Below are 251,804 nucleotides of genomic sequence, written 5' to 3'. Positions count from 1 at the left end.
CCAAGTTTAGCCTTGCTGCTCGCGCCACGTTACCTAGAGGGTGAGTAGGGGTTATCTTGGCGTGTAACTCCCTTGCCCTGACTTGGGTGTGGTGGTCTCTGACTGACTTTGGCGAAAGCCCTGGCCAGCCAGGCATCCCATTTCCAACACCGATAATGCTGATTTTGCTCACCTTGCTTGGACATGTACCCACAAGGGTAGGTTCTGAACAGAGGTTTTTTACACAGGTCTCATTAATGGTAGGGCCCACTCTAACTCCCAACCTCCTCTAGGCAATGTTAAGATATGTAGGGGATGTAAGGGGGTTCGCTGATTTACCTCATTGGCACTATTGTTCGCAAAACAAACAAGCATTTACAATGCAACGGTTTCGCCTTTGGAAAAGTTTGAGCTATTGGCATTGTAAATGACAAAATTTGTATTTATGTGTTGGTTAAGAAAACAGATAAATAAATGGCAGTCATTTACATTGCCAATAGCTCTAACTTTTCCAAAGGCGAAACCGTTGCATTGTAAATGCTTGTTGTTCCTTGTGAAGGCAGCCGCTAAATCCTGTGAGCTCAGTTATCCAGATGGTCATTCACTCAGTGATTCTGGCAGACAGTCTGAGAGAGCCTGGCTCCCCAGCTGATGCAAGGGATCTCCCTGTCAGTAAACTCTGTGACTCACCGGCTGCTCATTTTTGCAATAAGCACTCTCAGACTCAAGTGAGCAGGTGAGACAGTTTCTACCGTTCCCACAACACCGGATTTATCCTGATGTCACCCAGACAGACAGCTGGGGCGTGTTAGCGAAGAGCCTTTGTTTTGTTTTATGGAACTAAACTTGGAACCGCTCCTTCAGCAGCCAGGGGGTGAAAGCTTAGAGTGTGAGAGAGATGCTTCAGCTTTCAATGTTTGTCCACCCAGCTGTCAAGCCCCCCAGCTGTCATGACTGCAAACTCTTTCCAGGGGTCCCAGTTTCACATAGACACCCCCCTAACCCTAACCTCGGGGCTGGGAGACCAGTTTCAACTATCCCTGCCAAGGAGACCGTCTTATAGACTTGTCAATCCAGGAGCCCAGTAAACTCAACCCCGGCGTGGGAGCCCCAGATGCAGGCTCACTGGTCCTGAGAGCTGAGTCACACACTCGCGTGTCAGTCCCAGTTACACGCACACGTGCCTCCAGAGCTCGTGCACACACCAGCCTAGGGCACTCTTGCACCGTGGGAGCTCACTCACCACTACCTCATTGGTCACAGTTAACACCTGCCTAAGGAGCCGAGTCACACACTGACCTACCTCTCTGTCCACGTGCAACCCCCTGCCCTGGAGGCAGAGTCACACATGCCCTGGAGCTCAGTCAGTGGAAGCCCTTCTGACAGATAGCTCACTAGCGGGGACCAAATATACACCCAAAAACCAACTGCAGACGTGGCAAGGAATTCCATCACATCCAGTAATATGTCACCAGTGCCCTGACAAATTCCTCAAGGGCAAGGCAGTGGGACCCTATGCTGATGAATAAGGCTCGCAGACACAGGGAGTAGGGTATTGGAACTGGCCCAAGGCACGTGTGCCTGGCCCCTTTTATTATCAGGGTTACCTGACCAGTGACGCCAGTGCTGGGTGGGTGTATAGTGTACTACCTCATACTCTTGAGCTCTAGAACATGTCCTGCAGGAAACTGCGTATCTTTCCACGTTTCTTTTAAAATGATGCCCTCCTAAGAATTTTGCGCCCGGGGCAACTGCCCTCTGCCCCCACCACGCGACATCACTGGGGTGAAGGCGACCTTCCTGGTCCAATAAATGCGCACCGCACAGGAGGCCACTCTAAGGGTACGAGCAAACCTCCTCGTTCCCCTGAAACACTCACAGATTCAGAGAGTTGTCATCGAGCAGCAAGGGAAATGTCTTTTCTGCAGCTTGGTGTTCTTAATCCTTTGTTTCTTTCTCGGGTGTGTAGCAGGGTCGACGCCGCTCACGCCCATCAAAACCAGCCACTGCTGCAAAATGTCCAGTGCGACTTTGTTGCCCCCGAGGTACGGAGATTGCCAGACCAGTAAACAATTTCACTGAAATTAGGAAAACCTTGGACTTGTGGTACCTACTTTTAGATGGAGTACACAGCTGTCAGCTTTCTGCATCGGTGAATCTCTATCGGTGTGAAAAGGCTTGTTTTTCACCCACTAATCAAGGGTTAACAAAAACACATTTTTCAGAAAAACAAAAAGGAAGAGAAACGCGTGTTGCAGCTGCCAGAATACGAAGTGATTTGTCATACAGTCTATGGCTTCACTGCTAAAACAACACCCTCCGGGGAATAAGACTAGTTTTGTTGAAGGACAGCGCCTGAACGAGGAACAGGTGTGCGAGCCCCCAACACACAATGGACAGTGGATGCCAACTGACAGAGACAGCGTCAACTTATTTCTGAATAATGCCACACAAGAGGAAACCAGTTATATCACTAGGAAACAACACCACCAACCTGCCCGGAGCCCTAAAGCCGCCACAGCATATGAACGATCGTGTTCGGGTGTTCAGCTGCATACCACACTTTCATCATTTAGCAGTGCATACATGAAAGCAAATATTGGTTGGGTGACATTGTTTTGTAAGAAGGTACCTGAGATCCACACATGCCCATCTATAATAGGCCGATATCCACCATTCTGTCCTTGGAACAGTTTGTGAAAAATTGCAACAAAAAAAATACCAAACATTCTAAGAAAGTAAAGCATATCAGAAGAAAGACATCCGGTAATATGACTATAAAAACAAGTTTGTCTCTCATTCATCAACTGAAAGCCATTGCAAGCTGCAGTGGGATGCGCTTATGCTCACCTTTAGCGCCTAGAAGACGCAGTGATCGCACTATAAAAAAAAAATATATATATATATTTTAAAGAGTACAACGACCGTCCGCTTTATTTTATTGGACTATGCTTACATGGCTGATTTAATACTTGAAAGCAAAAGTGCAGTACAGCCTTTGAAAGGAGGCTCATTGTAAAAAATTATGCAGCAATGGAGTGTGATTAGAAACAAAACTGCACAAATGTATAATAAAAACACGAGCGACGGAAAGCATAGAAGTCGGGGACTGTGATGAGATGCGACCGCTTGCTCCACTCCATTACTTTAGGTGAACCCTGCTGCTAGCTCTGCTCATCGGCAAAGAGCAGAACCATGCTACCTCAACTTTCTGTGTGGTCAGCGGGGGTGACCCAGTACAGAATTTGGAGCGCCTTGTTTATAGCGCAGTTTGGCAATACAAAGATCTCCAAAAGCTTTCACAGCAAACACAATTCTAATGTTTTCTCTTCCAGTTAAGTACTACTGACAGGAGTCAAAGCCCCTCCCGAACTTCCAAAATGCAAAAAGTTAATATAGCATCGATAAGGAGGGAGTCCAACAGAGAGCGTCCGCCACCCCTCCGGCGAGGAGAAGGGATCACCAGGCGAGGAAACAATGCGGGCGCTCGGTGGGTTGCTACGCCTGCTGCGGAGGGGCCGATGCAACCGCAGAGTGGAATCCGGCGCAACTTTTCATTCTGCGGCGGCCAACAAAGCGCCTCTCGGCGCCTTGGGATACAGTTGGCGCTATATACATTGTTTCAAAGTAGCTGGTCGTCTCCCTCAGGATCCGTTTCCGACCTGGAAGTTGTGGGAAGTGCTGCGGGCGGTGGTTTCTCGGCTCTTTCTTGCTCAGATGATGGATGGATGGAGGCGGTGGGGGGAGGCGGTGGCGCTGAAGATGCCCCCGGCCCCTGGAGTCACCAGGTAGCCGGCTGCAGGAGAGATAAGACTCGGAGCGGCGTCCGCGCAGCGCACAAAGGCGGGGGATGAAGGCTGCCCCCCCGGGAGCCCCCTCAGGAGGCGGGTGGGGGGAGGAGGGGGGGTCAGTCGCTGGGGAGGGGGCGCAGTAGCAGTTCTGGGAGCTCCGGGCACAGCAGCTTCCCTCACGGCCAAGCTCCGGAGACAGCGGCTTCTCTTGGACCGGCGGCGGCTGGGAATGGATGGATGGGCAGAGGGAGGGGGAGATGAAAGAGGCCGGGCATGGGCGGGGGGAGGCAGGCAAGGCGCAGAGCACACAGTGAGAGAGGGGAGGCGCTGCCACCAGAGCTTTTAGAGGGCCGAGAAATCCTGATTCTCAGACCCGGTGGAAATTAAACGCTAACATAGACAAGCACCTACGAGGACACAGGGGGCGGGAGAGGACACGGACGGCGGGAGGAGGGCGGGAGAGGACACGGACGGCGGGAGGAGGGCGGGAGAGGACACGGAACGGCGGGAGGAGGGCCGGAGAGGACACGGAACGGCGGGAGGAGGGCTGGAGAGGACACGGACGGCGGGAGAGGACACGGACGTGCACAGGACAGCGAGGGGGGGCGGAAAGGCACACGGAGGGGGTGGGAATGGACAGACTTTCAGTGAAAGGGGAGGGAATGGGAAAAAACGTAACTCCGCCCTGGGAAAAAATCTCGGGAACGCCCCCGAATCTGGTCCGGCCTTGACGGACAGATCTCTGTTCCAATGGCTAGCCTCCATTTATGGAGCTAGCCAATGGGACAGGGGGGCGTATTCCATTTTCCTTACTGGAATCAAGAGATTTCTCTGGAGGCGGAGCTAAGAGCTCCGCCCTCCAGCGAAACCTAAAAAGTGCTCTGCATTGGAGCAGTGGGCACTGTCGGGCCAGATAAGCAGCCTTTCCTTTTGTGACGCCACCATCTAAATATATTTTTCGCTACAGCCACCGTCTGCCAGGCCCAAAACTATATGGCAACCACTATGTGACTATTTGCTGCAGTGAGATCAACTAGACTCAGAAGGCGAACCTACTGTACAATAAGGGATATTCTGAGGACTGCATGGGGCTTGCGAGCTCCGGTAACCAACGTGCCTATTGTGATGCTTATATATTTGCTATCTGGGGTGTCTTTTTTATTCTTCCTTCTATATGTATTCCTATTGTGAATCAAATGCTGTGGAGCGTGTGGTACTTTTGGTAAATGCATTATCATCCGGAATGGGTGGTGCTTCCAGTAATTTTGCTTTCAATGTCGTACATGACTATTTCCCCAGTTTTCTGGGTGTTGTATGTAAGTTTTGTGTATAATCTCAAATTGTGTGTGTGTGTATATATATATATATATATATATTGTTAAGCAAATGTCCCAGTACGAGAGGAGCAGCTTTCTGGCTGGTGCTGGTGGCGGGGCCCGGGACGTCCCCGCAATTAATGTCAACAGCAAGAATTCTTCGAAAAGAAGACACTGCACACCACTTCACATTAAACCTTAGTTTACTTCTCCATAGGTTCCCCACCTACGCGTTTCGGACATAGACTGTCCCTGTTCACGGTACTTTTCGAAGAATTCTTGCTGTTGATATATATATATATATATATATATATATATACACAAAATGTACCCACTGGACCAGGGCCTGTGCCAGCAAGTGGTTACTGGATATGCGTGGTAGATACTGAAATTTACCATTGAAGTTTCAAAGCTTGCAGCTTTTTCATTTCATTTAAATCCCATTTGTTCATTTTCTATACTTGTCTCTCAAAATATGCATAGCAAGCAGACAAGGTTTACTCCAGAAGGTGCTAAAACTCAAATATCCAATGAATAATAATCACTCTCTAGAAACAAGGTTCTCCAAAGACAGTCCTAGAGGATGGATTGTGCCCAGGCCTGCCAAGTATCACGCATCAGGTGTGACACTAACGCATTTCAGTGTGGTGTTCCGCATCACCGCACTGAAATGCATTGTCACGCATTTTTAATGCACTCAGAAATACAGCTATTGGGCGTGCCTGTGTGCGCCGCCTGCGCCTGTGCGTGCATCTGTGCGATGGCTCTGCTGCTCCCCACAGACGTGGCAGCAGTCAGCTGCCTCAGTAAGGTAATAGTTAACGATTTAACAGTCTGCTCCGCTCTGAAGTCAGAGTGCTACAATGTTAGAAATGCTTTCAGACGCCACTCTCTCACTCACTGCCAATTACCAGTCTGAGACAGGGGGGAGGGGGAGGCAGCGCTGCCCTCAGCAGTGAGTGCCCAGACTTATGTTCTGCTCCAGAGCACACCGCTCAGTTGCCAGCCGCCCAGAGCTTTCTTGAAGGCCTTTTCATCTCCACGCAGCTCGAGGCTACAAGCCTTGGAAGTGGCAAATAACTGCACAATCATCATATCACCAGCCCGTGTATTCAATTACCGTAATTCATTTCAGCCTAATTTGTTTCACTTTGGATTTATTGACGGGACATGGAGATTTCAAAGTGTTGCCAAATCTTTACCCATTGGCCTTTGGAAGCCTGATAGTGTCACATGCTGACAAATGTGTAGTGCAGTTCTGTTGTTTATGTTGTAACTTATCAGAGACACAGCGCCGCAGAGCACATGCATGAGGAGGTAGCACTAGGGTTAGTGCCCTTAGTTCCATTTCTGGTGCTCTGAAGCAGTTTTAAGAAGTTCTTGGAGTTATTTGTTGCTCAAATGGCTGTAATTTCAGATATTTAGAAGGTTTCCCTCGTCTTCATTGCATGATTTTTGCTTGCGAAAAAGTGTCACTCATAGTTGTTGAAATGTCACTCATAATTTCGCTGAAGTTCTACAAATGTCACACATGGCAATCTGAAACCTTGGCAGCTATGTGTGCCAGATTTCTAGTATATCCCCATTTAGATAAATGTAGTTATCTAAAAAATCTGGCATGGATCCGGCCCTCCAAGACCGAATTTGAAAAACTCTGCACTAGAATATCTGTCTCTGGCCGAGTTATATCTTTTAAGACTTCTAGTTTTGGCATCGAGAGACGTTTATCTCTGTTCTCCAGCCCTGAGATACGCCTCTGGAGTGAGCCTGCGCAATATAAATTACTACAACATGTCACATAAGATGACATGATTTAGAGGCAAGGAATTTAAACAGAACCACAAAAAAATGCAAAACGCAACAATAGTTCCCCCCACCTTGCGTAACAAATGTCTTCTGTTGTCTCCGGGCACGCAGGATCGGCACAAGCATGGCATCTCAACACTTAGAAAGAGTCCTGCAAAGTGCCTTGGATTCCATCCTGCTAATCTTCAGTCATTTCTCTTTTGCTGGACTGCCTTGTCTCTTTCTCCCCCTCGGGTCCCACTATCTCCTCTCGCCGGTCTCGGCCCCCGACTCTTCTCCCCCACCTACCGCTCAATACCCCTTTTGATTTTTTTTGATTTCCCCGTTAACTCTGTAAATATGTGATATATATGTCCAGCCTAATAGCTAGTAAAATGTAATCCTGAGCAAATCTACTATTTGTATATATATCCATACTAATATTATAAAGAGAGAGCCCAAACCTTTGAGGCGGGTAATCTCAGTAACGACAGCACCAATCACAACACCCAATACAGCGTTGGAAATGGCAGTTGCAGCAGAAGGACATAGGCTATGTAGACGGCCACCATATTTTTTTTTGCAGAGTTTTATATACCGCGAACTTGACCCTAACTGAATCAGGTATCAGAGCGCTTTACATAGCACCAGTTACGTTACATGAGGACACACATTCATTTTTGTTAGGCACGGGGAGATTAAGTGATTTGCCCAGAATCACAGGATGTTTGGCGTCGTTACCAAGACTCGAACCCAGATCCCCAGGTCTGAGGTCGAGCGCCTTAGCCGTTAGGCCAACTCCTCTATACATTTAAAAGGTAAAAGAACCGTGCCAGCAAAGTAGTCCCTTGTGGGCGTGTCTGCGTTGTGCTGTGGGCGTGGGCTGGGGGCGTGACTAACGCTGGGGGCGTGTAGTATGGCCATCACATCGTGGGCTGTGGGCATGACAAACGCTGGGGGCGTGACAAAAACGCTGGGGGCGTGTGTCCGCCCTTCATGCCATGTGAGTCGTACATACAAGCGCCAATTACGTTGCTGCGCAGCATCAAGGGGCACGCTGGGGGCATGACAAACTGGGGGCGTGTGTCCGGCCTTCATGCCATGTGAACGCAATTGCGCCGCATCAAGGGGCACGCTGGGGGTGTGAGAAACGCTGGGAACGTGTGCTACGTTCCGCCCTTCATGCCATGTGGGTCGTACATTAATCAGAAGATCGTCTGCTGTGGCCGTGTGCTGGGGGCGTGACAAACGCGTTCACCTGGAGGCCTGGTAAGTAACGTTACTGCAGCCTCTCCTGTGCGCTGTTACTGAACTCTCTCACTCATCGAAATTACACGCGCCTGCTACCATCAACCAGGGCTCCAGCTGGGCCTCAAGCGGGGGAACACGCGCCTGCCAACATCAAACAGGCCTGCATCTGGGCCTCAAGCGGGGGAACACGCAAATGAGCGTGTCTGCGGGGACATCTACTGCAGCCTCTCCTACTCGCTGTCACTCAACTCTCTCATTAAACGGATTTACCCGCGGCTGATAACTCTCTCATTCAACGACATTACACGCGCCTGCTAACATCAACCAGGACTGTAGCCGGGCTCAGGCGGCGGATCACTACACCAATTACACGCGCCTGCTAACATCAACCAGGGCTGCAGCTGGGCCTTCTCTGTCCCTATTCTAATGAAACAAAAAATTTTCTCTACCGCGAGATTTTAAAATAAATTGCCCTTGCCAAATACACACATTCTATTTCATACCCGGACAATGTCGGGACGGGCTGCTAGTATATGTATGTAGAGATAACTCTCTAACCACTAGTATATGTAGTAGACCCTTGTACTCACTACCATTCCTACGTGATTCTTAGTTTATCCATTTGTAACTCTTCCTTGAGTGACTTTACAACTTGTACATTTGCAATTTTCCCTGTTTTGTATCTCTTCCTTGTGTGACTTTACAACTCGTACACTTGCAATTTTTTCTGTTTGTATATTTTATGTAACTCATGTAATCGTAAGTCCTTATGTATCGCAACTGGTTCTTTTGTAAAGCGCTCTGACATCTTCGGGTAATGTTCGCGCTATACAAAATCGCATTAAATAATTAAATAAATTAATGTTAACTTGGCTATTTTAAGTGTGGGTAGTGTAGTCATATGCATTCCAAACATATCAGGACTTTATATCGCGCAATGCAGAGCAAGTACAAAGAAGAGATTGACGTTGGAACCTAGGACACTTGACAGATCTGTGATTCCCATACGCTTCAGGGGGAACAAAGGTGAATGCAAATTTGTTCGAACGAGTAGAACACAGGCTCGTGGAGTCTTGAGGTCACTGAACTCTGTCAACCTGATAACTAAAATCCCACTCCAGAATGTTCCCTGCTTACAAAACGTTGACCGGCCAAACTACACTGCTCATATTTTTCTAGCAGGCAGGGACGTGTTGTAACGTGCCAGATTTAGCACCCATCACGAATAGTCTGCAGCCAGCTGTCGCCAGTACTACTGGACCAGAGCTTCCGGGATAGAAAGAACCTCTTCCGGTGCAGGAGGAGGCGCATCCGGGTTGCCTTTTCCGGAGCAGTACGACGGCTTCTTCCTGTGCAGCAGTGAAGGCGGGGTCTTTGGAGATGGGCAGGGCGTCTTTTTCGGGGCGGTTCATGTTTCCAACCAATCACAGGTCTGAATGGGAAGTCCAGGCACAAAGAGACCCTCCCGTTACCACCCTACAGCTAGTCAGTTTGAAACTAGCTTGCTGAATACTACCCTTCGTGTATTAATGTAGCAAGTCGGAAGCAAAGTAGAAATCAATTGGATGGGCGAGGTTTTTTCTTGAGAGACAGAAGGTAAGATCCATGTTTGGGAACATCTCGTCTATTAGGGTTGGCTGGCGTGTCTGCTCTTTGATTTCCGCTGTAGACTACTGGTGATGACTGTACTCAGCTACAAAGAAGCCATGTCTCTCATCCTATTGTGTTTCCGACTAGCGTAGCCAAGTGGTTTTGTTGAAGAGCCATTGAAGTCAGCGAAGTCAAATATTGTTTTGGAGGTTGTGGAAGGCTGGATTTTCGGGTGACCCATTTTACTGTGCGGGGCATATACACTTTTGGAGGGTACACATGGTAACGAAAGTGATGTTTATCTCCAAATGAGGGAGAGTTTAATAGTAAAAAAAAAAGAAAATAACTTCGCCCTCTTTCATAAGAACACCCCCTACAGCACAAAGTAAGAGGCTGTCGATTATAAAATAAAAGTAAAATATGCACCACACCAAGCATTTATATGCGTCTGTATCCTTCTCATTAAAGTCAGTTAGTGGTGTGCTGTCCCTGACCGCTGTACACTGATGGATACTATTCTTGAATGACATTGTACACACAGACTCTATCCATAAAGTGTGAAGGAGGTACGCTTGGCACTGCCCACATCCTTTACGGTTAGCAGAGATGTATGTAGTTCGGCAGGGCAGTGTTAGCCAGGCATAGACTTTTCTATGGAAGACACAGATTCCTTCACTTCTCTGCAGATTTTTTTTTTTAATTTCGACCTGAATATCCAAGCCAAGAGAAAGTGTGTAGAAGCATAAGGAAGGAGGAACGCCTGATGGCATGGAGGCAGATCCGCAGTGGTGGCAGGCAACACAGGCTAGCAAATCTGTATCTGCTGATTGAGGTACTTATCCATTTTAATTGGTGCACAGCTGAGTTACAGGTCGCCCTGAGCAGTTGCAACACAACACATATGGGCCCCTTTACGAGTTTTCTGTTATTTGGGAAAGTAATACTGATACTGCAGGGGCACCATTTTCTGGGTGGAGTGTTACCACCCCATTCATGGCGATGGAGGATAGGGTGTGTCACATTAGAATTATTAGCCTGATTTCAAATGCTAGACCTTCAGCTCAAGCAAGGTGTGTCACCTCCGGGAGACTGGCTGTCAGGCCGAAATTAGCCTTTATCACACAGCAGCTCTTAAAGTATTCTGAAGAACTATTCCTTCCTTGGTTAAGATTAGGGTCCCACTTTTACATAGACTTGCAAAACAAGGGATGTGAATCCATTGTCTGAAATTCAGGAGTGAGTTGGCTTGGTTTTTTTCAAGTGTTTTTCTTAGGCTGCATCCCAGGCACAGTCTTTGTGTAAACTGATGATTTGAAGAGCATGTAGCACTAAAGATTTTTCCAAGTAGAGGCGTCCATCGTTTCTGAATTTGCTTGTCATCATCCTTACTAAAGAAAACATTACTATAGACAAAAGTTAGGCCTGACCTAGAAACTACCTCATCTGGGATAAGACTCTCCAGTCCCACATTTTACCCTCATCATGCATCAAGTGGCAGAGCCCAAAAGAAATAGCTGCCCATTGCTAGCCAAGTCTTCATGGAATTGCTAACGGTAGGGTAACCCTTTGTCGGTCCTTCTCATTTACACGTCTGAATTTCCACCTTCAGCCTAAAAAATGTAGACAATACACTTCTACTGTATGTGTAAGCCCTACCGGGCCTCAAAAAATCATAAAAATATTGCTAGACCTGCAGGTCGAGTAGGTTGAGTAATCTACTTGACCTAACTTTAATGTACTTGTCCTGTAAACTGGTATCAAATTGGGTTTCAGAAAACATAGTTATCATTTGCACATCACCAAGTAAGTTGTTTTGCTTTGTTTTTCATCCTATTAAAATATTTTTTCATCACACAGAAGTACAAAAATTGGGCTATCACAACTACTAAAATATATTTTGTTGATCGTATAGTTGACTTATAAGCAATTTAAATGTGTGTTGTGAAAAACTTGATACCCTGCAGCCTTTCATTTCACACTTTGTACAGCAGGTCAGACAGTTCACTTTACAAAATCGAGGAACTCTGCAGTCATAGAAGGAAAATTAATTTTAACTGACTTCTGTCCTCTTGTCTCTGAACATAGATAACATGCGACAAGATAAAAACAAGATTTAAATGCATCTTTATTGGCCGTTCATATTCCTGCTGAACAAAAAACCTGCTCTTTGTCAACTCGCTAGAATGGGCATGTAAGTCCTAAATATAGCTCGACCTGATAAAATCTGACTTGCCATAGCGAGTGGGTGAGTAGATTTTTTAATGCCTATTTATGTGCGCCCCCCCAAGCCAAGGCATCCAGAATGGATCCCAGGGGTTGAGTGGTCGCTTTCTCTGTGTCTAGTCTAGTGTATCACTGTATACATGACGTAAGTGCCAGGTACTGGAGTACACATAACAGCGGAACTTTACACAAGAGCTGTTACTTGACCACATTCTGACATGATTACAAAGGTCTGCTCACACTGTAAATCACAAACCTCTGGATGCTGCCCCAACCACTTTAAGTGCTACAACCAGGGCAGGGACTGTAGACCTCTGCCCACACTGAGGGCATGCCTGATTCGCCCTCTAGGTAAAAGGACAGATATTTGATTGTCTGGTATAGGCCTAGGCCTCTCCTCACATAAGATTAATGTTACATCAGGGTCATGATTAAAGATTGACATTCAGTAGGGCACCCAGAGAAGAAAAACGTGCTCATAGGGAACATTTGGTCTTAGCATTTAGACTATGGTTTAGACTATGGATAAATGTTAGCGTCAAGCATAGACTTAGACTTAGATTAAATATGAGTTAAGCACAGTTGGGAATACATTGTTAAGGTTGTTAAGCCTTCTGAGGACCTGTAAAGCCAGTTGTCACTTCTGTGCTTCCTAATTTCCAACTCCATATTAGCCATGTTTAATCTCAACTAAAAAGCACAGGAAAATTCTTTCTTGCACCTTCTTTTCAATTATGTAATGAAATCTCACATTAGCCATAAAATTAATTTCAAGTGGTTAGTGTTCATAATGTCACGAAGGCCGCTAATCCCCCTGAACTTTTGGGCTCTTGTAAACCAGCTGCCCCTCTGTTGTATTTATGAACCTGGCCTACTGACAGTTTATTTTTATTTTCGCCAGCCTCAAGTTATCAGTCATTTCTAAAAAACATTTGTGCATTCATAGAGGGGCTTTGAGTCATCCATCTTTATCCATTGGTCTTTTCAGCTGCCATTTACATTTTGTTTCTGCTGACCATCAATGCGAGTCAGTGAGTTAGCCTACTTCAGCCAATGGGTCTCATGCTCTGTGAGTGACCTCATTTTGCCTAATCACATTTGGGAAAGCAGAGCCCTCTGTTGTCAAGGCTGTAGGGTCGTCAACTTTACTCTGCCTATGTCTTTCCCTTTTTATTCTATGTATTTGTTGTAATCATAATTGTGTGTTTACACAATGTCCTAAGGTTATAGTAATTCAAATACAACATTAGCATTTTTTTAAATTACATTTTCCTGTGATGTACATTAAAACTAAAAGAGATTTTTAATCCTGCCTGTTAGGAATCGTCCCTGTTTTTCAGTGAAGATTGTATGCAGTGATAATTTGTTTTAATTTTTTTACTTGCAGTCATATGACCAGCGTGTTTAGGCATCATATTTTTTAAAAATAGTACCCGCTTGATTTTGCCAGCCTTCTTTGTTGTCTTTGCCAGTACTTGTTTCTATCAAAGGAGATTCCTCTTTTGGTCCAACCAGGCATCTTAGTTCATTAATATTTGCGGAACCTGCTTTAGTTTACAGACCCTATGGTTTCCATTATCGTGTGCTCCTGCCTCAACCTGACTCTTTCCACTGCTCTTATTAAATATTGTTTAAACTACTTACTGTTCTAGTGCCCTAGCCTAAGAAGCCCAAAGCAAACCCACCAATTAAAAAAAATATCATCCTCTCTCATTCCTTTACCTGGGAAGGTTCCAGAGACCGCAGTCAACAAATGACTAATGTACTTAATTGAGAACCAATGATATCTTACATTTTGCACAGGTAGTAGTTTTCAACCCTAGTTCTGGTTATATTGATGATCTCAGCAGCATTATCCACAAATGTGGGTTGATCGCCCTGGTTCTTTCACCATCTTTCTTTGCAGACTCTGAGATCAGAGACAAAGCTTTGGCTCTAGTCTTGTCTGGAGTACCATTTCAAGATTGTTTTTCTGGTCCCCATATATGTCGGATTTCCATCCCGTTTTGCTCTCCCTTATTCTAAATTAATATACCACGTCCCACTGTAAACATATTCACTCATTTTGTTTTAACATTTTGCCTTTTCATGTTTTTATGGGTGACGCACGATCATCCTCTCCCACGATGGAGACCATCCAACTCGAGTCAAAGATTTTGTTATTGTAGGTCTCCTATTGCTACCTGCATCACCAACGTCACTTTGAAGCTTAACACTGATAGGCCTGAGGGTTTGGTGTGTGACTCAGCATATGTGTGGTCCTTCACCTGAATGAATGTGCCTGTAACTTGGGCTGTGTCAAGCCAGTTCTCTGATCATTGTGTGACTAAAGAACAGCTCAGGCATTCTAGTAACAAGCATTGCTGCTGCCCTTGGAATGCCTAGAAAACCAGTAATACTGCAAGGTCACAAAATTTCAATTTTGTTGCTAGGGTTTGACTTTCAGGGTGTAGCGGATTCAAAAAGTAAGGCTTGTGTTTGGTGTCTGGCAGAATATCTAGATCTAGTAGCAGAGGTAAAATGTACTATCAATGTAATGTCCAGGTAGTGTTATTCTTTTGTAAAAAAAAAAAATAATAATAATTTTGTATTACTATTAAGGTAAATTGGTAAGTGTTTTTCAGGCCGTGTGCCAGGGCACTTGTCAGTCATGGGCAGATGGGCAATATTTGTAACAATTAATGTAGCTGTCCTTTGAAACATTGAATTCCGCTATTACCCAAGTCTCACTAAATTGCCTTGTACCACCTTCTTTACACTTTAAAAATCAGTGTTGCAAGATGGAACCATCAAGGCTTACTTTTGACACATGATGTTCAGAAAAACATTTAGATCACCAGGCATGTGCCTCTCTTGTCATAAATAGGAGGGCCAAGACATTTTGTAATTTTAGTTTAAAAGGTCTAGAATTTTTATTGTTCCTCTATTGCAACTAATAACTTTAAGACATTAAAGCATTAGCATTTAAGTTTGCCTGGGTATCCCTGTCTACTGTGTTTTTGAACTTGCATGCCTGAGCAAGCTTTTGAAAATTGGGGCTAATCCCTAGTTAGCTAAGCACAGCACGACTTACTATCAATTATCTGTGTAGAGTTTGCAGATACCGGGAGCCAACACAAGCAAACACAATATTACCAGTCACAGAAAAACAATGATAGACGGTGGGTACCACCACACAGGCAGCTCAAGATTAAGTCCCAGAAGATGGGAGGCACACCACTTTGTAGTCGCAGGTTGCACGTGCCACTCTGTAGTCGCAGTTCAGGCTGAGCAGTGGTTTCAGGCCAATGGTATTCCAAGGTTTAGTATCTCTAACAGCCTCAAGGCAGACAGTGCATGTAAACTTAGTCTGTGGATGAAAACAAGAGATTCCTTTTACACTGGGCAGTTTGCCTTCTTGGTCCTTTAGAAGAAGCAAGATTTCTTCTGGTTCCAAAAGTCTGGTTCCCACCACTAGAAAGAAAACGGGCAAGGCGTTTGTGTGCATGTTTCCTTGCAGTAGAAGTTAAACATATGATATAGTGGAGGGGCCAGCTAATATGCTGTTTGGTGAAAGAACAGCAGACAAAGAGAGCCACAGTGAACACATTTAAGTCTCCTACTTCATGCAACTACATGAATTCAAAAACATGGAGCCCTTTCTACCAGCCCTCTGCCTCAAGCGCACGCCATCATCCCACATGTTGGTTTTGTGTCTACGCCGTCATATGTTGATCAGGACATAATATCTTATCCAAGGTGTAGTTTGTCTAGGTCTGCTCTCCGGTGAAATTTCAAGTTAGCCCCTTACTTTGTGAAAAACAAATCACACATAGCAGAGTGCCTTCCTTTTATTTGACCACAGTTCTGTAACAACCATTAAAAAAAAAATGCAACCACCACCGTCCTATTGTGGGTTTCATGTGGATTGTTTCTGCTTTCAACAGGAAACAGAGAAAACATGGAATGGGCAGGCTGCTCAAATATTTTTGTGTGGGGTGAGGCTCTGGCGTTGCTTTCAGACCACTGTCATTAACCAATTGTTGCACTTTTGCCAGGTCACATCTCCTACTGGAACTGGTTCTATTCTAATCAGTTATGATGCGACTTGGCTAGAGCTCCTGGACAAGTTCCAGTAGATCAAGATATGCCCTAGTCAGAATTTCTGGTTTAGATCCAGTTCCTGGCACAAAAGCCCTTCCGTTGTATCATAAAGTCATGCTGTGTCCGTTGCCTCACACAGAAATCGCGAGAGAATCTATGGAGTAGAGCAGGGTCACATGTTAGCACAGCTATCTCTGACTACATCTAACTCTTTGCACCTCTTACTCATTTAGAGTCTATATCCGCAGGTACCCCAACGTGAGGCACCCCACATGTAGCTCATGCACACTACACAATCAATCAAGAGAATTAAGGAGCCTAGTTATGATCAACTAGACAGATTTACAAACAAGAACCGTACGCAGTCTCCCCTCTGGGGTTAAAAAGCCCTGTACCCCATTTCTGTAATAAGCCCCCCAACTGTTAACAGCGCATTTACCTGGGGTCACTCTTGTAATTGCTGTGACTTTAGGTGGGCTCTAGCAAAGCCTAGCACTCTTATGGTGAGCACTATGCCTGTCCCAGGTAGAGCACTGGTCAGAAGGCTTTCTGTCACCAGAAAACACGCAAAGTTTGCCAGAATGATATGAGTAACAGACTGACTTGTGACGACTGTGCAAAGGAATATTCAGCCAAACATCCTTCTATCCCTAAATCCGAACTTTAGACCTGCTCATGATCAGGAGAATATGTTACCTGCTAGGCCACAGCATATATATGGCACAATCTCACCTTATGATCAATAATCCAGTCCTTGCCTTAGGTTTTGGTTTGTAGTTCAGCATATGCATGGTCGCCGTACACCTGATTGCAGTCTACGGTTACTCACTGCCCGTGCCTTTCCCGAAAGTTCATAACTTGGGCTGCGTTGGGCCAGTTCTTTTAGACATGATTACGTAAGAGCAGTTCATCAATCCATATTACCATAATTTCTGGTGTCCTTGAAATACCCAGAAAACTGGTAATGCTAGAAGGTCACTGAATTTACAAGTTTAGTGTCCCTATGATTTGACTTTCGGGGGTAGTAGATTCAAAAAGTAAGGCTTACTTTTAGAGTTCTGGTTTGTGGCAAAATATATAGAATCGGGTAGCACAGGTAAAATTCACAATAAATGTAATGCCGAGGTAATGTTATTCATTGTAAACTATTTATATTATTTCATCACTATTAAGGTAACGTTGTCAGTGTTTGTCAGGCCAATTTCCCAGGGCATGTGTCAGTCCTGGGCAGTTAGACAATCTTTGTAACAAGTAATGCAGCTGTCCTTCCAAACAATTGAAATCAGCAGTTACCTTAGGCTCACTAAATTGCCACTTCTTTTCCCTTTGGCAATCGACGGTTAGCAAGGTGAAACAACCAGGTCTTACTCTTGAAACATGGTTTATAAGAAAACATTTAGATCAGTGGGCAAATGTATTTCTTGCAATACTTTGAAGGTCCAAGCAGGGTTGTCATTTTTGTCTGAAAGATCTACAAATTCTATCGCTCAAGGCATTCAAAGTATTAGCATTTTGGTTTGACTGAATATTATAAGCTACTGTGTTTTGAACTTGCATGCCTGGGCAAGCATTACCAATGTGTGGCTAATCTCCAAGTTAGATAAGTACAGCAACACTTACAATCATTAATGTGTGTAGAGTTTGCAGATGCCTGGTGCCAACACAAGGAGACCCCATTAGTACATGTCAAAGAAGAAGAATGGTAGATGGATGGTGCCAACGCACAGACTGATTATCAATCCTAGAAGATGGCTGGCACGCCACTCTGTAGTTGCAGGTTGCAAATGCCACTCTGTAGCCGCAGGTTGGGCTGAGCAGTTGTTCGCAGGCCCCATGGTATTTGAAGGTTCAGTATCCAGGACCCCCTTAAGACGAACAATACATGCAAACCTGGTTTACAAATTGAAAAGAGGAAATTCTCTCCTCTCACTGGGAAGTTGGCCTTCTTTGTCTGTTAGAAAAAGCAGAATTTCTTCTTATTCCCCAAAGTATGGTTGTTATCACTAGAAAGAAGTCTTGCAAGGCTTTTGTTCCTGACCTTGTTTAAGACTGTGCGCAGGACTCCGTGAAGAAGAAGTTGAGCACTGGATATGCTAAAGAGACCAACTAATATGCTCTATAGTAAAATACCAGTACACAAAAGAGACAGAGGCCACACCTTTAATTAAACTGTTTCCGCTAGCTACTTTGAATTCCAAATCATTTAGCGGTTTCTGCCCAACCCTCCCGCCTACGAACCTGGTCAACATCCCACTGGTTGGTTTTGCGCGTATGCTACCATATTCTGACTATTACATTTTATCTTGTCTCAGGTGCAGTTAGTTCAGGTTCGCTGTCCATTCAAATTTCATGTTAGCCCATTCTTTGTGTCAAGCAACTCAAACACAGCAGAATACATTTTCCTTTTATTTGACCACAGGTCTATGGCAATCATTAAAGTGCAACCACCACCCTTCTATTGTTGATTCCAAGTAGATCCTATTTGCAAAAAACTGAAGATACTAGTGATGGACAGGCTGCTCAAATCTTTTTGTGATGGTGAACCTCTGGCGTTGCTTTCTGAGCACTGTCATTAACCAAGCGTTGTGGTTCCATTCTAATCAGATATGATGTGAGTTGGCTAGTGCTCCTGCACCAGTTCCAGTGGATCAAGATATGCCCTGGCCAGACTTCAGGTTCGGATCCAGTTCCTGCCACACAATGTCTTCCGCTGGGTGATAAAATCAGCCTGGGCACATGGCTTCACAAAGAAATCATAGGGAATCTAGGGAGTAGCACAGGGTGACATGCTAGGACAGCTATCTCGGACTACAACCAATGCTTTGGCGCACATACTCCTTTAGAGTCTATACATGCAGGTACACCAGTTTGAGGCACCCCACGTTACCCATGCACAATATACATGCATTCAAGAGCATGAAGGTGTCCTATATGACCGGCTACACAGATTTACCAGCAAGAACCTGTATGCAGTCTCTCCACTGGGGTTAAAAGGCCAGTACCCAGTTTTCTTTATCAGCTTCCCCAGACAATTACTAATGTTCTGACCTGGGTTCAGAAGTCACCCTTGTGATCACTATATCTTTAGTTGGGCTCCAACAATGTTCTACTGGTAAGCACTATGACTTTCATGTACAGCGCACCAGACAGGAGACTTTCCTGCACCAGTAAACCCGCAAGGCTTGCCAGAATGATAAAATGAGTAACAGATTAACCTATGAACACAGAGACAAGGAGTATTCAGTCACACATCCTGCTGTCCCATAATCAGTCTTCAAGAACTGCTCATGTAGATAAACTTGTGAACTGATATCCCACAGCATATCTATGGCACAACCTTGCCTTATATTAAGAAATCCAGTCCTTATGAAGAAGGGATCACTGACAAAAGCCATTATATGCTATTTGCCCATGTGGTTCCCTTTTGACAAGAAGGCATGAACACCTTTAGCGAAGGCGTCTGTATGTACTGTGATGGCCCTTTCATCAGGTTCCTGAAGTACAAGCCTTCCTGTACCTATCAATGGTCTTTTGACTTTCCGCAGTCTAATTGCACTGTTTGGGCTGCTTCACGGAAATCAAACGAGCAATTAAGGTCCATAATTGTTCACAAAAGTTCAGCAGTGCTAAGTGAGCCCTAGAGAGGACCTAACTCTCCTCTGAGATTCCCAAACCTACCTGGTTCCCAGGATATACTATTGAGCTCTGCTGGTGGTGGGGTCCTTTTGGAGAACCAGTTATCATTTTCTGCTTGGCGCTAGAAGTAAGTGCAATGTGCCAGTAGCTGCTGGTCACTTGAAAGGCGCTCAATAACAGTAGTACCTCGCTTGGCCACATGCTTGTCTGCCCCGTGGGTATGTATGTCTCTGTGACCATAGTGATCTATGCAAAACTTCAAGTAAATGGTATCTTGCTTAGACAGCAAAACCACTGGGCTTGCACATGGATTCTGTGACTTCTCAATCATCTTGCATACCAGCACCTTAACCACATTTGCTTTGAGTTGCCCTTGAACTTTGACATCCTGTAGATGCTACTTTTCATGGGAAGACTGTTCCCATTTTTGACGTTGTGCATATATGTTGGTATCAAATCGAGGTTTACCGAGAATATTTTAATTGAAGAGTTTTATATAGCGCTAGCTAGACCCGAAGTTATCGGAGCGGTTTACATGAGGAACAAAAAATAGTTGCAAAGTTACATCAATAAATAGAGCATAGCAAAAACACATAGAACAAGTTGATGGAGGATCGAAGGAAGTGGGGGAGAATCAGGGGACTGGAAAATGATCAGGTCTGGCAGACCGGCGACGGAGGATAGAAATTCGAGGGGAAACACTGAAAGAAGACAGATGAAGAGTCCACAAACTGGTAAGGGGTAAAAAAAAAACTCAAACATCCAGTGCCAGGCTCCCTAATTGCGTCAGATCGCATAGGATATGGAGTGGGTCCGAGGGTGGGTGCAAAAGAGAGATTCGGTGAGACTAAACCCGATGAGAGGAGTGTAGGCGTCCCATGGAGAGGTCGACTTGAGGGCAAAGATCCATTAGGCGACACAGGGAGAATACCAGCGGCATGCTTCCGACAGAAGATCGGTTGAAGCTGCCAAAATGGAGGACCCAGGTTACAGACACCAGTCAGTTCATCACAAGATGGCGGGCTTGAAACAAATAATTCGATCCAAAAAGCCACAGGGACACCGACTCCACGAAACGGGACTGTAAGGGGGAGGCAGCCACAGGATCGATGAGGGAGGAAAGGCTGGAGATCACCGGTCTCATTCTGGTTGTCATGTAGAAGCACTCCGGGCTACAGCAGTGACTTCATTCAGCATGTGGAAATGTCGGGGAAAGTAGTCTTGTGCGCCCAGGAAGCAGTAGCGGGGTCAGGAGGGCGTGTTTCCTCAACCCGAAAAGTAACATGAGCTCTGGGCAAAGGGCAGCAGCGTTGCAGCTTTCTCAATGGCGTATTGTGGGGGAAAACCAGACTTGTGTGACCCAGCCGCCGTTTCCGGAGGGCGAGTAAGGAGGTCAAAACAACCGTTTTTAGTCCGGAAGGCAGGTAACGGTCAGAGGGTGATCCCCAGCCCATGTCCTCTACAGCTGCCGAGGCAGCTCCACCAGACGTCATCCAAGTTGAATTTGCTCCTCTATTCAGCGTTTTTTCGGAGATTCGTCAGAAGGCAAGGGAGGTAGCAGTCGGAGCGGAGAGATGAGAAACAGAGCCCAAGTCCAGAGGGTAGGTGACGGCCAAGGGGGAGATCCACAGCCAATCTCCTCTATAGCTTCCTGGGCAGCACCTGAGGGCGTCGGCCATGTTGCTCCGCTGTCAGTAGATTTTAATGATCCTCAGATGTTGTTGAAGCCAGCGATTTTTAAAAATTCAACCGCGTGAATTGTAGGATTCAGAGGGCAAAGTCCGTAGATCCCCATGGGTGTGGAAGGTCCGAGGAGAGAATGGTTCCATGGGATTAAGCCAAAAAGGCAATCCCTTACCAGGGAGCTCCCAGCAGGAGCTCCTCACATGTGGCCCATCTTGTAGTGAGAATAAACCAAACCTGCATTTTTATTCCTACTTAGCAGTTCAATTTAGAGAGAGATTTATTGTTTCCTCTGAGGCATCTTTGGGGTATCTGCATAGGAAGTCGGGCACGGGCACACTATTTTGTTCATGCTTCTTTCCAGTTATCAGAATCTGTTGTATGTGATTTCATAGAAGAACATTTTCATGGAATATCAAGAATTGCATTTACTTTTTTGTAGAAACCAATTCATAGAATGTCATTTTGGTCACAATTGACATTTGAATGCTTATTTTTTAAGTGTAATTGGAATGGTTGCAGGTCTTACTTTCAGAAACCTTGTTGTCGGAGATATTTATTTCAGTGCTTTACTTTAAAGGACATTTCATATTTATATCTTGTTCATTGTCAAACAGTTACTCTGGATGCATTTAATTCGCTGATCCATCATCACCCGTGAATACCAGCCATCGCTGACCCCTCATAACCCTAATACACCATCAATCCCTTACCCCTAAATCCTCTCAAGACACATAAATTGCGCTCATCGCTGAATCCTAAAAGCCATTTCGACCCCAAAAAATCCCCCATCCCTGAACCATAAAATCATTCACTACCCCGAACTCTACTTATTCTTGAACCCTAAAAAACCTTTATATGCCTAAACCCCACCTATTAAATACTGCTAAAGACACCTCAGCACACCTAAACTCCGCCCATCTATGAACCCTATCAACCCTCCCTGTCCTTAAACACCAGCTGTCCATGACCCATAAGAATTTCTCATCGCCCTAAACTACTCATCCCTCAACCTTTGAAAACCCTTTCTATATCTAAACGCCACCCATCCCAGAATCCTTAAAATCCCTCACCAGCCTAAACTTTACCCCAACCTGAACCTAAAAACTCTTCACCCCCCCGCCGCGACCATAAAGAGGTCTTGCTTAAGCCTTTTAACTTAATGCACCCTTTTATGCATTTCAAGCCTACTACCTAAGACAACTAGATAGTTAATTCTCTCTGTTCTTCAGAATATTTAAAGGGTCGGGCCATATGTCCTGGACACTAGTACAAATTGGTTCATTACCAGGTTCCCTTGTCCTTCCTGGTCATTAGTCAGGGTTCCTTTCTGGTCTTAAAGTATGTTCAGAGTCTCTTGGTACTCCTGTAGGTTGTTTTTCACCTTTATACATCAGCTGGTAAAGTCAGTGGCTAGTAGTTTGTACTTGGTTATGTCTTAACTTTGAGACCTCTGACTCCCCTCCCAGCTTTCATCAACCAATATAAGTAGCCGTCGGACATGGTGGCTGTACCGATGTACAAGTAGGCTAAGCCCATACCCTTCTGTGGCAATTACAGATATTCTAAATCATGGGTCTCCAACCCGTTCTAATAATAGTAATAAAAGCTACTTATTTTCACAGAAAATCATCCTGAGCTACTAAGTCTATTAGTATTGTGACAGTGTCCACATAAGAAAAGATTACAATAGTGGCAACCCCATGGAAGATTACCAACAATGATTACCATCAGTGCATCAGGCAGGGTTGCCAACAGTAATGCAATTTGGAATGCTTGTACATGGATAATACATAACTGCCGTAGCTGCAATGCCACAATCACCCAGTATTAATATAAGTATGCCAGATGATTTATCATGCACATATCAACTTTAAATATATTTTGGAAATCCAACCATTGTTCTCAAAACATCAGCTGTTCTGAAAAAAACACTAATTTTTTATCTCAAAGGTATGCTTTTCAAGTTTGGTATACATGTGTGAATTCAGCCTAGGGACATGTTTCACTTTAGTATGTTAAGCTGCACACAGGAGAGCTACTTGCAGGCTCCAAGCACCCATCATGTTCTTGAGTTTTTTTCAAATCTCTTCGCGAGATGTGGAAAACTTTTTTTTTTTACTCCAGTCTTGTGCTTAATTTCGACGTCTGTTAGATGTCTGTAGTAATGAAAGAACAACCACTCACTCTTTTTAACCACAAACTGGCCATTGAAAGGATCCTAATGTTCAAGTTACACAGGGAAGTTCCAGTGCCATGGCTAACTACCAATATTCTACTGAATTCAGGTTTACTGCATCCGTATAGTACATCAAAGTCTTGCTGTTTTTAAGTGGTTTAAAGTTTGACTCATTCCATTGTTACTGGCGTGTGTACTGAGCTCTCCTCTCTATATTTTCAGAATCTGTTTGTAAAGTATTTGGAGACTAATTGTACAAACGTCCTGCCCCCTTCGGTGTGGGGTAAAAATACCTGTCAATTTTTAGAATGGTGACTTCCCCCAGTGCCTATTTTGTAATATAAAGCTGTTGTCTTGATCCTACTAATTGCCTCATTCTTTTTATTTGTAAATATGTTTTTATTTTTTTGTTGCATATCATTACGGTAACATTTAACATTGCTCCCCCCAGCATAGCATTCAGTTTCTCACCTCGTATCCTATCACCTCTCACTTTTCCTGCTGCCTGCCCTCATGCAGCCATCCCATTTAGTGAAGCTCTGCCTCCCCATCCCTCGGGCATTTCGCCTCCTTGTCCTCCTGCTCATGAGGCTCTGATGATGGGTCCTCTTCTTCTGCCTCAACATATGTGTCCTCCAGAAATCCACCTGGTCCCTTCCCCAGAATGTGGCCATGTCTCTTTGCAACAACCAAACTCAACATATAAAACATCAACTGTTTTCAAGGGATATCTACATCGTTAGGTTTGACTAGGATCATCAGTTGGGGTTGTCTTGGGGCGGTTCAGTTCCAGTAATGCCTCTAGCTCTGTGGCAATCTCCTCCGAGTAAGAACAGTCTAATATTGTGTGCAAAAAGGCACCCCTTTCCCCCTGCACTGAAAGCATAATGGGCTATTAGCCCTCCCCATGTTATGTAAGTGGGATCTGTTATAGTAGACCCTGTGCACGATATTGAATCAGTCTGTCTGGCCTGAATAGCCACCTTCCTGAGGCGAATCAACTCGGCCTCCCAATCAATATTTTGAGGGCTCTGACATCGGACTCCCATTTTTCCAGAGTTATCCTAAGTTGTGTGGGGTATTATTGAGAATGTAACGGTGATACCGCCTTGTGGGTAATCTCAGTACCCAGTTCTCTAGTGGACTGGTCTTTGCCCAGTAGCCCCTCCACCCTCAGGGCACAGCGTTGCATATATCGGAAATTCTGATTTAGGGTGTAAGGCGTTTTTTTTGGAGTGCCTCGAACATCTTGAGCCCCCCCCCCCTCAACAAGTCACCCACTGGCTCTATATCAATTAGCTTCCAGCTGAAAAAGCCACTGAGTTTGCCCACTTCAGCCATGGGTGTGCCTTTCCAAAGGGTGGTGGCTAGAGTAAGTCTGCCCATTCACTGATAGTCTCATCCCAGGCCATCAAGGTCATCTGGGTTGGTTCCGGTAGGATGTGCCGGTCTTGTTTCCCGTATGCATAGTGAATGTGGTTCTTCACTGCCATTACCGTCACCTCTACTCGATGTGTCGGCTCGTCTTGTGGTCTATGTCCCCATTTGTTAATAACGTTTAACTGTGTAGCCCTAGGATACGTTCGCACATCTGCCAGCGATAGGCCTCCATTATAAACTGACCTGTACAGCGTTCGCAGGGCCACTCTACGTGCCCTCAGCCCAAAGCATTGTGTAGAGCGCTGTATCTAACCTAGCAAAGTAGTGTTCTGGGACAGGATATGGGTGATCTGCAGTACATAATGCGGTTTGGGCAAAGTGATCATTTTGTACAGGGCGTCTCTGCCCATTAATGTTAGAGGAAGTTTTTGGCACATTTCCAAATCAGCTTGGAAGTCTCCTGTAGCAAGCTGGCTCTGTTTATACTATTCCAAAAAGAGGCCTAATGTGCACATGGTCCAGTGAGTCCCCAAAGTAATGGCAGAAATTAAAGTAGATAATAGCTTGCTCTCAATTTAGCATTAGCTGGGCTGAGCGGTTAGGCTTATCAGAGGGTAGTGTGAACAGGGCCGGACTGGGAACTAAAACCGTCCCTGGCAAAGTGCTCGGTCGGCCCCCCCTTCCCACTGGGGGGGGCTGGAGGCACCGCCGAGCGCTTTGCTAGGGCCGGTTTTCGGCCGATTTTGTTGCTGAGCTGCAAAAACAGCCCTATAACAATATCGGCCCCCAGGGGCTCTAAACCGGCCCCCACCCTTGCGGCACACCGGGGGATCGCCCGGTGCCCGCCATGGCCAGTCCGGGCCTGAGTGTGAATGCATTTGGTGTACATACTCGCACAAGGCAGGAACACACACTTAATGACTGACTCCAGGCCAATGTTTGTAGAAAAAATATAGCTTGTTACTTTTATTTCTAGGAACCAAGTTGAACTCAGTTACAAGTCAGTAGACTTGTATGCAATACTTTCAAATAATAAAATAGGTTTGTATTGTATCAATTCATACTTTGCAGGTGCATTAAATACTTTCCATTTCAGAAAAAGATACTTTGTATTCAGGACTACAGTTAGTACAATACAGTGAGAGACCAATTCAATCCTATTGGAAAAAGGCAGGTGAGTAACTTGCAGATGAGTAACTTGCAGGTAAATAAGCGGTTTTGAGTTTCAGTCTCCAAGGGTTTTGGTCAACACTGTCCAAGGGTCGGACCAAGATAGGTAGTGCACCACCAGCAGCACTGGGGAGGCTGGGTGCAGAGGTCACTGGTCCCAATGTTATCCTATAGAGGCTGTGGGTGTCGCGAAGAGACACCGGTTACAGGCGCGTACCTGCGGGTCGGTACACAGGCCCTTGGGTTTAAGATCAGCACTGGTGAGGCCACCAAAGAGCACTGAGACTGCACCACCAGCGGCGCAAATGCGTTGGGGTGCATAGTACAATGTATGTGTCGGGGTCCCCGTTGAAACCAATGGAGATCCTCGGTTGGGGAAAACTGCAGCAGACTCGATTCATAAGGTTGTCTGAAGGAATCCTATGACTGGAGAGGTAACTTGGATAGTGGGGCTTGCCGGGACCCAGTCGGTTGGGCACTCCTTGGCTGGAGGGCTGAGGGTGTCTCTGGGCATCTGGTTTCTCTCACCACCTCCGGTCGGGGGGACCCTTCAAGTTGAGGCTGCAGGCATCGAGGGGAAGGTCAGAAGAGGCCGCCCAATGCTGGATCCCAGGTCAGGACCGCCTGGGAGACTTCACTGGGTCGGTGGGCTACCTGGACTCGGGCCGTGGGCGTCTTGTGCAGAGTGGTGCAAGTGTCGCCGATCTGCCTGGATCCGTAGTCCTTGTGTTGGTTTCTTGGCTGGACAAATCGGTTGTCCACGGGACACAAGAGTCTTTGTTGAAGACAGCAGATGCCCCTGGGTTGCTGGCTGTGGGCAACACCGGTTTCTTGGAGCAGGCCGGTAGGGCTGGAGCCAAGTCAGTTGTCGTCTTCTTCTCCACTGCTGCACGGCTGTTAGGCCCTTCTTCCTCGTAGGTCGTCTAATCTCAGGAGCAAGGTTCGGTGGAGCCCATAAATACTGAATTTAAGGGCGTTACTGAGGTCGGGGGCATTAGCCAATGGCTATTGTCCCCTAGGGTGGCTGTGCCCTTTGGGGGCCAAAGACACGTTGCTGCTAGTGACTAACTCCAATGGCGATTTTCCTGACAGTCCTAAATCAATGCCCAACATCGTGGCATCTAGTAGTGTAGGTGCTGCTAACCTGAGCGAATGGTCTCCCCTGGACCTTTTATCCTTTGTTGGCGCCCTGCCGTTAATTAAATCACGATCCCCTCTAGATTCTCTTCCCTCAGGAAATATCTACCTATTGGATCCGCCCACCCTTCTACCATTATGGAGGTTTTAAATGCATCTCTGAAAGAGGGGTTGGTTCCCCAGAGTTGGAAGCATGCACTAGTTCTTCCCTCCTAAAAGAGCCCAACTTGAACCCTGACTGTCTCTCATATTTTTCATCCCATTTCCTTGCTACCTGATTTGTACAAAGTACTGGAAAACATGTCAATGTCCAACTCCTCATTTATTGAAGCTCACTATCCTCTCCGCCCCTCTGTCAGGCTTCAGAGCTGGGCACAGCACTGAATCCGCCCTTCTAGGAGCGACAAAATATCTCAGACAATAGTTGGATGAGGGAGGCACGGCCACACTCATACAATTGGATTTAAGTGCAGCCTTTGGCACTGTGTCCCTCTCTATGCTGTTTCAGAGACTGAAATCAATAGGTTTGGCAGATTCAGCCCTTGGGTGGCTTATCTCCTTCTTAAAGGACCGCATTTTCCAGGTTTTTTAATCTAACCTGAAATCCCAAACATTGCTGCAGGGGTCCATTTTAAGTCCCTTGCTGTTCAACATCTACGTACGCCCCTTGGCCGTTATGAGAGAGATCTGTGGACTCGCCCCCTTTTCTTACACAGATGATAGCCAGATCATTTTTTCCTTGATTTCGGCTCAGAGAAATGATCCATCTCTACTTCATCGTGGAATGATTAAAATTGCAGCTTAGTTGAATCAAAATTCACCTAAACTCAACAGCGATCAGACTGAGGTCCTAGTTCTAGGTAACAACCCCTCTCTTTGGGTTGCCAAACATTGGCCAGAACTACTTGGGACCCCCTCCATTCCAGTATCTAAGGTTAACAACCTGGGATGAAAAGCAACCCACGAAAGCACAGATAGCTAATGTGACGGCATCCTGTTTTGCGGTCCTTAAGTGGCTGAAAAAGATTCTGTGGCTTATTCCTCTAGCGCACAGAGGATCGTTATCCAGGCGTTGGTTATTTCTCGTCTGGACTATGGCAATGTGGTGTACTTGGGAGCAGACAAGTCAGCCTTACAGCGCCTGTAAACTGTCCAAAATGCTGCTGCTAGACTGCTTTATCAATTGCCTAGGTCTGTTTCTGTGTCCCACTTATTAAAAGAACTTGTATTGTAGTATTGTAACGAGCATTTGTATAGCACAATGCTGTCATCCCACGGCTATCCTTGCAACTTCATTGGCTTAAGGTGGCCAAGTGCATTGAATTCAAAGCACTGTGCTATATGTTCAAGGCCAGACTTGGCGTAGAACCATTGTTCATTCAAGAACTTGTATTCCCCTACCAGTCGTCTGTCACTAAGAAACCCTGACCTGTGTCTTGTTCAGTGTCCCCAGGTTTTGATTGCCCCTTATGAAGGGCCACTCTTTTGCCTACCTGGGCCCCAAGCTTTGGAACCCATTACCATTTGACTTAAGAAACTGTCAATCATTGCTCACATTCCCTAAGATGCTGAAAACTTGGCTATTCTGAATCTATTTGATTAGAACAGCTATCTGTGAATGTCCTGCGCCGGGAAACCCCTCGGGGTAGATGAGCGCATTACAAGTTGTTAATAATAACAATATTAATAGTATCGCCCTGGGCGCACTGTCAGTCTTAACCTTCTCTAGTCACAATTGCATCTATCTAAGGTTTAAGCGGGTTGCCCTTCTGGGCAGAAAGCCCCTCTAATCAGGGTGTATCGGAGCAGATGTTTCTCCAGCCAGGCGTGTCACCAGTATCTTGGCTAGAATGTTGCTTTTGGTATTCAGCAGAGCGATCAGCCTGTATGAAGAACATAAGTTCTACGGTTTCCTTTCTTTATGGATGACTGATATAATTGCATGATTGAGGTCTGGTGACAGTTCACCCAGTTCATGCATCGCCTCAAATAACTTGAGTAGGTGAGGATTAAGGAGGGGGGACAGTCATTTATAAAGCTCCCCTAGAAACCATTGGCCCAGGGCATTTTTCCAGTTTACAGCGCCTGTAACGCCTCTCCTGTCACCTCTACTGTGAGTTCACCTTTCAATTCTTCTCTGTTATCTGCTTCCTGGATGGGGACTGGCACCTCCCCTGGCAAGGCCTCAATGTCTTGATCCATGTGGTTCCGGCAGGTCTCATATAGTGTGCAGTAATAGTCCGCAAATACCTGAACTACATCTCTAACATTGCGAACCATTGCTATAGTGGCTGTCTGCACCTCTTAAATTACTCTAGTCCATGCTGTCTGTCTTGTAACCACTGGATATATAATATATGATAGTGCAATAACTCACACTCCTTCAAATTTACATAAGTGATCCATTACAACAAAACGTGTGAAATGACTTTTATGATATTTTTAATTCACATCTTAATAGAGCCAGCCCTTGGGAATTAGAAGAATACATCTTGGTTGTAGAAATCGTTCTGCAATATTGTCACCGCACAAATAAATCCTCTTTTTGTGTTAAGGGAAAATGAGGTCCATTGCTGGTCAGGAAATGGCCAATCACATTGCATATCTTCATCTGCAAAGGAGTGCTTTCGTGGCTTTGCTTCATGCAAAGCACTTTCTGGTCTGCATGGAATATTCATTGAGGTTTTTTCATGCAAGAATTGGAAAGCTTTTGATTGCTATTGAGGTAATAGTTTTTCAAAAACAGTCTCTCAGTCCCACAAGGGTTACATCACAACTAAGTGCCCGATTTTGATCTCGCTAGAAAAGCTCTCCATACGACTCGGATCCGGAGGCCTTTCTGAGCGAAAAGTGCTCCGAAAATCCGAAAGAGCGAGTACGATGCAGCAGTATACTTATGGACTTGGTTTCTCTGACTCCCAGTGAACTGTACAGACGCGTACATAGGCTCCCATAGCAAGATGGGGTGGGTATGGAAAAGCGTACACCCTGTGCTGTGCACCCCATGGTGCCCACCACACTGTGCATGCATGGATCGGAGGGACCCATGGTTACACCGCCGTGACAGATTCGGAGTGCCCCGGGTGAAGGGGGCCTGCTACAGCCCCCCGAAGTACGATTCCAACAACCGTTTCGTCTCGCTGAGACTGAAGCGGCTGTCCGAATCGTGCATCATACTCACTCGGATTGAATTAGGCTCCATTACGCTTCACGATTCGGCTACAAATGAGGCGTACGGACAGGTTCGGGTCCCGGAAACTATTCAGTCGACGCGTACGAGATCTTCGCATCGTACTTGGTCGTTCAGACCTGTGTACAATTCGATCGGAAACAATGGCTACGAATTGGATCCGGGACAGCCAAATCCGATTTGGAGGCCTTCCGAACGACATCGGAATCAGGCCCTAAATGAGGGTGCAACGAGGATCATCCTAAGAGCCAATAATTTAGGGAAAGTAAATTCAACTGAACTCCGTTTTAATGAGTTTACAGCACTGTTTACTATCTGGTTTGAGACTTAGTATGGGTGGTAGAGAATATTTTGGACCTTGCATGAGCTGGGTGGAAGCAGGAAGTGTTCTTTCTAGCGTTGGAATGCCCTTAGAGTTCGTGCACAAATTTGCATGTTTATTAAGGTTATTAAACACACCGCACGCAATCACTTCTTTCCCAAGAAAAGGGGGAAATTTACTCCTGATAAGATCAGGGAAAAACATTTTCCAGGGTGGAAAGCGTTACTCGGGGCACAGGGAGGGTTGGTGATAAGTGAGGCTATTGGATGTACGAAGTGGAGAACAAAAAGAATAAAAGTTTTAGTTAGTGAATGTCCACCTTTTCTGGGAAAATGATATGTTCATGCCTATTTTACTCATAGTGATAACAGACGGGTCCGAGGCACTCAAGAGGTGAACCTTTGAGTTAGTCATGATGCTAATCGCCTCTCAAAAATAGTTATTAGTAGTGTTACGCAGGGCTGCTGCATATTTGGTTTAAGCCAAGCAGGTTTGTTGTGTGTTGTAGCTAAGAAGACACAAATTTAACTAGAGCCAGATTACGAGTAATTGAATCCCTGCTTTTAGAGAAAATCCCAGTGAATAAACTTCGTGCCTATTAGCGAAGTTGTTTTCCTCTGTCAAATCCTTAAAATTTCCATTTTGTGGGACAGCATGCCTAGTTTTAACCACGGCCGTATCCCTGTACTGCTGTAATAAAGTATCATTTTACCTGTGCATTGTAGTGCTAAATGTATGGAAATGCGTTTATTGGCTGTAAATAACATGTTATTGGGCCACATTATTTGCACCAGTACTGCATAAATATAAGTACTTTTCAGGCTATTTTTTATGGACATTCCGGGCACATCTGAAGTAACCCTGAGCCCCCGGAGGTTAGGATAACTGCTAACAACAATGGGATATCAGTCCTGAGCTGATGCTCATGCAAATCTACGTTAATCAAAAATAATCTTTTAGTCGGATGCCCTAGACACTTGTGTGCTTTTGGCCGTGGGCTCATGATGCCATGGCCATGTTGTGTCTTCTTAGGGATCTACTTGAATACAAAAATATGCCGAGTTTTACCAGCAAAAGTTAACACTTTTTACAAGCTTGGAAATGGATCTTGGGTTTTGTAAAAATACACACACCACGAAAACGTCTGCCTGAAATGTTGGCATACTGTAAATCCACTCTCTCTTCTTAATGCATTGTTGGTTCTGCAGGGTTTGTTTTATTTCTGCATAAATCAAACTCTTTCAACCGTGTATACATTTGAAACATTCTAGGACTTGTGTTCCTTCATCAAGGTCGAGGAGAGAGAGAAAAGTAAATCTTCCCCCACTCTTAAACTAGAGATATTTCAAAGTGAAATGTTTTCTCAGTCCATTTAGAACATGCACCTATTTATAAAATGTATGCTTGTTTTACAATCAAATGTTATTTCAGCTTGAATGTTTTTCTCTCTGTGAAAACAGATGTGCTATATATTTTGCAGATGGTTATGTATTTCCGTTTGCCCATAATTAAACATACTCAGTTTTATGGTTGCAAACATTTTACATTACTATTTTTCAAACATCTAATATTACACTTAACTCCACATTTGACATCATGAAAATTTAGCAAACATTAAAAAGCAGAACATGGGTATTTATAGAGCACATGTTGTTTACCAGAGGGTCTCTTGGTACTGTTGGCAGATTACTTAAGTTTATTGTTGCTCATCCCGATGGCACTTTCCTTTTTTGTCTACCAAGGCAGGAGGAAAGGACTAACCGACCACTGGGATAGGGGGCTGTGCATAGAGGTTAAACCAGTGCTTAATTAACAAACTAGTAAAAGCAACTGCTTAGCGTTTGTTTCAAAAGCCCGCAGCAGGCTCTGACGATTGTCTGGATTTCTAAATCCCAAGGCTGTGCAATCTTGATCCCACCCCATGCCTCTCCCTATATTTCACTCTTGCGGGATCTTTTTAATCTTTTCTTTCTCCGTGTATCACAGTTTTTTTTTCTCGTCTTTCAGTTCCTCCTTCTTTCTGCACTGGGTTAAACACAGATCTGGCATTAGCAAATCCCTAGGCACCGGTCTTTGGGTTTCTAAGACCATCAGACACCCTTCTTCACGCTTCACCCGAGCAGCGGCTCTAAACAATCTAGTATTTCATTTTCTGACCAGCAGACAGATAAAGACTAAGTTGTTGTTGCTGGGATTCAAACTCTTTGCCTGCCGATCAGCACTTTATTCCGAGTCGTGCATGTTTAGTGCCTTGAGCTATTGTATGAGGAAACCAAGAAGTAATGGGTGGAACACTTGATTTAATCACATCCATTAGTAGTTACTCGCTTCTGCATGAAAGATCATCCTGCCACTTCAGAGGAACCAGCCATTTGCAAATCTGTCTTAGACCTGCTCCATTGGAACAGTCCAGCCAGAACTGCCTCGCAAAGGCCCTCTGAACGGGAGCATAAGTAATCCCAATCAGTTTTGGACTAGTTAGGCCTCGTAAGCTAGCTATAGTTTAACAGCCTGATTCATGTACGGGCCGTTTTGCGTGTCCCTAATAGCGATCAATAGCGACTCGCTATTGAGGAAACGCAAAACGGCATTCATGTACTTTTCGGAGAAAAAATAGCGACTCGCATGCGGGCGCTAAAGCCGTTAGCGACCCACAAAAAACGCAGAATAATCGCTATTTCCGGCTACCTGCGATCGGGATTGCGACTCGCAATCCCGATCGCACGAGATTGCGCTCGCAATCCCGATTGCACGGGATTGCGAGTCGCATTCTCGCGGGATCTGGAAAACGGGAAGACGCATTCCGAGCACCGTGATGACATCACAACCAGGAAGCAGCCAAATCCCACCCCCAAACACCACAGTGACGCTATCAGTCGACTGTCCACGACGGAAAGCTGCCACCAACCCGCCGTTTGCGCATCCCGACCACGCCGAAATAGCGACCGCTATGTCAGACGACCCGCAGCCCGGACCCAGCAACAGCGCTGGCCGCAAGCGCAAACTGAAATTCTCCGAACAGGAGCTGGAGAACCTCATAGAGGGTGTGGTGGCCAACCACGACCAGCTGTTTGGTGCAAACTCCCGGAGGGTCCCAGAGCAGGAGAAGAGGAGGATCTGGGTGGGGATTGCCGCAAGCGTGAACTCTGTGGGCGTTGCGGACAGGTCCCTGGAGGAATTAAAAAAGCGGTGGTACGACCTCCGAGGGCGTGCCAAGGAGAGGGTGGCGGAGCGCCTTGGTGAGGCATCAGGCACCGGAGGTGGTGGACCGACTGTCCCACCCAACACCCCCCTGGAGGACCGGGTAGAGGACACGTTGGAGAGGGAGGCGTGTGTTGGCGTGACCCCTCTGGACTCCTCCCGCCCCACCCAAGACACCCAAGGTAAGTGGCATGCGACTGCGACCCTGTCCCCTATGACCGCCCCTGACCAAATAGGCTCACTCATTGGCCCTTAGTCATGCCGTGCATCAGGAAATGCCCTGAAGCATTGTGGGAGACGTAGTATGTCCACAATGTAGTAGTACCACAATGCGGCCCGAAAGGTTCCAAAGTGCGCAAATACACAGCCATCCAGGGAATGACACCCAGCATGCATGTAACATCTGCACGTCTGACAGTCACATGCACCTAATGAGTATCCACTTACCCTCACAGGTGCGGGAGATAGCAGCGACAGTGAGAGGCTGCTGATCGACGAGGAGGCCCAGGAGGAGGAATCCCTACCTGCTACCCAGCCACCAGCCCCTGCGGCAGCGCCAACACCAGCAGCCAGGCCACCCACCTTGCCTGCTGCATCCACCTCAGGCCCACCGGCTGCCAAGGCCAGGCCACCCACCTTGCCTTCTGCATCCGCCTCAGGCCCACCGGCTGCCAAGGCCAGGCCACCCACCTTGCCTTCTGCATCCGCCTCAGGCCCACCGGCTGCCAAGGCCAGGCCACCCACCTTGCCTTCTGCATCCGCCTCAGGCCCACCGGCTGCCAAGGCCAGGCCACCCACCACACCTGCCGCACCTGCAACACCAGCTGCTGCAAGACCTGCAGCTCGTCCACCACCATCTGGGCCAGCCACATCCGCTACACAGCGGCCGACCACCAGGAGGGGCAATGGCCATTTCCGCGCCTGCATGAGTGTGGAGCGGCGCATGCTGCGTTTACACCAGCGCCAGTCGCAGCAGCAAGGAGCCATCCAGCTCCAGCTGCAGAAGATCGGCCGCAATGTGGCGGGAGTGGGCGAGAGGGTGGACCGCATGACGGCGGCCATTGACCGCATGGCGACGGCTATGGAACACAACACTGCAGCGCTGGTGAAGCACCGAAGTGTTGCTAGCAGGCGCCACCACCAGTTGCTGAGCCGGCTGTCCACATATAGCCGCTCCAATTATGCCTCGGCAAATGCCACCACCCTGCTTGCGCGGCGCTCGTTAAACCAGCAGCACCAACTCGTCCAGTGCTGCGAGGATATTACCCGGGTGCTGGAGCATTTGACAACCGCCGTCACCGCACTGCACGCACCTGTGATTCCGGCAATTGTGGGGGGTGATGATGCTAGTGAGGGTGCCTCTAGTGTCAGCAGCCACTCTGCCACGCAGGCCCCCCCACCTAGGCGCAGCACAAGGGCTGCCCCAGCTCCAGCTGCCCAGGAAGAGGAAGAGGCTCCCAGGCGCCTGGGAATTGTGCGCCGGAGGCGCCAATGACATTGCGTCAGGGACACAGGCGCAGGCTGAACTTAAGCCTGCCATGGAGCGTCTCATGCAGTATGCATGAATACTGCATTTTGTAAATAGTTGTTACGAAGACCCATTTTTTTTTGTGATTCAAACAAATACATTTATTTTGGTGCACACATACGCCTTGTGTAATCATTACAGTTTGCATGCAATTGTGATATGTGGGGTGGGGGAAGGGGGTGGGCTAGAAATTGTTAGCTGTGATGTGGTTGCGACGTCTGTGGCCTTCAGCTGGGTTCTCCCCGCGTGCATGGTGCGCATGTGCTGGTGGCCGGTCGTCCCCCTCAGATTCACTGCCTGAGATGTCAACTGGTATCCGGTGCTTGGTTGCAATGTTATGAAGCATTGCACAGACAGCCACAATGCGGCAGCACGCTGCAGGACTGTAATACATGGCCCCACCTGTCTTGTGCAGTATACGGAACCTGCTCTTGAGCAGGCCAAATGTCCTTTCAATACAGTTCCTTGTCCGGATGTGCGCAACATTGTAGCGGCGTTGCTGAGGTGTGGCAGGGTTGAGGTAAGGGGTCAGGAGGTATTCCCGTAGGGCGTAGCCACTGTCACCTGAATGAGAGGAGCAGATGTTGATTGCCTGTGCAGCGCAGTTACTTCATAGCAATGTGACATTGTCGACAAAGTGTACTTACCAAGTAGGTGTCCTTCCCCAAACTCTCCCCTGATCAGTCGTGTGTGGAGTCCGCTGTGCCTGAAGATAAAGGAGTCATGGGTACACCCTGGGTACTGGGCCACAATGTCAGTGATGATGGTCTTGGCATTGCAGACCATCTGTATGTTGAGGGAGTGGTACGACTTCCTGTTGCGGTACATATACTCCGTGCCAGCTGGTGGGCAGATGGCGACGTGGGTACAGTCTATGCAGCCAAGGACATGGGGAAAATGGTCAACATTATAAAATTGTAGTTTTGTGAGGTCCAAATCCTGTTGGCTCGTGGGAAATGTGATGTGCCGGTGGAGCTGGGTGAGCATGGTGTCAACAAAAGTGTGGAGGCAGCGTGACATGGTGGGCTGGGAAATCCCCCCAGCAGCGGCTACTATGCCCTGGAAACTGCCGGATGCCAGGAGGTGCAGGCTGCACAATACCTGCACATGTGTGGGCACAGAATTGTTTCGCCTTGTTGGGTGCTGCATGATGGGGTCGAGTTCTTGTATCAGCCAGGTGATCATTTCCCCATTCAGCCTGTATTTAGCATAAATCTGTTCTCTGGTTTGCCCCAGCAAGGTGACCCGCTGCCGGTAAATCCTTGCCTGCCTCATGCGTCTCCTCCGTGCTGCTCGCTGTAGCCTTCGCCGCCTCACCACCATGTACATCCCAGGCATTGTGGAACGCCTATTGCTGCTGCTGAATGTCCTTATGTGTGATTGGTCAGGCCTGGACCTGTTGGTGATTGGCTAACAGTTTTTCAAATTTTGGTTAATCATGGCTTTTATGGTTACCACCTGCTTTGAGTTGTCCTTAAATTGCGCCGCGCTAATGTGCGATTTAGCGATTTTTCGCTAATGTATTTCTTTCATGAATGCCGATTGAGACAATATTGCGTTTCGCTATTCAATTCGCAGATTCCGTGGTTGGTCGCTATTTCATTATCGCTAATGCTCGACTTCCCGGAGTCTGCGACTTTTACAGCGTAATCGCTATTCCGCTCGCTATTATTTTTTTGCGATTTCGCTATTTCGTACTTGAATGCCGATTCCGTGTTTTGCACCCGCAATTGCGTTTTCGCAGCCATTGCGGGCGCTATTTCGCTTCATGAATCAGGCTGTTTGTCCTGTGGCACAGTGAGTAACCAGCGGATCCACTTTTGGGCAGTCCCATCGCTCTTAGGATATCTCACGGAGAAAGACACATAAGCATTGGTAAAGTCAATAGGTCTTGCCTATGAGAGAGAGCTATTGGTTTGGTGGTGGCTTGTAACCTTGCTAAACAGCAGCGTCGGTGCTTTGTTGTGTGGCTAAAACTAATTTAAATAAAAAAGAGCTATGATGAACTCTGGGCCAATTCTTTTTATTTTTTTCATTATTAAAGTACGTTAGTGAAGGATGCATCAAAGTCCTTTTTAGGTTTTGCCTGGCGAAAAGATGCGCTCTGCGCATCTTTTTCGTGCAGGCGAAAACCTGATGAGAACTGTAGTGGGGTTTGGGTCGGCCCTCGTCATTCATTGGCTGGCTCCATAAATGGAGCCTAGCCATTGGACGAGGGGCCTGTCCGTCAATGCCGGACCAGATTCGGGGGCGTTCCCGAGATTCTTTGGCTTTTGCCGACGTCACGCTACGTCAGCCGAAAGCCGATTCTCGGGAACGCCCCCGAATCTGGTAAGGCACTAGTGGCACCCGAGCGCTCTGCCGCCTCCTACTACGGTGCAAACGCTGCCTCCCTGATTGAAAACAAAAGCCCGTCTGTCTTTGAAATCATAATGACTTCCCCCCACTTTCAGGTGAAGGTGCCTCGAAGCTGCCGCCGCAGGTAGTAGGCTCTCTGTTCACTGCGCAGCCGGGGCACGATTAATTGAATAAAACAGCGGCAAAGAGAGCCGCTGTGCCTTTAATTGTATTTTCTGACAGCGGAAGGGCTGCATAGCTATGACAGGCTCCCTGCTTCAGGTTTTTGATGTGCAATCTGGTTCCTCCAGTGGAGGGCACTCGCCGTACCTCCAAGTGGAGCCGAGGCAGCAGCGCCACGCAGCAGCAGAGCGTCCTCGAGCTCAGGGAAGGCTGCTGAATTAAACAAGGGCTGCTTTGAGCACAGCGACAAACCACTTCCCATCCGGCCCCGCTCCATGGACGAAGCCGCCGTGCGTGGCTTCTAGACCGGGGGCTCCACTCCCGCGTGGCGGGCTGCTCGCCGCCGTTTGGACCCTTGGGGCTGCGGAGGAGGATGCATTGCTTCAGCTGGGGATGGCCGGGGCGGTCAGCCTGAAAGATGCCAATCTTTGGGAAAGCCACCACTGCCTGGGAGAAGTTGATGTCTGGCTGCCGCCGAGCCCGCTGCAGCTCACCGCCGGCGCAGGTTGCATATTAAACTGATGTCTCATGTCTCTTTGGTGAATTCGACGCGGGGACCGAGAAAATTGGACGCCGTCCCGGTTGCCACAGGATTTCCCCTTCCTGCTCACCTCACCACCCCACTCCCCTAATTTACCCTTCACCCCTCAACCCCTGCCCCCGCGTTCTTCCTCGGGGTGGAACTTTGCCTGGATTGAGAGGGGTATTTGCTGGATATGGGATCCTATGAGCGACGGGCTTCCACTACCATGAAGGCGTCGGCGATTTAATTGAATATAAAAACAAACAAAAAAAGACGGACATAAAAACACAGAACTCAACCGAGAAGGGGGGACCTGCTAATCAGATGACAAAGAATGGGTGAGTAACTTCGGCTGCTTCACTCGCACCACGGACTCCCTCTAGACGGATGTTCGTGCCAGCCGGGGGGGTCGTCTAGTGGCAGAGAGGGTCGAAGCTGGGCAGATGTGCTGCGCTGGGTGATGGGGAGAGGGGCCCCGGGAGGGAGGCTGACATTGGATTAGGTCGTCCTGCCTTCCTGCCGTGACCATTCGGTGATTGCCGGGAGCTGGGCTTGGGGTTTATGGCAGCATTAATGCCCCATCGCGTTGTGCGCTATTCCATCACTCAGTGCCCCTCCCCAAAAAAAACAGGATATACACACACATTATTTTTTCCTATCAGTATCTGTGCCAATTTCTATTGCCTCCATCGGAACGCGTGCCATTTTTTTTATTTACCCCTCAGGTTCTCAATTAGTAATAATTGCACCATCAGCAACCTTGCCGTGATTTTTTATTATTTGCCCTCTCAAGGTCCAAAGCAGTGTTAAAAGCTTTCTAGACCTATGCCAGTAATAATTGCCCCGCCACACTTATGTTATGATAGTATTAATTGCCCATTCCCCGAGTAGGAGCCATACTTGCCCCCATCGTGATGCGTGGTAGTGTGTATTCCCTCCGTGACTCGTGCCAGCGTACACTGTCCTTCCTGTGTCCGTGCCAGTATGCAATGCCCTAATCAGAATCTCTGACAGTATGCATTGCCGCCATAGCACTGAATGCAAGAATGAATTGCCCCACCACGATCTGTGTCAATACTAATGGCCCCACTAGGGTATTTACCATCATTCAGTGGCCCGTCAATATCTGCCCTAATATGTGTTATGCATATCAGAATGCACGCTGTAGTTATTGCGCCTGGCGGCCCCGCATGTTTTAATTGCCCGCTCAAGATCTGCGTCATTATTAAATTCACCGTTAGAATCTGGAAGTGCGTCGATCGCCCCCTCAGAATCCACGTCCATCGTTCGCTTCTTCACGTCTCGTACTTGTTTGAATTGCCCATTTGCACCTCTCTCGCACCTGTCTAAAAGGCATATCCCTGTAAAAGTGGTGGGAGTCCTTGTGCCTGTTTGCTTCACAGCAAGATGCTTATTAACGTTTACTGCCCCGTCAGGATTGAATCCTGTTCCAGTGGGAAGAATGCCCGTCAAAGTTCCCGCTCGCCCCACCTCTACCACACGTTTTCAACATGCCCACCTTATGTGCCCAAAAAGTATTGCTTATCCCCCGGGCTAGTGCCGAGAAACCACCCAAGCGGCGTTCAGCGCTATGCAAAGATGAACATATTAAATACGTCAAGTAGCCCCACACGGCGCACCTGCGAGGAAGGCAGATGTGCAATCTATAGGCGAACGTAAATTGTAAATGACAATGCCATTTATTTATGTTTAAAAAAACATAAATAAAAATAATGTCAAGAGCAATGCCAATAGCTCTAACTTTAACAAAGGCAAAACCATTGCATTGTAAATGCTTGTTTTAGGTCTCGCCTGAGCTAGCGCATGCTGTTTTATGTTCCCTTTTTTCAGAGCTTATATATTTTTTTTTACCAAACTTACCTTTGACAATCTCTTGCTACAGACCTTGCTGGTTTTTAGGTCTCGCCTGTCGATGCGCATGCGCATCGAGCTTGCGAGACTATTGCGGCTTAACCACTCTTCAACTACCAAGGAAGGAATCGTGGCGATTCCTTGCAGTGCCCGTGACTTTTAAGCTCAATGCGCATGTGCATTGAGCTTAAAAGCGCGTGCACATCTGTTCCCTCAGCCGCAATCGCCGTCTGTTCCCTCAGCCGCATTCCTCCGACACCTTTTGAAGTGAAGCTTAGCTTCACTTCAAAGGCCCCGGCTTCTTCACACCCACATGCCGCTCTCCCCGCTCCGCCCCCTCCCCTGCCCGCCGTGTGCATTTCTCCTCCACCCCCTCCCCACAGCAATGCCCTCCGTCTTGTTTTTTTTTTTTTTGCATTACCAGCTTTTCAGTCTTTTTCCTTTGGGGGGCCTGCAGTGTTGTGTTTAAAGGCCTAGTCTTCAGTCTGTATGACAGGGCACCCCCTCCCTCCCTTACGTTTGTAGTAATAGACAGCATGTGGTGAAGGTCACACGGAGGTCAGCTAATGGGACGCCTGCCCACTTCTTGCTCTGTGCATGCTCCGGGTGTGTGATAGTAAGCTCGACTCCCCCACCCCTCCCGGCCCCGTGGTTCTCTCTGAATACAGTGGGTGGGATTCTGAAACTGTTTACGGTGTTCCCCACTTACCATAACACACCCCTAACCACAGTCTCTCCTAATGTCAGTTTTCCATGACTGTCTTCTGCCCCTAAAAAAATCACTTTCTTTTCGTTAATCAGTACGGCTTTTAAATCAATTACAGCTTAATCTCTGCGCCACCAAACCACATGTAAGTCATCACAGTAGAATTGAAGCAGTCATTTTCGGTGCTTTGGAGGTGTTGAAGCTGCGCAGCCGCAGTGCAACCTCTGCCAGCAGGGCCCGCGCCTTCCAGGTCTCTCGGCACCATTATATTGCATTAAACGGAGAGTGTGTGTTGGATTGTTGGGACCTGGAGTTCGAGGTCGCCTTTTTCTTACCGCCCCCCCTCCCCCACTACAACTTCGCAATTTAAGAATGCAAACGGTATTTCCTGCCTCTCGGAAGCCCGGCGAGGACCCACAGGCGGCCGTTGTACATTTGTACCCTAAAAACCATCGTGTGAGGGGCAGGGATCCACTTGTGTTTGCACTTCGGTTGCCTTTGAAAAGAAACGCTGTCACCCTCACTCACCCTCAACACCTCACCCTCACTCACCCTCAACCCCTCACCCTCAACCCCTCACCCACCCTCACTCACCCTCACTCACCCTCACCCACCCTCACCCACCCTCACCCTCACTCACCCTCAACCCCTCACCCTCACCCACCCTCACCCTCACCCACCCTCACCCACCCTCACCCTCACTCACCCTCAACCCCTCACCCTCACCCTCACTCACCCTCAACCCCTCACCCACCCTCACCCACCCTCACCCTCACTCACCCTCAACCCCTCACCCTCACTCACCCTCAACCCCTCACCCTCACTCACCCTCAACCCCTCACCCTCACTCACCCTCAACCCCTCACCCTCACTCACCCTCACTCACCCTCACTCACCCTCAACCCCTCACCCTCACTCACCCTCACTCACCCTCACTCACCCTCACCCACACTCACCCTCACCCTCACTCACCCTCACTCACCCTCACTCACCCTCACCCTCACTCACCCTCAACGCCTCACCCTCACTCACCCTCAACCCCTCAACCCCTCAACCCCTCACCCTCACTCACCCTCAACCCCTCACCCTCACCCACCCTCAACCCTTCACCCTCAACCCCTCACTCACCCTCACTCTCACTCACCCTCACTCACCCTCAATCCCTCAGCCTCACCCTCACCCACCCTCAACCCCTCACCCTCACTCACCCTCAACCCCTCACACTCACTCACCCTCACCCTCACTCACCCTCAACCCCTCACCCTCACTCACCCTCACTCACCCTCCCTCACTCACCCTCACTCACCCTCCCTCACTCACCCTCACTCACCCTCACTCACCCTCACTCACCCTCACTCACCCTCACTCACCCTCACTCACCCTCACTCACCCTCACTCACCCTCACTCACCCTCAACCCCTCACCCTCACTCACCCTCACTCACCCTCACTCACCCTCACTCACCCTCACTCACACTCACCCACACTCACCCTCACCCTCAATGCCTCACCCTCAATGCCTCACCCTCACTCACCCAAAACCCTCACCCTCACTCACCCTCAACCCCTCACCCTCACCCACCCTCAACCCTTCACCCTCAACCCCTCACTCACCCTCACTCTCACTCACCCTCACTCACCCTCAACCCCTCAGCCTAACCCTCACCCTCACTCACCCTCAACCCCTCACCCTCACTCACCCTCACTCACCCTCAACCCCTCACACTCACTCACCCTCACTCACCCTCAACCCCTCACCCTCACTCACCCTCAACACCTCACCCTCACTCACCCTCACCCACACTCACCCTCAACCCCTCACCCTCACTCACCCTCAACCCCTCACCCTCACCCACCCTCAACCCTTCACCCTCAACCCCTCACTCACCCTCACTCACCCTCACTCACCCTCACTCACCCTCACTCACCCTCACCCTCACTCACCCTCACTCACCCTCAACCCCTCACCCTCACTCACCCTCACTCACCCTCACTCACCCTCAACCCCTCACCCTCACTCACCCTCACTCACCCTCACCCACACTCACCCTCACCCTCACTCACCCTCACCCTCACTCACCCTCAACGCCTCACCCTCACTCACCCTCAACCCCTCAACCCCTCACCCTCACTCACCCTCAACCCCTCACCCTCACCCACCCTCAACCCTTCACCCTCAACCCCTCACTCACCCTCACTCTCACTCACCCTCACTCACCCTCAATCCCTCAGCCTCACCCTCACCCACCCTCAACCCCTCACCCTCACTCACCCTCAACCCCTCACACTCACTCACCCTCACCCTCACTCACCCTCAACCCCTCACCCTCACTCACCCTCACTCACCCTCCCTCACTCACCCTCACTCACCCTCCCTCACCCTCACTCACCCTCACTCACCCTCACTCACCCTCACTCACCCTCACTCACCCTCACTCACCCTCACTCACCCTCACTCACCCTCAACCCCTCACCCTCACTCACCCTCACTCACCCTCACTCACCCTCACTCACACTCACCCACACTCACCCTCACCCTCAATGCCTCACCCTCAATGCCTCACCCTCAATGCCTCACCCTCACTCACCCAAAACCCTCACCCTCACTCACCCTCAACCCCTCACCCTCACCCACCCTCAACCCTTCACCCTCAACCCCTCACTCACCCTCACTCACCCTCACTCACCCTCAACCCCTCAGCCTAACCCTCACCCTCACTCACCCTCAACCCCTCACCCTCACTCACCCTCACTCACCCTCAACCCCTCACACTCACTCACCCTCACTCACCCTCAACCCCTCACCCTCACTCACCCTCAACACCTCACCCTCACTCACCCTCACCCACACTCACCCTCAACCCCTCACCCTCACTCACCCTCAACCCCTCACCCACCCTCAACCCTTCACCCTCAACCCCTCACTCACCCTCACTCTCACTCACCCTCACTCACCCTCACTCACCCTCACTCACCCTCACTCACCCTCACCCTCACTCACCCTCACTCAACCTCAACCCCTCACCCTCAACCCCTCACCCTCACTCACCCTCAACCCCTCACCCTCACTCACCCTCAACCCCTCACCCTCACTCACCCTCAACCCCTCACCCTCACTCACCCTCACTCACCCTCAACCCCTCACCCACACTCACCCTCAACCCCTCACCCTCACTCACCCTCAACCCCTCACCCTCACCCACCCTCAACCCTTCACCCTCAACCCCTCACTCATCCTCACTCTCACTCACCCTCACTCACCCTCAACCCCTCACCCTCACTCACCCTCACCCTCACTCAACCTCAACCCCTCACCCTCAACCCCTCACCCTCACTCACCCTCAACCCCTCACCCTCACTCACCCTCAACCCCTCACCCTCACTCACCCTCACTCACCCTCACTCACCCTCACTCACCCTCACTCACCCACCCTCACCCACCCTCACCCACCCTCACCCACCCTCACCCACCCTCACCCACACTCACCCACTCACCCTCAACCCCTCACCCTCACTCACCCTCAACCTCACCCACCCTCAACCCCTCACTCACCCTCGCTCTCACTCACCCTCACTCACCCTCAACCCCTCACCCTCACTCACCCTCACTCACCCTCAACCCCTCACCCTCACTCACCCTCACTCACCCTCACTCACCCTCACTCTCACTCACCCTCACTCACCCTCACTCACCCTCACCCTCACCCTCACCCTCACCCTCACCCTCACTCACCCTCACCCTCACTCACCCTCACCCTCACTCACCCTCACCCTCACTCACCCTCACCCACCCTCACTCACCCTCAATGCCTCACCCTCACTCACCCTCAACCCCTCACCCTCACTCACCCTCAACCCCTCACCCTCACCCACCCTCAACCCTTCACCCTCAACCCCTCACTCACCCTCACTCACCCTCACTCACCCTCACTCACCCTCAACCCCTCAGCCTCACCCTCACCCTCACTCACCCTCAACCCCTCACCCTCACCCACCCTCAACCCCTCACCCTCACTCACCCTCAACCCCTCACCCTCACCCTCACTCACCCTCACTCACCCTCACTCACCCTCACCCTCACTCACCCTCACTCACCCTCACTCACCCTCACCCACCCTCACCCACACTCACCCTCACCCACCCTCACCCACCCTCACCCACCCTCACCCACACTCACCCTCACCCACACTCACCCTCACCCTCACTCACCCTCAACGCCTCACCCTCACTCACCCTCAACCCCTCACCCTCACTCACCCTCAGCCCCTCACCCTCACCCACCCTCAACCCTTCACCCTGAACCCCTCACTCTCACTCACCCTCACTCACCCTCACCCTCAGCCTCACCCTCACCCTCACTCACCCTCAACCCCTCACCCTCACTCACCTCACTCACCCTCAACCCCTCACCCTCACTCACCCTCACCCTCACTCACCCTCACTCACCCTCACCCTCACTCACCCTCACCCTCACTCACCCTCACTCACCCTCACTCACACTCACCCTCACTCACCCTCACTCACCCTCACTCACCCTCACTCACCCTCACTCACCCTCACTCACCCTCACTCACCCTCACTCACCCTCAACCCCTCACCCACACTCACCCTCACCCACACTCACCCTCAACCCCTCACCCTCACTCACCCTCAACCCCTCACCCTCACTCACCCTCAACCCCTCACTCACCCTCACTCACCCTCAACCCCTCACTCACCCTCACTCACCCTCACTCACCCTCACTCACCCTCAACCCCTCACCCTCACTCACCCTCAACCCCTCACCCTCACTCACCCTCAACCCCTCACCCACCCTCACTCACCCTCAACCCCTCACCCACCCTCACCCACCCTCACCCACCCTCACTCACCCTCACTCACCCTCACTCACCCTCACTCACCCTCACTCACCCTCACTCACCCTCACTCACCCTCACCCACCCTCACCCTCACTCACCCTCACCCCTTCACCCTCACCCCTTCACCCTCAACCCCTCACTCACCCTCACTCTCACTCACCCTCACTCACCCTCACTCACCCTCAACCCCTCACCCTCACTCACCCTCACCCTCACTCATCCTCAACCCCTCACACTCACTCACCCTCACCCTCACTCACCCTCAACCCCTCACCCTCACTCACCCTCAACCCCTCACCCTCACTCACCCTCAACACCTCACCCTCACTCACCCTCACTCACCCTCACCCTCACCCTCACTCACCCTCCCTCACCCTCAACCCCTCACCCTCACTCACCCTCAACCCCTCACCCTCACTCACCCTCAACCCCTCACCCTCACTCACCCTCAACCCCTCACCCTCACTCACCCTCAACACCTCACCCTCACTCACCCTCACCCACACTCACCCTCACCCTCACTCACCCTCAACCCCTCACCCTCACTCACCCTCAACACCTCACCCTCACTCACCCTCACTCACCCTCACCCTCACTCACCCTCACTCACCCTCACCCTCCCTCACCCTCAACCCCTCACCCTCACTCACCCTCACCCTCACTCACCCTCACTCACCCTCACCCTCACTCACCCTCAACCCCTCACCCTCACTCACCCTCAACCCCTCACCCTCACTCACCCTCAACACCTCACCCTCAACACCTCACCCTCAACACCTCACCCTCAACACCTCAACCCCTCACCCTCAACCCCTCACCCTCAACCCCTCACCCTCAACCCCTCACCCCCTCACCCTCAACCCCTCACCCTCACTCACCCTCACAACACATATTGTGTTACAATAGGTGTCACATTTGCGAAAGATAAAACTATCTAGAGATGTAGCATAACGACCAGAGCTGCCATATAAGTCACGTAAATACAAAACATGTTGCATTCCAAATGCTATAGGTGTCACTCATCCATTTGCAAAACGAAAAATGTCAAACTCTTCTATTGCGAGACCTATTGCATTTTCAATGCTTGTTCTGTTCTTCACCCCAATTGTATCCTTCAGTATCCTCTTGCCGTGGGCTTGGGTCTTCCAATATTTACTTCCAATGGCCTCTTATCCCTGTGTTCGATGTTGTGTCCTGTGCTTCCTTTTTTTGTCAAAATTGTATTTTATTATTTAAGCAAGAAAGAAAAGCATTTGCGACAACCTCGCACATTTCCCCGCACAGGGGGTAAGCTTGGCAAGCGGGAGAAAGTCAAGAATTCAGCCGAAAACCCCCACCAGTGGCAAACACATATGTTAACACTTCAAAGGGGGCAGCAAGTCCAACGTGCTCTAGAGTGGTAGCAACATAGTCCGGAAAGGCTGTGTTATCAGGGGGGAATCGTAGTCGGCAGCCACACCCGTACAGTAGCGTTGAGGGACTCCCGGCACTCTCGAGGTACAGTGAGGGTCAACAAGAAAAAGAATTAAAAAAGAAGATAAAACCCAAAAGGAACCCCCCCTACCCCCCCCCCCCCGGTGGTGGTAGCTCCCATACTCTCAGTCACACTTTCAACAGCTTTTATACCTGGAATAGGTGCAGGGCCCGCAGTGTGGGCGGATAGACCGCCGACGGGAGACCTTTAGCAAGGAAACGGACCAGCGGACCCCAGCGGAAGGTGAAGTTCTTGAAATCCCCCAAGAAGACCTCAGCCATGCGTTCCATGCTCAACAGTCGCCATAGGCGGGCATGCCACAAAGAAATCGCGGGGGCCTCCTTCTTCTTCCAGGCCGCAGCCAGGGTAGTCTTAGCCGCCCCCAAGCACAGCCATAAGATCCTCTTATCCGCCCGGGTCTGATGCTCCAGCAGTGGATCTCGGAGACCCAACAACACATGTGCCATTGAGTCTGCCACTGGGTATCCCAAGATCTCTCGAATATGAGAGAGGATTTCCTCCCAATAGGGGCGAATAGCCGGGCAGTCCCACCAAACATGGCGAAAGTCGCCCAGCAGGCCACAGCCCCGCCAACATCTGTCAGAAGAGCCCGGAAAGATACGATGGAGTTTAGCCGGGGTGAGATACCAGTCCATCATTGTTTTGAGATGGGCCTCCCGGAGTTCAACAGAATGATTATGTTTTGCTAGGTCTCTCCACAACTGTGACCACTCCACCTCAGGAATTTCTCGGTCCAGCAAACTTTCCCATGAATCCATGTACCGAGGCCTGGGGGACACTGCCGTGGTTAGGAGGTGGCGGTAGAGAAAGGATATAGTTCCCCGCATGCTAGAGGTTCGACCCAGGAAGGACTCGAAGGGGGTGGGAGCTCTTGTAGCGGCGTCGCGAACGGCAGGGGAAAGCGCCCAATGCAGAAGTTGAGCATGATGGTAGCGTTCGTTTGGTAGGACCTCATAGTCCCTCCTACAATTGTCGAAGGTCAGCGTGGCTGCTCCATGAAACAGGTGGGTGAGTGCCAAACACCCCCCCTTCCTCCAGGCGTCAAAGGGACCCTCAGTTTGGGCAGGAGGGAATGCCGGGTTGAAGTGGATGGGCGTAAACGGCGAGGGAAACGTAGTCCATCTCTCATCCCCGGCAAGCGAGTCCCACACCTTCAATGTGGTGCCCGTGGGGGTGCTAATGTACGCGTTAACGGGCCTGTCTCTCTTGGGTTTCCACACCAGGTCCCAGATCGTCCTCCCCGCCACGCTCCTGTCCATGTGGAGCCAATGTTTTTCTGATTCCGGTAGGGACCACTCCACTAGTACCCGGAGCTGCGCCGCTTTATAGTAGAGGAGCATATCTGGTAGGCCTACCCCCCCCCCTCATCTCGCGGTCGTCGAAGCGTAGCGAAGGAAAAGCGAGCTCTTCCACCCCTCCAAATAAAGCGGAGCATGAGGGTTTTTATACTGCGGAAGAAGTCAGCATCGACCACAATGGGGAGCGCCTGGAATAAATACAGCAGCTTGGGGAGCAGAGTCATTTTAATCGCATGTATCCGCCCCAGCCACGAGATATATAGGGGTAGCCAGCGCCGCAGATCAGAGCGAATACTGGCTAGTAGGGGTGGAAAGTTGGCGGCATACAGCTTCCCCACTGTCGGAGTAAGGCGAATCCCCAGATACAGGAGAGACGAAAGCGTCTCCTGGAGGGGGGACAATGGGCGAAGGCGGTCCACCTCAGCTAGAGGGAGCGTAAGGTTCAAGATAAAGGACTTGTCGTAATTAACCTTGAAGCCCGCTACCCTCTCAAAGCGTTCTAATTCAGCCTGGACCTGGGGTAGAGACTGCGCGGGATCCGACAAGGAGAGCAGGACGTCGTCGGCGAACAACGAGATCTTATGTTGTTCTCCCGTGAAGGGCAGACCCTGAATGCCGGGGTGTTCCCGAACCGCCATCGCCAGTGGCTCGATGCTCAATGCAAAGAGTAGGGGCGAAAGCGGGCACCCCTGCCTCGTACCCCGGGAGTGGGGAAAGAAGGATGACAGGTGGCCGTTGACCGAGACTCTGGAGCGGGGGCAACTATAGTTCGCACGGATCATGTCCAGAAATCTGGGTGAAAAATCAAAAGCCAACATAGTCCGGAAAAGGAATCCCCAGTCCACCCGATCGAAAGCTTTTTCCGCATCCAACCCCACTAATACCGCAGGGATGCGGAAGCGGGTAGCCTTTTCAATAAGGTGGACCACACGTCGGGTGTTGTCGTGGGTCTGGCGCCCTTTAATGAAACCGGACTGGTCGGGGTGGATGAGTGTGGGCATAAGATCTTGTAACCGGGATGCCAGAATGGACGAGTACAATTTTGCATCGATATTCAGCAAAGCTATCGGTCTGTAGGAAGCGCACTTGGAGGGGTCCTTCCCCGGCTTGGGGATAATCGACACCACTGCCTCAGCCATGGAGCCCGCGGTCGTGCCCGAGTCCGCCATGGCATTGAATAGGTGCACCAAATGGTCACTAATGTCGGCTGCAAAAGTTTGATAAAAGAGTGCCGTAAAGCCGTCGGCTCCGGGTGCCTTGTTGGGCTTCAGGGCCTTAATCGCCGTCAGCACCTCCTCCCTAGTGAAGGGAGCCTCCAGCAAATCATTCCATTCGGGGGAGACGCGGGGGAGTGGAAGGGCATCCAAATAGTCCTTCTGGGCCATAGGGTCTAGGGGATCTCCCGAGTAGAGCGACGCATAAAACTCTCCAAAAATTTCCGCTTTTTCCTCATCTCGATGGTGTAGTTCACCCCCACAATCCTGTACTCCTCCTACATACTCCTTCTCTCGCTTATCCCGAAGCTGGCGCGCTAGGTGTGTCCCAATCTTATTACCCTGAGAGTAGGAGAGACGGCGCAATTTCAGGAGAGTGAACTCCGCTCTATTATTATAATGGGATCTGAGTTTCCCCCGGACCGCCGTCAGGGAGCGGAGCGTCTGCCTGGTGGGATTCTGTTTATGAGTCACTTCTAGCTTAGTTAGTTCGTCCTCCAGCCACTCTCTCTCCTCGTCGTCGCCGGTTGAGAGTTGCGTTGAGGGCCAAGCAACTCCCCCTAATTGACGCCTTAAAAGCATCCCAGGTGACAAAGATTGATGTGTCTTGGATGGGGTTAAGGTCAAAAAAGTCCCGGATCGCCGCTCTCAGAGCTCTACAGGAGGGGTCATCTCTGACCACAGAGGCCGGGAAATACCACTTGCGTGGTCCGGCGCAATCCTGCGCCCAGTGAAAACACAAGGTCAGAAGGCTGTGATCGGAGACCGAGAGGGGGAAGATTCTAGCATCGCACAGGGCCCCTTGTAGGGATTGGCTCAGAAAGCCATAGTCCAGCCGGGAGTAGGACTGATGGACATGCGAATAATAAGTGTAGTCCCGGGTAAGAGGATGGAGGACACGCCACCCGTCAATGAGGCCGCAGTCCGCAAATTTCTCTTTCGTTTCAGTTGAGCTTACCCCGGCCTCCGCCCTCTGGGGGCGAGAGCAGTCCAGATCCCGGTCCCACACCAGATTAAAATCCCCTAGGACAAATAACGCCCCCTCAACATAATCCAACACGGTGGTCAGCAGATCGTGGAGAAACCTATTTTGACCAACATTAGGAGCGTAAAGGACTAGAAAAGTACACAATTTGCCCCTAAGTACTCCCTTGACCAAAATCCATCTACCCTCCTTATCGTACTTGACTCCCAGCGGTTGAAACCGCACTGCTGAACTAAACATCAGAGCCACCCCTCTGTGCTTGGTATGGGCTGAAGATCTATATATCAAGGGATAATGCCTGTGCTTGAGGCGGGATTCGTCCTTCCTTGCCAGATGTGTTTCCTGGAGGCCCACCACATCCAAGTCATGATCCAAAATGTATTTCCACACCTTTTGCCTCTTCTGAGGAGAGTTCAGCCCTTCAACATTTCATGTGCCAACAACTAACGGCATGTCTGGTAAAGACTCACAAGCAGCTCAGCTCCCCCCCTCCCCACACCCGGCATACCCCAGTCCTCCTCGCAACCCCGAAGGCTCATCAATCGCACCACCCATCCAGTACCTCCCCTCCTGCCCCCTACTCCCAGATACTGTGAAAACTGAAACACTCCACGACAAACATTCTCGCCACCACCACCACCCCCCCTTCCCCCTCCCAAACTACCCCCCAAACACCCTCCCCACTTCGCATCCCCAGGTCTGGAGGGCCTCAACAGGAGTGCCTCCTCCACGAAGAACTGCAAGGGCCCCTCAGGGCCAACAGAAAAGGGGAACAAAAAGAAAAAACAAATGGCCACCAAAAGGGTGGCCCCAGGAACCCACCGCAGATAGCTGGTGGGATATCGGACAGTGTCCCATGTAGCTCTAGGACCGGGGTGTCTTCTCCCAAAGTACATGTGTACCCACGGTACCTGAACGGAGGGGGGGGGGCGCCCCTCCGCCGCGTGGCCGTCTTCCCTGTAGGATCATGCTGCTCCTGAGCTGTTCTGTGACAGCGATTCTGTCACAGTCGCCACCTAGGCCACCGCTCCATTCCTCTCCTGTTGGCTGGCCGAGGGATCCGGTCTGCTGTGCGCCGTCGGGCGCCCTACTCTTTGCCAGGAAGGCGAACGTCGTCGTCGTCGCGCTGGGGAGTGATCCGCACTCGGGGAGGGGGCAGGCTCGTCCAAGCCTAGTAGCTCTCTGGCTGCATGTAGTGATCGGACCTGGACCAGCCGGTTCTGCCAGCGAAAGATCAGGCGAAAGGGGTGGCCCCAGGAATACGCCACCCCCCTTTCTCTCAGATAGGAAGTCACAGGCTTGAAAGTGCGTCTCTTTTGCAACGTGGTTGCCGCTAGGTCCTGGAAAAGCTGGGGATGGTGTCCTCTGAACTGCAAGTCAGTTATCCCCCTCGCCTTCCGAAGAATACGTTCTTTAATTTGGAAGTCATGAATGCACACCAAAATGTCCAGGGGTGGAGCCCCTGAGCCCCTCGGCAGCCCGACTCTATGTGCCCTGTCCATTCTGACCTCTCGCAGGTCTCCCTCATCCAGGATGTGCAAAAAGTGCGCCTCCACATATCCACGCAGGTCCCCCGCCTCACCTTCCCATGGCACCGCGCGGATGCGAATGTTATTTCGGCGGGAGCGGTTCTCCAGATCTTCAGCGTGGGCCTGTAAGTCCAAATTTTGCTCCGTCAGACGAATTACGTCCTGTTGTAGCTGATGCACGTCCTCCGCCATGCCCAGATCGTGTTCCTCCAACGTGGCGACCCTTTCACCAATGCCATCCACATCCCTTCTCACCTCCCGGAGGTCCGAGGCAAGCTGAGACCGCAGCTCCGAGATGTCTTCCTTAATGGCAGAGAAGAGTTCCAGCATGAAGGCCTTGGTGGCCGGAGCTTCATCATCATCTCGCAACCGGGGAGAGGAGCCAGTGCTGGTGCTAGGGGACGAGGTCGCCTGCGTATCTCTGAGGGCCCCCCCCCCCCCTGCCGGGCTTATCCTTGCGGGTTCTGTTCGCCATCGCGTTCCAATACCAAATAGGGGGGGGGGGGCAGCCTGCAAGCCACCACCGACTGCACCACAGGGGTCGAATCTTCAAGAGTGCTCCTCGGCTCCAGGACGCAGAGACCCCAGGGGAGGCCGGGCCCGTCTCCGAGGCACCGCAGGGTCACGCTTCAGGGCCTCAGGGCAGGGCGCATGCGGATCACTGTCAGTAGGCCGAGGTCCAGAACTGCTATAGGCAACCGTGGGCCAGATTCAGGGAGTCCCCAACAAAGCACCGTGTCTCTTTACCTCGGTTCGGGCTGGCGCCGCCTCCGTCACTTCACCGGCTCAGTGCTCGAGGCTGGGGACCGTGCCCGGGAGGTAGGCCGCAGATCCCCGCGCTCGCGTAGTCCAGGGGTCGCGCCGCGCCTCCCAGCGCAAGATGACGCTGCACCAGGGGTCTCTTCGGGCAGCTCGTGACTCACCCCGGCGAAGCAGGACCTCCGATCACTGTGGGCCCGACGAGCTCCTCCCGGGCTGTAGCTCCGCGGTAGGGCGGAGAGGTGGACACGCCCCTGCACCGCTGTACGCAAGGCCCCGGCTTCACACGTCCGCCCCGGCACAGGCCCCGACGTGGAAGCGGGCTCAATCTGTCTGCCTCGCGGCCCGGCCGCACACAGGGCACCCCAGGAGGTCCCGGGGGTGGCGCGCCAGTAGGAAAGCCACTGATTAAGCCCAGGGAAGGTGCTAGACAAGGCTTAGCGGAGCTTAGCGGCGGAGGGACAGAAAAGACGTCCTACTCCGTCGCCATCTTGGACACGCCCCCCTGTGCTTCTTTTAATGGCTTCATGGCACTAGCCTGGGCAGGAGTGTATAGCTATAGACATATGCTGCATTTCGTTTTTAGTTAGACTTTGAAATATACACATGTATGTATATCAACAGCTGTTGTTAAACAGGAGCGCCTACTGCCTCTCAGTATTTTGTGCACCCACTCCCACCCCAGGCATGTGACTTCTCATGTACATCCAGCCCAATCCAGGGCCTGGCACCCCTTGCTCAGCCATTACAATCCAGAATTTGGCACCTCTCCTGTGAGCACAGTCTGACCCACAGCAGAGGCAAGCACCTCTTCAGTATGTCTAGTCTGGTCTAGACCAGATTAGAGCCTGGCACCTCTCCTAATATCAGTCGGATCCAGCTGGTAGCACCTCTCATGCTACTCACCGACACATCCCCAAAACAATGGCATTGCTTGCTATAAATCCCAATTGTTGTAGCGCCTGAGGGCAGTCACTCCCCTGAAGCGGGCAATTTCACTAGCACAGCCACATTTTGGGCACAAACCTCCATGACCAGGATGGATGATTTTATGCAAAGAATATTCCTGCGCTGCCTGCTTCTGTGCTTGGCACTGAAGGTAAGCTATAACGTGGGCTGTCAGAAGAAAATGTGGTTATTTATTAGCCTACCACCAGCTTCTATGTGCTTTTCACGCTGAATAAGCCCTATCAATGCCAGACCTGGGGAAGTAGTCTTCCCCCTGAACTGCAAGTGTGCTACATTGTACACAAGTCAGTTCTAACTAGCTGAGGATAGAAATCGTACATGGGCTCTGCCGCCCCTTCCTGTCGCTGGAAAGCCGTATCTGTGCATGCTCTCAAGACATCCCATGGCTGGAAACTATATATGATAGATAAAAATGCCATTAACCCTATTGAGTAGTAACCAAAAAGTGAGCAACCCAATATACCCTTGAGGGTTTGGGCAAAGGATATGGTAGGGTATAGGTACCTTCCAGGGATTTTGTTGCTATACAATAAAGACAGAATTTCAAACAATACTTGGCGGCCTTACACACATGGGGCCGATAGTGCAAAAAAGCAACCACAAATATTCAGTTAATATAGATAAGTCACCATAAGTGATCCAAATAAAAAAGAGAGATAAAGGGTGTATATGAAAAAAGTTTGTATTTAATACTCGAAATGGAATTTAAAAAGGGTACAAAATAGATAGCAATGTTATAAGAAGGACATTTCGAGAATAACAATCAAAAGAAACTTCTCTATAACAATTGTATACGCTGATCTGCCTATTCACAGTTAGTCTATTAGTTGAGCAGACCAAGAGTGTGTCGACGTTTCGGTCTTTAGTCTTGAATTGTTGAGACCATCTTCAGGACATGTAAATCATATCTTGGAAACCCTAAAAAACAGAGTTGTAATTAAAAAACATACTCATTCCCCTACACTGGGACAAATAATATATACATATCACACCCAAACTCTCTATATCACCAAAACAGTAATTAAATGGCTGTTTCCATGTCTTTCTTAGTCTAAATTTACATTGAAGCTTCAGTTAGGAGCTGTAATACACAGCTTAATTTCATGATCTGTACATACAGCACATAATTCCATCACATACTAGATATATCCATCCTAGCAGTCACTTGTAACATGGCCTGTTTTTGTAATTAAATGTCACTGTGAACGAAGTCTTTAGACTGAACAGATTATATTCAAAAATGTACCTTCTAATTTTGGAACATGAGTGGCCTAGATATTGCAGCAATCTCCGTTTTCTCTTGCTCAATAGATAAACAACTGGAACACATACGTAGAGAAACCTTTAACTGACATCAATTGTAGCGCATATTTAGCTGTAACACTGACATTTTTGATACTGTTGTTATTAAAAACGCCTTTATTGGTCTTCCATTTAATATGGTACTAACTGCGCATTATATATGTAGTACCAGCTTATTGTGTCAGGCACAATTACATTGGCTTTTATATAGCCAAATTTGTCTTAGGCATGTTAACCTTAATGTAGAAACGGCCATAGTTGTTACACTTGTTTACCTTAATTCAAAGCAAAAGACTGGACATCAAGACGATTTGTTCACTTCTGGTCAGGCTGAAATTGTGTCACGTGCTGACCTATATATAGAAAATTATAAGAATAGCACATTGACACCCAATTGTCATTTCAAGGCATTTATAAACAGTGATGTGTAAATAAATTTAAAGTTGAGTGTGATTGTTGCTTCTAAACTGATTAAGATATTAGAAAACGATTGATAAATTAACCTTGATGGATCATCACTGTTTATAAATGCCTTGAAATGACAATTGGGGCACCTAGCAAGTCGAATTTCGATCTGGAGCCCGTCATGAATTAGAATAAATGTTATTTCCAAGATGGTGGCCGCATTCCCCTAACCCGATTGAAAGGTGTTACAACAATATAATGTTAGTCCCATTTCGATCTCCAAACAATAGGCTTTAAAAACACGGCGGTGAGCCTCCCTTGGTCCCTGCCTTGCATCCTATGCACGCTGTCATGCTGATTGTCTGAGGACTTTCTACCCAGGTGAGAGCTCGCACTTAGCAAGAGCCAAATATAATATCCATCAGATCGAGTGATATGCGCATTGTGACAGACTTCTAATGGATTTCTGTTGCTTTTTAATTGACAGACCTTTCGTCTCCCAGAAGTAATCAAATTAAAGCGGAAGACTTCCTGTGACATTTTTTGCGCAGTAGGTACCAACTAAATTAAGTAGACCACAAAGTCTTTTTTTTTTTTTTTAATTTTTTATTGAAGTCTTGGATAAGCTAAGCAAAAACATATACTGACATATCATATGCTAACCAGAATGTACAGATACCCCAACAAATTCAGGAACCACACATAAGGCCATCTCATAAGGGTTGAACACAGAAGAAAAAAAGCCCAACATAATCAATTTAAATCAATTGAAGTCGAAATACGAACCCCAGATTTTCTCAAATTTGCGAATCGCCCCAACTCTTTGAGCATACAATTGTTTGCTATTTCTGACTTTTTGCATTTTATAGCACCATTCATGTACATTAGGGCAATATTGTGAACGCCAGTTCTCAAGAATTAGCGATCTCGCTACAGCCATAGCTATATATATTAGTTTAACTAGTTGCCCATCTAACATCAATTCAGGATCAAATTCATACAAAATCAATTTAAGATTAACCGAAATTGAGATTTTACACTGGTTTTGCATAAATGCAAATATATCTTCCCAAAAAGGTACAATTTTAGAACATTGAGCAACAACATGAGACCAATTAGCAGGATTATAATGCAGACATCTATAACGATTGGAAGAGCAATTAGGATACATTTTACTAACCGTTGCCGGAGTGAAATACAGAAGCCATTTACTAAAAAACAGCATTCTGCGCCAGTTGGCACCTCTTAACACCTGAGCTGCGATGGAACGTCCAGCTCCAGTGCTGGACGTTCCATTGCGCAGGTGCAGTTGGAACGTTCAACGGCCGACGGCAGCACTACGGAGGTAGTGGTGCCGTTGGTCGTGCGCAGCACTTATGAGGTTAATACAGAAAAATTCAGTACATTAATTCTCTTCCATACAGCAGGGGTTAATACCATATTTTCCTGCCCTAGCAACTTATTAATTGCTTTGAGACATAAGTCTGTGTCCCTATTCGCGGTTAAGCATCGTTTCCACTCCCCCGGCTTTCTTTCTCGTATTAAGAAAAATAATTCATTGAATAACTGAGCAGGGGGAAAAAGGAGTGAAGGGTCTAATTGGGACAAAACTCCATTTATTTATTTATTTATTTATTTTGAAAGTTTTATATAGCGCGGACAAGATCTTTGCAGATATCAGAGCGCTTTACAAAGAGTAGTACATGAGGGAGTATAGTCAGACTGATAAATCAATAGGTCAAAACAGTACAACTAGATGGCTACAAAGCCAATCATGTGAGTAATAAAACAGCTAATACAGATAATCAAAGGGGTCAAACATGTAATACAAATCGATGCAGAATATTAACAGTGTCTGAGATAAAAGCTCAAGTGTATTTAGCCATGAGGATGGCTTTTACTTCATTTATAAAGAGTGTAGTGGAAGAGATAAGCCTGGTTTCGGGCGGGAGTGAATCATAAATCATAAATCAACTTATACGATCCCAGCAATAAGAAATTTCCTTGAACCCGGATGTCATATCAGACATCCTAATCCAAGCGCCATCTTCCATATAATCGCTTAACTTCTTAAACCCTATCCTCTGCCATTTTTCTAGCAGATCCATGCTAATATCCACTCCGAAAAATGAGAAAGCCGAGCTGAGGGAAGAGGATGTATCAAGAAACGAAAGGGAGTATCTGTTTAGGAGTGCTGTACGTCTCTTAAAAAACCAGTGCAGCACCTTATACCGGACTGTTTTTTGGTGATTTAAATAATTTGAGCAGGGAGGGAATCTGGGTTTCTTTACAAATCAAATCAATGAAAAAATTTATAAAAAGTTGCTGATTGTTATCCTTGAATCTAGTCATGAATTGAGCCACATATGCATTATAATAATCTTTAAGATTGGGAAGAGCCAGCCCTCCTTGTCCCTTATCTTCGAATAAAGTATTCAAGGCAATACGAGGCGTCTTTTTTGCCCAAATAAAGGAGGAAAACAAGGATTCAGCTTTGGAGAGGAATGATCCAGGCAGAGCACAAGGTATGGTTGAAGTAGACCACAAACTCGATTGTCACTGAATTGCAAGTAGCGCTGACTGGGTCGTTTGATTTTCACACAGGACAACATTGATCGCCTTTTTAATCACCAATATATAGCTTTGAAGGCATCAAGACTCCAGTCTACCAGGTATATTGACCTACATGCATGATTGAGACATTGAGACAATAAAAGCTCACATGTTTAATTCAACGCTAGCCTAATAATATGAGCAACCAATATGTTTGAATACCGTTGCCCCCTGTAAAGTTAGCCAATGAAGTAGTTGTGTAGCCAAAGATTTATAGCTATTATGGGTGTCAATGTGCTATTCTTATCATTTTCTATATATCGGTCAGCACATGACATAATTTCAGCCTGACCAGAAGTGAACAAATCGTCTTGCTGTCCAGTCTTTTGCTTTGAATTAAGGTGAACAAGTGTAACAACTATGGCCGTTTCTACATTAAGGTTAACATGCCTAAGACAAATGTGGCTATATAAAAGCCAATGTAATTGTGCCTGACACAATAAGCTGGTACTACATATATAATGCGCAGTTAGTACCATATTAAATGGAAGACCAATAAAGGCGTTTTTAATAACAACAGTACAAAAAATGTCAGTGTTACAGCTAAATATGCGCTACAATTGATGTCAGTTAAAGGTTTCTCTACATATGTGTTTCAGTTGTTTATCTATTGAGCAAGAGAAAACAGAGATTGCTGCAATATCTAGGCCACTCATGTTCCAAAATTAGAAGGTACATTTTTTAATATAATGTTCTGTTCAGTCTAAAGACTTTGTTCACAGTGACATTTAATTACAAAAACAGGCCATGTTACAAGTGACTGCTAGGATGGATATATCTATTATGTGATGGAATTATGTGCTGTATGTGCAGATCATGAAATTAAGCTGTGTATTACAGCTCCTAACTGAAGCTTCAATGTAAATTTAGACTAAGCAAGACATGGAAACAGCCATTTAATTACTGTTTTGGTGATATAGAGAGTTTGGGTGTGATATGTATATATTATTTGTCCCAGTGTAGGGGAATGAGTGTGTTTTTTAATTACAACTCTGTTTTTTAGGGTTTCCAAGATATGATTTACATGTCCTGAAGATGGTCTCAACAATTCAAGACTAGAGACCGAAACGTCGACACATGCTTTGTCTGCTCAACTAATAGACTAACTGTGAATAGGCAGATAAGCGTATACAATTGTTATAGAGAAGTTTCTTTTGATTGTTATTCTCGAAATGTCCTTCTTATAACATTGCTATCTATTTTGTACCCTTTTTAAATTCCATCTGCTTAGTTTGCATTGATTATTTGTTAGCGCTGCCTAGTTTGCTCTGATTAATTACTTTCCGCCTGCTGTTTTGATAGCGCTGCCTCGCCTGAACTGCTTTCATTGCAGACTGTTCATTTGCTGTGTTGCTTCTTGACGCTTTAGCCTCGCTAGCGCTTTAACATTTGGTTTCCTCACTGATTTGTCCTGTAAGCGCGTTTGTCTGTAGCGCTACGCTGTGCCCCCCCCCCCGCCTCCATTTTGTTTGTTGTTGTCCTCGTGTGCCCGCCCCGCCTCCCAGCTGTGAGGCCCTCGCCCCTCCCCCTCCACTATCCACATATGACCGTAGTTCCCGCGCGCAGCGTTCACGCGCAGCGACCGCGCCCAATCCGCGCCGAAGGTGCGCCAAAGGTAAGCCCGTCTACGCCCGTCCGCGCCTGGACCGCGCCCAGCGCCAGACCCCCTGCCCCTCGCGCTGCCCAGCCCCCCCGCGTTACCTACGATGCTGCCACCCTCCTAGCCCTTAACCCCGGTCGCGCCCCCAACTGCGTCCAAGCCGCTCCTGGTCGCACCCATGGACCGTTCTCCTGCCTCTCCTGCAAATTTAGCGTCACCGACAACATCTCCGCTACGACCACAACACAGATTCCCGACCCCAACCACCTAGAATGCATCCTTCTCAACACCCGCTCGGTCCACAGGCACGCCGTTGACCTTTGGAACCTACTAGACACCATCTCTCCTGACGTCGCCTTCCTAACGGAAACATGGATGAACGCTTCCTCCGCCCCTGACATCGCCATCGCTATCCCTGATGACTATAAGATCACACGCAAGGACCGCACCGACCATACAGGAGGTGGAATCGCTATCGTCCATAAGAAATCAATCCGCATCTCAACCAGCTCTGACGCCAACCTCGCTAACTCCGAACACCTTCACTTCCAGATCCACATCGACCCCAAGACCACTCTCAGAGGCACCCTCCTCTACAGACCACCAGGACCCCGCGCAAAATTCAGTGAAGACATCACGGACTTCATCACCCCACACGCGCTCCCCTCCAAAGACTACATCCTTCTGGGTGACCTCAACTTCCACCTTGAAAAAATCAACGACCGCAACACCGCCACCCTCTTGGACAACCTAGCCAACCTCGGACTTAAACAACTAGTCACTTCCCCCACCCACATCGCAGGTCACACACTCGACCCCATCTTCACCTCCAGCAACCATGTCTCCTTCAGCCACAATACGGATCTCCTCTGGACTGACCACAGCTGCGTTCACTTCACCTACAACAAGCCGAAACCCATCATCCACCTCCAACCAACTCTACAAAGAAACTGGAACAAAATCACCACGGAGCAGATCTCCACATCGCTCCTTCAAACCTCCCCAGCCCTCTCTTCTAACGCCAACGAAGCCGCCTCCAACCTCACCCTTTGGCTATCCAACACCGCCGACACCTTAGCACCACTGAAAAAACGTCAACACAAACTTGGCATCAAGAAGGCCTCTTGGTTCAACGATGACCTCAAGAAGTCCAAGAAACTGTGCCGCTCCCTTGAAAAGGCCTGGAAAAAAGACCCTTCCACCAGTAACAAGGACGCCTTCAAAAGCGCCATCCGTACTCACCACCAACTGATCCGAAAAGCCAAGAAAACAGCATTCAAGGATCGACTTGACAACAACGCCCACAACAGCAAGGAACTTTTCAACATCGTCAAGGAATTTTCCAACCCCTCGGCCAACTCCAACGACATCACCCCCTCTCAAACCCTCTGCGATTCCCTAGCCTCTTTTTTCCACAACAAGATTGCTGACATCCACAACAGCTTTGACAACCAACCCGGAAGCCAACCCACCCTACCATCAGCTGACCATCTTCCCCCCGCTAACACCCTTAACGCCTGGAACCCAATCTCCACTGAGGACACCATCCGCCTGATGAATTCCATCCACTCTGGATCCCCCACAGACCCATGCCCTCACCAAATCTTCAACAAAGCAGACTCCGTCATAGCCCCGCACCTCCGAGACGTCATCAACTGCTCCTTCAACTCCGCTACCTTCCCAGAAGACTGGAAACACGCTGAACTCACCGCCCTTCTGAAAAAACCAACAGCAGACCCCACCGAACTCAAAAACTACCGCCCCATCTCGCTTCTTCCATTCCCGGCCAAAGTCATCGAGAAAGCTGTCAACAACCAGCTCGCCGCCTTCCTCGAAGCCAACAAATCACTCGACCCCTCACAATCTGGATTCCGAGCCAAACACAGCACTGAGACCGCCCTCATCGCAGCAACAGACGACATTCGAACTCTACTGGACAATGGAGACACAGTCGCCCTCATCCTCCTCGACCTCTCTGCAGCCTTCGACACAGTCTGCCACAGCACCCTTTTACAACGCCTCAGAAACATCGGAATCCAAGGAAAGGCACTGGAATGGATCACCTCGTTCCTCACCGGAAGAACCCAGAGAGTCCGCCTCCCACCATTCAAGTCCGAGGCCTCTGAAATCATCTGCGGCGTACCACAAGGATCCTCACTCAGTCCCACCCTCTTCAACGTATACATGAGCCCCCTCGCGGCCATCGCCCGCCAACACAACCTCAACATCATCTCTTACGCGGATGACACTCAACTGATCCTATCTCTCACCAAGGACCCCAGCACCGCCAAAACTAGCCTACACGAAGGAATGAAAGAAGTCGCCGAATGGATGAAACAAAGCCGTCTGAAACTGAACTCAGACAAAACAGAAGTCCTCATCTTAGGTAATTCCCCCTCTGCATGGGACGACTCCTGGTGGCCGGAAGCCCTCGGAAATGCACCCATCCCGACAGACCACGCACGGAACCTTGGCGTCATCCTGGATTCTTCACTCTCAATGAACAGACAAGTCAGCGCCGTATCCTCTTCCTGCTTTAACATTCTTCGCATGCTCAGAAAAACATTTCGCTGGATCCCCACCGAAACAAGGAAAACAGTCACCCACGCTCTAGTCACGAGCCGACTGGACTACGGAAACACCCTCTACGCAGGTACCACCGCTAAACTCCAGAAGAAACTACAACGAATCCAAAACGCCTCAGCCAGGCTCATATTAGACATCCCACGCAACGAACACATCTCTGGTCACCTTAAAGACCTCCACTGGCTACCCGTCAATAAGAGGATTACTTTCCGACTGCTTACCCACGCACACAAATCACTCTACGACATCGGACCAGATTGCCTCAACTCTCGACTGTCCTTCTACACCCCCTCCCGCCAACTTCGCTCTTCCAGCCAAGCCTTCGCCAATGTACCTCGCATCAACAAGACCACCATGGGAGGCAGATCCTTCTCATACCTGGCTGCCAAAACATGGAACTCACTCCCCGCTTACCTTCGCCTCACCCAGAATCACCTAGCGTTCAGAAAGCAGCTTAAAACGTGGATATTTGACAAATAATCCTCCTCCCCTTCCTAAGCGCCTTGAAACCCTCTGGGTATGTAGTGCGCTATATAAATTTTATGACTTGACTTGACTTGACATTTCGAGTATTAAATACGAACTTTTTTCATATACACCCTTTATCTCTCTTTTTCATTTGGATCACTTATGGTGACTTATCTATATTGACTGAATATTTGTGGGTGCTGTTTTGCACTATCGGCCCCATGTGTGTAAGGCCGCCAAGTATTGTTTGAAATTCTGTCTTTATTGTATAGCGACAAAATCCCTTGAAGGTAACTATACCCTACCATTAACCCTATTGAGGCAGCATCTGGCCATTATTCTGGCCATTGCGTCATTGGCCCCAGTAATAGTTACCGGATCAGCACACCAATTTGCTGATTTTTAGACCACTTTGGGCCCGTTGCAGCCTTTGGGGTTATTTTGGGGGTAATTATATTTACAATAACATTTTCTGGGATTTTTTTTGTGTGCGATTCTTATAAATACGGGTGGGGTTGGGAGTGGATGAACAAGTCTATTAGGATTTTGTAACTGCATTTTTCTGGCAATTTCAGATACATTCTTTTGAGCAACTGTAATTTCCCCATAATTATCTGAGACAGAGCTATTTAATTGGCTGAGATTTGTGCTCAAAACCAGAATGGCGTTTACCCAATGCGAGAGATTACCTGAGGTTCGGGAAAACTAAGGCTTGCCTTTCATTAGAATAACATATAGGTTTTATAGAACCTGTACTTTGTGATGCAGAGTGCTTTGTAAAAAGGTTACCTAGCGCTGGGTTCTTAAGTGGAGGGGATTAATTAACATTTTGGGCCTGTTGACATCTTGGTGGAAGTGGGCATTGCGGTGAGGAAGCAGGGGATTCTAAAGTACTTGAGGAGAAGTTTCAGGTGAGACTTTTTACGTAATTTGTTTTTTTTAAATATATTGTATTGTAATTGCATTTATATAGCGCGTACTACCCCTGACGAGGCGTCGAAGCGCTTTTTCAGGGAGTAGCACGCTACTCCGGGACCCATAGAGGATTAGTGTTGAATTAGTATAGTGAAACATGCAAGTACATTTTAAGTGGTGGATAGGTTAGTAAGTTATTTGGAATGATAGCAGAAGGATAGAGGAGGACAAAGGTTGGTATTTATATAGCGCTTGTTGACGCACGCTATTCAGGAAGCCTACAAAGGATTAGTGGTGAATTAATATGGTAAAATATGAAGAAATTTCAGTGGTGGATATTAGTCAGTTACTTGGAGTGAGAAGGATAGCGGGGGGATAAAAGGGGAAGAAAGATTTGCATTCATATAGCACTTGTTACCCCTGATGGGTGTTGAATCGCTTTTCTGGCGAGTCACACGCCACTCCGGAACCCATAAAGGATTACTGTCGAAAATTAGTATAGTATAAAAATATGAAGAGTAGTGGATATGGTATTCAGTTATTTGTGTAGTATATTTGTATATTTTAATATGGAATTTGAGAAGCGAACATGTTAGTCTGTTAATTTTGATTGAAAAGGATAAAAGAGGGAACGATTTTTTTAAATTGTATTTTTTTTTAATTTTTGGTGTTCGCAATAGGAGGAGGCTTTTGGATGAGTAAAAATTAGTTTTGGAGGGGAGGACTCAGAGGAAAGAGTTTAGAAAGGTTTGTTTTAGGGGATCGGTATCGTAAAAGAGGTGTCAGATGATGCAAGGGGGGTAGATTAGGAGAGAGTCTAGAAATTGTTATTTTGGCAATCAGTAGTGGTATGGGGTTTGGGATAAATGAGAGAGTGGATGTAGAGGATAGATTGATAGATGTATAGTATGAGAGATAGGGTAGTGCATTGGAAGGAGTAGTAGAAGAAGTTTGGGATGAGTCAGAAGGTTGGGCTAGAAGATATATTGAGCGAAGTATAGGCTGAGAAATAGGGTAGTGCATTGGAAATGCTAAATTCGAAGAAGGTGATAAATATATAGATCCATAATTATATTGAAAGTATATAGATACATAAAGGAGGTAAGTATATGTAGATTAAAGATATTGATAGATGCACAGGATGAGAAATTGGGTAGTGCATTGGATATGCTTTTTCAGGAGAAAAGTAACCGACACACAGATCCAAGTACATGGAAGGTACATAGATGCACAATGGAAGTATGTCCATGTAGACCAAAGATGATTTTTATTTATTTATTTATTATTATTTTTTCTCTCAACAACATAATTATTTTACATGTTTATACAAAGTAATACACAAAGATAGGTACATATCTACAGTGGAAAAAAAATGCTTGTATACAGAGGGATATGCTGTAAATTTCTGTTTGCGTATGGTGCTTATGTGGGGAAGAGCCAAATCTTGAGTAGTTCTCTGAAGATAAGGTGGTTGTCGGTGGACCTTATGTTGGGGGGGTAAAGAGTTCCATAGTTTGGCTGCTTGAACAGAGAAGGATGTGCCACCCATGGTTTTTTTCTTGTATGGTGGGATTTTGAGGCGAGATGCTCCTTTAGAGCGGAGGTTCCTTTGTTGAATGTGTTTGGTGATTTTATTCCTGATGAAGAGCGGTCCAATTCCATGTATTGCTTTGTGGGTGATACAAAGCAGCTTGAACGTGGATCTTCTGGCAACCGGTAACCAAGGCAGGGCTTTCAAGGCAGGGGAGATGTGGTCTCGCGGTTTGATATGCAAGAGTAGTCTGGCAGCCGAGTTCTGAAACCGTTGTAGTCTTTTCATGGTCGTTAAAGGTGATCCGTGGTAGAGGCTATTGGCGTAATCGAGTTTGGACAGAACAAGGGAGATGGTAGCTTGGACCTTGAGGGAAAATTCGTTGCATCGTTTTTATAGTAGAAAAGCTTGATCTTGCAAGTTTGTCCACTTGGGCATTCATCGACAGCTTGGAGTCCATGGTCGTTCCGAGGTTTCTTACTTCCTTCGATACTTTAGGCAGTGATCCCAGTTCATCAGGCCGTGCGGCAAGCGGGTTGTAATCTTTCCAATCGCCACATGTGAGTATTTCAGTTTTTGAAGCATTCAATTTGAGATGGCTCCAGGTCATCCACTGATCCATGGCTCTGAGACAGCTGAAAATTGGTGATTTTCCAATGTCTTTGGGGCATTCCAGTTGAAGGAGTATTTGCGTGTCATCTGCATAGTTACAGCGCGTGAGGTGAAATTTATTGATGAGTACTGGTAATGAATTCATGTAGATGTTGAAAAGCATGGGCGAGATGATAGAACCTCGAGGGACCCCTGCTTTTGTGGAGTATGGTTTGGACGAGAAAGGTGGGGTATGGATGACATTAGTTCTGTTTCGAAGGTAGGACTCTATCCAGTCTAAAGCAGTTCCCTCTATGCCGGCTTCATAGAGTCTCTGTTTCAGAGTGTTATGGTCAACCGTGTCAAAGGCAGCTGAGAGAGGGACCCCTGCTTTTGTGGAGTATGGTTTGGACGAGAAAGGTGGGGTATGGATGACATTAGTTCTGTTTCGAAGGTAGGACTCTATCCAGTCTAAAGCAGTTCCCTCTATGCCGGCTTCATAGAGTCTTTGTTTCAGAGTGTTATGGTCAACCGTGTCAAAGGCAGCTGAGAGGTCCAAGAGGAGTAGCGCAGCAACCCCGTTGTGGTCAACTGTATTCTTTAGGTCATCCCAGATGGCAAGGAGGGCAGATTCAGTGCCTCTTCCCGGACGGAATCCTGTTTGGCAGTCTGAAAGTATGTCATTCTCTTCAATGAATTGTGACATCTGGGCGAACGCTGCTCTTTCTATCAGTTTGCCCAGGAACGGTCCATTTGTAAAGGGTCTGTAGTTGTCAGGGTTCAGCGGGTCCAAGTTTGTTTTCTTCAGTAAAGGGCGTATTATGACTTTTTGAGTTCTTCTGGAAATATTCCAGTAGTTAAGGAATCATTGATGATTCTTCTTACTTGAGTGGCAGCAGAGGTTGTTAAAAGAATTGTCTTGAAAGTTTGTGGCGGACAGGGGTTAGAAGGGTTACCCGCAGGCCTGCTTGCTTTGACCAGGTCCATCAATTCTTCGTGTGAGATGTGTTGGAAGGAACAGAGAGGCTTGATTAGACCATTCTTGGATTGTTGTTTTGTATGAGGGGTAGTGCTGGTGCTTTGTTTCTGTTTTAAGTACGATTCCAATGTGTCTGTTTTGTCCGTGTAATGATTTGCCAGTTTGTCTGTGAAATCTTGAGTAACAGGATGAGTTCCTTCTAGGCAATTTGGTTTGCGAAATTCATTGAGTATTTTATAGAATTCTTTATTTGTACATTTAGCGTTTTGAATTCTGTCTGAAGAGTACCTTTTCTTAGCTTTTTTTTTAATAATTCTTTTTTATTAAACATTAGCATCAGCAAAATCACACTACAGAGGACATTGTCATGTAGCAAATAATACAAGGGTACAAGGATAAATAAAATACTGATGAAAGGGAACTTCACGGGGAGGGGGGTCCTCTAAAACGGCATGTCTCGGTGGCGTACAAATTTCTCCTCTGTAACGATTCCAGGGTCCCCACACCAGTGACCACTTTCGAGGGCGTCCCCTCGCGAGGTATGTCGTTTTTTCCTAAGCATACACCAATCTAAGTTGTTTTCACACATTTCCAGAGTGGGAGGCTGTTCCGCTCCCCATAACTGGGCTATATTTCTTTTCGCTAACATGAAGCCCAAAGTAGACCATTTCGTTAGTGAGGTGTTGAGATCTGTGGGCTCCCATATGTTTAGGAGGCATCTCCTCGCCTCCCGCAGCAAAGAGACCCCTAAGACCCTACGCATAGTGGCATGTATTTTGCGCCAGTATGTGGTGATGTGTTCACATTCCCAGATAATGTGTAGAAATGTACCTACAAGGCCACATCTCCGTCTACACAGTCCCGTTTCAGACAGTCCCATTTGTACAAGTCTGGGTCCCGTTACATAGACCCTGTGCAGTGTCTTAAGCTATACCAGCCTTAGTCGAGCCAGAATGGTGACCTCCTGCGGGGAAGAGACTGCTGTCCGCCAGTCCTCGTCGTCTGGTTCTATCCCATCTTGCACCCACTTGTCCCTCAGCACTTCAAGGGGATCAGCCCTGTGATTAATCAGCTTCTTGTAAATCAATGAGATTGTTTGTTCGGGGAGGTGGCCGTCAAGAATTTTATCCTCCAGAGGTGAGGCCTCTGGGGGATCCACATCACCGGGGAGTGCTGCATGGAGCGAATGCCGGACCTGTGCATAACGGAAATATTCGGCCTTTGATAGTGCGTATTCTGCCTGCATTTCTTCAAATGATTTGATACTCCTCTTCCCCTAAATATCTTTGATGGTGGATATCCCGATCAGGTCCCATTTATCAAACCACTTGGTCTTCCACGGTTTTCCTAGCTTCTCTGAATCCCAGAGCGGGGTGGCCATGGTCCATTTATCTCTCCAACCTAGGGAACTAGTGGCGTCATGCCAGATCCGAACAGCATGTTTGGTCGGCCCATCAAGTCCATTTTCGTCGGTCTTGAGTATAAGGCCCTGCTATACCTACCCCCGGGAAGAAGCCATTTATCCATGGCATAACCAGGGTCATCCACTGGACCATACGTGCCATGATTGATTGCCGCCGGCTGGGAAGCCCAATAATATCTTTTGATATCGGGGAGTGCTATGCCCCCGTCATACCAAGGAAGTGTTAGTTTGTTTAGGGCGATACGGGGCCTGCCCTCCCAGAGTAGACTACACTGCAGACCCTCGACTTCACGAAAGTAGCTGGCAGGCACTGCATCCAAAGTATTTTGAAGTACATACAGGAAACGAGGCCTGCCGGACCCAACAACGAAAGCGGGAGCAGTCTCCAGTTAGTAATATCACTCCTGAGCCTCTGCAACGGGGGAAGAAGATTCAGGCAATACCTAGTCTTTGGATCGAGAGAAATGAAAACCCCCAAATACTTGAATCCTTCCGAGTTGACTTGTATGGGACAATTTCGCGGAGGGACCGGGGGATCGCCCCTAAGCACAAACAACACAGATTTCCCCCAATTGATTGAGAGTCCGGAGTTTCTCCCGAAGGAGGCCATGACGTCGAAAACCACACAGAGGGACTCCCTGGGAGAGGTCAGGTAGAGCAGAATATCATCTGCATATAGGGATATGCGATCCTCCCATTCAGGGGACCTCCGGATTCCCTGGATGGATGGTTTCCAACGCAGCCAGGCCGCGAGAGGCTCCAGGGCCAGTGACAAAGGAGGGGGGACAACGGGCAGCCCTGTCGGTTGCCACGACCAAGCGCAAATGGCGCTGAATCCCTGTTATTTACTACTATTTGGGCAAACGGTTCAGTGTACAGCAAACGTGCCCAACTAATAAAGTCGGGGCCAAATCTGAACTTGGCCAAGACCGCCCACAAATAGGGCCATTCAATAGTGTCCAAAGCCATGGTTGCATCAAGTTAAGCAATTGCCGCTGGTTCCCGTAGAGTGTGGGCTTTGGCTATCACCCCATGCAATCTGCGCAGGTTTAAAGCCGTGTTTCGGTGGGGAATGAAGCCGGACTGGTCTGGGTGGATCAGATTACTTACAACCTTTACCAGTCTATTCTACAGGAGCTTGGCCAGTATCTTAGGTTCAGCGTTTAATAAAGAAATCTGCCTATATGAGGCACAGTTAGTTTTAACTTGCCCTCCTTGTGTATAACGACCACCGTAGCCACTCTTTGGTCCCTAGGCAGAGCCCCCTTATCTTTAGACTCAACATACATATCTTTTAAGTAAGGAGCCAACTTCTCAGGCTTGAGCTTGTAGAGTTCAATAGGGAGCCCGTTGGGGCCTTGTGCCTTCCCCGAATTTAAGGAACGGATAGCTTGGGCAATCTCGTCCGTTGTTAGTGCACTGTCCATAAACTCCCGATCTTCGGGAGAAAGACAGGGAAGCTGAATGTCTCGGAGTAGCAGCTGGAAGTCCGCTTCCGAACGAGGAGAGACCAACGTATAAACTGACTGAAAGTGATTCGCAAACCTGTCCACTATGTCTTGTGGGTCAGTGAGCGACCCTCCCTCCTCAGTGAGGAGCTCCGGGACCAGGCGGCAAGCCCAGTCTCTTTTGTCTAGCCATGCGATAAGCTTCCCAGCCTTATCCCCAAGATCATAGAGCCTGCCCTGCTGTTCTCTACCAAGAACTTTGGCCCTGTCAGTTACTAGTGCTTTATAGTCCTGCTGTTTGAGGCTCAAGAGCTGAAGTTTGGCCTGTCACTCCCTGTTCCAACTCTCCCTCTAGCACACCAATTTTAGTCTCCAGGTCAACCACTTGCCTATTTTTCTCTTTTTTTCGAGCCCGCTATCAATGACAGTGCCTGACCTCTGATAACTGTTTTGAAAGCCTCCCATAGGGACTGGGAAGAGGACACCGACCCCTCATTGTTAGTGAAATAGCTATCTAGCGTTTTAATGAGGTCTTTGCGGATTTTGTGATTGCGTAAATGCCACGGATTGATGGGGGCCACCTTTCCCGCTGTACCTCGAGTTATGATCACGTAGACCAAAAGAGGAGAGTGGTCTGAGATGCCCCAGGCCAGGTGTGTGACTTCAGCTACTTAGGACGCTTGCGCAGCGGGGACCAAACAGTAATCCAACCGGGAAAGGCTATTGTGAGCCCCAGAGTGGAATGTGTTTTGTTTTTGATCAGGGTGGAGCAACCTCCAGCCATCGACCAGGCCCATTGCATCCATAAAATCAGGAACCCAACGCATCCCCCGCCCCAAGTCCCGTGGAGGGTGCCTGTCCACCATTCCAGAAACAACTGCGTTAAAATCACCACCAAGGATAAAGGGTACCTCAGGAAGAGTAAGTAAAAGCTCCCCTAAGTCTGAAAATGTCGTGCCCTACAACCCCGGGGGAACATAGACTGACAGGCAGGTGTTGTTGTGTCCCTCCTATCGGCCTGTGACTCCAATATATCTACCCCCCCATCCTCCCAAGAGGAGACAATTGCCAAAGGAAACGCCTTGCGGATCAAAATGCCCACACCTCTAGAGCCCGACCTGAAACCTGAATGTGCGACCAGCCTGTATCCCATTCTGTGAAGAGCTTTGCATGAATTCCCAAAGAGATGTGTCTCTTGAAGCAAAGCCACTTCTGGCGCTTGCCTTTTGAGATACTGAAGGACCACACTTCGCTTGATTTTATCCCCCAGCCCATTAACGTTCCAGCTCAAAATCTTCACTTCCCTACCCCCCATCAGACACATAGTAGAGTTGACAATCCTATGCCTGCTGCATAGCGATAAGATATATATAGTGCTGATGCAAACAACAAACCATCCGTGTTCGTAACCTTTTGGAAACAAAATGAAAACAGTCAAATAACCATTCATTCCCATAGAAGCCGCTGTAGAGGGTGTATTTGTACAAATTAATGGATATTACTCTACGCACTTTTCTTGCCATATTAGATGATTTATTTTACTGTTGGTATACAAAACTGTGGCGTGTTTTTTTTGCTTCCAGTGTTGTTGTTTCCTTGTATACTTTTGCAGCTCTAGGTTTTTGTTTTCCTCTGTGTGAGTGTCTCAGTGTTTCCACATTGATTAGCGCACTCATGAAAGTTTGAGCTATTGGCGTTGCAAATATTAATGCAACGCCAATAGCTCAAACTTTCAATAATGCGAGACCTATAGCATTGCAAATGCTTGTTTATTATTATGTTTAGCTGCTGCACGGCAGCCACACTGCTATACAGCATGGCTACCAGTCATTGCCAAAGTTGGTAATGCCTATGCTGTACAGCATGAACAAAAGACCATGACAAAGCCAGTAGTCTCAATGGCTAGACCTATTGGCTTTGCCAACACTTGTTAGGTCTCCGCACAACACCTCTGTCATTCTGCCCCCTATGCATGCAAAAGAAAAAAATATGACCTTTGTTAAGACGGCCTACCACATAAAGCAATTATTCCCATGTCTTAGTGAAAATACATTTGAGAACAGATACCATCTGTTGCCATAATAAACAACATTTTCAAAAGAGAAAATGACTTATTTGAAGTACTTGTGGCACAGTAAAACATAGCTGCAAGAGGTTTAAAAAGGATTACAGGGAAGGAGAAAAATATAAGTTGTACCTCCATCACAGTGTGATCAGTGAGAGTACTTGGTCCATGCTCCAGCTGGAAGAAGAGGAAGTGCAGCCAGAATGTACTGGCCAATTAGAAGGAAGCAAATTAGTGACAATGAAGCCAATGAATGTTAAACATGGGCGGGCTGCAAGCCTCTTGTTGTATACAATGTCTCTCCCAAGCAAGAGCGTCACAGGCGAGACCTAGAAACATAATGGGTGGAATGTTTGAATAAATCTCAACTAATTATTTGAGCTTCATTTTAGACCATTCTCTCTTTTTAGGTCTCGCCTAGACGAAAGCAAAAGCGAAGCTTTTGCTGTCTAGGGAGACTACTTATGTCGCCACTTTCGCCACTTTCCGGGGAATGTGGACAGCAGACTGTGACGAGCTTGTCCTCCTGGAGATTGTAGCTTGTGAGTGCGCACGTCGCGTCGCCGTGCCTGCTATTCCCATGCACAGAAAGGCTCCCGCACGCATGCGCACATACACACACTGCATACACACACACACACACGCACCCCCCTTTAACAGACACACGCGCAGACAGACACACGCACGCACAGACACACTACAACAGACACACGCGCACACCCCACCCCCACTCACCCCTCCTCCTCCGCAACACACTCACCTGTTCTGGCGGTGCTCGGCGTGCCTCTCGGGCGGCGGTTGCGCTTTGCGGGGCACTCTCACCTCATGAGAGCCCCGCCTTCTTCATGCGCCCGGCCGCTCTTCACCCGGTCCCCCATCTCGGGACCGGGACTCGATCAGGAGCCCTCGGGGCTCCTCGGACAGTGGCTTCTCTCTCGCGCCGCGATGGGGGCGGGACTTCCGGTTGGGGCCGCGCTGCTATTGGCCGGCTGCCCAACCGCTTCCGGGTCGTCGCAGGCAGCGCGGCGGCCCGGCGGGAAGCGGGAACTTGAAGAAACTCCGCTGGAACACACATTCCAACATGTAGCAAGCAGCAGCTACAACAACGCAAAGTGTTTTTTTTTTTTTTCTTTTTTGTGTATGAAAACACTTTGAAATATGTGCGCTACCAGTTGTAGAAAACCTTCTCAGTGCAGAGCGATAACGTGCAGCATTAACACCAAGCCTTCACATTTTAAAGAACGACACCTTTTTTAAAGAGGCCGTCATATTTTGACGAACTCTCGTTATTTACCGAATCACATGCTCATGCTGCTGCCTGGTTTGTCTACATGCACACAGGCAGAATCACTCGGTACAAAATGGCTCCTGTTCACTCGTCAGTACGGTCTTGCGCCGCCCCACCTTCCCCCTGCCAAATACATTCATTCCAAATACTGCTTTTTTTTTTATATCAGACTGACTTCTCACATCTGGGATAGCAGGGGCACCTTCCACAGTGATTAGTGCTTCACAAAAAATAATTCTCGGCTAGCGCTCAGAAGCCTTGAAGCTTTGATTGAATGACACTGCAGTTTGATGCCCCGCTCGTCTTTGATGCTATGCGTTCCAGACACTGATTTTATTAAGACTCACTTGGAGCTCTAAACTGTCACTTGATCTTTCTTTGGGTCATTTCGTTTGCCCGGAAGGACTAACATATCTGTGAAACCCTCTTCTTTTATAGTTTGAGCATCGTCTTCGTTTAGCAGGATAACATTATATATTTGAAAATACAAATATCCGGGAAGAGCAGAGAGCAAATCTCCGTGATGTTGGGCATTCTCCTATCATAAAGGAAGCGTGCTGGTGGGACCTGTGGCATCTAACGCATCATTTAACCCTATATGCGTGGGCACCTACCACAAAAATGTATAGGATGAGTTTGTTCCGTTCCCGTTTTTAATTTGATGTAAAACTCAAATCACTGCACACTCTCTACTACACACTCTCTACTACACACTCTCTACTACACACTCTCTACTACACACTCTCTACTACAGTCACTACTCTCTACTACACACTCTCTACTACAGTCACTACTCTCTACTACACACTCCCTACTACAGTCACTACTCTCTACTACACATTCTGCTACACACTCTCTACTACAGTCACTACTCTCTGCTACGCACTCTACTCTCTACTACACACTCTACTACACACTCTACTACACACTCTCTACTACAGTGACTACTCTCTACTACACACTGTACTACACACTCTCTACTACACACTCTACTACAGTCACTACTCTCTACTACACACTACTACACACTCTCTACTACAGTCACTACTCTCTACTACACACTCTACTACACACTCTCTACACACTCACTACTACAGCCACTACTCTCTTCTACACACTCTATACTACACACTCTATACTACACACTCTCTACTACACACTATCTACTACAGTCACTACTCTCTACTACACTCTCTACTACACACTGTACATTATACACTCTACATTATACACTCTACATTACACACTCTACATTACACACTCTACATTACACACTCTCTACTACACACTCTCTACTACACACTACACTACACACTCTACTACACTCTACTACACACTCTGCTACACACACGCTCTACTACACACTCTACTACACACCCTCTACTACTCTCTACTACTCTACTACACATTCTCTACTACTCTACTACACACTCACTACTTTCTACTACACTCTACTACAGACTCTCCACTCTCTACTCCACACTCTCTACTTCAATCTCTCTACTTCAATCTCTCTACCTCAATCTCTCTACTTCAATCTCTCTACTTCAATCTCTCTACTTCAATCTCTCTACTTCACATTCTGTATTACACACTCTCTACTACACACTCACTACTCTCTACTACACACTCTCTACTACACACTCTCTACTACACACTCTCTACTACACACTCTACTACACACTCCCTTACACACTCTCCTACACACTCTCCTACACACTCTCCTACACACTCTCCTACACACTCTCCTACACACTCTCCTACACACTCTCCTACACACTCTCCTACACACTCTCCTACACACTCTCCTACACACTCTCCTACACACTCTCCTACACACTCTCCTACACACTCTCCTACACACTCTACTACACACTCACCACCCTACTACACACTCACTACTCTCTACTGCTCACTCTCTACTACACACTCTCTACTACACACTCTCTACTACACACTCTACTACACACTCCCTTACACACTCTCCTACACACTCTCCTACACACTCTCCTACACACTCTCCTACACACTCTCCTACACACTCTCCTACACACTCTCCTACACACTCTCCTACACACTCTCCTACACACTCTCCTACACACTCTCCTACACACTCTCCTACACACTCTCCTACACACTCTCCTACACACTCTACTACACACTCACCACCCTACTACACACTCACTACTCTCTACTGCTCACTCTCTACTGCTCACTCTCTACTACACACTCTCTACTACACACTCTCTACTACACACTCTCTACTACACACTCTCTACTACACACTCTCTACTACACACTCTAGTACACACTCACTACTCTACTACACACTCTACTACTCACTACTCCTCACTCTCTACTACAGTCACTACTACACACTCTACTACACACTCACTACTCTACTACACACTCACTACTCTCTACTACACACTCTCTACTACACACTCACTACTCTCTACTACACACTCTACTACTCACTTACTACTCTCTACTCACTCTCTACTACTCACTACTACTACTCTCTCTACTACTCACTCTCTACTACTCACTCTCTACTGCTCATGACAATGCCATTTATTTATCTGTTTCCAAAACCAACACATAAATAAAACATTTGTCATTTACAATGCCAAAAGCGCTAACTTTTGCAAAGGCGAGACCGTTGCATTGTAAATGCTTGTTTTAATTTGCCCACAATATCACCTCAGACCAGAACCAAACATATGCTTGTGTTCCTGTTCAGAGTGGGCCTAGCCTTGTTTTTTGTTTCTCAGACTTCACTTACTGAAGCAGGACAAAAGGTGATTTGCGTATGACTAGTTCCTGTCTAAGGTGGTGTGGTGAACAAAGAAATTATGGAATGTGACACACCTGTGTTGTTTGGCTCTTTTGCTCCACCTACCGGCGATAGTGTATATGTATTGCTTTACGTCACATGCAGACTGACCCCTCATTTCATTTGTAAAGTTCTGATAAATCTAAACATATATTGTCATTTACAGGAATTGCTTTAAAGTTCAAACTCATTGAAACACCATTCTGGGGATGCTCCTGGTCTGATGTGACACACAGGAATTATGAAGGGGTGAGTTTTCCATTGCTGTTTTGCTTTTACGGTTAACACAACCATATTTGTACTTTAATATATTGGAAGACCAGCCAGCCTTACCTGAAGGTCAAGCAGTCGTAATGTAGATGCTTATGGTAGTAGTGCAGATGACAGTGATACATTTATCAAAAATTGTAGTGCAGATGACAGTGATAAATCTATCAAAAATGATAATGTACTTGTAGGAGCCCAAATTCACCCACAAAGAGTAACTACAAGCTTAAGTAAAGATTGTAGGCATTTCTAAAATTTCCACCTTTCATATTTTGTAGGGAATACAGATAGCCATGATGAAACAAACAACCTGGCAGCACATTTTCTGGTCCTTCCCTTCAGGAATATCTATTTAATAACTCACTGTTCCACACTAACATCGCAATTCCTCTATGACTGTGATCTGCAAACATTAGGCATTTCTGGGTCTTGGTTGTGAGGTTTCTATTAGCTTCAAACATTTATGCCTTCTTTCTCAATTGAGATGTTCTTTGATTTGGAAGATATCATTCTGTGTTTATATCAGCACACTGTTGAGTCTAGATCAGAGATGGCTGGAACTCATGGAGTTTAACTGCGAAATTCCACTGAGTTACAGAAAAACTCTGCAAGGTTCTGCGAAATTCCGTTACTGTGCAGAAAATATGCAGCTCGTTCTACAAGGTAGCGCTGGTAGCACAAGCAGTACTGAAAATCAGCGCAAATGGCACCATGCATTGTGCAAGAGCACGCGGCCATTTTGCTGCTGTTAGAGTACAAAATCTACTCAAGCTGCGTTAATTCTACTCAAATGGCGGCCCTCTGACTGCAACCGATTGGGAACGCCGGCGACCGTCCGCCTTACAAAATCTTCTAAGGGACGCCAAATCGAGCTTGCCAGGTCGCATATTCTGGAGCCTCATGGGGGAAAAAATTCCCCCATGCAGCGGGATTTGGTCAGCACTCTGCGTTAAAGAGTAAGCGGAGTGGCCTAAATGCCGCAGGCAAAATGGAGCATTCCACCCACCCCTAATCTAAATCCCACAACCCTACTCTTGGAAGCCAATGCTCATATTTGTCGTCTTTGCCTTCTGGACACTAATTTATTTTCTCTTTTGATGCGCACTTTCCACACCACTGAGAAATCATAAACCATGCCTAATAAAGACTTTGACCTGTTAAATTGTCTTTAGATAGATAACATTAATTTCAATTTGCATTCCCATTGCAAGATAATGTGTATATTCTGCCAATAGCTTGTTGTAGTCGCTTTCTTTTCATTGATATTTTGATACATTTTAAATGCCCCAGGATGGATATACACTTTACTTTTAAGGATTCGCTACTCTGGTTTATAGAGCTGACCTCCGGGGCCCCAACACATATAGTAGAATTCCAGTGTAGAACTATAGGAGCTTATAAAGAAACTTCAGTTGAAACACAACAAAGTGAAATCAGGATTTTCAAAAATAATTATTTGAGACCGAATAAGGCTCAAAGAGATCAGTTCATTAAAATTGTATGTGATAAGATGTAAAAACGTGAGAACAAGGATCCAGTTCACGCGGCTATTTTTACGGCTATGCGACATTAAATGCGTAAATTGTAGCCCGTATGAGTACTCTGGAAAATGGAGTTACTCACATGTAAATGGAGCAGTAGGGTGCCATTTAACATTCATAAATCTCACCAGCAGGATTACTGGGTACTTGCTAATTGAGAAACCAATTGTATGTTCACGTGCTGTCCTTATTGAAGATGCCAAAGTTGCATAGGCGTTGGGTTTGGTTAAGCTCTGGTCAGTGGATTTGAGGTATAATTGAGAACTTGTGGGTGTATACTAGCCTGTGTTCATACGGTGGGTCCACTAAGTGACGTGGATGTGTACGCTGTTAACTTTGTATGGATTTGATTCACCCCTGTTATCTTTGAAAATGTAAAATAAAAATCACATCTGTCTATCATAGATCTAGATCTATGCCTACCATTCAAGGAATTTTTTATGTGTTTAAAAATGTCCAAAATGAACATCTTTCTGAAATTTTCCAAAACAGTTTGTCGGTGTTTATGCCTACTGTATCCCATTATATCCCTTATAATTTGTGTGTCAGGACTATTCATATGGTCTTTGTTTTGAGCTCCTAGCTAAATTAGTCATAAATAAAGTGATATGACTGAGTCTTAACAATTTACTATTGTCAGGGTGTAATAGATCTGTGAATTGTTTTCATAGGGCAAGCTGAAGGAAGTGATTGTTAAAAATGTTTGTACTGTGAGTGGAATTCTGACGTCAATATTTAAAATTATGGGTAGAAGTAATTAAACTTGATTTTGAGTTATTTTTTACCAGCATAGTAAAATTCTGTATGTGGTTCAGCCTATTGCATGTCAGTTGAGGAAAATACCTATTTTTATTCTTTTTTTTTTATTTTGTTTTTTTTATAAATAGATTTTGTAGAAAGAAGGGAGAGAGGGTATTTTTAATTTAACTATTTCTCTTTTAACTAAGGAACTATTTCACACTTCTATATTTTGCATCTTAAAGGGTGCTGTGATGGTTTTCCTGAACTCCTTTGTTTTTGCGTTATGTTACCCTTGCTTTGTAAATTGATGTAGCTCTCCAATTTAAGGCTCCAACTCCTGAATGCTGGGTATGAATCCAGAAAAAATGCCCTATTTAGAATCTGGTTAATCTCACATTATTTCATTTCATAAGGTGGTAAGCATATGGAAGGGGAGCAGAATGTCAGATAACTTGCCCTCATCTTTATACCTCCTTCCCTTGGTTGATGAAAGGTACAGTTTTTTATATACCTATCCTGGAGTTGAGTTGTCTGGTAATTGCATTTATTTGATTGTTCCAAATTTACTGCTTGACTTTGAAGTATCATAAATATGCTGTCTTCCTGTATCATGGTTTGAGTAAGCTTATTGTATTCCTTTCACATATACTTGGCAGTGTTTTTTGTTACCACTTTTTAATATGAAACATTCCATATTCCACTTTCAATGGCATTTCATTCTGATATCTCGCCTTTTAACATTTACTTGTTATCAGATTTCCTCTTTTTAATAGATGGTTTCCTGGTGTCCTTATCTACTGACAATGTCTCACTGTGTGTGTATGTGTGTGTGTGTGTGTGTGTGTGTGTGTGTGTGTGTGTGTGTGTATATATATATATATATATATATATATATATATATATATATATATATATATATATATATATATATATGTGTGTAGAATTTTCCACCAACAACTGCTTCACTTGAACAGGAATGACGATCAGCAGACCCAAAGTTCTTAGTGCCAATCAAAGTGATTTATTAGTGCCCAGCAAGTTCGCCATTACGCGTTTCGACCCCCACTCTGGTCTTGATATAGATATATATATATATATATATATATATATATGTGTATATATATATATATATACACACACACACAAACACACACACACAAGAAGCAGAGAACTCTGGGTATTTTCCTAGCTTAGGCTGTGAGCAGCTGCTGGATAGAGGACTCTACAACACCAGTGAGACAATCTTCACACCTCAAATGTCTGCATTTTTAGCGCAGTTTTTCAGCATTGAATTAGCATGGTGCTATCCATGCCAAGCTAGTAAAGGACAAAGAGCCTGATTATAATGGCGGTCAGACTTTTGTCCGACCGCCTTCCTATCTGATATAGGACCGCCAAACTAGCTGTTGGCGATCCCGCCATAGGGATTACAATGCAACCGCCTTGAAGGCGGTCACATTGTAATCCCTGTGAGTTTGAGTTTAAAATATTTCTTAAGCGCACGTACACCTAGCGGTTTCATGGCGCTGTACAGTACTGAACCCCGGAGGAATCGAAAACCAGAGTATGGGAAAGGAGGTTTAAGGGGAGAAGGCTTGTGTGAAAAGGAAAGTTTTCAGTGCCTTGCGAAAGAGTGTATACTGGGGACAGGATCTCCGGTGGACCGGAAGGGAATTCCAGAAGGCAGGGGCGAGTGTGGAAAATTTCGGAGCCTCCCCACCTTTTACGTTTGAAACGGGGGACTACAAGCAATTGTTGGGTGGAAGAGCGTAGCTCCCTGGGAGGGACATAGGAATGAATTTCAGACATGATAAAGGCAGGGGCTGAGCCGGGCCAGGCGTTGAAGATGATGCATCCTAGTTTAAACTGTACTCGTTCACGAATGGGGAGCCAGTGTAAGGTCTTAAGGAGGGGAGTGACGTGATGTGACTTAGATAGGTTGAAGACCAGCCTGTGTATGTTTTGTATATGGATGTATGTAATCCCTGTGTATGTTTTGTATTGCAGTATGTGGTGTGGGTTGCAAGCACAATTTGCAGTACAGAAAATACATGTTTTGCATATCCCTGCACCATGCAGTGCCTGCCACATGGTTCAGTGATATGTAGGGGGCACCATAGGGGCCCCCAGAACCCAAGGCCAGGAGCAAGGGGGAGCCGAATAGTTTCTCCCAAAGTCCATTTCCACCTGCATTTTTCATGGCGGGTTAACTGCCATGAAACGAAGGGCGGAAGGGACATTGTAATCCCGACGGTGCATAAGCAAGCTTCACCACTGTTGTAGTCCGATGGACTGACGGGCTCCTTGAGCCCGTCGGATCCATGGCGGTCAGTCTCTCCATCTGCCTGCCATGGGGACTGCAGACGACTGTCTGATGGTGGCGGTCCCACCGCAATTGTAATGATGCCCAAATGTCTTTTGCCCTTTCTACAGCAAAATCTTTAAACCTAGGATTAGCACAGTGTCATCAAAGCCAAGCTGTAAAATGACAAGTCTTTTACCAATCCAGGTACAGTATTACAGCTTTGGATTGGTGAAATGGCTTTTATTTATTCCAGGTTGGCTTGGATGGTATTTTACCATATCCAGAGCTGTAAACTGTGCCTGAAGTGGTAAAAGGTTTTTGTCATTTTACAGCTCGGTTTGAATCCTCTGTAGAAAGGTAGTGAAAAAGGCTGCAAAAGCCAAAATGCTTCTGACGCTGTCATGGATCTGCCATGCTTGCCGAAATATCAAATAAACCTTTTGAATCATTGCCTTGACTGCCGTTCGGTTGAGAGAGAGCAATGGAAGCAGCATTGTGTAAATACGCTCTGGCGTTTTGTGTGCAGCCCCGACGATCAGGTTGCACGCCACCTATACGGAGAGACTTGAGATATATATATATATATATATTTGTTTGTTTTCTCCCTGTGCTTTCTCAAATATATTCAAACTAATTATATATACTCATTCATTATTACTTACTCCTCAAAAGTGATTATTTTTTGGCAATCTTACCTTCATCGATAGGTGTCCATTTTCCGTTTGATCTTTTTCCTGCACTCATTATGCTTCAATGCTGTTGATGCATTCAGATTTCAGTATTATTTCCGCAGAGCGATCTGTTAAGGTGATTTCTACTTTGATGTGTTGGAATGTGATGGAGAGCGAACATGATTACTATTTAAAAATGGTTGGGAAACCTCCCGTCCTGTAGAAGGTGCGCACTTTCTAAGCACTCTGACTAAGTGCAACGAATGGAACAGCACTAAATTGATTTGTTGAACATTTGATGAACGTGTAGTGTGCACAGAGCACCAGTAATACTACTTAAAAATGACATACCTTTAATTTCAACTTTTTGCTTTTCCTTTACTAAAATATTACAGTATATGGGAAGCAGGTCTAAAATTATCGAATAGAGCGTTAAAGTTAATATCTGAAAGAGACACGTTGGTGATAGATTACTTACCTTAGAATATCCCCAGGCGTCAGACTGGATCCGGAAAGGTTTGCTTAGCAGTACCCCTGCGCGTCTGTAGGTGGCGTCCTGCGGCTCCGCGTCAGTCACTGGCATCGTAAGCGCCGAGATGGCGTCACAGAGACTACTTAGGCGCCACCCATGCTTGCTGACGTCCGTTGTTTCTTTTTCCGCGCCAGCAAGCGCAGATCTGGATTGAGCAAGTACCTTAGTCACATTTTGACTACTTTTGAGAATTTTGTCCCCCCACTTTTTTCTCCTGGTGCACGTAGGGATGCCTGGCTTTAAGTCCTGTGGGGCCTGTCACCGTAATATGTCGGTGGTGGACCCAGACAATGTTTGCCTCTACTGCCTGGAGACTGATCACGACTGCCGGGACTGTCGAGCCATGGCCCGAAGGCCTTGAGGGTGCGGCGCCGTAAAATGCTGGAGGCCCGGCATTCGTCCTACTGCCGCTCCGGGTCTAGGGGCCGTTCCCGGGACTGCTCGCTGGACCGGAGCCGTCGCTCCTTGGGCTCCAAGTCTTCGCCTTCAGATTCTGGTAAGCGACGCCATAAAAAGAAGTTGGGCAGCGTTTTCGCTCTCCGACGTCCCCCGTCGCTCCTCAGAGGTGGACGAGGGGGACAGGGGCCCTGCCCCTGCGGCTCCTCTGGAGCCTGGAAGTCCCACAGTCTACCTGCCCTACCAGGGTCCGTCTGCGACTCCCGGACAGGTGCCAGAGTTTCTTTCTGTCATGGACCGCATTTTTAGGCCTCGGGCTCCCGCCTTTGGGCCCCGCGGTCCTGTGTAAAATCCTGTTGGCTCAGCGGCTCCACCAGCGGATCCAGCCCCGGCGCCACAGGATCCTACGCGGTTGGTTCTGGCCCCGGCGCCACAAGGTGCAGCATTGCCAACTCCGGCGCCACTCTCGACGCCACATTGGGTGCCGTTTCTTCTGTCCTTGGCCCTGTTCCAGGACCATTTTGTTCTGGCCTGGGATCCGAATTGGGAGGCGGCGCCGGTCCGGGCCGGGCCGGCTCTGTTCTCTGCGCCATTTCCGATGCCGTTTGTCCCTTCTCCGGCCCTGCTGCCACGACCGGCCCCTCAGGTGCCGGAGGCGGAGGAGGACTGGGAAGGATCCGAGGACCCCATTGCCCGGCAGTGTGACTCCGAGCAGGATTGGGTGGACGACCTGGAAGACGCCGGCGACCTCGATGTCTCGTCTCGCCCGGGGTTTGCCTCTCCCCCACCCACGATGGAGGAGGGCGCTTCCTACACGATGGTGCTCCGTCGGGCTGCTGAGGCCCTCAACCTCGACCTCACCCACAGTGGCCCTCAAAACCAACCTCCTCACCGAGGTGCTCCAAATGGCGTCTACTTCGTTGGAGCCATTGCTTCCCTTCAGTGATGCCCTTACCAACGTCCTCTTAGTCACTTGGTTGCGGCCAGCCACGGGGGCTCCGGTGGATAAAAACGTTGCCAGACGCCGGCGCCTGGCGACCCTGTCTTTCTGACCATCCATCTCACGCCTAAGAGTCTGGTCATCCAGGCCTCGACGTGGCAGAGTGCCATTCCCACGGCCTCGCCGGATAAGGACTCCATGAAACTATCAGTTTGGTAAGAGGTTGTTCTCTTCGGTCAGCTTGGGGCTGCGGTCGGTGAACACCGCCTGCTTGTTGGGCCTCTACTCTCACACAGTGTGGGATACCTTTGCTCAACTGTTGCCTCAGTGTTCTGAGGAAGTCCAGGCTGTCCTTTCTCAGGCGATTGCTGAAGGAAAGGTTGCGACTAAGTTCGCCATTCGGTGTGGTTTGGCCACTGCAGACTACTTGGGCAGGGCGATTTCTACGACGGTAGCGGTGCTACGCCACGCCTGGTTACGTTAGACTGGGTTTTCGCCTGATGTCCAGGGCTCTCTCATGGATATGCCCTTCGACGGCACCCGCTTGTTTGGCGATAAGGCAGACAGTACTTTGGAGCGTTTTAAGGACTCTCGGGCCATGGCCAAGTCCTTGGGTCTTTCTGCTAAGAACCTGGCCACTCCTGGTTTTACGTTCCTTTCGTGGCCAGGGCAGGGTCACCCAGCCACGTTTCTCCAACAAGCCTGTGCAGAACCAGCTTCAGTGTGGCCGTGGCCACGGCTTCCGCAGGATGGGGAATCAGCGCATGGGTCAGTCCACCTCCACCCTCGCTGCTCCTTCCTCCTAACCTTCCTAGTCCGAGCTTTGTGGAGTACCCCGTGCCAGTGGGTGGCCGGAGCCGCCACCACCTCCCCCCACTTGCGTGAAATCACTTCGGACAAATGGGTGCTGCAAATGATCTGCAAGGGTTATTCTCTTCCCTTTCAGTCCTCCCCTCCGGCCATGCCACCTCGGTGCCACCGCATGTCGGGGGATCATTTGCTTCTTCTCCAACGGGAAGTCACAGCCCTCTTGGCCAAGGGGGCCATCGAGTGCGTTCCCGGCCAGGAAGTAGGGAGTGGTTGTTATTCCCACTACTTTTTGATCCCCAAGGGGGGGGTCTGCGCCCCACCATGGACCTCCGGGACGTCAATCGCTCCTCAGGAAGGAGAAATTCAAAATGCTGACTCTGGCTCAGGTCCTGGCTGCCCTCGACCCTGGAGACTGGATGGTAGCGTTGGACTTGCAGGACGCTTATTTTCACATCCCCGTCCTGTCGGCCCACCGGCGTTATCTTCAGTTCACATTAGGCCAGGAGCATTTTCAGTTTGCCCTGCTCCCCTTCGGCCTTACAAGCGCCCCTCTGGTGTTCACGAAAGTGATGGCGGAGGTTGCAGCTCACCTGCGCAGGTCTGGGGTGTCAGTCTTCCCTTACCTAGGCGACTGGTTGTTGAAGGCGGGCTCGCCCCAGACAGTCGTCAGCCACCTTCAGACTACGGCCGACCTCCTGCATCTGCTGGGGTTCTCCATCAACGTGCTGAAGTCGCACCTGAGTCCCTCTCAGAAGCTCCCTTTCATCAGAGCGGTTCTGGATTCAACGCTGTTTCAGGTTTATCCTCCCGAGCAGCGAGTCCGGGATATTCAGGCTATGATTCCGATCTTTCAGCCTCTTTCCCGGGTTTGTCAGGTTGACCCTCCGGCTTCTGGGCCTGATGGCCTACTGCATCCTGCTGGTGACACATGCCAGATGGCATATGCAGGCTCTGCAGTGGGACCTGAAGTTCCAATGGGCGCAACATCAGGGCAACCTGTCCGATCATGTCCAGATCTCGGAGGGCACTGCTCAGCAATTGTAGTGGTGGCTTTTGAATCGAGATTGGGTCTGGGGCAGATCCCTCTCCCTTCCCGAACCGGAGCTTACAGTGGTGACAGATGCATCCCTCCTGGGTTGGGGAGGCCAGTTGGGAGCGGCGGAGATCAGAGGCCTCTGGTCTCGGGCGGAGTCCTGGCTCGATATCAACCTTTTTGTAGTTTTGGGCGATCCGGCTTGCACTGAAAGCATTCCTCCCGTCTGTCGGGGGACGTGTGATGCAGGTGTTCACGGACAACGCCACCGCCATGTGGTATTGCAACAAACAGGGCGGTGTGGGGTCCTGGCCCCAATGTCAGGGGGCTCTGCGCCTCTGGACATGGCTGGAATATGAAGGTTTTACCTTGGTGGTTCAACACCTGGCAGGTTCTCTGAACGCCATGGCGGACAAACTCAGACACCGGTGCTTGATGGATCACGAATGGCGTCTGAACTCCGACGTGGCGCAAGGTCTCATTCAGCAGTGGGGAGAGCCTTGGTTAGATCTATTCGCCACCGAAGAGAACGTGCAATGTCATCAGTTCTGCGCGTTGGAATTTCAAGGCAGCACTCGCTCGGCAACGCTTTTCGTCGCGAGTGGAGCTGCGGTCTTTTGTACGCCTTTCTGCCTATACCAATTCTGCGCAGAGTGCTGAAGAAGATTCGGCGCGACCTTGCCCAGGTCATCCTTGTAGCTCCGGATTGGGCACGAAGATACTGGTATCCCGAGCTACTCAGCATGGCGATCGATCCCCCGCTCCATCTGCCTCTTCTGGAGGATCTTCTGTCGCAGCAGCATGGGACGGTCCTTCGCCCGAATCTGTCCAGTCTCCACCTCCATGCGTGGAGACTGAGCGGCGACAGTTGACAGCTTTCGACCTTCCTCCCGAAGTCTGTGTTGTTATTTTGGCAGCCAGGCGTCCCTTCACTAAAATGGTGTACACCTGCAGGTGGAACTAATTTATGGCATGGTGCACAGCAAAGGCTGTGGATCCCCTTTCTACCCCTCTTTCCAAAGTCCTTCTGTTCCTTCTCTGTTTGGCCCAGCAGGGCTCTGCTCTGGGCACTATCAAGGGTTATCTTTCTGCCATCTTCGCCTTTCTGCAGCTTCCTGATCAAACCTCTCACTTTGAGTCCTCGGTTGTTAACCGTTTCCAGAAAGGCATTATGCACACGTTTCCTCCCGTGCCTTTCATAATGCCTCAGTGTGACTTGAATCTTGTCTTGACCTTTCTGATGTGCGCTGCCTTTGAACCCCTTCATAACTGTCCCTTACGTCTTCTCACTCTCAAGACGGCTTTCCTGGTAGCTATCACCTCTGCCAGAAGGGTGAGTTAGCTCCAGGTTCTCTCTTCTAAACCTCCTTTCTTTTCTGTTCATCCGGACAAGGTGGTTCTGAGGACCCGTCCTTCTTACTTGCTAAAGGTTGTCACGCCCTTCCACATCGGGCAGACTATCACTTTGCCCACCTTCTTTCCGCCTCCGCATCCTTCAAGGGAAGAGGAGAGGCTCCACTGTCTGGACCCAAAACGTGCGCTTGCATTCTATCTGCTGCGTACACAACAGTTCCAGGTGGATGATCAGCTCTTTGTTGGCTACATGGGCACCAAAAAAGGTTGGGTCGTGCACAAACGGACTATTTCTCGGTGGGTCGTTCTGTGCATCAAAGCATGTTACTCCTTGGCCAAGAGGAGCCTCCTGTGGGGCTGCGTGCCCATTCGACCAGGGCAACTACAGATACCTGAAACAAACCAATTAATCGGAGGGTCCAAGGGCGAGTTTAACGACCCCCACTAGGTACATGCCCCAATCAATGTAACTCATAACACAAGGAGTACCTAGAGGTCAAAGCATATCTGTCACTCAACTGTTGGTCTAGACCCCAACACTCTACATGCAATAATATAGTGGGAACAAACAATACAATATGGCTAGGTGAAAAAAGAGCTCAAGAGCAAAGGGAAGTAATCCCATCAGAGGCCACACTTTACCGCCCTCTTTAGCCTATCCAATTTTAAGTTTCCTTCCATCACTTTTCACTTATCTTTACACTGCTTTTTCAGTAGGCACACCAACACCTATTCTATGATAACCTCCCTCTATTACTATACTTTGTGCACATTTATATACAGTCATAATAATACTGCTAGACCGTCTATTCTGCCTCCTGAGTAAAAAGGGTACCCAAATGATGCTAAAGAGGGCGGTACAGTGTGGCCTCCTGGCGCGGGAAGTTGTGTACAGAACTGTCATCAGTGCGCATGGGTGGTGCCCAAGTAGTTTCCGTGACGTCATCGCGGCGCTTACAATACCAGTGACGGACGCGGAGCCGCAGGGCCCCACCTACTTACGCGCAGGGGTACTGCTAAGCAAACCTTTCCGGATCCAGTCTGACGCCTGGGGATATTCTAAGGTAAGGAATCTATCACTAACTAATATCTCTTACAGATGGATCGTTACACAAGTAGTAACTTGTGCGTAATGCCAAATCTTATTTTATTACCAGTTTTAACAAAAAGAATATGCTTTTAAAATAGATATGAGAACTAAGTCTGACAAAGTTTGAAAACCTGGGGTTTTTAGGTCTAGATTTACCTTCTTTGAAAATACTTAATGCGATTTTTCTGTTCCCTCGTTAAAAAGAAGAATTTAATTCTGTTTTTAAGTCGTCCTTCTAGTTTCCAGATGTTTTTAGTTAGATGTATAATCTTACGCTGTCTTTTGTATTTGAACATCACCGTTTTTTTTTGTATAAGTCAGCCTTGATGGAATAGAAATACTTTCTGTACAAAAAATTGTTCTAAAAAAATGAAAAGCTCCTGTTATTCTTGAATCTCAATCTTCTCAACATTGAGATATGTTTGCTAAGGTATATCAATAATTATCTACTTACAAAAGCATATGGTTTCTTTGCACTAATTCTTCCTGTGTATGGCTCAAATATCTGTTCATTTTCGTAAGCAGTTTTTAGAAAAATCTGATTATTTACTGCAATTATATCACAGCAATAGAAAGCAAAGCTTGTTTTCCACTGCCATGATGCACCTTTTAGGCTCTGTTTAACAAATGGGGGGGGGGGGGGGACAAAGACCTTTAAAAAAAAAAAAGCACACACACCTCAAAGAAACCCCTGTTGTTCCCAAAAATCTTTTTCCTCCAAGTATTATTATTATTATTTTTTTAAAATATTGCACAGCAATCCCAAAATTCTTAAAGCCAATTGAGGAAGTAGCAGAGGGATCTACATAAATTGGGTATATAGATTTCTGACGGGGCACTGCTATTCTTTAACATGTGGACAGGCATTTGCGCTACATCCACATAGGACATATGCTGTAAAATATTTTTAAGAATTTAAATAATTTCAATCCTCAACAGAAGAAAATATTCATATATTCATACTTCCTTTCCAGACAACAGAAAGTGGTGGAGACTGAAGACGGAAACCTGCAACTCCAAGAAGGTGTGTTTTCGAGGTAGTTTTTTCGGGGGATTACTTCAGGTTATCAGGTTTACAAACCACTCTAACCATAGGAAGCCATGCAGCAGCATTCTCGTGAGTTGGCTTCTTCTCTGATTTGCCCCTTTATAAAGCAATGAGTCTTCCAGGTTGGCTGAAAATGACACTGCAACCTTTTTCTTACTCGTCTCCTCTAAAATGTCTTTCCCTGTCACAGACTAATAAGAAGAATGATTCTTCCCTGTGTGTAAATGTACTCTACCGTTGCCAACAAGTTGTGTCTATTGTCTAAGTGCAACCAGCCTAGTTCAACCTTGAACGAATGAAACCTATACAGTGGTTGCCACATTTTATTTTGTCTCTGTAATCCCAGTATTTTCCTGCAGTGACTGCTGAAGGGACTGTGCAGTGTGCATGCTCGGTTATATTATATAAGAGCAAAGACAGAAGATAACAGAGAGGCTACAGTGAGAAACAAGCATTTGCAATGCAACAGGCCTTGCATTTGTGAATGTTAGAGCTATTGGTATTGTAAATGATTGTTTTTATTTGTGTTTTTGTTTGTTATGGAGTGAATTATGATATTTGTAGAGTAATTATTTGGTTTAAATTGGAATTGTGTGGGGTGGAATTCTGTAGTTTATTTGTGTAGTGGACTTCTGTGGCATGGTGAATCAATAGAATGTGAGAGTTGTATAAAATAGATAGAAAATTAGACTGATAGGGAATGGTGTAGTTTGTGTATGAAGTGGTGAATGAAGCCTAGAGTACCAAAAATAGTGTGTGAGAAAGTAGGGGACAAGGTTATAGACGTATAAAGAGGCTGCGTTTGTGTACACAGAAGAGACTCTAAGAAGGATGAGAGTGTGTAGTTGTGGTTTGGATTTTTTTTAAAGTTATGGTGAAGACACTGCTAAACGATCTGAAGTGAACTAATATGAGAAATCCTGGATTAATGCATGGGAGAGCTAGAATGGTGTGAGAGAGGGAGTAGTGGGAGGGATATTGGTGTGGAGGGGGGAGACTTCCCTGCATAAACAAGAAATGATTGTGGTTTTCGGTAGATTGGGCAGCTTTCAGTCTGCTGGGCAAGGTATAGACACGAGATTCAAACCTTTACTGCGTTAAAGTGCTGTATAAGTAAAAAAAAACAAGTCCATTGATATTGAATGTGTGACCAATAATACAACACATGTACTGTGAACTGAATCGCCTTGATTTACTTTTTCGCATTTCGCTTACTTCTCAGCATTTCATAAAGCTAATGTGTGCATTGATAAAAATTGCCAATACAACATTAAGGTTCAGGTCTCAGTGGTGCTATTTTATTTCTGGGGTTGTAGGCCGAGCCCTGGGACAGCATACCTCCTGCCTCCCCACCATCTCATTTTTACAGGTGGTCAGAGAAGCCCATGCCCCCTTCCACTTCCCCAGCCGGGTTCTCAGGCAGCTGTGTATAATGCTGGGAGACAGATGGCAGAGTGCTATAATCCTATTTCATTCATGCCACTTGCTCTTTATTAACATTAAAACAATAAGCATTTGTAATGCAGTCGGTCTAGCATTTGTGAAAGTTAGAGTTAATGGCGTTGTAAATGAAAATGTCTTTTTACTTTTGTTTTTTTGTTTGCAGTGGCGTGAATGTATTTGCATAGCACCCTTGTATTCGTATTACCTTGCGGCGCTTGAGAACCAGAAAATTGGAAATAGGTTACGAGGGAGTGGAGGTGGTAAATAAATAACACCAAATGTAAAAAGGAATTCTAAAAATAGGGAAGGAGTTACTGTAAAGGGTTGGGGTTGATGCGTGACAGGCGAGAGCATGGTACAGAAGCGGCGGATGTGCGTGAGAGAAACAGAACTCGAAAAGGGGCTTAGAGAGTGTTGGAGAAGAATGGGGCAGGGGAGAAGGAATATGAGAGGGAGTGGGAAACAGAAAGGGGTGCCCCTTCAAATTCGATGGCCTTTTGTGAAAAATGTGCTGATAATGTACCCTTTGGCACACATTTTCACATTTATCTTCCGGAAAGCACCCTGTAGACCTACCTGAAAACTGTAGTATGATGCAGGCATTTATGCCCACCAGTTTCAAAGTTCATTAACCACCCCTATTTGTAAACTCCTGCTATGAATCTTGATAAGAGCGTGAGGTTTTATTATTGTGAATGACAGGTGTTACTGTCAAACCATAAGGGGGCGGGCTTGGTTTCTTCAATAAGACACTGGTAAGTGACACTGAATTATGTAACTTCAAGCTGTAGAAGTCACCATCGATCCTCCATATTCAAAGGGGAGTGGCTGTCTTAAACTAACCACTAGGTTTGTAATATATCTCCCACAGTCTGTAAATCTCTCTCTAACTGCTGCAGATATTTACACGTAGTGTACTTTAAGCAGGGCCACTGAAGTTACGTGGTTTTTGGGGTGCAGCATATTGTGCTTAATTAAGATCTTTATCACACTCATGTCATCATCTACCACTTGCTCCTTAATTGGGAGATTTCATTTAAAAATTGTTGCCTCTATATCAAACGGTTCATAAGTTACATGACTGCTAGGTTGTCGTGTTGAACAGATTAACTATTCAAGTCTGCTGTTTCCGATGATAAACTGGAACTTATTAAGTGAAGTTTTTGTCCTGAAAGTATTAATAAGACAAATGCATGTATTTGTGATGTTTGATTTAAGTGCACACCGCTGGTCAGTTATCAACTGGAATCTTAGTGTACTTGTAGTATGAGAATAAGCGCCCAATTACCAAGCCTTAGCAATTTTTACAGAGTCTCCCTCAATACAGTGTTGTTAATTTGAAAAATAAGTAACTAATGGCACAAGTTTACATTTACAAATCGGCCCACTTTTTCATGCCAAGTGAGACAAAAGTGTTAGTTCAATCTATGGGAGCTTCTAAGCTAATCACTGCATATCGCATAGGGCCACACCACGTGACTTTCCGATAAGGGAAAATAATATCTTGGGCCAACAGACAAACGTACTCATAACAAGTCAGTGTGTTTTAGGTCTCGCCTTGCGAACGCAGCGCATGCGCTGCTTCGCTTGGCGAGTCTCTATTGTTGTGGCTTTGGTGAGCTAAGGGAGACAAACCATGTGCGCGCACGGACCGGCGATGTGCGAGCGCATGGCGTCTCCTCTGCCTCACACACTCCCACCGCGCGCTTGTTCGATAACTCATGGCGCACACACAGGGTCTGAGGTCAGTGATTTAGACAGCAGCACACATCGCTCTAGCGTCAGTCTTCCTGACCTGTCTCTCTCATGTGAATCGTGAGCATTCATCTTTTCCTGCAATGCAGACCTCGTTCTCATTCTCGTCCCCTTTACAGTAATAGTTGTATAAGTCATTTTCAATCCTTTTCTTTCTTGAACTCAGTTGTAAAGCTTTGTTTTTAAAAAAAATGTAATACAGAGCACGCGCCTGCTTCAGGGACTCCGCGCTCGGCAGCAGCACAGTGAGTGAAGACCCGGGGACTCACAAGCGGGAGGAGGGTTGCGAATGTTACGACTGGGCACTGAGGGCGCAGGTATAGTTTTCATAGGGCCACGAGATCTCTGTGCCTATCAAGTAAATCATTTTATTTCCTGTGTCTTGGGCAAAAAACGTGTAACTGGGCTTGGTCCATTGTAACCCCCTAAGGTGAGGTTTATGCGGTAAAATACTTTTACCAACAGTTTTTTTTCCGGGTGATGTAGCATTTTTCTCCAGTGAACTCTTACAAAGACTCCACCCCAGGTGGGACCAAATCCAGTCTGTTACCTCATCCCCAAGTCGCAACCAGCACAGAAGCCAGTCCAGGTTTTCCTTCGCCCATGGCTGCTTATAGAGCGTTTTCTGGGAAGTATCCATCTCACTCCTTGTACGCAGAGGCAGCATTCAGGGGCTACTCCGCTTCTCTGACAGGTGGCGCATTTTCTCAGGTCAGTCCGAGAGGGCAGATAGCTCCCCCCCCCACCCCCCCCCCCCCCCCTCAAGAGCCCACCGGGTGTCCCTTGCATCAGCTCCCGCCCCTTCCAATCACCAACACAGCACCTGAAGGCGATCAAGCAATACTGGCAGCTCGAGTGGCAGCTGCGGGGAGGGTAGGCGGGCTGCCTCCTAACTATTTAACAACTGGAGGCAGAAGAGAGGAGAGGTTCCAGAGAGAAGGGACAGAAAAAAGCAGTACGGAGAGAGATGTGATGGAAGACGGAGGGAGAGAGAGCTGGAAAGGGAAGAACAAGGATGGAGGGTACTGAACAAAGGGCAAAAACGAGAGAAGCAAAGCAGGAAAGGAGTAAGGAAGTTGATTGAATATGCCCATTGCTGTCAAGTGTCCCTTTTAACATGTGATGCTGTTTGATGGCAGTTAGATGTAGGCATCAATGTATTTTTTTTTCCTCGTTAAATAAATGTAATTTTCTTAAAAATTACATGAACTAGTTGAATTATGCTGGCCGGACTTCTACGTGAAATTTGTATGTGTGGCGATGCACTTGTGCACAAAAGTATAGTAAGACACCTGTTTAGTCTATTTCCCCAAGGATATCCAGTGTCACTGGTTCCTACTACAAACAAGCATTTGCAATGCACTAGGTCTCGAATTTAAGCAAGTTTAAGCTATTGCCATTGTAAATGACAATGCCTTTTATTTATGCTTTAAAAATATATTAAAAGGCATTGTCGTTTGCAATGTCAATAGCTAAAACTCGCGTAAATGCGAGACCTATTGCATTGCAAATGCTTGTTTACTTTTTTTGCTAAGTTGAACACTCGAGACCACCAACGACGATCCGATCTGCTTAATAAAATGTTAACAAATCAACCAGTGTTTATTGCCCAAACAAATAAATGAAACCACAACGGTACAACAATAACCAGACTCGTGCAGCCAGCTCCTCTGTACTGGTAGCTGATGCAGAACTTTAATGGGATGACCGCCCCATCATTTTAGTGGACACATAGTTGTTAACCTATATTTAACATGACCGAGCTTATAACTAAAAGGGAAAGTGCGCCCAGCCTTTCCGTAAAGGCTCGGTGTAAGAAAAACAATGCAGCAGTGGAGTGCGATTAAAGATGAAACTGCACCAAAGTGTAGTAAAAACACAGGCAAGGCAGATGAACTAATTTTCTTTGTATAAAAAACCGAGCATACTACTTTGAGTCCCCTTGGGTCTTATCCACTTCTCATACTAGTGCCCACACATTAACACTGGCAGCATCAGAAAGCAAAAACATGGTCCAGCCTTTTAGAGGAGGCTCGGTGTAACAAGATAAGTGCATTGTTGTTGGACAACCTCAAATTAAACGAGCAATGTTGTGGGATGGGTAAGGGGCTGGGGGGATGACACAGGGAGAATAAGTGACACAGTAGTCTCAGGTAGAGAGCTGTGGAAAATTAAAAACAAGCATTGAAAATGCATTAGGTCTCGCCTTTCATTAAGTTAAAGCTATTTGCTTTGCTAATGGTATTGTATAGCAAAGCAAATGTCTTTAACTTAATGAAAGGCAAGACCTATTGCATTTTTAATGCTTGTTTTATTCAGGCCACGCTCCCTTTAGTGTGCCTTTCAAAGCCAATGTCAGTGGTGTAAACATTGTGTCCTGCACCCTACTGCAAGGAAGAGAATGCTGCTTGAATTATAAAATACAACCATAATCCGGGTTCAGTGGGGAATAAATGATAAACTTTTTAGGTGCTTTACAGGTGGCCGGATGTGCCGTGGATGGGGCAACAAGGGCAGCTGCAGGCGGGGAGGGGGGTGGGGGTGGGGGTGCCCCCAGAACACCGCGTTGTATGTAAACCCTGGGCTCTGCCCACTCACTGGCACATCCTATAGCACACAGCGCCAATGCAGCCGCCTCTAGGTGCTTTACAGGTGGCAGGATGTACCGTGGATGGGGCAACAAGGCCAGCTACAGGCGGGAAGGGGCGTGCACTTCTCAGTGCCCCATAGAGCTGAAAGGGGGTGAAGCGCTAGATCTGCGCCTCGCCTGGAGGGTACAGGCCAGGACGGCTGAGCAGAGGCAGAGTCATAAGGGCCAGTCATATCTATCCTTCGAGGGTAGATTCTAGGCTGGTAGGGCTTGGCAGAGTCGGTGCTCTGTGAGGCTGGGGCAGAGTCGGCTGGGGCAGAGTCTATGCTCTGTGAGGTGGCTGGGGCAGAGCCAGTGCTCGTGTGAGGCTGGGGCAGAGCCAGTGCTCGTGTGAGGCTGGGGCAGAGCCAGTGCTCGTGTGAGGCTGGGTAGAGCCAGTGCTCGTGTGAGGCTGGGCAGAGCCAGTGCTCGGGTGAGGCTGGGGCAGAGCCAGTGCTCGTTTGAGACTGGGGCAGAGCCAGTGCTCGTTTGAGACTGGGGCAGAGCCAGTGCTCGTTTGAGGCTGGGGCAGAGCCAGTGCTCGTGTGAGGCTGGGGCAGAGCCAGTGCTCGTGTGAGGCTGTGGCAGAGCCAGTGCCCTTGTGGGGCTGGGACAGAGCCAGTGCACTTGTGGGGCGGGGGCAGGTACATGGGCCAGGTACATGGGGCAGGCTCTGGGGCCTTTGAAGGACTAATAGAACTAGAACATTTACAACGCACGTCACGGGTCAGGCCGAGGGGACACACAGACTGCAGGCTGGTGGGCTGCAGGGGTCTGACAGAGCAGCCTTAGAGAGGCTGGGGGTTGTGGGGGTCTGACAGAGCACCCTCAGAGAGGCTGGGGAGGTCTGACAGAGCACCCTCAGAGAGGCTGGGGGTCTGACAGAGCAGCCTCAGAGAGGCTGGGGGGCTGACAGAGCAGCCTTAGGGCGGCCTGGGGGGCTGCGGGGTCTGACAGAGCAGCCTCAGAGAGGCTGGGGGCTGCGGGGGCTGACCGAGCAGCCTCAGAGAGGCTGGGGGGCTGCGGGCAGGGGCGGTGGGTGACATTTGAAAGTGGTGGGGCGCAAAGTGATTTGCATACAGCACCGTAGCGAGCTTGCGCAGCGAGCGAGCCCGAACCCCAAAAGGGGGGTTTGGGGGGATAAACCCCCCCCAAGAAAATTTTGAAAAAAAAGAAAAATCGTGCATTTTCAAGCAAATTTGAGAAAGCAGGAAGGTTAATAAAGCAATTGTGAAAGTGCAGTTATTACATTAATAGATGGCATAACATAGGTAGCTGCTTATTCAGTATAACCACAGAGCTTCATACATTCCGTCCTATTATGCTCAGACTGAATCCTGTCACCAGGCCAACTGGCTCACTTTCAAGAACAGGACCGTATTCAAACCACTTACATGGACATACAAATCAGCAAATGACATGGCATTCAACCTACTCTCTGACACCCTACCATGCTACACACCAACTCGGAACTTTAGATTCACCAATCACAACTTTCAAATCAGCAAATGACACGGCTCCCAACACCCTCTCTGACACTCTACCATACTACACACCAGATCAGAACCTTAGATCCACCAATCACAACCTTCAAACAACACCAAAGCCTCCTAGTTCTGGGACTTTTACATCTCTGTCCTTCTACACTGATACTCCACATCACCCAATCTGCAGGAATTTCAGATGGCATTGAAAAGACATGTGCTTCAAGGAAAAAGCACAGCGGCATGGCGGATGTCGACAATGGCATTTAAAGAACGTGCAATACAAAATAACGTTATATGGGCAAACATTTTTGTTGTTTTCCCCAAACATTTTTTATTAAGTAAATAGAACAGTATGAGCGATCCGTACAGGAGAGCTGCATAATTGTGACCAATTGACTACAATCAACAATCAAGGGGAGAGGATGTAGCCTTACGGCTAGAGCGGTCTGCTTCGAAGCTGGGTAACCTGGTTAGAGTCTCAGCAACAACACTCTACATCCTGTGATTCAGGGCAAATCACGTAATCTCCCCGTGGCTACCAATAAAAAAATGAAGGTGTTCATTTATAATGAAACTGGTGCTCATGTAAAGCGCTCTGATACCCGATGTCTCAGGTCTAGTTCGCGCTATATAAAACTCAAAAAAGAAAAAATCTGAACTTCAATGTCTGCTTAGCCATACAATATGACTATTCAATGATCAAATTATACAGGTCCTACACACGGTCACTGCGAGGAACCTATGAAGCAATGACTGATGACTCATATGCCTTCCCCATAGGCCTATACACCCAGGAAGCAGCACGTGACTCTTGCTGTAGCTACTCTGCGAGTCACTCTTGTGGAATGCTCAAGAGGAACTGACCCTTTTCTAAGCGGAACAGCTTTGAAAAACCGGAAAGAGAATGAGCGTTACTCTGTAATGCTAGGAGTGTTGTCTTTATATCTTTGGCACCTCACCTGTTCTAGGGCCCTCTGGTACGCATGCTTGAGCCTGGAACTTCCCATTATCAGAATAAGTGAGTGGATGTGGTTGTCTGCTTGTTGGTCTCTGGTGTTTGTGGCTGTGTGCATGTGTGAGTATGGTTGAGTTTACATGTGCTGGTGTTTGTGGCTGTTTGCATGTGTGAGCAGGTTTGCGTTTACATGTGCTGGTGTTTTTGGCTGTTTGCATGTGTGAGTATGTTTGAGTTTACATGTGTTTGGGAAAAGGAATTACAATCAATGCAATGAACTCCCCACTGTATTTATGTCCTGAGTAATTTGCCACAGCCTCCTGTGCACTGATATATCTACACAACAATATTAACCTCCTCCCTGCAGCTAGGCAACATGCAGAAATGCAATTTCATAAAAACTCATACTTACAGGCCTTGGGGATAGCATTTATACCAGATAAAAGCCAGCCACTCTGTTTCTATTAATGTCAGATTTCTGCATCCGTTATCTCTCTAGAGGAACCATGACCAAGGCTGAGAGGTAAAGTGGGCGTAAAATTAGACTTTAAATTTGCTTTTGAAGTGAGATGAAATCCAAATATTGGCAAAGCGAATGTGTTTGACTTTTATAGTAAATACAGATGCACACCATCCAAGCACATGTTGACTCGACATAGATGATACATGCATGTAAACATCCATGCACTCTCAGACTAACACACCTATAGTACCACATGCATACATACCATCGGGCAGACCCCCATGCCAACAGAACAACAGACCCCAGGCAAACCGAACAACAGACCCCCATGCACACAGAACAACAGACCCCACCCAGGCACACAGAACAACAGACCCCACCCAGGCACACAGAACAACAGACCCCACCCAGAGACACAGAACAACAGACCCCACCCAGGCACACAGAACAACAGACCCCCAGGCACACAGAACAACAGACCCCCAGGCACACAGAACAACAGACCCCCAGGCACACAGAACAACAGACCCCCAGGCACACAGAACAACAGACCCCCAGGCACACAGAACAACAGACCCCCAGGCACACAGAACAACAGACCCCCAGGCACACAGAACAACAGACCCCCAGGCACACAGAACAACAGACCCCCAGGCACACAGAACAACAGACCCCCAGGCACACAGAACAACAGACCCCCAAGCACACAGAACAACAGACCCCCAAGTACACAGAACAACAGACCCCCAGGCACACAGAACAACAGACCCCCAGGCACACAGAACAACAGACCCCCATGCACACAGAACAACAGACCCCCATGCACACAGAACAACAGACCCCCATGCACACAGAACAACAGACCCCCATGCACACAGAACAACAGACCCCCATGCACACAGAACAACAGACCCCCATGCACACAGAACAACAGACCCCCATGCACACAGAACAACAGACCCCCATGCACACAGAACAACAGACCCCCATGCACACAGAACAACAGACCCCCATGCACACAGAACAACAGACCACCCCTGGCACACAGAACAACCGGCCCCCTGGCACACAGAACAACAGACCACCCCAGGCACACAGAACAACCGGCCCCCAGGCACACAGAACAACAGACCGCCCCAGGCACACAGAACAACAGACCGCCCCAGGCACACAGAACAAGAGACCCCCAGGAACACAGAACAAGAGACCCCCAGGAACACAGAACAGACCCCCCACACACAGAACAACAGACCCCCCCACACACAGAACAACAGACCCCCCCCACACACAGAACAACAGACCCCCCCACACAAACACAGAACAACAGACCCCCAGGCACATAGAACAACAGACCCCCAGGCACACAGAACAACAGACCCCCAGGCACACAGACCAACAGACCCCCAGGCACACAGACCAACAGACCCCCAGGCACCAAGTTCCCTATTCCTATTGAGCAGCAGCTCATGTTAGTAAACGGAACGCGTGTCACGTCGAATCGGACAGCTGGAGAAAAAACGATCGGGTGTGCCCTCAGTCCTGGTGACAAGGCCACACATTAGTGTGTCTGTGTTATTCATCAGGACAGCGACATGTGGCACACATGACATATCACACCCAGTGTCTACATACTGCTAGCACTGGGACGTGTCTATAGATTAAGGTTGTACAATAAAGCTTTTGTTCTAAAAACAAAAACAAAAAAAAACGGGCAAGACAGATTACTTTTGCAGTTTTGTACAAAGCGAACTCTTCCCGAAGGTATTGGAGAGTTTTATATTACAGACAAACAAATTCATTTTTGATAGGCGCGGAGAGATTTATTAAGTGGTGTACCCAGAATGGCATGAGGTTGAGCCAAGGTCGAGAATCGAACCTTGGTTCCCCGTTGCAAAGTCGGTAGCTCTGGCTCTTACGCCACATCCTCTCACAACTTCTAACCGAAAACAGCCTACAAGGATACGCCTGAACATATTTTAGACAGTTTGGCGCTAATTAAATTAAAAGAGTCTATGTGGTATAAGAAAGAAGGTTTTCGCTGCCATAAAACACACCAGACCGGGTAATACATTTGGTTAAAACGTAAACAGCTGCACGGACACAATAGTTGCTCTACTTACTCGCCTAAAAATGCCCGGATTTGGTCTTGACAGTGCGCCAGGTAGGTGCCCCAGTGCAGAGTGGAGTTAGAGACGAGCAGCAAGCGTCTCCTCGACCCCATTGACCGCGCGCCGACCGACCCTGCAGGAGAGAAAGAGGGAAGCTGTCAGGCTGCCTTCGGGGGAAGCGAGTAAATGCCCGCCTTTACTCCCGACACCTTCCGAGCGGTGGACTAGCCAATCCTGGCGCTGCATGCAGCGCCAGGATTGGCTAGGGGGGCACATTTACTACTCGCCCTTTTTCAACCTGTTTTCAGTGGCGGCGCTGCTGTAAGAAGCAGCACCCCCCTTGGTCCCTCTCTATGGGGAAAGTCTAGCGCGCATGCTCGGGCAAAGTGGCACCTCAACTTGTCATGCGCAGTACTGCTTCAGCTGAGTGTGGACTGTCACTCAAGCTGCAGCAGCCCAGCCAGCCCCACCCCCTGTGCACTCCCGATTGAGTCGGGTGTGTCCCACTCCCGGCGGATTCCCGGCTGGTAGCGCTAATAATAACACAGAGAGGTAATTATTGCCAAAAATACCACGGTGCGTCCATGTGGCTTAGTGGGGCTACGCCCCAATGGACGCACCGCGCCTGGCTGCGGGGTCTGATAGAACAGCCTCAGAGAGGCTAAGGGGCTGCGGGGTCTGACAGAGCAGCTTCAGAGAGGCTGGGGGGCTGCGGGGTCTGACAGAGCAGCCTCAGAGAGGCTGGGAGGCTGCGGTGGTCTGACAGAGCAGCCTCTGAGGCTGGGAGGCTGCGGGGGTCTGACAGAGCAGCCTCAGAGAGGCTAGGGGGCTGCTGGGGTCTGACAGAGCAGCCTCAGAGAGGCTTGGGGGCTGCGGGGTCTGACAGAGCAGCTTCAGAGAGACTGGGGGGCTGTGGGGTCTGACAGAGCAGCCTCAGAGAGGCTGGGAGCTGCGGGGGCTGACCGAGCACCCTCAGAGAGGCTGGGGGTCTGACAGAGCAGCCTCAGAGAGGCTGGGAGGCTGCGGGGTCTGACAGAGCAGCCTCAGAGAGGCTGGGAGGCTGCGGGGTCTGACAGAGCAGCCTAAGAGAGGCTGGGAGGCTGCGGGGGCTGACAGAGCAGCCTAAGAGAGGCTGGGGGTGCTGCGGGGGTCTGACAGAGCAGCCTTGGAGAGGCTGGGGGTGCTGCGGGGGTCTGACAGAGCAGCCTCGGAGAGGCTGGGGGCTGCGGGGTCTAGCAGAGCAGCCTTAGGGCGGCCTGGGGAGCTGCGGGGGTCTGACAGAGCAGCCTTAGGTCGGCCTGGGGGGCTGTGGGTTCTGACAGAATGGGATTCACAGAAAACTGTGAAAAGGAGGCCTCTCCTCGAAGAAGACCTTCACACATTTCCAGAATTGATAGTTTTGAAATTAACTTCTATATTTAGTCCCCATATATGAACATAAAGTTTTAGACAACCTCCTCGAGAAGCAGATCCATTCCTTGTCCGTCCATTGACCTCCGGCCCCCACTCAACCGACTCCGCGCCTACCCGCGAATTTTTTTTTTTTTTTATTTAAAAAGAAAAAAAAACACTGCTGCCATTAGGCCTTAAAGAGCCAGCCCAGTCCTATAAATCAGCGTTTTGTGGTGCACACACGCCTCTCACTTTGGTCCATTTCAGCTGTGGGCAAGTCAAGCCCCATCCGCCTGTTGCATTCTGGTACTTGCGGTCCTGGGCAGCATAACTCAAGACGGGGTCTTTGCGGCTAGTAAGTGTCGTCTTTTACAGTCGAGGCAGCAAAGCCTACACCCAGTCATAGCTGTTTTGGCACAATGCATGATGAAGGTTGTAGGCCCATGTTTCTACCTCGATGAACTGCCACCCCCTCGCAGAGGACACCGTGCCTCGAAATGCAAACACCGGTGTCTCCCCAGCAACTGCTCATTGAGGGCCTGGACTGGTGTCCAGGGAGTGACACTTGAGGCAAGTAAAGTGAGACTGTGTGCAAATTGTCATACTATTGCTAGCCACATGTTCGCCGTTTGCCTCTTGCCATTGGTGTACTCTGGCTTTTTTTTTTTTTTTTTTTGCAACCTTATCTGCCCAGGGATGTCATTTATTTCTTTACGTTTCTCTTTCTTTGTCTAATTTGTTTTCCTCCCCAAATTGGTCTGCTGTGAATGTTAGGCAGCGCGGCTGAGCGCTGTCTTAAAGGGTCTAGCGCAGTGCAGCTGAAAGTGGGCGTGGGTGTGGGTGTAAAAAGTGTCTGCTCCCTATTAATAAAAGATGGAAGTGTATATTTATGGGTTCTCATAATGCGCATGGCTTTAGGATGTGGCCTAACAACCGCCTCCAGGGAGGGGGAGGAACAGCCAAGAGAGTGGGGTGGAGGTAGAGTAGCGAGGGTAGGAATTCTGCTTCTCTTAAGACTACAGAGTCTGCCGGGATCCCTCTGTCCTCCTTCGTGTACCCCTGCGCCTGTGAGCTCCGTGCCTGGCTGGAGTAGTAAACCGAGTAATAAATCACGCCTCCATTGATAAGAAAGTTAGTTACCACAGCTGTAAAGCAGGCCACAGTGTCCGTAGGGGCAGTAGGAAAAGCGGACTGGGGGGCACCTGAAAACACTCCTTTCCATTGGGAAGCCAGCGTTTATCATAAACGCTGACGCTACCCAATGGAAAGGAGGGGCGGGGCTTACAGTCCCTTTTAGAAATCTTGTATTTACAAGATCTCTCGGAGAGGCGGGGCAGCTTCGCTGCCACGCCCAGCCGAGACCTAATTAGCTGCGACCTCAGAGGAGTGGTGAGGGCGGGCAAACGGTGCTGTGGGAAGGGTGAGGGGGATAGCACGGGGAGAAGCGTGGCTCAGTGGTTAGAGGCGGCAGACCCGGAAGCTGAGATCAGCCGTGGACCAGGGTTCGATTCCCCGCCTCGGCGGGTCTCGGGCTCAAAATTCCACGTACTCGACAATTCTCGCTCCGGTGCCTCCTCGACTCACGGGGTCACACTCTGCGACTCTGGGCAATAGCTTGCTTAATCTCCACTACGGCCCCTCGCGGCGGGATGCCTGGCTTTCACCTTGTGAATACCCTGCTGGGGTATCTCACAGGGGAATACCAGGACGGGTTCCCTAAGCAAGCGCCTTGAGACCCCTGGTGATTAGTGCGCTATATAAATCGAAATACATACATACATTTAGTGATGCAGCGGTCCCGGGTAGAGCGCAGTGGACAAATAAATACAAGCAAAATAAAGCTGGGAAGGGTGGTAGAACCTTCTGAAACATGCCACTCTGCAATACTAAAGAGTGCATCAAAACATAAGACAAATGCAGTAAAGGTAAAAAATAGCCATAATAGACCAATAATCCAGGGGAGGAGCACAACACGAGAAGGCGGAACTTATAAGGAAAAGAAACCACACGGAAGCAGGCATTTGCAACTGGTGCTATCCTTCACCAAATTATCTGCGGGAGTGGAATGAAAGCCCACATAGCGAATACAGACAGTGCATGCGCTGTCCAGGCTCGACCTAAAAACAGTGACAGGGGGAGGGTGGGACGAGAGAGTGAGTCAATTAACCACATTTGTATTCTGCTAAATAATTCATTCACCTCCTCTGTTGCTTCGAAGCACTGGGAATAACAGATGTCACTGTTAAGTCATATAAGATGCTTAAATAACCGGCCATGGAACTGGATGGAAAGCTGAGCGTGCTTTGCTGACTCGTGGTCTTCAAATCACTGCATATCTCGCAATAAGTGATTCCCTTGCTAAACCATTGTCCATATTTTCAAGTCTAGCCATCAGCTCAACATCCTGTCATTCTGGGAAAATGACTTAATCTCTCTGTGCCTGAAACGAAAAATAAATTAATTTGTCCTTTTGTAATGTAACTGGTGCTCTTGTAAAGCACTCATGTTCTCGCTATATCAAAATGCCCCAAATATGGTTCAAGTATGAATCGATTAGTTTACGGTGGTTTTTAGCCATTGGATGCATTCTAGTAATCACTTATGCAATATTTGCTGCAGTTGAGTAGACATTAAAAGGTGGTGGCAGGGCAACTGATGCACAAAGATGCGGCTGCAGGACGCAAGTACATTGCAGGCAAACGATGTTTGGTCTCTTAGAAGTGGGGGCTATTTCACACCTGCCCCACATAAGCAGATGTCTTGAAGTAGATGACCTAAGCACCCTTCCCCCCCCAAACATGTGCACTTAATTCATGGAAGTAGTAAAAGGTTTAGTTTTTTTTTTTAAATTTATAACACAACCTTTTTATATGACCCTTGCAATGTTACAATAACATACATTGGGTTTGCACTTTCGTTACGTTGTTAATGGCGTGTTGGCATGACACGTTTTAATGCTGTTTAGTTGCAAGGAGAAATGAGTTTTTTCAGGCATTGTCCATATAAACGATACCATATTTACAAACTATATTAAACTTGTTGTGTTATAACATTGCCAAAATATGCAGAGGAATTAGGATGACAACAATGTTATCATCTGAAAAACACAGTGAATCACTTGAAGAAGCAGAAAACAGTGTTCGAGAGGTGCGGGGCAAAGGGGGGGGGTGATGTCTTAAGCTGGTGAAGACACCTCTTCGCTCACACTTTAGCCTGATGGTGTCTTGCACACTATATATGTCTCCTTCTGGGCGTGGTACATGCTGTGCAGTGATGGTGAAGCACGAGAAAGTGTACGTTGGGTGGAGGGGTGAGTTGCGCATCCATGAGGCTGGCAAGACATTTCTTCGAGTTACTTTGAGTGGAGGGGCTTCAGCCTCCTTTGTTCTGATGTAGAACACCAGCACCAAGCGGAGGAACCCACTGCCACAGAATCCTCCATCGCTGCTGCAATTTGAGTGCATTAGAACCAGAGAGCTGAGGAGTCCAGACCTCAAACCCTCCCAGAGATGTGCAGAACACCAACAAAAGTAGTTTCACATTACTGCATTTGTGTGTCCCTCTTTTCACTGCGTTTTACGACACACAAATACAAGTTATCAATAGCTCTTGTACATGTGTAAAGGAAAATCAGATCGGGCTGCTGCGAAATAATGAGTAAATTAAGTAATTAAACCAGCTTGTCCCAGTCGGGAGAAAGAGAGGGGCTATCAGCGGTGGTATGTGGAGCCGGCGGCAACAAAGGCCATTAAGCAGCTTTTATTGGCGGTCAGCTTCTCTGGCGGGCTCGTTGTGTTATGGCCACAAAACTGAGGGGGAGCGCAGGAGGGATGTGTCCAAGAGGAGCAACAGACAGAACAGCAAGCCTAGGATGTGGCCAAAGTGCACTTAAGGTAAAGAAAGAAGACGCCACACACTGTTGACCTAGTAGCTGGTAGAAAGCTAAATAAATAAAACCCAGTATGTGGCAGAGGTCCCACTGTAGAGAAAAAGCGGTCACTCACTGACAAGAAGTCATATGGGAACTGTGTAAGAAGGCAGAATATGACCGAAGTGTACTCGCAAAGGCTGGCTAAAGAAACAAGCAGAGTGCACAGCTCAGCCAGACCAGCTTCAGAAACAAACGGAACTCCCATTGTGCCCCATCAGCAAAGCACAGTTCAGCTGCAAGCATGCAGCAGGTCGCTCGGGTGCATGGCCAGGAGGGAGAGGACCGGGCAGATGTAGAAAAATAAAAATAAACACTATGCTCGGGGTAAGCCACATTTCCCTATCTAACATTTGATCTCGACCTTTGCATGAACAGCAAATGCGACGAGATAAGAATTATCGCTCTGTTTACACAAAAGCTCAGAGGAGTGATAATAGAGTGCTCCTTTGTGTGAACTGCTCTTAGATTAGTAAAAAAAAAAAAAAAAGTTTGTTTCGCAGTTGCTATAATGGGACAAGTGAAATGATGCATGTAACAGGAGCAGTCCTCATGGGAGGTTGCAAAAGACCAAAAGGAAGGACTAATGGGCGTATTCACCAAACAAAAGCAAGCATTTACGAAGAACAGTAATAGCCAATTAAAAGGATGGGTGGTGCTTCAAGCCCATATCTAGATACACCATGTCTCAAAGAAACCGTGCTTGCGCTGCCTAGGCGAGACCTAAAAACAAATCGAAATAAGGCGAAAAAATATGACCACATTGATCATGGAATGCTATTTTAACTTTTGATATCGTAACTTTTTCCAAATGTCATTTATTCAGAAAAGCATTTAGTTTGTTTCCAGGCCTTCATCATTTGATAGACAAGGGAGCTGAAGTGGGGCGGTTTGAGTGATTTACTAAAAAGCGCATGACTTTATCACGAGGAGATGCTGAGATTTGCTATAACAGTAGTCCCCTCAATGCACAATCTACAACTAATCTTTATTTCAACAGCATCTGGATTATTGGGAATTTTCTTTTGTTATGGGTCTGTATGGATCACCTCAGTGGTTTCTGACCATTGGATGTATGTCTGTGTTAATGGAGATTGCAAGTCGTATTCAGAGAACTGTTAGTCAGTAAAGCTGTCCCTTTGAGTTCAGAAAGATGTGGTCGGGCTTCTGTTCCATTTTTATCTGTACTGTATTTACAATTAGTGACAAGACTTGAAATAACAATAAATTATATGAATTGAACTCTTGTCCAGCAACGACTCCCCAAAGTCTAGAAACCCAGAAAACTGATGTTAAGGTTACCCATCACATTTGGGTTGTATCTTTCAACTCCGAGCTTTAACTGGTTTTGGCTGAAATACTAATATTCAAACCTTTAAAGCTTTCAGACTGGACATAGTTCTCTGCTCGATGTACATTTACCTTACATTTGAGGCATATTTCAACCTCTGTACAACTTTACACTACAGACTCCCAGCCATGACCCCTCTTCCCCATTACCTCTTTTCGACTCTTTTATCTCCCCTTTCTCCTTTACCTCATTTTCTCTGCGTGTCCCCCCCTTTTTTCCTGCCCCTCCCCCATACTTTTTTTTCCTCCTTGAAGTTTTAAGTTTTAAGTTTTGTATGGACATTGAGCCTTTTCCTCTCCTCTCCATTCTGGGTAGTCGAGAATTGCAGAACGTGTGTTTTGTGTATGTGAGGGATTGAGTGAATGTAGAAGCGGCGGCATGGGAGCTCTGGCTACTCACATCAGTGGGCGGGCGGGATCACCCCTGCATCCTCGCGCAGAAATAGGCACAGCATGAGTGTGGTGTGATTGATTGTGAAAGAGTGTGGTTAGTTCAGCTTTTAGAGTTAATTGGTATATCGCTCATTTAGTAGGCTATATGCCATATAATTTTAGTTTTGATCTTTAAGCGGGTGTTACAATGCTAGGACCGGATTGGGAAGGCACGGTTGGGTTATCATGTGTTTACCCGGTGGGTGGGTGGGGGGGGAAACAGTTTAGTTATCTGTTTTTAATGTAATGACCGCTCTGAAAGAGAGGCCATGACAGTCCCTATTCAAGCACGTAGCCTAGAGATGGATGGTTTTAATATTGTCACTTGGAATGTACGGGGTGGGTTGGGGGGTGGCGGGACACGGGATGGGTGGGGGTTAGGGGTTGGTGGGGGGCACGTTTGGGGGTGGGATGGGTGGGCACTTGGGGGGGGAAAAAGGGGGGGAAAAGCAATAGTTTAGGTGTATTACTGTTACAGTTCCAATGTATGGTGGGTCATTTTTTGAGCAAAGATATGATGAGAAAACTTAGGATCTGCTCGTTAAATGTAGGGGCCTGAACGAAGGGCTTAAAAGGCAGAAATTAGGATATTTTGCAGGCTTGAACCGCTTGGATGTTCTATGCATCCAGGAAACACATCTGCCTTGGTCCAAGAAACATCTGTTAAACATTAAGGGTTTCGATCTTGTGGGGTGCTCCACCCAGACGTCCATGGTCAGGGGGCTCGCCATTCTGGCTAAAAATAATTTGGGTGGATGCAAACGCTCCTTATCAGATCCTTGGGGAAGGTGGGCTATAGTCGAACTAAAGATAGGGATCACTCTGTGTACAGTTTATGGGTCCAATCAGGACGAACCAGATATTTTTGATAAACTGGAGCTGGAACTTCTGAATTGGCCATATCCCGAATACTCTGCGGGGATTTTAATATATCCGCAGATTTTACTAGTGGAGTTAATATTGTCTCGTATGCAGGGCGCAAACCTAAGGTGTTTAGAGCTCTATCCGCCCTAATTAACACACACAACTTGCTGGATGTTTGGAGTTTTAAGGAACCATCAAACCCAGGCTTTACCTATTTTTCATCCCCCTACAAAAAATACACCAAATTGGATTATTTCCTTATTTCACGTTCAGAGGCAGGAAGGATAGGGATCCGTAAAATGCCGAAGGTACTATCAGACCATAGTCCACTGATTCTAGAATATGAACTGTTAAATATCGTAAACCCCCCCACTCGGTGGACGTTCGAGAAGAGACTATTATTAGACCCTGAATTTGTGAATCATATTAAGAACTGGACTCGGGGCTTTTTCGATATGAATAGGTATACAGCCTCTCGTAACTCCGCTTGGGTCACCTTTAAGGCAGCACTAAGAGGGGAGGTAATCAGCTTTTCGGCGAGCCTAAGGAAAAAAGCTCGGGAATTACACGAGACGAAAGTGGCTCAACTAGTAATGGGCGAGGAACAACATTTAAGAGATATCATAGAGGGGAAGGATGCAAATGAAAGTTTATGCAAGATCTTGGCTCTTAAAGCGGAAATTTATAAAGCGGAGGCTCAGAAAAGTGCCGATGACTACCAGGTACACAAGGGAAGAATCTATGAGACCGGGGAACAGGCTGGTAAGCTATTAGCATTGAGGATTAGGCAGGGGCGTAGTAAAAATCTGATAGATAGAGTACAGGTGAATAACCAAGATTATACAGAACTGGAAGACATTAGAAGGATATTCATGGAGTTTTACCAAAAACTATACCAAGAGGAGGTCAGGGCAGACCCGGTTGGTTTAACATTTTAGGATTGTGGACATCCTCTGACATATGAAAAAGGGAATATACTAGATAGGGACATAGAATTGAGCGAAGTGGTAATGTCACTGCAGAACTCTCCGGCTGGCAAGGCAACTGGGCCAGATAATATCCCAGCTGAAGTGTATTAATGCCTGCAGGAAATTCTGGCCCCAATACTACTGGACCTATTTAGTGGTATTATAAGCACAGGCATAATTCCAGATTCATGGAAAGAGACGAACATCATAATCTTCCATAAAAAGGGTAAAGTTAAGGAGGACCCCGGGTCGTATCATCCAATATCCTTCATAAATGCAGACACTAAAATCTATTCAAAGGTATTTGCTAATAGGCTAGGAGGGGTCATTGGTGGTTTGGTCTCCCCGTGGCAGCATGGGTTTATCCCGGGTCGGGGAACAACGGACCATATAAGGCGGGCTATCACACTGTTTGATGCGCTTGCTGCCTCGGGGGGGCGGATCGCCATGATCCTTATCGATGCCGAAAAAGCCTTTGATCGCGTTACCTGGATGTATTTATGGGGGATATTGGAACGGAGGGGCCTAGGCCCTAAAATAATCAAGGCCATTAAGGCAATGTATTCCGGCCCGTATGCCAGAGTTCAGCTAATGGGTGGTGGTTCGGATAGAATTTTCATCTCCCGAGGGACCGTCAAGGGTTCCCCTGTTCCCAATTTTATATATATATATATATATATATATATATATATATATATATATATATATATATATATATATATATATATATATATATATATATATATATATATATATATATATATAGACTCGCTAATAGAAAGATAATAAGAAAGATACTGGGGTGTGGGGATATGAAAGCAGTGGTACAGAATGGATTCGAAACAAAGGTGTTAGGCTATGCGGATGATATAGCAGTTTTAACTACAGATCCAGATACTGCTATGCTTGCTTTGAAGGCAATTACCTCAGAGTTTGGCTGCTGTTCCGGGTATTTACTTAATAAAAAAAAGACCCAGATAGTCTGCTCAAACAATATGATAAAGTGGGATGCTACATATACAGACTCGGCAAACTACCTGGGAGTTAGAATTAGCTCTTCAATGGAGTCTATAATTAAAGAAAATTATGAGCCGTTGGTTGACTCAATTATTTCGGAGCTAAAGAGGATAGATGTCATTCACCTTTCATTAATAGGGAGAATTAATGTTTTAGAAATGACCATGCTCCTGAAACTGCTGTATCTTTTTAGATCGATCCCGCTTTTTGTGGGTGAAAAGGTGTCAAAATCTATAGAATCAGCATTTAGTAATTTTCTTTGGCAGTATGGAAAGATAAGAAGATCCCTAAAATACTTGTCATTATCGCAAGAAAGAGGAGGTCTCGGGGCACCGAATATTGGGTATTACTTTGCGGCCTCTTTGTTTAGCCAAATGGCGATACTTGTGGGTAACACTTCTGGATATTCCAATAGCCAATCTGTAAATACTCTTCCCCCCTCTATATACAAATTATTGTTGGGGAAAGAAGCATTAGGGTTCTTGCTCCGTAATACCGACCGTCGTTATTACACCCAAAAAAGATATAAGGTGTCGGACGGTGCTTGGAGGGTGTGGAATCTGGTCAGGAAGGTTCTAGGAATTCCGAAATATAATTACTATACACCGCTCTGGAAGTCGAAACTCTTTCCCCATCTGAGTAGTGATGGAGGATGGGCCGCCTGGGATTTGCAAGGAATTGGCAGAATATGGGACTTTTGGGAAGGTGCTGCCCCATTGAGCTTTATGCAGCTTCAACAGAAATATGGAGTAGATGGGAAACATAGTTTTAAGTATATGCAAATATTCCAGACCCTAGTGTCCATCAGACCCCAGATTAATCCAGGTGGAAGAAGTAAGATCATTGATTATGTTCTGGGGGGGGGGGCACCAGGATTGGCATGATATACGGGGCTTTATCTGATACACTTCAAGACGATATGGAGAAGGTGGTGGCTTCTTGGGCGCGAAAGTTAGGGGACCCAGATGTGGATCTGGATAGAGCGCTCCAGATGGCAAGCAACTTATTTCGCTCCACGAACTGTAGGGCACAACATTACAAGACGCTGTATAACCTATATTTTACCCCAGCCAAGCTGTTTAAATGGGGGAGTAGATACGATCATAGGTGCCCACGGTGCTCCGTAGGGCCGGCAAATTTAGTGCACATGTTTTATGAATGCAGTGTGTAGGAAGGTGGATACCCGACTATGGTTACCCCAGATTTTTTGCATTGTGTTTAGCTGGTTTTTAACTTAGTTGGCCTGGGATCCTGCTAATCAGGGCCCCAGGCTATCTGCTCAATCTGTAAAATGGACTCCATGTACTTTAGGTACATACCTAATTGGATGTTGGGTCACCCTTGTGAGTCCCTGTATAGTGTACCATCGGTACCCAGGGCATAGGTGCACCCAAGGCCTAACAGGGATTGCAGCATATCTTATGCCACCTCTGGCTGGCCATCCAAATTGACACAACTGGCTGATCACTCAGCTGGGGCAAGGTCGTGTAATCACCCCTTGCTTAGGTATAGTATTCCTATACCTACCATTATATATAGACACATATATACCTATAAGTCACTCCTATGGCAGGCCTTAATAATCCTGAAGGCAGAGTTCTTGGTTTTATGTGAGATGAGGCTCTAGCATGAGCTGAGCCTGTCTACAGCTTTCGGAACCATGTCCTTATAGCTGTTCTAGGATATAGCCATACCATATACTCTTAAGTGCATTATATTGCTCACGGTTAAATGGTGACTTTGGTTTGGCTTTATCAAAACATGTCATGTAAGGTGTCATACGCTTTGGAATACTACCCCCTCGCCGGGTCTGGCGACGGGGGTAGCATTCCACCCTTCTAGAGGGAGAAGACATGTTGTTCCTACTAATCCCGGTTAAAGTTAACCAGAGCCTCAGCATCACAAAATGAATGCTGCTGCCACAGACACAAGTCTGACCTCCTGCTGCTGGGAGTCCTTCCAGCGAGAGAGGCTTGGACAATAGGTTTCCTGTCTTGGGAGGTGCTAGCACTACCCCAGACAGGCCAGAGTGTATTGGGGCAGGGAGGGCTGAATGAAATGAGACACTGCCTGGGGCACACAAGGTGTCCCATGCATAGTCCGGTTCAAACCGGTGCTGGGGCACTCCAGCCCCAGCTCTGGCGCAAAACTGGACAAAGGGAAAGGGGTGTAACCACCCCCTCCCTGGTTCCACCCATAGGAGGGACCTAGCAGGTAATCCAGCCCCTAAATTTGGTATATAGGTAGGAGCGGAGTCCCAAGACTTTAGAATTATCCTGACTGAAACTTGAAACAAAACTTTGGACCTTCGACGTTCTACTTGAAGATAGAAGACTGAAGAATCTCCCTTGTGGTAAAGGAGTGACCACCCTGTGTAAACAGGCACCATCCAGCGATCAGCGGTTTACTTTGTCGACGCTCCTGCCGGAGCCCGAGTACAGAGTCCGACGAGAGCCAGACTTCTCTGACCCCGATCCACAGTCCTTGCAAAGCTGAGACCCGTGGAGGCGACGAGAGACGTGGGACCCGCCATCTTGAAAAGCTTGCTACTTGTGCAGCTTCTGAGGCACCCTCGAAGTTGCGCATTGGGGATTGAGAAGCCCCAGCCCCGAGCATCATCTGTACCGAAGATCAGCCCTCCACACTCCACGAGTTCTGCGTGGGGCTCTTCTGTATTTTCCTGCTCGACGCGTCTGTCCGGTTACTTGCCCATTGGCTAGTGGCCTCTGTGACGACAAACCTTTGAATCTACACCACCTGCCTGGTTGCTCCAGGTGGGCCCCTGCTTCCCTGCAAAGGAGAAGCCCCATAGACCTTGCTGGTGTATCCCGAAGCGAATATTCGATTCCTGCGTTGGTTGCATTTGCCACGGCCTGTTGACTCCAATCCGGAAGCCGACACCGCCAACAGCGAGATCCTTCATGGGACAGTCCGTATCCAGCTCCTGGTCGTCGTCGATGCCTCCTGGTCCACGTGGCTGCAGAGTCCAGCTTCACGACATCACCTGATTGCTTCGCGACATCGCCTGGTTCCTTCCTGGTCACTGGCTAGTGACCCAGACTCTGTCCCCTCTGCTTTCAGGTACTCTTCATCCTCGATCCGCCCTTGGATCCACCCGGACACTTCTCTCCTGGTCGCCTGCAGCATCTTTCTTCAAGGCTCCATAGGAATAAGCGACGAAACCCAACGCACTTTGACACCTATGCACCCGCTTCCTGTGGGTGAGGTAACGCGAGTACTTCGGTGCTCCTGTGGGTATTGACTATCCTAGTGTCTAAGTTTTAAGTAGCTTTCTCCTAGTCCATCCGGAAGTGTCCTAAAAGAACTAGTTTCCAATTCTTTTGTTCCCATTCTAACTCTATGGTAACTCGCGTGTGTGTAAAGACACTGCACACGCATCCCGTGGGCCTCCTGCTCCCTAACTCTCGTTAGTACAGCGTAGCCCCAGCGATGCCCTAGGCCTATCCTTTGTTCGTGACTTGGTTCTTATACCACTATTTTAGTATATAGTTTTACGTGCCCCTAGGGCTCTACTGTATTTTGTGCAACTTATTGTATGATAATTGAGTATCTTGTTATGTGCGTGTGCCTCTGACCTCATAAAGAGTTCAGAGGATTAATTTTAGTAATAAATACATATATATTTTATATATATAACCTGTGTGGTGTCCTTTCATTTGGTATTAAAGGGATTGCATATGGTAAAACAGCTGGCTTCACATGCCGTCTTGAGTTTAGCCTAAGACTGCTTTGTCCATGCTACCACTAGGATAGCTGGTCTATAAGGTTGACTTTACAACCATCACCATAAGGGTTGTTTGGACTCTTACAGGGTGCCCACTAGAATAGTGGACATCACATATCAGGCCAACTTCTCACACAGTGCATTGAAGAAACTTGGTACAGAGATTGAGAAATTCTGGGAGGGGCTGCTAGGGATTAAGATCACCCTATTCCCGGTATTGATAATATTTGGATTAGATGTTAAGTTACGATTGAATAAAGAGGAAGAAGCTTTTGTTTTTATCTCTATATCGGTTCTAAAAATACTCCTGGCAGCAAGGTGGAAGGATACCTCGGTCCCCTCATTCCAGATGTGGCTATCAAGATTGCTAGGCATCCATATTATGGAAGGGTCCTTGTACTGCCGTAGGGGTAGAAGGATGAGGGAAATGGGGCAAAAGATCTGGGCCCCCTTTCTTGCTGGAGGGATGACAGAATGTAGTGATTGATAGATTCTTAGCCCTGCTTTTATTTCTTGGATTAATTCTGACCCCTATTTTATCATGATGTAATGCTGTATTTATGGATTCTTGTGATGAACTGTTAATACACTCTTTCTAAATCGATTGGTACCTCATTGAAACATTTGTTTTAATTGGAAAATTATATTTGTATACACCTGAACTATTTAATAAAAAAAAAAAGGAATGCACGGGGCTTAGAACATTTGTTAAAAGGTATAGGACACAAACCTATCTCCGTAGGCAGCTGACCCGCATAGCCATGTTACAGGAAACACACCTAACCAATAATGAGGCCCAAAACTACACAGGAAGTGGAGAGGCTAGATGTCCTAAAGCAACATACTCTAACTATGCCCAGGGTGGCAATCTGGATTCCCCCACAAACTCCATTTCGGGTTCTGAGCTATACCACAGACATAGAAAGGAGTAACACACTGGTTCACGGAGTGCTAGACGGCGCAGAAGTTTGCCTTCTGAATAGCTATGCTCCAAATACAGACAACTGTGCTTTTTACCTAGGCCTTGAAGAATTAATAATGTCCCATGCAGGCATACCTCTACTGTGGCCAGTGATTTTAATTGTGGGTTAGAGGGGTCGACAGATGGACTCCCCACGAAACCGCACACAAAACCCAACATGGCTGGGATGTGTGGACTGGAGAGAGGACGGGGAGAGAAGAGGGCCTGGTATATGCTGTCCACTAGTTATAGTGGGCACCTTGTACCAGTCCAATCGACCCTTATTGATGATTAGGTTAAAGACCACCTTTATTGAAAGCTATCCTAGTGGTAGCTATGGAGAGCAGCCTTCAGGCTAAGGCTCGAAGGAATGTAAAGCAGCTTGTTTTACCAGTCTAAAACCTCCTGAATTACCAAATGATGGGAGAACCACACAAGGTATATATAAAATATATGTATTTATTCCTAAACACTCTCTACTAACCTCTTTATGAGATTAGAGAACAAAGCACACAATATTACAGTACTAGAACGACAGTAAATAGCACAATACACAGCGGGCTCCAGGGGGAGACCGAACCTTATACTAAGTGGTATAACCACCACGACTTGACTAGACACAGTGCCTAGAGCACGTAGAATCGCTGGGACCCCAAGGAACCACCCAAGGTAGTGACACAGGGGACCCACGGGAGACGCCGCGTGCAGTGTTAGAACACAGCTGCGAGCTCCGTTCAATGCTATGGGAAAGTCCCAGTTGGAATTTTACAGTTTAAGGACAATTAGGAGAGGACTTTGAGCAAACCCTTTCAGACTTAGAAGATTCTAAGGCCAGCACCCATGTGAGCACCGGAGTACTCGTGTTGCCTAATCCAGGGAAGCCGGGTGCATAGGTGTCAAAGGGTGTCGGGGAATCTTCCTTGTTTTCAATGGCGAGATGCTGCAAAGTGCTGCTGCTGTGAAGAGGAAAAGTGTTCGGCTTGATCCAAGCCTGCATCGAAGCTGAAAAGAACCTGAAAGCAGAGGGGGCAGAGAATGGGTCACTTGCAGGTGACCAGGGGCTCGGTAGACGAATACCCACCAATGTCTGGTGTTTCAGGTGAGAAGAGGTGAAGCCTGACTCTGCAGCCACGGGGACCTGGAGACGTCGATGATGACGAAAAGTCCGCAGGTGAGCTGTCCCAAGAAGAATGTCTAGTGCTGGTGGGGGGGGGGGGGGGGGGGGGGGGGCAGGGTCCGGATTGAACACCAACAAGCCTTGGCAACTGCAGCCCATGCAGTCAGAGAAAAGATGCTTCGGTGAGGACCAGCAAGGTCCTGGGGACTCCCCAAGCGATGGAGAGTCAGGGCACGTCTGGAGCAACCAGGTAAGCCCACTGATAGTTAAAGTTGCTTTCACAGGGACCCACAGGCCAACGGAACAGGGATCGCGAAGGGACCTCGAGAGGAATCGCAAAATACTAGCCCACGGAACACTCGTGGAGTGTAGGCAGGTAATCTTTGGTGGAATCACTGCTCTGGGTCTGGACTACAAGTAGCCCAAAGCACAGCTTCAGGGGTCACCAGAAAGCAGATGCTTCTGCAAATGGACACGGTGCCCAGGGGTCCGAGTTGCACGGTCCCCACGAGGGATACGGGTCTCCGGTTTGCTGAGCACACTAGTCGATCTCGGGGACACATGGAAACCCACCTCCTGTGTTGCAAAAGTCTTAGGAGTCCTCAGGAGCTTCAGAGTTGCAAACCGATCAGATGCGTCTTTGGTGCCTGCTTAGCATGGGAGTAACTCCTTTACTCCAAGGGAGATTCTTCAGTCATCTAGCGCAGTGTAGATCGTCAAAGTACTTGGTTTCTGTTGTAGAGTTTGGTCCAGGTAAATCTAAAAGTCCTGTAGCCAGGGGTTCCTACTTCATACCCAAGGAAGAGGTGGTACAAACTCTGGGGACCCACCTATGGAAGGGTCAGGATAGAGGGGTGGCTACACCCATATCCTGTGTCCAGTTTTGCGCCAGATCAGGGGCTGATAGCCCCTGTAACCGGTTTTAGCTAGACTTTGCACAGGGACACCAAATGTGCCCCCAGTGCAGACATCAAAGCACTCTTGGAGTGCACCCACCCAGTCCCAATACACTAAAGCCTTTCTGGGAGGTGGTTACACTGCCCTGTGACAGGAAACCTATTGTCCAGCCTTCCCCTGCTGGAGTTACATCCAGCAGCAGGAGGGCAGACTTGTGTCTGTGGCTGGCAGCATCCATCTTGTGATGCCAGGGTCGAGAAAGCTGATACCGGATGTACCGGTGTTGTCATATTTCTCCCTCTAGGAGGCTGGAATCATACCTACCCCGCCAGAGGTATGATTCCAAGGTGTTTGACACCAAACACGACGGTGTTCTGTGCAGCCGTTTTAAAGTTAGCATTTACCTTGAGGTTATAATGCACTTAAGAGTATATGGTACGGCTGCATCGCAGAACAACCCCAGAGATTAGATTCGAAGGCTGCAGAGGGGCCCTACGCATGCATGGGCACTCTCTCACTTAAAACCCAGCACCCTGCCTTCAGGATTGATAAGGCCTGCCATTGGGGTGACTGATAGGTTTATATGTGCAGTGATAAGGTAGATATAGTGAACCTATATCTAAGTAGGGGGTACATGCACCACCTTACACAGGTTGCAGTAGCAGACCTGTGGTGTCAATTTGAGTGACCTCTCAGGGGTGGCATAATACATGCTGCAGCCCCTGGGAGACCTCTGAGGTACCTATGCCCTAGGTATATCGTATACCATATACAAGGGGCTTCTAAAAGTACCCCAAAATCCAATCTGGAGTGTACCTAAAGTACATGCAATCAGTTTATAAGATAAAGAAGCTAGGCTGGGGTCCTGGATAGCAGGATCCCAGCCAGACTAAGTCAAAAACAGTGAAACTTCAGCAAAAAGTGGGGGTAACTATAAGAAGCAGATCCTACTCTCCTACAGACGGTACACCCAAGGAAGTGTGAATACACATGCTTTGCCCAACCCATGCGGTCTATAGCACCTCAATTGCTTTTCTTTCTTTCTGGGGAGGCAGCCGAACATGCTCACATACATATACTTGGGAGATTCCTATCAGATCATGCCTCAGTAATACTACAATGAGGCGCTAGAAGCGGTAGGCCCGCGGTCCACGCTGGCTTTTCCAGCCTAGAATACTGAAAGATGGGCTATTCTGCAAAGAGCTCGGTATTTCAATTGCTAGCTTCAACCGTAACTGGTTGTGTACAGACGCCAGGGGCACTGAATGGGATGCATTAAAAGTGGTGCTGTGGGGAGAATGTCTGTCAAAGGTGGGCCGAATGAGGCAACGGCTGGAGAGGGACCTTGTGGCAGCTGAGAATGATTTAAACACTTTACAGAGTGCAAGCCCTGGTTCAGGAACAGTAGATGAGGAACGGCTAAGAGCTCACTGTCGAGTGGGAAAAATATGGGAAAGGCTGGACTGCCTGGTGAGGCAAGAATACCGATCGCTCCTACATAAAAAAGGTCATAAAACAGGGAAGCTGGTAGCCTGGCTTCTCAAGTGAGGGCGCCCACCCGCTACCATACTATCAATTACCACACACACAGTCTGCCATTAACTTGTGGTTACACGCACACCTGGCAGGCATATACAGCAGGGGCCAGGCAACCGACGGGCGGTCATAGTGCGGTTCCTAGACGGAATACCCCTGACTAGCAGGGCGAGACGTTTGGGCAGAGATCAGCCTTGAAGACCTCCAAGAGGCAGTGTGAGACATGGCAGGCGGTAAGGCCCCAGGGCCCGATGGCCTCCCAGTAGAATATTTCTGGGCGTTTGCAGAACAGCCGCTCCCAAGGCTACTGGAGACCCTGCGTGAGGCAAAGCAGACATAGATACTCCCGAAGTCCATGAGAGAAGCCCAAATAGTAATGCTACTCAAGCCGGGCAGGTATCCTACTTCGCAGAGATCCTATCGTCCCCTTTCCATGCTGGGAGTGGACATTAGGGTCCTTGCCAAAGTTCTGGCATCAAGGCTGAACAGAGTAGTAACCCCACTAGTGCATGATGACCAATGCGGATTCATGCCAGGAGGAGCACACATATGAATCTGCGTAGACTTGCGCATGTACTACATTCCAGGAGATACCGGCTGCGGTGATCTCCTTAGACATAGAAAAGGCCTTTGACACCTTGCAATGGGACTACTTATGGGAAGTACTACTTGGAATGGGACTAGGACCGAATTTTGTTGCATGGGTGCACCTCATGTACCAGTGCCCCACGGCCAGAGTCTCAATGACGGGCTGATCTCTACTTTAATCACCATCGAACGGGACACAAGGCAAGGTTGCCCCCTGCCCCCGCTCCTATTTGCACTCGCAATGGAGCCTCTTGCAATTCGTCTGCGGAGAGACATGGAATGCTGGGGCCTAGTAGTGGGGGCAAACACATGTTGTGTCCCTCTATGCGGACAACGCATTGATATACTTGCATCACCCCGCCGAGAGGCCACCTCGGACCTCCTGACTGTGTTGGATGACTTCAGAAAGGTGTCCAGGCTGATAATTCACCCCAAAAAGTCAGTTACATTTACACTGGCAGGTGGGATTTGGCTGAATTCCCACTGCTAGCGCTCACTTGGAAGAGTGACCATTTTCGCTACCTAGGGGTGCAGATAGCCCACTCGACTGAAGCCCAATATGCCTTGAAAATGGGGAAAACCCTTGAAAGTTTGAAAGAGTCAATACTTTTCGGGAACCGACTACCGTTGTCAGTCATGGGACGGGTGGCGCTGGCGAAGATGGTGTTTCCCCATTGCCTATATGCACTGCAAAACTCATTCTGCCGTATTCCGAATGACACCGTCCCCACGCTGAACAGCCTCCTATTCTTACTTGTTTGGGCAGGTAAACTTAAGGAGAGTCAAACTCGATCTCCTAAAGCTGGACATGGAGCAGGGTGGCCTGGGGCTCCCGGATTTACGCCTCTATTATATCGCCAGTATGCTGCACAGGGGTGCGTGGACGGCCCGAACACGGATAAAAGGCTACTCGCTTGGTGGTGCCCTGAAGCAGACCTCCCTAGGTACCTAACGATGGGTTCAAGGACCCCTCCGGACTGCCCATTCGTGATGAAACAAGGACGCCTGAGCCTGAGAGCGAGCGGTCACCCTCGTGCTGCGGAGGCGCCGTATGCCCACGCTCTACCCCTGAAGTGGCTTCCCGGTTTCCGCCATACACAATCGGTAATGGATGTGGCCTGCTGGTATGAAATAGGCTGCACTTCGGCGGAGGACCTTTACCTCAACGACTCTTTCCTGTCCTTTGAGGCTGCAAAAGAAAACTATAGGGTCCCGGAAGGGCACTTCCACCAGTATGCGAAGATAACACACACGATCCGAGAAATCTGGACTACGTTCCTGAACGAGCCAGAGGAATCGAGCACTTTGTGTACAATACTAGATCCAGGCACCTTCCGAGGATTAATGTCTCGGCTATACAAGGCCCTGAAAACAGATCGTAGAATTGATTTAATCGAGACTTGGGACAGGTGGGAGGAGGATCTACCTGTGCCATTAACAGAGGGGGAATGGAAATGGGCATTTGCACAGGTCCAAGACATCTTGAGCAATGCCCGATTTAAGCTTACACAGTTCAACTATCTCCACCGCACCTACTTGACTCCTGTGCGCTTATTCAAGTTTAACCCATCGCACTCACCTAAGTGCCTCAGATACGGTGCCTCCCCAGCTCACTTCGTACATGTGACCTGAGCTTGTCCCATGATGCGTTCTTACTGGAGCATAGTGCTGGATACTCCAAGGAGGGCAACTAAGCTCCCAATTGAGACTTGAGTCAGACACTGTCTGCTGGGGGTGCTGCCGATCCCCAGCGCCACAACCCACATAAATTCAACGTGCTGGGGCTTGTGTTCACCGTGGGCCTAAGAAGGCTGGGGGGGCGACAGTGCACTTGTTCCCCTCCCCTTACCGAGGTTACCCGGCGACTCTTTTTCTTTCTTTTGGGGCTGGGGGCTGCAATCCCACAGGTATCCCGCAGGATCATGGCAAAATCTGTAGTATTTTTAATTGAGGCCAGGGGAGGCCCCATAGGGCCTGGGGGGGCAGGGTATACCTACCCTGTATGTATATGGACGTGGATATATATATATATAATATATATATATATATATATATATATATATATTCCAAACAAAGGCATGCAAACAATGGGTAACGTGCAACAGGCCACACCAAAGTTGCTCAATAAATCCTAGGCAGGAGAGCATGCATAACACGTTTCAACTCTTGACGAGTCTTTGTCAAATGCAAAAAGCGCAACATTTTATTTTTGAAGCGCGAACAAGAAAAAAACCGCCAACTCGTGAATTGTGGATTTTTGGGCAATTTTGCGCGATTCGCAGATCGCGAAATTGCCAAAAATTCACAAATTCTGCGATTGGAACAAATTTTCCACCCATACTTAAACATGACTACAATGTCATGTGAGCAAGGCTCGGATGAGACGAAACGTTCGGGCGGCATTTAAGGAACAATAAATTGAATTGCACTACCTTGTGGTCCCTGTTCGTGGTTTGAGGAAGAATTCCTGCTAACTTGATGCGGTTATTTTTTAACCTACATTTCTCAAAAACTACTGATTGGATTACACCAGACCACAAATAGTACAATCCTTGAACCAAGATATAGCTCCCTGGTAAATTTGGTGTCATTCTGTTTAGCAGTTTTTTTTAAAATTCTTCTGTCTTTGGAAAATGCATAAGTATTTTGCATTTTGGGACCTCTCTTTCACCGGGCCCCTGCTTGATGGATCACCCCTAAACTTTCAATGCGTAAACTAGGAAAAAGAGCAACTTTTTTTAATCTTTTGTGAAGATTCGTCAAACGTGCCAAAGTCGTACACAAAACAAAAAAGGCGTTTCCTATGGAAACGCTGACCCAACTATAACTACCCTGTGCTGACTGTCACTAGGATATATATATATATATATATATATATATATATATATATATATATATATATAACTCAACAAACGCCAGAAGCATTGAAGACCCGCACAACAGGAGGTGATAACCTCACGGTTATATTCTTTAAAACGGCAACCAGCATCCTCATTACAGTGTAAAACTTCATCTTGCCTGACGATTTCGAGGCTGAAAGTCTCTTATTCATAGGCTGCTTGGTGATGCGCCGGAAGCTCTAATTGGTTAATTGATCCCTTTCTTTTTTCCACCCTCAGTGGGCCACGCTTGTTGCGTACTTCGTTGCATGTTGGGACATGCAGTTCAGGTATTAGAACGCAATGTTACCCACGAGGTTAACATCACCTGTTGTGTGCGTCTTCAATGCTTCGGGCGTTTGTTGAATAATATATATATATATATCTATATATATTATATATATATGATCTCTAATACTTTCTGGTGCTGGAAAATAGTAGAAAGCTGTTAAATATGTTGTTTTTCATAACTGTCCACACTTATTAAAGGACTTTTGGATGTATGTTCTATATTTTGCTGTACATGTAGTGACATGCATTATCTGTCGTAGAAGTTACAGAGGCTGTTCTTACCTGTTGCTCAACATGTAGTAGAGGTGACATCACTGTTGTCTGGAAATGTGGCAACTCTCCAACCTCAGATTTAAAATTCTATTTGCAATGTTAACCATATTGATAAAAATGTGCAGGTATTTACAGTTTTTAGGTCTCGCTGAGCCAGCGCATGCGTTGCTCTGCGAGACATTTAGTTTGTGGCATTTCAAAGTGCTACCACCAGCAGCTTTGCTTGGCCACCAGCTTGCGGCCACGTGCGCAGTCGCCATATGGCTTTCTGCATTCCACACATTGCTGGATAAAGGCTTTCCTTCCGATTGCTCCTCACCCATCACAGAGCACGCGGGGCTGCGTAATTTTTTCCCCCTCCCGCGATCACTTTCAATTCCCTCCCCCTCCCCGCAATCACTTTCGCGGCCGGCCGCTCACTTTCATTTTCTTCCGGCGCGGTCGCGTCACTTTTTCCCCTCCCCGCGATCACTTGCAATTCCCTCCCCGCAATGACTTTAGTGAATCTTCACTGCACCTTGTTATATATGATTTGTTACTTGAAAAACGAATAAAAACATTTAAACAAAAACGTGCCTTCATAGAGTGGTTTGGTGGCGTACTCACAGAACTCCACTACATACATATCCTCTGCAGCCTTTTTTACAACACTTGCACGTGGAGGACACAGCATTTCCAAAGGACTGCACGGTTACTACGCAGACCAGTGTCCTGATGGGTGATAACTTCAGCCAGTCGAGGCCTTCCATCCAGTAGCCCCCCTCTGCATTCCTGAATTTTTAATTGCAATACCAATTGTATGTGCGATGTAAAAGCCTCAGCATGCAAGGAGCAAATTGGCTAAAAAAAAACAGGATTGCTGAATGGGCCGCACAAAACCAAGGCAAGTTTGGCAGCTATAGAAAGAGGACTACATGTCCCATCATTCCTGCGCACATCTGTTGGCCAGCCTTCAGTCATAGAGAGCGGTCAAGGGGGACCTTTTGAGTTTGGTGTTTCGGTATCTAATTTCCCATCTGAACATGCTTTCAGGACCCTCGGTTCACATCCGCCCACGCGGTGTGAGAACCACTCCCAGCTTTTGGTCTGCCTCTTCTCACGTCCCGGAGCCCCACATTCCAGGGGCTGGCCTTGCATCCTGTTCGCAGCTCTCTTTCCTTGGTCCCAGCCGTTCGTGGTTGAATTTTTTTCCCCATTGGTTCCCTCGCTCTGCGCCTTATTTACACACACCACCACCCCTCCCCAGGTCGGAACAGTCAGTATTTTAAGTTGTCTGGAGCAGCAAAGCTGCTGGATTTGTGGTGGGAACCATTCCTTCAAACACCGAGTCCTAGTCTACCATAAACAAGGAAAACCCTCAATATTAATGTTTTGTGTGTCACATAAATTAATCACTGGTATATCTAGTTCTGCGGTTTGAAGTAACCAAAAGGAGATACACAGCACTCATAATAAAATAAACAAGCATTGGCATAGCCAATAGGTCTCTCTTTTGGGACCTTAAAAGTATTTAGTTATGTAGCACAATATCCTTGGTGCAATAACATCAATTGTTGCATGGCTAAAAACTTATAAGATCCCAAAGGCGAGACCTATTGGCTATGCCAATGCTTGTTTATCACAGTCCTCCGGGAGAAAACCAGGACCTGTATATAGTGACTAAAAGTGCTTTGTCATACCATCCTGTCTCATCCAATGCCATGTCAGATAAATTATATAAAACTAAAATGGACAATTCAGTACTATTTTTTCAAATCCATTAACTTTACTAGTGTTACTACTCCAGCGCATGCAATTGCTCCATTTAGCATTGCCACTGTAAATATTCTTTCGGAGTAGGAAAGCTACCCTTGTATTTATCTTTAATTCAGTGCATGTTGTTATTCTCAAAAAGCATGTTATCAAATCCTGAATACAAAACAATGCTCATGGACAAATTAGTTTTTAGTTGTAAAAGTTAGCTGTCGTTTTTAAAGTGGTTAACATGATCGTTGGGCAGTGGCCAGCTGACAATGTAGCCGTTGCTCACAGAGAAATTCATACCCTCCCAAAAAAGGCATGCGGGTACCCCTCCTCTAAAAGGTGTGTTAAATCTGCAGACCAATGCTGATATTCATTAGGAAAAGATATGTGCCTCTCAAAAAGTGAGTTGGGTAAATGATTTTTAGCCTTTGAAGATGCACCATGTTTTGTCTACTTTTGGGGTACACATGATGGCTATGTTTTATCTGTATGATTTTTAGAAATTCAACTTCATCAGTTCCTTGTGTGTATTTTGAGGTGTTTCTACTAACTGATTTGGTTGTATTGGACATTGTGCTGGTACTTCTATGCTGTAACACAGGACTGGTAATTGGAAAGTGACTAATGTGGTTAAATCTTATTTGCTTGTAGTTGACTTCCATTTGTGGTTTTCCCAGCAGTTGATATGTTTCCAGCACGATCTTCAGTAATGTTGCCTGACTTTATTAGTCTGTTATTTTTGTTTGAGGTGCAGTGGCGACTGGTGAAGATCCAACGAGTGTTGCCATTGCCAGTATCCAGTCTGCAACCACTTTCTCAGACCCTAACATCAAGTATGTCTTCAGAACTGAGAATGGCGGGGCACAGGTAAGATTATTGGGGGTTAACTCTCCATTTCCCCATCTCCTGTGGTGCTGGCATCCTCCAGTGATGGAGGTGATCCCTCTTAGCAGTCTACTAGAGATGCATTTGCAGTCCTACTCGCTTTACTTCACCATCCCGAACACTTACCCCTTTTAGTTTTTGATCAATATTCACAAAATTGAAACTTAATTAACAATTTATTCAGATTCACCATTTGGTTGTTCCATAGATGCAATGCTTTTAGCCCCGTTGTAGTATTTTAGTTTGATTTTTAAATAGCCTCCCTTTTCATGCAGTCCATATGTAGTGTCATCTCATCTTTTCACCACTGGATAGACATTACGCACCACTTTACAGTAATGAGAATCTTGATTCAGCCAGAGTTTCTGAGACCGCAGCATATCACTAAACTATTAACGTCTTTGCTTATTCACATTTTATCTGCTTCACTTATTGACAATCTTGTTGTTCATGCTGTAAACAAACATCTTTTTTCATGTTCTACAAAGAGAAAAGAGTAATGTTCCATTGGCATATCATTGAGCATCCTAATATAAGTAGTACCCAAAGCAGGTATTTGTGTTGTGTTATATTAATCCTATAGTAGTTTATTTTGTTGTCATCAGGCTAAGGGTCATTTGACATTACTTTCTTCGAAGACTTGTGGTCCAGGTGAAATTATGTCACTTCCTGTGAATTCATTTAGATCAAAGGGTGTGTGATGTCACTTCTGTCAGTGAAATCTGGTGATAAAATATCCTTCTGAAAGAGCTTTTTCCGAAGGAAAATAACGTTCTTTTGGGCAAGTGTGTCAATACTTGTATATCAGTCCTTAATTCTCTCCATCTGAAACCTCATTGTCGACCGATGTACATCATAGTTTGAGTGTGCCCACAAGTTTCAGTTACCCTATAAAACTGAACAACTCATCTGTATGAACCAAGAAGTGGGAGACAAAGATTGAAATCTTACAGGTTGTCAGAAAAATAATCATTTTAGGTCCTACTGATCCTTTCTTGGCTCACATTCATCGCCTTATAAATGTAAAAAAAATACTGTTCTGACCAATTCTCTTGTATTATGTACGATGTTGTGATGCACCTTTAATGTAAAGCCTATACTGTATTTGTGCTTTTTAGGTGATGTATCGTGTAATACAGGTAGCTGATGGCCAGCTGGATGGACAGACTGAGGGCACGAATGCCATCAGTGGGTTCCCTGGTGCACAGGCCATGACACAGGTATGTCAAGTAATTAATTAATACAATCTTCTGAACTGTGCGCTTATTTCAGAGAAATGCAAACCTGATTTTAAGGCAGGAGCCTAATCTTAGAAGTGCTGCTTATGATACTGGACCTAGCCTCTGCATTCTGTTTTGGACAAATCTTTTGTAATTGATGGCTATTTTTAAAGCCACCCTACCTAGGGTTACTTGGGTTGAATCACCACATTTCCTTTTTTTTTTTCTTTTTTTTTTCTTTTCAATTTTGGAAGATCTGCGATCAGTACATCAAAAATACAGGTTCGCCTGCTTTTTATTTGATTAACAAAAGGAATTTTACATTTAAAATTGCTCAGTACAGAGGCTTCACTCCTAGTACATGATTTTTTGAGAATGGCAAGTTTTCTTTTCCCTGTGACAGTGATCCTTTGAACTGTAGGAGTCTCTGCAGTCTTTTAGGATGTGGAGCCTGCTGTTCTAGTTTGACTTTTAAAATCACACCAGTCAAGAGGTAAAAGTGCAGAATGGTGGCCATATGCTTACCTGAGAATTAAAAATTTTCAAAGTAGATTATCCTTTGCATATCATTTTAATAGGACAGTATAGGTGTTCCAGGCATGCAGGTGCCTTTCGAAAACTTTCGCAACCCTTTTATTTATACTGAAAAACACAGAAAATGGGATACTTGTTGCCATAAAAAAAGATACTGTTGACTTTCAATTATTATAATCTGAAGGCCTAGTTTAAACACGCAAGAATGACTGAAGACAAAACGTAAAAATTAAAAGGATAGATAGAAAAAAATCCCTGGCAAAGTTAACAATTTTGCCACGGGCCCTGGTACTGAAGAGCACTTCTTTTTATATACCCTTGTGATCAGGCAGAATGCTGTTACTTAACGTGTAAAAAGGCAAGTGGCTGAAGTTGACGGACCCATTGCCACAAGCTGTAGGTTACGTTAGACAGAAGCAACATCTGATTGACAATTGAACAGACAATAGGATAAAGAGGGTTGACCCGAGACCCCCAGGTATGAATGTATTTTTTAATTTATATTTTTTTGTCATTAGATGAAACTGTCAAGACTGCCAGAGGCCTGAAATAGAAAGGAATGTAATTTTTTAGCTGATTTGTCCTCACCCGGACAATAATTGTTACTTAACACTCATGGATTTAATAACTTCAAGTCATTCAGATTTCAAGGCTGTTAGTTGATTTTCTTGTGCTGTCGCGGTTTGTAGCAAAACTCACAGCAAAACTTTCTTTTTCTAACTCTGCATAGTGGAGTGCATTCTAAAACTTAATCCGAATCAGTTACAAATACCTTGTACTTATGTAGTGGTTTACGGATACCGCTTCTATTTTTCAAAGGGTTAAAAGGATTACCTTGAATACACTGAGTTGTTTAGTGCCTCTGCTGCCATAAATTACCTAGAAAAAGGGGATGTCAAGTAGAAAAACCTTGCGAATGACAGCTGTGAAGATCTTTAGAGCTTGTTTATTACCGTCAAGATTTCCTGGGTTTGTGGTTTCCAATCTGTAAATGATGGGGCACTTTTTGACCTTGAAGAAGCTGGCAACTAGAGGTGTCCATGTTTGGTAATAAGGAGGAGCTGTAGTAAAGGTACAGATGTGTTAGTGTTCATCGGAAGCAGATTGTACTGGATTTTAAAAGTGGGGACTTTAAAACTAGAGAAAAGGGTAAACAAGTGTTTAATGGAGATGTGAGGCACATAAATCCAAGAATGCGATTGGTGAAACGATCTCAGAGGCCGTGAGTAGACTGTTGGTTGGGAGCAACTGAGAATAAGATCAAGAATGTTCCAAGTGAAGGATCCGAATCGGTACATGTGTTGGCAAGAGTGTAATCGGATACGCTCTGAAAAGAAATGTATTAGCTTATGAGTTTTTAAGTTTACAAGGAGGAACATGAGTGGGAAGACGGGTATAGTTTGCCTAACATTAGTTTCAGGATTGTAAAATAATAAATCACAAGGGCTGGTAGCAGAAGATAACCACGTTATGTCTTTTGAATGATGTAGTGCTTGTAATTGCTAAAGATGTTATCAAGAGTGCTATGAGTTAAAGAGGGTTGCTGATGTGTTTGTCAAGAGATTTGTTTAGCAGATGGCTGACGTTGTTTAAAAAAAAAGTGTAGTTTGTAGAATGAAAGGCTTGCACGTCTGATCCAAGATGTCTAGCTAGTCCTGTTATTACAAGAGAGTGAAGAGGATTTTGTGATTTCAAAAAGGCCTGAACGTAGTTTTATTAAAGAAAGACAGGCATTCCACAGCTATAGTTTGTGTTTGATTGGTTGTGTAATTTTCAAAACCTTAGTCGCTGCAGTGAGATGAAGTTTCTCGATGGCAATTTGATAGGGTAACCATGGTCTCAGGGAATGAATGGGTCTTTTTTGGTGGTCATTTGAGCATTTCAGAATCAGTAACATTGCACCTGAACATGTCACTTTTCTATTACTCCAGGCTGTTGCCCAGGGAGCCTTTTCTGCTGATGATGGAGTTGAATCTGAAAACCCCGGCCAAGAGACCCACTACACATATTTCCCCAGTACTGCAGTGGCAGACACTAGCACCTCTCTAGGACCTGGGGCAACCTCTACCACGATAGTCACAACACAGAATACTGATGCCTTGCTGGCGCAAGGCACAGCCGCAGGCCCAGGTAAGCCATTCAACGGTATCAAAGATCTACTATTTGGAAAATGGTTCACTGCAATTCCCACATCTGTAATTTGTTGTTTAAAAAAAAAATGTTTTTATTAAAATGCTGGTAGTTGCTCATTAACCACAGGTTTAGTGTGATTTTATGGAGTAGTTTGCATTGCATTGCCGCGTAAAACAATCTCAGTTGCTTAAAGATTTGCGGATAGCTACAGTAGGGTACGGCCTATATTGTGGTCTCTTATAAGATGCCAATGCGTATTTGAGCAGGGCACTACTTTTGTTAGTGTAACAAGCTTCTTCCACCAAGGCTACAACTCTCTAACCTCTTCCACAGCGTACCTTCATCAGTTCATTGATGCCTTCTCACATTCCAAGAGTACCCTCAATTGTGCATGGTCCTGAATAGAAACTTGTCTCTGCTTTCAGTTGTCATTTTAAATTTTTCTGCTGAAAAGCAACAGTGAATAGAATATTAATCGTATCAGCTCTTGAATTGGTGGAGTATCACCAACTCTTTGAAATTTAGGTGTACAAATGTTGCTTTTGCCTCACATCACATACCAACGGCACATAGTATCACACGCACACACATTCCCCAGAGAGGTGACCAAAACATACAAACTAAGCACAGGATAGACTCATCTCCCACAGCGATACACATACAAACATATTGGAAAAAAACAAGCCAACTTCCTGCTGACTTGAATGGGAGATCGCAAGACCCACCCACTCTAAATATTCCATTTGAAAGGAAACTCTTCACTCCTTCCACACCACACTTCATTTTTTTAGTGCCGGGGCATGTCAACGGGCATTCCTCAGTGAGCACATCTCTGTGGGCAAACCCACAATCTGCACCAAACCGTTATGAAACACAAGTAATTGGTAAGTTCACTGTATACAAAAAATGTGTACGTTGTATGGTAAGAGTTTTATATAGCGCGAACAAGACCCTTTCGGGTGACAGAGTGCTTTACATAATAAACAAAATTATGTTATTCAACAAACGATACGCTATGTACCAAAAAAGTGGAGTAGGTAATGCGGCAAAGGTTACATAGGCAAGTAATAAAGTCAATCAACATTTTTTATTAGTCTAAAAACCCATAAAAGATATTACATCATAGATAAAATGTATCAATAAAACTGAACAAAGATAAAACCATGCAGTATAAAAACCATAGAAAAATATTGACGATATAAACTTCAATAAAATATCATAGTTAGTTAAAATAGACAGCTGTCCTTTGATCTTTTCCTAAGTCTAAGAACTTGAGGTACAAAGCTTATTACAACAAAGCAACAATGCTCGTAATGCAAAGTCTTTGTGAGATCTAAAGCTAAGGTTGCCTAAAAATCGTAATAAATATTGTTGTCTGGGGTAATTTACAAAAAAACATGAAATGTGCCAATGATTTCTTAGATATGGTGTCACCGGGACAAGGGTGCAAGGATTGAAACCATGTGCCCTGATTGGGGGTAAGCTACGAAAAAGTGCAGGGTGCAGAGTCCAAAACGAGTTCGATTAAATCTGTGTTTATTTGTGACCCATGTAAAATAACGTTCCATCCCTGCCTCCTGCTTTAAGTCAAGCTAGCACTGCACAGTCCTCAGTCGTTGATTTTTGTCGGATCTGTCTTGATTTTTATATTGTGTAAAAAGGGTCAACATCCTAGCCCTTCAGAACTATGTCTTATGGTTACAAGATGCATACTAATTGACATAATTAATAATCTGTTCTATTTTGATTATTTTGGCCGAACAACTGGGCGCTAAAATAATAGCCTATGCAGACGATACACAGCTGCTGTTCACCTGGCCTGGTGCAGACTTGGACACTGCTATGATCCAGACCTGTCTTTCTTCTGTTTTTAATTGGTTTGCTTCCGCCCAGTTGAAATGCAATGAAGACAAGACTGAAATCCTTCTCTATGGGCAGTTTCCACCACACTTTAGAGAATCGCTATGGCCTCCTGGCTTCCCCCTGGTTTGGGGAAGACTTAAAATTTGAGGCCCATATTAAGGAACTCACTTGTGGTTGTTTCGGCACTCTCAAGGCTCTTCAAAACAATTTTCCTCTTCTTCCCAAAACAGCGAGAGAAACGGTGGCTAGAGCACTTATTCTCTCGCGCCTTGATTATGCTAATGCTTTACTGAGTAGCTCTCCGGCTTATTTTATCAATCGTCTCCAGATAATTCAAAACGCGACTGCCAGGCTCCTGTTTAACATCTCCAGGCGAACTAGCGTCCGGCACCATTTGTACAGCCTGCACTGGCTTCCAGTTGCGCAACTAATTATCTTTAAGACACTCACCTTTGCCCACAGAGCCATCTACGATCAGGACCCTCTTTATCTGAGGAAACGTTTTTCCTTCTATCTTCCCAATCGGCCCTTGTGCTCCGCCACCCAACATCGGCTGGCGATTCCACGCTTTCAGTGCGCCCGTTTAGGAGGCCAGTCCATTGCTGTCTAAGCTGCCACTGCCTGGAACTCTCTTCCTTTGGCCCTCCGTTCCAACCCGAATTACGCACTTTCAAGACAGCACTTAAGGCCTATCTGTTTAAATTGGCGTTCTAAGCTCTCCTCTTCTTTAAATTCTGGCCTCTAGTATCTTTTCTCCGCGCCAGGATACTCCAGTAGTAATTGAGTGCGCTATAAAACTCCATATAACATAACATATAACAAATTTTGTATTCTATATCAAAACATCTTTTGTGTAATTTTGCATTACATTGTTTTTGAGAATGATTAGGAATGTATGAGTGAGAGTATGGTTGATTAACTTTTTTTGCAGTTTGAATATCATTCTATATCATTATCCATTGATTAAATATATATTTCTAATTTTTTATTGTAACAACCAGTTTTGTTTTTTGTGCCCCTTTTGATTGTATATTCACTTGCCTTAGATTTATTGTAAACCAAAAATGGTTTTCACCATGGACTTAAATGCATTATCAATTTTATTAGGTGAATACAAATGATTAAATAGACCTATATCAGTGAGACCCCTATTAACATGGGCAAGCCAAGGAATTAAAAAGGCTTCATCTTGCCTCAGATAAAACTGGAGAAGCCAGTATGTTTTGAATGCCAGATCATAAGCCGAACTTGAAGGGGTGCAAACTGGATAGGCCCTCTGAAATCGGTAATCCAGCCTCCAGGTGGACAATGAGGCAGGGCGCTTTTTTAGGAGTAGCGAGCAGCCTATGTAAGAATTTATTCTCAATTTTCTGGAGGCTGGCCGGAGAAATATACCCCAACACACCTGCTCCATAGCACTCTAGGGAAAAGCATTTGCTTTTATATAGAGTTAACTCCTTTATTGGCTTTTGTCCTAGTTTTTTTATAAAATCTAAAAATAGCGTCAACAGCCTCAGCAAATTTGCTAGCCCTCTGTTTTAATAGAGCAACACAGCCCAGTTTATCCCAAAAAGTTATACCTAGGTAATTACAACTCTGGAATTTTGTAATGAAGATACTATTGATGTAAAAAGAGTGGGAGGAAGAGTTTTTTTGGGCTGCAGGTCATATGTGATTTTTGTTTTTGAAATATCTTTTTATTGAAAAATAACATGACCTTGGCATTTCAATAGTGGATTGCGATGTTTCTTCCACATGACAAGTACATATATTGAACCCGGGCATATGTGAATGACTGTTCTGATGGATACATCTGCCTGTGGATTCCTCACCTTATGAATATCCCCTGCGCCAGCATTCCGTGGAAATTTTTCGTAGCTCTCTGCGCCGACGAGGTTGTCTCAGCGTCCTGGCCCGTTACGCGGCTCCGCATGACGTCCCCGGAGCCATAAGAAGACCACGTCGGCGTGATGACGTCAGTTCCCTTTTTTCCACGCTATTGACGCTAACGTTTTTTTTCTGGGACTTCGTTGGATACTTTGTGTTTTTTATTGTATCTCTTCCTTTCTTTGTAGCGATGTGTGCTCCAAGGAAGTCAGGGTTTAAACCTTGCATAGAATGCGGTAAACATATGTCGATTACGGACCTGCATGAGGATTGCCTTTGGTGTTTGTCTTCGGATCATGACATGAGGGATACGCTTCGTGCAGGAAGATGAATCCGAAGGCATTAAAGGAGCGTGAGGCCAAACTCTACATGTCCAAAGCTAGAAAAGAAAAAAGAGTTGGGAAAGGTCGAAATCTGGTTCTTCGATGTCGAACGACTCCAAGAAGAAACACAAGAAGAAGAGGAGACATGCTTCTTGATGTCTGTCTTCGAAGTCCGTGGTGTCGAGGTCGTCTTCTCCTCGACGTCGAGAAAAGGACTTTGTTTCTCGCTCATCTTCAGTATCACCTCATGTGACTCCAGCTCATTCTCCTTCTTGTAAGGGAACTCCAGAACGGGCTAAGACGCCGAGATTCTCACCTTCGAATCCGGCTGATGATAATGAGGCTCCGCCTGTGGTTCCAGCGGCTCCGACTCCTGAGGTACCTCGATTGGATCCAGGATCGGCCTCTTATCCTCAGTTTCCGACGCCGGCCTCTGATTCCTCGCATTTTCTAAAAGAGATGTATGGTGTTTTCACCAGGGCCTCGTACCCCTCTGGAGCACCTTATAATTTGGGTGGGCCTCATCAGTATCCTCAGGCCCCCTTTATACCGTTCATGCCAGCGACGTCGTTCTGGTCTTTTCTGGCTCCGAGGATGTCAATGCCGTATGGACAGTCTCCGGCTCCATCCCGTGAAGCTTCTCGAATTCGATCTGCTCCATTTATGGATCCACCTGTGACTCCGGCGCCGCCAACGCCGCTTGTGGATCCTCCGACGCCGCGTTTGGCGCCGCCGACACCGCAACCGAAGTTGCACTCGAGGAGAGAGGCGCAGAGATTGTTGGAAGAAGAGCGGTATTGAGATGAAGAGTTGGAGGAAGGAGAGGTTTATGACACGGAGGATGTGTTTGAAGACTTGTGTGAAGCAAGCGGGCTTGACACTTCTCCTGACTGTGATTTTCTTTTGCAAAAGGGTTCTCCCTCGAAGGATGTTGCTCCGTATCATTCAGTTATCAAGAAGGCTGCTAAACTTTTGGACTTGCAGCTTCCTGTGGCGGAGTATAAGCCTAATCTCCTCACTGTAGTGCTTCATTCTCCTTCTTCAGTGGTTGAACCACTCTTGTCATTTAATGATGTTCTAACTGAGCCAATTCTTTAGGTGTGGCACAATCCTTCTTCGGCTTCTGCAGTTTCGAGGTCAGTCTCGAGACCTGCTCCTGGTTATCCGGTTTTTAGGTCGAAGCACGACCTGCATTCAATGCGTAAGCATCGATTGCAGTCTGCTTCGACAACTAATGTCACCCGTTTTTGGGAATGTGGACAGGAGAGGGTGCACGAGCGCAGATTTGCTCAGTTTTCACCTCGTGAGCGCGGACGGCGCCGTGCCCCTCTCGTGCCTCACTCCCGTGCGCAAACACACTCCACACTCAAGCATGCGCACATACACACTGCATACACACACGCAGACCCACGCGCACACACCCACACCCCCCACTCCCCCCACTCACCGGGCTTTTACGTCGCGTCACGGGATGTTCTGGGAGTTGGGAGGACCTTCCTCGCTTGCACTGTTATGCCTTGCCTGCTCTCTCCCGGGAACCCCAGCAGTCCCGGAATCCCTGCTTTCTTCTGGGCAACGGTTGCAGCCGGGGCCTCAGGGTTCTGCGCCGCCTCCATCTTTCACTTGAAGAGCTCCAGGAAGCTTCCGTCATTGGCAAAGATGTTTACCCCAGGACCACCGGCGGACCCTTCTTCTTATGCCTTGGGAGCTCCGCGCCCCTTCTCGGTGGCTTACCACGTTCCTCCTCGTCTGGGTGGACTCCTCCGTCTTGGCTCTCATCGTCGTCGAACCTCTGCTCCCCCCCCCATCACTATGCTCGGTACTGCTCCCAGGCTCGGGGCTGCTCTCTCCACCAGAGCTGCTACTGTCCCCCGGGCTAGGCTCGCCACTGGGGTCTTTTCTTTCTTTGATGTCTGGCGAGATTTAGACTCCTCGAGTGAACTCTCGGTTTCCTCCGGTCCACAGAACCTTCTGGAATCTTCCCACCGACTCCGCTTTGCCGCCATCTTGGCACTGGACTCCTAGAAGTCCGAGAAGGGAGGGGCGGGATTCGGAAGAGAAGAGCGTGGGGGCTGACGGGAGTTGTGGACGCAGAAGCTTTGTGGCTGCCATCTTGAAACTGGCAGTTATGCGGGAGAGTATACACGTAGGTACTAAGCAGCGTCGAACATCTTAAAACTGTGCCTATTTTCTTACAACGTTATAAGGAACAAGGAGTGTTCGGGTATGAGATTGGACCAAATAGATGTTTAGTAGAGGCACGCTACAGGGAGCTGCTATAAGACAACTTGGTCACTCAACATCAGTCAAGTTATGGGTAGATTGATGTGTCCAAACTAAGGAGTACTTCACTCCGATATTTTAGCCAGGAAAATGTGTAAAAACCAGAACGATAGGCAAATGAGGGCGAGGCGCCGCGAGCGCGCGCATACCTGACCGCTTGCGAGAAGCCACACGGTAGGTAATGACCCAGCTGCTCGCGGTGCTTCACGGGTGACGGGAGCACAATTAAGTGAAATGTGGCGCAAAGAAAACCCTAAAACGTGTTCTGCTAAAACCATTTAGGTCATTTCAGTCAGGCCTTTCCGTTTTTTTTTTACAAATTGTGTTTCACCTTCATCTGTCAAAAGGTTTCTTAACTTTTTCATAACTGAAATCAAACTCCCTCGAACTCTGATGACATGTGCCTTTTTTTTTTTTTTTTTTAAGTTTGATTTTTATTGAAGATTAAATAAGAAAAGGAGGAGGGTAGAAAAGAAGAAACAGTAAGAAGGGTATGTCAATAATTACAATGGAGGGAAAATACATTAGCTAATTACAATAAAATCTCAAATAAGGCAGGTAAATGAGCATGAAAATATCAATAGCAAAAAAAGGGTACGAACATCAAATACACTTTATGATAATATTGGGATTACAGATAACAAAAGGAAAGGGAAATTCATGGTGGTTTACGGACCTCAACAGCCTCAGGGTCCATGAAGGAGCTTGTCGGGGCATTGGAGGATAGGTAATTTACCAAAGGAAGCCATATAAGATCTCGCTTAATTGCCAGTGAAATGGGGGAAACAAAATTAGTATCTAATCTGTGATGAAAACACACAGCGTTCCACCAAGAACGATAGGACACGTTTGCAGCTTGTTTCCAGTTAGATGTGATAGAATGCAGGGCGACCGCTATTATTAAGAGGTCAAGGAGTTGGTAGTGATTGGAGGCCTGAGGAAGGTCAGGTGAGACAGAGCCAAGAAAAATAAGGGCAGGGGAGAAGGGAACCTGAAAATGAAAAATCTTTTGGATTTGGGCCCACACAGAGTGCCAGAACCTGGAAATATGCGGACAATCAAAGAGCATGTGTTTTAAATCTGCTGAGGGATAAGGGCAAGACCAACAGGTAGAGGGTGTCTCTGGTGAAAAAGGGGAAAGGGAGAGAGGAGTGAATAAAATTCTATTATAAATAAAGTATAAAGTTTGGGTATTATTAGCAGCTCTAGAGGTACCATGAAGTTTGGACCAGATTTTCTCCCAGAGAAGAACCGACCATTGTTGAGATAGATCGGATTCCCAAGCAAGCTCAATTTTAGATTTCTCTCGAGTAGCCGTGTAGTGAAAAGAATTATAAAGGGAAGAAGCTGAGGAGGTAGAATCAATTAAGGAGGAAGTGGTTTTGAGCTCTAAAGGGATATTGTTGGAAAGTGGCAATGACTGAAGATAAGAGGTAAGAACAGGGAGAAGTGAATCGTATTGTGAACGGGTACTGGAGGGTAATGAGAAAGAAGATTTAAGATTAGAGAAGGATAAGGGGATATTATGAGACAGTAATTGAGAGATCCAACACAATCCTCGAGAATGCCAGACCTTCCAATAAATAGTACGATTACGAATTTTAAGATGAGGATTAAACCAGATAGGTTGTTCATGAAGAGAGGCGTGGGAGGGATATGAAGAAGATAAAAAGGGAAGAAGAAGAGCACGACAATGAGATATAATAGGAGATTGAAGGCGAGCAGGAAAGGACTTGAAGGATAAAAGTTCTCGGAAGTTGAAAGGAAAAATGAAGGAAGATTCCAAGGGTAACCATATGGGAGGATAAAAGGGAATATCATTCGAAAGCCAACGGATGGTCTGTTTCAGAACAAAAGCTTGGTGATATTCTCTAAAGTCGGGAAAACGAATACCGGACTGAGCTTTATCTTTCCGCAAAGAAGCAATGGCTATCCTAGAGCGCTTGCCCTGCCACAAAAATTTTAAAAGCAGAGAGTCAATTTTTTTTGAAATAAGAAACCGGAATATGAATTGGAAGCATAGATAGGGTATAAAGAAGAAGAGGAGAAAGCATCATCTTTATGGAGTTAAGGCGACCCCACCATGATAGAAAGAGCGGGTAAAATTCAATTTAAGAGTGTCGGATAGATGTGGCGCGAATAAAACACCCAGATATTTGATTTTAGATGGTTGCCAGGAAAAACCTGAGTGAGCCTTTTCTGATGTCTTATCTATCATACGTGTAAGTCCTATGCGCCTTGAAGAGTATGGATAGTAAGATGCTTCTGAGTTGGGAGCATTTATGCGAATCTTTTTAAATCGATTTTATTTTATTTTTTTAGAAAATATGCTTGGCCGCCGGTGGCTTGTAGGAGCATCCAGGCGCGGTATAGGATGTGGCGGTGCCCCGCTGCGTTGTTCATTAAGTTCACAGTCTGCCGCCTGCTTTTCCCTCGCAGGCTGTGCGCCGTATCAACAGCCCGCAGTTATTTTACTCAAAGACTGTGGGGAAATATCTACAAATGCATTGTCGTTCCATTAAACGCCTCGGATCTCGAGGTGTCAGCAGCCGCCACGTTAAGAAAACAGTTTGCTGTTTATTTGGGATCAAACACTGTATTTTTTTTTTTGCTACGTTGTTTTGGAGGCTTTACTGGAACTTTGCTAACCAGAACTATTAAAAGGAACTGCGCCACAGGATAAATACATAATTTATTAAATAGTATTCCAAAAGCCGATGGGGATTAAGTTTTCATGAACGATTTATGACATATTTATGATGTTAATAGTCTTGGCAGACCCTCTCCCCCCTTCCTCCCCAAAGTCTGACATACTGCTGCCATATTTGTACAGATGGGACGCCGTCTACGGAAATTCCAGTTGAGCAGTAACAAATGGTTTATGAAGACCCAACAGCTGGCATATGCGTATTTAACATCTACACCCTCACACACCCTCACCCTACCTCACACACATTCACTCACCCTCACACACCCCCTCACACCCTCACTCACACTCACACCCCCTCACCCTCACACACCCTCACCCCCTCTACCTCACAGCCCCTCGCCCACCCTCACACACCTACACCCTCACCCTCATACCCTCACACAGCCTCACCATCACCCTCACACACCCTCCCTCACCCCCCACACCCTCACCCACCCTAACTCACCCTCACACCCACCCTCACCTCATCACCATCACACTCACACATCCTCACTCACCCTCATACCCCCTCACCTTCACAGCCCTCTCACCCTCACACACCCTCACCCACCCTCACCCTCACACACCCTCACCAGCATAGCATAACAAAACATAGCATAGCATAACAAAACATAGCATAGCATAACAAAACACAGCATAGCAGAACAAAAAAGCATAGGATAGCAAAACATAGCATAACAAAACAAAGCATAGGATAGAAAAACAAAACCTAGCACAACAAAACAAGACATAGCATAGCAAAACACAACAAAGCATGGCATAGCATAACAAGACACAACAAAATATATCATAACAAAACAACAAAGCATAGCAAAACAAAACATAGCATAGCATAACAAAACACAACAAAACATAAGATAAAACAGCATAACAAAACAGCATTGCATTACAAAACATAGCATAGCATAACAAAACACAACATAGCATAGCATAACAAAACAAAGCTTAGCATAACAAAACATAGCATAGCATATAAGAACAAAGCATAACAAAACATAGCAAAACAGAGCATAGCATAATAAAACACAACAAAACATTGCATAGCATAAAAAAATAGCATAGCATAACAAAGCATAGCAAAACAAAACATAGCATTACAAAAAATAGCAAAACAACAAAGCATAGTATAACAAAACATAGCATACATAACAAAACATAGCATAGCAAAACAACATAACATAGCATAACAAAACACAACAAAACATAGCATAGTATAACAAAACACAACATAGCATAACAAAACAAAACAAAGCTTAGCATAGCATAACAAAACATAGCGTAACAAAGCATAGCATAACAAAGCATAGCATAACAAAGCATAGCATAACAAAGCATAGCATAACAAAGCATAGCAAAACAGAGCATAGCAAAACAGAGCATAGCAAAACAGAGCATAGCATAATAAAACACAACAAAACATTGTATAACAAAACAGCATAGCATAACAAAGCATAGCATAGCAAAACACAACAAAACATATCATAACAAAACACAAAAAATATCATAGCATAACAAAACAAAGCATAGGATAGCAAAACTAAACATAGCATAGCATAAAAAACAAAGCATAGGACAGCAAAACAAACCATAGCATAACAAAACATAGCATAACAAAACTTAGCATAACAAAACACAACACATAGCATAACAAAACATAGCAAAACACAACAAAACATAGCATAGCTTAACAAAAAATAGCATAACAAAACATATAATAGCACAGCAAAACATAGCATACCAAACACAACAAAACATAGCATAGCAAAACAAGGCATAGCATAATAGAACACAACAAAACATAGCATTGTATAACAAAGCATAGCATAGCATAACAAAACAAAGTATAGCATAACAAAACAAAGTATAGCATAACAAATCAAAGCATAGGATAGCAAAGCATAGCATAACAAAACATAGGATAGCAAAACATAGCATAGCATACAGCATCACTCAGGTCCACCACAGCATCACTCAGGGGCACTACAGCATCACTCAAGGGCACTACAGCATCACTCAAGGGCACCACAACATCACTATGCGCTACCACAGCATCACTGGACGCCACAGCATCACTCGTTCGCATCACAACATCACTCAGCGCCACCACAGCATCAATCTGTGTAACCATTCAATAACAACTGGTTCAAATATGTTCTCTCAATGTCTCAAGCTTTATTACAAATGTAACAAAAGTATGTTAATATTTCACTTCTGTTCTTGGATTTTCGTCACAATAAAATACACTGAACATAATCTTCACAAAAGTTATTTACAAAAGTTTAAGCTATTGCCATTATAAATCGCAATAACTTTTATTTAAGTATTAATTATTTAAAAAAATTAAAAACCATTGTTATTTGTAATATCAATACATGTAAGTCACGTAAATACAACACATATTGCATTACAAATGCTATAGGTGTCACATTTGCAAAAGCTATAACTATTGGCATTGTAAATGACAAAGCTATTAATTTAGCTATTTTCAACATAAAAAGAAATCAAAAATGTGTAATTTACAATACCAATAGCTCAAACTTTCCTAATGCGAGACCTATTGCATTGCAAATGCTTGTTCTTTCTTCTCACCCCCCTCCTGAAAGTCTGGTGGTGCAGGCTTCTTGCTACAAGCAGTCATCAGGTGCATTTTCGCAGGCTCCATCGGACAGGGATTCTTAAAGGTTGGAGCAGTCTGCAAAAAAGTTTTTTTTCATCGACCAGTATAGCTTTAAAGTCTACCACCGCCACTTGTCTCTTGGGCAGGTACATTCATGCTTTAATGGACTCTGCGAAACCGCTTCTCCCTAAGTTATCTGTGGAGGAAAAGGGGAATCTAAATGAGGTGCTGGTGGATGCTCAAGCTGCCGCTCGCCAGGTTATCCAGTCTGGTCTGGATACAGGGGATTCTGTTGCCAGAGTCATGGGCTCGTCTATTGCTACAAGGAGGCATGCTTAGTTGAAATCTTCGGGGTTTTCTCCTGATCTGTAGGCTGCTCTCGTTGACTTTCCATTTGATGGCGGCAAGCTTTTTGGAGAAAAGGGGAACTCTGCTTTGCAGAGATTTGAAGACAGTAAGGCTACCGCAAGATCTTTGGGTCTGCAGACTCAGTCAAGAGACTTTGGATTTAAAAGATACCTTGGCATTAGGATGTCTTCCTTTCGTGGGTCCAGACAGCCTCAGCAACAGCAGCAAAACCCTTTGTATAAGAGCTACAGAGGTAAAGGCAGAGGTCGCCTTCATGGAGCCGGACGTTATCCCTCTTCCTCCTCTACCTCCACTAAATACCCCCCCACCCCCACCCCAGTAAGGCAGGAAAGCAGCCCTAGACCTCCCATCATTGATCATGTGGGTCCTGTGGGAGGCCGGCTTACCCATTTTCTACAGGACTGGAAATTAATAACTTCGGACCTTTGGGTTCTTGTAGATCTTGTAGAAAATGGGTACGCTCTTCCCTTTACGGAATTTCTCCCTCCTTACCCTCCTTGTCAGGGGTTTTGCACAAAGGATCATTTGCTTCTCCTTCAGAAGGAGGTTCTTACCCTGTTACTGAAAGGTGCGATAGAGGTGGTTCCAGAGCAGGAAAGGGGTCAGGGGTGTTACTTCCGGTATTTCCTGATCCCCAAGAAGGATGGCTAGTTACGTCCTATCCTGGATCTCCAAATCTTGAATCTGTTTCTCAAGCAGGAGAGATTCAAGATGCTCACCCTAGCACAGGTTCTTCAGGTGTTGCAACAAGAGGACTGGATGGTGTCCATCGATTTGCAGGATGCGTATTTCCACATCCCAATCCTGAAGTCGCACAGGAAGTATCTCCGTTTTACGGTTGGGTCGCAACAGAACTCTTCACCGTATATAAGGAATTATCCTCTCTGGCCTGCCTGGAAGAAAGAGCAGCTACCTCGGTGCAATCTTGCAATCAGATAGCTGACTACTTTCATAAAAAGGTACAGGATATATATGCCGCCTTCTCCAACACAGCCAGGGCCGGTTCCAGCGACCAAACCCTGCTGGATGAGGGACCTTCAGCCACAGATAAGCTATGTGCTTTTCTGACCCCTGATATTGCTGAACTAAAAAAGGTGGCTGGAAGTATAAAATCAGGCTCTCCTAGAGATCCGGCACCCGCCAAAATTCTGAGAAGCAATATGGAGACACTAGCGCCGTATGTCAGGCATCTCCTGACACTGTCATTTGACTCTGGCACGGTTCCAACGACATGGAAACAGGCTGTGGTACTTCCACTTAAGAAGAAACCACAGATTAACATCGCTCAAATGAGCAATTTACGGCCTATCTCACTTCTCCCTTACATCGCCAAAATAGTGGAAAAATTGGCGAACCACCAACTTACGGCTCACATTGAAACCCAACAACTCTATCACCCCACCCAGGCTGGCTTCCGCACTCGCCATTCCACGGAGTCGGCTCTCCTCTACTCCACGGAGATGCTCAGGAAGCATGCGGATGAGGGTCAAACTGCGGCACTGATTCTTTTAGATCTCAGTGCCGCGTTTGACACTGTGGCCCATCACACTCTGCTACAGCGCTTGAGAGAGGGAGGAGTTGCTGGCAAAGCGTGGCATTGGCTGAAGTCCTTTCTCCTTGGTCGCAGCTTTTGTGTGGAGCAGGGGCCCCATAGGTCCAGAGCTATCGCCCTGAGCCAAGGAGTTCCCCAAGGCTCGAGCCTAAGTCCCACTTTATTCAACCTCTATGTTGCCCCAGTGGCATCTATTGCGGAGAAACATGGGGTTGTTGTGGTGACTTACGCGGATGATACTCAGCTGGTTGTAGCTCTTTCTCAGCCAGCTGAGCAGGCAGCCAGTCCATTTACATCCTGCCTGCAAGACCTGGCTAATTGGATGTCAAACAATTGTCTCAGATTAAATGGAGACAAGACGGAGGTGCTTATCATAGGCAAGTCTCCGTCTGTTTGGACATCCACATGGTGGCCCCAGACCCTGGGCCCCTTACCTCAACCTAAAGAACAGGTCAAGAATTTGGGTATTTGGATGGACTCAAAACTATCTTTTGAGCATCACACTAGACGTGTAGCTGGTACTTGCTTTGGCATTCTCCGTTGTCTGAGAAACACACTCGACCTGCTCCCAGTGTCAGCAAGAAGGGCCCTGGTCAATGCCCTGGTGACTTCCAGGCTGGACTACGGGAATGCCTTATATCTGGGAGCTAACGTGAGATGTATTCAACGTCTGCAAGGTATCCAAAATGCTGCTGCACGCCTAGTGTTATCACTGCCAAAAAGATCTTCCACCAAAAAGGCATTGGGGACGCTCCACTGGCTTCCAATTAAAGAGCGTGTCCAGTTTAAAACCCTGTGTATAGGCCATCGGATCGCTCATGGTAAGGGCCCGAGTTTCCTGAGGAACTTGCTCACATTGTATAAACCAACTAGGCCCCTCCGGTCGGAGGGCATTGGGCTAATGTGTATCCCGAAGACCTGCAGGGCCAGGATAGGCGGCAGATCCTTCCGCCTTCTGGCAGCACGGAGTTGGAACACTCTTCCTCTCAGACTCCGGATGGAGCCGTCCGAAAAAGTTTTCCGCAAGGAACTTAAGACACATCTGTTCCCCAAATATTGAACTGCTCCTTCCTGGCTGTATTAGGGATCTTTCGGGCCACTATTAGCGTGGGGACACACTGACTAGTGTAACAAGGCGCTTTATAGTCTCACCTGGTGCCCTCTCAGCGCAAACTGTTTATAGGGGCAGTACTGGATCCCACTGTGCGACGGGCATTCCCTCCTCCGCAAAGGATTCTCGTAATTCAGGAAATGATTCCCTTGTTTTACAATGGAGCGGTAGTTCCAGTTCTGAAGGTCCTTCGCCTGCTCGGTCTGTTCGCTTCCTGCATTCTGCTGGTCAACCATGCACGCTGGCACGTGAGGGCTCTCCACTTGTGTCTTTGCAAGCAGTGGTATCAGCACAATGGAGATCTCAGGGAGTCTGTGAGGATCTCCAGAGAAGCTGCAGCGGATCTGTCTTGGTGGAGGGTGGAGGGCAATCTGTCTCGAGGGAAGCCCTTCCATCTTCCTCCATCGGTGGCCACAGTGATAACGGGATGCCTCTACCCTAGGGTGGAGCTCACATCTTGGGGATCTGGAGATCAAGGGTCTTTGTTCTTCAGAGGAAAGGTTATTTCACATCAACATTCTGGAATTGCGGGCAATACGTTTGGCACTCAAGGCCTTTTTCCCCCTTTCCTCGGTTCAAGTCCTGACGGACAAAATTGACAACACTGCTGCGATGTTCTATGTCAACAAGCAGGGAGGAGTAGGGTCGTACCATCTCTGCAGAGAGGCATTGCGACTCTGGTCCTGGATCATCTGATTTGCTTGATGTCAAATCTGTCCGGGGTGCTGAACGTGCGTACGGACAGTCTCAGTAGACAGTTCTCCGCCGACCACGAGGGGAGGTTTCATCCAGAGGTAGTTCGGCACATCTTCCAGATGTGGGGAACTCCTCGGATGGACCGGTTTGCCACTCTCAAGAACGCGCACTGCCCGTCATTCTGCAGTCTCCAGTTTCCTAGGCAGGAATCGTTGGGGGACGCGTTTCAGTTGAGTTGGAGCTCACAACTCCTTTACGCGTTTCCTTCCATACCCTTGATTCCTTGGGTTCGGAGGAAGATTTGCCAAGACCGGGCCCAAGTCATATTGATTGCCCCGGATTGGCCAAGAAGGGTGTGGTACACAGATCTACTTCACCTCTCATCGCACCCTCTGCTCCGTCCCCCTCTCAAGGCAGACTTCCTCTCTCAGATGGAGGGGCAGGTTCTACTCAACTGTCCCGGCCTGAAACCGTAGTGCATGTCATAAAAAAAGGTACTTGCAAGTGCTCAGCTCTCCAAGGCCTCTAAAAGGACTCAGCCTAGTGTTTTTGACAACAAGTCCAAGTTGGAGATGGGCCGATAACCTGAAAGGAGGCTTCTGTTTCTCTCTTTAAATATGGGGACAATCATAGACTGCTCCCAGGATTGGGGGCTAGCTCCTTCAACTGCAGCACGAAAGACATCAGTTAAAAGAGGTGTCCAAAATGCTTGGTTTGTCTATACATATCGAAGAGCACCCCATCCGGCCTGGTGCCTTCCCTGCGGATGACTCTAAAATAACCCTTGCTATGGCCTCGACTTCTATGGAGTTACTAAATGCTAGAGTTTCTGCCTCTGTGGGGGTCAATTCACTCTGGAAAGACTTGTTGCTGACCTTCCTGGAAAAAAATCTGTGAAAAATGACCCACCTAGTATACCGGGAGGATTCGATATTCAATTTTTTGTTTATAATGATCTGCAGAATATGACCTATTTATAACAGCCCAAAATGCTCTAGAATCTGTCAGGGTGGCAGCAGGCTGGAGATTTTCCCATACCTGAGTTCTTATATCCTGTTTTATAATCGACAAAATAATTGTATATGAAGGTCTACATTTTCTTATTTCTTGACTGTTGCAGGGGTGTCTTAAGTGACTCCTTTAACTGATTTAGTGCGAGTGTGCAAGCAGAGTTGAACCATTTGTATGGACATGGATCCCAGATTCCAGACTTATTGAATCATGTATGTATTGACTTAAATGAGGAGACACAAGAATAGAGTCAAAATATTAAGAAGAGCAGAAACAGCACATATAGTGAAACGAAAAAAGGCAGAGTCCGATAGGTGTCGGGCGGTATGTGGAAGGTTGAGCAACGGACAGATAGGTGGAGCCTCACACAGGCATGTAAGCATCGCACTTGATAAGAGGGAGGTATGGCCTCAATGTGAGAGACATCTGTTGGCTCGTAGAAGTTTTACTTTTCTGAAGAAAAAGGAGGAGTGTTTGCACCTGATCTTTGGAGGAGAGCTACAAATTTTAGGGGCCATTCCAGAAAATTGTCGATTGTAGGTTTTGTTTCTGTTACATTTTTGTGGCTTGAGTAGTAGGGAACTTGTGCTTCTGGAAGTTCTATTTCCGCCTGATTGAGTCAGTTTTTGGCACAGGCAAGAAGGGGTGTTATGATGCAGTGCTTTATGGTACAGCAAGAGGGGGTCCCTGAACAAAGTGTGTTTAAGCACAAGGAAAAAATATTTGCAAAGAAATATACATAACAAATAGATCACTTGAAACAAGAGAGAAATAACACTGTTATTTATTCACAATGTCCTTGAATGTACTTATTTTCTCACATAGATCACATAATATTAAAAAACGTTTGTGCCCCGAGGAGGACGTGAGGGAAAAGCAAAGCAAAAAGTGCAGAAATATGTGCAAAGAGTCAAGGAAGGATTGAGGGATAAACAAGTGTATTAATCATAAATTCCAAATTCGTATTAGCATAATACACTGGCTTCATAATAGAGATGGAGAGAACAATACATGTTCTTTGAATTTCTTAACATTTCAACAAAACCATGCTTTCAGCGCCTACGTGGTTATTCGTACGAATGAGCGCATCTGGTGTAGGGGTAACAATTGTCGACGTTTCGACCCCGTAAATAAACTAGGTATCTGTAGACCTTAGGCAGGGGTCTTCATCAGGACTGGGGTGGTGTGGTGGGGTGGGGTTACCATGGACATGTAGTAATAAGTATGGGCCAGCCGGCTCCAAAGCAGCGAGAGCGGAAAGGATGTAGATTTAGCGTGAATCAAAATCCAACTTGTGTCCTGGGGAATAATCAATCTTCTTTAGATTCACCAAGCCGCCGTAAAGGTCAGCGCAGGAAAGCCGCCATGAAGGTCAGCCGGATTACTTGCAGCTCGGTCAAAAATCGGCCACAGACTACCACGCGGTAAAATCCTCACGATAGGAGGAAAAAATAATTTGATTATTCCCCAGGATACAAGTTGGATTTTGATTCACGCTAAATCCACATCATTACATTTCCATGGTAACCCCGCTCCACCACACCACCCCAGTCCTGATGAAGTACGTTCAAGGACATTGTGAATAAATAACAGTGCTCTTTCTCTCTTGTTTCAAGTAATCTATTTGTTATGTTTATTTCTTTGCAAATATTTTTTCCTTGTGCTTAAACACACTTTGTTCTGGGACCCCCTCTTGCTGTACCAGATTTAACCCAGGTCCGAGAGACTTATATGGGTATACCCCTCTTTCTGTAACGCAGTGCTTTATGGATCATACAGGCAATTTTGAGATGGATCGTAGCCTCAGACTGTAACCATTTCAGAGAACAGATGATCTCTTTTCTTTTTTTCAGCCAGTGATGATCCTGGTTGTCACGTTCAGCATAGCCTTCAGGGGTGCGAGTTAGCTTTTTAGTAGGCCTATAAGAGTGGCACCCATAGTCTAATTTGGATATCACAAGTGCTTGAACTACTGTTTTGAGATCTGCAGTGTGAAGGAAAGGTTTTAGTTTCCTTAAGGCAAGTAGTTGATGGTTACCTCTCTGGTGGCACTGATGCGCTTTTTCATGGAGATGGTATTTTGAGGATACAGTTCAAGGCAGTAAGATGTGTAAGACCGTTTTTAATATTAGGGGAAAATCTATCTGGGTGGTGAGATCAATAGCAATTCTGTTTTGAGGGCATTGAGTTTTGGGTGGTTACAAGTTAACCAATGTTGCCTTTTTGTCAAGGAGTTATTAAGGGTACTGATGTCCCTGGGAAAGGTTAATTTCATGTAGAGGTGAGTATCATTTGCATACATGTGATACGAGATGTGAGAGAAATTGAGGATTTCGGTCAAGAACTCCTTGTGTAGGATGAACACAAAATACATGCACCACATAATATATGTCAAGTAGTTTTAATGGATTGCTAAAATGTCTTCCACTTGAAGGTGGGGTTGGAGGATGGTATTTAATTGCTAAAAGACCATGTGACTAAAGCCGCAATAATGCAGCTTTTATTGTCGGCTATACAGGCAGTTGTGCTGGCAGTGTTCCTCATAACACTTGTCTTGCTCTTGAATGCTTGAAGATTAGCCTAGGATTTATACTTATGCTAAGAAAAGGTATGTCTTGTTATCTTTTTCTCTCCAGCAATCAAAGTTATAAACTATGATTCAAAACCAAAATAATTACGTTCTTCAGCATCAATTACAAATTAAGCACATTACTTAATGCTGATCACAACTAACCATAAAAAGAAATGTAAAATAATGAATGGCTGAATATTATTGTTGATATTCCTGGGCCTTTATCGCAAAAGGTCCTCAAAATCCAAATGTACTTTACACATTAATATAATTATTAAATATTATCTATATGTCATTAACTGGTTCTCCCTCCCTGCTTTCTATACCCATTTGCCATATGCATGATATGTATAACGCAAAATGGTTTAACTATTGTATTTTGGAAAAAGGTTGTACTATGTTTTTTCTGATTCTATTTGAGGGTTGCATGTGATTGTCAGTATTGAATGGTGTTTGAAATGTATTTTTCTTGTGAACTTGGATATTAACTTAATTAAGAGCTTGATGGAGACCGCATGTTACTAACTTCTGAGCTTTCATAAATTCACATCTGAAAGCTGTTGTTCTCCTTATCACATGTCCCTCTTTTTTGTGTATGTTTTTTGATGTACAGGACAATTCTTTGTCATGATGTCCCCACAAGAGGTTTTACAGACTGGACCTCAACGATCTATCGCACCCAGAACCCACCCATACTCGCCGTGAGTCTCCTAACCTTTTACTTTATTTTCTCCTCTGCTGACACCCTTTCCTTCGCCACTGCCAATTTCTGTCTGCCAATCTGCTTACAATGCTCTGCTTTCACCATCCTTTATGTATGACTTTACCTAATGTTAATTATGAGTCTAATGACTACATAGTTTTCAGTGGCAGCTCCTTTTCTTCTGGCTCTTGAGCCATTGGATGCTGGTGTCTGTGAAGTAGGTGAAGCAATGCACTCAGCGATTGGCAGTGGTTAGACGTATTGCAAGCATTGCTCCCATCATCTTTTGGGCATTTGACCTAATACGCTAAGTTGCAAAGGGTATGTCCAGGCGTGGATCCCTTACGCACTGAGCCACTGGAACTCTGCTATACCAGAATGATGAGCCACAATCTGTTGAAACTGATCTTGGGTTGCCTATGTACATGTTCAGGGAGGACCGGGCCTGCAGTTCAGGTTGGGCTTTTCTTATTGGAGCAGGGTTAAGACTGATTTGGAAATGGCTCGATCCAAACTGAAGAAGGATGCTGAGAAAAAGAACCTTGAGCGATATCCAGTGATTGGACTCATTCCCCTCACAATGTTTTTTGTATGTTGGTCCGAACAGTCATGTCTTCCATTCCATTCCCTATAATCTCTTTTGAACCTGTTCTGTTCTCCGTAACCTGGGGAAGTGAGATTGAATTTCTCTAATGCTTTCAACCTCCAAGTTGTTTGCACATCATGTACCAGAACAGCCTCCTTTCTCTTCCGCTCAAGTACCCTTCAAAGTGAACATATGCGAGTCTAGATGGATGATTCTGATTGATGCTCCTAATTCAGTGCTGCTACCAGTAGTTAATATTGAAGATTTAAGTGCCATCTTTGATACAGAGCATTGCAGAACTTAACGTCTCTCCCAAGTCTGAAATGAAAATGACTGACATGGGCTATGTGGATTTTTAATATGTATTTTTGGGAAGAGGCTGTTCCTTCCAAAACACAGAAAAGTTCTATTTTTCCATACTGCAAATCACATAATGGTTATGGTAAAGAAAGATAAACTGGTCATAGTTCATTTCAGATTAATTGTGCTGTTGAAATTCGAAATGTGACCATCAAACCCGCCCTTGAAGCTTTGCATTGTATTGTGTGAAGTTCTGCTTGAGATTCTTGAACAAAATTGAGCATCATATAGAAGTAAACTGGTTACCCTAAAGTCATAGTTCTTCCCATGAGAAGTGCTCAGTTTGCATTCACCTGAGCACTGCCCTGTACCCAGTCTTTCTATACTTTTCTCAATGGTAAATGTTGAAACACACCTGAATCCGTGAAGAAAGCCACGATTGCGTGATATTTGAGGAACCCTGGGTCTTCCCCAGAAAGGGCTAGATTTCCATCATGTTTGCTTACATTTAAAAAATGGGAGAAGGAATCCACTTTCTTAGTAGAATATCAAAAGTAAGTGGATTTTGGTTTATCGTTCCTATTACAGAATAGCTGCTCATTGCTTCCCATTTATTCATTTGGTTTGATGAAAAGCTGAGCATTGTGCTGTACTTTGTTGCGATTATCTGTAATAATAATTTTCACCGTTTTTGTGACTTATTTCACTCATCTGACTACCTTTTTTTCCTGATTAATTTTACTTGGTAACCAGGAAATCTGATGGCCCACGTACAACAAGAGATGAAAAACGTCGGGCTCAGCACAATGAAGGTATGCACATTTACTTCATCTTGTTTGTGCTAAACCTTTTATAGACTCCTCCTTTGTAGACGCCTGTTTTTAATAACAATTTGACATGAAAAATTATGTACTTCTTGCAGTGTAATGCATCTTATGGTGTCAAAGTACTACCTCCCATAAGTGCTAAGAAGTAGCATTTCAAACACTGCTTTTACTGTGTTGTGGCTTAAAAACAGTTCCTGAATTCACTGCTACCTTATATTTTATTCTTGCACTTTATTGACTGTGTCCAGGCTTTGTTAATTTCCTAATATTTTCCGAAAAAGTGTACATTATTTCCACTTCACAGAATTTCCTTTAAGATAGATAAATATTAGCATTTCTTTCCCGAAGTGTGCACCCCCTTTACACACTGTAATAAATAAAACATTTAATTTCTATTTATTTTATAAGTGGAACATGCCTGATCGTGGCATGGTACATGTTTTTATTTTTGCTATACTTTTTATCAAAGAAGTGATTTTATTTTACTTTGTTTAATTTCCTCCCCTTTTGTGTGTGCTCTGTTTCACAAATGCTATTTGTAGGAAGCTGGCTTTTTATACGCTATATCAAAATGAGATATATCGTGTAAATAGTCTGGGGTTCCCTTAAGAGTGGAGAGGGGGCTCACTGTGGCAAACCCAAGGTGCTCTGTTGAGGCGTAGTGTAGTCGAGCAGCCTTGGGCTTAACACAGAGGAGTACAAGACATCTGGAAATGCACACAATGGTAAATAAAAGAGAGACATTGCTCAAGAAAGAGATCCACTCCAATTTATAAAAATAGCAAGTTTATTTGTGTAGGCATGAGAAGAAAATCGTTCAGGTAAGTAAGTTTTTAAAGAGAATTACTTTTCAGTTTTAAAAGTTTACAGTGCGATTTCTGAGTTCAGTATTTAACCAATGGTAGGAAAATCATATGAGGTTTACGAATTCTTGTCAGCAACTTACAGGACCCTTTTCCAGGAGTTCAGGTGAGTAGTGGGCAAAGTCCAAGGCAGCACCAGCAGAACACCACCAGCGGCACTAGGGTGGCCAGTTGTAGAGGTGCCGAACAGCCTCGGGTGCCCAACGTTATCCAATGGAGAGCGGTCACAGTAGAAAGAGGCTGCAGTAGAGGACTGTGAGACCAGTCCAGTGAAACAGAGTGGCTTCCGTTCTTGCAATGTTTAGGGATGTGGGGACACCTTTGATCTGAAATGAAGCGTCCGGTGCAGAGGGTCTTTGAGGTGTCGGGTTTCTCCGTCCAGCAACACTTGCGGTTGAGCGGGCCTGCCAACTGAGGCAGCAGGCGATGTCTGGGAGTTTATGTGGAAACACTCCAGAGTGGACTCAGCACTTTGATGGCTTGGGGACCACTCTGACACCTTTGGCCCACTTCAACATCGGCTGGGGGGCTCGGTTCAGTGGTGCATGACGACGTCTGGTTTGTGGGGCCTGAGTCCTCTTGGTCCTTCTTTTGCTTTCTGCAGGATGCAGGGACAGTTCTGCTGTCCCTCAGAAGGTCTTGGCTCCTGGGCGAAGGCAGCCTGTCTCCATGGTTTTGGGTACTCATCAGCTGCAGGACAAGTCGACTTTTGGTGCAATATGCGGAGTCGGCAGGCAGGCCAGCAGGGTTGGCGCCAAGTTAGTTGCTGGTTCTTCTGTTCTTGCTGTGCAACTTTTCTTGTCCATCTTCTTTCATCAGGATCTGCTCTCCTGGTGCCAGGGGCTCCCCTAAATACTGAATTTAGGGGCATTGGGGGAGTGTAAGGTAGTAGCCAATGGGCTACTGACCTTTAAGGTCACCAAGCCCCCTATATGACCACTTTCTGTTGGACGTGGACCTAACCCTTTCACAGAATTCCTAAGGGTGCCTTTATAAAGATGGCTACGTCTGAAAAATCGTGTCCACCTCAGTTTAGCACACCTTATTGCCACATGCAGTGTAAAGGGTCATGGCACACATGGACATGTTGTGTTTTCACTTTTGTCTCCACCAAGATACGCAGCCTGCGATAGCAGCCCAGCATGTGCTTGGTGAGTGTTCCCTTAGGGTGGCACAATTTGTGCTGCTGCTCTTAATGACCCTCTTTAGTACCGCAGGCCCCAGGTACCAGGGGTACCATTTACTAGAGCCTTACAGAGGGTGCTAAAGGTTTTGCCAATTGGGGGAAACAATTATACAGTTTTGGAAAAGAGCTCTGGCACTGGGGACCTGGTTAGCAGTAAGCCAGTGCGCTTCCAGTCAAAATCACATCAGTTACCTGGCAAAAGGTGGGGGTGACAATGTCAAAACTTGCCACTTTCCTACAATATTCTACCTATGGAAAGACACATTGATCAAACAAACACAGTTTTGGCATTTTTCTTCGGAATCTGTCTCCGCTTGGGCACCTCACTACATGCCCTTAATCACACAGATACCAGTTCCCAGGTTTTAGCCTACTGGACATCAATTTAATTACCTCATTGGAAGCAAACTAAGGGCAAAACACCCCAAAAATTAGATTGTTACTTGAAAAACAAAGAACTGGAAACTGGGTCAGTGATAACCTAGAGTGAAGTGTCTGCACTAGACAAACACTACTGAGGATTGTAACATTTGTCTAGAAATGTCATGCCGAGGCTTAAAGATAAGGCGGGAGGTTGCCCGAGAACCTTTGGGCCTTTGGTGTAAGAAAGAAATTTTGTTCTCTATTTTGGGTTCACAACAAAGTACAAATGCCTGCAGAGGTGACTTGATGAGTCCCAGTCTAATGTCTAAGACATATATCATCAACAGCCTCGCCAGGAAGCGGCACAACATCAAGACTTTCTTTGCTGTTCAGATCCTATTCGCCATTGAGACTTGCTCTCGAATCGCATTTTTGTGTTTAGGATTCCCTGTCGAACCAACACCAGCTCTTGATATAAACTTGCCACCCACTGTCCTGTGAGGTAGAGGGTGGTAACATTGTTGCCATTGTGTCAGAGTAGCTACATGTCTGTTTTTCCACTGCTGGAATGTGGTGAACCACCAGTACTATCAATGCAGCTCTGTTTTTGTGACACTTGACCTCCCCAAATACAGACCTTTGTGGTATCTCTTCAACAAGGCACCAAGGATCCACAATCTTTCATCCACTACAAGAACTTACAATGGCTTTTCTCTTCTCCTGTGTAGTTGCTCCAGATTGAGATCACATGGTTTCATTGAACACTGGAAAAGCATACTGGCTAAGCCTGGCATGTATTGCATTTTCCTCCTGGAATTCATTGTTCTAAATAACTACCCTGTGAATTACATTGTATCTTTGCACATTGCCCCCAACAGAGCAACCATATGCTTCCTTATAGAACCCATGGTTTTCAAAAGTCTTATGTGATCGTATTTGAGACGCTCTAACCGAAAGCAGTAGCGGATACTCTTACTTTCGCCACTCCTTCTTCCCAGATGTTAGGAATACTGAAATAATAAGACACTTTTGCTCTGTTTCATTTCTCGCGTGACATCCATTCAGAACCTTCAAACATGCTTTTTTTATATTTGCCTTTGGGAAGAGCTTTAGTTCAGGAACCACAATTCAAATTGGCGAATCCTCCGCCGGTTCGATTCCTTGATGCTTTCAGAGTTACACAAGAATTAGACACACAAGGCATCCAAACTTACTCACTGTAAAAAAAAAAAATGCTTTGAAATGCAATCTTATTGTCTTTCTTTAATATTAGTTACATGGGCCTATGTAGTCATTACGACTACTCATTGAATCCTCCTGCACTGATTTACCTATGGATTGTTTCACAGTAGTTCCTAGCAAGTAAGGCATTCCAGTACCGATGATCAACAAACTGAAGATGAAGAGGAATTGACGGCTGATTGTTCTCCCTAAGGTGTTGTCATAAGGTGAATTTCATGATCACAACTCACTTCACTAAGCCAGAATGCTCAACATGAGATACAGGTTCCCCATTTACTGGATTTAATCTTGTTCAGTTTCATGTGAATGTGGGGATCCATAAGCAAAAAACTGGCCAAAGAAAGTCCAGTTCGAGATATACTAAAAACAATCTGTACGTTTACACACAATACTAGCAAACACTACAAAACAGACATAATAAAAATGAAAACCAAGATTCCTGCCAACACTTAAAGATGCAAACTACCAGCAGCAAAGGGGAACAGCATTACCAACTGCTCAGGGGGGAGTAACAGCTACTTCAATAGAATGACTTACTGATTCTTATCTCTTCCAAGCAGGGGTTGGGTGGGCGGAACCATAAAAAAATGATAAAAGACCTGTGAGTAAAGATTTTGTATAGAATGATAATAGGCTCATGCTTTTGAGATCCCCCTCCACAATCCATGATTCCTCCGCATGCACAGAAACTGTTTTTCCTGCACTGACAGAAGCATGTTTTTAAAAAAGCTCACTAATAATAAACCTGTCTTGGGGTCTAAGGTATCAAAGGAACAAATATCTCTAATACGCTATTTCTCATTGAGAGAGAACAAATATCCAGTACTAGACCCCAACACCACTAATAAATGCATCATTCAAGAGAGCGGGAGAAATTCAGGTTTATAGTTCTAAATCAGTTACACCTAACTTTAACCATAGGTATAGAGAATACAGGCTTCTGCTTTCATGCACACGTTAATGTTTCTCATAATAGACATAAATGTAAAAGTGCAACTTTTTCACTTAAAATTAGCCCTACATGTTTCCTCCCAAGGCATTGTGGCAGCTTTTAGAAAATGATTTTCCTCTACTCTTACCTGGGCATAATACAAAAGAAAGGGGACTTGAATGAGAAAGTAACCAGCTACAGTGAATTTTAAATTGTGCTCTTGTGGCACCTGAAGAACAACATTTTAGCAATGGTTCTCTCTTCTGTGGTTGGTCGTCATAGGTAGTTCAATACACAGGAGGCGTGCTCACAAAGGCAACCTTGGTGATGAATATAAGATGGTACACTGCAAACAAATAAAACGTATGCTTTTATATCACAATTTTTACAACGCAACTACCATTACATCGAATGATCTTACAATGCATACCGTTACAACACATTCTTTAAAACTACCATTGCAACACATACCATTACAACGCTTAATACTTTTAGTGCAACAGTAGGGGAAGTGTTGGATATTGTAGGGGTAACATTTACTATTCCCCCTCCGGTGATGCAACAGTAGGGAAAGTGTTGGATGGCGTAGGGGTAAAAATTACTATTCCCAACTACCCTAAAACCTATACCCACCCTAACACTTAAAAATCTCCATTACTAACCTTAAAATGCATTGTGATGGCATGCGTTGTACTGACATGCGTTATAATGGCATGCATTGTAACGGCATGCGTTGTAATGGACGTTTCCCTTGGAAATCAATGAGAATGGTCCCTCATGAAACAATTGTACCTCTTAAACTGGAATAGATAGCTGTCTAGCTGACATTGTTCTTCTTGCCACCATAACATTTAACACTCACGGTCTACAAATAGGTAATATTAAAACAATACATAATCAGAACAGACTGGGAGGACCAACATTTAGAACTTGCAAGGGAAGTTAACCTTCTTTGGCATTGCCTATCAGTTGTGAATGGTCACTTTACAGTAATCTACCCGCCAAAAATCTTGAACACTGATGTGAATGTGATGAGCAAGCATCTCCTGAAATAACATGAATGGGTACCTTCCAACAGTGTGCTTGAAGGCCTCCTCTTTGCATGGGTAATGCAGAACCTGGTTTTAGGTTCCACTTCAAAAAATTTAAATTGTCAAGACTGTGCCTGTGTTCCAAGAACTAAGCTACCATTTGAGTATTCTTTTCATATACTGATCAGGAAACTTTATGTATGCTTTTCATCCAATGTTCCTTTTCTTCAAAGCAACAGGTAAGTTGAAACTGCACACTATGGGAGGATTCTCTTTATTTCTAAGTATCCATGGGAATGATATTCATCCAAAGAGCCATACAGGTGGCTTTCACGTAAGCAGGATTGCTTATTTTGGATGACTGGTAACCTCTTTCACCATTGCCTGTGTCACTTAAATATGACTGTTGAGGTACAGACTTTTGATTCTCCGTTCTCATCTTTGAAAGTAGTCTTCCCATAAATCGTACTATGCGGTCCATTGGTAGCAATTTTATTTTATTTTATGTGGGTCTAGAAGAGTACAATTGACCTGAGAAAATGTAAAGAAGAAATGATACTGTCTTGTCTTCAGTATTTGCCTAGATCCACATCCATTTGTATTAAAACACTAATGGCAGCTGTCCCTGCCTATTGCAAACATTCTTTTTTACCCCATCCCAGGGATGAAGGTTTCTTAGAGTTGGAAAGCATTCACCTGCTTTGGTGTTAAATGGATTCCTTTGAACAATGCAGCCTTGTTCCATTATTTGTACTTCTTCATAAAACAGATCTGTAGTATTGCTCTTAGAAAGTAGCTTATAAGGGTACCTATAACCTTACGTGAAGTAGTGAGTTTGATTCAAATTCCATGCACAGGCAAAGTAATTTAGAATTCACTTACTTTAACCCCTTGGCAGCAGGGCACATTCCCCTGCTGTGCTGGGGGGAGGAGGGCGCCCACACCGGCCCTGTGCTCCTGACTAGCTCAGCTCGTCATGAGCTACGGTTCTCGTGTGCTCATGACGAGCTGAGCTCGTCACGGCCGCACCCGTTTTCGTGGAACGTTCAGCACAGCAGGGGAATTATCCCCGCGTGTGAGCGTTCCACGGTTCATGACGAGCTCAGCTCGTCATGAGCACACGGGAACCGTGGCTCATGAGCAGCTTAGCTCGCCAATGAGCATGGGAGGGGTTAAACTCCTGTTCCTCAACCCTTAAAAACCATATTATATTTTTGCATCCGTCCCTTTGTCTTTCTTCTCAGACCATCACTCTTGTGCAGAGAGATCTCCGAAACTGTAAGAAAAGGTCTGAGGTAATTCCCTGATAAAAGAAGAGGTCAAAATAACTTTTTGTAAATTATGGATCTTGCTGTAGTGGCTCAACGTCACCAAAATTTAAGCTAAATGAATGGCTTTTTGCATGTTATCGAAAAGCTATTTCTATGCATACACAGGGCATATTTACAAAAAGGCACTTCAACTTCACCATGATTCCAGTTGCTTAAATTTGCAGAGCAGATATCTAGCTTGCCTATCATTGTAGGAGAGTAGGGTCTGCTATCTTATGGTCACCCCAAATTTTTGCTCTTTGCTTCACTGGTTTATGACTTAATGTGGCTGTGGGCCTGCTAATGAGACCCACAGCCTGCTGTTCTCTCTCTAAATTGTTACCCATGTACTTTAGGTGCATAACGAAATTGGAAATGGTTCACCTTATTGGCCCCTGTAACAGTGTACCCAGGTACCCAGGGCATAGGTGCTTCCAAGGCCTACCAGGGGCTGCAGCATGTATTGTGCCACCCCTGGCCTGGCCTCCATATTTGACACAACTGGCTGATCACTCAGCTGGGGTAAGTCGGTGTAACCACTCCTTACTTAGGTGTAGTATGCCTATACCTAACCTAAAATGGACACATATGTTCCTATCAGTCACTCCTATGGAAGGCCTCATCAATCCTGGAGGCAGAGTGCTTGGAAATATGTGAGATGGTGCTCAGGCATGAGCTGAGCCTGTCTGCAGCTTTCGGAACCATGTCCTTTAGCTGTTTCATGATATTGCCATACCATATACTCTTAAGTGCATTATGAACCTCGCGGTTAAATGCTATCTTGGGTTTGGCTTTATCAAAACATGTCGAGTAAGGTGTCATACGAATTGGATTACTACCCCCTCGCCAGTTCTGGCGACGGGGGTAGCATTCCACCCTTCTAGAGGTACACGACATGTACCTAGCCTGAACCCCGGTTAAAGTTAAACAGAGCCTCAGCATCACAAAATGGATGCTGCCACCACAGACACAAGTCTGACCTCCTGCTGCTGGGAGTCCTTACAGCGAGGGCAGCTTGGACAAAGGGTTTCCTGCTTGGGGAGGTGCTAGCACCACCCCAGACAGGATTTTGTGTATTGGGTAGGACAGGGCTGAATAGAATCAGACATGCCTGGGGCACACAAGGTGTCCCTGTGCATAGGCCCCAGTCCTGGCGCGAAACTGGACAAAGGAAAGGGGGTGTAACCACCCCCCTTCCTGGTTCCACCCAGAGGAGGGACCTAGTAGGTGATCCGGCCCCCCAGATTCGAATAAGAGTGGGAGCTGTGTCCTGAGACTTCAGATCATCCTGAATCAACTTGAAATACAGAAGAAGACTGGACTTCGACATTCTGCTGCACAGAAGACGGAAGAGAATCTCCCTTGTGGCCAAGGAGTGACCACCCTGTGAACACAGGCACCAACCAGCAACTCGACGTCTGCTTTGCCGCTGCCTCCCGCCGGAGCCCGAGCCCAGAGCCTGACAAGACCCAGACTCCCAGACTTCTCACAGCCCGATCCACAGTCCCTACAAAGAAGGGACCCGTGGAGGCACCGAGAGACGTGGGACCGGACCTCTTGAAAGACCCCCGAGAAGCTGACTGTGCAGCACCTGAGGCACCCTCGACGCTGTGCTTTGGGGTTTGAGAAGCCCCAACCTCGAGCAGCCCTTGCACCGAAGATCAGCCCCCCAGCATCTCCACGATCTGCGTGGGGCCCTTTTGCACTGTGCCACTCGACGCGCCATCCCGTCCACTTGCCACGTGGCTAGCGGCCATCTTGGCGACGAAACCTTCAACTTACACTGCGGGTCTGGTTGCTCCAGACTTGCCCTCGCTCCTGTAAAAAGGAGCACCTGCTCTGACCTTGCTGGTCCGAGTAACAAGCCTTTTTCGATTCCTGGGTGGCTTGCATTAGCCAAGGCCTGTTTGCTCCAATCAAGTTGCCGATACCGCCAACAGCGAGAAGCCTGCGTGGGACAGCTCGTGACCGACTCCTGGACGTCTTCGACCCCTCGTGTCCACGTGGCTGCAGAGAGAAGCTACACCTCGACGCCTGTTTGCACCCGACATCGCCTGGTTCCACTCTGGTTCCACGGTAGTCACTGGCTAGTGACTTTGAACATTGTCCCCTCTGCTTTCAGGTCTTCACCTCTTCAGATCCACCCTTGGATCCACCGGAACTCTTCACATCGAGCCGCCTGCAGCATCTTCAGCTCCAAGCACCATCGACCTGCGTGACGAAACCCGACACTACTTCGACCCTGTGCACCCGCTTCCTGTGGGTGAGGTAACTCAGCAACGCCGGTGGTCCCACACTGGTACACACCTCTAGTGTCTGTGTCTAAAGTTTCATCCTCCTAGGTCACTCGGAAGGTTCCTTAATAACTAACTTTGTAACTTTTACGCACCATTGACATTGCATTGGTAAAGCGTGCACTTTCCGCACTGCACCCGAGTCCCGCGGGCCTTTCCCGACTTCTTCACTGCTAGTCCCGAACAGCTCCAGCGATTCCCCAGGCCCTAGGCCTCTTCACTTTCCCCATAGTGGTTCTTATACCACTATTTTAGTATATGGTTTAGGTGGCCCCTAGGGCTCATCCATAATTGTGCAACTTTTGTGTATTTAAACTGGTTTTGTTTTAACGCATTTGCTTCTGTGCTCATAAAGAGTATCGGGGATATTTGTAGAAATAAATCTATATATATTTTCAATATATATCTGTGTGGTGTCCTTTCATTTGGTATTCAAGGGATTGTGTATGGTAAAACAGCTTGCTTCACATGCCTTTACAGAGTTTAGCCTAAGACTGCTTAGTCCATGCTACCCCTAGGATAGCTTGTCTATAAGGTTGACTTTACAACCTGCACCATAAGGGTTGCTTGGCATGGTACAAGGTGATCACTAGAACTAGTGAGCATCATATACCAGGCCAACTTCTCACATTGGTGAGCAGCGGATTGGGATTTGAGCTTGCTGTTGTTTTACCATTACAATCTTTGAAAATATCATTTGAAAGATCATACAGGTACCTGATAGGTACACTAAAACAAGACTAGATATACTTAAGTTCTACTGAACTTAGTTGTTGTAGAGGATAGGGAGTAGCACACCCTGACTACAACTACTAGATAGGTTTTGTAGAAAAACACAAGTGTAGGTAGATTGCAACACATCCACCACACTAGAGCAATGTCTGGAGCAGAGGGATCCACTGGAACCACCTCTGTTGAGAGTGACCCTCCAAGGGCACCATCCAAATTTGCTATCTTTCCATTTAAGGAACTGAGGCAACTGTGTTCCATGAGAGGAATCAAAACATGTCCTACTCCTACAGCAGGACACCTCAGAGAGCTGTTAGACCAGTCTGAAGCTCTAAAAAGCTCCAAACCAGGCCCCTCAGGGACTGGAGATGGAGGCTCTCCCACTGAAGATGATAACCCTGATGCCCCTGCCCCTGTCATCCAGATAGATGAGGAAGACCAGACCCCTGGGAATTCTCAGCCTGAGGAAGAGGAGGAGGAGGAGGAGGTGGAAGAAAGTGATTCTGATGATGGTAGAGATAGCCAGGTGTTAGTCAGCAGGCTTAACCAGGCTAACCTAAGCTTATTTGGGACTGAAGGTGGGTCCAACCCATTCAGACCCCCAAATGGACTTAACCAGGAGCATAGGAGGAGGAGGAATCACTCAGGTGAATCCAATACTTCCCATGTTTCTAGAGGTTCTCATGGCAACTCCAGAAGGGAGTTTACTAGCCCTCAGAGAAGGGAACATGAGGCCAAAATGAGAGAGGCTGAACTTAGGATTCAGAGGCAAGAGTTAGAAGTTGCCCTGGCCAAAGAGAAACTTGCTAGAGCAAGGCAGCCTAGAGAGAGTGGATTAGAATCCACTGGTGGCAGCACTATCCCTAAGGATAAAGACAGGTCCTATGACAATAGAAACCTGAGTAAGATTGTGCCCCCCTACAAAGTTGGGGATGATATCCACAAGTGGATGACTGCACTTGAGAGAGCTTGCAAAGTACAGCAGGTCCCTCAGGAGCAGTGGGCAGCAATCTTGTGGCTCTCCTTTGAAGGTAGAGGCCGAGACAGACTCCTCACAGTTAGTGATGGGGATTCTAGAAACTACCTGGTCCTGAAGAGTGCTCTGATTGATGGGTTAGGCTTAACCACTGAACAGTACAGGTTAATGTTCAGAGACACCCAGAAGACACAGACTCAGGACTGGTCTGAATTTGTTGAATGTGCCACTAAGGCTCTGGAGGGCTGGTTGCTGGGAAGTAAGGTTACAGACTATGAAGGATTGTACAATTTGCTTATGAGAGAACAGATTTTAAATAACTGTCAGAACCAGCAGTTGTATCAACATTTGGTTGACTCAGATCTAACCTCTCCCCAAGAATTGGGAAAGAGGGCAGACAAATGGGTTAGAACCAGAGTTAAGCAAAAGAACCAGAACCAGAACCAGGGTGGTGACCAAAAGAAAACAGACCAGAAGAGTGGGGAGCAGAAAGCTAAAGACCAGAAGTCTTCAACAGGGCCCCAAACTAATACTGAGGGTGGGTCCCAAACTTCCAAGAAGAAAGAAGGTCAAAGAAAACCCTGGTGTAGCTTTTGCAAAAACACCACTCACTGGACAAGTGATTGTAAAAAGGGTGGAGCCCCCAACACTGCAGCCCCTAAGGCACCTGCACCCACTAGTACAGTTGGCAGTGTTGGTCCACAGACTAAGGGGGTAGTGGGTATCACCTTGGGAGCTGATGGAGATTCTGACCTAGTCAGAGTCCCCACACAGGCTGTTCTGATTTGTGATGGGGAGATTGATTTTTCCCCTACTGTCAGTCCTAATAATTTGGGCAAGTACAGACAGACACCTTTAATTAATGAAAAAGTGGCTCAAGCATACAGGGACACATGTGCCAGTGTCACTATGGTGACGCCTAGCTTTGTGGACCCTGGACAGTACATACCAGGTGATAATTACCTGGTGACCAATGCCAGCAATGTCACTACTACACATAGTGTGGCAATTGTTAACTTTTCCTGGAGAGGGGTAACTGGCCTAAAAAGAGTTGTGGTTAGTGCTGATCTCCCAGTAGAATGTTTGTTGGGCAATGACCTGGAGAGCTCTCTATGGTCAGAAGTTGAGTACAGGACTCATGCAGAGATGTTAGGGATATCATCACATGTCCTTGCTGTGACCAGGTCACAGGCCAAAAAGTGCCTCTCTAAACCTCAGGTCTTGGATCCTGGAACAATGGACCAAGTACCTCCCAAGACAAGGAACAGGAGGGCAAAGGCTGTGCCTTCCCAAATGCCTACAAGTGAGGATCAGTCTTCACAGGAAGATGATTCTGAGACCCCTGAAGGAACTGTCCCTATAGAGCTTGAACCTGATCAGGTTGAGTTTCTGGGGACAGGGGGACCTTCTAGGGCAGACTTGGGGCAGGCTCAGTTATCCTGTCCTTCTCTTGAACCCCTCAGACAGCAGGCTGCTGCTGAGGCTGCTGGGAATGCTCAAGGTACCCATAAGGTTTATTGGGATGATGGGCTCCTTTATTCAGAGGGTAGAGACCCCAAGCCTGGTACAACCAGGAGGTTGGTCATACCTCTGCAATTTAGGGGCTTCCTTCTTACCTTGGCACACGATATTCCCTTAGCAGGACACCTAGGCCAGAACAAAACATGGGACAGACTTGTCTGTCACTTTCACTGGCCTCACATGTCAGAAGATACCAAGGAGTTTTGTCGCTCCTGTGTAACCTGCCAAGCAAGTGGCAAAGCAGGTGGTACCACAAAGGCCCCCCTAATACCATTACCTGTGGTGGGGGTGCCCTTTGAAAGGGTAGGGATTGACATTGGTCCAACAATGGATCCCCCTACAGCATCTGGGCACAGATTCATACTGGTGGTGGTGGACCATGCCACCAGGTACCCAGAGGCAATTCCACTTAGGACCACAACAGCTCCTGTTGTGGCCAGGGCCTTACTTGGAGTTTTCTCCAGAGTGGGGTTTCCTAAGGAGGTAGTATCTGATAGAGGTGCAAACTTCATGTCAGGATACTTGACAGCTATGTGGAAGGAATGTGGTGTTAACTATAAGTTCACCACTCCCTATCATCCACAATGCAATGGGCTTGTTGAGAGATTCAACAAGACCCTAAAGGGCATGATCAAATGATTACCTTAGAAGCTCAGGCGAAGATGGGATATCCTTCTGCCCTGCCTTCTGTTTGCTTACAGAGAGGTCCCACAAAAAGGTGTTGGCTTCAGCCCCTTTGAATTGTTGTTTGGACATCCTGTAAGAGGACCCCTATGTCTGGTGAGGGAAGGATGGGAGTTACCTCTCAAAAAGCCCAAACAAGACATAGTGGACTATGTACTTGGTCTCCGCTCCAGGATGGCTGAGTATATGGAGAAGGCATCCAAAAACCTTGAGGCTAGCCAGGCCTTACAGAAAGCCTGGCATGACCAAAAGGCTGTCCTGACTGAGTACCAGCCTGGACAGAAGGTATGGGTGTTGGAGCCAGTGGCCCCAGCAGCACTCCAAGACAGATGGTCTGGACCCCATACAATCATTGAGAAAAAGGGAGAGGTTACCTACTTGGTGGACCTTGGAACTCCCAGGAGCCCCCACAGGGTGCTCCATGTTAACAGGCTGAAAGCATATGTTGACAGGAGAGACATGGGCTTGCTCATGGCCACAGATGAGGGGCAGGAGGAAGAGAGTGACCCTCTCCCAGACCTGCTGACTCAGAATCCTGAGGATGGCTTAGTTGATGGTGTGGCCTTAGATGGCAGCCTCACTGAACATCAGCAACATGACTGTAGACAGGTTTTGCAGTCATATCGACATATGTTCTCCCTGACACCCAGTCAGACTAACTGGTGTACCCATGTGGTGGACACTGGTGATAGCCTTCCTGTAAAGAACAACATTTACAGGCAGCCTGACCATGTCAGAGACTGTATCAAGGCTGAGGTGCAAAAGATGCTGGAGTTAGGTGTCATTGAGCCTTCAGAGAGCCCCTGGGCTAGCCCAGTGGTTCTGGTCCCCAAACCTCACACCAAAGATGGAAAGAGAGAGATGAGGTTCTGTGTGGATTACAGAGGACTCAATGCTGTCACTAGGACAGATGCACACCCAATTCCAAGGGCAGATGAGCTCATAGACAAATTGGCTTCTGCCAAGTATTTGAGCACATTTGACTTGACAGCTGGCTACTGGCAAATCAGGTTAGCTGAGGAGTCTAAGGCCAAGACAGCATTTCTACCCCCAGTGGGCATTACCAGTTTGTGGTGATGCCCTTTGGTTTGAAAAATGCACCTGCCACCTTCCAAAGGTTGGTGAATCAAGTCCTTACTGGGTTGGATGACTTTTGTGCAGCATATCTGGACGATATTGCTGTCTTTAGCTCCACCTGGGAGGATCACCTGGTCCACCTGAAGGAAGTGCTAGAGGCTCTGCAAAAGGCAGGCCTCACTATCAAGGCAACCAAGTGCCTGATAGGGCAGAGTAAGGTTGTATACTTGGGCCACCTTGTGGGTGGAGGCCAAGTTCAACCACTGGAGAGTAAGATTCAGACCATAAAGGACTGGACTCCTCCAACTACCCAGACTCAGGTCAGAGCTTTCTTGGGCCTGACTGGGTACTACAGGAAGTTTGTTAAGAACTATGGGTCCATTGTGACTCCTCTTAATGATCTGACATCCAAGAAGATGCCCAACAAGGTTCAGTGGACAGAATACTGTCAAAAGGCATTTGATGACCTGAAGAAGGCCATGTGCTCTGCACCTATCCTGAAGAGTCCTGACTACTCAAGAGAGTTTATTGTCCAAACAGATGCTTCTGAGTTGGGAGTGGGAGCTGTGCTTTCACAACTTAATGTAGATGGTCAAGACCAGCCCATTGCTTTCATTAGCAGAAGGCTGACCCCCAGAGAGAAACGTTGGTCAGCCATTGAGAGGGAGGCCTTTGCTGTGGTGTGGGCCCTGAAGAAGTTGAGACCATACTTGTTTGGCACTCACCTCAGGATTCAGACCGACCATAAGCCCCTCTTATGGCTTAATCAGATGAAGGGTGAAAACCCCAAACTGCTCAGGTGGTCCATTTCCCTACAGGGGATGGACTTTACAGTGGAGCACCGCCCAGGGACTGACCATGGTAATGCAGATGGTCTCTCCAGGTACTTCCACTTAGAACATGAAGACACAACTGGTCAAGGTTAGTCTAATGTCCCTGCGTTTGGGGGGGGGTTGTGTAGGAGAGTAGGGTCTGCTATCCTATGGTCACCCCAAATTTTTGCTTTTTGCTTCACTGGTTTATGACTTAATGTGGCTGTGGGCCTGCTAATCAGACCCACAGCCTGCTGTTCTCTCTCTAAATTGTTACCCATGTACTTTAGGTGCATAACGAAATTGGAACTGTTCACCTTATTGGCCCCTGTAACAGTGTACCCAGGTACCCAGGGCATAGGTGCTTCCAAGGCCTACCAGGGGCTGCAGCATGTATTGTGCCGCCCCTGGCCTGGCCTCCATATTTGACACAACTGGCTGATCACTCAGCTGGGGTAAGTCGGTGTAACCACCCCTTACTTAGGTGTAGTATGCCTATACCTAACCTAAAATGGACACATATGTTCCTATCAGTCACTCCTATGGAAGGCCTCATCAATCCTGGAAGCAGAGTGCTTGGAAATATGTGAGATGGTGCTCTGGCATGAGCTGAGCCTGTCTGCAGCTTTCGGAACCATGTCCTTTAGCTGTTTCATGATATTGCCATACCATATACTCTTAAGTGCATTATGAACCTCGCGGTTAAATGCTATCTTGGGTTTGGCTTCATCAAAACATGTCGAGTAAGGTGTCATACGAATTGGAATACTACCCCCTCGCCAGTTCTGGCGACGGGGGTAGCATTCCACCCTTCTAGAGGGACACGACATGTACCTAGCCTGAACCCCGGTTAAAGTTAAACAGAGCCTCATCATCACAAAATGGATGCTGCCACCACAGACACAAGTCTGACCTCCTGCTGCTGGGAGTCCTTCCAGCGAGGGCAGCGTGGACAAAGGGTTTCCTGCTTGGGGAGGTGCTAGCACCACCCTAGACAGGATTTTGTGTATTGGGTAGGACAGGGCTGAATAGAATCAGACATGCCTGGGGCACACAAGGTGTCCCTGTGCATAGGCCAGTTCAAACCGGTGCTGGGGCTTTCCAGCCCCAGTCCTGGCGCGAAACTGGACAAAGGAAAGGGGGTGTAACCACCCCCCTTCCTGGTTCCACCCAGAGGAGGGACCTAGTAAGTGATCCGGCCCCCCAGATTCGAATAAGAGTGGGAGCTGTGTCCTGAGACTTCAGATCATCCTGAATCAACTTGAAATACAGAAGAAGACTGGACTTCGACATTCTGCTGCACAGAAGACGGAAGAGAATCTCCCTTGTGGCCAAGGAGTGACCACCCTGTGAACACAGGCACCAACCAGCAACTCGACATCTGCTTTGCCGCCGCCGCCGCCTCCTGCCGGAGCCCGAGCCCAGAGCCTGACAAGACCCAGACTCCCAGACTTCTCACAGCCCGATCCACAGTCCCTGCAAAGAAGGGACCCGTGGAGGCACCGAGAGACGTGGGACCGGACCTCTTGAAAGACCCCCGAGAAGCTGACTGCGCAGCACCTGAGGCACCCTCGACGCTGTGCTTTGAGGTTTGAGAAGCCCCAACCTCGAGCAGCCCTTGCACCGAAGATCAGCCCCCCAGCATCTCCACGATCTGCGTGGGGCCCTTTTGCACTGTGCCACTCGACGCGCCATCCCGTCCACTTGCCACGTGGCTAGCGGCCATCTTGGCGACGAAACCTTCAACTTACACTGCGGGTCTGGTTGCTCCAGACTTGCCCTCGCTCCTGTAAAAAGGAGCACCTGCTCTGACCTTGCTGGTCCGAGTAACAAGCCTTTTTCGATTCCTGCGTGGCTTGCATTAGCCAAGGCCTGTTTGCTCCAATCAAGTTGCCGACACCGCCAACAGCGAGAAGCCTGCGTGGGACAGCTCGTGACCGACTCCTGGACGTCTTCGACCCCTCGTGTCCACGTGACTGCAGAGAGAAGCTACACCTCGACGCCTGTTTGCACCCGACATCGCCTGGTTCCACTCTGGTTCCACGGTAGTCACTGGCTAGTGACTTTGAACATTGTCCCCTCTGCTTTCAGGTCTTCACCTCTTCAGATCCACCCTTGGATCCACCGGAACTCTTCACATCGAGCCGCCTGCAGCATCTTCAGCTCCAAGCACCATCGACCTGCGTGACGAAACCCGACACTACTTCGACCCTGTGCACCCGCTTCCTGTGGGTGAGGTAACTCAGCAACGCCGGTGGTCCCACACTGGTACACACCTCTAGTGTCTGTGTCTAAAGTTTCATCCTCCTAGGTCACTCGGAAGGTTCCTTAATAACTAACTTTGTAACTTTTACGCACCATTGACATTGCATTGGTAAAGCGTGCACTTTCCGCACTGCACCCGAGTCCCGTGGGCCTTTCCCGACTTCTTCACTGCTAGTCCCGAACAGCTCCAGCGATTCCCCAGGCCCTAGGCCTCTTCACTTTCCCCATAGTGGTTCTTATACCACTATTTTAGTATATGGTTTAGGTGGCCCCTAGGGCTCATCCATAATTGTGCAACTTTTGTGTATTTAAACTGTGTTTTGTTTTAACGCATTTTGCTTCTGTGCTCATAAAGAGTATCAGGGATATTTGTAGAAATAAATCTATATATATTTTCAATATATATCTGTGTGGTGTCCTTTCATTTGGTATTCAAGGGATTGTGTATGGTAAAACAGCTTGCTTCACATGCCTTTACAGAGTTTAGCCTAAGACTGCTTAGTCCATGCTAGCCCTAGGATAGCTTGTCTATAAGGTTGACTTTACAACCTGCACCATAAGGGTTGCTTGGCATGGTACAAGGTGATCACTAGAACTAGTGAGCATCATATACCAGGCCAACTTCTCACAATCATTACTGCACTAATTATGACTCCAAAACTAGCAATTTAGTGGTCCAGGGCTCTCACTCCACTTGTTTGTATAAGGGCATGGGATGAGCTTGCTTTTCTATTCTAATGTTAATGAGTATCGCAGAAAATGACGTGCTGATTTAAATTCTAATCTGTAATTCTTGTTCTCCATACCAAGAAGTTTTCTTTGAATTGGTGTCCATCCCACTCCCTGTTAAAACATGAGCATAGTTTGAAATAGATTTATGTACATTGCTGATTGTCCCTTGAAAGGCCGTCTGTGACTGCAGTGCATTTTAGTCCAGTGGATCTTTGGGACTATTCAAAGGAACCATACCAAGAGTCATACAGGGCTTCAACTGCTTTTTTTAAACAAAGAGAATTTTCAAACTGAAAATGTGACTTACTAAAATGTTTTAAATATATGGTCATGGACAGAGCTTTTTATATTGATAAATTCAGAGTAAATACCCATAATGGCTCACAAGCATTCCAGTCGGAAAGCAACATCATTTAACTTTGTGTTTATTTCTGCTTTGATGGATTATCTACAGGGTGTTCACTTCACATATGCAAGATGGCACCTTAGTCCGGCAGTTTTTAATGCATTTTATTCAAGTTACACCTGTGCTGATTGTGTATATCGTCCATGTTTTAATGTTTAGTTAGCAGATTTTAGTGCTTAGAATCTTGGACCACATTTAGAAGAGGCTTCCACATGTGATAAAAGAGAACCTAATTAAGACCGTGGGTTTTTTCCTTTTTCCTCTCCCAGTGGAGCGTCGGCGCCGGGACAAGATTAATAACTGGATCGTTCAGCTTTCCAAAATTATTCCAGACTGCTCCATGGAAAACACCAAACCAGGGCAGGTAAGGGAATCCACATGCCAACTAGCAGGGGTAAGTGTTTTTTCCCCCTGTGCTTTTGTGATATTTTCTGTGCTATTGCTCACAACATTTCCAATAAAGCTAGCAGTTTAGTGTATATGCTAGTAATGTTTCGAGGTAACTGCTATAGTTGGACTCCTGAACTATATGCATGTCAGTCTTTTTTTCTATCTACACTTGGTGCACCATCTTTTTTTTTTTTTTTTTGACACCTGAATTCGAAAGTTCTCGGTTGTGCATTTCATGGTGGCATATTGATATGCTGTATATCTTCATCTTCAGAAACAGGTAGCACAAAGACTGAACTGTGTCTTTTTAAGTTTCTGTGTATCCTTGTATGAGACACTAATACAGTGCAGTTTTGTTACATTTTATTTCCCTGCATGTGGCTTATCATTGCCAACAAGTTTTTGCTTGGCATACCTTTACCTAGATCATTTTGATCTGCCATTAGAGAGTGCTTGATGGGGCTATTGATTTTAAATCTCTTCATATACATGCATATTTAATTTGCTGAAAAAGTGTTTTTTGTAGTAGCAGTACGTTGAGGGCACACAGCTGTCTAATTTAGTCGTCCATTGGCTGCCTCACACGGGTTGCCGATGGCTCCATGAAAACGTATAAAAATGTTTGTATTTCTTCCCTTAATATTTCAGGGACCTCTTTCCCAAAGTCTGGCAGACAGCTCCCAAAACCTCAACGACGTAGGGTCTGCAGAGTCTGACTCAAACTCCTCCCAGTCGGTAAGCAAAAGTTATTTAGAAAGCTTTTGAAAGGAAACTATTGCTTCAGTTCAAAAACAATTCTTTATTCATGTTTTCCTCCCTTTTCCTATTTTGTTTGGCCATATTGTTTTTGATTCTCTTTAAAGAGTAAATCCGTAAATCTGTAGCATCATCTTCTCTCCCTTTGTGCCTTGAATAAAAAACGTGTTGAGCGTAGCAGTTTTTTTGCGCAATGGCACATGTGACTCAGTTCTTGAAATAGGTCTTAGATGGCCAATGCTGGCTGTGCCTTGCCAAACCTTCTAAATGTGTTAAGAACCCAGTGAGCTACTATCTTAGAAATCACTTATGATTTGGCAGTAATACGATGAACTCTTAAAAGAGAGCTGTTTGAATTGTAGGCTAGTGTCCGTCCATCATATTTCAGAGGGCATTTTCTGGAGGTTTGAACTTTGAAGTCTTGGGTTGAGACTCCTTCCTTTCCGGAGACAGGCCCTCTCCTCATTCGAAGATTTACTTTCAATTAGAATTAAATTCTAACTAATACTCTAGACCATATGATTGCTCTGGTGGTAATATATCAATACGGCCAATTAACTTTTACACTTTGGAAGACTTTCCTGAGTTTATTTGAATGACACATGACCAGCATTCTCAAAAGTTAGCCAGCACTGGACTTGATCTGGTTATGCACCTAAGATGCAGTTAATATGTTTTAGAAACTGTTTTACAAAGGCTGAAAGAAGCCTAGCTGTTATCATTGTCTGAAATTGATCTTCTGTAATTTGAAGTATTGTTATTTTCTGGCTCTCTGGAAGCATCAACATGCTTGTTCTGGAAAAGAAAAAGCATGAAAATGTCATAATTTGCTGGAAATAGCAAATGATTAATGAACGTTAAATATAAATTGTTTTGCTGGTTATTAAATTAGTGATTCAGAAATTCTGATTCATTGGATGAAGTAGAGAAATTTTCCAAGAGTTTTTACCAGTACATTCAATCAATCGGTCATCAGCCTAAAAACATGTTCGACCTTTTCTTTCCTTATTTTAGTTTGCAAATACCTCAAATACTTTGTGAATAGCCAATAGTCCTATTACTCAGGCACTACAAATTCTGCAATTAAATCATCATTTGATAAGCCAAATTCCCATCAAATAATAGCCTTGAAATGTAACTCTTTCACAAGTTAGCTCACTTCTTCCTCTTAGGGTTTCAAATACCTTGGTAAAATACAAAGAGACTGCATTCAGATCTGCCTTTATCAAGCAAGAAAATGTACATTCTTATGCATCTTTTTTATCAGAGTCTGAAGTTCTGAGAGAAAGACCCTTACTTCTAGAATAGATGAGCAACCGTTAAGTCTGAATAATTCCATGTCATTTTTAGGTCGAGCCTGTCCCATTCCGCAGGAATGGATAGGATCGAATTCAAGTGCTCGATCGGCTAGTGAAACCACTGGCGTTTCTTCACAGTGCATGTGAGGTCACGTGGCCACAAAGCGGGTCACGTGCCCACACAAGCACGAGCATCTCCGTAATCCGCCTGCCCCCACCAGGCTCGCATTCCCGCCCCCTCACCAGGCCGCACATCTGCCTGCCACACTTCTCCTCCCCTAATTATGTGGCCGGCCGTACTTAGTTTCCTGGCCGCTTCCCGGCCGCTCTTGTTTTTCTTTGTTGGCCTCCCTCTGCTAAGTGTTCTGTTTACTTAGCTTCTGCAGCTTTATTTGCGTGTTTTGTGTAATGACCTTGTGCCGTCACTCCCCACCCACTCATCCCTCCCTCCACACTACTTGCCTGTCCGAACCACCTCTACAAGATCGCCGAGATTGCCGGTTTTTTTAATGTATATTTGCACGCTTCTGCAGCTTTATTTGCGTGTTTTGTGTAATCACCTTGTGCCGTCACTCCCCACCCACTCATCCCTCCCTCCACACTACTTGCCTGTCCGAACCACCTCTACAAGATCGCCGAGATGGCAGTTTTTTTTTAATGTATATTTGCACGAGCATCTCCGTAATCCGCCTGCCCCCACCAGGCTCGCATTCCCGCCCCCTCACCAGGCCGCACATCTGCCTGCCACACTTCTCCTCCCCTCGCACGCATTCCGCTGCCCCTCCTTTCTCCCCCCCCCCCGCCAGAAGCCTCGCAAAATCACCCCTCCTTTCTCCCCATGCCCTGCTGCTCCCTTGATCCATTTTGGCTCTCGCATTCCCGCCCCCTCACCAGGCCGCACATCTGCCTGCCACACTTCTCCTCCCCTCGCACGCATTCCGCTGCCCCTCCTTTCTCCCCCCCCCGCCAGAAGCCTCGCAAAATCACCCCTCCGTCCTTTCTCCCCCTGCCCTGCTGCTCCCTTGATCCATTTTGGCTCTCTCATGTAACGTAACGTTTGCTTTTGTAACATGCTCACTTGTAATTGCCCATCACCCTCCAGCTGGAGTCACAGCCAAACTGTATGCTTTCACGCAGTATAGTGGTCTGGTAGTTATCAGATTATTTTTAGATACACTTTTCATAGACACACTTCGTTAAAAATGTCTTTTTATTGGGCACACACTGAACACATTACTTTGCCGTAATCACCACACTTCACCCTCCCGATTTCACTTCCCGCTCTCACCACTTTTGACTTATACACACATTAGGCAGCATCTAGTTTAGATTACATAGCACACTGCTATACCGGCCAGTGACACTGTCTAATTTATGGTTGCACCAACCTTTAGACACAATAGGTATCCTGTGACTCTCCTGGCTGGTGAGGGAGCTCGCACAGAGCCCATGTTCCAATCTTTAACCACATGCGACCGCTAGCCTCCGGAAATACTAGTGTCTTCCATACCGGGACCCACTAGCAGCAGAGTAGGCTTCTGCATTAGGGTCACTTAGGCCAGTATCAGCAAGCTGCAGAGTAGCCACACGCTCTAGATTAAACATGAGATTCAACTCATCATTCAAAGATATGAGGAGCTCGCACAGCAAAGTATAATCAAATGTAGAGAAATTCTGCAGAGTTGGAGCGTGCTGCTGGGGATGATCACCGTCTGGCCAGGGCGGTGGATTCGGACATGAAGAGAAGCAGCTCCCCCATCTAGGGAGAGAACACCCCTGCGCACAACTGTAAGAAGGACCCAATGGTCTTATTCCATAGTCATAGGTTAATAATGATGTTGAAACGTGGATGGAAAATAACCATCTTTCACAATTTATTTTGGCTTGTAAATATGGTCGATATCCAAATGTACTTCACAGTGTGTTGGTACACGTGTTAATACACATCCCGATGCATTTCGGGCTAAGCCCTTCGTCAGGGGATCACTCTAAAGAGAAAATCAAAGGAACTACATTGTAATCGCTTAATGATCAAAGCTACATAGAACAGCAAAAAAACGGCAAAATTGTCTAAATAAACATATTTCTTGATAACGTGGTGCATGCAACAGAAGAAAAGCGGAAAACCACCTTGTCCGTAATCCGTTAGAAGTATCATGTCAGGATCAGCATTGTAATTGTAATTATCCTGCTAATATGCCGTTTATGTTGCACATATTGCATGCACCTTATCGGGCCGTACTCATAACAGGAGAGTCTTATCACTATGTCGACATAACAGGCCTGACTTACTGCTAACAGTAAAGCAAATATCCATGTCATTCCGGTCCCAGTATGGTAAAAATGCTTTCTCATGTTAGCAAACAACATAGAACAAGCATTACACTACTCACTTCCTCGTGTGTGACTGTGTCCTCTGCCAGGGATGCGTTCCTGTGTTAGGGACGGTACAGCACAGGCAGTAGCAGTGCAAACTTCCCTCACACACAGAACAGGTACAGCACCGGCAGCAGCAGTGCAAGCTTCCCACACACACAGAGCAGGTACAGCACAGGCAGCAGCAGTGCAAGCTTCCCTCACACACAGAGCAGGTCCAGCACTGACAGCAGCAGTGCAAGCTTCCTCACACACAGATCAGGGACAGCACAGGCAGCAGTAGTGCAAGCTTCCCTCACACACGGAGCAGGTACAGCACAGGCATCAGCAGTGCAAGCTTCCCTCACACACGGAGCAGGTACAGCACAGGCAGCAGCAGTGCAAGCTTCCCTCACACACGGAACAGGTACAGCACAGGGAACAGCAGTGCAAGCTTCCATCACACATAGAACAGGTACAGCACAGGGAACAGCAGTGCAAGCTTCCCTCACACAGAGGGCAGGTACAGCACAGGCAGCAGCAGTGCAAGCTTCCCTCACACATAGAACACGTACAGCACAGGCAGCAGCAGTGCAAGCTTCCCTCACACACAGAAAAGGTACAGCACAGGCAGTAGCAGTGCAAACTTCCCTCACACACAGAACAGGTACAGCACCGGCAGCAGCAGTGCAAGCTTCCCTCACACACAGAGCAGGTACAGCACAGACAGCAACAGTGCAAGCTTCCCTCACACATAGAGCAGGTAAAGCACAGGCAGCAGCAGTGCAAGCTTCCCTCACACACAGAACTGGTAGAGCACAGGCAGCAGTGCAAGCTTCCCTCACACACGGAACAGGTACAGCACAGGCGGCAGCAGTGCAAGCTTCCCTCACACACAGAGCAGGTACAGCACAGGCAGCAGCAGTGCAAGCTTCCCTCACACACGGAGCATGCACAGCACAGGCCGCAGCAGTGCAAGCTTCCCTCTCACATGGAGCAGGTACAGCTCAGGCAGCAGCAGTGCAAGCTTCCATCACACATAGAACACGTACAGCACAGGCAGCAGCAGTGCAAGCTTCCCTCACACACAGAGCAGGTACAGCACAGGCATCAGCAGTGCAAGCTTCCCTCACACACAGAACAGGTACAGCACAGGGAGGAGCAGTGCAAGCTTCCCTCACACACAGAGCAGGTACAGCACAGGCGGCAGCAGTGCAAGCTTCCCTCACACACAGAACAGGTACAGCACAGGCGGCAGCAGTGCAAGCTTCCCTCACACACAGAGCGGGTACAGCACAGGCGGCAGCAGTGCAAGCTTCCCTCACACACAGAGCGGGTACAGCACAGGCAGCAGCAGTGCAAGCTTCCCTCACACACAGAGCAGGTACAGCACAGACCGCAGCAGTGCAAGCTTCCCTCACACACGGAGCAGGCACAGCACAGGCCGCAGCAGTGCAAGCTTCCCTCTCACATGGAGCAGGTACAGCTCAGGCAGCAGCAGTGCAAGCAACTAGAAGACTTTTTTTTCTTTTTTAATTCGGTTGTACATATTGTCTTCTTGGTTATATATAAGGTAACAAAATGCTTATAACACTTTTTTATTACACTTTTCAACATGCTGCACAGCAGCAACGATGCTGTACAGCATAGCTTAAAAACATTGGCAACGCCAACAGCTCTTGCTAAACACGTATACGGTCCAAAATGCGAGACCTATTGGCTATGCCAATGCTTGTTTAGGATTATATCCGTTTTGCTATTAGATGCCACTAGCTTAGAATATTGGAAATATTTGGCTAACCTGAAAATCTTTTTAGAGTCACAGTATTTTCATGTAAAAGCTAGGAGATTCCAGCACCTCCTAAAGATTTAGTACATACTGTTTTACTGAATTCAGATCTTCTGCAGGGTTAAAGATTATAGATTGTGCTACCTGTTACTGTAGATGGAAGAGCACCATCTCTTGCACTGTGTTCACCTTCTTTATTGCTGAGTCCACAGGTAAGAAGCGTAAAGTTTCCAACTTGTTTATGGCCTCTTGATTGACTACAACATTTATCTTGCTTTTGATTTTGTCATATATTTCATAAGATGACAGAGCCTGAGTTCCATGCCACCTGTTTTAGAGCTTTGCTTTCTAACTACCATTCTTCTTTATGGGCTATTGTAAAGCTAATATTAGTTTGCAAATGAAAATATGTGCTAGATTTTTATTCCCTGCTTAAGTTCTAGTTAGCGAGCTTTCACTTGGCCGAGGTTACTAAATGCCTTATCCAATAGTATTTAAAGTAGCACCATAAAATAAAAATCTGGTTGCAAGCTAGCTTTGAATTGCATATACATTTTCTTGCCATAAATTAAAAAAATATATTAATGCAATTCCTAATTGTTCTTTTATGCAAAGAAATTCAGTTAAAAATGTAATTTAATTAGCTGAAGCCCTGCCTTTACTTTACTAGTCCCTTTTACTTGAATTTAAAGTTGCGCCAAGAAAGTCTTTGTAACGTTTTAGCTTTGTAATTTTATTATATATTGCAAGCAAGGGTCTCAGTGTCCCGAAGCACCAGATGTAGAACAGTTGCAATATAGTATACAGCACCAAAGCCGAAGTAAAAACACAATCCAGCACGGCACATGGGGAGCAATGTTCTTGGGAACAATATGGAAAGCAAAGTAAACCTACATTTCAAAGATGGGATGAAGGGAAATTTTTGTGACCAACAGTATTGCAAATACATTTTTCAGGACAATGGATCCTTTAAAAACTAAAATACAAGCATTCTTCTGCAAATAGAATAAATAAATCTTAAAAATAACTAACACTTCATCATTCTGAAAGGAAAGCTGTGGTATATGCAGGTGTTGAGAGACACTGATTAACATTGAAACTTAAACAATAGCATTGAAATAGAAAACCTTTTGTTCCTTTTCTGAAGGCAGGCAGGATGAGTTGACTCGGAAAGAGTATTGGAGGGTGTCAAAATCTTTGGCGTGACACTAGGGCTAGATTGGTTTGAAGTCTGTTGTTTCTTAAAAAAAGACAGCTACAAGAGTAAAGTGCAAGCTTCAAAAAGGCCAAACTCCTCCATAGTCATTTTATGCATTGGGAAATTGGTCAAAACAGAATGAAGCAGTGTACATCAAACAGCTTGCTTAGTAAATGTATACATTTTTTTTCTTTTCAATGATAAATATTTGGTCTTACAATATGCATCCGGAGCCTAAACATGCCACACTTAATAACATTCTTTAAATGAGCTAGCTAAACCCAAGGTGTGCCTGCTGTAGGGAATTATCATAGTCCATTGTGGATGATATTCCAACTATTCTGCTTTTTAAAACACGTATCCTTCAGAGTAGTCTCAGTTGGTATCTGGAAAGATTATTTATGCACACAAGTTGATTGTCCTTTTAAGAATGAAATCTAAGGTTTTGATACTCTGTGGTAACTGGCTTGCACTGAAGTTTTTTCAGATTATTCAACAGGATTGAGCAGGGATGTTAGTCTGGAAAGTAAATCAACAGAAATGTTGTTTTAGACTGAGTATTATTGTATGATGGTGGGTCATTCATAGTTGGATGTTTTCAATACTCTGTGCTATAATGATGATGCCATCAGTAATGAACGTTTAAAAGAAAGGTGTCATTAGCATAGAGATAGTATAAGATGCATAAACTTTTAAAGAGCGTTCTATGTACATATTAAAGAGATGTGCAGACCGAGCCAAGCTTGCAGATTGATGACCCAATTCCCTCCTATCATACCAAGCCAAAGTCTTTAGAAAAAGCCCTCAGACAAAGCCTTACCAGCCATCTCTCCAACCACCATCTCCTTGACACAACGCAACCAAGATTCTGACCAACCTCCAAAATAGAGAGCACCCTCTTCGCAGCAACAGGTGTCACCTGGATGATCCTGGACAGAAGAGAAATTGCAGCCTTTATCTTACTAGACCTTTCTGCAGCCTTTGGCACAGTCTCTCATCCCATCCTGATCAGAAGCTTTCACCAGTCTGGCTTGCAAAGACCTGCCCTCCAATGGATCTGAACCTTTTTTCAGTGGTAAAACCCATACAATCAACATGCCACCTTCCTCCTCAGAAGCTTGGAAACTCACTTGTGGAGTCAAGTCAAAACCATCTTTATTCGGCTTCCATAATTCGTAGAAAACCATAAAAGCACAGATAAAAACATTTAAAAAAAAAAAAAACAATTAGCATATTTCGATATATACACAGTGCCAACAGTTAATTAAGGTTAAGATTGCCACGGTGATTGACACAAAATTTCAAAAAGCAAGCTACAGATTTGACATGTATTTCATTATCAAAAAATGGAAGTGCTAGAAAAGCAGGACGGCACATTCGGAGTCTCATAGATCTTAATATGGGAACAATCCAACATTTACGTGGAGCTTCGTAGTATTTACAGAACAACAATGCATTATTTGAAGATTGTGGAGCAATGGTATCACATGGACAGGGTACTAAATTCCTTGTCCAATCATTTTGCTGTGGGAAGGAGATCAAACGATGGAAGCTATCTAATCTAAATCTTGTTAAAAGAAACTTTTCATATGGGTCGAGGTTAAACGTCAGATAAGGCTACATGGAAAAGGTAGTTAGTACAGCTAGCAGATGCTATACTGAGGGTTTTTCTATTTCCTGCGAGAGTCGTAGCTCACCTAAGTGGGAAAGACACCATTTTTTTAAAGTCCTTCCTTGACTCTTCAGAAATAGTAGGTGGATCTGAAGACCTAAGTCCTCCAAGAAAGACCGTACATATGTTAACCATCCTATCTTGTCCATATTATCCAGTAACATACATTCCCGAATAAGACTTTGTGTCAGTTCGCACTGCTGTGTGGTCCAAATACGCCTCCATAGCATAATCGGTTGAATCTTTAAAATGTCGGAGATATGGTTCAACCCTAATTCTAAATGGCAGCCATATGTCGTGGTAGTTTGTGGGACTGCGAGTAGATAGCGCAAAAAAGAGTTTTCTGCTCTGTATAGCATCCGTATTTGTGTATCCCCACAGCCCTGCACCATAGCTAGCAACACTAGTGCACTTTGCCTGATAGATTTTTAGCATTTCCAGTGGTGGCCTCTTTCCTAACTTCTGTGCAAATGCCACCAGCGCGGAAGTGGCCCTTAGGAACAGTAATTTCCTTGCCTGGATGGCCGCTGTCCATTTAAGCTTATGATCTATTAAAATCCCTAAATAGGGGTATGTTGTCGTGCACTCTAGACTGCTGTTATTGACAAAAATATCTCTAGTTTTTTAGGGCTCGACCTCTGCCAATGCGCTTGCGCATTGCAGATGTTGAGACATATTGGGGCTTAACCAGAGCTTAACCAAACGGGCGATTTCATGCAGTGCCCGTGAAAAGCGTGTGCACGCATCAAAGCCACCAGCCTCCCTCCCACAAGCTTCCCCCAGCGTGCGCTCTGGCATTTCTCCTCCCCTAATTATTCACTGCCCACAGCCGTCCGGCACATCAAAGGCCGCTGCTCCCCGTGCGTCTCGTCACCCTTACTCTCCCCTATTCTTCCCTTCTTGTTTTCCTGCCTTTCGTCATGGCTCATGGTGCCTCTCACAACTGCCCCTCCCCCTCCACAACCACAGAGCGCTCAGATTTCGACTTTATTTGCACTTTAAATACCCGAACACGTTCTAGAATGATTCCGTTGTTTGTACTGATCACTCAACATGACTGTCATGTACATACACACGATCTTTGCGTCCGTATTCACAATCACGCGGAGGATAGCACACAGTGTACAGGCTGGAACACTCGAGAGGGTGGAAATGATGCACGTGCACTCAATGGGGCCAGTGAGCGACCCTTTGCTGCCCAGGGTAGGTGCAATACACTTTGCAGCACACACACAGCTGAGCAGCATTACTGTGCAGAAACTTCTTCACCGGCGACTGGTTTGCAAACACTTTGCACTGGTGTGGGGTCACTTTGCACTAGTATTTTAATCAATCGACCAGCGCACAAATTGTAACACTTGTATTTTTGCAATATTGCCCTAGAATTCAAGATAGGCGCCTCTTCGGCAGGAGCAGAACTGATAACAACAAACATTTGAAATTCTGAGCAGAGCAGTACAGATCGGGCCACAGACCTTCAACGCTACTTCTAGGATGGACAACATGTTGGGGAGTTAGTGTATGCGAACTTACTAAGCCTCAATGGGCCTTATGGCTTTTCCGTACTTTAGTGTTCTGCGGTTATGTCCCTGCATTGAAATACTCTAGGAAGCATCTCGCTTCGCCCATCAGCTTTCATATCCTTTTTCTCCTGTATACTTTGCCCTCCAGCCCCCACGTATGAGCGGGCCTAGTCCCAACGTGCTTTCAACTAAGAAGAGCCACGCTTCAAGGGGCACTGATTAAAGAATGTCGCAAAGTGACTCTCCTATGTTATGCTGAGCACGCTGTCTACATTACAGAAAGCCTCCACAGGCTGTATCGGAATGTTCTCGTCTTTCGCTGCTGCTATTAAATACTACTGAACATGCTTCCAAATTTGTGTTTTATAACTCTGACCTAGGATTGGCATTAGGGTAATTTATTTTCATTACATTTACATTTTCAGCAGCTCTCAAGTCTTGTTAAAAACTGCTTCACGTTTGACCGTCAGTGGGAGCCCATTTGTGCAGCTCGAGTGAATCTGTGCATCGTTGGGTGAGAGGTGCGCTTGACAGATGTGATTTCTTTATGCAGGGTGTGGGCTAGTGTGGCTTGTTGGGTTAGTGCGCAAGAAGTATGCGTCCAGGGCAGGAGATGCGCGTAGCTTTCAAACTTAGGGGGCACAAGATGAACTGAATAACAGGTAGTAGTGTGCTCGTGCACGGACTGCAACCCAGCAGCTCTATTCATTGGCTTGGGAGTGGTGCTGCAACGAGGTGATTGAAGAGCGCCAGATGAGGCTGCAAGGTAAATACAGCACAGAAGCTAATAAGGTTTTGAAATACTTTTCGACCTCCGCTGTGCTGGTTGGCATGCCCATGCTGTTGCTTGCTTTCACTTCTGCACGTTTCAGTATGTAGTTGAATTCAGATTCATGCTGCTTGTAAGTACTGACTTACATTGTGCAGGGCTTTAAGTGGGATGAAAAATCTAGGGGGTCTCTGAAAGGGCCGTGGTCAACATAATTAAGGATGTGGATTAAAAACACATCAGCTAAAAACCTGTACTTAGAAACAGTAAAATACAAGTCGGGCAACACACTATGCTGTCGTTGCATCCATATATATGATACAACAAGTAACATCATACCTACAAGTCAGGACTATTGGATTTGTCAATGGTTGTTCCTTGCGTGAGATAAATAAGCAGCAACTATGGCTTGTATATAATAATAAAAAAGCTTCCACTTACAGCCCTGGTGACACCCCGACAATGCTGCCGCTCCTGAGTTTCAAAAAGAGAAGGGAAATCCAGAGAGAAAATTACTCTTTAAAGGATTTTCCTTCCCCCCCCCCCCCCTTCACCTGGCATGACGTCATGCCTTAACTTCTCCACTAGTGAGAAGTGTAACGATGAGCACATCGATGTGCCTTGTGTCACTGCAGTCCAGAACAAGCATTAAAAATGCAATAGGACGCGCCTTTCATTAAGTTAAAGCCATTTGCTTTGCTAATGGTATTGTATAGCACAGCAAATTACTTTAACTTAATAAAAGGCGAGACCTATTGCATTTTTAATGCTTGTTTTGGTCTATGGTCAGCGTGCATGGCATAAGTCTTTTATATTTACTTTAAGATTCAGTGAGTTCATAAAGTTACAATATTTATTCAATGACCTCTGGAGCTGGACAGGGGTTCTCGCCAAAATGACGGCGTCATCGGCGTAAAGTAAGGCCGGAATTGGCCGACGACGAATTGTTGGCAGATCCTGAGTTCCTTTCACCATCTCCACTTCCAACCCGTTGGTGTATAATGTAAATAGGAAGGGGGCCAAGACACAGCCTTGACTAACCCCCCTCTCTATCCTGAAGGGCTCAGTGAGTTCCCCCCCCTGTTCCATACCTTACTCTTGCGGTTGCCTCCGAGTAGAGCTCCTTCAAGAAGTTCACCAGCGGAAGGTCCACTCCCATAGCCAGTAAAATTGCCCACAATTTGGAATGACTGACTCAGTCGAATGCTGCTGTCACTTGTGGAGTCTAGCTAGGCTCCTTGCTTATCCCAACCCTCTTCAACATCAACATGACTCCGCCAGCAGACATCATCTTCGCATACAACATCAATGTACCTTCGACGACTTACAACTGATACTTTCCCTCTAAAACAGAATACCTAAGACCAACTCATGCATGACTGAAGTGGTCACCAGGATGATGGCCAACTGCCTTAACCCCTTCGACGCTCATGACGAGCTCAGCTCGTCATGGAGTTTCCATTGATTTCAATGGAAATTGTTAATAAATCTTTCCAGGGCCTTAGCATCCAAGTGGTTAAACTGTACACGGACAAGACGGAAGTGGTGATCATCATCAATGCCAAGCTGGACATGACTGCCAAGTCAACACCATTGCCACATCCAGCTGCCACACTCTGAGAAAGATCTACAAGTGGATACCAAACAACATCAGGAAGACAGTGACTCAAGCCTTCACCACCAGTCAAGAGTACTGCTACACCCTTTATGTAGGAATCACCAAGAAGCTCACAATAAAGCTACAGTCAACCCAGTAAACTGTAGCCAGACCTGTCTTCAACATCCCATATCAGTTCCGCATCACACTACGCCTCCGGGAGCTCCACTGGCTTCCGATTCATAAGCATGCACGGTTTAAGCTTCTTACCCTAACATACAACTCACTACACAGGCACAGCGAACCTGAACAGCCAAGTTCATCTCTCCCAAACCTCCAGGCCCCTCCACTCGGACAAACTCTTACTTGCACACAATCCACACATACACACGGGAAAGTGAGGAGGTCAAATCTTCTTATACATCGCTCCTAAAGCGACGAACGACCTCACATTATCATATCAGAGCCTCCTCATCTCTTCTTGAACTGCACAAGAAACTGAATAGTTTGCTGTGGTGATGTGTCATACTGATGTCACTCGGAATGTCTTGTGACTGATGTTCTGATGTTCTGAAGAGACCGTTATTCCCTGATACCTAAGCTGTGCCAGCTTCGGTGGCTCTCTCCTTTCCAATAAATATTCTACTAAAAACCCGGTGTCCTGCACATGATTACATTTGCTCTCCGTGTAAGTTCCTTGCAAGCTAGCCTTCACTCCCCTGCAAATCACCAGTATACCCTCATTAGTGGTAGTGCTTTTAAAAATGCACATAACACTTCTTCTTCGTTAGAGCCGTGAGTGTGTTCCTGTCTAGTGTGTTTGCGATGTGGTTGTTCTCTAGCTCCTTTATCTGCTCTTCCAGTTCTTTAATGTGTTTGTTCCTTTTTTTGTTCATTCTTGCCTTAATACTTATAAGTTTCCCCCTTATTGTGGCTTTGAGCGCGTCCCACAGCGTCCCCTCCTCTGTGTCTTTTGTATCATTGAATAGGAGATACTCTCTGATCGCCTCCTCAATCTCTCCGATGTTGGTGGGTTCCTCAAGTATATCGCTATTGAGACGCCACCCCCTGCTTGGTAACTCATTGTGTTTCCCGCTGATGGAGAGGGAGATGTGGGCATGGTCTGAGACTGTTATCGATCCTATTTCCGTTCTGTCCGTCAAGTGTGTGTGTGAGCTTGACATGAGGATATAGTCTATTCTGCTGTATGAGTTGTGTGGTGTTGAATAGAATGTGTACTCCCTGGCGCTAGGGTGTTGTAGTCTCCATGGGTCCGCTAGCGCGAGCTTGGTGCAGAGGTTTTTGAGTATGTTCTGTTCTTGTGTGGCGTGGCTCGGTCTGTGTGGGTGCCTGTCTGTGGCATTGTCCATTGCCTCGTTCATGTCACCTGCCATTATCACCAGTTCTCCCAGTGGTAGCCTGCTGAGCTCGCTTTCTACCTCCTCCCAGAACTTTTTTTTTGAGGCATTTGGCCCATAGATGTTCGCTATGTGCATTACTTCCTCTCCTCTTTTGATGCTTGTGACTAGTCTCCTGCCCTCCGTGTCTGCTGTACTGCCCAGAGTCTTGAATTTCCCCTTCTTGCTTATAATGGTTATCACCCCTCCTTTCTTGTTGATTGCTGGTGAGCAAGCTATTTCGCTTATCCAGTTTGCCTTAAGTTTGTTAGCGTCCTCTGTGGTTACTCTAGTCTCTTGGAGCACGTACACGTCTGCTTTGACCCTGTTCAGGTAGTCTAGTGTTTTCCGTCGCTTGACGGGGTGGTTGAGGCCTTTGACGTTCAGTGACACAATCTTGATGTCAGATGTGATCTGTGCTAGGCCTTGGGTGTTGTGAGTAGTCATGGTGACCCTATGGAATCGCTGCTCTCAGGGTTGTGACCTTTGTGTGATCTCTGCCTACGGTGTTGCCTCGCCTCCCACCTCCCGTCTACGGGCCCCCCCGGGGTCTGGGCTGGGATAGGGAAGTGTGTGTCAATAGGTGACGGGGAAGTAAGAAAAAAGAAAAGAGTACATAGCCCCACCAATCAAGGATTGTCCGCGCTGCCCGCTCCACCTCCCGCCTTCCCCCCCACCCCCCCTCCCCCCTGTCAAAGTACTGTAAACGTGCGACAGCAGCGGTTCACCGCCCTCCGCCCCCCCGGATGATTAGATCTTCCCCCCCGCATCCTTCATTGTCAAGCGCTGATAAAGGATATCTTGTCAGTCTCTGTTCCCAGTCTGGCTCAAAGTTCAAAGTTCTGGGTGTGGTTGTTGGTCTTGGTTAGGTCTCGTGCCCATTCCTGGGCTGACTCTCCTTTGTCTTAGCTTAGTTCTGTCTTCCTTTATCTTGAGGTAGGTGTGTTTATTTTGATTGAGGTAGCAATGTTCGATTTGGTAAATGTCTTATCAGCCCGGTTTCTTGACAGTGACCTTAGCCACGTCCTGCTGTGCCATTTTCGCCTGTCTCCGAGCCGTCTGAGGATGCTCTCCTTTTTGCCGTTCCCGGACTTCTTTGTTCCATCTCCTCTTGGTCTGGTTCTCGTAGGTATTTGCGTAGCTCTGCCGGGTCGTCAAAAGTTCGTGTGCCCTTCCTATCTGTTATCCTCATTCTTGCTGGGCCTACGAAGCTACAGGTTATCCTGGCTCTCTTCATTGCCTCCCTTAGTGCTAGGAACGCCTTCCTTGTCTCTACTGTGCTCTTAGAGAAGTCCTGTGTGATGACAATCTTTTTGCCCTTCCAGTTGAGGGGTTGGCCTTTACGTGCGAGGGCAAAAATGGCTTCAGTGTGGTTGGCTCTCAGCGGTTTGCATATAATTGTTCTCGGGCCCTTCATGTGTGGCTGTCTTATGGCAGGCACTCTGTAAGCTTTATCAATTTCGAATGTTCTTTCGAAGTTTAGACCGGTCAGCTTGGGTATTAAAACTTCGAGTAGTGCCGCGCACGAGCCTGCTTCTGAACTCAACAGTTTATTAAGCAAAAGAGCAACGACATGGATAAACAAATACAAATCCATAAACTTATGCTCAGCCAACAAAGCCGGAAGGGCACTTGCAGGGTACCTAAAAGCCAAACAGAGACAACACTCAGTCGCGGCGATCACAGACACAGACAAAATAACGCACACAGGGAACAAACAAATCCTCGAAACCTTCAGGAGGTTTTACAAAGACCTCTACACCGCAAACACAGCACTAAAGGCGGATGGGGGGGCGACCCTTCTCGAGAAACTTGACCTACCCAAACTAAGCTGCGAACAAAGTGAGGCGCTAGACCAGAACATAACAAAAGAAGAGGTAGGGAGGGCCATAGACACACTTAAACCCAACAAAGCCCCAGGACCGGACGGATTTACAGTGACCTTTTACAAAAAGTTCCAAATGCAGCTTAAGGAAATATTAGTGAGAGTATTCCGGAGGTGCGCAGAGAAAGGAAGCATGACAGACTCAATGGCAGAGGCAAACATTATTGTCATCCCCAAAGAAGGGAAGGACCCACAATTCCCACAAAACTACAGGCCAATATCCCTAATAAACGTAGACTGTAAAATCTACGCGAAAGTAATGGCAGCCAGAATAAACGCATACCTACCAACCCTCATACACAAAACACAAGTGGGATACCTGAGAAATAGGCTCTCACAGGACAACACAAGACTGCTCTGCCACCTAATAAACCGCACGGCGAACAGCACAGAGAAGGCAGTAATGATTGCGCTAGACGCAGAAAAAGCCTTCGACAGAGTCTCATGGCCATTCCTAAATGAATGCATGCGCAAATTCGGGTTTGGAGACAAATATAGAGGAATGATAATGTCCTTATACAAAAACCCCCGAGCTCGTGTTGTGGTGAACGCAGCTACATCAGAAACATTCACCCTAAGTAGAGGGACAAGACAAGGCTGCCCCCTGTCGCCAGGACTATTCCTGCTGGCAATAGAACCCCTTCTCCATATGATCAGAACTAACACGCAGATCGCAGGTGTGGAAGTGGAAGGTCATGCCTTCAAACTCGCTGCCTATGCGGACGACATACTGATCACCACAAGCAACCCGCGGGAGTCAATCGAGGCACTGGTACAAACAATAGAGGAATATGCAAACGTCTCAGGGTATAAACTCAACAGGGACAAGTCAGAATGCAAGCCAATGAACTGCCACACTACCAGAGCAGTACTAGGCAAATCAGGCCTGGCGTGGCAAACAAAGCCCCTAAAATATCTGGGACTCCTCTTCGGGAAAGACCTCAGATCAACACTAGAGCACAACGAGGAAGCAATGCTGAAAAAAATCAAAACGAAGCTAGACACATGGGGACCCAAATTCGTCAGCTGGTGGGGGAGAGTAGAGACAGTTAAGATGATGATCACCCCAATGCTCAACTACTTGCTGTCCATGCTACCGCTATCACTAACGACAGACTTCCACAAACAAATCGACAAAGCCATTAACTTGTTCCTATGGGGGGGTAAAAAACCTAGAATAAGTCTAGCAAAACTCAGGCTGAAAAAAGAACAAGGGGGACTGAACCTCACAAACTATAAGGTCTTCCAGTCGGCATGCCTTGCCAAACAAGGGCTACACTGGTTAGCGCCAACACCAGATTATGTGCCAGTATGGCTCGAGCTAGAGAGAAGCATTCTAGGTGGGGCTGACCCAATAATGGCCCTCACGGCAAACAAACACCCAGAAGCCAAAAACTCAATAATACGGAACACAAAAATAGCCCTACTGAGATTAGATAAAGAGCTAGAAGTAAGCATCAGAGGCACCAAATGGGAGTCATTATGGTACAACTCCAAAATCACATACAAAGGGAAAACGCTAGGCAGCAAAGAATGGCTAAGCAGAGGCATAACCACACCGGCACAACTAGAGGCAGGGAGCAACCCACTCACCTACAAGATGATCCAACACACAACGGGCCTACCAGACAAGGAATTCTACGAGTTCCTAAGAATCAAAGCAGCCATCACCAAGGCGAACCTTTCCAAACTCAAACCAACCATCATACAATACGCACAGAACCTTAACGCAACAGGTCACCAAACAGCGCAGATCTACAAAATAATGACACCACGCACCACCACCCTTAATGACAAAACGATATCGTTCTGGGAAGAAACCATCCGCAGACCACTGAGTGAAGAAGAGAAGGCCAGACTATGGACATCAGCGTCCAAAAACAAGATCACACCACAGCTAGCACAAACAAAATTCTGGATACTACACAGATTACACTGGACACCGGCGAAACTAGAGAGAGTAGGGGCTACCGACAACAGTGAGTGCTGGAACTGCCACAAAGCAAGGGGAGACCTGGCCCACATGTTATACGAATGCCCCAAAGTCAAAGCGTTCTGGAGCAAGGTATACAACCTAATAGACTCGATCACGGGCTGCCAGATACAAAGAGGGCTTGCAGGGATAATCACCGGCTTCCTAGAGCCACAACTCCAATCCAAAGAAATACGAGATTTGGTAGACATGCTCCCAGCGGCAGCTGTTAAAAATATTCTGGGGTACTGGAAGAACTCCAGCAAAGCCACTTTCAAGCGCTGGTTCAACTGGGTAACATTCCTCCGAGCAGCAGACAACATCACCGCCAAACACAAGGCGGCGAACCACACAGCCAAAGAGGACATGTGGGCAGCCCTAGACGAATATCTGAAACGATAACCCCCCCCCCTCTCTCTCTTTCTTCTTCTTTCTCTCTCTCTTGCTTGCTACCACCGAGCAACACACATGTGAAGCCCAAGAAATACAAATGTATACAATGTATATGCGAAACTTTTCTATTCAATTCAATAAAAACCTTTTGAAATAAAAAAAAAAAAAAAAAAATGCACATAACAGAGTTGTGTACTTGTTTACTTCTTGAAAGAAGGACTAGGACTAGAATGTGAGTTTCCTATCTTTATCTGGTGCAGATGGTCACTCATACAGGAAGCAGAACCAGTTCAGTTTATTTTCCAGAATTAAGTTTTTAAGTAATAAGGGCAGACAGTGAATTAGTATTTTAGGTAAGAATGGTAATCATGAAACTGGTGGGAAACTTACATCTTCTGGTTCAGTGTTTAAAAAAAATATGTTTTGAGATCGGCGTAGCTTTAGATAGAGCTCTTGAGGCTGTAGCCGAGAGCAGGAAACTTTTAAGACCTTGCATTTTTTTAAAAATTGTATTGCTTATTCTGTGTGTTTTTAAAACCTAAGAGAAGAACTCCGTTTTTAAAAAGACTACTTTTTTAGAAATTGGGGATTGTATTCTTGTGTTTTCTGTAAACTACTTGACCTCTTACCTCCTTCGTGATTCCCCTCCCCGCGCAGCCGAGTCAGGCGCTGCAGCGGGTCGCAGGGAATCACCGTGACCTCCGGGCAACGCCCACTGACCCAGGCCACGCCCCCTCTCTATGTAAGCCGCGCCTGGGGAATACGCACGCATTAGATAGAGCTCTTGAGGCTGTAGCCGAGAGCAGGAAACTTTTAAGACCTTGCATTTTTTTAAAAATTGTATTGCTTATTCTGTGTGTTTTAAAACCTAAGAGAAGAACTCAGTTTTTAAAAAGACTACTTTTTTAGAAATTGGGGATTGTATTCTTGTGTTTTCTGTAAACTACTTGACCTCTTACCTCCTTCGTGATTCCCCTCCCCGCGCAGCCGAGTCAGGCGCTGCAGCGGGTCGCAGGGAATCACCGTGACCTCCGGGCACCGCCCACTGACCCAGGCCACGCCCCCTCTCTATGTAAGCCGCGCCTGGGGAATACGCACGCATTAGATAGAGCTCTTGAGGCTGTAGCCGAGAGCAGGAAACTTTTAAGACCTTGCATTTTTTTAAAAATTGTATTGCTTATTCTGTGTGTTTTAAAACCTAAGAGAAGAACTCCGTTTTTAAAAAGTCTACTTTTTTAGAAATTGGGGATTGTATTCTTGTGTTTTCTGTAAACTACTTGACCTCTTACCTCCTTCGTGATTCCCCTCCCCGCGCAGCCGAGTCAGGCGCTGCAGCGGGTCGCAGGGAATCACCGTGACCTCCGGGCACCGCCCACTGACCCAGGCCACGCCCCCTCTCTATGTAAGCCGCGCCTGGGGAATACGCACGCATTAGATAGAGCTCTTGAGGCTGTAGCCGAGAGCAGGAAACTTTTAAGACCTTGCATTTTTTTCAAAATTGTATTGCTTATTCTGTGTGTTTTAAAACCTAAGAGAAGAACTCCGTTTTTAAAAAGACTACTTTTTTAGAAATTGGGGATTGTATTCTTGTGTTTTCTGTAAACTACTTGACCTCTTACCTCCTTCGTGATTCCCCTCCCCGCGCAGCCGAGTCAGGCGCTGCAGCGGCTCGCAGGGAATCACCGTGACCTCCAGGCACCGCCCACTGACCCAGGCCACGCCCTCCTCCTCCTGACTCATAACAATGTGTTGCTCCAGGAGGCGCAGCGGACGGGCGCAGCGGGCGCGCCGGCGGTGCGCCGAAGGCGCGCCAAAGGCAAGCCCGTCTGCGCCCGTCCGCGACCGGACGGGACCAGGGGCCATAAACCTTGGTTCACCGACCCCACAGGGCAGGCCATATAGCGCGGCAGCCCTACACTCCATAGGAGGAAACGTCGCTGACCAGTGCACGCATATATACGTCCCTACAGAACTTCCCCTCAGCTGCCCAGATTGTAAACATCCCTTCCGGAATAACCCCTTGGCCGCTGTTCCGAAATATGGTATGTATGCACTAAATTGCCGATCACTGCCCAAGCACTGCACACAAATCGCCATGCTGCTTGAGGAGCACAAGCCAGACGCGCTCTTTTTAACAGAGACATGGCTCACGGCCCAATCCGAGCCCGACATTGTTATAGCCTTACCAGCGGGCTATCACATTCTTAGACTCGACAGACCAGAAGGGAGAGGGGGTGGGCTGGCCATCATCATAAAGGACCAGTACCACTGCCGCACCACAACAGCCACTATCCCTGGCTGTGAGAGTCTGGAATTCTGTATAGAGTTTAACGCCAATTACTCCTTCTCTGGTACGCTGATCTATCGCCCCCCTGAGTCTGCAAAACTATTCCTTAGAGCACTACCAGAGATTGTAGCAAAAAGATCCCTATCGGCGGCTAATTATACAGTATTGGGAGATCTCAACCTGCATTTTAACTCGCCGTCCGACCACTCTGCCAAGGAGTTAATAGATGACCTTGAAGCCCTTCAACTGGCCCAGTTGGTCACAGCCCCTACCCACGAAAAAGGGAACCTTCTCGATCCTATTTTCAGCAATAGTATGGATCTAATAACGGCCCAACCCATCCCCCTTCCATGGTCAGACCACTACCTGGTGCCGTTTACCTGGTCCACCCATAAAACCCCCCAACTATCCCCCCAAACCTCTATGAGAAGAAACTGGAAAAAACTCCCCGGCGACCTTTGGAGGCGTGAGCTAGACGCCACCCGCCCGCCACCCTGCGCAGACCCCAATCGGGCATATGCAAACTATGTTAGCTGGATCACAAATTCCTTAGACTCACTCCTGCCTCTTCGCAAATCGTCCTCTAAGCGAGCGCAGACATCAGCCCCCTGGTTCTCTGACTCGCTGAGAGAGTTAAAACGCCGATGTAGGCAACGGGAGAGAGCCTGGCGCTTAGACTTCCTTCCGGAAAAAAAGGCCTCCTATAGAGAGGCGATCAGAAGCTATAAAGAAGGGGTCAAGGCAGCCCAGGCAACTTACTATTCCGACAAAATCTTGGAAGCCAGAACAAAGCCTAAAGAAATCTTTAACATAGTAAAGCAATGCACTAATGTCCTCACTGCTCCCCCTTTAACCAAGACTAAAGAGCAATGTAATGAACTGGCTGAATTTTTTCACGACAAGGTGCTGAACATATATTCCACCTTTCCAGCCATGGCCCTGAACCATGAGGTGCCCGACTCATCCAACTCGGAAAATCTCCCCTGTTCAGGCCTGTCTACTACTGTGCCGACTCTTGATCATTTCCCTCTCCTGGACCTTGTCACTCTAGATAAAGTGGCTCGCCAGGTTAAGTCGGGCTCCCCCCGTGACCCAGCCCCCCCAGATATCCTGATGCAGGCAGGCGAAGCCATCCTCCCTGTAGTCCTGGAACTGCTAAACTTATCTTTGTCCACTTGCACAGTTCCCACTGCCTGGAAGCAAGCCTCTGTACGGGCGCTCTTAAAAAAACCTAATTTGGACCCTGACGACTACTCCAACTATCGCCCCATCTCATTGCTCCCGTGGACTGGCAAGGTGTTGGAAAAGCACATAAATGCCCTCTTGGTCCAGTTTTTGGAGAATCACTCCCTACTGCACACCTCCCAGACAGGCTTCAGACCTGGCCATGGGACTGAAACCGCCTTGCTAGCAGTTACCGAAGAGTCTCGAAGAATACTGGATCAGGGAGGATCAGTGGCAGTGATCCTCCTTGATCTAAGTGCTGCCTTCGACACGGTCAGCCATGCCACTCCGCTGAACCGTCTCCAGAACATCGGAGTCTCGGGAAACGCACTAAGGTGGTTCAGCTCCTTTCTGGCTGACAGATCTTTCCAGATCTTTGATGGTAACACAACATCTACCAGCAAGCCTCTTAGCTGTGGAGTTCCGCAGGGCTCATCGCTGAGCCCTGTACTGTTCAACGCATACATGAAACCGCTGGCTGGGGTAGTAGAACCGTACGGCATTAAAATCGTGTTGTACGCCGACGATACCCAGCTAGTGGTTTCATTGGCCCAAGAGAACGGTGGGCAAGCCTCGGCCGGCCTGCTGAACTGCTTGGAGAGCGTGAGGGAGTGGATGACCAACTCCTCCCTCAAACTGAACGGAGGGAAAACTGAACTTATGCTCCTAGGCCCAGCCTCACCACTATCCTTTTCTTCCCTGTGGCCCGCTGGCCTAGGGGCACCTCCTACCCCTAAGGACAGTGTTAAGAGCTTGGGAGTCTGGTTAGACCACAAACTCTCCTTCTCCACTCAGGCCACCAAGTTGTCTGCCACCTGTTTTGGACTATTAAGAACGTTGAGGAAGGTCCTTCCACTTTTACCTCTGGATGCCAAGAAGGTGGCGGTACAAGGCCTCATCCAGTCCCGTTTGGACTCAAACAACGCCCTATACCTGGGGGCGCCTGAGATGACTCTCCGAAAGCTGCAGGTGGTACAAAACTGCGCAGCACGTACCATACTCCAAATTCCACGGTCTCAGTCCGTCAGACAGGGACTGAAAAGCCTACATTGGCTGCCTGTGAGACAGAGAGTGGCATTCAAGGCTCTGTGCATCACACATCGGGCTTTCTGGAAGACCGGATCAGCAATCAACGCCAGCCTTGTAACCCCTTACCACCCTAATAGGAACCTCCGGTCTACCGGTGCTTTTCTGGCAGTGGTACCCAGAGTAAAGAGAGCCAGGTCCGGGGGCAGGATGTTCTCGCTGAACGCCGCCAAGCTTTGGAATGCCCTCCCCCTTGTTCTTCGATCCACACCCGACCTGCTCTCATTCCGCAGGAAACTGAAAACCATACTATTCGTGAAGCCCCTTTAGTTCCTCGTGTGCTCTGCCACGTCTCTGTCTAAACTCAGCGCTTGGACGCCCCTGGGCAGCAACTGCGCTTAATAAATCGATAAATAATAAATAAATAATAAATCAAATGTGGACTTCATCTTGAGTAAGTCAGAGATTTATCAGGTTTCTCTATTAAGTGGTGGGTTGAATCAAATTTCCATGATCAGTGCTATTGGAACCGATATTACATGCAAGTCCAGAACTTTGTTTCCAAATGCGGGGATACATCTATACTGGAACTTGCAATAAACGTATGCCAAAGTTCTGTACTTAGTTGCCTGCCCCTCTTTGTGTTGCCTGCACACCTAATCCTTCAGTAATTGTTTTGATTAGTTTATCATTTTCTGCTTTTTTTTTTTTTTTAATATATTTTTTTATTAAAGAACCAGTATCAGCATAAGACAATCCAAGACAAACCAAGCAAGTTTGGAACATTAAGTAAATTATATACAATGGGTGACAAATGAGGTAAAAATTTAAAAAAATAAATAAATAAATTAAAAAAAAACAATAATATAAGAGTGGTAGCAGATAATAATAATAACAAGAAATCTAAAGAAAGACAGTAAGGTCAATTAACAACGCCAAAAATGGACTATTAGCAATGTAGGTACATTATGCAATATACAGAGAGATGACAGCAATAGAATAAGTCATAGAATTTCAGAAATCTCAGCCAATTCCGCTGGGGGTTAAGCCAGCTTTCCAGGTGGAAACTGGGCGCCATAGCTTTTCACCACACAACTTTATCTTAATGCCTCTGGTGGCAAATATTGCCGATTCATAGCTATAAACCGCAAGAAAGCGAGCTAACCACATTTGAAAACTAGGGGATGAAGCTTCCTTCCAGCGGGCAGACAGAATTAATCTCAAAACAGCGCTGCCGATAAAGACTAATCTTTGTTCAGATTTAGATAATTTCAAAGAGTCATCAAAGCCTAAAACAAATAGGGTATCAGACTCTGGAAGCTTGCGAAGGAAGATCTTCTCCCAAAATGAAGCTATCATACTTTTTATAACCAGAAGTTCCGAACAGTTGCTAAACATATGAATTAAAGTCGCTGGGCCCTGTGAACAGCGTGGGCATCGATCGGTCTCTTTTACCCCAGGCAAAAGTTTGGCGGGAGTAAAGTAAAGATCGAAAATTGTTTTATACAATTGAGCTTTTAAATTGCTAGCCATAAACAATTTATTGCTCATGTCGAGGATTCTGTCTATATCAACATCAGGGTTGCTGAGTTTCAACGCCCATTTAGTTTCTGTTTGCTCAATATCATCATTTATGTTGGTTAAGAGCATATCATAGATTGTTCCTATCCTAATTTTTGGAGTGGTAAATGATTCAAATAAGTCCATTTTTGAAAGGCTGATGGAATCCCTTTTTGCTTTTAGTTTGGCATGCAATTGAGCAAATTTAAGAAAATCCCCTTCGGACAGACCAAATTTTATTTGTACATCGTGAAAAACAGTGTGTGAACCATTTATCCATATATCATTGAGTGTATTAATGCCCATCCTTTGCCATTTCTTTGCCGTATAGTCATTTTCTGCAAGGAGAATGCTGACATCATGGGACACATAATGCATCCAATAGCAACACTGTATCATGGCAGAGCTACACTGTTGTGAAAGCACTATATAGTGAAATCATTTATAGAGAGTGTGACCATGGAAAAAATAAACTATGCAATAGTGTCTTGACTGGCTTAACATGATGGTGATGCAGCAGGGTGGGGGATGATGGGTTGTGCTCTGGTAGTCTGATTCCAGAGAGAGTAAATAAGTACAGAACGGTCACCAAATATCTTTAGGTCTGGCAGTGGGGTGTTGCACCGTGGAATAAACTTCACTTGTGAGGTTGCAGTATATCATGCTATGTAGCCAGGCCTTAATAGTAGGACTTATCCCACTGCCCCAGTGGAGTGCTCTCTCTTTTTGCCAGTAGCAAAGTGGGAGAAAATGAAGTTTTGCAGCGTGAATCTTTCTGGATTCACTATGCTGTGCATTATTCCGCGGTCTTGTGGTTGGGTCCGGATTCGTAGTCTTTTCTTTGTTTTTTTTTTTTTTTTCTTTGCCCAGGTGGGCGTCGGCGTCACACCCCCTTTTGGGTGTATTTCCGGTGACGTCGGCATGCTTCCTGCGGAAGCTCCCACTCTTGGGCGCCATCTTCAGATTCTTTTTTTCCGCGGTCGGGTCTGGATCGTTCCCGTTTGGGCTCCAGACATTTTTGGAGAAAGAAGAAAGAAAATACAGAAAAGACGAGGAGAAGTCATCTGAAGACTCCAGGGGACTTCACCGACGAAAGACAAGCAAAGATAAGGCGTTTTCCATCCAGATCTTCGACGACCGTCGACGAACACGCGACCAGAGAGCCCCTGGACGCTCGAGGATGGACAACACGCCGTTCAAGTTCTGCCGGAACTGCCACCACAAGTACGCGCAGAAAGACCAGCACCCGGTATGCAACCTTTGCCTACCGGTGGACCACGAAAGCGGAGACTGCAACGCCTGTTCCGCCTTCACCCCGAAGACCCTTCGTGTGAGAGAGAGGCAGAGGGTAGCACACGCCACCCTGCAGGGGAAGGCCCCGACCCCGTCGCTCTACGAGCTGGGGATGTCCTCCGAGGAAGAAGACAACGCTGCCGCCGAAGACGACTGCTACACGGTCGTAGAGACCGATTACACGAAGACTTCTGACAAGGTAGGAGACTCTTCGGCCCCCAAGAACCCGAGAGACTCTGAGTCTCGAAAAATCGAGGGCAAGACCCCGAAAGCGCCGACGCCAAAAAAGGCGGCGTCCGCGACTACTCCCAGGCCCAGCGGATCCTCAGAGAAGGAGTCCCCGGCGCCGAGAGCTGCTGATCAGCAGAAGACGTCGAAAATCGTCCCCGAAAAGGATCGATCGACGAGGGAGAAAGACCCGAAACTGTCGACGACGACCAGAGACCCGATATCCGGTTCGACGTCGAAAACTTCGACTCCGAGAGGTACGGCGACGAGCCATCCGTCGAAGAGACCGGCGGAACCATCCGACGCGGAACACGCGGCCGAGATGGAAAAGAAAAGAAGGCGCCTCGAGGCAGAGATGGAGAACTTCATGCAGCGGAAAAAAGATTTCGACGCAAGGATGAAGGCCTTCACGATCCCTCACAAGACCAAGCCACCAGTGCTGGAGGCGGTCGAGGAGGAAGAAGAGGAGGTCGCCGAAGTCACCGAGCAAGACCGGGACGTCGAGGTGTTCGACGACCAGGAGGAGTACGAGAATCCCCACGAGAGCTACGGCTATGGGGAGGAAGATGAGGGCAGGACAGACACAGAGTCGGCGCCCTATGACCTTCAGGATGTGGATTACATCGATGTCGAGACCGACAGCCCGGAGGAGGTGGTCGACACCTACCCCTCGAGGCCCTCGCCGCCGGACGACATCGGGGCCTACAACGCGGTGATACAATCTGCCGCAGCAGCTTTCAAGCTCAAGCTCGACGAAGAGAAGCAGAAAGCAGACTTTCTTCTGGAAACATTGCTCCCAACACAAACGAGGAGCCAGTTCCTCCCGATGCTCGAGAGCGTCTTGGCTCAGGGGAAGGAAGCTTTCAGGGAGCCCGCAACATGCAAGGCAGTGACTCCCAGAACTGAGAAGAAGTACAAGCATGCCGCGAAGGACCCGGCCTACATTCAGGGCACGGTCTCCGCAGACTCCATTATCACGGCCACAGCAAGGAGGAGGGCTAACGTACCCACTACCTCGGGCCCGCCACCGGATAAAGAGAGCAAAAGGATGGATCTGGTGGGCAGAAGGATCGAACGGAATGCCGCGACCCACTGGCGCATGGCTAATTCCAACGCCCTGGTGAACAGACACATGTACCAAATCATGGAGGGACTGGGACAGTTGGTGAAGGACTTGCCCCAGGATGCCAAGCAGAAAGCCGAAAAGCTAATTGAAGAGGGGAAGAATGCTGCAAATTCTTGCCTTAAGACGGCTCTGGATGGGGCAGACACGGCCAGCAGGCTCATGATGATGGGCGTCACGGAAAGGAGACACGCCTGGCTCAGGATATCCGGTTTCAAACCGGAGGTGCAACACAGCATCCTGAACACCCCGTTCAACGGCAGTACGCTTTTCGGACAAACAGTTGATGAGCAACTCAGCCAACTTAAGAAGGATAACGAAACAGCAAGATCCATGGGAGCATTGCAGTTCAGAGGGAACAAGAGGGGCACCCCGTCACGGAGGCCCGGCGGAAGAGGCGGAAACCAGCCAGGTACTTCACACCAGGCTTTCCAGCAAACGCACCAGGCAGACTCGCAGGGTCAGCAGGGCCATCAGAAACAACCCTGGCAGTACCAACAAAGAGGCCAGTCCTTTCGAGAGAGAAATGGACGAGGACAAAATAGAAGAGGGGGCCAGCAGCCCACCTCCAAGTGACTTCGAAAAAATCCGTGTGCCCACCCACAAAAAAGATCCCAGGGGGCAGCACGTACAGATGGGTCAAGACAAACTAGACACCCACGACCACAGGACACCAGTGGGAGGGAGATTAAGATTCCACCTCCAGGAGTGGAGAGGAATCACATCAGACAAATGGATCCTCAACATTATCCAATTCGGATACTGCATAGAGTTGGAGGCGAGGCCAACAAGCAGAAAACCAAGAAGAAAGCCGCTAGCAAGCAAGCAGCTGCAGTGCCTTCAGGAAGAAGCAAAAGAACTCCTGCGGAAGCAGGCCATAGAAAGGGTACCATTCAAGGAAAGAAACACAGGAGTATACTCAACATACTTCCTGGTACCAAAAGTAGACGAGACAATGAGGCCCATTCTCGATTTACGGTTCGTGAACCGATTCATAAGAACGCAAAAATTCAAAATGACCTCCCTGCAAGAGGTGCTCCCACAGTTGCAGACCGGGGACTTCATGGTCACGATAGACCTCAAAGACGCATACCTGCACATCCCAATGAACAGGAAGCACAAGCACATGCTCAGGTTCACCGTGGGAGAAAGCCACTACCAGTTCACGACACTGGCCTTCGGTCTAAAATCGGCACCAAGAGTTTTCACAAAGTGCCTCGCAGCAGTCGCGGCGCACCTAAGAAGGCAGGGGATACATGTATACCCTTACCTGGACGACTGGCTGGTGAAAGCAAACTCATACCAGAAATGCAAGCTGCACGCACATACAGTGACCAGCACGCTCATAAACCTGGGGTTCTCCATCCATTGGAAGAAATCATCAATGGAGCCGGAACAAGTGAAGATCTTCCTGGGAGCACAGATCAACACCTTACAGGGCAAGGTGTTCCCCAGCGAGAAGAGGGCGAGGGCGCTGGTGAAGGAAACTCGCCTCTACCGGAAGGGACAAGCTCGGACAGTGAGGACGGCGAGCAAGATCATGGGGATGATGGCATCATGCATCCACCTGGTACCGAATGTACGACTCCACATGAGACCCATTCAAGAATGGCTACAGGAGCAATGGTCACAAGCTACAGGCAGTTGGGAGGATCTAGTGGTTGTAACGCACGCAGTGCAGAAGGAGATGACATGGTGGACCATGGAGAACATAGCAAGGGGAAAGCCTCTAACGCCCCCAACGCCAACAGTGACCATCACCACAGACGCATCCCTGAAGGGATGGGGCGCTCACATGGAGGAGCTCAAGGTGAGGGGACTGTGGACACCGACGGATGCCACAAAGCACATCAATTACTTAGAATTGAAGACAATTTTCCTTGCACTGAAGGCCTTTCAAACAAGACTGTACAAGCACAAGGTATTGATACAAACAGACAACACCACTGCGAGGTTCTACATCAACAAGCAGGGGGGCACACAGTCCGCACCGCTTTCAACGCTGGCGCAGGAGATATGGAGATGGGCCATCCCTCTCAAGATAGACCTGCTAGCCATACACCTACCAGGGAAGGACAACATACAAGCCGATTGGCTCAGCAGGCAGACATCGGCATCCCACGAGTGGGAGCTCAATGCTCAGGAGACAAGATACCTGTTCGACAGGTGGGGGACACCATCGGTGGACCTGTTTGCCACACGCCAGAATGCAAAATGCCAAAACTTCGCATCCAGGCAGCCCGAGGAGGGGACACTGGGGAATGCCCTATGGATAGATTGGTCAAGGACATTTGCCTACGCCTTTCCCCCGATACCACTGATGCACAGAGTACTGAGCAAGTGCAGAGCGAGCAACATGACACTGATACTGGTCGCACCGCAGTGGGCGAGACAGACCTGGTACTCGCAGATCATGGAGATGACACAGTGTGCACCCCACAGATTCAGCAGGAGGAAAGATCTACTGTCCATGCAGAACGGAGAGGTACTGCATCCAGAGCCAGAGAGCATGAGCCTAGTAGCGTGGCTCCTGAGGACATAGAGTTCGCACATTTGAGACTACCAGAAAGCACCCTGAGGGTACTTCGGGAGGCACGAAGGCCCAGCACTCGAAAGTGCTACGTTGCGAAATGGAAAAGATTCACAATATGGTGCAGACAGGAAAGACTCCACAATAAGATGAAGAGGGACTCCACAGTGCTAAGGTACCTGACGCACTTACTGGAGAAGAACCTTAGCTCACCCTCGTTAAGAGTTCACTTGGCAGCGATAGTAGCCTACACAAGGGGAGAAACGTGCAGGAGCTTCTTCACATCACAGGTGGTGAAGAGATTCCTAGAAGGAGCGAAAAGGATCGCACCACCCAAGCGGGTGCCGCCACCTGCATGGAACTTGAACACAGTCCTAACGGAACTCATGAAAGAGCCCTTTGAACCACTTCACAAGGCCTCCCTAAAGATGCTAACTATGAAAACAGCCTTCCTGGTTGCGATAACGTCCTTACGCAGAGTAAGCGAGCTTCAAGCGCTGACGCTACAAGAACCATACATACAAATACACAACGATAGAGTTGTGATGAGGACTGACCCACACTTCATGCCGAAGGTAGTATCCAATTTTCACATGAACCAGTCGATACAGATACCGAGCTTTTTCCAAAAACCCACAACCAGCGCAGAGAGAGCTCTGCACACCCTGGACGCCAGAAGGGCAGTCATGCACTACATTGAAAGGACAAAGGGGCACAGGAAAACGAAACAGTTTTTTGTGTCCTTCGCAAACAGCTTCATGGGCAAAGCAGTAACCAAAAGGACCATTGCACGATGGATCGCACAAACAATCCAACTCTGCCACAAACGGGCAGGACAGGAACTGGCTGAGGGGACGCGTGCCCACTCCACCAGGAAGAAGGGCGCTACAATAGCCTTCCTGGCTAACACACCCATAGAGGACATATGCCTGGCGGCAACATGGGCTTCGGTGCACACGTTCACGAAGCACTACTGTGTGGACATACAAATGAACAAGGAAGCTCAAGTGGGACAGAAGGTGCTACAGCACATATTCAACACCCAACGCTCATCTTTCACCCAGCCGCCACAGAGATGAGAAACCGCTACAAAATCTATGCACAGCATAGTGAATCCAGAAAGATTCACGCTGCAAAACTAATAGTTTTCTTACCTGTCGGTGTAGTTTTGCAGCTTGAAGATCTTTCTGGATTCACTAGCGAACCCACCCACCTCCGCCAGAAAGATGAGGCTGGAGAGACAAGAGGTGGTTAACTAAAGAATAGACTTTGAAAGTACAAAGCGGTAAATACAAACTAAGATGAACATTGCCATTACTTCGGAAACGAAAGAAACACGGAAAAAAAGAACCCGAAGATGGCGCCCAAGAGTGGGAGCTTCCGCAGGAAGCATGCCGACGTCACCGGAAATACACCCAAAAGGGGGTGTGACGCCGACGCCCACCTGGGCAAAGAAAAAAAAAAAAAAAAAACAAAGAAAAGACTACGAATCCGGACCCAACCACAAGACCGCGGAATAATGCACAGCATAGTGAATCCAGAAAGATCTTCAAGCTGCAAAACTACACCGACAGGTAAGAAAACTATTCGTTCTGTTGCAGTAACCCCCCCTCACACACACACACATTTTGCCTGGCTTTTGATGCAACTTTGATTGTAGAGTACTGGGTCCCTGCTGTCCAGGTTCCCAGTACCGGTGTTATTTCCCTAAAACAGATCCACAATTGGCCCTTCAGGCCCCCTGCAAGTCCCTTGTAAAAGGCACATGCATGGATGCCTAGTGCATAGGACCTGATGAGGGTCCCCTAGGGACGCCTCACCTAGGCCATGCAGACTGCCACTGCAGCATGCATGTCCTGGTGCAGACAAAACAACTGCCTGTGTACCATGCCAACTAGCACTGCCCAAGATATAGGTATGTCACCCCTCTAGCAGGCCTTACCAGCCCTAAGGCAGGGTGCACTATATGTCATCACACATCTAAAGAGGGGAGAGTGGTACTACTCCTTTTCCATCCTCCCTTTCATGAACACACTTTATATACAGACAAAACAAGAAAAAGGAGGAAGAGATCCTTTGCCAAATTTTCATTCATCTCTTGGAGAGTGTGAAGTTGTTTAAAATTGCCCTACCCACTATGTAGTGGCATGCTTCATCATAGAGTTGCTACAACATCCTTGCGCAGACCAACGACTGGGATGGAGCAAAGGGAGGGGAAGACAGAACAAACATAAATGGTTTGGGATCTACGCAGTGAGTGACAGATAAACAAACTGTGATTTTGTGAGTATAAAACTACCTCTAAGATCCCCTTCCAAAATGTTTATTAATCATATGGTCCCGGGGTAGGGTTAAAAATTAGAAAACTGAGATGGTTATGGGGAGAGTTAGGACCCCTTTTCTCTCCTATACTGCTTTTATGTCAGTAATGTGCAAATGGGGCCTGAGCCACAAGGAATTAAGTTTGTAAATCCAGGACTGTGAGCCCATCCCGGTTTTATGGAAGGATAAGAGTATTCCAGGCGATCCGGATATACGGCCTGCCCAAACCAATTCCAAATGAAGATAACGCAATGTGAGAAATAAGGAGTTCATCAAACGAATGGGTATTTAAAGAAAAAATACAAAAAACTAGATGGGCAACCAATTTAATAATGGCAGAACAGGCTACCATGAAGAGGGGAAGCCGGATCCATTGGTCAATTTGAACCACAAGGCTATTGACGGCAAAGCCGTAGTTAAGGCAAATCACTTGTTCTTTATCCGTTTGTAAAATTACACCCAAATATTTAGTTGAATCTGTCCACCACTTGAAAGGGTACTCTCAAAGGGCAGGCTGAGTGAATTTTGTAAGGGTGAAAAGTTCAGACTTCACCCAATTATTATGCAGACTAGAAATGCAGTCAAACAAATGATTTCCCGTTCTAAGGATGCCAAACAAGTAACAAAATGTCATCAGCGTACATACAAATTAGTAGTTGTCCAGGTTTAAAATGAAGGCCATGGTGCATGTGTTTTCTTGGAGGTGCCAGCCCAAGGGGTCAGTTGGTTTAATAAACACCAGAGGCACAAGAGGGCACCCCTGCCTGGTGCATCTGGATAAGGCAAAGGCCTCAGAAAGAGAGCCATTGACCCGTATGCGGGCTGCAGTGTCTAGATGCAGAAGGGATATAAAGTCTGGAAACCCCAGTCTCCGTAGCGTTGCATGTAGAATGGGCCATTCTAAAGAATCGAAGGACTTCTCTGCATCGGGAAGGGGGACCACTGCAGGTATTTCTGTGGAAACCCTATTCAGAACAGAAAATACAGCTCACAAGTTGAGAGGTGGATCTGTGAGGAACAAATCTGGTTTGGATGAGGGAGATGTGTTCAAGCAGCAAAGATAATCTGACGGCAACTGCTTTGACTAGGATTTTATTGTCAAAATTAAGCAGAGAGCGGTCTAGAAGAGGCACTGAGATGAGAATCTGTGTGAGGTTTAAGCAGTGAAGAGATCACTGCTTCTTGCATAGTGGATGGGAGGATCCCATTGCCGAGGGCCAAGGCATACACATCCAGCAGGCGAGGGATGGGAAACCCTTGTATGCCCTACAACAAGCACCTACGAGGCCATCAAGGCCAGGTGCCTTGGAGCCTCAAAGGAATTGATCGCCTTGGCGATTTCCTCAGCAGTAAAGGGTTTGTTTAAAAATGAACATTTACCTGTAGTGAGCTAGACCATAGCTATTTCCTTAAAATAGGTCAAGCGCAACGTTTTGTCAGAGTCCAAGCGTGTAGTGTAGAGATTCTAGTAATACGACACAAATTAACAGATAATGCCCTCATTACCAGTAACTTGGGAACCACCATCCAGGTGTAGTTCAGTCATGCATTTAGGACTACTGTTAGGGTGCAGGAGACTGGCTAAAGTGCTGCCAGGGTTTTTAATATCATCATATCTATAGGCCGTGGAGTATTTGCCAGAGTAAGCGGACTGCCTTTCGACAAGGTCCTGGGTTTCTGTAAGGACTGACCATCTGTATAGGGAAGAGGAGTTAGGATGGGGGAGAGTTACCCATGTCAATATCAACAAGTTCAAGACCCACGTGCTTCGAAATGCAGATGCCACGTACATATGCCTTGAAGGCATCCCATAGGTCAGCATAACTGCGAAGGGGACCAAAGTTCATCTCTAAATATTCAAGGATGGATTCGCAAAGTTCTGAATAAAAGACCGCATCCAACAAAGCCGTGCTAGGGAAGGTCCACCAACGCACACAGCCTTCACCATAGGGGAGGGCAATAACTAGATTAACTAGGGCATGGTCAGACAGTGTACGCGGCTTAAGATGTACTTCTTTAAGCCGTGGACCAGCACTCTCTGAGATATACCAGTGGTCTAACTATATCCACTCTGCATGGGAAGTAGAATAAAATGGGTACCCCAGGGTCGTGGAGTGGTGAAGACGCCAAGCATCTTTAAGAGTATGTATAGCAATAAAATCTCGGAGAACGTCTTTTACCTCCAGATCATGCAGTATCCACCGAGGGGGTCAACAATCTAATTCAGATCCCCACCCAACAATATGATGTCTGTGTCAAATTAACCAAGGAGGGATGACCGCTCCTGATAAAAGGAGGGATCGTCCACATTAGGGGCGTAAACATTCAATAAGAGGATCCTTTGCCCCAGCAATGTTACGGTCACAAGGACATAACATGTGTGTTTGTCTGCAATAGTGGTGTGGTGGCTGAAGGGGAGGCTTCTATGGAGGAGTATGTTTATGGTTTAAATCTTTTATTGAATTTTCACCAAGAACAGGACAATAGAACCACCATTTACCAGACAAGTATGACATGTCAAGCTCCAGTGTGAGTAAGTGAAGCATGTTCAGTGTCCGCTGGAGCTGGGCAACAACATAGGTCATGTACATCACTATTAAACAATAGAACGTGTCCCTCCCCCCTCCCCCGTCCACCAATTAAAGGAATAACCCCAATACCGCAAGGAGAAAAAAATAAGGTGAGGGTTATCAGCGCCTGCCCTTCCGTTTGCACTTGGATGTGTTCGGTTCCGGGATTGGGGTGTCTGCCAATCGGAGAAGCCGAAGGTATCTGGGACAGCTCAATTCGCGAAACTCCCCTGTGAGCAATGTCAGAAAGGGTAGCCACAAATCTGGAAATTCGTCCCCCCGCCCGGCCTGTACCAGTAACAGTTTCTCCATGCCCAGCACCATCCACAACCTGTGCAACCAACCTGTGTGTGGGGGGGGCCTGTGGTGTTCTCCAGTGTGCTAAGATGTTTTGTGTGGCTGCCCCCAATGCTATGGCGATGAGACTGCCCCTGCGAGACTTCAGGGGATACATCAGGGCGTTGGGCAGCCCCAGCAGAATGTAGGCAGGGAAACGGGGGAGCTGTGTATCCAGGTGGGAATCAATGTAATCTAATATCGCGTCCCAGTACCCTTTAATGCATCACAACTCCAGAGTAGATGTTCCAGCGTGCCTAGTTCCCCGCACCCTCTCCAGCAGCGGTCGCTAATGTTGGGGTCTGCTTGGTGAAGGCGTTCAGGTGTGTGGTACCACTATGTGGCCACCTTGGTCAGGGTTTCAGTCAATCCAGCGTGGTAGGCGGAGTGCCGTGCTCTGTGATAGATACCACTCCATTCCTTGTGCGTCAGGGTCCTTCCAAGTTCCCGTTCCCAACGACATCTGCCCGCGTTATGTGTGGACATTCGTGAGGAGGAGAAATTGATACAGGTCAGAGATCAATTTCTTCTCAGAAGTGCGAGAGACCAGCCACTTTTCATAGGGGGTAAGGTGTCGGTGTGCTCCCGGTTTAACTTTGGGGTTAAGATCCCAGTGTCGCACCTGCAGATAAGCTAGCCTGTCCTCCTCTGGAATGCCATAGTTTTCTTTCATCTGTTGAAAGGAAAAGATCCCTTCCAGATGAAAAAGATGCCCTAGCGCCCTGCAGGGAGTTCGTCGCCAGTTCGCGAACGCTTTCGGGTCGAGTCCCGGGGTAAAATCGGGGTTGACGAATAACGGCGTCATGGGAGATTGGAAGGATGTCAGTTCGTGTTTGGTGGTGACACGGTCCCACACCTCCATGACTGTGCCTGTGATATGGGAGGCGTACAGGTTCGGTGGCCGGTGGCGCCTGGGGACAAAGGGAATTCCCTGTAGGGGCATGCCTGCCACCGCCTGGTCCTGGAAGAGCCAGATCTTGCCCGGTTCTAGTTGGTGCCATTCCACCAGGCTCCGGAGTTGCGCGGCGTAAAAGTAGAGCTGTAAATCCGGTATCCCTACTCCGCCATGGCCCGGCGAGAGCACCGCGATGGTCTGTGTGAAGGGTGGTCGGCGACCCTGCCAGACGTAGCGCGCCAGTTCTGCCTGCATCTGTTGGATCCAGCCTTGCGGTGGTCGAAGGGGAAGGGTCTGAAACAGATAAAGGATCTGCGGCAGGAGAGTCATTTTCCTAGCGGCTATCCTCCCCAACCAGGAGAGGGAATATAGTTTCCATCTCCGAAGTTGCTTGCGGATCTGCGCGCGAAGCTTGCTATAATTCGCTTCCACCGTGGCCGGGATGGTGGGGCCTAGGAGGACACCTACATAGGGGACTGTGGAATCTGACCATTATATAGCATGTTCCTCTCGCACTGCGGCTAAGGTCTCGGGTGCCAGGGAAATGTTAAGGGCAATCGACTTTTCTGTGTTCATTTGAACCCGGAAGCGAGTGCAAACCCGTCGAGTTCAATAAAAAGTGCACGTAGCGATTGAACAGGGTCGGTCAGGGAGAGCAAAATGTCGTCCGCGTAGAGGCTAATTGTATGAGTGTCTCCGCCAAACCGAATGCCCTTGATGAGAGCATGTTGCTGGACTCTCTGTGCCAGCGGCTCCATGTAGAGGGCAAACAAGATGGGGGAGAGGGGGCAACCTTGCCTGGTCCCCCTGCCGATCTGGAAGCGCGGGGAGGTATGCCCGTTGACTCGTGGCGTTGGGTTGACCATAGCAATTTAGAATGCGGGTACAAAGGACGTCCCCCAGGCCAAAATGATGTAAGACCTGCTCTAGGTAGGGCGAGTTCACCCTATCGAATGCCTTTTTGGCGTCAATAGTAAGGAGCATGCAGTCTGGTTTCGTACGCGACCCTGCTTCAATGAGGTGGAGGACCCGCCTGGTGTTGTCGCTGGTCTATCGCTGGGGTATAAAGCCTGCTTGGTCAGGCTCCACCAGCTGTTGCATGTAAGGTGCAAGTCGGCTAGCCAGAATACCCGTGTAGAGTTTGAAGTCTCTGTTTAATAGCAATATGACTGAGATTGATGCCTCCAGAAGGTCCGCGGGGATCGCGCCAGGCTGATCGAAGGAGTTAAAAAGATCTTGCAGGAGGGGAGCCACCTGGTGGCAGAACGTCTTATAAAAGGTCGCGGGGTAACCGTCAGGGCAGGGGGATTTCCCGGGTTTCAGGCGGGAGATCGCGGACACCACCTCTTCTAGGCCTATGGGCCTATCCAGGAAGTCCGCCTGGGCTGGGTTCAAGGTCGGGAGGTGCGCTCCTTGTAGATAAGACTGACCCGCCTGCCTGTCGAGAGTGTTGCTAGCGTAGAGGGACCGATAATACGATCCGAAAATCTCCGCTATTGCAGCATCGTCCGGGAAAAGGTTGCCCCTATCCGCCTGTATGGCCTGCACCCCCTGCCTCTGGTGCTGCTCACGCAACTTGTTCGCCAGTAGCCGTCCGCAGCGATCTCCCCCCGTGTGATACGCCCGCCGGAGACGGTGGGCCGCGTATTCCGCTGCATCTTGGTCTAGTGCGGCTAACATTTTCCTCTCGTCGCACAATTGACGCCAGGCCCGTGCCGCTCCAGTGCGCTGGTGCATTTGCTCCAGTTCCGACACTCGTTGCATAAGTTCGGCTCGTTTTTGCGCCCTTTCCTTATTGTTGGCCGTGGCTATAGATATAAACTCACCCCGTAAGACCGCCTTAAGGGCAGTCCACTGAGTAGCTCGTGTGGTATCTGTATTGTTGTTATGTGTCAGGAATTGTGTGATAGCAGTTTTAATCCGCTCTACTGTTGAGGGGGTATGGAGAAGGGATTCCCTAAGCCACCAGTGTCGTTGTGGGGTCGGTGTGGCTGGTTGGAGGAAGGTGGCCACCACCGGGGAGTGGTCAGATAGCGAGACCGGCAGGATATCTGCTTCTTGCACTCGTGATACAAGTGGGAACGTGCAGAGGAAGTAGTCCAACCTGGCGTAAGACTTGTGGGCCCCCAAGTGGTAAGTGTAGGCAGTGCTGCGTGGGTGGAGGTGTCTCCATAGGTCGGTGAGACCGAGATCTTGGTGGTGTGCATGTCCGGACTTGGAGAGGGCCCCCACTTGACCTGTCATTTCGCAGGAGCGTTCTGCTGTGTTGTAGAAAACTAAATTTAGGTCGCCCCCAATCAGCAAGTGTCGCTCAGTGTTGGCTGTGGCAGTTCTAATGCTGTCTGGAGAAATGTTTCTTGGCCCTCGTTGGGCGCGTAGACCGAGCCCACCAGAATAGTTATGCCTGCTGTTAGGAAGCGGTGTACTAGCAGTCGCCCCTTTGTTTCCGCCTCCCGCTGAAGGGCCTTGCCTGTGAATGATTTGGATACTAGTATCGCTACCCCGGCAACCTTCCTGGAGGAAGACGAGAAAAGTTATGTGGGAAAGGCACGGGATTTAAGCCGGTGTTTACTCTTTGGGCAGCAAGTGCGTCTCCTGGAGAAGGCAGATATCTGCCGAGGAGTGCTCCAGGAGGGACAGGACCGCTCGGCGCTTAATGGGGTTATTAAGCCCTCTCGCGTTCAGGGAAAGGATCTTAAGTCTGGAGTGCGTCATCAGGCATCAGGGTGGCTGTCAACGCTCTGAGTGCAGTGTTGGAATAAGACAGAAGGCCAAAGAAAAACAAAGAAAAAGGTGGACAAGGGGTGCCCCCCCAACAACCTCCCTCCCACCCTCCGCCCCTCAACCTCCCCAAACTCCCCCCCAAAGCCCCAACTCTCATCCCTTCCTCCTCCCCGACCCCCCTCCGCCCTCCTCCCCCCACCCGTCCCTCCAAACACCCCAACAAACCCCCACTTCCTGCCCCCTTTGAGAGACTCCCCACAACACCAACCCTCCCTACCCCAACACCCCAACAGTGAGAAGTCAGTGTCCCAGTCCTGCCGGTCCATCGCAGGGCTGTGGTGTAGTAGTCTGGTGGAGCACTTCCAAGCGGCGGCCTCTGTGGCCCCCCTCCTGTCCCCCCCTGCTCAGGTGCGAAAGAGTGCTAAGCAGTCCCCCTTTGTATGAGCTTAGTCAGAGGTAGACGTTTCTTTGGCCACCTCTCGGATGGCTATGGCCCTCTCTTGAGAGATGACATAGGCCTCGGGTTTCAAGTGTGGCTTAGGCGAGTGCCTGCGGCCGACGCTTTGCCATCCTCCTTTAGCTTGCCCCTGTGATAGTTGCATGGGTGTCTGCTCTTCCGGTTGCTCTATTCCCAATAGCGCACAAGTGTCATGCAGTGATCGCAGGTGATGGAGGGCCCTTTTCCATTTAAAAACTAGTCTGAACGGGTGACCCCAGGAGTAGGGGATCTGCTCTTTTCGCAGAAAGTCTGTGGCTACCTTGAAGGCTTTCCGCTTCTGTAGTGTGATGGCCGAGAGGTCTTGATACAGGGCTATTGGGCAGTTGCGGAACTGAAGAGGTTGTTTTCGCCGAGCTTCCTTAAGGATCCTTTCTTTGAGCGGGAAGTCCGGCAGGAAAGCCAATATGTCCGGTGGGGGGGCAGGCGAACCTCTAAGGAGCCCCACGCTGTGTGCCCTGTCTATCCTAACTACAAAGTCCGTTGGTTCCCCCAGGACGTCGCAAAATAAGGCGTGCAGGTAGCTTGTTATGTCTGTCCCCTCTTCCTTAAGAGGGACCCCCCGGACCCGTATGTTATTTCGACGGGACCGGTTTTCAAGGTCCTCTGCATGCGCCTGCAGGTCCAACTGTTGGTCTTTGTCGTATGACCTCTTGTTGTAGCTGTTCTATTTCCTCACTCCTGGCTTGGTCTGTCTCTTCAATGGCTGCTACTCGTTCCCCCAGGCCGTCCACTTCTCTTCTGATCTCCTGGACCTCACCCGCCACTTCTTGTTGCAACGTTTTGAAGTAGTCTCTGAGCGTGTTGAACAGCGATTCCAGGAAGGACTTAGTTATGGGCATTTCCGCCCCAGATTGGCCGGGTTGTGGTTTGGTGGTCTCGGGCGGCCCTTTTTCATTTCTCGTCTGGTTCTTAGCGAGCAGTTCTGGGAGTGTGCGGTCCCCTTTCCTCCGTTGCCCACCATTGTGCCCTCCGTCTCGACGTCGGCCCTCTCCGGCCCCTCCGAGGAATTATTCTATGCGCCTGGTGCCGCTGTGCTCGCCGGCAACAAGTGATGTGTCCAATCGGGGACTGCCGACTCTGTGGTCTCTGCTCTGCTGGGGTCTTGAGGGAAGGGCTCCCGGTCTCGGGGGCCACTGTATTGTCTCCCCCGTGGCAGGACCCTCCCATTTGCCCCGACAGGGAGCGGTCCCGCGTGCTCCCCAAGGTCCGGCCATTTAAAATGGCGCCTCTCGATCTGCCCCGGAATCGGGCGTGGCCGGGCGACCGCCGACACGCACATCTGCTGAGCCAGGTTCCGAGTGATGGGTTCCAGGTCCCGGGGCCACTGCGCTGTCTCCCCGTCGGTCGGCCCCTCCCGGTCGCCCCGGCTGCGCGTGTTCTTTGTGGGCTCCCCAGCAGTCTAAGATGGCGCCTCCTGATCTGTCCCTGGGGTCTGGCGCACCCACGCCGGGCGACGGCCGACACCACAGCCTTTGCACCGCCGGGCCCCCGAGCGACGGCCTCCCAGTCTCGGGGCCACTGTGTCGACCCCCCGCTGGCTGCCGTAGAGCGATCGGCGTGGCCCACCAGGCCCCCTGGGCCCTCTCCCGATGCCGCCCCATGTGGTGCTGGTGGCTATGGGGGAAGCCTTCTGCCGTTTGCCACCGTGCCTCCTCACCTCCTCGCCGGTGGCAGAACGTTCTGTGTGCGGGGGTGTTCTCCGTTGGTGGGCTCTTGCCGCGTTCTTCTGCCTCTTGCCGGTGCAGTCCGGCCGTCGCCCCACGGCCAGAGGGGGGGGGGAGGTGAGGCCCGCGGTCCGCGAACCACCGCCGCCGGGCCTCCGCTGCGCCGCCGCCCAGGTTCCGGGACCCAGGCGCCTCAGGCACCCGTGCACCGCCGGGCCGGCTCGGCCGCAGACGATCTGCTGCTCCTGGTTCTCCGCCCGGCTCTCCCGGCGCCCGCCTCGTGCGTAGACTAGCCAGTAGCTGCGGCTCCTCGGCTCACTGACGCACCTTCCTCGATGTCACCGCGTCCCTGAGCTTCCCCGAACCTCCCGGTCGCCGGTAGTGACCCTTTGGGGGGGACACTGTGCTGATTATCGGCCTTGGGAAGCAAAGGGGCGGGGAGCTCACCGGACCTGCGACCGTCTACGCCGCCATCTTGGCCACGCCCCCCCCAGAGGAGTATGTTTAGCCTGCTGGAATATGAACTATAACTGGCAAAATATCTAAGGGGCCATTAGGATCCTGCAAAAGTAGGAGAGGTTTGAGGAGGGAGGTCCGTTTCCTGTAAGAACGCCTTTTCGATGCCATGTCTAATACCTGTTTGCCCTTTCGGGATTGTTAAGACCACTGATATTCCATGTAAGGAACGTGAGTTCCGTTGGCTGTCTATTCCTCGCTTCGTCACTGTAAAGGGATCAGTCGTGCCATGTCAAGTTGTGTGCCTGAAGCCAGGAGCGGTTTCGTCCACTACTATAAAACATGAAAGAAACAGAGAACAGTACCCACATAAAGAGCTAAATCCACCCCTCACTCACACTGGGCATTAGAGACTCAGTGAATCCCAACAATACCCAAATAGCAAACATAAGCCCCAACATGGCAGATATGGAGTACTCCTTGAGGGGCAAACAACGCAGCAGCAATCAATGCCCATATTGGAAAGTGACAACTAATAATTTAACAAATGAATTTAGGGTTACATGAGAAAGGTTATATGAACAGAATATAGAATCCGGTAGAAACCATAACAGTCAGCCTGCAGAAACAAATAGTTTACAGCAAGGATTGCAGAGAGGCCAAGGAGCAGGTCAGCCCAGAAGGTCAGGACTCGCTGAAACGTGGTGGTCTGATGGGGAGGGCTTTGGCATGGTTTGGGATGGAGAGGTCTTTTAGAGCCCAGTTGCTTGCTAAAAGTGAGTACCTCTGCCGGAGTATCAAAGAATCAGTCCTTACCATCCACAACCACCTGGAGTATCACGGGATACAACATAGGATACTTGAGTCCATAATTGTTAAGTTTGGTTTTTGCATCATTGAACTTATGCCACACCTCATGGACAGCAAGTGTATAGTCGAGGCAAATGGAGATCGTGGTGCCCTGATACTTCAGTGGACCCTGTTCACGGGCTAGACGAAGTATAGTATCACGGTCTGTGCAAATCAGCAGGCGAGCCACAATAGGACGAGGGGAGTTGGACGGCGACCCAATGATCTGTGGGCCCTTTCCACCACAAATGTAGATGAGAAATGCTGGGGAAATAGTTTAGTGAGCAAGTTCTCCAAAAAAATGGTTGATGCGCCCCATGAATGGATTCCGCAAGGCCTACTATGCAAATTTTGTTCTAGCGTGAACTCTCCTCAAGGTCCTTATTCTTAATAGTCACTGCCTTCAGGAGACGCTCTGTCTTCTCCAATCGCTGGGTCAGGGAAGTTGCGATGGCCCCCAGACTAGAAACGCGATCCTCCCCCATGTCGAACCAAGTGCTATGGCACTCTAGGGTTCCCCCCTGCCTGTCCCCCCCACACCCCTCCCCCAGTCGATGGCACAAGCACGAAGCTATGACATGATAGCAGCAGAACCTTCTTGGGGTCAGGGAGCGGAGCCGTGCCATGCATATCCTCTGCATCCGATGGGTAGAGTCAGACCTCGCTGACGCCTTGGTTCGATCAAGGGTAAGGTTGCGCTGTTTGTGGTCCCTATGACGGACTGCAAAGGGAACATCAGTCGAACTCGTGAGCAACGCTCACAGGAGGAAAACTGCGACAATGGAAAAGAGACCAACCGCACCAAGGCCATTGACAGGCTCAGAGCACCTCCAGGCCCGTAGGTAGGAGCGCAGGCCTCACAGGCAGGTGTATCAGGAGGTGAAGTTGCAACAAGGAGGGGTAACAATGGGGGGAGCAGCTCTAATTCGACCCAGCCAATGCAGGGACAGTTGATGGTAAGAGATTGGCAGATGAGAGGCAGGCCCAATCCCAAGTGACCGCAAGCAGATTTATTTATTTATTTTATTTATTTATTCAAAGTTTTATATAGCGCGAACATGATCCTTACAGATATCAGAGCGCTTCACAGATACAAGGGTAGGGGCAGCAGGACTGAACAGATAATGGGAGCAGTATAATAGTCACTAACATAATAGGATAACAGTAACATACAGAAAACATATCAATATACAATCAGGTAACAAGTAATATAAGAACGCAGAAGTCATTGATCCCATTACAGTAGGGTTCAGGTCAACCTTAGATGTGTGGATAGCTTATACCAATTTCTTAGGATAGAGAGAACACGGGGTGGGGGCATGGGGAGGGTTATTCAATAAGCTAAAGTGTATCATATATTGGTCGGTAGTATGAGAGTAGCGTAGTAGTGTCACATTCAGGTAAGAGTATAATGCCCGGAGACAAGGTGATCAATGATACAAAGCGATGCAGAGTCTCTGATCCAGCGTCTAAAAAGTTCAGGAGATCTTGGCCAGAAGTATGGTTTTCACCTCTTTCTTGAAGAGTGCAGTGGAGGTGATAAGCCTGGTTTCAGGAGGGAGCGCATTCCAGATCCTGGGTGCCATTCCTGAGAAGGAGCGCTTGTATGTTTTTTCTTTCCGGAATCTACGAGGTTTCAGGAGTAAATTTTTTGTACTTCTATTGGATCTCGAACCTCCTGATATAGACAGCTTTTGAGCGAGGTAGTTGGGTGCCTTGTGGTGCACGGCCGAATGTGTCATGACTGCGATTTTTAGCTGTATTCTGGCTTCAAAAGGCAGCCATTTTAGAGACTTTAAGTCTGGGGATATATGCGAATGTTTTCTTGAGCCAGTGATGAGCCTCGCGGCAGTGTTCAGGGTGGCTCTTAGGGGTGCTGTTGTGGATAGCGGGAGTCCGCTGAGGGCCACAATTCCGAAGTCTATGCGAGGGATGACTAAAGCTTGTACAGCAGTTTGGAAGTCTTTGGCAGGGAGGAAGGGTTTAAGTTTCCTCAGTGTGTTGATTTGGAAGTTGGCTCCTTTTGTGGCTTTGCTAACGTGCTGTTGCATGTTGAGCTTGGCGTCAAGTGTGATGCCTAGGGATTTCTCAGAATCCACGATGGTAGGTTTGACATTAAGTGCTGTTAGGTTATTGAGCCAGGTTTGGGTGGTGGAAATTTTCGCCGGAGGTGAGATGAGTAGGAACTCAGTTTTCAGAGCATTTAGTTTGAGGTGATTATCGGCCAACCAAGATTGAGTGTTACTGAGTGTGGAATTCAGAAGTTTGATATCTTCCGGGGATTGTAACTTTAGGTAAAGTTGTGTGTCATCGGCGTACATATGGAATTGAACATTGGATGCTTGGAGTAAGGTGGCGAGCGGTTCCATGACGAGGTTGAACAGTGTGGGGGAGAGGGAGGAACCTTGTGGAACACCTAGATCTGCAGGCACAGGTGTAGATAGCACATTGTCGATCTTGAACTTCTGAGACCGGTTATGAAGGAAGGAAGAAAACCATTTGAGAACAGTTCCCGATAGACCCATTCTAGTGCTTAGCAGCTCCAGTAAGTTCTCATGTTTGACCGTGTCAAATGCTGAAGAGAGGTCAAGAAGGTTGAGGAGGCAGGACTCGTTGCGATCAAGGATTTGGAGGGCATCATCAATTATGTGTGTCATAGCTGTTTCCGTGCTATGTTTCGCTGGGAAGCCTGATTGATGATGGTTGAGGAGGTCAAATTGGTCAATGTGTTTTGTTAGTTGGAGTTGGACACATTTTTCCAGCAGTTTGGCCAGGGTGGGGATATTGGTGATAGGGCGGTAATTGTTAAGGTCAGACGGGTCAGCTGTAGGTTTCTTGAGTATAGGCGTGACATGCCCCACCTTGAGGGAGTCCGGAATGAGACCTTGTTGAAGGGAGCTGTTGATGATTTGGGTCCAAAGTGGGAGGAGCAGGGGGATGAAGTCTTTTACAGCATTAGCAGGTAGGGGGTCTATGAGGTGGTTAGAGGGCTTCAAGGTGCATAGCAGTTTGTGTATTGCTTCTTCCGAGTAGGTGTCGAAGTGCAGCCATGATGCCTTGTTTTTAGGTTGAGTGTTAGACATTCTGGTGTGGTTGGGGAATCGGCTTACATCCATGATGAGGTCATTTCTTATGTTGTCGGTTTTTAGCTTAAAGAAAGCAGAGAAGGCTTCACAGTGTGGGGTGTCGCTTGTTGTGCTGTTTGATTGTAAGGGTTGTGTCTTTGTTTGAGTCTTGATTAGTTCGAACAGCTTTCTTGGCCTGTTTTTTGCTTGGTCTAACTGGCGGCTAAAGAAGTCCGACTTTGCGCGCTTTATTTTCCTAAAGTAGGCAGTTCTCTGGTTCTTAAGCGTTTTTAGATGCAGTGATGAGGGGTCAGATCTCCAGGTACGCTCTGCCATTCGCATAGTACGCCTGTCATCATTGAGTCTGCCGTCATACCAGGGGTTAGAAATTTTGGTCGAGACTCTCTTCAGTTGCAGTGGGGCGACTTCATTGACTATTGAATTCATAGAGTCAAGGTAGTGATCGGTCAGTGATTGAACATCCGAGGCACCTGAAGGGGGAAGGAGGAGACTGCCGATGTGGGGAGGCAGGGTGGTGGGGTTAAGATTCCTCATGTCCCTTTTCCAAGTTTTGGATCTGATGGGTTGAGCCGGGTAAGATTTAACTTTTTCGTTGATAAAGAAGGTGATAATGTGGTGGTCTGACCAGTCGCAGGGTTGGATCGCCTCCAGTTGGGTGGAGTCCTCTTTGGCGATGATGAGATCGAGTATCGAGCCTTTGTCGTGTGTTGGTCTATCGCATATTTGGGTGAGGTCAAGCGCATTAAGGAAAGTTTTGAGACTATTCACCACTGTGTCTTTCTGATCGTTCCAGTGGAGATTAAAATCACCTAGATAGACTTGGGTGGACTGCCGACCGGCATTGGATGTGATCGTGTCCATGAGTTGTTGGGTGAATATGAGGTTGTCACCAGGCGGGTGATAGATGAGATGTAAAGCACAAACTTGTTTGCCCTCGCTGGTGATATCGAGGCAGAGGAGTTCACAGGAAGTAAGGGAGGGTGAGGTGGCTTTAGTAACGGAGAGGTTGCTCCTGAAAATGCATGCAATTCCCCCGCCCGTCTTTCCAGATCTGTCCAGTCTAATGATGTGATAATTGGGGGGAACTAGTATGTCCATTATCGGGGTAGAGGCTTCAGTAAGCCACGTTTCAGTCAGAATGGCTAGGTCTAGATCCCTTGCTGAGACGAGATCAGCGATGTCTGAGGAGTGTCTCTGAGCCGATCTGCAGTTGAGTAGGATGCATTTGAGTTTGGGAGTGAGAAGGGTGGTCGAGCCTTCTAGGGAGAGGGGGACTTTTCTGAGGTTGTTAGGGACGGAACCTCTGTTGCTAAGGGTTGGGAGCCTCAGAGGATTTGTGAGAATTGTGGGTATGGGGATATGTGTGTTGGATATGTGTTTTACCGGACCTGGGCCATAAGAGCGTAGGAGGGAGCATAGGTCGCGGTCCGACAGTGAGTTGAGGACACGACGGGGGCGGTGGGAGTTATTGCGAGCGGGGATAGTCGGCCAGCTCGGAAGTCGTTGGAGGCGAGGGTATGTAGGGAGGGTCCGTCGTTTGTAGGGTAGTTGGTTAGTGGGAGGTAGACTGGGCTGTGAGAAGAGAAGGTCTTTGATTGCGTGGAGATCTTTTTTGACTTGTAGGAGATCCTCTTTGACTTGTTGGAGGGTGGATAAAGTCAAGTCTAGAGGTGGATTGGGGATGGGGTTGGTGGTGAGGGCCATTGGTGAGTGGTTGAGTAGTGAGCTGGAAAGCGAACAGGGTATCGAGGGGGGGGATATGCTAGCGTTGTTGGAAGGTTCTACGGCGATAATGAGTGGGATGGCATTCGATGTGTGGGCGGATTTGTGGGCGAGGGGTGTGGGTGAGGTAGGGGGAGGGTGGGAGGCATAGGTAGTGCGGTCGGTGGGAGACGGTGCCGGTGAGTTGAAGAGTGAGTGAAGGCTGGAGACAATGGGGGTGGCAGGAAAGTAGTGGGGGCTGAGAATGGGAGGGGAGAGAGGGGGGATGCTAAGGTAGGGGAGGTGGTATGTTCTTTGGGGCTGGTTGGGAGGGTGGGGGTGTCGTGAGTGAGGGTGGGGAGGGGCCTGGGGAGGGAGAGGGACCTGCCGCGGAGTGGAGGGAAGGGGGGGGGGGGGAGATGAACTCCGGACTGTGGTGTGTTCAGAGGCGTTCATGGGGGGTGTAGCGTGGGGGGAAGGTGGCGTGGGGGTATCGAGGATGTGGGTGTATCGAGGATGTATGGGGGCGCGTGTACTCACGTGGGGACTGAGAGAGGGGGAGAACAAAGGGTGGGATTTGTCATTGTGCGTGCCGTTCTGGTGCTGATCTAGGTAGGAGGTGTTGTGGGTGGGCGTTGTTATGTCAGGGGAGAGAGGGAGGGGAGAGGTATGAGTGGGGGTCAAAGGGGTAGTGTTAGAGGGGCGGCTAGTGTATGAGTGGGAGAGATTTGTGACTGCGCTTGGGGAGTGTGGGGCGTTAACAGGCGGAGGGCGATAGACTAGGGTGCTGGGGGTAGAGGTGAGGTGCGTGTCGATCCGACGCTGACCTATGTTAGTAGTGTTGTGGGTGAGGGCTGCGACGTCAGGGGTGATAGTGCTGGTGGAGTTCTGGGTGGAGGTCCGTAGCTTGGACAGGTGCTCTTTGAACTTAAGAACAGGTTGTCTAGTAGTTCCAGGTTCTTGTCTGTGGATTGAATTAGGACAATCCTGTTATTGTAAATAGTAATGGTGGTTCTGCCAGGGAAGAGTTGGGAAGGTGTGATAGAGAGGGTTAAGCCATGAGCTGTTTTCCTAGTGGTGGAGACGGTGAGTAGGGTTAGGAACGCTTTTCTCCATTGGGCTCTGCGTGATGTGTGGAAGATGATATCAATGTTCAGGGCTCCATTGCCCGGTGAGAAGTAGGTGTCGGCAAAGGGTGTTTCAGGGTGCGACCTCAAGAAGTTATGTTTAAAGCGTTTAGCGGCTTTTTTGGTGAGAGTGGGAGGGTAGTTGATTCTATATGTGTGCTTACCGATGAGATCCATGTTAGGATGGCTGTAGCGTTGGGAGTGGGAGGAAATACGACAATAAAGCTGTCGGCCGTAGGTTACAGGGCACAGGAGTGACACTAGTGAGTGGCCAAAAGTAGCCAAAAATAAAATATAAGGGTAGCAGTCGGTGCAATCTAGGAACAAACACTGTGTAGGAGCAGCTTACAATAGCTCACAATGTACAATATATGAGAGGTAGCAATCAGCTTACACCATGTACAATATATGAGAGGTAGCAACCAGTTAGGTGGAACCATATTGACACATCATAGTGTAGGAGGTAGCAACGGTGAATTCCAGGTGTAGAAAGTGGCTGGGGGCAGCTAACAATATTAACGAAATATATGAGGTAATAATCAGTGCATCATAGTGATAGCAGTGAGATGGAAGCAGCTTACCAGACTGAAACAGCCGAATGAGGTAGCGATCATTGAATAATATGGATAAAAGTGAGATGGGTGCAGCTTGCAACATCAACAGTATACAAATATGAATAAAATACTAGTGAATTACTGGAGCCAATATACGAGCAAACAGATGGCTGCAATAAACAAACAAATATGACATTAGTTAGCAGCCTGTAGAATATGAGGTAGCAATCAGTGCACTGTCGGTGAGGACGAGTGGAAATAGGTGTAAGTTACATACAGTGTAAAAGTACCAGTAGTAAAATAATAGTATAATACTGCAATAAAAGGCAAACACTTAATCGCATAATGATTGGAGTACAGGGCTATGTAGAGTCTGTGGTACCGATAGTCAAGAGTAATCCGAAAGACTAGTCCATGATGGCCACCAATAAGAGAGGGAAGTCTAAATATGGCCGCCAAGTAAAGGGATCATTAGTCCTCTTTTGGTTCTTACTGTTTTCAGAGCAGGGAAGAGCAGTTTCAGATTCTATTCGGCCGGCTCAGGATCTTGCATACCATGGGGAGTCTTATCTCAGTTTTTTGTTATCTTAAGAGGAGCTGCTGAGGGGCCTCGTGGGCTCAGGCGGTACAGGAGGGGATTAGGTGCTCAGTTTATGACCCCCGCCATTTTGAGCAACAGAGGTTTTTGTAAAACACGAGTGGGGCAAAATGTGCACCTTTTCCAGAAAAACGCGTGGGGCAAAGCAAATAGCTGGGGGTTGGAAACAAAGGGGGGAGGGGGGGGGGGGGGCGACCATCCACCCCACAGCAAGGCGCCAGCTTCCTCTGGTGTCCTGACGGTGGCTGCAGGCAGGGGACGAGCAGCCAGGCAAACAGCTCACCCGGCAGGGAGATCACTCCCTGCCCTGATTAGAAGGCAGAGTGGGTTTCACAGCACAAATTGGAGAATTGGAGGAGACCGCAGGGTGAGATAGTGTCAAAAAGATAAATGAGGGTCCTTAAGGGCTTGGTAGTGGCATGGAAAGGTAGAGGGTAGTTCCGATGGACTCCTGCAGATCATGGAGTAAGAGCTAGTGTTGTACTTACATGCCGCCACCTCCTGCAGGTACTGCTGTTGGCAGTCAGTTGAGGGCTCCAGCCTCCTGGCGGGACCAAGGAAAGAGGAAGGTCCAAGTGACGCCTTCACAGCAGTGCAACCAAACTGAGCTCAGGGCCCCTGGAGATGCAACAACGCCGGTCTTAGGCACCGACCAGACACAGCTGCCGTGCCTCCCGCTATGCAGCAGCGCCAGCCAAAGAGTGCCGTGGTGCAAACCATGTTTGGAAACTTGTCATGGCACACTCCTATGTGCCATGTCAAAGACACTGCAAGGGCTATATGTAAGTCACCCCTACAGCAGGCCTTGGAGCCCTAAGGCAGCCTGTAATATGTAGTTCCATTGATGGGTATTTCAATTGAGAAGGGAAGCCACCTTAAAGTATGTTCTGGGCACTAATCATAACTAGTTACCCAGCTACATAATGACTCCACTGAACCTATGGTGTTTGATATCAAACACCTCGTATTAATAAACCCAACTGATTCCAGTGTTGGATTTATTAATATCTGCATCCAAAGGGTACCTTAAAGGTACCCCCGAAACCTACTAGTCCTCTAGGCTGCAGGCTGACTGGTCCTGTCCAGTCTGCCGCCACTGACGACGCTCTGAAACCCTAGAAGGTGAGAGCTCTGCTCTCAGAGGTCAGAAACAATGACTGCCTGTGATATGCAAGTCTGGCTCCCCCAGACCTTGAGTATGCCGCTCCCTCTGCCCTGGGGTTCAGTTTGGGAGCAGGACAGGGGGGATATTAGATAGTCTGGAGGAGTGTTACACTTGCAGGCTAGTCGCACCCCTAGGTTGGACTATCTGAAGTGAATACGAAATTAATAACTCCACCATCTTGTGTGTGCTGAAATTAGGAACTCTTGTGGTCATCTGGGGGTATAGTGACCCAGTGGTCCATTGGCTACTACCCTTCACTCCCCTTAACACACAAATTGAGTATTTTGGTGCCCCCCTGACACCAGGAACTCAGATTCATCTGCCTGAAAAACAAAGAAGGACAAAAAAGAGCCCACATAGTTTTTCTTTAGTTTGGTTTGTAGTTTCCACCGGTACCTTGGTGCATTTTTGTGTGCAATGTATAAGTGATTGTTAACAAACCCATTACATTTAATGTTTCTGCATGTTCCATGATACATATAACCAAGCAGGTTAGGATACGCTACTTGCCTTGGTATGAGCGAAGTGTAGGCAGGAATACCACCACTAGTTGTAAACTTGATGAAGACAGTTGACCCATAGGTGCATGGTAGAAGGCCAAAATATGTGGTCAAGATGTATGTGGATGGATGGCTCATCTAACATACATGATATTCTTGTTAATCATATCTGGGGTACTCTGCCATTAAAGTAGAATATCGCTCAGGAGTGTACCCCAAGGTATTTTTAATTAACCTGGATCCTTGTAATTGTCCAGTTGAACTTAATTTGAACTCCCGCACATTGGTTGTGTCCATTGGTAGAGTCCCCCAAGGTGGTATTCACCTTCCTTGGTGTGGATAGGTCTCTGATGATTCATGATGCAGCATGCCACAACAGTAAGTGGGTGAGATGACCAACCTATATCTTTGGATATCTGCAGTTGACAAAGGATTCTGCTAAGTGTCCATCTTGTTAACCCAAGCATTTGCAGACCCAACACTAGGCGGCGATCTATGCATAAGATATGAATGTTAGCAGCCCTACATGCCAAGAACAGATGCATACTGGTAAGTAGCATATTCACTATCTGTCATTAGCTTAGCATCACAATACGTTTCCTTGTCCAGGATGAATTCCCAAACATTTCTTTCGTTTTCATCGGACATTGGATTCTAAATGGGTTTCAGATTTGCTGTCTGTAGAGAAAGGAATTTGGGTTTGCTACAAAAGTCCATCTGACTTTGTGGGTAGTAGTTAGTTAGTTAGGCAGGCTGGGGCTGGATGGCTGTGATCGAGATGTTTTAGAAAATGTGTCGGAGCCACTCTATCCAAGATCTCTTTGAGAATGGGGAGCTCTGCCATGAACTGGCAGTTGCTGGTCTCTAGATGATCAAGATTGGCTTTTACTTTCTAACAGAGGGATGTTCATAGAATGCTTGAGTGGAACGGGAACCTTTTTTAGTTTTAATGAGGTGTTAGCACATTGGTAGGAGACTAGTAGCCAGCCTAGTGAAGAGTCCTGAGACTTTAGCCTTATGCTTCGCACAAGTTACCAATTAATGACGTCTCATTTGATAGACGATAATGCTGACAGAGTCTCTGACACCTGAGGAGGTTAAATATGCAATCGTTCTATAGACTCTGGTTTCTCAGTTGCCAGCATGTTGCCTTTTATTGTTATTTTATCACTGAAGAAGATAGTAGTATGTTTTGGGGTCTGTTGATATTTACCTGAGGTGTAAACAGCATAGACATAATCTGGAATAGAATCTAAGGCATAGTAGAGGCTACGTTAATTTTATTGAACCAAATGATTTTTGGTTGCTGTTTCTGAATGCATTGTCAGATTTTCAGGTGAGATTTATGTTTATTGGAAAAGTAATCATTGGCCTCCCACTGCAGTGTCTGCTGATTTATGGATTAAAGCTCATCATTGTACTGTGGTTTATAATGGGTCCACATCCGGGTTGTCGTTCTAAAACTCATTCAGCACCAATCAAGCAGTGATATACTCGACTAATATGATTAGCCGTTGAAGCAAGCTCCCTATTCCTTTCTCTCCCAAGTATTTAGTGCTTGGAGCTGAGAATAACTCCAGTATTTCAAGTGAGATTGTAATGAATACATTTATCAGTTCAGACTAGTGAAGTTGGGCCTCCAGTTCATCTACATAAACGGTGCATCTCAGTATTGTTACTACTCACAAAATGTGTCCTTCACAAAACTCTTTTTTTAAGGGGCCCAGTCATTCATAAACCTCTTGAAAGGGTATAGAAAGGTATTCTCTTGAAAACGGAGACCTCATCCTCCTGGGGATTTTATCCTACGTCTCTCTAAGCTAAAGCGCCTGAAACGGATCAACAGAGCTTGGCTTCACCATTTAACTTGGAACACAGGTTCCCCATGCTATTGTATCAAGACACTGGAGTGGTGAAGCTCCAGAAGCCTTGTGACGTTACAAAGCTCATAAGTTTTTGTTTTTTTTAATTCAGAAGTAAAGTAGTGATGAGGGCAGACGTCTTTTTTCTTCCTTATTAATCTGAGGATTACCTCACCTATGTTCTTTCAAAATACTTTCATGCACCTCGGTACAAAAGGATCTCTTCCCGTTCTCGTCTCTGGACATTAGAACTGTATGAAAATTTTGCTTAGGGAATACTTAAAAATCTGGTGAAATAAAGTATCTGTTTGTCAATTAAGGGTTTCTTGAACTGGTTTAGCTGCTAAAAACAGTCTTTCTGGAGGTGGATTGTTTACTATATTTCTGGTTTCTAAAAAGCTGCATCCTATAAAACTAGGACTCACTTCTCTAGGGACAAGGCTGCTACTACTGCTCCTCAGTGGTACATCCGGGAAGTAAATATCTGCAAAGCACCCATCTGGAAGTTGGTACACAACGTCCTATAGCATTACTGTTATGAATCAGACTCGATGACTAACACCTATGCAGAGTGGGTTTTGTGGGTATGTGTTTTTAGGTTTCGCCTGGGGCACGGAGCGTAAGCTCCGCCCCCAGAGAAATCTCTAGTCTTCAGTTAGGGACTCTTGAATACGCCCCCCTGTCCCATTGGCTAGCTCCATAAATGGAGGCTAGCCATTGGAACAGAGATCTGTCCGTCATTCACGGACCAGATTCGGGGGCGTTCCCGACATTTTTTCCCTCTCCGCCTCTTTCACGTCGTCATTGCGGCGGTGGGCGGTTCCTATTTTTTATTTATTTTTTGGTCGCCTTGTTTTGGTCAGTTTCGAAGTGTATTTTTTAGGAATGGGCTGCGCGATTGTCCTCTCCGTGAGTCAGAGAGGAGTCTTCGCTGGGATGCCCCCCCCCGCCCCGCTTCCGTGTCTTTCCCGCCCCCCCCTCCCGCTTCCGTGTCTTTCCCTCGGCCTGTCCATGTGGCACTAACAGGCCCTGCTCGCACATCAAGCCAGGTAGGAATAAAAGCGCCATGACACACAGCTCGGGTATTTAATATTTCATCTGCAGACAGGAGACTTTTAAGGCTGAATATTGGTTCACAGGCGGCAGGCAGCGCTGCCTGAGCGCTCCCCTCAGACGAAGCGCTAGGGCGTGAGGAGAAGATGGCGGAGGTAGAAACACTCACAACTTCTAGCCTCAGTGTGCGGGTGGTCTTTCCCGCAGCCCCCCCTCCCGCTTCCGTGTCTTTCCCTCAGCCTGTCCATGTGGCACTAACAGGCCCTGCTCGCACATCAAGCCAGGTAGGAATAAAAGCGCCATGACACACAGCTCGGGTATTTAATATTTGATCTGCAGACAGGAGACTTTTAAGGCTGAATATTGGTTCACAGGCGGCAGGCAGCGCTGCCTGAGCGCGCCCCTCAGACGAAGCGCTAGGGCGTGAGGAGAAGATGGCGGAGGTAGAAACACTCACAACTTCTAGCCTCAGTGTGCTGGTGTAAGCAATATTGTGCTACTTGGAGTGTGGGGGCAATACACACACCTGCTCCCCCACACAAACACACGCGCCCAAACACACAAGAACACAAACACGTGCTCACAGACACACAAAAGAAAGTGTGCACACAGACACATGCGTACAAACAAACATACATACAGGCACAAACACATACACGCTCCTTGCACACACAGACTAAAAAGTGTTCAGACACATACAAACGTGGACGCCCATACTAAACACACAATCCCACTCAACATATACCCAAAAACAAGCACGCACACACACGGAAGCACATGAACATATGCAAGGGGCACATACATGCACAAACACACACACACACACACACACACACACATGTGCAAATAAACTCGGTGCATGTAATCATAAAAGTATTTGTGTATATTTATTGAGACGTCCTAAGGCAGGCTTAAACAGAGCCAGGAGTGTCACACACACACTTTAGTTTTGCAGGATTTGTACTTTTTAAGCTGAGGCAGCACTTCCGGCTGGCACATCCCCCACCCCTTCTGATCTCGCGCCTCTCGTGATGTGCTAGGCTGGCACGGGCGGCTGCACCTCTGCACAAGCAGCTGGCACCCCTTCTGAAGTGCGCATGCTCATATGCCAGCTCGCCCTGGCAAGGCGGAAGGACGCAGCAGGTCGTACAGGCCCTCTCGCGTGTAGCATGATACCTCCATGTGTGTGGACACTGCACATACAAGAACCAGACAGTGGCAAAGCAAGGAAGCGAGGGCCTCAGTGCAAGCAAGGAAAGTGAGCCCTGTGGCCTCTGTTGGACCAGTGAAATATGGCAACTATCGCGGTTCAAGGGGCCCCTCAGGGCTCTGGGCCCCGGTGCACTGCACCTGCCGCACCGGTGGTAGCCACACCCGAAACTAGGTCTCGTGGACAGGCCTGGCCTCCCGGGAGAGTCCGCTCCGGGTGCCAGGCCTGCGGAATGTGCCCGTCTCTGCCAGCCATCAGCATGGCAAATACACCTCGCCATCTTCGGCCAGTGGGCGCAGCCCCCCTGCAGAAACGAGCCGGTGTGGGAGGGGGCGCAGGCCTCGACATATTGTCCTTATAATAAAGGGGGCGTCCGGTGAATAATGTCACAGTAGCTGCTAAACCCGTCATCAAACAGAGCGACATAAGAGTGCCCGATGCTGGTGATTGGCAGCGACCCGCGGCTGGGAGGGGGTCACAGCGAGGGTGGGGGGGGTCCTAAGTCGACGCTTCTTAAGTGTCTAACCAGCGTCGTCTGGGGTGGATTTTTTGGCGGGAGGGGGTACAAACTGTTGTCCTCCGTTGAACACTTTACCCCGAGGAAGGGTCCGGGGGACGCTCGCACTGTCCAGCCAGAGGCCATAGGACGATGTAGCTCCTAGAAACCAGTGTCCAGTGGAGCCCGCTCTGAGTTTCATATTGGTCAGTTAGAGTCCGGCGGCGCGCCCCGGGGTGCCAACCTGCCGAGCAGAGAGAGGGCGCCTCGACGCCCTGACACGCACCCTCCCTGCACACAGCTGCCATCTGTGCCAGGACTCTAGAGGGCGCTGCAGTCCCAGCTCACAAGGGTCTCCAGCAGAGGTGAAAATCTTTCACCCCTGTGTATCCGGTGTCACAAGAGCACCGAGGCGCCGCTCTTGATGAAAACAACAAATAAACCCATTAAAGAAAACCCCACTGTGTGGTGCTCACTGCACGGGCCGCACAGAAGCCCCCGTGCCCACCCTGCCCGAGATGCCAGCCACGGCTGCTTGGCAAGAGGATGAGGGTCACTTTACACCACTGCCCGCGCATCCGTTCCCCAAAGCACCCGGGTGACCCCCCCCCCGCACAGAGGATCGTAACACAGGAGCAGTCCAGACCGACGCCGAGGACCCAGCTGCATGCAACATCAGTGCGGGCTACCGTCACGAATGACACTGCTCTAGCGACCCCTTCCATTCCCTGGCCCCACACATACTTCTGAGCTGCAATTATAGGTCTGCTGTGCCCCCGCTTGCACGAGGAGGTCAACACGCTGAATAACCGATGTGGTGTAGCACTCGGTTTATTCAACTTTCGCGCTGCTCTTTAACATTTGTTCATTGATATGATCTTCACTCATGAGCTGGCGGTGGAGGGGCACCCAGAGCAGCGCTCCGGGATAGACTGAGGAAGGGGATCATAAAAGGGACCTAGACGGTCAAACATCGTTATACAGCACAAGCCCCACCATTTTATGATTTTATCAAACTATGGAACCTACGACCACCCAATTAGCGGTAGGGGTAACACAAAGAAAGGACCACTCACCTCAAGCCACTGCAACCCACAAAGAAAGGACAAGACACTGCAAAACACAGGCCCTATAGCACTCAGCATATCATCAGACAGAAAGAGATGTTCATACAAACGGACAAAGGACCATCCCTTGTTAGTTTTTTTTGTAGCAACAATGCTATTTATTTATAAGTAAAAAAAAAATGTCATAAGCAATGCCAATAGCTCGAACTTTTCCAAAGGCGAAACCATTGCATTGTAAATGCTTGTTTATATGTGTTTGCCCATGTGTGAGGTGATTGGCTTTATTGCTTATGATTTTTAATTACGGTTTCCTGTAGGTGAAGGAAAACGTATTCATTTTAACTCTAGATCCCTTGCCAGGTCAGGGTGGTTGGAAAGAACAAGGAAATGCATATAGTTTAAAGCACTATCTCAAGTATTTGAAAAATTCAAACTGACATACCACTTACAAGGTGTTATGGAACAGTGGAGGAAATGGAACTTTGTCAATATAGGAACTTTGACAGTTTCAACCCTTTAGAGGCTGTAAGCATTGCCCCAATTTTCCTTTATTGTTCCATAAAAGTTTATGAAAGTTATTTATTTTAGGTATGGTGCTTGATTTTATTGTTTTTTTGTTAATAAAAAATGAAATCAAATTTTTTAAATTTAAAGATAACTTTTCTTTGGAAACATGTATTCATATTGATGTGCATTTTGAAAAGTGCTCCCAGATGCTGCACTTGGGCGGGGCTATACAATGTATAGCAATTTCATGTCAATTACTCTGAAGTAGAAGTACCATTACAACTAAGTAACTTTCCCCCTTTCAGTTCAGCCCTACAAATGTTCACTTGTTCGTACAGAGGTTTGCTTGAACGCATAAAGGTTTGCTTGTTCTGCAATAAGTAGCACTTGTTTCAGCTTCCGTGGTCAGCAATTGTAATTTAGACCTGAACATGGCATTTAGACCCAAAGATCGCAATGTAAAGTGGTTTCACGTACTTATTGAGATGTTTTCTCCGCGTTAGTAGCAATGTGATTAGGTTTAACTTTGTAAAAACTGTAAAGAAAAACGACTTCATTGTTTATGCTCGGTAATACGAATTCTACTGAAGTGGTCTAGATTGACACCACCCATCTTTTGCAGAGTAAGGGTGGAATCCTGTCAAAAGCCTGCGATTACATCCAAGAGTTAAGACAAGGTAATCTTCGACTTTCTGAGGAGCTGCAAGGCCTTACTCAACTCCAGATGGATAATGAGGTTCTGCGACAGCAGGTAAAAAATATTTTTCACTCCTGAATATGTTCTTATACATGCTCTTAATTATATAAAGCTGTGAATGTGTGGATCCAGACTAAAAGAGTCTAAAAATCTGTTCATTGAAATTTGTTCTATCTCCTATAATAAAAATAAATCCTTACTGGTTGGATATAATTCAGTGTTTCATTGTCGCACTTTCCCTGTTTGTTTTTACTCTCTGCCTGATGGTATTCGCTTTCTTGTTTTTGTGTATGTTTATTTTTCAGGACATAGTGATTCACTACTGGGCGTGATGAAAAGCCATTATTTATGCTTGCTTTTGTCTAGTGTTTGAGAGCTTCCATTGTGGTTTTAATACATGAAGGACAGCAAACCAGTTGAAACTGTTAATTTGTATTTCATTGTCTTCGCCTGTCATATGGGTAGCACTTGAAGCAATAAATGTCAATCAGTCTTGTGCCCTATGAGTGGTGTCCACATGCACCACAGTTATTCAAGGGGATTCTTTGTGTTTATTCGCTTTCAAGGAAACCTTGATTAATTCTCTCTAATCTGGGTGGTGTTGTCGGACCCTCTCTTGTGTGCTGAACCCCGCCCGGGCTTACAGAAGCCCCTCCCCATAGCAAGAAATTGTATCGAAAGTTAGGGAATGTACATGCTCTTTCTTGGTTAAATTACGCACTTGGTCATGAGCTGATTTTTGTGATGGCAATGTTCTGTATAACAATAGTTTGTGCAAAAGATTGATATTCAAGCGTATCATGTTGCCGTCATATTTTGAGTTGATCTAATTTATCATAATCTCAAACAATTTAGCTATATACTACCATAATCTGCATGTGAAGGCTGTTCAATAAGCTGATCCAAAAAATGCAGAGTAGTGAATGAGAGAATTTATGTAGCTTATATTGTGAACTACATTATTTCCAGGTGGAGATGATGGATAATGATGGCGGAGGTGTGGTGGTTGTAGGTAAACGGAGTACTGCAGATGTGTACATTGGCAGGATATAAGAGAACGTTGTTAACCCCTTCCATGCTCATGACTAGCTCAGCTCGTCATGCAGCACAGTGCTCGTGTGGTTATGACGAGCTGAGCTTGTCATGACCACACCTGTTTTTATTGCTGTCCAGCACAGAAGGGGGAAACTCTCAAGCAGCGATGAGGTTAGTCTGTTCTGCCCTATACAGTGGTACAAGAGCTGAATGGGGTTACAGTGTATAAATACAGTTAAACATGTGATCACTCACGTTGTTGTCTCTTGATTTTGTAATGGATGTGAGCTGGAAAAGATATAAACATGGATATTCATTGATGTCTGCTTCGGAGTACAGGAAGACAACTAACGAAGTGGAAAGATTGTTTTTAACCTCACAGATGCCGAGCAAACCTGCCAGATACTAGGCCACCCTAAAGATGTGCATTCTTTTAGGTTTGGCTAGGGTTAGGCTGAAAATGAAACAATTGATTCTCAATACCATATACTATGATCATTTTTTTGTGCTGGACACGTATCGTTAGACAGACAAGGTATTCTGCGAAACAGAATAATGGCGCACACCATAAGCCCAAATACACCAATACATGCTGAAAAATCAGGAGATAGAAACTTTGGAGGGTTGGTCATAGAGCTGTGAGAAGGAAAAGCAGAAAGTGGGAGCCTGTGATAGTAATGAACAGAAGTTCATGCTGAGATTCCAAACATTTTAATATTCAAAAGTTGTTTAATAAAAATTGGTGAAACTTGGTAATATTTTTGCAAATTTGTTGTCTTATTTTGACACATTTGATCTTTATATAAATTGCCTCTCTTTGTAAACAGAAAACATTTTTTGTTATTAATACATTTAAAAAATATCCTAAAACCAGCTTGAAGAACCCTGCACTACAATAAAAGGAAAGTGTAAAATGTCATTCTATGCAGACAGAGCCTTTAGTAAAGGTTTAGCGTGTGTGTGTGTGTGTGTGTGTGTGTGTGTGTGTGTGTGTGTGTGTGTGTGTGTGTGTGTACGTGTGTGTACGTGTGTGTGCGCACAGACACTACCAGTCTCTCTCCTTAAAGGAAAAAGCATGACACCGCTCCGGGGGACAAAACACAGCTTTATTGCTGTAAAAGCGCTGGCAATCCAAGGGTCCCTGAAACGCTGGGCAGACATGTTTCAGCCTTTAATTGGCTTTCTTTAGTGTCCTTGATGTTCCCGGGTGTGTGGTCCTCTGTTGTTTAAATCGTGATCACACCATCATGTGATCATTGGCCCCTCCTATGTCTCACAGCTGTAAGGCGCCTTGCGCTAATCCTGCAGCTGCACTGCATCTTGGGCGTTGGAGTCCACCGATAGAGCCAGCTACAGTGACGGGTTCTCTGTTACACCTCGTGATGCTACCAAACAGAGTTGGCCGGTGCTCCCTCGCCGCTGTAGCCGTTCCGCAGGTATATATATATATATATATATATATATATATATATATATATATATCTCATTAAAAATAGTTGACGCAGAATTTTTTTTATTGTTGCATTTGTTTGCATTATGTAGCCCACAATCTGCAATTACCATGTCATTTGTTGGTAGTGCACAGATGAATTACCAAATGATTCCATGGAAATCTTCGTAAACCAGGGCTCTAATTTGGTTTATACAGATATAGGAGCAGGAGGGTGAAGCATGATCCTAAATCATTACACAGGAAGATGCATTGATGTACTGATCAGGATGTTTACTTGAATAAACTGGAAACCATTGTTTTACTGACTATATTCCCACTAAGCAGACTTGGTTCCCTGTATGCCACCCTCATCGGTATTTACATTATAACCTCACCTATACAAACATATTATTGAATCTAATCTCTAATTTATTCTATTAAGCTATTGAAATTCCCTATGCTCTTTGTAAAAAGTTTGACTAATGTTTTCATATAAAGTAAAAGATATAAAGCGTAATAATATACTTCTGTGTGAATAAAATTGTTTTGAGACTTTCAAAAATACAAGAGGTATTTTTACTTTAAGATTACATTTCTTTTGTAAGATTTACATTTTAAAAGTCTCGCTCATAATGCTGAGCAAAGGTGGACCAAAAACAGCCTTTTTGGAAGTTCAGTACAAGTCCAGTCATTTCTCTCCTACATTCTTTCAGGTGGAAGAACTTCAGAACAAGAATCGTCTCCTACATGCACAGCTCCGCCAACATGGATTGGAAGTCATTATTAAGAGTGTTCACTGATGACTAGAAAAACGGATTTTAGAAACAAGAAGAGATACCTGGAATGGGCAAAAATATGGGAAAGTCCTTTCAAGGAAATGGCATCACAGGATACTACTGTTGGGAGTTCTTGTGAGGAAATATGGACCTGAAAATGAAAGCTGCGAATTTTTACAGCTATTTTCTCTTTTTGTTTTTATTAATTTTGTAACTTTTTCTCCTGAAGGTGGGTAACTGTTGCTGTGCTGATTTAGAGATACAGTCCTAACACTATCAGGAAATTGCTGCTTTGGATTCTGTTTCCTTGGTATTGCCTCACCCGAGCCCTCCCTTCAGCACATTTTTTTTCTTCAGTTTCTGCATTTAGTTGATGATTTATAAACAGATGTCATTGAATGGAAATCCCGAGAAATGGAACTGGAACTGGATTAATTTAAAAGTCTTCGCTTGAAAGTATTTTATTTCCATAACTTAATGTAATTAAAAATATTGTGACACATTGCCAGATTGTGCTAGAACAGAACTCTAAAGAAACCGGGCTTTTTATGTTCTTTGTGTTTTAATACACATAAAAACACTGTATGTTCTTTATTTTTCGATTACAGTTCTTGTCCCATTTTGTTTATTTTCACAATGCCAAAATGTATTTATGTGTAATACATTTTGTCTTTTTTTGTTTTCTCTTTAACCCTTTAGTTGTATGCGAAGATGAAATGTTAGACTACTTGGTGATTTGTTAATTTTCCCTTTCAACCTAATTTAGTGAATGGACTTGTTTATGTACATTTTTGGAAGTCAGTTTATACGAAAGCTAGCACATTTTTTTCATAGGTCTCAAGACCCAAGAATAAGTTTTAAATTTGGCATTTTTCATTATCAAAAGTTACTTAGAAGGATGTCCTCTCATGCCCCTAACCAAAGTTCCCTACAAAGTTATCTTGCATATTTCTATATTCTATTCTGAATCTCACTCCGCTTACGTTCAGAAGAATCATGAGGGCATAGAGTATTTAGCTTATAGGTATAGTATAGGTAGTTTTTTTTATCCGTGACATTATCTTTGCCAAGATGTCAATTTTTATTGCATCCATGATGCAATTAACCTTATATTAGGATCAAGCATGCCATACCTGGTGTGGTAAAATGCTGTCAGATGCCTTAGTCTGAAGTATTAGTAATAGCATTTTTGAAGATTTGTAAGAATAAGTGTGGCACCGGGAAATAATAGATAATTGTCTCATGAATTAGGTGTTTTATCTTAAATCTGCTTTGCTCATATTTGAGATGGCGGTTTGGAGTTTGTGTTAATGACATGCTTTACTTTAGCTATGGTGCATTCACACACATATACACCCCTTGGCCATTAGTTTAAACATACCCAGTTGACACAATGCAATAATTATGATCTATTTATTCTGATGTGAATATTTCTCATTCAGGTTACATGCACATACATTTAAATGCTCTTTATGAATGCGATGCTGTGTGGCATAATAACTGTGGAAGAAATGCTAAACCATTTTCATTATTTTTCTGTTCATAAGTACAAACTGAAGCGTATATGCTTAGTTTGCAGAGCAGTATTAGAAATTCAATATATGGATACAACTTAATTTTACATCATTTAAGTCACAAACTTGTAATGATAGTGTGAAAGTAAGAAATATTTGAAACCCTATTTATATTGAAAAGTAAATAGAAAAGGTTGACAACCTAGAGTTAAAAATGTAGGCTTTCTGTGAAGTATGTTATGACTAATTTGACGATGTGTTTTCCATTCACAAGATTAATGATTTTGTGCATTCGATTAAAGCACTTTGTGCAAAATGCTAATGCATCACCTTGATTAATTAGGCTAATATGATGGTATACAGTTAGAATTGTACACCTGCTTCATTTGAACAAGTATGGGTTCTTGTGCAGCCTAAACTGTGATCGAGGGCTTTAATTGCCACCAAATATACACTTAATTATACTGACATAAGGAGAATAGGCCCATCTTACCAAGCCATAGCTAGCTATTGATCACTTCTAACCACTCGTTCTTTGTAAATTTCTCAGGAATAAAATCATATTGCCTCCTTGAACACTTTCAGTTTAATGTCCACTTGTAACAGAATTAGCCCTATGCCAAACAACATCAAAGGGGTCTTCAAATTCCTTCTACTCCAACCGAAAAACATAGTCAAGTTACTGTCCACTTCCTACCCTCTTTTTTCTTTTAAAGTCCCAGATGGAGCTGTGATCCGCTAGTTGATGTAAGTATAGCGTTTCATTTAAGTATTGTAAAGAATTTCTATTTCATTTGTCAGTAAATTGGCTGGTTTTACTTCCTGGGCTTCACAGACAAGCAACTGTCCGGAGACAAGCTATTAATTTGGGGCATAAATTGATTCTCAGAATTAAAAAAAAAAGATGAGGAAGTGGGTATCATCACAGCCACTGAAATTATGTGATGATGGAGGTCAAAATGATGCAGCAAGGTTTACTATATTTTATGGTATGGTATGGTAAGAATAGCAAAATTTGCTGCAAAATGTTACCACCACATTATTTTGTCATTTTAACACTATCTGGACAAAGGTTTCACTGTATCAAAACAAGCCTGACAGCCAAACACTGCAAGAAGCCAAAAGAAAGATGACTAGCCACCCTTTGTAATGACCTTCCTTTGCACAGCAACAGACATAGCTGCTTTATTTGGAACTGTTGATCCATTTGAGCTAGAAACTATTTGTTTTGGTTAAAACCTGCAGATCTTGTTGCAGAGGATGTATTATATGGCTAATGCTTTGAGTCCATAATTTTGCGGAAGGTTGCGCAACAACAAAATCACATATTTCCATTGGCAGCACAGCAGAACGTTGCCATCATTATTCCCATTGTTAAAAATCTTTTGAATCTGATTTGAATGCATGCATCTCACAGTGAAAGGAATTACAAAGAGAGTAAATAAATTGAAGCCTAGAACAGCCTCGAAGGAAATGTGACATTGTAAAGGAACATTCAAGCTGGGTTATACTGTCGTAAAAAAACGCCTGTAAAAATTGGCAGATTAAGGCACTGATCTGCCATTGGATTGCTTCCATTATTTTAAGAGTAGTTATTACCAGTAATGTTTGATCATTCTTTTTCTTATTCACATTAGTTTCTTAAAAAGCGTAAACTTACTTTTGAAAACTAATTTCAAAACAACATATTTTTAAGTTGGGTCAATTTTGAGATAGGTATGCTAAACAGAAGGACAGAAAAGCAAAATGTTGACTTTTTGGTACGTTTTATGTTCACTTTACACTCTTGAAATACAGCATCAATTGAATTTCTTTAAGTAAATCAATCTGATTGTGGGCTTCCATCTTTGAGAATGCTAGCCCTTTCAAGTGTAGTCTTTGGAGCATGACAGTCAAATAAATACTTGATTTTGCACATAACCCTTGAGGAATATAGAAAATGATAAGTGATGGGTGTTTCTTTCTTTGTTGCTAAATTTCTATTTGATCAATCTGCATGCATTATCCTTACCTAAATAATGTATGATGCATAGATGAGAGCAATCAGTAATAAATGCTGAATTAAGGGCCACAAATTGTTAATTGTAGCTTCCGGAACCACTTACTAGAGTCAGGCAGTTCCAGCTTCATAGCCTTTCCTTGTTTCCAAATATCAAAGTCCCTAGGCGCCTTTTATTGCTCGGCTTTTAACATTTTACTTAATGAACCACTGTCAATATAACCAATATCAGATCATTTACACCCCAAAACCCTAATTTCCTAGAATACTTTTTCATCTTGGGTGGGAGAAGTTGATGGCTTTACCATTCCAATGCGTCTTTGCACTTCCAAATGTATTTTTCTTAAACCAGTGTGTAGTGCATCCAAGAGTCATCTTGCTAAATCACAGTGTAGTGGTTTTATGGCAAGATAGGAGGCTAGCATTATGCATAAACCCTTTTCTTTACCACTTCCAAGCAGCAACCCTTAAAGTTCCATACTAGAACTAAGTATCACAACATAAATAAAATAGAACTTCTAGTTCACCAAACTCTCCAACACTCCAGCAACTTCCTCTTTTGTTTGCTGCGTCTGAGCAGATGAGTATAGTTTCTTTATATGCATGAAAAGAGTGAAATAGTGATAGTTTGCAATTATTTTTTATGTGTACATGAATAATTGTATTTTAGAAGGATGTAGAAGGAAAGACTCCAATTTATATGTTCAGTTTAGGTATGAAGGTTTTGAAATGAATTTATTTTTAATCAAACTGTTTCAAATGTATGTTATTTAGGATATAAGTAAGAGGAAAGTACACTTGTTTTGTTAGTATTGATTTGGCTGACTAGGGAGTATTCTGGGAAGATTTCATTATAACAAATATAATGTATGCATAACTGTACCGGTTACATTTATTTGAAAAGGGCAACCCTTGGTATCGGGACAGCTGCTGCCGCGCTTGCTGCATTCGAAGGCCCTGTGGCATTCAGCTGATCCTGCCCCAAGCTCCTAGGCTTGTGTGGCAGTCAGCTGTTTCAGCCACTGCTCCTGCTGGAGGATGCCGCGCTGGCTGTTCTATAGAGCGCTCGAGGTTTTGTACAGTGCAAGCGGCTCCTGCTGTTTGGAGGAGCGAGCTACCTCGAAATTAATATGTTGACGAGCTGCCGCGCTCGTTTATAAGAAGCGCTTGCAGCATTTTTAAAGAAGGACCCGGGGAGTAAATTGTAGCCATGCTACTCCAGCGTATTAAAGCGGAGAGTATGTTAAACAGCCACAGTATCTGCCCCGGGGAAATATTAAAATTAAGTGTGCACTGGTATCGGAAGGGCAGTGAAAAAAGGCTCTGCAAGTCAGTGAAATAAGCACTTCCAGCGCACATCACAAGAGAAGATTTTGTCTGCACGAAGCAGAGAAAACAAGTTAGAGGCTTATCGAGCCTATTGACATAATTTTAATTTTTTTTGTGTTTTTGAAGTTTTTGTGTTTTTGAAGATGCTGAACAGCATCTTCAAAAACACTCAAAATGATCGCGTTGCTGTTCAGATAAGTGTATGTGGCTAAGGAGGGTTTACATAGTGGTTTTGTGTAAATTAATTAGTTTATTTTGAAGGTTTTATATAGCGCGAACATGACCCTTATGGGCATCAGAACGCTTTACAATGGAAGAAAGATGAACAGAAGAACTGGTTTAAAATATCTGAAGAACAGACCGGTAAGGATATGCAGGAGGATGGAGTAAGGGATATGATTAGGAGAGAGCTAAAGGAGAGTGTGCCGAAGACAGTTAGGACAAGGTTGAATAATAGGAAAACAAAGGGAAGTATGGATAATGTATTGGTCCATGTCTGAGGAGGAAGATGCCTCAAATAAAGGACCAAGGAGCAAATGTTTCATAAGAAGAAATCTTTTACAGTAGCAGAGGTGTCTATTTCACCAACAATTAGAGTCCGAAGTGGCTCACAAGGAAAGGTGGCCAAATTAGTTTGTTATAATTCACCCTCTTTCTCTATCTGCACTGTAGTATTTCTATGTACCCTCTTTGGTCTCTCTCTCCCTCCCTCCAGGCATCTTTGTAACACTGGGACTGAACATCTAAATGAGGAGCGTGTGGTCGGTGCAAACGGTAAACTTTATTCCCCACAGGTAGAATTTAAAATGTTTAATCGCCCAAAAGCAGGCCAGGGTTCCCATCCTCGTCGCCAGTGTTACAAAGATGCCTGGAACAGGTAGGTGAAGTTCAGGTTACTCCTTTATTACGGCCTCCACTTTCGAACCTCTAGCATGTAGCTGTCAAGGCACAGCTCACGTACTCTGCCAGTCAGGCTGCCTTGTCAACATTCCGAGGCAACCTCTGGCTCAACTATAGGAACATTCCAAAGGGTAGAAAGAGGAAGGGGGGCAGAGAGAGAGGGAGGGAGAGACCAAAGAGGGTACATAGAAATACTACAGTGCAGATAGAGAAAGAGGGTGAATTATAACAGTTTCCTTATGAAGGGAAGAGAGATGAAGCTTATAGAGAGCAAGATGAATACATTTTAGATGTGGATCATGATGTTTACCCTGGAACAGATTTTGTAGATTGTGATCATTTTACGCAGTAGACTGAAAAGTGTATTAAAGACCCTCTGGGGCATACATTATTTGTCCCTAAAGAAATACGGCACCTTAGTAGTTCCAGCTGTTGGCCTATGAGGCAAGTGACACAATATGTAAGAAAGAGAATTAGAAAGCTGTTGAAGAAAAGGAGAAATATCATGAGGGCAGAGTATTTAAGTCCAGTAGTTGGGGATAAGGACACAGCGTCTAATTTGGACCCAGAGCTTATCACCTTCTCTACAAGCTTGGCAGGGGCCCAACAAAGGGTCTAGAACACTCACTAAAACTAAAACACTCACTAAAACAAAGCGAAGACAAACCTTTAGATGTTTTGGGTCGTTTAACCTGTATCTTTTATCTAGTTGAAGACACGTACATAAATGGAGGTGGGATTGATTTAGAGCTCCTGAAATGCTTGAGCCAAAGGGCGATTTGTTTCTTAGGAAACACCAACACTAGTATTATAGGGCAAAGGAAGAAGGCAGTATTATTTAAGATTAGCCCAAAATTAAGGGACTTGGCTAGGAAGGAGACTGCTGAGGATACCATGGGTATTGTCTTTGGAAAGGCATGGTCAAGTCCTTGAGAAAATGTGGCTTCCTTCACAGCTTTATACAAGGCTCAGACTTCCATGTGGAAGGATTTCTGTAGAAGTAATGTATATCAGCGGGCCAGGAGTAGAGGGGAACCTTCTGGCCACGGATATTATAAGACCCAATTGGGGTATGGATGAGGGAATTACAGAGTAAGTCGAGGGTCAATAGGTTTCTGTCTCCAGAGGTCAAGAGGAGTTAGAGTCAGATCTTCAGAGGAAGAGGTTAACAATCTACTTGGAGACTATTTCTGTTTCTTCCCAGAAAAAAGTGGGTGAAGGTTGAGATTTTTCCAAAAGGAATGGGAAAAGTTAACACAGGAACAATATCTACTTGCAACAGTAAGTGGTTAAAAAGTAGAATTTGAACAAATGCAAGACGAGGAACCACGAGAACTACAGTTCAAAGAGGAGCAAAAGAAGTAGTAAGAAAAGAAATACAGCAGATGTTACAGAAGAGTGCTATAGTTCAGATCAAGGAGGAAAAGAAAAGTTTTGAGAGAACCTTATTTCCAATGAAGAAAAAAGACAGGATGGAGGCCGGTGATAAATCTTCGGCATTTGAATCCTTATGTGACTTCCCATCACTTCAAGATAGAAGGGATTCATATGATGAGAGATATTTCGCAAGATTGGTTGGTGAAATTAGATTAGAAAAATTCTTATTTCACAATTCCAATGGAGAAGGGAAGTCAGAAATGTCTGCAGTTCAGGTGGAACGGGAAGCTTTTCCAGTTCCAGTGTTTACCTTTTGGTCTTTCATCCGCCCATATTGTTTTACAAAAGATTTTAAAATCTGTGGTGGGTCTGTTGAGAGACCAAGGGGTGAGAGAGGTGATTTATATGGACAATATTCTCATCATGAGAAAAGAAAACGAGGTTTGATTAAACATTTTATTATGGTAGACATTTATTGGAGAATCTAGAATTTATTATAAATTTGGAGAAATCAGTTTGGTCCCAGCTCAGCAATTGGAATTTCTAGTGTTCATTATAGACACAGAGAAGGTATAACTAAAGTAACCAGAAAGGAAGGTAAAGCTGGAAAAAGATAGGTGTCCGTTACGAAGAAGGCAGGCAGTATCGTTGTGAATATAGCTTGATTGGTAGGCCTTTTTTCTTCCTCAATTTAGGCTGTGTTCCCAGGACCTTTACATTACTGGACCCTCCAGAGACTGAAGACTTCAGGTCTATCGTGGGGTATATAGTATGAAGACAAAGCAAAGGTTTCAGAGAGAGGAGTTAACCTGTTGGTTTGAAGATTTGGAAGCATGGAATGGATGGGCTGTTTTTGGGACCGTCCCGGATTTTGTAATGGATTCAGATGCAAGCACTTTAGGATGGGGTGCAATGTGTCTAGGTCAGGATACAGAATGGATATGGAATATATCAGCAACACAGGTACACATAAGTTATTTGGAGATTAAAGCAGGATTTTTTGCGCTGCACAACTTGAAAGACTTTACAAGGTTGTTCAGTCCTTCTGAGGATGGACAACGTCTCTGCAGTGACTTATATAAACCAGTTAGGAGAAAGCTGGTCCATGAAATTGTTGGAGTTTGCAAAGGAATTATATCAGGAGCAAGAGACAATTTTGACAGCTCAGTACTTATCAGGGAAAGAGAATGCGATATCAGATTGGAATGCCTGATATGTCAAGGATTACAGCAAATATATGTGGAGGAAGGAGATTTTCGTGGAGATTGATTTCACTCTAGATCCAATAGTGGTAGATCTTTTTGCTTCTCTGTAGTTTGTCCAAATGAAGGATTATTTTAGCGGGCATCCAGCTGCAGTAGCAGTGAAGGCTTTTACGCAGAATTGGGAAGATCTGAAAAGGGGTATTCGTTCCCGTCTTTTACTATGATTCAGAGGGTGTTGCTGCAGGTGAGAAGGCAATGTTGTCCTTTCTGGAACACTAAGATTTGGTTCCTCTCATTCTTGGAGGTTGTTGTGGAAATTCCTTTTCTTATAGAATCTAGAGAACATCCTAGAGTAGAAGCGGGTATGCTCAACCTTCTAGTTTGGAGGATATCAGGAGTTCAGAGAGATTCAGCAGACTTGCGTGGAAGACTTCAGAACTTCTCGATGAATCGTGGGCTCGAGGTATGAAGAAGAGGTACTGGTAGCATGAAGTGTTTGGATACGTTGGTGCATCTAACGAGGGTTTGGGTCCTGTGGAAGTGAATGAGATTGAGGTGGCCAATTTCTTAGTAGATTTGTATAGCCAAGGTTTAGCATATGGGACAGTGAATTGCTTTAGATTGGCTATCGCAGCAAGTCATTCACTTGTGGAAGATTTATCTGTAAATAAGATCCCTTCAATGTGTTAAGTTATGGAAGGTATTAGTTTGAAAAGGCCAACCAAAGCAAGATATGACAAACTTGGGAATGTGAATTTAGTTTTGAAATTGTTTGATAGTTGACCTGCAAAAGGTTTGTAGCCCTGAGGGAGTTGTCTAAATTGGGGACTTTGCTGTGTTTGCTATCATTTAGAAGAGTATCAGGTGTCAGGCTTTGGATTTGGGAACTAGACTTTATCAACCAGATGAAGTACTTTTTCAAGTGGAAAATTTTGTGTAGTAGGTTGCATCAGGAAATATGAAAAGAGAATGGAGGAATATAGAGCTGGTGGTGTGTGTCAGTTGTTGATTTCTTAAGTGAAGCCTTTAAACGCTGTTTCGGTGGCAACTATTGCACGTTGGGTGAAGAATGTTATGAAAGAAGCTAGAGTGGTTGTGGTTTAAAGCTTGTTCTGTGAGAGGAACTGTCGTCACAAGTATTTTGTGCAGGAGTGAGATTGAAGAAGAGAATGGAAAGCCGCAGACTGGTCCAACGCGTGGATGTTCAGTAAGTTTTATTGTAAACCAGTATAGCATGTATTCAATTTCGTGTTGAGAAGCTTTGAACATGCGTAATGCTAGCCTCCAATAAATAATGCTAGCCTCCATAAAATGCTTATTCTCATAGCTTAAGGTATTAGAAAATCGTATTTTTATGAAAGACAGGGAGTCTAGTAGAATCCCTCCCTTCCAACCCAAAGGAGGTAGTAATAAAGAAAAGGGTATGTGTTGAAAAATAACGTATATGTTCATGGTAATGCTGTGGTGATTGTATAATAATGGTGGATTTATTTTTTTGCTGTTTTTAGGTTTTTAGATAGATTGGTTGTATTAATTCCTTTTTAGTTATGCAAAGTATCGTTTTGGAGGTAGTTTAAAAGAGAACAAGCAGGATGACCAAGAACAGCACCAAAAGAGGAAGATGCTGGAGTGTTAGAGACTTTATGGACTATACGGTCTATGTTGTCATACTTGGGTCTAGCAAATGTGGTGAATAAAAGGGTGTTCGAGGCATATGAGCTGCAGATTATATACTTTGCATAGATCGCCATCTGGTGTTGGGCTCGGATGATTGCATGTTATTTTTGTTTTCGGAGAAGTCTTGCAGTTACGAGACCGGTGACTCCTCCTTCGGTGTCCAGTGCGCATGGGCTTTGGCTCCATGGTTAGATTGTTCTTTTCCGCCATTGGGTTCAGATGAAACTTGCTGCGCTCCGGTTCTGAACCGTTTCCAGACCCCTTTGACGCGCAATTACATTCACCGATGGAATTGATTCGATCGCGTGCCTTCGACGCGCACCTTGAAAGCTTCCATCACTCTTCGACGCCTGCGGACTTCGACGCGGGCCGTTGAGCCTACCCGCGCCGATATAGACGGACGTCGATGGAACGGACTCCATTCAAAAAATGCCCACAGTGTGGTGCTAAATTTCCACACTCGGACCTCCATCCTGTATGCAATTTGTGCCTTTCTCCAAAACATTGAGAGGACAATTACGAGGCCTGCCTTTCATTTAAATCGAAAAAGACGATCCAGGATCGTCTAGCTCGACGCCGAGACATGCAGCGAGGCACAGGCTCCATTACGGACATCTTCAATCCAGGTCCCGATTACCTTCCAGAGCCAGAAGAGATCCTGGACTCCGAAGCAGACGTCTCCGATGCTGATGCTGACATCACTCCAGCTCAAAGGGACGTGAGTACTGAAACCCTGGCCCGACCAAGCCCAAGACAATGGCACCGGTAACACCTTCGGGCTCAGGTTCATACCGTACAAAGACTTCGAATGCCCCGCTCGGCGCCGAAGGACAGACAAAAGTCATCCGGCTCGAGCCAACCGCTCGGCGCCGAAAAACCACCCTCGGCACCGAAGGCACAACCGTCTGAGTTACCACGCCCTCTTCCGTCGTCACCGAAGAAGCACTCGAAGCTGAAACCCATAAGACCCCCTCGGCACGGAAAGACTCCGATAAAAAGTCGGCACCGAAGCAACTCGATAAGGCTTCGACACCAAAACAGCCGGATAAACCACCGGCACCAAAAAAAGCAGATAAGACTTCGGGCCCAAAACAAACTGAAAAGCCTTCGGCACCGAAGCATATAGAAAAGACTTTAGTGCCATCAAAACACAAGGCACCGAAAACTTCGGAACCGAGTAAAGCTGTTGTACCGGACAATGTCCCAAAACACCCTAAGTCAATTCCTAAGGACAATTCTTCGACGCCAAGCAAGTCTGTCGAGCCTGAAGAACTTTTTTACCAGATCCAAAGCAGACTACTATATTTATCCACCCAAAGACTGGACATATAGTTACCAAATTACCTGCAAAGAGGAAACCAGAACATTTACCCCAAGTTCCAGTTCCTCCAAAGAAAATTCATACATCTACTAATACTTCCCCTCCACCTTCACCTCCACCACCAGATAACCCTACCTTAATTATTTCACCACCACACTCTCCAGATTTACAGGATAGTGATGATTCACAAGGGCATGGAGATTTAGATGACGATGTAATGCCATTAAGTCCTGTTAATTCACCACAGGAACCAGACCCATGGCATGATTATAACACTGATCCTAATATAACAAATGACCCAGATTTCTACCCCTCAAAGCCATCTCCACCAGATGATAATATGGGGTTTGCACAGCTTATTAACAGAGCAGCTGCATATAATAAAGTCAAACTTCATGCAGACCTTGTAGAGGAGGATTTTTTGCTAGAAACTTTTGCACAACCACAAAAATCTACTCATGTCTTACCTATGCTAAAATGCCTTTTCAGACATGTTCCTGAGGTGTTTAAAGACCCAGTTAGAGCTAGGGTTCTTAACCCCCAGAGTTGATAAAAAAATACAAAGCAGCTCCTAGTGACTCTATTTACATTAAGGGCCAACTTCCCCTAGATTCATTAGTAGTAGACAATGCGCGTAAAAGGGCACTCCCAGGGATCAGGTGACACACCACCTCCTGACAAAGAATCTAAACTGTTGGACGCATCAGGTGAACGTATGGCGTCTCTGGCTGCTAATTCATGGAATATCGCAAACACACAAGCCCTGCTAGCAAGATATGACAGTGCTCGCTATGACGAGGTCAAAAAGCTCATTAAACATCTTCCAACAGGGTATAAAGACAAAGCTAATGACCTTGTACAAGAAGGGAAATTAATTACTAATACCTCTATAAAATGTGCACTAGATGCAGCAGACACCGCGGCACGTGCTATAAATACTAGTGTGTTACTACGTAGACACGCATGGCTTAGAGTGTCTGGTTTTAAGCAAGAGGTGCAAAATACAATTCTAAACCAAACATGTGATCAAGAGCACCTTTTTAGGTTTTGCCTAGCAAATGCGCACGAAGTGCGCATGCGCTAGAAAAACCTTATGTCTTACAGTGGGGAACAGGGACTCGCCCCCTGCTCCCATTGGCTAGCTCCATAAATGGAGGCTAGCCATTGGGAAACGGCTCTGTCCGTCAATCCCGGACCAGATTCGGGGGCGTTCCCGAGAATTTTTCGCTTTTGGCGACGTCATGCTACGTCAGCCAAAAGCCCTCGGGAACGCCCCCGAATCTGGTCCGGCATTGAGCCGCCACCCGCCTTCGGTGGGCAGGGTTTATTTATTTTTTTCTCAAGCTGTGTTTTGTTTACTCTCGTCCTGCCTTTTGCAGGAGTGGGATGCACGATTTATGTTGCCGAGCAGGTAAGTGTGTACCCGTTCCCGCCCCCCCTCCCGCTGTCTAATTTGTTTTTAACTTTGTTCGTGTTTCCGTTAACCCGCCCCCCGCCGGCCCCCCTCTCGTTGTTCGTGTTTCTGTTAACCCGCCCCCCTCCCCCGTTCCCGCCGACCCCTCCTCTCGCTGTCCGTGCCTTGTTGGCTAGGGTAATCGTGAACCCTGGCTTTCAGTCGCTCCCTTTAAAACCTCCCCGTGCTCGTTTTAGCTTCCAATCCAACGGGCTCTGCAGAAGCTAGGGCGAGCCGAATGTGACCAGTGGCACTGAGCAGCGAGCGAATGATGGCAGCTTGCCCCACGCTGCTGCAGTATGGGCTGAGCTCCACCACACGCAGCAGGTACTAGCAGCGGCATGCTGGCAGATGGCCTGTCCTGCTGCGGTGCGGGCACAGCCTGCTCCACGGCACGCAGCTTGGGCTCGGTGGCAGCTGGCCTGTGTGCTGCTGCTGCAGTGTGGGCTCACATCGACCAGCCGCACCCAGCACCGGCTGCAGAGAGCTCATTCTGGTGCAGGCTTCAGTCTGCAGTAGTACGCACCACAGACCCCCCACATTTGTGCAGCGTGGGCTGTTGTGCTTGACACTCCACGTCTGACCACGTATCACCACCCCCATGGAGTCAACTAGCGTAACATAACTCAGTATTTGTCTCAGCATGTATAGTTTTCCTGGCGGGGCTCACCTTTCTGTATGCGTTTGTTGTGTGTATGCGTAGGCTTGTAACGTTATGTGTGCTTGCATAAATGTGTTTATTTTCTTTTCACCAGGGATATCCATTTGAGTTTCTGCACTGGGACTTTCAATGGCCCGAGTGTGTTCTTGCCGCTGTGCTCAAGTCTTTGTCCATCTTTGTGTATTTGCTGCTGTATGTGTATTCTGTTGCAGTGTCTCTATGTGCCTGTCCTTTTATTTGTATGACTGTCGGAATGTGTCTCTATGTGCCAGTTTGTGGATTGTGCCTGCTTGATTTTATATTTCTGTGTCCGTTTGTTGGCGTTTCTCTGTGCCTGTCTTTGCTTGACTTTGTGCCTTTCCCAGTGTGTGTCTGCCTCTTCGTGTTTTTGTGTGCCTGTCCGATTGCGTGTCTCTGTGCCGTTTTCTGTCGGTACCTGACATGAAGTATTTCCCTGAGCCCAAGGTTGTGCTTGGCGATGTGCGGGTTGGCCTGTTGTCCGTTTACCAGGATACTTATTTTGCCTATCTTATAATGTGCGCAAGAATTTATGTATATATTGTGTGCGGCAATTTTGTGTCTATCGTGTGAACGAGTTGTGGTGTACTCGGGTCTACTGATCTTGTTTGTCGGTTTGTCGCTTCTTGTCTGGCTACATGTGTCATTTAATTTCTTCATATATTCTTGCGAGCATGTTGGGCTGCATTGTTCCTTATGGTGTGTGCACAAACCATGCTTCCAGGTGTTTGTGAGGTTGTCTTTCTGTCTGAGTGTAACTGACTCTGTTGTGGACTGTGGTATGCATGCGAGTTTGTCTCTGTATTAGTTGAAGCTTGTTGTTTTAGATTTTGATTCCTGATTGCGACACAAGTACACGGATCTCAGCGGGCTGAGTTCTGAGAGTTCCCAGTTGATAACTAGTGATTGTGGAACGGTGAAACCAGCTATTACCAGCGAGTTTGGGTGAACTGTTTGGTAAGTAGCGCTCAGGACTTGAGGGATACCCAGGGAAAATGAAATAATGATTACCCCTTTAGGGAACCTGGGTTTGCCATCCTGGCTTTGACGAATGTGCGGTTCTGATTCGAGGCACATGTTTGTTTTTATCTGTCCCTCTTACAGAATTTGTCCCCTGTGACTCTCCTTCATGAGTTTGACAACTCACCGTTGCCTTTGAGTCATGCCCTAAACCCAGGAAGCTGATACAGTGAGTGCAGATAGTGCTTACTCTGTGAGAAGAGGTGCCGAGCCTCTGAATACTGTTTTTGAGAGCCGAAGGGCTAGTTGGGGTTATGTGCCTTAGCTCCTGACATCTTCCTTAACCTGGTTCACGTTGTTGTATGTGATCCCCTGTCACATAATTCGTTGCTCCACTGTCACATAATTCTTTGCTCCCCTGTGATGCTGTGTGTGTGTGATGCTGTGTGTGTGTGATGCTGTGTGTGTGTGATGCTGTGTGTGTGTGATGCTGTGTGTGTGTGATGCTGTGTGTGTGTGATGCTGTGTGTGTGTGTGATGCTGTGTGTGTGTGTGATGCTGTGTGTGCGTGTGTGATGCTGTGTGTGCGTGTGTGATGCTGTGTGTGTGTGTGTGTGATGCTGTGTGTGTGTGTGATGCTGTGTGTGTGTGTGTGATGCTGTGTGTGTGTGTGTGTGTGATGCTGTGTGTGTGTGTGATGCTGTGTGTGTGTGATTCTGTGTGTGTGTGTGTGATTCTGTGCGTGTGTGTGATGCTGTGTGTGTGTGAGATGCTGTGTGTGTGTGGGGGTGGGCTCTGTGTGTGGCTCTGTGTGCGTGTGGCTGTGTGTGTGTGTGTGTGGGTGCAAATGCAATAGGTCTCGCATTTGCAAAAGATTAAGCTATTGACATTGTAAATGACCATGCCATTTATTTATCTGTTTTCAAAACTAACACATAAATAAACAATTTGTCATTTAAAGTGCCAATAGCTCTAACTTTGTCAAAGGCAAAACCGTTGCATTGTACTTGGTATCGAATCCAACAGCGGCCATGATGCTATGGAAAGAAAGGACAAAGCATATTGACCCACTGTTGACACTATGGAAAGAATGGAGGAAGTATCAAAGAAAGACAGGTGGAGCATAAGAACCGAGCTAGGGGATGCTCATCCATGAAAAAGGAGGCTGCTGTTCTTTCCATGCCCTCAGAAAGTTCTCTTTAGGCCACAGCCACCTAGATTTGAAATGGCTTGCTACCTACCATTTTCAGAACAAAGAAAGGGGCGTGGCAGTTATTTTGATGAGGAGAAAAGATAATGGGCCAGAAGGTGTGTGGGGGGGGGGGCTCTGTGTGGGTGGGTGTGTGGGGGGGGGCTTTGTGTGGCTGTGTGTGTGGGGGGCTTTGTGTGGCTGTGTGTGTGGGGGGCTCTGTGTGGCTGTGTGTGTGGGGGGCTCTGTGTGGGTGTGTGTGTGGGGGGGCTCTGTGTCTGTTTCGGGGGGCTCTCTGTGGGTGTTTGTGTGTGTCATTTGCGAGAGATAAAGCTAGTGGCATTGTAAATGACAATGCCATTTATTTATGTTAAAAAAAACATAAATAAAAATGTCAAGAGCAATGCCAATAGCTCTAACTTTAACAAAGGCAAAACCATTGCATTGTAAATGCTTGTTGGACCTGCAGTGGATGCATCTTTAGAAAAACTTTAAAAAGATACAGAAACAGCAAAATCTATGGGACCATTACAGTCACCATCTGCTAGAGGGTCCTTTCGTCGCTCCTTTTTCAGAGCAGGCTCCAAAACTAATTCATCAGAACACCAGACATCCTCCTATAAAAGTCCCAACCAAGGCCCTTTTTCTAGGGGATGCAATAGAGGAGGTTACAGAGGTAACAACAACAAGGGTAGAGGCAGAGGCAACAACACCCGCAACTCCCCTAATAACAAACAGTGACTTCCCTATGCTTCCCCCGATCATCCCACACCTGTCGGGGGACGCATCTCGCAGTTCCTACCTGTCTGGAATTCCATCACAACAGGTGGGTAAGACAAATTATCTAGTATGGTTATTGCCTGGAACTCACTTCTACACCCCCAAACATTCCACCAAGACAGCGCCCAATGTCATTAGATCATCTAACGCTACTCAAACAAGAAGTCTTAGCGATGTTACAAAAAGATGCAATAGATCCAGTTCCTCTAATTCATCAAGGGACAGGAGTTTACTCACTTTACTTCCTTATCCCAAAGAAGGACGGCTCTCTAAGACCAATACTGGACCTCAGACCGCTAAACTGTTGCATTCATTCAGACCATTTTCACATGGTCACTTTACAACAAGTGCTTCCACTACTACGGCAAGGCGATTTTTTTCTCCACTATAGATCTAAAGCACGCCACTTCCACCTTCCAATACATCCCTCTCACAGGAAATATCTCGGATTCGTGGTAAATGGTCAACACTACCAGTTCAAGGTGCTTCCGTTCGGAGTCACCACAGCACCCAGGGTCTTTACATAATGCCTCGCAGTAGTTGCAGCCCATCTCAGAAGACAACAAATTCATGTCTTCCCCAACCTAGACGATTAGCTTATAAAAACAAACTCCCAAAGCAGCTGTGTGCAAAACACGCTTCAAACAATTCGGTTGCTTCGCAATCTGGGATTCACTGTAAAACTAGCCAAATCCCATCTCCAACCGTCTACAACGCAATAATATTGTAGTGTAGTTCCTATATTCCCAATAGGCTCTGCGCATTGGAATAACAAACGATAGTTTAGACGTAGGAATTAGGTCGACTAGGTCTCTATTGAATATGTTAGACTTAATTATGAATGCCAGCTAGCTCAGAGGTCACTAGAAACTTTCTCGAATTCACAAGAAGGGATTAGTTTCTGACAACCGCATAAACATGACAACTTTGCTCCCCTAGAACAAGGAGTATATCTCTAGAGTCGCGCAAACAATAGATAGCTTTTTTACTCAGTCAATCGTGCATGCTTACACCAGAAGTGCAGAGAAACAGAGAGATGGGCATTTTCAATAAAAGAGGTTATTTATTGAACAGTCTTCTTTCTCATGCAAGAGAAGTGAATTGCTACAATTGCAATACTTGTCATAAAGTAAAGTGCGTACAGTAAAAGGAGTATTATAAAATAATACTGGAAAAGCATAGTATGGTTTTTAAGCCATACGGTGTTTAAAATGGATAAAATACATACAATGATAAAATAATGACTAAACGCACTCAACTGGTGCTTCTAAGATACGCCTACCCCGGTGTACCTAACCTAAGCCTAGTACAGGGAAGGAGTAAGTGAGATGTAGTTTGAGTTAAGATAGTTTCTGCCAAGAATCTAAATCAAGAATTCTCTTAAGGGTCTAATCAGCTCCGTACCTTGGTTATAGAATGAAGGAGGTCTTGTATCTTTCTCTCAGGACTCTAGCTCCCAGCAACCTGCAAGGGTGACAGGGAAACACTCGAGCTGGATTTCTCGGCAGGAGAAAAGACAGCTTTTCTCTGTGTGTCAGCGGGAGGGTCGGCTTCCTTCGGCACTTGCTACAGCAGTGCGTCGGGCAAGTAAATAGTCGATCTGCTCCAAACCACTGTGTGTCTTGCTAGGGCAGATGCTGGTATATTTATACCTGGAAGGTGCCGAGTTTGACGTAAGGTTGGACATAAGACGTCACTAAGAACTCGCAGTTCTTTCAGGACTCCGGGAGTTCTAGGACAAATCAGTACAGAAGCAGGGGAATTCCCGAGCTGCTGGAGGCTTGGTTTGTTTAAGAACATGTTGTGCTTTCTAGGAGTCTATGGGAGTAGCCTTGCCGTATTTGGACTGTATTGGCTATGTCTTAATATGGGTATGATTCTTAGGTCTATATAAGGATATGATTTGATATAACCACACAAGGGCATGAATCGGGAATATTTAACTAGAGTCACAGATTCGTCTACAACACCCACTCCACGTATAATGTCCATCATTACTAAATACTAAGCAATTTTAAACATATCTATGTATGTGTTTTCCATCCCACCCCAAAATACATAAAATGCATTTGAAATGGTATATACTCGAAAAATTTGTATTATACTTTGTTTTAAGCAGTAGTATCATTAAGATAATGCATATATTGTACATTGAAATGGCGACTGAATGAATCACGAAATTTACATTTATGAAATGGCTCTTAATACAGAAGAGAAGGTCGAGACCATTTCATCACATATTTATACAAGACTGTACATGTGCTAGACGCTAAGTCACAATATTGTCTCTAGAGTTTTCAAAAATAGAAATCTTGTTCTCTAAGAATAGTTCTACTTTAAGCAGAGTATCATGTGCCAAAAAAAGGTAAATATTTTGGGAATGGGGAAAAAAATAATTTCGCTTTCAGGGAAATATAGTTTTTTTGAAGTTCTGTTTATCAAAACTGAAGGCCGAATTCAGAGTTCAGGGAACGCTGTGTGCTCGTGTTTTCAAAAGCTATTCTCGTTGTTAGGAGAGAACATTAACTCAGATAGGCTGGCAAAGAATTCGTCTAAAACAGTAGGTGAAAGTTGGACCATGTCCGAAAAAGTAGAAATAGTGCATATGTGAGATGCATTACCGTCATCGGTGTCTAGATCAGCAATGGTCACAGAAGGTTGAACCTGTGTGCCGCTTTAATCTCGTACCTCACCTCCACCTAGTCGTAATGGTGAGGTCTCAACTAATGCCATCATCCGAATAGGTAGCCGCTGGGGACAACACGTTGCATGAGCCGTTACCGAACCAAGCAAAGTATCGATATCCATAGGTACTGCTGATGGGAGTGTGAGACAGACGTCTAACACGCATTCTTCTCCACAGAGCAGGCATCGTAGAACAGGTAGGATGCAATCTTGCCAGATTGGTCTGAATGAAAGAAACTAGGTAGTATTCAGATCTCTTAGCCAAGCCGAGGACTTTAGTAATCCGATCTCGGTATCGCATTGCTAGGAGTGTTTCTTCCATTGTAGCCTGAATTTTGTCCGTGACTGGACTTGCCATATCAGAGCAGAAGGAACAAAAATAATATTCCTGCTACGAGTCCCAAGATGAGAGGCAGGCCGCCAAACACAGAGTGCACGAAATTCAGGAAGATGCTCAGGACTGCTTCAAAGGGTGCTAACAGTCCCGAAAAAATTGTCTTAAATACATGTGCGATGCCACTGGTATCAGACATGTTTAAGATTTGACTTAACATTTCTAAGAAATGCACGGGGCAATTTGTTGATAATAATGCCTGTATCTCTGCCAATGTCCTTGCGACTTGCAGATCATACCTTTCTCTAGACAAGGTTAAAGGCACAGTTGTTTGTAAAAAAAATGGACTTCATTCTGCCTAAAGTATCAATTCGAATAGAAGAGATATTCAAAGAAGGCCATATCGTTGCCTCCTTGTCTGGTTTGCTGTTTGGATACAATACTTGCATACAGCAAGTGACCCTGGATGTAACACTGACGAGATAGGCCGTTCCTGGCACCATGCCACAACAGCTGCGGTCACTTAACATAATGTAACTGCTGTTGGAGAGTTGTCTGAAAAAAGGCTCTATTTGTGTAGCAGGGGTGCCGTGCAGGTGACATGAAAGGTTATTTGATTAACCTTCGCAGGCTCCATGCAAGTTAATTCCTTTACACCGAAGTGTACCGCTCAGTGAATTTTTACAGTTGTTACCACTAAGAAATACCTCTTTTCTTCCCCCACTCCAACATCTATGTGTGTAAGGTAAATTCCAGGTTGACTTGATGTACCCTTTACCCAACCTTTCATACAGGCCCGCTGGTATGTGCTTTTGGCAATATTGAAACTGAAAAGTCGTTATCGGAATTGTAATGGTGCCATGTATTATCCATTCAATGACGGGTCTTTCGGAGATTGTTAATGGTAATCTTTCTAGTTTTTCAATGCTCAGCACCGTATAGTCTGCTTCTCTTTGTGCCAAAGAGATTTGTTTATCTGTAAGGTTAAAGACAGAAAACAATGACGTTGTGTTGATTAGATGCCATGGCACGTAGCCTGAACGGAGATTTTGTAACGTCCAGCTTAACTGTACAATAGAACGTAATTGGGACTGGCCATGTTGTAACATTAGCATATCCTGTTCTATTATATCAATAGCAGATGATACAATGCTGTCCAGTGAATAAATTCTGGAGGACAGTCATTAACCCATTGTCCACTACAGACAGTGTTTTTCTAAATTAATACGATCAACTTCTCGTATGTTTTCAGCAGTTTCAATTTGTGTTACTTTCCAAGCTTCGTTGTAAGCAGCATGTATACCGGCGTATATGAAACGTTTTTGACGCTGTTTGCGAGGTCCCAATAAGAAATCTCGCAAGTCAGCACATTCTTTAAGTAAGGTCTAGTGTTGCTTAATTTCAGGTAGTGTGGATTTCTGTAGCCATTCAAGGCATAGTTTTCCTACACTGTATGTTATGATCCCTGGATGTAGTCTCTGGGAATATCTTGGGTCTGGCCTGTTCTGTTTGAACCCTGTTTGTTGTTCAGGAATCTATCTTGACAGTTATTAGTGTCTGTGGGCCAGATCAACCATTTTCTCCAATCAGGATTAGTTCTATTTTGGTGTAAAATATGGGATACGTCTATCTCCACATCTGTAGTGCTATTACTATCAGGTATGGGCTTTGGTATAGCCAAGACAGGTTGTTTGTTGAATGATGTCATTCAGGAACATTATTTGTTCTGGGATCATGCAGGCTCTGAATAATGATTCTAAACCTTGTACCTGCCAGTCTTTTGTACCCCAGATAGTTTTTGTCTCAATGTTGTTTTTCCAAAATTCAAAACCAAATGTAGACAATTTTTCATAAAATTTTGCAGAACATATCAGTCTAGTATTTGTCAACATGTTTTTTTTCATTCCTGTCTTATTCATAATTTTAAAATAAAACGTTTCTGGATCAGTGTTAAACCCTGAGAAGTATGGGAATTTCTCATAAAATGTTTTTGAGCTGCCTTTTGGCGGTGTTGGAGAATGTTCCCATTGATTACAAGTGAATACATTTCTAGGATTAGCAGATTTATGCAAATAGTGGTGCCCATAATGATTAAAGCAATACATTTCTTCATAATCTGATGAACCTTCTAAATAATCATGTTCTGAAAATTTTGTTGACCTTTCTAAATCTGACATCATATTATTAATATTTTCAAAGTCCCAATCATCAGAGAAAGTGCTAGGTGATACAAAGTCACTTAAAGAAACCTTGAACTGATGTGGATATTTCAAGAGTTCAACCGGGCCATAGATGTCGTAGTCAGTAGCATCCCATGCTAGACCACCAGGTATAGGAATGGCTGTGATGTTTACTGATGATAGTTCTCTTTTTCCAATGTGAGAAGATCTGTAAGGCTTTAGAACCAAGTTGATTTTCTGACTTGCTGTGTCCATTGTACTGTATTTTCCATCAATCATTCTTCCCAAGCTTAAAACCAAAATGAGCCAGAGTAGGAGGAAAAGTACGCCTAACAATCCACAATTCAATCCATGGTGAAATCAGATATGTTTCTCCAAGTTGATGAAAGAGTTCAGTTATT

General features: G+C 46.6%; 1 protein-coding gene across 8 annotated transcripts; it reads left to right on the top strand.

Moving 5' to 3' along the window:
- The first annotated feature begins 9,548 nt into the window (after positions 1-9,548).
- On the top strand, positions 9,549-231,911 carry USF1 (upstream transcription factor 1). Of its 8 annotated transcripts, none has more exons than XM_078670052.1 (13): positions 9,549-9,718; positions 76,390-76,472; positions 79,186-79,265; positions 88,877-88,926; positions 124,526-124,638; positions 125,775-125,876; positions 128,342-128,540; positions 148,151-148,238; positions 149,880-149,938; positions 168,645-168,739; positions 169,414-169,500; positions 226,504-226,632; positions 229,759-231,911. In XM_078670052.1, the coding sequence occupies exons 3-13, from the start codon at positions 79,213-79,215 to the stop codon at positions 229,843-229,845; spliced, it is 1,062 nt and encodes a 353-aa protein (XP_078526178.1). In that variant the 5' UTR covers positions 9,549-9,718; positions 76,390-76,472; positions 79,186-79,212; the 3' UTR covers positions 229,846-231,911. The 8 variants fall into 8 exon arrangements, with proteins under 8 accessions (XP_078526178.1, XP_078526182.1, XP_078526185.1 ...); XM_078670051.1 differs by having other exon boundaries at positions 9,583-9,718; positions 124,520-124,638; XM_078670056.1 differs by lacking the exon at positions 79,186-79,265 and having other exon boundaries at positions 9,551-9,718.
- Positions 231,912-251,804: the final 19,893 nt, after the last annotated feature.

The sequence above is a fragment of the Lissotriton helveticus genome, chromosome 12 (genome assembly GCF_964261635.1).
Source record: "Lissotriton helveticus chromosome 12, aLisHel1.1, whole genome shotgun sequence".
NCBI classification, from domain to species: Eukaryota; Metazoa; Chordata; class Amphibia; order Caudata; family Salamandridae; genus Lissotriton; species Lissotriton helveticus.
Note: the sequence above shows the minus strand (reverse complement) of the source record. Positions and strands in the feature narration are given on the sequence as shown.

Bases quoted from the DNA above. Each gene is read 5' to 3' on its own strand.
- USF1 (XM_078670051.1), top strand. From the start codon at position 79,213: ATGTCAGATAACTTGCCCTCATCTTTATACCTCCTTCCCTTGGTTGAT. The intron at 79,266-88,876 runs GTACAGTTTTTT...CTTCCTTTCCAG, and splicing joins CTTCCCTTGGTTGATGAAAG to ACAACAGAAAGTGGTGGAGA. The intron at 169,501-226,503 runs GTAAGCAAAAGT...CATCTTTTGCAG, and splicing joins ACTCAAACTCCTCCCAGTCG to AGTAAGGGTGGAATCCTGTC.